Source organism: Denticeps clupeoides, chromosome 3 (genome assembly GCF_900700375.1).
Source record: "Denticeps clupeoides chromosome 3, fDenClu1.1, whole genome shotgun sequence".
In the NCBI taxonomy this organism is placed as follows: Eukaryota; Metazoa; Chordata; class Actinopteri; order Clupeiformes; family Denticipitidae; genus Denticeps; species Denticeps clupeoides.
In genome coordinates, this window is record NC_041709.1 from 30,318,967 (window position 1) to 30,596,353 (window position 277,387).

Below are 277,387 nucleotides of genomic sequence, written 5' to 3' on the forward strand. Positions count from 1 at the left end.
TTTGGGGTTGAGGAAGTGTGTGTGTGTGTGTGTGTGTGCGTGAGAAGAGAAACCATAAGAGAAAGGTGAATAAATGGACTTGGGGTTAGGTATTGCTTTTTATTCTGATCTAGAGGTTTCCTGCCCCCTTCTTCCTAATCATTGAATGACATTGGGTCATTTGAAAGGTGTGACTAATCCGGTCAACCTGCCTCTGCACCTCCCAACTCTCCTGCCATCTGCCACCCCCCACAATAAGCATGGAACAGTATTCTGTTGCACTATTGATTCCCACCATTATCAGGTCACCGCACAATAGACGCAGGTTTCTGAGAGAGGTTAAAATGACGATGTACCCTAATTAATAAACAACAGCTTCCGTTAGTATCCATTAGATACAGATTTAATGCATTTAAATGTGATCAGTCAAATCCTGGGTTCGATACTTAACCACTGTCTTTTGGCATGTGAGATTTGACTGCATCATATCTGAGCAACCAATCAATAGCTGCTAATGAGAATGAGTGGCAAGTGAGTCTGGCATGGTCTTAACGGGCAGTGATGAGGTGTTTATCAGTAAGGCCAGAACACACACGCTTACACAGCCTTTCACTAAACTACCACGGAAGATCCATACAGCAGTGAGTTTATCTGACAAAAGTAGCAACAGCACTGTCCAGTTCTGAAATATTGTTTTCTACAGGGAAGGAAAAAATCAGATGGCCTGGTTCACAACATAATAACCTCACATGCATCATGGGATCACTTCACAGAGTTAATAAAAATTTATGGGATTATCCCAAAAGTCATCCTGTTCAGGAAACGCAAGGTCTGCAGTTCCTTCTCCTGGATATTGCTAAATATGGCACCATAAAGTGAGTCTCTTTCCTCCTCTCTAATCAATGGTCTACCGGTTCTGCCTCGCAACAAGAGGAGGGGCTACGTCTGTCCCTCTGTCTAATGCATTAGAACAATAACTTCCCAGGATCCACACTTACCAATTTTTTATCACTATAAAATGAAGTCACTTTTGTATGTGCAGCCCTAGACATCACTTAAATGAAGACTGGCCTTGGATGGCAACCTGGCTGAAGGATACTACCGACCAAAGGTACCTCTCTACAGAGAGCAGGGTAATGAGCCAAGATCAGTAAATGACCCCTCTGTGCTCTTTTTTTCTCCACAATTCACTATCCAGGTAATGTCAGAGGTTAAAAAAAAGTGGCCGAAATGCAACTCGAGAGTTTTCAGCTATTTGTTATCAGCATAAATGTTTATGGCATTAAAATATATTATCGCCATTTCATATATAATATATATATAAAATCACCACATTGCAAACCTGTGTTCATCCATTACACAATATTTTGCAGTGCTTTAGTTCCAGTGGACTTGTGTCTAACCTGTTTAGAGACATAAAGTATTGTCATTATGATGATGCTTTCTCATAATGGAAACTGTCTCCTTTGTGCACTAGTGCTCAACATCAGTGACAACATTGTTAACAGTGACAATGTAATTTGCAATCATCAAGTCTTTATATAAGGACCATAGAATTAAATTTTCTGATGCAGCTAAAAAGGAACAAAAGGCCTTATTTATATACATGTGTGTGTGTGTGTGTGTGTGTGTATATATATATATATCTCGATTCACATTGTTTGCGGCGTTACCTTAAAAAACATCAAACTTCTCAGTCGTGGACACAGTGTCAGACCATCAAATCAATTTATTCAGTTTGCTCCATATGGCCAGTCAAGTTTAATGTGGATTAAGATGCTCTGTTGCCACGACACTGCATGTATGAGTGTACAGTAAATAAAACCAGTCAACTATTTATTTTAACCGGTTAATTTTGACATAAATATGTATTACAGGTAGTGTGACCAGACGTTCTCCTTTCGCCAAACATGTCCTCTCGTTGAGACCTGGAAATTATGCCCAGCAGGATTTTTAGAACTATCCGATATTTTTTAACTATTAAACATTCATTATATCATGGGCATCCTACACGCCTATTCATTTCCATTCATGGATTGGTGTCCCACAAGCGCATGCTAGTTAAATACCACTAGCAGCACGCTCAGGCTAGTGAAAGGATCAAAGTCATGTGAGCTGTTAGAATAACTACAATGACCTTGAATCTCTTGGAACAATTAGACACATTAGGGGTAGCAAAATCCAACTCCGAGCCAATAAAACAATGGGATAACATTGGAATATGATCTTAATTTAAGGTAAGAAACATTCAGTTAACAAATATCAAACTAGTACAGTAAAACGTTTTCTGGAAGTTGCAGTTTATAGTCTGACAATTATCTCCATTTTTACAGTATATACTTGGGTCAATAGTTTCTAATGAAATTACAAAAATAGATAACCTTTAAACTAAATTTTAATTTAGTGAAGTCAAATGTATGAGGAAAAATTGCATTGTGTAAAAATACAAGAGGGAGAAAATGCATGTGTGATTTTCATGTTTGAATACAAAACACACCTTCACAGTGACCCACAAGGCAGAACAACGGGGGGAGGACAAGAGACGAAGGGAAAACAGGGGGAGCGGGCAGGAGAAAGAGATTACAGATGCGCAGGTAGACAAACAGATGACGCCTGACTGCAGGCCTGCACCACGTGAGCCCGCTCTCCACCGGAGGTCAGCGGCAGGGCGCGGAGGCCTCGCGACCCGCAGACCCGCCGACAGTGCACCGCGAGTGGGATGAGACTGCCCTGGGAAGGCTGGAGCACAGACCTCTGTCCTTGCCAGGGCCGCCAACAGACGTGAGGGGCATGAGAAACAACAACAAAGCTTGGACGGAGTCCTGCTGTGCTGGACACACATGGGTGGTACAGTGTGTGTAGGGGAGGTGGGTAAGATGCTGAGAGAACATCTGGCTATAGGGCTGACCTCATACACACGCCCAAACATAGGCAATTGCCATGCGACCAAAGTGACCTACATCCCCTTGTGAAAGGCTTCATTGCAAGATGGGGGGGATCTTTTCTAGTTTAACCAGACATAAAGATAGGGTGTCTCAGGTCACTCACACGGCTCAGGACCCAGTAGTAGTAAATGAAATAAGGTAAGTTCAGGAGACCAGCCTGAGACCGACAGAGACATGGTGTCCTGGATTAGACCCTGTAATCTTATTACCACAGTCTGGGCCGAAGGGGGCAAAATAGGGGTGTCTGTTGGTTCTTACAAAGATACAGTGAAGATACATACACACATACACACACTCATAACCCACTGTGATCTTGACAGCCAGGTCCCCCTCAGTGACCACTGCAATCCACCCAGATCATGTGACAGGGAAAACGATTTCATGACTTTTCTCACAATAACGTGAATTTTGAAAGACTGTCAAAAATTTAAAGCATAATTGGCCAATCCTGATGAAGACAACACTCTAAAATACATATATTGTAACATGAAGCTTTTTCATTCAGGGTGCCTTTTTTTAAATATATCTGCGTCTCTGGCAGCAGAAAAGAACAAGGGCAGGAGGCGTGGGCCTCGGCGGTTTGATACGCAGCCATTCCTCTGACAAAACACAATCTAGCACTCAAACACAGAGCACCACTGAAAGGGATTAACATTTCGGCATTTTGACTCGCAGGCTGAGCCGTGCCAGGGCTCTTAAATTTCACCATCTACCTGCAAACAACACAATGGCTCATTCAACCATTAATTTATTTATGCTTCGTCTCGTCTGAAAAAGCCTGTGGAACGTCACATTTTTAACCCCTGGCTAAGGGTAATTATGGAGAATTTGAGGTCAACGCACACAAACTGCCCTTGAGTGGCACTGAAACACACACCTGAATCATTTTGAAAATGCAAAACTTTTATTGACTTCCCCTCTTGTTGGTCTTGTGAAAAGTTGAGTGCAAGAAAACATATATTCAACATTTAATTCATAAGATGCTTCTAAATCTCCAGCCCAAGAGCTACAGTTTGGGCCTGTCCTCTGAAGGAGTGAGGGGGCTGAACCTCAAAAGGGGGAGGTCCAGGGAGCGGAATCCTTCTTTCGGATGGCCCCATCCCTCCTTGGGCCGTTGTATGGGTGTGGGTGGTGGAGGAGGGAGGGGCCGGTTCTGCAGGGAACTGCAACTTGTACCGTTGTGCTCTTCATCACCGCTCACGTCGCCACAGCTCTGGCAGTGGACCACAAACTCCCCCTGGTGGTGGCGGCGGTACATGGTGCAAAAAACGATCAAGAGCAGCAGGAGGAGGACGCTGAGCAAGACGCAGATACCATAGATGCCCTTAAGGATTGTGGGAGATGACATCCAGTTGCACTCTAAAAGGCAGAGAAGCTGTGAGGCATAGACTGAGAAAGACCTTGAGAAAGCACCAACAGAGGACAGCAACTTTTAGACTATTTGTAATGAAGAAATACCAGGACCAAAAATCTATACACAGTTTTCCAAACTTAAAAAAGATGCACAGTTTAACCCATTAAATACATCTAGCAAAATAAGTAGAAAAAAAAAGAAATGGCACTAATTGGGCTGAAAAAGCTAGTATCAAAGAACTGTCCTAAATACAAGCCACCATTTTTTCAACACTGATTAAAAATATTGTATAGAAAACATCGTATTTGGCGCCATCTCCTGGTATTGCATTTTTTTTGTCTAATCAGCAGCACTTTTTCTAGATGCATTTTTCTAGATCACATTTTGGCCAGTAATGTATAGTTTTTTTTTTTTTTGCTCACCAGTCTCAATAGAGTCTCCACAGACTGTTCCTCCAGGACTCATCCGTGATTTATCGACGAGACCCGGACGACAGCGGCACACATAGGAGCCAAAGTGGTTCACACACTCAGCACTGATATCACACAGCAGCATCTGTGTGTCACACTCATTTACATCTGACACACACAAACAGATATAGCACATTCCTTTCACCGGATGAGAAAGCAAAAGGAGCCTGTGCGTATAATGTAACGTGTTACCTGTGATGGAGACATGAGCGATGCGACCCTGGACGCTGCTATCCTGTGCGGTGACCTTCTCGTCCCTCAGCTTCTGCAGGGTGCTGTGGAGGAGGGTGTGGCCCCCCTCCACCTTCTCCACAAGCCGTAGCCACAACAGGAAAAGTGCACCCGAGCTCAACCTGAGGCCCACGTTGAATGCAAGTCAACTGTATTATTATTATTATTATTATTAATTTTAGCCACACTGTAGTACTTAAATTCTATCAATAACTACACAAATTCCCACCTTTTTAATCGTTTGGGTGATATGGTCTTCAGAGTATGACCAGCAAACTGCTCTTTAATCTAAAATAGTAATGTTAGTAACTAGCGTCAATATACAAATAAAAAAACAAGCATTTCATTCTAACACGGCGGTATTCTACCATATGAATACACACGGTAGTCATGTTTTTGGCGAAAACACCCTCCTCACCATATTCTTGATAACAGGCAGAAAGGATGAAGCCAAATTGTCCCAATTCTCCTCCTGTTTGGCAGTGAAGTGGACCTCTACTGAAACCTCAAACAAAGGTTCTGAAAAAAGTACAGAATAAGCACAGTTGTGATCCCAAAAGCAGAGTCATAATCAAACTCTTAATATTAAAATTAAAAACCACATAAAATGTGGTTGACCAAAGGATGGATTTGAATCATAGGTCCCAACAAGCAGGAAATACATGGAAGCATACATTTATGAATCTGTCTTGAAATAATTATCAGCAAACGCTGAAGCACACATTTTAGATAATTCCGTGGTTGTCACAGAACATTTAGGATCAGTTTCCCATTTGTGAATTAAGACATGTCTTAGCCTTAAAGAGATCTTCAATTAAATCCTCCATTCAAAAGTGCTTAATCCATAGACTAGGTTTAATCCATGAACAGGAAACTAACCAACTCTGTTTTAAATTATAACATATAATTGAAATTAACAAGTTAATTCATTGCAATTAATGTATTATTTTAGTATAGTCATGCTCCCAATATTGGGCAAATATTTTATAACAGACATTTTAAAAATGTTTTCTCCCAACACCATTAAGATGAAGTCCATTTATGTCTCGCGTCCAGATATTTTTAGTGACTTAATAGACTTTCACTTCTCATCACTGAAACTGTAAGGAAGGTCACTGAGAATAACCTGCTGAATCCACATTTTACCTTTAGCCTTTTTCTTCACCGGGATAACTCTAGGCTTTGATGTGCTGTCAGCCATTGCGAAATCCTCCATTAGTTTACCATCATCTTCCCAGCCTTCCGCAGTTGGGAAATTCCCATCGATTCCACCGGAATACAGCAAGCTGCGGGTCTCTTTGGGGGAGCCGGACGTTGTAAACTTTGAGGATGGGAAGTTAACATTCCGGTGCATTGTTGGGGTGAGGGGTACAGTGAAGGAATCTTCATCACGATGAGGCTCAATTTTCTCCACTACATCAGGGTTGTTCTCATCATCTTCTTCACTGGCCTGGACCTTCCCACTGGGATATTCCTTCACATTCGACTTCTCTCTGGCTTCTGGAAGCACGTCACTGGACATGAAGGAGGGCGTGGGAGATTGACCAAATCTCCGTTCTTTAGTCCGATCAGTACTCAGAGGATCAGTCACAACCTCCACCAAATCAGTCCCATCATCCTCTTCATACAGTGAGTCATCCATCCTGGAACTTCCCGGCTTTCCTGGTCCATCTTGGCTGCTTCCAGAATTGACAATGGGTGTCTTTCGTCCAGGTGGGCCAAGTGCCTGGAAACGTCCATAGAAGCCTCTGAGAGGTGGATGTGAGGTGCGGGTGATCAGTTGAACAACGTGGAGGACGTTTGCGAGGGAAGAGTACTCCGCCTTCCTCCAGCATTTCTCCAAAATCTGGTGGCCCCCTGCCACAGAAGGGGACTCATCAAGGTGAATCTGGTCCTGCTTCAGTTGACAGTCATCGCTGGGGGTGAAGTCCTCCAAGTAAAGTCTCACGCGTTTCCCAGCAGGCACCTGTATGGTCCAGTTGCACCACAGAGGTGGGTGGGCACAGAGGTAGTCTGGAGAGAAGAACTCGCCACCTTCGCCGCTGAGAACCTGGTGGCAGCTCCGCAGGGCAAAGAACGCATTCCGTTCCTTACTGGCTGCACCACCTAACAGAACACAAAGGCATTTGCCAAATAATTATAAATTACCAAAGAAAATCGTTACTCGGCAGCACCACATACTGTTCAAAATCGAATGCGATTAATAGAGGGGAAGAAAACAAAGGAGTGAAGGATAGAAGTTTGAAGATTTTATTCAAATGGAATGAAAGCATCTTAAAGGTAAAGTGAGGTAATGTGGGCCTGCTTTACATTTTGACTGCGGCTTCAGCAGTAACATTTACTAATGTCCCACGTCCATGAAAATGGCAGAATAAGATAAGAAACTGCATGAAAAAGCTTTCCAAATGTGTCATTACTCAAACCAAATGTTGCACTAATCATTTATATCACATAATCGGAACCTGAATACATTTCCTAGATAATTGATGCAAAATTATTAATGCAACAGGTGTTACACATATATATTGTAATCATTAAAATTACCAAAATGTTTGGATATATGCGTAAGGAAGCAGAACATCATAAAATTTTAATTTGAGATTTTTTTTTTAAATCTCAGATTCCTAATCCTACCTGTGGAGCCGAGGGCTTCATTCTTGCTTGTCTGAAAGACAAGACAGGGAAAAAATAATCATCATTATGATTATTTTTCTTTGTTGAAGGTAGCTGTGATCAGATATTTGCTCTAAAAAGTAGTCTTGAAAACAATTTAACTTTTCAACATAAAACGCAAATTGCGTGACGGCTCACCATAATCTGGCAAATGGTCGATGGCAAATAAACAACTAACGTGTTTACTATCACCAAAATGAACTGCCGCGGCATTTTTATTACTTCTTTTTATGCTCAAGGTTTCCGAATCCGTCATTCAGACTTGAGTTTTACCAAAAGACCCGTGTTCGCTCTTCCTGCAGCACATAAAGGGAACACGTGGGGAAAATTGCCAATTAATTCGGGAGGCCAAACGAGGAAAGGGCACGTACAAACGGATCCAGCAGGGGGCGCCATTCCCGCAGGTTCAAATGTTAAACTCTTCCATTCTTCCACAGATATTGTTATATAAACTTATGAAACAGACACCTCCATCAATTTTAATAGTAATAATAAATTAACATACATATGTTTATTTATTATTAAGTATACAAATCTCAATTTCTATATATTTAAAATGGTTTTCCTGAACAATTGTATACCTTTCACCTCAAAGGGACAGCATGATGAATATGTGGAGTATCTGAAACTATACTATTTTGATTAGTTATTTGATCCACAGTGATGTCAGTGAGGACAGTGTCGTGTTGCATGGCCCTGCTTTAAACCTGAGGTTCCGACCTCTGCTGCCTTAATATTCTGATGTCAAACATTCTCAGCTGGATCTTGCAAAAATGCCGTTACGTACTGCCTAGACCAGGTCAAGATTTTTTTAGGGTTTAACATTCATGTCGCATGTGCATGCAATCTTCTAGTAACTGACATGGATAAATGCCATTTCCTCCTTGGTGACCTCGCTTGGAAATTGGTCTAATTCGGTGAATGTGTGTCTTTTAACTTTGTCATTAGAGAGGTCTTAGAATATTCCTTCCCTCCCAATATTGATAGAATGTTTTTTTTTTTTTTTTTTTTCAAGATCACTATAAAAAGGGGTATGTTCCAGTCAAAAGAAATTCAAATTTCAGTGTGATTGAAATAAAGCATTAATTTTATTACTTGCATTGTGCAAGACTGGGATGTCAGTATTTTCAATGCACTATGAAAAAGATGAATGGGTCATTCCTAAATGTACTGGGGTATATACACTGGACTATGTTTCCTGTCTGTGTAAAGTTTAAATTTACATTATTATTTAGCTTTTAAAACTATAAATTCTCTAATGTTGAAATTAGCAAGCAAGGCCCATTGACCATGAAGTAAAATTTAACCATAAAAAAAGCTTTTGTTGCACTGAGCATACACTAAACACAGTCATTTTCATAAATGTTTCAAATTTGGAGGTCCCAGTTGTTTGTTTCCTGATGTTCAGCAAGAATATAGACCCCATGATATACCTTCTGCCTGACTGCAGACTGACTGTCGGAGGTCCAACAGGAGTCAAGAAATGATCACAATAGACATACTTTGCAATATGGAGAAGACATAATAAGTCCATAAAGTGAACCCAATCTGCTGTATTTCAGTACAGTAGACTGGATTAACACAACATGAGCTAGATGTTACATGCATAAGAGGCTTTAGTCTACACCGTTCTATCTTGTGGATAAAATGATCAGGCAAACCAGACAATTTTGATGTACTGATTTACTGCTGTGCAATAGTTTCATATACATACAAGTTTTTATTCATTTCGTATGAAAATACATAATAATTGAACATGAAAATAACAAAAAAAAAATCTACATTCACCCGATGTCTGGATATTTGCATTAATTGCAAACAAGGCATTGGACTACAGCACGTTACAGCAGCATTCCAGTATGTGTATGTAGACCTGCACATCACCACTCACTCACTTACACTCTCCCCAAAGAAAAGAAAATGTATGTGAAAAAGGTATTTTGCTATAAACAAATACAAAAAAAAAAAAAGTTTAAGTTACTAACTCCATTGCCAAAGTGCAAAATGAGGCACGGAATTCAAAAGCAAATCCAACAAAACCCAATTCCCAAAAGTCAGTCATTTTTCTTTTTAAGAAGCCTCGTGCTATGTGACAAAACCAGAAAAACACCGTGTGTGGCCGAGTCCGACCACCTGGTCACTCTCCCATAAAACGAATTAACTAAACGAGATATCAAGAGAGTTAAAAAATAAAAACCTATTCCAATGCACCAGCAAACCAATGCACTAAAACTAGTGTGAACCTGTCTTTCAGCAGTTTTACAGATTTACAGTCGGCATCAGTGGCCTCTACCTGAGAACATAATTTCGCAACCCTAAAAAGGAGTGGGATGCAGTGCTTGCAGCTGAGGGACGCCCAGAGCTCTACAGGACCTGGCAGTTCAACGGGGTCAGTGGAGGAGTCACATTTCTCACGCCGGTTTAAATTGCACAGAATTCCACTGCCCAGAGGTGGCCCTTCAGACATGTCCGTCAAATAATTTCACAGAACAGTAGAAAAATGCGGCCATGGTGATTGTCACCACACGCTTATTTCGAAGCGCTTTAAAACCCTTCCTGCAGAAGTCATTTTAACAAAACCTCCAGCGGAGAGAAGGGTCTCACTTGGAGTCCTTGGTCACAGTTTGACAGTTCAACGTTGGGTCTTGCAACCAGGACCAGATGTGGATGACCTCCTGAGGAGTCCGACTATGCACCAGCATCAGGCCCTCATAAGCACACGCGTTGTCCCGGTACTTCTCTTCAATGTTGAAGGTCTTGAAACCTTTGTGCTTTTCTGGTGCCAAGCCCAGCCTCTCTAAGCACATCCCTGTGTAGACGTCGTCTATGGGGTAGAGCGATATGTGCTGGGAGATGTTCCTCAGGCGCAGGCCCACCTCGCCGGAGTAAAGGTATCCACCCCCACCGGCGTAAGGTGGATACTGTCCCATGAACAAGCTCTCGGGGATGTAGTATTTCAGTTTTTTGTCTCTGTGTGGTCCGGCACCCGTGATCACGTCCCCGATGAAAAGGTCCCGGGCCTTGTTGCCCTTGAGACCAGAAAGGTAGGTCAGTATACGACGGGTGTTGACAAAGACGTCATCGTCGCCCTTGAAGATGTAGTGAGCTGTGGGGCACTTGTCGGCCAGCCAGTCCAAAAAGAGAACTTCCTTTACTGTGAGGTTGAAGAAGGAGTCCCTGTAGTCCCACTGGAGGATGTCCTTGTGCAGACCCGCCTCATGCTGCAACATCCCCTTCAGGTCTGGGAAGTGGTCCGTCGTCATGGCGTTGCCAAGGAGAAACACAGTCACGACTTTATGACCAGACACTAATCCTGCCCGTCCCCAGGCTTCCCGGATGGCCTGGCGGCGGTCAAAGTGCGGCGCTAGCGACTTCACCGCCAGCAGCAAGAATGGCGCCTCGGAGCACAACCCTGGCTGGTCAATCAGCATGGGGTACGAGCGGCACCTCATGTACAGCAGGAAGTCCTTGAAACGCTCTGGGAGGGAGTCGTAGTCCTTCACCTGCGTGGCCACAGCGTGGTCCGGCTCACAGGGGTCTTCTGGGCTCGTGTCATTCAGCCAATCGGCCGAGACCACAGGTTCCACATTGGCACTGGTGCTGTTGCTGTAAACAGGAGAGGTGAACAGAGGGTTGTGGAAGTAGTCGAGGCGCTGCTGCCGCCGGTTCCAGAAGGCTTCGCTGACCACCTGCTTTTTCCAGAAGCGTTTGTCCGAGATGAGGACCTTGTCGGACTGCTTGTCCTGGCCAAGCTTGCGGGACAGATCCACCAGGATGAAGATGACCCCGTTGACTATCATCAGACAGAGAATCCTCGTTTTCAATCGGCTGACCTGCATCTCCACTCTTCACTCAGAACCTTCCAACATACAAAGAGCAGAAAACGAGTTAAAAAAAACAATAAACAATACAATATTAATTTTAATATGTAACAAACCAATAAATATTTTAGCAAAATTTGTTAAGTGTTTGAAACCAGACCTGCAGACCTGTTCTAAAAACATTCCAGGCCAGAAAGTGTTCGTTGCCTAGAGGCGCCCTACATTTTTCCTGTAATAATTTTAAATACCAGCATGCATGTGCTTGAAATGGATTCCATAAAAGACCACAAGCCCAGTGGCATTCAGCATGAGACCCTGGGAACTCCAGGTTCATAATCTATAGCCACAGACTCCACAATCCACCCCCCTCTCAAGTTCAATACATAATCTTGCTGCAGTGTCTCATAATGACAATTGCTTCAAAATAAATAAATAAAATTCCAGGAGACTTTTTACACTGTTAGCTGTTCTTAGCTTCAAAAAGTTTAAAAACCCTTCAATTAAGTTAAATTAAATGAATACACATTTTTCCTCACATTGTGTTTTTTTAAGGAGGCCAATGCAGAATTGGAAAGAGTTAAACTGATCTGATCAATAATACAACTGAACAGGAGTGTATTATTCTTCATTGTGTATTTCTTGCAAGTCAACTCATACATTCAGAATCTCACACCATCAAACATAATACCCTCAGTAAGTGTCAGAAACAGTAAAGCATAACGGCTATGAAGAGCTCACTAATGAAAGAGAAGTAAAAGTGATCGTCATTGTGCTCACAACAAAACGTGTCCTCTGCTTCTGGGCAGCCATGACAGGCGCCTGGGGAGCAGTGTGGGTACAGTAATTTGCTCACGGGCACCACCTTGGCATTCCGAGATTTGAACCGGCAACCTTCTGATTACGGATCAGTTTCCTTACCTGCTAGGCACCACTGTCCCGGGTGTAAGGAAGAATCTGAACAGAGACATTCATTTCCTACATCCTTAAATAGAAAAATTCCAGATCCAGAGTTTGCAGTCCAGGACTTCAAATGCCTTGAGGATTTACACGAATTGATAAAAAGCCTTTTCACTGGTGTGTAATTATTTCTGTCGCCCAGAACACTATATTTGATGATGTATTTTGAATGGGAGGAATCTGATAACTGACAGGTTTCATTCACACGTAATTCTCGTTGTGGATGATTTAAACCACCCATTTACAGCATTTATCAGACGCCCTTATCCAGAGCGACTTACAATCAGTAGGGGATCAGTAGGCGTCTGGGACAGTCCCCCCCTGAAGCAACTTAGGGTTAAGTGTCTTGCTCAGGGACACAATGATATTTTCCTCCTTTAAGTCGCTTTTGATAAACGCGTCTGCAAAATAAAGTAAAGTAAAGTAAAGGTATTAGGTGGGATTTGAACCTGGGTCTTCTGGTTCAGAGGCGAGTGTGTTACCCCTAGACTACTACCACCACAACATTGTGTTCATTTCTGGCTTTATATATATATCTTTTTTCTTAATGCAAGTCCTGAGGATGCCTTTAACAAAGTTAAAGTATTAGTAAAAAAATAAGTATTAATGTTGAATATGGCTGCTTTATACACACATCCTGCCATTTCTCTTCTACGCTGCAATGCGGCGCGAGCATCATGTGCTGCTCATTCCGAGCATCTCATGACACCAATTACCAGACTGCCATGTACAACTAAACTCTGCCTCCTCTTCCGCTTCGGGCCTGCGCTCTCACACAGCAAGCCTTTGAAAGTGAACTTTGCACTATTTGCACAGGCATCTGTTGTTATCAGCACGGATTGTTCACTCTCAGGCTTCATGCTGCTAATCTGAAAGTACAGCACGCCAGCAGCCAACTCACGCAGATCAGTGTTCGGTTACTGGTGATGCAACTCTGATGTACGACTGAGATGTGGGATTATGTTCGGTCACCTGGAATGGAGTGGAGGATCTCACAGGTTCTGGGTAAGGAAGGGGGTTCAGTCCGTTAGCCCTTATGGTCCCAGACAGTCCAGGCTTCTCCTGTGTGGATCATCTGCGTAGGGTGGAGTGGAACATGCAGACTGAAACAAAAGACCACCATGGGTCTGAGTGAATGGTTTATGTTTTTCATGGTTTTAATTAAAGGATTATAAGACCGTATTCTCTCTCTCTCGCACACACACACACCCCAAATCCACTGAGACAACAGGGATTTAGAAAAACAGACACCTTCCTCCCACCAATGATTCTGCAATTTATCATAAAGGCTTATCAGACAGACTCTGATGTTGGTCAGAGGGGAGTGGAGAGGACGTTGAGACTACCTGCACTGAAACACTATAATCTACACTAGGGCTGCAACAACGAATCGATTAAATCGATAAAAATCGATTACTAAAAGAGTTGGCAATTAATTTCCTAATCGAATCGCTGTGTCGTGCGACGTGGAGATATTTGATTATTATTATAAAAAAAAAAAACGTGCAGTGAACACACTCAGTCTCTCTCGCGCACAGATGCTAGCAGAGTTTGGCGCCTCATAGACAGCGCGGATCAAAAATCCGAGCTGAGGTAGAGCGGAGATAGAGGACAGATACATGGCGGAGGCAGAGAAATCTGCGCGACCCAAGTCATCCAAGGTGCGGGAGCATTTTACACTAAATAAACTGCAAAATATGCAAAAGCGACATGGCATAGCACGGGAGCACCACAGCAATGATCCAGCACCTGAAACGCGTGTTTGATGAGGAGGAATGGAGTTCAGCAGCAGGGGAAGTCACTACAGAATCCTATTTTTGTTACGGTTTGAAGTGAGGAACGTAATGTCCCTGGTGCTGGTGTTTACTCGTTATGACAAGTTAGCGCTAGCGCGTTAATAACAGTAGTAAAGCAGGGGTGTATAAATGTGGTGTATAAATGAACCTGTGGTGTATAAATGAACCTTGCACTTACTACATTGATGGTAATAATTTCATGAATAAGCTTCAAGTGAGCTTGAGAGAGAGAGAGTAAGTGTGTGCGTGTCAGTGTGAGAGTTTGTGAGTGTGTGCATCTGCAGTGTAGTGTAGAGAACAAGTTCTGACATTTAAACAAATCCTGTTAAATTTTCTGATTTGTATTGTTCTTTTTTTTTTTTTTTTTTTTAATCGTTCTGGCAGCTCAGGTGGCACTTTATTTAAAAAAAAAAAAAAAAAAAAAGTCTATATATTTGGCAGATGAAAAGCATACATGTGTATTTTTTGTGTTAGTCCATTTTTATTTTATTGTTTATATAACAGCTCAAGGAGTATGAAATGAATGCTTTTCTTGTTTTTTATCCAATTCCACGATTAATCAAAACAATTGTCAGATTAATCGATTATTAAAATAATCGTTAGTTGCAGCCCTAATCTACACACTAAACAAAACATAATTCATATAAATGACTTTAGAGTAGTATTCATGCTCTTAAGGGCTCAGGAAAAGTTCACATGGATGTCAAGCTGAATTAAGTAAACATTAAAATTCATAAAGAGTTTTATAAAAATATATCACAATTTTTGCTATAATTAGCACTTTCCCGATAAAAGATCAATGGCATAAAAAGGATAACGTAAGGGCTTTTTATGGGTGTACTTGTCCCTTTTATGATTGGTTGCAGTCATAAATGTCAAACATCACAATCTGGTGACTATTTAATTTGTTTTATGCTCTGTAGGGTTTAAATTTAGCTCAACTAGACCACTAATTCGAACAGATCTCGGCTAGCTACTTATTGCTGAATGGGCCCTTATTTTTTTGTAAACAATCTGAAAAACATGATGCCGTCCTGGCTGCCAGGGCTGCGCTGCTTAAAGCCGTCTGTTGTTCCCGCTCTACCCGAGGCAAAGTCCGGAAAAAAAAAACAAAAAAACGCTGGCAGCCTGGTGCTCTTCTGGTACTTTTATGGTCAGTTTATGACCTTTTATATACAGTTATACAGTTAGATATACAATTATATAGTAAGATTGCTGATGATCAAACCAAAAAAAAAAAGAGAGGAAGTTCAGGCCAAACTCAGCCCCAAGGTTTTTATGCTACAGGCCAATTTATATCTATAGTGAATACTGGTGCAGTGTGTCAAACACACACACGGGTTTTCAGACTACTTCCTTCGGTTCGACCCGGAAACTGTGCCCCACCCCCAGAAACATCCCGTTTAACACACGCACCACAGGAACACATGCTGGAACGAGTTCCCCCTTGACTCTCTGTTCTCTCGCTCACACCCTCTGGCCTGAGAACCGACATGTGGCCTCTGTTTACTCCAGCCAGCGTCCTGCCAGAACGTGGTCTTATCAGGCCAGGGCAGCGAAAGCGCCGAGGAGATAGGACGGTTGCACCTTCAACCTCCACTCAGACAAGCGTCACCATTTCCCTTCAAACAAAATCAAACCAGGCCGACTTCCACCGCTCTCACTGGGACACGCGGTGTCACCAGCTGGAAAGATTCATCAGGAACTCTGCAATGCTTTTAACAGCGTGAGAGAGAGAGAGAGACGTTTAATAAAAACCTCGTAACCCATACAGCCCGGCTTCAACAGACACGTCACCATGATTTCACATGAAAAAAAAAAACAACGCATGAAGCAGATACTCCAGAAAACGTTTCATCGGTACGAGCCTTGCTGAAGGCTGAATTACCTCACGCTCATCCGGGCTGGAATGCAGAAACGCAGTCCGGAGGCACACGAACTCGGCTCGGGACAAATAATCATACATTTCTCTCAAATGAAATAGTTCGGTCCTGGCTGCACAGGGGCAGAGGAGAGTTCTGAACAGACCTGAACAGGGCCTGCGCCTTATAATAATAAACCTGCGGCTCTGTGTACATACGGCACCCCACAGACACCCACACCCACGGCTCTTTTCTTACATACAGGATGGTAGTAGCCTAGTGTGTAACTCACTCGCCTACGAACCAGAACTTACTACCATCGTGTCCCTGAGCAGGACACTTAACCCTGAGTGTCTCCAGGGGGGGACTGTCCCTGTAACTACTGACTGTAAGTCCCTCTGGATAAGGGCGTCTGGTAAATGCTGTAAATTGAAATCCCTATAACATACGGTCATCATAACACATCTCTTTTTAAATGAATGTTATTCTTCTGTACTGTTAACAATACCTTACAAAACGTCAGAATTCAGACACCCCCTTTTTTCGCTCCACAATGGGGGGTTAATCGAAGCACAAACGTCCACGTCCCCCATAACGCAGCCCTTTAAGCCGCCTGCGTGTACGCGTTTACAGTAAACAGGGTAATGAGGGTTTATATCGTTACTGAACACTCACGGTCTGCCGTCACCAAGATGACTGGTCACTTCACACGAAACTGAAAACACACACACACACACACACACACACACACACACACACACACACACACACACACACACAAACACACACACGCGCGCGCGCGCAAACGTAATTACGCGGTGTACAAATTCACGGTTTCGCCGAGAACGTGGTTTCTGAACTTCTCTCTCCTTCCCGCGAAGGAAGAAACAGAAGTTAGAAGAGTGGACGTTTCCCCTTTCAGACGCTCGTGTCCGCGGTGAACCGCTTTTCGGATCTTTCTCTCTTTTTTCGTTGTTTTTACCTTCTCTTCTTGCCCGCTGTTTCTAAACCCAGAGTTCCGTAACCGCGCGAGCTCCGTCCGATAAACGTCGCGGTCGCCCGAGAGCCCACCAGCGTGTAGTCTCGCCTCTTTTTTCTTCTCCTTTTTTTGTAAAGTCTCACCCGGACTCAAGTTCACCGGAGACGGGCTGTTCCTGGCAGCCGGCGGGGATCACGCCTTCACATGCGGCTCCACGGCTCCTCCCTGTCAGCCCCGTGCGTGTCTGTGTGCGTGTCTGTCTGTCTGTCTGTCTCTCTCTCTCTCTCTCTCTCTCTCTGTGTGTGTGTGTATGTATGTGCGTGTCTGTGTGCGTCTCTCTCTCTCTCTCTCTGTGTGTGTGTGTGTGTATGTATGTGCGTGTGTCTGCGTGAGTGTGTGCGTGTCTGTGTGTGTATGTAAATGCGTGTGTGAGTATGTGTGTGTGTGTGTGTGTGTGTGTGTGTGTGTATGTAAATGAGTGTTTGTGTGTGAGTGTGTCTACATCCGTGTGTGAGTGTGTGGTCGTGAGTGTGTGTGAGTGTGTGTACATGCGTGTGTATGTGTGAGTGTGTCTGCGCAAGTGTGTGTGTTTGTGTGTGTGTCTGCGTGAGTGTGTGTGTTTGTGTGTGTGTGTCTACATGCGTGTGTGAGTGTGTGGTCATGTGTGTGTGTGTGTGTGTGAGAGTGATGGTGGGCTGTTATGAGCGGGAATGAACAGACCCTTAAGTCGACTGACAGCATTTCCCTGAGGACTGCCTAATTAATACAATAATCTGGCCAGTGTCTCCTCAGATCCACAACGTGCGTGATGTAAAGCATGTAAACGCTGCCCAGAAGCAGCCTGGTTCCGCAGTCGTAGTAATTTTGGTGTTGCTTTTTAGTTGTAGTGCTCGTGTAAGAATAAGAACGCGTGTGCTAAATGTCCATCGGGGCCTTCAAAAACGCTGCTCTGGGGGACACGTCTCATGTGTGACTGTGCGCTATGCTAATTCACATCGTTCTCCGCTGTTAAAAGCCCAGGGGCATTACAGCCCCACTTTGTGGACACAAGGGACACTGGGGCAGGTGGAACCTAATCTGCACAAGTCAACCCAGCCATAACCCCTCTGCTGAACGCACAACACGCTGCCCCACCCGTGCATCAATGGCGGCGGCGGTGGGATAGGCCTTCTGGTAATCTAATGCTGTGGGCTTCACACAAAGCCACTGGTGTCTTTTGTCCATGGCTGTGCCTAACTCTCAACTGATACACTTCTTATTATTTTATAACGTCCCGTTTGGTTGGACGACGTCTGAATGCCCGTGCAACCGCACGCCCGTCATTGTGATGTCGCCCAGCCCTGCGCCTTTTGTTTGACGGACTTGCTGCGGATGCCCCTTTGTCCAGCCCTGTTAGGATGGTGATTTTCTCCAGTTCAACGTTCACCATCCCAGAAAAACACAATATATTACCGATTAATGGAAAAAAAAACAACAAAAGGGGTTTGTCATGCATTATGCCAGAGGGCCTCGGGGTTGAAATAGTCAATTATACTTTAAACCCTTGATGCTGTCATGCTATAATACAAGGTGTGGCTTGCGGGTTTCAGGTAACTGTGTGTGTGTGTGTGAGATTGGCAATTCATTTTATTCACCGTGTTCTTGTGTTTGGGTGGATGACACCACACTGTCTCATCACTGTATCTCGGCTGAGAAAATGCTTCTTTTAGAACAAACGTTCCACCTTTCTTCTGTCTGTTGAAGGCCGACCAGGAGAGTGTTCTAATACCATCACCGTGGTCAATGTAAATGTCAGTGTAAAGCATGGGTCAAAGCAGTCCTCAGGACTTACACAAATATTAAATAAAACAATAACAATAAGTTCTTTTAATTTATGTAAATTCTGAGGACGCCCTACCTTACAGTAGAGAACAAGTCTGGACCACGCTTAATCATCGGCATCCTTGTGTGTTCTCTAAAATGCACGTGACAATACCTCCGTTTAACATTATTGCACCACCTTCCAAACCACAGGCATGTCACTTCATGTCCTCCACATTCCGGATTTCACGTCTTGCGTTAGAACTTAATTTGCTCTGTTCTGGAGGAGATGATCCTACAGGCACCTCAGCAGTTAAAGATTCATCTTGATCCAGGTCTAGAGTGAATCATCAACGAAAAGCAGGTTTCATCTTTTGTTCATGTGCCTGTAAGCCCACAGCAGATTTGCATGGCTATATATGCCGACATCTGTGTTTAGTGGACATTGCATTCCTGTGTTCTATTAATCTTAACTGGCCTCTACATTGCAATTGACAGCCAGGCAAATGAAGTCAGCTCGGCTGCAAACTGTGAAGGAAAAGATCCACCTGTCAGCCACAACATTAAAACCACGGACAGGTGGCTCGGGAATAACATTATTTTCTTACAGTGCTAGCTGTCACAGGGTGGGTTATATTAAGCACGTCTTAAAACAGTGGACCTTATGGGGTATTCCTGGTATGCAGTGGTTACCATCTCCCACGAGTGGTTCAAGTCACTGGATAATGACCAACAGCGTTGCCCAAACTCCTTTATTCAGGGAGTCAAGGCCTTCCCACCTGGCCCAGTCCCGCAGAAGAGGCACAAGTTGATGAAAACTTTAATGCTGGTCACGACGAGGAGGTGTCAGAACTTCACTGCTCATTGCTTACCCCTACAGCCCCATCCGTCATGGACATGTGAGCTTCCGATGAGCTCCATGGAGCAAACAACACAGCAACATGTCAATGAGCAGAACCTTGGTGTTGAGTAGCACTGGAGCAGCAACTCTACTTTGGTACACACACCTCAAATTACCATTATGCTGTTAAATTAACCCCATAGTGTGTCTATGGGCCAAATATAACAGCTATACACATATTCCATCATGCCTGGGAGAGTCAGCATTCACAAAGCTAGTCTTTTCTGTTAATATTGTATTATGTGAACATACTGGATAATGAATGCTGATGTGAATGGAAATGTTGCAGTTTCCTGGATTAGTTCTATATTCAGAACTGCTTTACGCCTAAATGGAGTCAGTCTGAACTGTACTTGCCAGCCTATCGTTGTTTCTGCTGTTTCTTAAGTCACTCCACCAATCCTACTGTCTACAGCACATCCTGACATGTGCCCCGCCCACCAACCCCAACTCAACCCTATTTATAGTGACAGCCTGTCTAGCCCTCCTGAGAATGCGACACATTTTATTTTAAACTACACTGTTCTTGCCGTTCACCTTATATACTCTCTTGTAAATCCATGCAAAAGTGCCATAATCACAGATCTGGTATAGTTTTAATGCGGGATTTAGGAATCGTCTAATAAAGTCTGCTTTTTTTTTTGGGAATGAGCTACACCTACGCCAACAACTGACACTGATCAGCCAAAACAATAAAACCACATTTGCCGGTCTTTTCAATCATGTAGTGTATGGTTTAGCTCTAGCTGAACCCTCCATGTTCTCTCAAATCTGACATATTTGTCCCACCACTAGAAACTAAACCAAAGAAATGCTGTAACATAACTTTACCCTACTACTGCATCCATACAGCTGCAGAGACAGTGGGAGAAGTATTTAATGACGCAAGCATTGTCACTTGTTATTAAATTTGAACTATTATCAAGGTTTAACTGTCGAGGGCTGTTTTAGCGTGTTTACCTTGTGGCCGATAGTGTCCTCTACATGGAGTCAGTTCACCATTTCTTGAGACAACAGGACATGGCGATGGCACACAGAACAGCCACAAAGTGTCCTTTGAACAGTATGTGCCAAGACGCGAGATATCTCCTATGCTGGCTGTTAGATAAGATGACAAGGGCATTATCCTAAACCCCCCCTCTACTACACCGGACTAACTCAATAAGCCCGCGCTGAGGATGGGACACAAACATTTTACAGTGAGGAGCAAGGACAGAGTCAGCTTAAGATCAAATTGGGTTTATGAAATGGGCAATTCATTTATAAAATTTTCTAAAAGATACAGTCATTCAACACAGGCACATGTAGAAAAGCAAAAATTCTGTAATTTTTTTTCTGGCACACCTTCAAAAGTCTCGCTCATATTTACATACACTTGCATAAATAAATAAAAAAGTCTTCAGCTATGATGCACGATGCTGTCAATAGCCTCCTGAACCTCAGCCATCTTCTTCAGCACCTGGTTCACCCCCGGCTCATCAAACTCCAGGCACATAATCTCGGAGGTCTGAAAGAGGGAGAGAAAATTTTCTTTCAAACAGGGACACACACACTGGAATTCTGACCTCTTTTTTTCCTGTTAAAACGACAGTGGCATGTCATTCAATAGCACAGCACTGAAATGATAGGTGACTGTCTCCACATGGGAAAACAAAAGAGTTCACGCTGCCTCGCAGGGAATGAGGTCTGGTTCCATTATTCCGGTTAAAACGTCTCCCGTGTGTTCGGTGGCGTGCGGGTGCCCTACATTTGCATGACAGACAGCCAGACCAGCAGCCAGACAGGCAGACAGACAGACAGACAGACAACCAACTTCAGACAGCAGCAAAGCAGCTTCTTCCCTGATAATAAAACAGGTAGGGCTGTTAGATCCTGTTTGCTTACAACGTGGCACTGTACTGCGCTACGAACAGAATAAACGCTTTGTTTAAACGCAGGCCCAGAGAATCTGCATGTAGCAGGAGGCTCGAGTCTTTTTCAAGCAGTTAGGAAGAAATAACTGGTCTGTAATAGCTGCACCACCCATAATAACCACTGGTGAAGAGGTGGTGCACAGGAAAACTGCGCTCTGGGGTGTTTCTCCAACATGGCACCAACCCCTGCACCAGCAGGACACCACACCCATCAAAATCTAGCTTCTTAGCCAGTCAGTGTTGACACCTGTCCATTATAGGATCCATAGCATTCGTGATGTCCAATGGTAATGAAAAGTTGTAATGGTGGCGTCGAGTTTGTTTTTCAAGTAGGAACCAAAAAAAAATATATTATTTATTTATTTATTTATTTATTTAAAGAAAGCAATTTGAAGCAAATTGCCATAAAATCCTTGTGGGGGATGGATTAGATTAGTGCATTTGATATTTTTTTTTAAACTGATTGAAATAGAATTCTAAGAAAGTCAAATTTAATAAATCTAAATGTGTCTCTGGGCAGTCAGCTGATTGTCTATTTCAGTCAGATGTTTTTTTCATCTATTTTTGGAGTTAATTTTCATTACGTCAGCCACACTAACAGCTGTGGAAGGCACAACTAATGGGGAGGTCATAGATACATTTAAACTGTAGATGCCCTTTGCAGTTCCAGTAAAACCAAGACCTGTAAACAGGTGCCACCCTCATCTAACAATTTCCTCAAGAGCCAATGCAATTACATGTCATATTTCAATCGCTTGCCTTTAAAAGCTTTAGCGAAGGAATGCATATAGGAACATAAAAGGAACTCTGTTATCTTTAATTGCAATCTTGAATAGGATAATAATAGCATCAAAGACAACAAGAACTCTACATTATAAAGCTATGAAGTTTTTGCAACAAAAATAAGTGTGCAGTGTTCCACAAACACAGTTAGCTAGCTGGGTTAAGATTGAAGGATAAGCCATTAGGAATGGTCTTTATCTAAGCTCTTACTGGACTATAATAATAATATCTGAGAAATCCTTTCTGAACACAACAGGACCTATTCATGGCTGTGTTTGTATTGACTAATTTTTGTAATTTTAAATAAATGATGCATTAAAATACATTTACACCATTAATGCACCATTTTTTTTTAATACTGTAGCCTCTTTCACACGCTCGGCTCTGTAATACATTACAAAATACAATACATCTTGAGTCTTAATCTGATTGATATATACTTTGAAAAAATATATAATTTATATATTTAATGTGTTAATCCTAATGTTGAACCCTTCACCGAATAAAGTGGAAATTATTGTTTTTGTCATTGTGACAGCAGAGCTCAGCACACGGTCACACAACAAAATGTGTCCTCTGCATTTAACCATCACCCATTAGTGAGCGTTGTTACCATCATCCACCTAGTGTGACCATACTGCATTCAATTCATTGCCCTGTTTGGGGCCAACCTAACCGAACAAGCCAGCCTGTACCATTTTGTCTGCTTTGGCCTTCATTGGCTGGAAACAATGAAAGCGTTTCCTGCGAGAGTGGGATTAGCGTTACATATCTGGCAGCATGCTGCCGTTACCTGATCCCTCCTGATACCCAAGCCTGCAGAGCTAGGACAACAAAGGAAGTGAAGAGCGAGAGAATTTAACAGGTGACCGTTAAAGAAGCCATCTGACACCAGCCATAAGTGTTACGCAGTTTATTAATACATACGGGTGCTTCTACCAGCAGCTCCTAATAATAAAGTGTTTTTGATTCCAGAACAAATAAAGGATCCATCAAGAACTTCCTCTCATCAGATCATTTTAGGAGCGAACATAAAAATCCAACATGATATTCCCATGTAGAATATCCCACACACCCTGTGGCCACTTCATAGCCCCACCCTCTTTAAATATATTTACAGACAGAGAAAACCTTAAATAAATGTAAAAAAGCCTTCGTTGGAAAAGTAACTCGTCCTGACAGGGACTCGCTGGCCATACTGGACCAGTCCGAGAGGTGCGCAGCAGTGGGTCTGCTTTTATTAGTTTCTAATAAGGGCTTTAAAAACTTATACGAACAATAGACTTTAAGAATTCGTAACCAACAACATGGCAACAACAAAGATAATATTCTACTAGACAAAAAAAAACTTTTCCCGTTCAATAATTAATGATTTAATTATGTTTAAAGTACACACAGAACTGTTTTCCACAAATGTCTCATATGCCCGCACAAGCAATAAGTGAGGTTGCCGGTTCGAGGCCCGATCCACTGAACAAAGCACGTCCCCATATTCTTCTTCATGGTGGTGTCACTTGAGTGATGAAATGTTATGAATCTGGCTTCTTAAGAACAAATGTGATGAATCACATAGTAATAATAGGTGAACGACACAGTCACACAGGAACGAATAAACCTTCACTTTGGGACATTCATCAGACCAACACACCACGGTGCAACCCACAGCAATTAGGACGATGGAGCATTATAGAGCCCATTAAATTCCCCCAAATGCCCCAAACAATACTAATGATCAGCTGGGTCTCGACAGAGGCCCAGAACACAGCAGGTCTGATGGTCACATTCAGACAGGAGTGGCAGGATAATGGATGATAATGGATCCTTGAGGGACAAGTCTGGGTCCAGCTCCTCTGGCAGCGTGTTTCAGTCTTTCACTGAGAAGCACAGTCTCCATTTCCAATAAACCATCAAACCTGGGCACCAAAGCAGAGGAATAATGTCTTACCCATGAGGAGGAGGAGGAGGATGTGCTAAGCATGCCACTCATTAATAAGAAAATTCATATTTCACCTGCACACAAATCCAAAATGAGACAGGTTATGATTCAGAGTATTGGAACACGGTGCCTTGGAGCCACAGTCAATATCTGTTCGTTGGGCCCTGACATTGTCCTTCAGGATCATGGCTAAAGTCAAAGGCAAATTTTTTTTTTTATGGCAGTATCAATTCATGATTTTTTTTCATTTTTAGAATTAAGATGATAACAGAAAATGACCAATATAGATACCAGTGAAGCAGTGACTGTTAAAGCATTAGTCATAACTAATTAAAATGTATATTTGTTTGTCACTTACAAAACCTTGCTTTGTAATGCAAAGTTAAAAAAACAAAAACCGGCCTGTTTTCGGAGTTAGTCACGATTACTTTGCATATGCAAAAGTTCAAGAGGAAGTAGAAGAAGAATAAGAAAAACCCATGTTGAGTTAAGACTTATTTATTGTGCCAAATGGACTGTAATGTTGTTCTAGAAATTTTGAATTCTGAACAATAATTAACAAATAATTATTATGATACAAAGATGACTGAAACATCCTCAGCTCTCAGTTCAAGATATTCTTGGTGCAAAAATTCTTTTGATTAGGCGATTCCTACTAGAGTGGTTACAGCCTCACAAACACACATTGTCAGGCCAAAATATCAAAAGCAATGGTCGAAAATTACATAACTGTAGTATGCTATCATTCAGAAGTTTAGGGTCATTTAGAAATCTCTTTGTTTCTCCATGGGCACAAATTAAAATTTTTAAATTGCTTAAAAAAAAAAACTATGTAAAGAATAATAATTAATCGTTGACATTTTCTAATGCACTAGGTACTGTACAACCTAAACATCAGTTATGACTAGAGGTGGGCATAGATTAATTTTCTTAATCTAGATTAATCTCACTGTAGTCTTGGAATTAATCTAGATTAATCTATAGCAATCTAAATTAATCTAGATTAATCTATAGCAATCTAAATTAATCTAGATTAATCTTAAAAATTAATTTTCCCTGAAGCAAACCCGGCGGCTTCATAGCTGTATCCATGTTTCCACGACATGTGATGTGGTAATTTCTAGAGCTGTGCGATTCAATACTCTGGTTAATTGCCTGGATCCTTTAAATGACTCATTAATCACGAATCTGAGGTCTCCATTGAACCGAATCCTTCGAGTCCTAACTACACCATGTCTAAATTGTAAACTCCAATATATTGGCTTACATGAGTCCAGTTGTAGAGGAAGTTAACCGCCAGGAGCGCTAACCCGCTCTCTGAACCGGGTGCATACTGACTCAAGTGACTCAAGTGACTCACACACCCGGATCAGTTTAGTGAGTGACTCCGAGGGAGCCATATCCTAAAAAGGATCCGAGTATTACAGCTCTAGTAATTTCACAGTTCGAAGACTCATTCTCGCCCCCTACAGTGCAGGTATACATCCGCTAGGTATACATCCCCACTAGGTATACATCCCCACTAGGTATACATCCGCACTAGGTATACAAAATAAAAAATAAAGGTCTTTATGAAATAAGAAACTAAAAGACACAAGAAAGAAGAAATATACTTATAAATCTAGTGTAACTATTTAACTCCGGCCCAATAGCTTGCGTAGTATAGACCCAGCTCCCAACCGAACTTTGTGAATAGATTAATGGCGATATTTTTTTTATCGCCCGATAAAGAGTCTCACGTTAACGCAGCACGGCCCACCACTAGTTATGACCCATTTCATATATTTTTAATGAACCCCCCCCCCCCAAAAAAAAGTTTCTAAATGCAATTTTGAAGTTTTAAAAGTTTGGAAAGTTATAGTATATCTAAATTTTCAAAGCTCTGCTCCAGATCTGAATTTAAAAATTTGAGTGGTTCCTAAAACGGACGGAACATGGAACAGAGGTTATTTCGACAAAGCTACAACCTTTCATAAACACTGTTTGCCTACACTGCTCACCTGAGCAGCTGGACATTTTTAGTCAAAACAAAAACCAAAACACAAGGAGCTGTTAAGCCGGTCAGATCAGCAGTTAGATCAGCATGCTTCAAAACCGTGGTTCTTGCCAAAGAAACTGAAAACCCAACCCTGTGATTATGATGCCTCTAGCAAAGCCCTCCGAGCTACGTCTTCAACTGATGTCCTCAAAACATGGCCAATACAAAAGAAACCTCTGAATGTACTCATTCAAACTGCATTCCACGCTGGTAAACTTCTCCATGGGGCCTGAAAAGTTACCCTCTTCTGTGAACCTAATCAACAAGAAATGCCACCCTGTAGGGGTGTGTGTTGGCACACACGATACGATATTTATCACGATACACGGGTCACAATACAATTAAATCACGATATGCAGTACATATTGCGATATACACTGAAAATGTAAAAACAGCTAAAATACAAAATGCTGTGATCTGTCTTTCATGTATTGCGATTTCACTCTGCCTGAAATGCCAAGCAGTAATTCAAAGAACCCAGCTATACAGCGCCATCCACAGGAGTGGAGGTTGTAGTAGCACGCTGATTCTCATCCCGGCTGACCTCACTAAAGAAAACGGCCAACAGCCCCACCCGGTGGACTAAATTTGTATACCAAAGAATCAATAATTGATATACCTGTATTAATACAACATCAGCACGCAAACTATTGTGATACTCTGCTGTACGGATAACTCCCCTACTGCCCTGTTTCAAACTCACTGCTGTCAGCCTCAGTCATCATGACTAATTCCATACCATTTTTTTATGCTTCTTATGTTCCTCACCCATGTGTTGTCATACTGAATCATCAAGACCTCAGAACCACAGGAACTTGGTTTTGCAACACACACAATTGCAAAAAATTCTTTTAAAAAAGGGAAATAAAACTACTGTTACTCAGTATCACTAAATAAATATGTACCATCTGAATTCTTATTCCACCCATGGCACTAGACAATGAAAAACATGAAAGCCGCCCTCACCTCTCCAGGCCGATCCAGCTCAAGCTCCACCAAGGCCACAGGCGTGTTGGACGCATCTCCTGAGTTGCTGGAGGTCTTAAGGTCCACCCTCCAGTTCAGGCCCTTCAGACCAGGTTCCCAGCGACTCTGAGCCACCAAGCTGTCCCTCACACGGCTCCGGTGACCCTTCCAGAATCGAGAAAGAGCAGCAGCCTGCTCTGCACTCACACCACCAGACCCCTGCTTCTTGGTCTGAGCTGTGAGGAAAGCTTCCAGCTGATTCTGGTCCATGTCAGCTGAGGCTATGGACTGGGGTGGAGACAAGCAGAGAATCAATCACTTATTGACTTAAACAAGCACAAAATTTCTAAACCTATACTTCTTGCTCTCTGCGGAGGCGGCCGCATCTCTATCCCTCCCTTCCCTGTTTCCCTGCTCGCTCCTTCATCTCGTCTATTATCTCAGACCTTGAGAGACTCTCACAGCCCTGCTCTCCGATCTGAGGAAATCATGATTTGATCGACCTGTCTCTCAACGCGATTGACACCATCTTTTTGTAGAGAACTTCTGGTGCGTGTGACTGTCCTTCTGTAACATATGCGGTATGTTACACCATGGACGAGTGGGACAGATGGAGAATAGAGTGACTTGTGGCTCTTTCCGTGGAGGACATTGAGGACATCTCCCTATTTGGAACCATGATTTATCAAAGATAGAAGAAACCAGAAACTATGATAATCCAGTCTATGATGATCCATCGCAGATTGGACAACATCACTGTGACTATTGATGCACAGAATTTTTCGCTGGAGAACACCAGCCAGAAAAACTGGGCTGAATATTCACAGCATTTCCGCACAGACAACCTAAACCCATCCTATCAGTTTTTGGCCTCCCCTAATCAACACTGGCTTTATATAAAGTATAAAGTGATTGTCATTGTGAAACACTGCAGCACAGCACACAGTGACACAACGAAATGTGTCCTCTGCTTTTAACCATGACCCTTGTTGAGCAGTGGGCAGCTATGACAGGCGCCCGGGGAGCAGTGTGTGGGGACGGTGCTTTGAAAAGTGGCACCTCGTGGATCAGGATTCAAACCCGCAACCTTCTGATTACGGGGCCGCTTCCATAACCGCTAGGCCACCACTGCCCCAGGCTTTGGCCGTTGCTGATTCAAAACACTCGCCAAAGGGCAGGGACAGCCAGACCCACCGCCGCTATCCAACGCCTCCATCAGCATGGATGGGCGTGTCTGTTGACCAAGAACAGATGACTGTTTATTTATGCTGGACCAGGCTCACTTCCCCATTCCCCTCCGTTGTTGCAAGTGACTGTTACTGAGGTGTTTTTTTCCAGATCCTACAATGTACTTCATATTGGAGGATAGTCTAGGACCTGTATTTTTTTATTCTCCTTTCACTATGTGATTGTATTTTCTCTGTTCTTCCCCTAGTCCCTGTCTACCTCCTATGTGATGTCTGTGTATATGTACAGTCGGGTTCATGTCCTGCTTTTCGCTGGTACTTGTGACATGGGGTATTAAAGAACTTATCGTCCTCATCATTTCACAGCTAAAACACTGAGCAGCTGCGTGAGGGGCGTGAAGTGGGCAGGTGCTGCCCCCTACAGGCTAAATTCCGGCAATGACGCAGTCATTTCACAGCGCGAACTGACGGAAAATGACCTAAACTGGGGACTGAGCGGGCAACCGGACCACAGAAGCCAAGAATTCTGACGAATAAACCAGAGCTAAGTGTCCTTCAGACGCCACAGACCTTCAGGAGGCCTTTCATCTTCTCGTACAGCGCGTGGAACTCGTCCTGCGGCAGCTCGCCGTACAGCTCGCTCTTCAGCAGCTCCTCCGTTATTTCCGAGTTGCGGTAATACGCCGCCTGCGCGATGCCGTTCAGCAAGCCGTTCAGCGACTTCTGAGTGTCCGCCTCCGCCATGTTGGATGCTGGCAGTCACGGGAGCAGAGTCACGTGGCACATGACGTCACGTGCCAAAATAAAAGCGTTCAAATTAATAATACACATTTCCTAAACATCTTGTTGACGTCTCTATTGAATATGAATTTTAATTCTGGCCTGAGGGAACAAACGTGGACTTTGAATTGAAATAAATACTAATAATGATAATTATAATACTTAGAATTTAGTTGTGTGTACAAATGTTGTACAGATATTAATAATAACAGTAATAAAATATCACTATGCGCGTGTGTGTGTATGTGTGTGTTTTGGTGCACTCTAAAATACTATACTATATTGATATAATTAAGGTAACATTTGACACTGATCTTTTAAAATAATTTCAACTTCACTATTGTTGCATAAATACATAGGCTTTTCTATATAGTTTGATTGACTCAATTACTTTAGTACACCACTATTATTCTTTTAGTGCTTGCAATTTTAAGTTGCTTGATTCTGGTTTCATGGTTTCATTTACTATGCCATTATAAATGTTTTTGTATCCTGTAAAATCGAATTAGTTTTCTCTATTTTTAAAATAGTATGCAAATTGTCTTAAAAATTTTACATTTCTAAATCTTAAGTAAGTACTATTAAGGAAGTAAGTACTATGAATTTGAACAGATTCTGGCCGTGGTTTCATGTATATAGGAGTTTGCCCCTCATGGCATTGACTGTTTACACCTGTTATATACACCTGTTGTGTATATATACAGCCCTCTTGTGTTCCTTTGTCAGGTAATTAGATGATTGGCCATGTTTCTCCACAGTCCTGTATTGTGTCTTATTGTTATAAGCATGTTATGACAAGTCATGCGTGTGCGTCCTCCCTTCCTGCCTGCACGACCCACTGTTTTTGACAACTTAAGATCAACCCAATAAATATAAATATCCTTTAACTACACAACGCAGTTAAAATAACTTAGTTTGGTATACATGTGTACTAATAGTACAGTGTCCTGTACAGTGTAAATTAACTTACCTTTGAAGTAAGTTAGTTGAAAAGTGCTTGCAATAGTCAGTTACTTAATTATTTAATTTAAATAATTTTTTTTTTTTTTATTTAACATAAATTATATTAAGAAATGTCTTAAACTCAATTAAAAGACAAAACAATTCCAGTTTCAAATTCTATTTTTTAAATGAATGAGGTAGAACCATTGTAGAAATTATTGTATGTTTCGCCTAGTTTAGGTAGTACATGCAGGATGACTGTATAACACGTCATACACAAGTTCAGTGTTGAATTCTGTTTTTAAAAATGCTTGATAAAAATGTTAAATATTTGGTTGTTGATGAAAGAAGAAAAGCTTTGTTCAATATTCATATGTATTAGTATAAGTCATATATATTCATTCAGTTAAATTAACTTTTCCTTATAAGAAGTTTGACCAACTTATTAATATAAGTAAATTACGACATAATATACATAAAACAAAATCAAACTTAATTTCAAAATTAACCCTGTGAATTGTTTGGTACATGTGAATGTGGTACATGTGACCCCATTAGCTAACAAGGGACCCCTGACCCTATAAACCACCTGAGCTCATCTCATGTCCATCTTTAAGTTTCGATTTCTCAGGATGACGAAAATGCTTTCGTCTCACCTTATCACTCATTAACAGATGTGTAACGCCCATCTGCTGTGTTGAAGTTTGTCAGCATTGTCGCTATGGCATTTAAATATGTTTATTCCAAGTGGAAATACCTTTTACTTTTCTGTATTTAGATGAGACAATAGAAAATATGCTAAATTATAATAATTATTAATACATTTGCTGAGGCCATTTTATTTATTATATCCAAAATATTGAATATTTTGCAATTCAAATGTAAACGAGACAAGGTGCTGAATTGAGAATACAATTTCTTTTCTTTTTTTTTTATCTGGTACATTACATTTCCCTATCTATTAAAATCACTTAGCGGAACAGGTGAGTCACTGACCCTTTGGACTTGTTTATGTCACCCAGCAAAGAATTACAGTCGTAAAAAACATGTCATAAATCAGATGGGCCAAAGTGGAGAGTGCAGGGTGTATCAGGTATTTGTGGCCTGGGCTGGAGCAGGGATCAGCGGCTTGACAAGGGTCGGAGTGAATCGGAGTGCTGGATCTTCCAAACATGAATCCAATTTGTTATGCATATGTTTTTATTTTATCTGCTTCATTCCGTATATCCAGTGTACGGGGTCTTCCAGGAGGTGAGCACTGTGTGCTTTGAATGCATTTTAACTAGCATTGTCACATTGTTGTATGTAGTATATGCATTGTTAGCATTGTCGCTAAGACTGACCACAGTATAACTTCCATAAATAAAGTAAAAGTGTCTTTGAAAACACTGTGAGGTAAAACAAAATGATTGTGAAATTTTCTGGTAAATTCCAATAAAGGGCGATAATGGATATATTGCCTTCATCCCAACAGTTTCAACAATAGACTGTAACTTTGGATCTGATGGTAGGGTTGGGGAGGTCAGCGAGGGCTACACAGGTGATACCTCTGTTCCCCTGAATAAATATCCATAATAAATTGGTTTGAGTCTTATTGGTGTGAAACTTACTCTGGGAAAATGTCTTGTTTATATCAGGGGATGTTGAAATCCTCAGCGGAATCCCCACCGATGACACAGTGGATCTTGTGCCGCATTTGTTTCCAACTGGAGTCACATTTTTGGAGTTGGTTTACACACCCGGTGGCACAACTGCTACCGTTCGCACGAGTAAAGAGCTTGATGCGGAAGCACTGAAAGAGGTTACTTAATAACTGATTCTTACATCAAAATAGACAAGACCTGAATTATTTAATTTTTTTTATCCTTTCCCCCTGTAGACTGGTGGGGTCCTTTATTACTCTGTGGAATGTGTAAAAGAAAAGGTAAGTAAAATTTGTTTTATTTATTGAGCTCCCAAAGGAGTTACACCCATATTGTCGACTCCTTCCAGAAGAGAAACTCTCGTACCCTTACTATTCAAGATGTGAATGACAATGCTCCAGTCTTTCAACAAAAGGAATACGAGGTAGTTGTATCTGAGGTATGTCACAATACAGCTCTAAAATACATTAAAATCATTTGTGTTGAATGTATGGTATTATTACCAGTCTAAATTTGACATACACTGTAAAATAAATGTGGTCAACATTATATTTCCAACATAGAGTTTAAAGGATTTCTGCTTTCTCACTCAGAATTTACACTTGTTGCCCTGCACACCAGACAATATGCAAATAAAGTGGAAATCAGATGGTGTTTTGCTGCTCAGTTATAATGAAAACATTGCATCTCTCTCGTCTCTCTCATTATTAAGGTTCTGGCTGTTGGCTCATCCGTGGTCAAACTTTATGCAGCGGATGCAGATATTTCCCCCACTAACAACAGAGTAAACTACAGTATCTTGGTGAGTTCACAAATATTCGCAGAATTATATTGATCCAATAATTAATTCAAATGTATCAAAAAATTATGTAAAATTATGAGTAGTGTATGTGCAAGCTTTGCATGTAGATGCGTGAAGAAAAGTAGTGTGCAAGCTTTTCTTGATATATGGCCAGGGGGCACCATGTACAACGCTGGTCTGTACATAACCAGAAAACAACAGTTTTTTTATTTTTTATTTAAAAATACATTTCATTACAAGCCACCAGTGCCAAGTCCTTTCCAGCTGAGAGGCGATGGGTTTGTCATTTTGAAGCAACCTCTGAACTACAACATAGACCACCACTATGCCTTTATAGCACATGCACAGGTGAGTGCTGTTGATTCTCTAAAAAAACTCTAGTATATTTACACGTTAACTAAGGCCTGGTTACAGAACACCAGTAAAATAATGTAATATGACTACTTTCACTAGATTAAGCATTGCTTCCAGCTGAAACTGCTTGACTGGGTTTCATCAGGAGCCTTTATTGGAGTTTTACTCTGTTGTTTCTCTGTTGTTGCCTCCGGTGTGTCCCTCACCTCTGATTTTGTATTTTCTAGGATGTTGAGGGTCTCTCAGACACAGCAAATGTATCAATTGAGATTAAAGATTTTGACAACATGAACCCCTACTTTGACCACGGTCTATATTATGCTGCAATCGATGAAAATAAGGTTGGTGTTTAACAAATCCAGCAGCGATAATGTGTTGTATCTCCGATTTATATTGTGGTTGGGGAAAAAAATCTATAATAATTCCTTCCTACCAGGTGGGGTCTTTCAAATCCGTTTTGCCTTCACCAATAAAAGCCCAGGATGGTGATTTAGGCATCAACCAGACCATCATCTACAGCATTACAGCAGGTAAATATCTTTTTCTGTGATGCAAATTTTGAGAACATAAACCAAGAGTCAGCCATGTTTCTTCCTATTCTTATTTTTATAATTTCCTAACTAGTTTTATGTATGACAAACATTGTGTCTTGTGTTGCATTAATTTCAGCGATTCCGAGTGAATACCTGCACAGCTTCTACATTGATGCTGCTAGTGGCGCTATATCTGTGTTGACTGCGTTTGATCGAGAGAAAATCAGCACGGTCTCTGTGCTGTTGAAGGTGACACAATCATCACAGCAAATCACATTAAATCACATTTGTATTTTATTAAAATTAGTAGCTGCACGCATTAGATTCAAAATACTGATGCTGGCCTACAAAGCCAAACATGGAGTAGCACCATCCAGCCTCACAGCCCTTGTTATTCTCCGAGCCTCCAGTACTGCTCGCGTGGTCCCTCCATCTCTGAAGGTACGAGGAAGACACTAATCTAGACTCTTCTCTGTCTTGGCCCCTCGGTAGTGGTATGAACTTCCCCTCGAGGTCAGAACAGCTCAGTCAATGAGTATTTTCAAATTGCAGCTCAAGACCTTCCTCTTTAGAAAATATTTAGATGAACTTGTAACCTTCTTAATGTCTGACTTATGTATAGAAACTACAACAGAGTGAATAAAAAGATTGTATTCATAGTTGGGGGTCCTAGTGAACCAGAATTGATCACAACATAGTACCATGAAAGCATGTTGTAAGTCGCTCTGGATAATGGCGTCTGCCAAATGCCTTAAATGTAAATGTACTTCAACTATCACTCACTAGGCATTTAAAGAATTTTTTTTTGCAGGCTGCTATAATGAGCTGAAGTGGATGAATTGCTCAGGGGTTATCTCGGGAGTCCAGTACTTTCTTGGTACCAAACTCAAGCTAAACAGACAAAATTTGTCCCTGTTTATTAAAATCCAGGCTTCACAGGAGGACAATGGTTTAAAGACAGCTACTGCCCTGCTAACAGTTACCGTCGAGGATGTAAACGACAACACACCAGAATTTGACAAGAACAGTTATTCAGTGTCTATTCCAGAACATTCTCTATCTGGTTCGTATGTTCTCCAAGCCAAAGTCACAGATGTGGATGAGGTAGTTATCAGGAGCAAACACATTCAAATTACAACACAGTACCATTAGCATCAGTACCATTATTACCATTAGCATTAACATTGACTCAATGTTAACAGGGTGGATTTATTGGATCAATACGTCTCAGTCCAGATTCTGTACCTTTCACTGTGACTAATGATGGGATCATTTCTGTGAAAACTGCTGCTGACCTTGACAGAGAGACAGTCTCTGACTTCTTCTTCCAGGTTAGAGAGTCTAAATTCTCCTGTCATGCTAATGTTCAAGCGTACAGTTGTCTGTGTTATAGCAAGCTTTAGTGTTAATCATGATTAGTTGCGATTAATCAGCACTAGCGCTCTCTTTCTGAATGGAAGTTCTCCAATATATTTTTGTAACCTATATGTGTATGTTCAATTTAAGATTGAGGCAAGAGAAGAGGCACCACCCAATAACATTGTGACTGCAGACGTGAACATCACCCTACTGGATCTGAACGATAACAGCCCAAAGTTTGGAAGCAACAGCTATGTGGGCAAAGTGTTCAGTAATCAGACAGTTGGAATGCATATAGTCACAGTGAGATTCTCTATTACCGTATTAAAAGTATTTACACTGTAAATTTTATGCGTTTGTTTTACAAACCCAGTGACTGTGTTAACAGGTTGAGGCAACGGACCTGGATGAGGGTATGAATGGGGAAGTGAAGTACTCTGTTGATGGAGGAAACCAAGAAGGTTACTTTTCAATTGATGAAAGCACAGGAGAAATCACTCTGAGCAAAACCATTAAACTAGAGGAAAATGAAATTCTCAAATCCTCCCTTCAAGTGACTGCAAAAGATGGTAAAAATTACTAGTATTTGTAATGTATATTTCACTGTTTGTCTGTTCTCTGTCTCTGGCTTTGTGATTCTTTTAGGTCAGCCATATACATGATGAATGAGCTGCATCTTCTATCAGATATTGGCAATCATAAAAAAGTAATCATATTTAGTTCAGGTTCTGAATGTCATTCATGATTTTAATAGTACCTAGGTGAGGTATTTGGAATATGAGCCCTGTAATTTGGTGTTTGAAAAATGACTGCCAATTATTGTTCATTTTAATGGCCACTGTAATTCAGCAGGACACTGTAAATCAGCATGATCTTTCCTCATGCTGAATACCTACACCAGAGCCTTTCTGTTCCCCGTTTTTCACTCCTTTTTCCCAAGTAAAAGGAGTGAAAATCATAATCATTGTTTAATGTGCACCTCCTACAGGCGGTGCAGTGTCCCGTTCCTCCTCTGTTTTGGTGAACATCCAGGCACCTGGAAACTCCAAACCTCAGTTTCTTCAGAAAATCTATAGTGCAAAAGTGGAAGAAGAGAAAGAAGCACCAGTAGAAATTCTAAAGGTAGCAACAATAATATACTCTACCAATCAAAGTTTGGATGCACCCATTCTTCCACAGTTATGAAGACTAAGATGAAGGCATTTTGAAGAATCCAATGCAAGACAGCATTTTTGTAGAAGGAGAAAGTCTCCTTTCAGATTAGTCTGTTTTCTTTTTACCTTCATGGCTGCTTTGTTCACTATTGTCATCATCAAAAGTTGTTTCATGAATGATAAGAATAAAATGCGAGACCAATAAATGAGTAGATGTGTCCAAACTTTTGACTGGTACTATAGGTCATCTGACTAAATGTTTTCTCTTACATTAATTGGTCATGCTTTTATATGTACACTTTACTATTTACTACTATTTACAACAGGTCAATAAAATGTACATCTTTACACTTTCATCAACTTTGCTTTGTTAAATCTCACTGTTCTGTCTTTTTAGGTGGGATTCCTGTCAGTAGCTCCTGTAGTACCAGTCGTTCTTCAAGTAGAAACTGAGACAGAGATGTTCTCAGTTGATTCTAATGGTGTTCTTTCCACACGAGGCAAACTGGACTATGAGACTAAGAAAGACTACAGTGTCAGGATCTCCCTGACAGATGGTGCCAATCATGATGAGACTGTGGTGGAGGTTGAGGTGCAAGATGTCAATGACAACACACCAGTGTTTGATAGTGCCTCCTTCACTGTGTTGATTCTGGAGGACCTTGAAGTAGGTACCAGTGTGATAACGGTAACAGCAACAGACCAGGATGCCCCAGGACTAAATGGCGAGATCCACTACACATTACAAGGAGGTTTGGGGAAGTTTATAATTGACTCTGAATCGGGAATTATATCTTTGGCAGCTTCAGTGGACAGGGAAGCCCAGGACAAAATAAACACATTAGTGTTTGCACAAGACAGGGGTTGGCCATCTTGCTCATCAAACACGACTGTAGTCATCACAGTTCTTGATGTCAATGACAATGCACCTATTTTCTCCAAGGAACAGTATGAGGTCAATATCTCTGAGAACGCTGATGTAGGAACCACAATTTTGAACTTGACAGCAACAGATCTTGATGAAGGGAATAATGCTGAAATTTCTTACCTGATAAGCAAGCAGGAACCTTCCTCAGAAACACCAGTCTTTATAGTGGATGCTGCATCTGGCGCACTTAGTCTGGCCCAAAAACTGGACTATGGAGTGGCAAAAAGATATAATCTGATGGTGGAAGCAACAGACAAGGGCACTCCTGTCCTTGTGGGGACATCCACGGTGGTGTTGTGGGTGGAGGATGTGAACAACAGTCCCCCTGAATTCAGCAAGGAACAATATGAAGTGTCAGTGCCTGAAAACCTTGCTGGTGGAGGAGCAGTCATCTCACTTGAGGTTACAGACAAGGATGAGGTGATGAAGGCATTTGCTGATTGCCCGAACACTTGTTGAAACCAGAAAAGACATACCAATAACTATGGTCTTTCATTTCATTTTAGGGTGGTTTCTCAGAAGGACATTTTATTTTGACCAGTGATATTCCATTCAACATAAACAAACAGGGAGTAATATCTCTTAACAGTAATGCCACTCTAGACAGAGAAAACCAAGCAAAATACACGTTGCAGGTAAATGTTGTCTTAACATATCAAAGCATGTATAAATGTAAGTGGTCTAGGAAATTGGATAATTCAGTAAAAAGAACGAGGTTCTTTTTAATAATTTGGACTTAGGTATGGGCATTTGATCAGCCAGTTGATGGGCTGAGTTCGAAGGCTCAGGTGACCATCACAATCCTCGATGTTAATGACAACAACCCAGAATTTAACACCCTGCCCAAACCAATTTCCATTGATGAGGGGATCTACACAGCCGCAGCTCCTGGAATTGTTTGCCAAATTGTTGCTACAGACCGTGATAGTGATGAAAATGGCAGGGTGACCATCTCCGCTTCCTCTTACCCGGACATCTTTGCTTTCAAGGAGGTGTGTGCAGATGTAATGAAAAATGTACAACTTAATTAACTCTCAAAACTCAATAAAAGATGTAGAAATTTTCAGATATGCATAAGCATAGCCATTTCATCCTATGCATTTTATTGTCTTTAAGGATGGGACTCTGTTGGCTTTGGTCGAATTGGATCGTGAAACGCAGGAAAATTATGATCTGGTCATTGTCGCAACAGACCATGGTGAACCTCAGAGAAAGGTAGACACATTTTGTATGGAAGATTTTAAACACAAAAATTCAACTGGCAATTCATTTGGCATCTCTCAAATGTTTTTCAATATTTCCCTTCTAGAACATTACGACCATTAGGGTCGAGATCGGTGACATCAACGACAACTCACCTGTGTTCAGTGTTGACACATACACTAAGTACATCCTCATTAAGGAGGCCAAGGAAGGTGACCTGGTCCTGACACTTAAGGCTACTGACAAGGATTCCAACCACAATTCTATCATTACTTACAGGTGAAATTCATTTCTGACATGTTCTTCATCCAGAGTTGCTGGACCAATGCATATTCAAGCATCTCACTCCCACAACTACTGATGCCTTTAATTATACAGCTGACATTGATGGATAAAAAATTGGCAAAAACCTTAAGTAAACTCACATATTTGCACTCTTGATCTCAAGCATTTCTGCAGGTTCTTCTGACCTCATCAGTCTGAACAGTGAAACTGGTGACATCACACTGAACTCTGACTTTTCAGAGGTCAAGGAGGACATGCTTTTAAACCTCACTGCTAAGGCCCAGGACCATGGAATACCCCCAAGCTTCTCTACAGGTAATCAATATACCAGGTTTTGAGACTGTGGCTACCAATATTGAGTTCTTACTGTCATTGGATGTCTGTCCTGTTACAGCCACTGTACTGATTCACTTCAGAACTGTCAGCTTGGAAGAAGGCGTGGCCTTTGAAAGCTCCTCATACAACTTCAGCATAGAGGAATACAAGCCAAAGGGAACTGAGCTGGGTGTGGTGAAGGCAACATCAGGAAGCACAATGAACACCATCATGTACACTCTGAGGTCACATACAGACCTGTTTTCTGTGGATGCTGCCGGATCACTGAAAACACTGAAGCTTCTGGACCATGAAGCCCAGGAGTGGTACCTTGTCAGCATGGAGGCATCAGATTCAAGCACCCCACCCAGAACGGCACTGACAATGGTAAGAAGTGAAGTGAAGTGATTGTCACTTGTGATACACAGCAGCACAGCACACAGTGCACACAGTGAAATTTGGCCACCACTGCCCCTTTTTTTTCTTTTTTTTTTTATATGATAAATAATTTTGGATATGATATGATATTTTCGATATGATAAATATTCCATACTAATCCCTAAAACACCTGATAATGTATTAGCATTTTTTCAAAAATACATCACTCTCTTGTTCCTGCAGGTGACAGTTCAGGTTATGAATGTGAACGAAGCCCCGGTGTTCAGCAGTGGGATGTATGGGGCTTCGATCTTCAGTGTTGCCCCATATAGGTACCCAGTGGTGAAAGTTAAGGTTGAGTACCCATCATAATGGGTTAAAATGTTTTTCCTCAATTTTATACATCACAAAGACCTTGAACTCTCAGAACATTGTAGAAAACACAAATACATGTGTGTTATGGTTAAATGCAGCACGTTACTAAAGGAAAAGTTTAAGCTTAGAAGACGAACTTCATAGCCACCTCCCATGTCTTGTGCCTTTTAATCTAACAATATATCAACCTTTGTGATTAGGGCATTTTGTGACATTAATGTTACTTAATCGCTGCTCTGGTTCTTTATATCAGGCCACCGACCCTGACGTGGCGGACAGTGAGGGGCTGCAGTACTCTCTGATGGCGAGCAGCTCTATATTTGATGTCGATCGCTCCACGGGCCAAGTCTACGTTGTGTCCGTTGCAAATAAAGGTGGAGCGGTCACCCTGGATGTGAGGGCCACTGACCAGCATGGCTTATCTGCCACTGCCAAAGTGGAGGTGAGTGCAGCTCAATACAAACAGCCTTTGATAACTGAGCTTAGTTGAACTGTCCGTGCTTGTGGTGCCACCAGGTGAATATAAAGGAGAGCAAAATGAATGATGTTGTGGTCGTCTCCCTAAACAAACCGGCCAACCTGGTGGAACAGAAAAGCCCAGAGCTGGAGCGGTAAGTTAAATTCAGCATTCAATTAGTGATTATACTATAGAAAATGAATTACTCTTTATTTATTTTTGTCGTAGGTCTCTGGGGAGTGTTCTTGAATGGTCAGTGAGGGTGATCAGTGTGCGCAGCAGTGGAGAAGGCAGCATAAGACACTTGCACAGTCAAGATGACCCCAGGACATTTGTCAACTTTATTGCCACTGATGCCGCTGGCATAATTATCCCAGCAGAAGACGTCAAAGCGTAAGCCTAACAATACCTTTAGGTCCTACCCATGTTGTGGACATTGAAGATCTACTAATGAACCCACAAAATAGACAGAACATCACTAGCAAACATTATGAAGTCACATATGCCTTGTTTGTCACAGAAAGCTGCAGAGTGAAGAGGAGACAGTGAGTTCGGAACTGGAGAAGGTGTTTGGTTCTGATCTTGAGCACAAAGTGGAGCGCGGGCTTGGGGATGCCGAGAGCTCCACTGAAACAGTCACCATTGTCCTTGGCGTCTTGCTGGCGATGTGCTTTGTGGGACTTTTAGTTTTCTCAGTGGTCTCAGTCATGAAGTGAGATTTGTTCGGTTACTGTTGTGTAAAAGTGATTGATATCAAGTTATGCTGTCCTCTGGAAAAGCTACATTTTTTTCTGATGTACTTGTAGATTCAGGAAGCTGAAAAGGCACCATCTGGACTCAGAGAGGGAGAGTATTCAATTTGACTGTGCCACAGAGAGCATGTAAGCTTTTGTTGGTTTTGATGATTATACAACAGAACAATATTATCACAAAAGAGTGAAATCATGATTTTTTTCTCATAAGATGTTCAGTCGGAGACACTACCAACCAAGAAATGGTGAGGAGCCCCTGATGACAAGCAAACTAAGCATGTAGAGGGTTTATCAGGCTGGTCAGAGAATCACATTCCCTATGCTCTCTGTCGAGGTTCAAAACAGATCAACATGCCAAAGAGAATCAAGTGAAACTGAGAGAGTGCACGCTGGACAGAGTTCTGCCTTCTAAATAAAGACACACAGATTCATTACAATAATATCTGCCTCGACCATTACATTCATTTATAATGTAATCATACCTTTTTTGTTAAGTACATAACTATATATATAGTACAGGCCAAAAGGTTGGACACACCTTCTCATTCAATGTGTTTTTATTTCCATGACCATTTACATTGGTAGATTCTCACTGAAGGCATCAAAACTATGAATGAACACATGTGGAGTTATGTACTTAACAAAAAAATACCTGAAATACCTGAAAGCATGTTTTACATTCTAGTTTCTTCAAAAAAAACCACCCTTTGCTCTGATTACTGCCTTGCACACTCTTGGCATTCTCTCGATGAGCTTCAAGAGGTCGTCACCTGAAATGGTTTTCCAACAGTCTTGAAGGAGTTCCCAGAGGTTTTTAGCACTTATTGGCCCCTTTGTCTTCACTCTGCGGTCCAGTTCACCCCAAACCATCTCGATCGGGTTCAGGTCCGGTGACTGTGGAGGCCAGGTCTCCACCTTTTGTTAAGTACATAACTCCACGTGTGTTCACGTGTGTGTGTGTGTATATATATACACACACACACACACACACACACACACACTGACTGAATCTCAACTGCATACAAAAAATTGCACATACACTCACACCTATGGACAATTTAGAGTCACCAAAATATCTAGTGTACATGCCTATGGGAGGAAATTGGAGAACCCAGAAGAAACTCAGGACAACGTAAGGAGACCATCAAAACTCAACACACACAAGGCTGTGGCCTCGATTCTAACTCCCAACCTTAGATGTGTGAAGCCCTGATGCTAACTCTTTAAGAGGTCAAGCTTGCTGACAAATTGAGCAGAGCCAACCTTATCCACACAGTCCTCCATCCGTAGCAGCTGAGAACAATCAGGCTTCATCACTGCATTCACCTTCCGGGAATCAGTACAGAACCTGAATGTGTTGTCTGGCTTAGGAACCAACATGCACGGAGAACTCCACATACTCTCACTGGGCACTGCAAGCCCATGGCTGACCAAATAATCTACCTCAGCCTGAATCACAGCTCTCTTCGTAGGGTTGACATGATAGGCATGTTGCCTAATAAGCGCATGGTCCCCAATGTCATTAGCCAGCACATTAAAAAAAAAACGAAAAGGAGGAGAATAATGCAGGAAATGACTGTATTAACTCTTGTACCTCTGTTGCTCAATCATCTGCCAAGCCTTAAGACTTAAGGCTTAGCAGGATTTCCGAATTCTGAAGCCGGCCACCAGACATAGGCACCCCACCTAGGCTGAGACCATCCTCCTCAGGAGAATAATGAGAATGTGTTACAGAGCCAATGGTAGGAAATAAAAACTAAAACCTGATCTTCCTGCTGAAATGGCCGTTGCACGGATTTGCGATCATAACGATTTTTTCATTTTACTCTGCGCTGAAGCCAGTGTGTTACGGGACTCCCAATATTCACGCAACACCTTCAGAGGTCCCGAATCGAGTGTCAAAAAATGGTCTCACAATCAGCAGCAACAGAAGAGCTTCATCCCACTCTTTCTCTGTCTCTACACAATACACCTCGAACATGGACTTGAGAATTTGGTCAAAGTGTTCCATAGATCTTTGACTCTTTGGATGATAGGCACTTGAAATCACATGCTTAATAGAGTTCTGATAGGACATGCTTAAACAATCGTGACAAAAAATTAGATCCTTGGTTTGTTTGTACCACCTTAGGTAAACTGAAAAAAGAAAAGAACCGAATCAGTGCTTTAATGATCGGTTTCGTTTTCAATGAACGAAGAGGAAAAGCCTCAGGGTAGCGTGTAGCAGCACACATGATTGTCAGTAAAAATCTGTTATCAGCCTTGGTCTTTGGCAAAAAACCTACACAGACTAATATGACACGCTGAAACGGTTCTCCAATCACTGGGACAGGCTGAAGTGGAGCTGGTGGAATGACTTGATTTGGCTTCTCTGCCACTTTTGACAATGTCAGATTTGAGGCCAGGCCAGAAGAAATAATGTAATATGTGATTATACGTTTTCTTAACCCCCAAATGACCCGCAAAATCGTGATCATGTCCCAAAGTCACAACATGAAGCCGAAATCTAGTCGAAACCACCAGCTGGTGATCTGTAATCCAGCCCAAATCCACAATCTGTGGTGGAGTCCATTTACTCATGAGTACAGAGTTCCTTTCAATAATATACCCCAGATTGCAAAGAAATGTCGTCTTTAGTCACGGCAGTAGAACGCCATGCCGCTAACGACGGATCTTGGTTCTGCTCACGTACATCCTCTGCTTTTCAACCGAGAGCGTTAACTTCCAGTCAGTACCTTCTCCCCCATCCCCCACAGACAGACCTTCAGGAGGGTTTGACACTGCCATTAGGGATGTGGAACTTTCAGACCTGTGATCTGGAGACAAGAAAATGTCAGACAGATCCACATATCATTACATTTTCATGTCTGAACTGTCGTAACCGCTAAAACGCAATAGCATTCTGAGGGGTCTCAGATTAGGATTCCTAATCACCTCAGGAGAGGGAATGACCCGTCCCCCGGTCAAATCATTAGCGATAATAAACTGTACTCCTTTGATGGGTAAGTGAGGGCGGGTGGCGACTTTAGCCCAACCAAAAACAAGCCACTCTCATTACGGACGGAGTGCAAGGGGACAGTCATAAACTTATTGATTCCCTGCACCAGAACATCAGAACCACAATAAGTGTCTTCAGAAAAGGGTAAGCAGGAAAGGAGGTGCCCTCTGCTTTTAACCCATGAGGATTTGTGGTTTCAGGATTTGCCGGTTTGGGATTCTGATTACAGGTCCGTCTCCTTACCGGCTAGGTCAACTACTGCCCCTCAAACTATGGAGCGCTTCGCGGATATGTGTATCATGCTAGCAAGCACATATAATTGAGCTGATCATTGAGAGACTTTTGTAACATTTGTACCGTGAAGTAGATTCCTGGCAGTCAAACACCACCCGGAAGCTCCCTTTCTTTGAATTAAACACACCATGATGTGGTATGTACCACACCTTCCCATTTTTCTGACTCAGATGGACTTGAGGCACAAGTTCAGCATGTCCACTGGGGAGGGCTACTTCCATAAACACCTTATATTCACTGTGAAAGTCGCTTCTGACGCATTATAGGGTTTTCCTTCCTACGTGGTAATGGCAGCTGGTAATGTCCCTTAACTAACTTAGCAGACATGTTCATAATTTCCATAAATTAAGTCTTCCACTGACATCTGTTTCTTTTCCTCACTTTCTGATTACGGGGCCGCTTCCTTAACCACTAGGCCACCACTGACCCTCATACAGTTTATTACAAATAAACAATAAAAAAAACAAACACTCTTGTATTTCTGAATAGAAATAGGATTAGCATGAACAAGTTTGTTACCTTTTGTATTAATGCACACAGCCTCACCACAAACAAGTCCATTCACCACCCAACCTAGCAGTGTCTTTATAGCAAAGAGTCCATTACCCTGGCTGTTGATAATTCTCCAAGGCTTCATCAATTTGTTCCATCAATTTATTCCTATGAGAAAATAAATTCCAGTATCAATTACATCTTGAAGGTACAACCATTTTTATAGATCATCTTGTCTAGGGATGTGTTCCTTGCTGACTGATATTGACTGATTACGCCTCTAGGCCCTTGATGACCATGCTATTCAAGGGTTTCATTGTGCGCAGGAGCATTTGTTGCTGTTTACCCTGGCATTCATTCTTCTTCTAAGGTGTTCTGTGCAAAATGTTGCCGAACGTCCTGGCTCAAGGAAAGCATATGTCGGAAGTATATGATCTGAGTTGCTTCTGTTGTTTTTGTCAATGAAATTGAACACTAAATGTCTTATTCAATGAACCTTTTTGACATGATGAGTCGTGATGACAGGTATTTGCTGGTCATGTGATGATAAATATAATTAAATATATCAGATATAAAGATAAACAAAAATACAGATTATATAGCTAAACCATATTTTCCAATCAAACTCCTGTGTTATCTCGCCTAACTTGGGTAGTAGATACAGATGACTATAACAGATATCACTATTTTCAGAATTCAGTGTTAAATTCTGTTTTTGAAAATGTTTGTTACGTTTGACCAACTTTCTTAATATAAGTAATTAACTCACAAAATAATGTACATGGAACAAACTCATATTTTTTGAGCTGAAAAAATTATTTTCAAAGTACTTATTGACCCTGTGAATTGTTTTTTTAGAGTGTGGTACATATGACCCCATTAACTAACAAGGGATCAATGACCCTGTAAACCACCTGGGAATCTGCAGCCACAAGATCCATCTGGGAAATAAAGTTTTGAATTCCCAGAATGAGGAGAATACCACTATCTCACCTTATCACTCGTTAACGCCCATCTGCAGCATTGTTGCTATGGCTAAACATGTTTATCCTGAGATTTAGATGAAACAATAGAAAATATGCTGGCAAATACTATTTAATTTAGTTCAATTTTCTGAGGCCATTTTATATATTACATTTGAAGTATACAAAAGTATACTGTAAATAAGGCAAAGATTGAACTGAGAATACTTTTTTATTTCTTTTTATTACATTTATTACATTTACCTAACTACTAATATCACTCAGCGGAACAAACGAGTCAATGAGCTTTGGACTTTTTTTTTTTTTTATGTCACCAATCAAAGAATTACAGTCGTAAAACAACATCACAAAACTGATGGGCCAGAGTGGAGAATGCAGGGTGTCTCAGGTCTTTGTGGCCTGGGCTGGAGCAGGGATTAGCGGCTTGACGAGGATCTTCCAAACATGAATCCAATTTGTTATGCATATGTTTTTATTTTATCTACTTCATTCCTTATATCCAGTGTACGGGGTCTTCCAGGAGGTGAGCGCTGTGTCCTTTGAATGTATTTTAACTAGCATTGTCACATTGTTGTATGTAGTATATGCATTGTTAGCATTGTCTTTAAGACTCGAATTAAATAAAGCAAGATGTTTGACCACTCTCACTTCAATTTGATGTGAAAGTGACTTTGAAGCACCACTTTAGTAAATTTATTGTAAATTCTTCTGTTAAATGAAAATAATGGGCCTTCATCCCAACAGTTTCAACAATAGACTGTAACTTTGGATCTCATATTTGGGTTGGGGAGGTCAGCGAGGGTTACACAGGTGATACTTCTGTTCCCCTGAATAAATATCCATAATAAATTGGTTTGAGTCTTATTGGTGTGAAACTTACTCTGGGAAAATGTCTTGTTTATATCAGGGGATGTTGAAATCCTCAGCGGAATCCCCACCAATGAAACAGTGGATCTTGTGCCGCATTTGTTTCCAACTGGAGTCACATTTTTGGAGTTGGTTTACACTCCCGGTGGCACAACTGCTACCGTTCGCACGAGTAAAGAGCTTGATGCAGAAGCATTGAATGAGGTTACTTAATAACTGATACTTACATCAAAATAGACTAGATCTGAATTATTAAATGTTTTTATCATTTCCCCCTGTAGACTGGTGGGGTCCTTTATTACTCTGTGGAATGTGTAAAAGAAAAGGTAAGTAAAATTAGTTTTATTAATAAAGCTCACAAAGGAGTTACACCCATATTGTCGACTCCTTTCAGAAGAGAAACTCTCGTACCCTTACTATTCAAGATGTGAATGACAATGCTCCAGTCTTTCAACAAAAGGAATACGAAGTAGTTGTATCTGAGGTACGTCACAGTACAGCTCTAAAATACATTAAAATCATTGTTGACTGTATGGTATTATTACCAGTCTAAATTTTACATACACTATAAAATAAATGTGGTCAACATTATATTTCAAACATAGAGTTTAAAGGATTTTTGCTTTCTCACACAGAACTTACACTTGTTGCCCTGCACACCAGACAATATGCAAATAAAGTGGAAATCAGATGGTGTTCTGCTGCTCAGTTATAATGAAAACATTGCATCTCTCTCGTCTCTCTCATTATTAAGATTCTGGCTGTGGGCTCATCTGTGGTCAAACTTTCTGCAGTGGATGCAGATATTTCCCCCACTAACAACAGAGTAAACTACAGTATCATGGTGAGTTCGCAAATATTTGCAGAATTATATTCATCCAATAATTCATTCAAATGTGTCAAAAAATAATGCATTATGAGTAGTGTATGTGTAAGCTTTGTATGTAGATGCATGAGGAAAAGTAGTGTATGTGCAAGCTTGTATATGGCCTGGCTTGTATAAGTTGTATATGGCCTGGGGGGGCGCCATATACAACGCTGGTCTGTAAATAACCAGAAAGGATCAGTTTTTAAAGTTAATTTAAAAATATGTTTCATTACAAGACACCAGTGCCGAGTCCTTTCCAGATGAGAAGCAATGGGTTTGTCATTTTGAAGCAACCTCTGAACTACAACATAGACCACCACTATGCCTTTATAGCACACGCACAGGTGAGTGCCGTTGATTCTCTAAAAAAATCTCTAGTATATTTACACATTAACTAAGGCCTGGTTACAGAACACCAGTAAAAATAATGTAATATGACTACTAAATTAAGCGTTGCTTCCGGCTGAAACTGCTTGACTGGGTTTCATCAGGAGCCTTTATTGGAGCTTTACTCTGTTGTTTCTCTGTTGTTGACTCCGGTGTGTCCCTCACCTCTGATTTTGTATTTTCTAGGATGTTGAGGGTCTCTCAGACACAGCAAACGTATCAATTGAGATTAATGATTTTGACAACATGAACCCCTACTTTGACCACGGTCTATATTATGCTGTAATCGATGAAAATAAGGTTGGTGTTTAACAAATCCAGCAGCGATAATGTGTTGTATCTCCGATTTATATTGTGGTTGGGAAAAAAATCTATAATAATTCCGTCCTACCAGGTGGGGTCTTTCAAATCCGTTTTGCCTGCACCAATAAAAGCCCAGGATGGTGATTTAGGCATCAACCAGACCATAATCTACAACATTACAGCAGGTAAATATCCTTTTTCTGCGATGCAAATTTTGAGAACATAAAACAAGAGTCAGCCATGTGTCTTCCTATTCATTTTTTTATAATTTCCTAACTAGTTTTATGCATGACTTATGGCTTGTGTTGCATTAATTTCAGTGATTCCGAGTGAATACCTGCACAACTTCTACATTGATGCTGCTAGTGGCGCTATATCTGTGTTGACTGCGTTTGATCGAGAGAAAATCAGCACGGTCTCTGTGCAGTTGAAGGTGACACAATCATCACAGCAAATCACATTAAACCACATTTTGTATTTTATTAGTTTGGAGTAAAAATTAGTATAAAATCAGTATAAAATTAGTTCTTAGTAAAATTAGTCATAAATTAGTAAAATTAGTAGTAAATTAGTAAAATTAGTAGTAAATTCGTAAATTCGTATTCTCCGAACCTCTGGTACTGCTCGCCTGGTCCCTCCATCTCTGAAGGGAAAGGGAGGACACTCATCTAGACTCTTCTCCGTCTTGGCCCCTCGGTGGTGGAATGAGGTCTGAACAGCTCATTCGAGGTCAGAACAGCTCAGTCACTGAGTATTTTCAAACTGCTGCTATAATGAGCTGAAGTGGATGAATTGCTCAGGGGTTATCTCGGGAGTCCAGTACTTTCTTGGTACCAAACTCAAGCTAAACAGACAAAATTTGTCCCTTTTTATTAAAATCCAGGCTTCACAGGAGGACAATGGTTTAAAGACAGCTACTGCCCTGCTAACAGTTACCGTCGAGGATGTAAACGACAACACACCAGAATTGGACAAGAACAGTTATTCAGTGTCTATTCCAGAACATTCTCTATCTGGTTCGTATGTTCTCCAAGCCAAAGTCACAGATGTGGATGAGGTAGTTATCAGGAGCAAACACATTCAAATTACAACACAGTACCATTAGCATCAGTACCATTATTACCATTAGCATTAACATTGACTCAATGTTAACAGGGTGGATTTATTGGATCAATACGTCTCAGTCCAGATTCTGTACCTTTCACTGTGACTAATGATGGGATCATTTCTGTGAAAACTGCTGCTGACCTTGACAGAGAGACAGTCTCTGACTTCTTCTTCCAGGTTAGAGAGTTTAAATTCTCCTGTCATGCTAATGTTCAAGCGTACAGTTGTCTGTGTTATAGCAAGCTTTAGTGTTAATCATGATTAGTTGCGATTAATCAGCACTAGCGCTCTCTTTCTGAATGGAAGTTCTCCAATATATTTTTGTAACCTCTATGTGTATGTTCAATTTAAGATTGAGGCAAGAGAAGAGGCACCACCCAATAACATTGTGACTGCAGACGTGAACATCACCCTACTGGATCTGAACGATAACAGCCCAAAGTTTGGAAGCAACAGCTATGTGGGCAAAATGTTCAGTAATCAGACAGTTGGAATGCATATAGTCACAGTGAGATTCTCTATTACCGTATTAAAAGTATTTACACTGTAAATTTTATGTGTTTGTTTTACAAACCCAGTGACTGTGTTAACAGGTTGAGGCAACGGACCTGGATGAGGGTATGAATGGGGAAGTGAAGTACTCTGTTGATGGAGGAAACCAAGAAGGTTACTTTTCAATTGATGAAAGCACAGGAGAAATCACTCTGAGCAAAACCATTAAACTAGAGGAAAATGAAATTCTCAAATCCTCCCTTCAAGTGACTGCAAAAGATGGTAAGAATTACTAGTATTTGTAATGTATATTTCACTGTGTGTCTGTTCTCTGTCTCTGGCTTTGTAATTCTTTTAGTTCAGCCATATACATGATGAATGAGCGGCATCTTCTGTCAGATATCGGCAATCATAAAAAAGTCATCATATTTAGTTCAGGTTCTGAATGTCATTCATGATTTTAATAGTACCTAGGTGAGGTATTTGGAATATGAGCCCTGTAATTTGGTGTTTGAAAAATGATTGCAAATTATTGTTCATTTTAATGGCCACTGTAACTCAGCAGGACACTGTAACTCTGCATGATCCCTCCTCATGCTGAATACCTACACCAGAGCCTTTCTGTTCCCCGTTTTTCACTCCTTTTTCCCAAGCAAAAGGAGTGAAAATCATAATCATTGTTTAATGTGCACCTCCTACAGGCGGTGCAGTGTCCCGTTCCTCCTCTGTTTTGGTGAACATCCAGGCACCTGGAAACTCCAATCCTCAGTTTCTTCAGAAAATCTATAGTGCAAAAGTGGAAGAAGAGAAAGAAGCACCAGTAGAAATTCTAAAGGTAGCAACAATAATATACTCTACCAATCAAAAGTTTGGATGCACCCATTCTTCCACAGTTATGAAGACTAAGATGGAGCCATTTCGAAGAATCCAATGCAAGACAGCATTTTTGTAGCAGGAGAAAGTCTCCTTTCAGATTAGTCTGTTTTCTTTTTACCTTCATGGCTGCTTTGTTCACTATTGTCATCATCAAAAGTCGTTTCATAAATGATAAGAATAAAATGCGAGACCCATAAATGAATAGGTGTGTCCAAACTTTTGACTGGTACTATAGGTCATCTGACTAAAGGTTTTCTCTTATATTTGTTGGTCATGCTTTTATAGGTACACTTTTCTATTTGCAATTCAAGTCAATAAAATGAACATCTTTACCCTTTCAATCAATTTACTTTGTTAAATCTCACTGTTCTGTCTTTTTAGGTAGGATTCCTGTCAGTAGATCCTGTAGTATCAGTCATTCTTCAAGTAGAAACTGAGACAGAGATGTTCTCAGTTGATTCTAATGGTGTGCTTTCCACACGAGGCAAACTGGACTATGAGACTAAGAAAGACTACAGTGTCAGGATCTCCCTGACAGATGGTGCCAATCATGATGAGACTGTGGTGGAGGTTGAGGTGCAAGATGTCAATGACAACACACCAGTGTTTGATAGTACCTCCTTCACTGTGTTGATTCTGGAGGACCTTGAAGTAGGTACCAGTAAGATAACGGTAACAGCAACAGACCAGGATGCCCCAGGACTAAATGGCGAGATCCACTACACATTACAAGGAGGTTTGGGGAAGTTTATAATTGACTCTGAATCGGGAATTATATCTTTGGCAGCTTCAGTGGACAGGGAAGCCCAGGACAAAATAAACACATTAGTGTTTGCACAAGACAGGGGTTGGCCATCTCGCTCATCAAACACGACTGTAGTCATCACAGTTCTTGATGTCAATGACAATGCACCTATTTTCTCCAAGGAACAGTATGAGGTCAATATCTCTGAGAACGCTGATGTAGGAACCACAATTTTGAACTTGACAGCAACAGATCTTGATGAAGGGAATAATGCTGAAATTTCTTACCTGATAAGCAAGCAGGAACCTTCCTCAGAAACACCAGTCTTTATAGTGGATGCTGCATCTGGCGCACTTAGTCTGGCCCAAAAACTGGACTATGGAGTGGCAAAAAGATATAATCTGATGGTGGAAGCAACAGACAAGGGCACTCCTGTCCTTGTGGGGACATCCACGGTGGTGTTGTGGGTGGAGGATGTGAACAACAGTCCCCCTGAATTCAGCAAGGAACAATATGAAGTGTCAGTGCCTGAAAACCTTGCTGGTGGAGGAGCAGTCATCTCACTTGAGGTTACAGACAAGGATGAGGTGATGAAGGCATTTGCTGATTGCCCGAACACTTGTTGAAACCAGAAAAGACATACCAATAACTATGGTCTTTCATTTCATTTTAGGGTGGTTTCTCAGAAGGACATTTTATTTTGACCAGTGATATTCCATTCAACATAAACAAACAGGGAGTAATATCTCTTAACAGTAATGCCACTCTAGACAGAGAAAACCAAGCAAAATACACGTTGCAGGTAAATGTTGTCTTAACATATCAAAGCATGTATAAATGTAAGTGGTCTAGGAAATTGGATAATTCAGTAAAAAGAACGAGGTTCTTTTTAATAATTTGGACTTAGGTATGGGCATTTGATCAGCCAGTTGATGGGCTGAGTTCGAAGGCTCAGGTGACCATCACAATCCTCGATGTTAATGACAACAACCCAGAATTTAACACCCTGCCCAAACCAATTTCCATTGATGAGGGGATCTACACAGCCGCAGCTCCTGGAATTGTTTGCCAAATTGTTGCTACAGACCGTGATAGTGATGAAAATGGCAGGGTGACCATCACCGCTTCCTCTTACCCGGACATCTTTGCTTTCAAGGAGGTGTGTGCAGATGTAATGAAAAATGTACAACTTAATTAACTCTCAAAACTCAATAAAAGATGTAGAAATTTTCAGATATGCATAAGCATAGCCATTTCATCCTATGCATTTTATTGTCTTTAAGGATGGGACTCTGTTGGCTTTGGTCGAATTGGATCGTGAAACGCAGGAAAATTATGATCTGGTCATTGTCGCAACAGACCATGGTGAACCTCAGAGAAAGGTAGACACATTTTGTATGGAAGATTTTAAACACAAAAATTCAACTGGCAATTCATTTGGCATCTCTGAAATGTTTTTCAATATTTCCCTTCTAGAACATTACGTCCATTAGGGTCGAGATCGGTGACATCAACGACAACTCACCTGTGTTTAGTGTTGACACATACACTAAGTACATCCTCATTAAGGAGGCCAAGGAAGGTGACCTGGTCCTGACACTTAAGGCTACTGACAAGGATTCCAACCACAATTCTATCATTACTTACAGGTGAAATTCATTTCTGACATGTTCTTCATCCAGAGTTGCTGGACCAATGCATATTCAAGCATCTCACTCCCACAACTACTGATGACTTTAATTATACAGCTGACATTGATGGATAAAAAATTGGCAAAAACCTTAAGTAAACTCACATATTTGCACTCTTGATCTCAAGCATTTCTGCAGGTTCTTCTGACCTCATCAGTCTGAACAGTGAAACTGGTGACATCACACTGAACTCTGACTTTTCAGAGGTCAAGGAGGACATGCTTTTAAACCTCACTGCTAAGGCCCAGGACCATGGAATACCCCCACGCTTCTCTACAGGTAATCAATATACCAGGTTTTGAGACTGTGGCTACCAATATTGAGTTCTTACTGTCATTGGATGTCTGTCCTGTTACAGCCACTGTACTGATTCACTTCAGAACTGTCAGCTTGGAAGAAGGCGTGGCCTTTGAAAGCTCCTCATACAACTTCAGCATAGAGGAATACAAGCCAAAGGGAACTGAGCTGGGTGTGGTGAAGGCAACATCAGGAAGCACAATGAACACCATCATGTACACTCTGAGGTCACATACAGACCTGTTTTCTGTGGATGCTGCTGGATCACTGAAAACACTGAAGCTTCTGGACCATGAAGCCCAGGAGTGGTACCTTGTCAGCATGGAGGCATCAGATTCAAGCACCCCACCCAGAACGGCACTGACAATGGTAAGAAGTGAAGTGAAGTGATTGTCACTTGTGATACACAGCAGCACAGCACACAGTGCACACAGTGAAATTTGGCCACCACTGCCCCTTTTTTTTCTTTTTTTTTTATATGATAAATAATTTTGGATATGATATGATATTTTCGATATGATAAATATTCCATACTAATCCCTAAAACACCTGATAATGTATTAGCATTTTTTCAAAAATACATCACTCTCTTGTTCCTGCAGGTGACAGTTCAGGTTATGAATGTGAACGAAGCCCCGGTGTTCAGCAGTGGGATGTATGGGGCTTCGATCTTCAGTGTTGCCCCATATAGGTACCCAGTGGTGAAAGTTAAGGTTGAGTACCCATCATAATGGGTTAAAATGTTTTTCCTCAATTTTATACATCACAAAGACCTTGAACTCTCAGAACATTGTAGAAAACACAAATACATGTGCGTTATGGTTAAATGCAGCACGTTACTAAAGGAAAAGTTTAAGCTTAGAAGACGAACTTCATAGCCACCTCCCATGTCTTGTGCCTTTTAATCTAACAATATATCAACCTTTGTGATTAGGGCATTTTGTGACATTAATGTTACTTAATCGCTGCTCTGGTTCTTTATATCAGGCCACCGACCCTGACGTGGCGGACAGTGAGGGGCTGCAGTACTCTCTGATGGCGAGCAGCTCTATATTTGATGTCGATCGCTCCACGGGCCAAGTCTACGTTGTGTCCGTTGCAAATAAAGGTGGAGCGGTCACCCTGGATGTGAGGGCCACTGACCAGCATGGCTTATCTGCCACTGCCAAAGTGGAGGTGAGTGCAGCTCAATACAAACAGCCTTTGATAACTGAGCTTAGTTGAACTGTCCGTGCTTGTGGTGCCACCAGGTGAATATAAAGGAGAGCAAAATGAATGATGTTGTGGTCGTCTCCCTAAACAAACCGGCCAACCTGGTGGAACAGAAAAGCCCAGAGCTGGAGCGGTAAGTTAAATTCAGCATTCAATTAGTGATTATACTATAGAAAATGAATTACTCTTTATTTATTTTTGTCGTAGGTCTCTGGGGAGTGTTCTTGAATGGTCAGTGAGGGTGATCAGTGTGCGCAGCAGTGGAGAAGGCAGCATAAGACACTTGCACAGTCAAGATGACCCCAGGACATTTGTCAACTTTATTGCCACTGATGCCACTGGCATAATTATCCCAGCAGAAGACGTCAAAGCGTAAGCTTAACAATACCTTTAGGTCCTACCCATGTTGTGGACATTGAAGATCTACTAATGAACCCACAAAATAACAGAACATCACTAGCAAACATTATGAAGTCACATATGCCTTGTTTGTCACAGAAAGCTGCAGAGTGAAGAGGAGACAGTGAGATCGGAACTGGAGAAGGTGTTTGGTTCTGATCTTGAGCACAAAGTGGAGCGCGGGCTTGGGGATGCCGAGAGCTCCACTGAAACAGTCACCATTGTCCTTGGCGTCTTGCTGGCGATGTGTGTAGCACCCTCTCAGGTGCACTGTTATTATTTGTATTATTTTTGTTAATATCTGTACAGCAAGTGTGTTTTTGTTTCATTATATGCTCATATAATATGTTTATATCTTGTTTAAACTGTGTAATGGTATGCAGTTTATTTTGTGCTGTCCTATCATAGAGGGGGATGGAGAGCATGTGACAGGAAGAGTTGGGAGAGAAGAGACAGGAGACAGCGTTTTTGTTAGTTTTAATTTAATTAGTGAAGTTACACGCTTTTGGTTAAAATAGCAAATGCATGCACATGCATTTATGTTGTACTAGTTTGGGAGTTAAATATTTTTCATGCATAAGGGTGCATAGTGCATGACGGAGGTTCGCTGACTTCCAGAAAAATAGCAATTGCTATAAAGGGTAGAAGTGCACAGACTTCGGTGGGAACTCTGCACGCGGCGGAGACCGGGAGACCAGCGCGACGCGGGACGGCCCGGTGCTGTGGAGGCGTTGGACCACGCGAGGAGCGTTAATTCTACATTAGGAGCTGCACCGACGAAAGTTTTGTTCTGCAGACGGCAGAAGTGCAGCGGATCGTGGGGACAATACTGGAAGAAGTAGTGAGTAGACTCAACACACCAGTTTGAGCTCCACCAAGCGCGCCAACGATATTAAAAGTTACCTAGACGGTGTGAACATTTAAAACCCGGGTATTTTATTTTATTTGAGTTATTGTTTTAATGTTTATGTGGTGTGGGTTTTCCCCTGTATAATTGTTGGGGAGGGAAATAAATGTTCAGTTGTAATATATAGTTCTATTGTACGTGTGTTGTCATGTGTTGTGGTTTTATGGGAATTATAAATTAGTGCAAGGGAGGTGAATCGCATACAGCTATAGCCATTCCAACAGGCTAGCCTGAGCTCTTCGACACACTGCGAGTTCATAACCCTAGACAGAAATTAAATGTACTTGGTAACTTCCACTTAAACTCCTCCCTTGCATCATATATAGGTGAATCTGGTGCTGGGTTCTTTAAAATTTCATCATTGTAAAAACAAGTTTAGTGGGAGTGTTACACGTGGGGGCTCGTCCGGGATATATTTTCTTCTGTATGCTATGTGTTTTTTCTCATGTACACGTTATGGGTTTTGTTATTGCATGTAAAGTAGTTTTCATTAGATATACGAGGCCTTAAGGTACTGAAATTTGGTGAGAATCTTGCAATATGGAAGCACAACAAATTGTGAGTTGGTGTGAAGAAAAAGGGATTAGTCCTAAAAATGCCATTGTGATTAGTAATGTTTCTGTAGGAATTACAGATGATATTCTTTATCATGTCCTTGATGATGTTGAGGGGTTTGGTCGATCAAAAGTGAGAGGACGCTGTCCAGCAGCTTGTGGTAGGAAACAATTAATCCTGCTTGAGGTTTCAACTGATGTAAGCACTGCTAAGATTCCAGAGCAAATAGTTGTAAAAGGTGAGGTGGCTCCCTGGGTGGTCAGCATGGCTATGGAAGATACACATCCTCCCGTTCAGGCAGATTTTCAGACAAAACTACTGACATTCCTTGCTAGTGAGGGCAAGACACTCATGGATGTGAAGGGTCTGGTAAACTCTGCATCACCTTCATCGGCTGCTCCAGATCTGAACACTCAGCTAGTTAATGCAATATCATCTCTGGTTGAAAAGTGTCACACTACACCATCTGAAAATCAGTCTTACCGCAAACTTCGCATATTCTCAGGGGTAAAGCCCACTCCTCATGGAGAAGAGGAATATGAAGCATGGGCTGATCAAACCGCTCACATGCTGGATGAGTGGAAGTGTGTGGATTCAATGAAGAAGCAAAGGATAGCTGAGAGTCTTAAAGGGCCTGCAGCAGATATTGTTAGATGCCTGAGAATCAGTAACCCCAATGCCACTGCTAATGATTATCTGACAGCCCTGGAAACAGCTTATGGAACGACGGAGAATGCCACTGATCTCATGTTAAAGTTCAGGAACACCTATCAGCTTGAAGGTGAGAAGCTCTCTCTCTATCTCCTTAGAATTGACAAACTGCTTCATTCTGTGTTAAGGAAAGGTGGACTTCATGTGGCCGACATGGATAAAACTCGTATTGAGCAAGTTGTCAGAGGATCATTGGTTCATGACCTTGTCGCTCTCCGTGTGAGAATGACATATAAACTCAAACCTGCACCTACTTTCACTGAACTCCTCCGTGATGTAAGAGAAGAAGAGGATCTGATAATGGAAAGACCTGGTGCTAAGTGCATTGCTGCATCAACCACGGTTGCTTCTATGGAATGTAAGTCTGTTTCAGGCCCAGCATTGAAGCTTGATTCCAGTTCAGCAGCAGCAGAAAAAGATCTTTCCTTGGAAAAGCTCACCAGAGAGATGCAAGGGCTAAAGACAGAAGTGACTCGCCTTCTATCTCTTTCTGTTTCTTCACCCTCGTTAGATGCTCAGGCTCCACCATGGAACACAGGCAAGAATGTAGAGAGGAGGCCCAGTGCTAAAGTAAAATTTGAAAAACAAGAAAAATTTCGGCGAGACGATGTCTTCTGCTATAAATGTGGTGAAGATGGTCACTTCCAGCGGGAATGTCAGAACCCAGAGAATCTCAGAAAGGTCAACAAACGCCTTCTAAAATTGAGACAGCCATCGGGAAACTTCACAGGGGCTCAGTAGAGGGACGGGCTGGCGCTCCAGGGATAACACGTTCCGCCAAGTGTGAAACACTGAAAACACAGGAAGCTGCAATTCCGGTAGGTCTAATTGGACCTACTTCTATTGTCTCAGTGAGAATTGAAGACATATATGCAAAAGCTTTACTTGACAGTGGATCTCAAGTCACCTTACTCTACCGATCATTTTACGACAAGTATCTGAAGCACATGCCATTGACTCCTATTGATTGTTTGGAGATATGGGGCCTTAGTGTTAAAGACTATCCCTATGATGGCTATCTGTGTCTGAAGCTTGAGTTTAATAGTGATGTAGTAGGAGTATCAGAGACTGTTGAGACACTTGTGCTTGTGTGCCCTGACCCTATAATTCAAGGTGAAGCTTCAGTCATCATAGGGACAAACACTTCAGTTGTGCGAAGGTTATTCAACTCATGCAAACTGAAAGGAGGAGAGAATTTCTTGTGTTCTATGACCGTGCATCCTGAGATTAAACAGGCATATCAGAAATTTCAACAGTCTCCCAACGAGACTGCAGACTTGGGAAATGGGACTGTATGGCTTGCTAGAGGCAATCCTATGTTCTTACCTCCAGGCGGCACTGCTACTGTTACTGGCATCCCTAAGCTTCATGGTTGTCATTCCACTCCCACAGTTCTAGTTGATTCAGAGGAGGGAGAGCTCACTGTGTTACCCACTCTAAAGAAGGCTAACGAGATGAGTAAACGACGCATCACATTTCTGGTGAGGAACATGTCAACTCATGCAGTGACTCTGAAACGTGGAATGCCCATAGCACAACTTTGCCCTGTGGATGTTGTAGGAGAAGCTCCAGTGATCACAGAGGATAGCCACAGTAGTGAGTTGACCTCTGATTCATTTAATTTCAAGGATTCTCCAATGTCTGAACAATGGAGAGAACAGCTGTGCAACCGGATGCTGGAAAGAAAGGAAGTTTTCTCTAGGGATGAGTTTGATGTTGGATGTGCGAAGAACACAGAACACTTAATCCGAGTGACCGATAATAAACCATTCAGAGAATGCTCCAGACGTCTTCCCCCAGGTGATGTGGCAGATGTGAGAAAACATTTGAATGGTCTACTGAAAGCTGGTATTATCTCTGAGTCGAGAAGTCCCTATACTTCGCCCATAGTGGTGGTGCGGAAAAGAAATGGCGCCATTCGAATGTGCGTGGACTATCGGACCTTAAACAGGAGAACTGTACCAGACCAGTATACTGTGCCACGCATTGAAGATGCACTTACCTGTCTGAATGGTAGTCAGTGGTTCAGTGTGCTGGATCTGAGAAGTGGTTATTACCAGATACCTTTAGCCTCATCGGATAAAGAAAAGACTGCATTTATTTGCCCGGCTGGGTTTTACCAGTTCGAAAGAATGCCCCAAGGTATATCTGGTGCACCTGCCACTTTCCAACGTGCAATGGAGAGGATGGTCGGCGACATGAACCTTTTGGAGGTTCTGGTGTATTTGGATGATCTCATTGTGTTCGGAAGGACACTTGAGGAGCATAATGAACGTCTCTTTAAAGTCTTGGACAGGCTCAAAGAGGAAGGCCTGAAACTGTCTTTGGACAAATGTAAGTTCTGTTGCACCTCGGTAAATTACTTGGGACACATTGTTTCCAGGGAAGGGGTTGGCACGGACTCTTCTAAAGTAGAGGCAGTAAAGTCATGGCCCCGTCCAAGCAATATTTCTGCTCTTCGCTCTTTCTTAGGATTTAGCGGCTATTACCGGCGCTTTGTGAGAGATTACTCCAAGATCTGTTTTCCTCTTAACCAGCTGTTGAAGGGCTGTGATACTGCTCGGAAGACTGTTAAGAAATGCATACAGGGAAAAGATGGTCAAAAAGACAAGGATGAGAATGATTCAAAGGTGAAGTTCCATCCCTCTGAGCCATTTGGTCATCGGTGGAATGCAAAGTGTGAAGAGGCATTCGAGTTGTTGAAGGGATGTCTCACTGAAGCACCAGTATTGGCCTTTGCAAACCCACATTTACCTTACACTCTACATGTTGATGCCAGTAGAGAAGGGTTGGGTGCGGTGCTATATCAGGACCAGGAGAATGGATTACGTCCAGTTGCTTTTGTCAGCAGAAGTCTTTCACCATCTGAGAGGAACTACCCCACACACAAGCTTGAATTTTTGGCACTGAAGTGGGCTGTAACTGACAAACTGCATGACTACCTGTATGGCGGAAGGTTTGAAGTACATACGGATAATAATCCCTTAACATATGTCCTAACCACTGCTAAATTAGATGCTGTTGGACATCGATGGCTGGCTGCCCTGTCAACATACGACTTCAGTTTGAAGTATCGGCCTGGCCGGCAAAACATAGATGCTGATGCCCTGTCACGTCGTCCTCATGTAACAAATGCACCTAGTGATGAATGGGAGACAATTCCCTGTGGTAGTGTCAAAGCCTTGTGTCAGGTATCTCAAGTCAGGGGCCGTAAACACTTTCAGTCAGCTAGAATCATTGACATAATTGGGGCATCTAAGCAGGTCATACCAAGGGCCTATTGCAATGTGTCCTCAGTATGTACTCATCATCTACCTAAGCTAAATCCAGGTGAGATTGCAAAATCACAACAGGCAGACCCATGCATTGGTGAAGTAATAAAAGCAATTACAGAAGGTGATGTGAGTTGTGCTGATCGTACAAAGCACAAAGATATCTCACTATTGCTGAAAGAGGGGAAGAGGCTGAGATTAGAAGATTCTATTCTTTACCGAGTCTCAAAAGCACCTGAAAAGCAAGCACACCAGCAACTGCTGCTCCCACAGGAATTTAGAGGGGATGTGCTTCGTTCATTGCATGATAATTCTGGTCATTTAGGGTTCGACAAGACCTATGGACTTATACGAGAGCGGTTTTATTGGTTGAAGAGGTTGAACGGTACTGCAAAAATTGTGGCAGGTGTATTCAACGGAAAACCCTCCCAACAAGAGCAGCTGAACTGAAACACCTTACCAGTGAGGGACCGATGGATCTTATCTGCATAGACTTCTTGTCATTGGAGGCAGATTCCAAAAATGTTTGCAATGTACTGGTTGTTACAGATCATTACACACGCTATGCACAAGCATTTCCCACTAAAGACCAGAAGTCATCCACAGTTGCGAAGGTGCTGTGGGAAAAGTTCTTCATTCACTACGGCTTGCCTAGACAAGTGCACTCTGATCAGGGACGGGACTTTGAATGTCACCTCATCCATGACCTCCTGAAAATGCTTGGAGTTAAGAAGTCCAGAACCACCCCGTATCACCCTCAGGGGGATCCTCAGCCTGAGCGATTCAATAGGACGTTGCTTAACATGCTGGGAACACTGAGCACTGAAGATAAGGCCAAGTGGAGCCAACATATCAGTTTCTTAGTCCATGCCTATAACTGTACAGTAAATCATTCTACTGGATATAGTCCATACTTTTTAATGTTTGGGCGTGAAGCTAGGCTGCCAGTTGATGTGTGCTTTGGTCTTGGGGGGGGCAACTCATCTCCTAAGTCTTACTTGAAGTATGTTTCAAACATGAAGAAAGACCTTCAAGCTGCCTACCAGCTAGCGGAAAGTGTGGCTGGGAAAAGGAATGATGCAAATAAACAGCAGTATGATCAAAGAGTCCGCTATTGTCCACTTGCTCCAGGAGACAGAGTTTTGATTCGAAATGTTGGACTTCAAGGAAAACATAAACTTGCAGATCGCTGGAGTTCGACTCCTTATGTGATTGAAAGTCAAATGCCAGGTTTGCCTGTGTTCAAGTTGAAGCCAGAACATAGAGATGGTCCAAAGAAGGTTCTCCATCGTAACTTGATCTTGCCAATTGGACAGGATGTTCGGCTGTCTGCTGAGGAAACCAAGGTGTCTGCACCCAAAAAGAGGCAGAGTAAAAGGCTTAAGGCTAAGAAAGCCACAGTACCTGAAGTTCTGGAGGAGGAGTCTATTAACAATGTTGATGAAGGATCTGATTCAGAAGAGGATGATATGCAAGTTTACACGTACCAATATTCACAACCTGTGACATACGGGAATAGTGGTGAGCGCACAGAACCCTTTAGCCTTGATCTGGGAATAGATCAGCCTGCAGAGACATTCACTCTCGACCCACAACACGACGAAAGTCAGAGCTCCTGGTTATCAAATCAGGGACCCGAAGAATCAGACAATGGTCCTCGAGAACCAGAAAATGGAGTGATAATGGACATCAGAAGTGAGTGTACAGCGGTAATTCAAGAGAACTTGACTCCTGGATCAGAGGAGATGATAGAGCCAGAAGAAGAAAGTGCACGACCACGAAGAGTTAGGAGGGCCCCTGAAAGACTCACCTATGACTTCCCAGGGCAGCCTACCTCAGTAAAACTAATAACTCATTCTGTCACTCCTGTAAGTGTTAATCTTAGCTCAGTTCAATCTACTATGAGCTTACCTAACAGATATATCAGTACTCTCTTTAAGTGGATTGGGTAGGTACCATTTTAAATAGAGGGATAAGGTAAATTTACGTGATCTCGTCTGCTACCGTCATGGGGACATGTCGGGTTTTGGTGGGGGGAGAGTGTAGCACCCTCTCAGGTGCACTGTTATTATTTGTATTATTTTTGTTAATATCTGTACAGCAAGTGTGTTTTTGTTTCATTATATGCTCATATAATATGTTTATATCTTGTTTTAAACTGTGTAATGGTATGCAGTTTATTTTGTGCTGTCCTATCATAGAGGGGGATGGAGAGCATGTGACAGGAAGAGTTGGGAGAGAAGAGACAGGAGACAGCGTTTTTGTTAGTTTTAATTTAATTAGTGAAGTTACACGCTTTTGGTTAAAATAGCAAATGCATGCACATGCATTTATGTTGTACTAGTTTGGGAGTTAAATATTTTTCATGCATAAGGGTGCATAGTGCATGACGGAGGTTCGCTGACTTCCAGAAAAATAGCAATTGCTATAAAGGGTAGAAGTGCACAGACTTCGGTGGGAACTCTGCACGCGGCGGAGACCGGGAGACCAGCGCGACGCGGGACGGCCCGGTGCTGTGGAGGCGTTGGACCACGCGAGGAGCGTTAATTCTACATTAGGAGCTGCACCGACGAAAGTTTTGTTCTGCAGACGGCAGAAGTGCAGCGGATCGTGGGGACAATACTGGAAGAAGTAGTGAGTAGACTCAACACACCAGTTTGAGCTCCACCAAGCGCGCCAACGATATTAAAAGTTACCTAGACGGTGTGAACATTTAAAACCCGGGTATTTTATTTTATTTGTGTTATTGTTTTAATGTTTATGTGGTGTGGGTTTTCCCCTGTATAATTGTTGGGGAGGGAAATAAATGTTCAGTTGTAATATATAGTTCTATTGTACGTGTGTTGTCATGTGTTGTGGTTTTATGGGAATTATAAATTAGTGCAAGGGAGGTGAATCGCATACAGCTATAGCCATTCCAACAGGCTAGCCTGAGCTCTTCGACACACTGCGAGATCATAACCCTAGACAGAAATTAAATGTACTTGGTAACTTCCACTTAAACTCCTCCCTTGCATCATATATAGGTGAATCTGGTGCTGGGTTCTTTAAAATTTCATCATTGTAAAAACAAGTTTAGTGGGAGTGTTACATGTGCTTTGTGGGACTTTTAGTTTTCTCAGTGGTCTCAGTCATGAAGTGAGATTTGTTCTGTTACTGTTGTGTAAAAGTGATTGATATCAAGTTATGCTGTCCTCTGGAAAAGCTACATTTTTTCTGATGTACTTGTAGATTCAGGAAGCTGAAGAGGCACCATCTGGACTCAGAGAGGGAGAGTATTCAATTTGACTGTGCCACAGAGAGCATGTAAGCTTTTGTTGGTTTTGATGATTATACAACAGAACAATATTATCACAAAAGAGTGAAATCATGATTTTTTTCTCATAGGATGTTCATGAAATACCTGAAAACATGTTTTATAATCTAGTTTCTTCAAAATAGCCACCCTTTGCTCTGATTACTGCTTTGCACACTCTTGCCCTTTAAGAGGTCGTCACCTGAAATGGTTTTCCAACAGTCTTGAAGTCCCCAGAGGTGTTTAGCACTTGTTGGCCCCTTTGCCTTCACTCTGCGGTCCAGCTCACCCCAAACCATCTCGATCGGGTTCAGGTCCAGTGACTGTGGAGGTCAGGTCTCTACTTTTTGTTAAGTACATAACTCCACATGTGTTCATTCATAGTTTTGATGCCTTCAGTGAGAATCTACCAATGTACATGGTAAATAAAGAAAACACATTGAATGAGAAAGTGTGTCCATATATATATACTGAAGTGCACACACATACACACTGACTGAATCTGACTGAAATTGAAAACTGAAAGAAAAGAAAACCGAAAAACTGAAACTGACTGAATATATATATATATATATACACACACACACACACACACACACACACACATTGACTGAATCTAAATGCATAAAAATGATTGCACATACACACCATCCACTCACACCTATGGTCAATTTAGAGTCACCAATACATCTACTGTACATGCCTATGGGAGGAAACTGGAGAACATGGAAGAAACCCACGGCAACATAAGGAGAGCATCAAAACTCAACACACACAAGGCTGTAGCCTGGATTCGAACTCCCAACCTTAGATGTATTCATCCTAAAATCTCATGTCATGACCTGTCTGATCTCACTTCTGCCCAATTCGGAAGAAATTGTTGTAACTGTTGACACAAAAATTGCTATATAATCATACTGAACAAATTGAGGTACAAATATGATAATATGTATATGTATAAATACCACCAGCTGTGTACATATATATTTACATTTCGTTGCCCTGTACTTGTACATGTGTAATGACTATAAAGTTGAATCTAATCTAATCTAATTTGGCTTAAGTTTCACCATATTAGAGTGACTGTGTTGCATGAATTAGTACCCTTTGTTACAGCATAATGTACAAATTACATTTTCATTTTATTTAGGCATTTATCAGATGCACTTATCCAGTCATCCAAAACTTACAATCAGTAGTTACAGGCAGTAGTTAACCCTGGAGACACTCAGGGTTAAGTGGCTTGTTCAGGGACACAATGGTAGTAAGTTGGGTTTGAACATGGGACTTTGTGGTCTTCTGGTTCATAGGTGAGTGTGTTACCCTTTAGGATACTACTTTCCATGTGTTAATGCACTATAATATACACATCTTCTGTACTCTTCTCTTTTTTTCATTTCACATTAATGCTTTATTAAACAATGTGGTGATGCAACATGATTTCACTCCTATAGTGCTCTGTGAAACAGCACTGATCTCAGGTTGCCATATGGTCAGGGTGTCTGACCGTAATTTAATAGTAGTGTAAAGGAGAAAAATAAAAGTGTAGTGGCTGAAATGAAAGGGCACAGGTAGTGCAGGTAGAAGTAAGGTATGCGACATGACTGGGTTTGAAAGCAAAAGGGAGTCTGAGCATAAATTATAACATGAGTCATCAAAAGCGAGGTGTCTTTCCCATCATCCTTACCTGTACTAAGTACAAAGTACTACTATGTGTTCTTATTTTGAAAAGTATGTTGTGGTGCTGGTGTGGTTAACATGCACCTGTGAACCAGAAGACCCAGGTTCAAATCCCACTTACTACCATTGTGTCCCTGAGCAAGACACTTAACCTTAAGTCACTCCAGGGGGGGGGCTGTCCCTGTAACTACTGATTGTAAGTCGCTCTGGATAAGGGCGTCTGATAAATGCTGTAAATGTAAATGTGCGTGTGTGTGTGTGTGTGTGTGTGTGTGTGTGTGTGCATTTGTGTCTACCCTCTTCTCATCCCTCAAGTGGCGTTGCTGATCAGAACCCCGAGGAAGAGGTTCCTGACCCACAGACGCCAGGGCGGGGCATGGTGGCATGACCACAAGAGGCCCCTGAGTCCAGCCAGGGGGGTGCAATCTCCTGTAGTTTGGGGGGGGGGCGCTATGCTGGTTGGGAGCTCCTCCTGAAGGGCGGTGGGCAGGGAAATGATGGGGCAGGACCCTCCAGGAGGGCCAGGGTCACCTCCCTGCACGACACAGGGAGGAGAGCTGGGGACACCAGCAGGGACGTGCAGTGGCAGGGCCTGCACATGCTCAGAAGGCACCTACCTGCGCACAGAGACCGGGCCTTTGCCGTGATCTATAACTAATATGACAGTCCATAAGCATAAACTTTCAAATGGTGAGTAGTGGCAAAACAGTGAGATCAACAAAATGAGCGAAAGCCACTGCGGTCAAAAACAGAAAAAACTTTACTGCTGTCTAGTGGACCCCAAGTGAATACCATCATTAACCCTATTATGGCTGTAACACCATGGTCATCATCACAAACAGGACACATTCTCAGTGCATTCTCTGCAGTGTCTTCTGAATGCTGTGAATTGTCGTCTGGCACAATGGCGACTGTTGTGGCAAAGCTGCTAGCTGTACTCTTCTGCTTTGGATTCAGGATGGGCTTGATCGTGTTGATGGTCTGTTTGAAGCTCAGCCTTTTCCATTGCATTTGCACTTCAAAAAAAGTTTTTTTTAAAATGTAACCAACTTAATAACATAAGTATTTAACTCACAAAATAATGTAAATGGAACAAACTTATATTATCAAGCAAAAATCTCTTTTTATTTCAATCTGGTACATTACATTTTGTCCCTTTGTCCAGAGTCCAGTAATTACTCGTATAAGTTGTAAAAAAACAGGTCCAGAGTGCTGGATGCATGAGGTAATTCTGGGTGGAGCAGGGATCAGCGGCTTGACGAGGGTCGGAATGAGTCGAAGCTGGATCTTCCAAACATGAATCCAGTTTGTTACATATATGTTTTTATTTTATCTGCTTCATCTGTTATGTCCAGTGTACGGAGTCTTCCAGGAGGTGAGCGCAGTTACAGGGCTGTGTGCTTTGAACCCTGTGTTTGTCTGTTGTGTAACTCAGTATGCTGGACATTTTGATGTGTTCTAACTAGCATTGTCACATTGTTGTATATAGCATAAGCATTGTTAGCATCGACTTTAAGCATCAAATGAAATGAACCAAGATGTTTGACCACAGTATAATGACTTTGATGTGTTTTTTTTTATGTGAAAGTAACTTTGAAAACACTGCGGTGTGAAACAAAATGATTCTAAAATTTAATAAATAAAAATAATGGATATATTGCGTTCATCCCAACAGTTTCGACTATAGACTGTAAGTTTGGATCTGATGGTTGGGTTGGGGAGGTCAGCGAGGGTTACACAGGTGATACTTCTGTTCCCCTGAATAAATATCCATAATAAATTGGTTTGAGTCTTATTGGTGTGAAACTTACTCTGGGAAAATGTCTTGTTTATATCAGGGGATGTTGAAATCCTCAGCGGAATCCCCACCGATGACACAGTGGATCTTGTGCCGCATTTGTTTCCAACTGGAGTCACATTTTTGGAGTTGGTTTACACACCCGGTGGCACAACTGCTACCGTTCGCACGAGTAAAGAGCTTGATGCAGAAGCATTGAATGAGGTTACTTAATAACTGATACTTACATCAAAATAGACAAGACCTGAATTATTTTTTAATCTGAACATTTTCCCCTGTAGACTGATGGGAAACTTTATTACTCTGTGGAATGTGTGAAGGAAAAGGTAAGACTGAGTAAAATTAGTTTTATTAATAAAGCTCACAAAAACAAGTTACACCCATATTGTCGACTCCTTTCAGAAGACAAACTCTCGTTCCCTTATTCTGTATGATGTGAATGACAATGCTCCAGTCTTTCAACAAAAGGAATACGAAGTAGTTGTATCTGAGGTACGTCACAGTACAGCTCTAAAATACATTAAAATCATTTGTGTTGAATGTATGGTATTATTACCAGTCTAAATTTTACATATACCGTAAAATAAATGTGGTCAACATTATATTTCCAACATAGAGTTTAAAGGATTTTTGCTTTCTCACACAGAATTTACACTTGTTGCCCTGCACACCAGACAATATGCAAATAAAGTGGAAATCAGATGGTGTTCTGCTGCTCAGTTATAATGAAAACATTGCATCTCTCTCGTCTCTCTCATTATTAAGGTTCTGGCTGTGGGCTCATCTGTGGTCAAACTTTCTGCAGTGGATGCAGATATTTCCCCCACTAACAACAGAGTAAACTACAGTATCTTGGTGAGTTCACAAATATTCGCAGAATTATATTCATCCAATAATTCATTCAAATTCGGTAATGCATTAAAAAAAGAATACAATTCGGGTCTGTACATAACCAGAAAGGATCAGTAAAAGTTAATTTAATAATATGTCTCATTACAAGCCACCAGTGCCGAGTCCTTTCCAGGTGAGAAGCGATGGGTTTGTCATTTTGAAGCAACCTCTGAACTACAACATAGACCACCACTATGCCTTTATAGCACATGCACAGGTGAGTGCCGCTGATTCTCTAAAAAATCTCTAGTATATTTACTAAGGCCTGGTTACAGAACACCAGTAAAATAATGTAATATGACTACTTTTACTAGATTAAGCGTTGCTTCCGGCTGAAACTGCTTGACTGGGTTTCATCAGGAGCCTTTATTGGAGCTTTACTCTGTTGTTTCTCTGTTGTTGACTCCGGTGTGTCCCTCACCTCTGATTTTGTATTTTCTAGGATGTTGAGGGTCTCTCAGACACAGCAAACGTATCAATTGAGATTGAAGATTCTGACAACATGAACCCCTACTTTGACCACGGTCTATATTATGCTGTAATCGATGAAAATAAGGTTGGTGTTTAACAAATCCAGCAGCGATAATGTGTTGTATCGCTGTTTTATATTGATGTTGGGAAAAAATCAACCCTACCAGGTGGGGTCTTTCAAATCCATTTTGCCTGCACCAATAAAGGCCCAGGATGGTGATTTAGGCATCAATCAGACCATCATCTACAGCATTACAGGAGGTAAATATCCATTTCTGCTAGAAGCATAGTGCCAGGTCAGTGTTCTCTTGACCCATTATCTCTCAGAACACCCATAAGAAATTTGAGAACCTAAATCAAGTCCTCCATGTGTCTCCCTATTCATTTTGTAATTACTAATCCTAACTAGTTTTATGTATAACATTGTGTCTTGTGTTGCATTAATTTCAGTGATTCCAAGTGAATACCTGCCCAACTTCTACATTGATGCTGCTAGTGGCGCTATATCTGTGTTGACTGCGTTTGAGAAAATCAGCACGGTCTCTGTGCAGTTGAAGGTGACGCAAACATCACAGCAAATCACATTAAATCACATTTCGTATTTTATTAAAATTAGTACTTTAACTCTCGCTCACTAGGCATTTAAAGATTTTTTGTTGCAGGCTGCTATAGGGATGAAGTGGATGAATTGCTCAGGGGTTTTTCCAGGAGTCCAGTAGTTTCTTGGTACCAAATTCAAGCTAAACAGACTAAATTTGTCCCTTTCTATTAAAATCCAGGCTTCACAGGAGGACGACAGTTTCAAGACAGCTACTGCCCTGCTAACAGTGACCGTCGAGGATGTAAACGCACCAGACACACATCTACACATGATAATGCTAATTAATTCCTTCTTTTGTAATTCCTCAAACCATTCTGTCTGGCAAACAAGTCACAATGTGTTATAATTATTCATTTGTTTCAAATGTTATTTGGATAGAGCCACACAGTTGTGCAGCATTTACTGACGTGATATCACAACTCCATGGGAGTGAGCTTGAATTGTGTGTGTGGAATTCGCACTCCCTGTGTTGGAAAGGGTTTCCTCTCGCCACACCAGGTGGACTGGCGACTCGGATTTGTCCAAAGGTCTGAGCGTGTGAGTGAATAGTGTGTGTGTGCATGCACACTGTCTGAGTCCCCACTCTGCACCCAATGTCCCTAGATGGACTCCAACAGCCATGACCCTGAGTAGGACTAAGCAGTTATGGAAAGTGAGCGAGTGAAAGTTATTCAAATGCAATTAGGAGATGATAGTGTCTTATTGCCCTCAAGGTCCAAATTACCCTCCACTTGAAAATTGCCAGACGTTTGGCCCAGTGGGAATGAAAAGTAGTTTTGCAATGACAGTGACTTTCACTTTTACTTGTTAGAGGTAACCCAGTCTGAGTGGGAAGTACAGGTGACAGAATATGTGTATAATGTTGTGTATAAAGTTTTTGTTCCCAATATTTTTAGTCAACAACATCAATCAGCAGTACTGACGCTGTGATAATTTCTCTGAACGTGCCCATCCATGTTGTCCTGGACAGTGTTAATCAGTTAGAGAGGTAAGTGGGTATGTAATTATTTGCCATGTTTTTACTGTGTTGTACACGGGTGTAAAAACATGAACTGAAATCTCCAACTATCAGCAATTTCTTACTCAATTCTGTTCATTTTCAAAAAGTTTACTGTAAGGTCTGTGAAGGCAAAGGTGACCCCTAAGCAGAGGTGGGACAATGTCCCCAACTTCATTATGTGATACTACATGTCAAACATTTCTTCAGACTTAATGACTTGTTATTCTAACAAGCTATACCACAAACAAGCTAGGTACAGATACTGAGCTGCAATCGAGTGCAATCCAGCGTGGAACCAACTGTGAAGTGCAACAAACCTTCATGGGTGAAGGTGGAGCCTGCTTGATCACGTTCAGTTTTTCACCCGTGTGTCCATCTTTCAGATCTCTGGAGAGAGGTCTGGGCTGGGCTGTGAAGATCATCGGTTTGACCAGTGGCAATCAAAATGACCATCCACCCAGTCCAATCACGTTTGTCAGATTCGTTGCTGTGAGAAACAGTGGCAGTGGCACAATCCCCATGGTTGAAGTCATAAAGTAAGAGCCAACACTCATTTCCTGCCATCTCATGCTTTTCTAGCGCAAGGTCATGATCATGTGTGTGAATCTACAGCAAGTTGCAGAGTGAAAAAGAGGAGCTGTTGCTCGGGCTGCAGCAGCTGTACGGCCCTGATGTGGAGTTTGAGGTGATATCTGTGCCTGGGAAAGGCACCAAAACCCTGGAGATAGTCCTTGGTGTCGTTCTACCAGCAGTCGTTGTGGTTATCTTCGTGTTCATGTGAGTTTTTTTAGCGTGTGAGGAAATGGGCGTGTGCACACCCACTGACACAAAGCTGCACCAACAAAGAACAGTTAATGGTAAAGTCTTGCCTACTGAGAGAATATTTCATCAAATAAACATCTTCTGGTCACCACTAAATACCTCATATTTAAAGTATTTATTTTGAAAGTCACATATAAGAGACGTGCACAGCTTGCAAACAAGCCAAAAGAAACAGAGCCAATCATATAAATGGATGGCTTTCATTATTCCATCCATCCATCAAACCTTCTGAATTGCGCTTGTCTGGCCTTTCACAGAGTTAGAAGACTTTCCGTCTCAGGAGACAGACCAAACTTCCTGCTCTATAGGAGATTGTAATCACTGCAGGCTACACTGTGGATAACTATCTACATTTTTTTCTACAAAAAAGAAATTGAAGAGTAAAGGATACCCTGGACGGACTGTCATATATTGGCATATATGACTGCAGTGAGAAATGCTTTGGATCAGTTTAAGCCCTTTCGGAGGCCACACAAGTCAATTTAGCAGACAATTCAGTCACACTAGACTGGAATGAGTGTAATGGTTGTTCATATGAAGCATAAAATGTCAATAACATCCTTTTTGCATTTATGCTTAAGTAAATTATCCGTCATTTACGATGAAACAGATGTATTTTTCTAGCAAAATAAAATATTCATGTATTTTTCAACTATGTTGTATAGTGTATGAATGTGAAAGAAACTGCATAGCTTGTCAATGGATTTAGTTCATAATTAAATCATATTAAAATTTTATTAAGTTATCCTATATTAAAATAAATCAAAAGAAATCAAAAGAAAAAAATAAACACCAGGAAATGCAATAATGACATTAGATAGACTATGGAATGTTAATCTTTCAGTAAATAAAATATAGCTCCAGCTGAACATTGAGAGTGCTTTATTTCCGACACATTAGACTGGGTCAAATAAAGCACTACAATATTTGTATAATATTACATGACATATCATATGATAATATAATATCATATAATATTTCATATTATATATTCATATATATTTAATATTTCCTTTACAATGCCAAGCAACAACTTGAGTGGATTCTTTACAGAATCAATGTTTCATGTGGTTTCTCGCTCTATCTTTTTAAATTGTACAAGTAAACCTAGTTTGGATCTTAAACCACAGAAAAATGCAAGGCAACTGCCTCGTTGATAAAGTACAAAACTGGCACAGAGGACACTTTATACACAATAAAAATGCAATAAAATTAAGTTACATACAGAAGAGAGAATTAAAACTGTAAACCTTTCCCAATAATGTTACAGCAAACTCAAAAATAAGAGAGAAATAAAAAAAAAAAAAAAAAAAAAAAAACATCGCCCAAATGTTGGGTTGCGACTGCCCGTGAGATCCTCGTCTGCTGTGTTGCTATGGCAACATGGGGCAGACAGACAGCCCGGCAGCCAATCAAGTGAAAAGTTGGCCAATAGCCAATGCTAACCAGTGCTCAATCAGTTCACTTACTGGGCTTCACTCCAGAAAAAGGAAACAGCATGAAAATAAAAGATGAAATAAAACCGGAGGGAAAAAGAAGAAAATGGTAACTATGAATAATAATAATAAAAAAAAAAAAAAAAGAGAGCACGCGATAGTCATTCTTTAAAAGAATTTGTGGCAAGAGACAGGAAAAGACGTCACGAGGGTGAGGGACATACGTTCTTCCCGGCCAGCTTTGCAACCACAGCGATGGTGGATTCCACAGTCCTGTAGAGAGCATCCAGGGCATCAGGCGTGGTTCCAGAGTTCCATATACCAGGCACAGGGGTGTGTTCACAGCTGGCACCTGGCTCCACCTCCTGCAGCTCAGACAGCAGAAGCGGCGAGTCGTCTGATGACTTACACCCACCGTCCCTCGGCTCGTTCGGCGTCTCCATTGGCGTGTCCTTTCTCCTCTCGTCCTCTTTCTCCGGCCCTCGCACCGCAGCCTGCTGTGGGGCGGGATCCTCCGTCTGCCCGAATACCTCAGGCAGAGAGGATGAAGACGAGGAAGATGAAGAGGAGCAGGTGGCTTCCATCTTCTCCTCTTTCTGTGAGCCGCTGTCAGGGGAGGGGGGCTCGTGTTCAGTCCCGGGGTCGATGAGGGAGGAGTCCCGCGTCTCTGTGTCTGATGGGCTGGTGGGTGTCAAGGCCTCCTGAGACTCGCCCTTCTGCTCAGCACAGGCAGCAAGTGAGGAAGTGGATGATGAGGGTGGGCAGACAGCACCGCCGAATTCTCCCGTCCGGTCGTCATCACTGCTCACCCGACGGCGCTTCACTGGGGTAGCACCCTCCTCATCCACTGAAAGAAAGAAAGAAATCTTTGACTCCTCTGTAGCAGCCTGGTTTTTGGTTTAATGTGAAAGCATAAATTTCCTACATTTGCCCTTGTGCTCTTTAGCCTCCAGTTCCAAGGTGCTACGGTGTTGCAGGCAGGCCCGGCACTTCACCAGCAGCTCCTGCAGGGCTGGAGCCAGGGCGGGATCCAGCTGTGGTGGCGTGTGAACTGACAGCATCAGCACCAGCGCTCGCAGGTCCTGCACACATAAATTAAATAATCAAGAAATATACATCCCTGCCACCAGGGGCAAACACTGGTGAAGATGCTATAAATAAAGGCAACAGAAGCAGGGCAGCGAAAGGCGGAGAATATCAATATTTTATCCATAATGATCCAAAAAAGAGACAGTCAGGTCCTCCCTTTTTTTTTCAGCTATTAAAACAGAGTTTCTTACACAAAGTGTCCACCTAGAATCAAAAATCTATAATTAAAGGAGGTACACATGAGTAGGCTATACTGGTCCCAGCCCTGACTAAAAGAGAACAATACTGTCTATATATGTTTTTGTCTTCTTTTGTTTTAATTTAACTGCTACACTCTCCTCCAAATTTCCCACAATACATCTGGAACTGATTATTGTAACCCATCCTTATGCACAGTTGGCTGATGGTACTGACCGCATTCAGCAGGCTGCTGGTCTTGCTAATCTCTAGCCGCTGATTGGCCAGCTCCGGCTGCAAGCTGTGATACTCGTTCAGGAGGTTGGTGACCAGAATACTGGTGAGGTTAGAGCAGCTGGGTCCAGATAATACCTGGGCCTGCACCTGAAAACACAAATACGTAGTTTGTTCAACATAGGCAACAATAACACCCCAGCACATGCTTGCTGGAGATTTTTTTATGTATAAAATATTTCAATGGTGAGTTACCTTGGCCAGAAAGCAGGTGAGGAACGAGTAAGCCATGTTGTTGTTGAGAAAAGGCCTCTCATCCATCAGGATGCACTTGATGTACTCTCCAAATGCAGGATCTTCACACAGCAGCTTCACACATGTCTTTGCCAATGGCGACTGAAAGAGAAAAGAATCCAGCCAAGGTCAACCAAAAAAATATTTTCTATATGTAATTGTGATTTTTTAAAAAACAGAATAAACATCCACTGTGTTCTGAAAGCAGCGGCTTATATATATATATATATTTTTTTACCTGGGACTGGCTGAGCTCTGTCCAGAGCTTGGGGAAGAGAGCCAGGTGCAGAGGCAGACCTTCATATGCTATCAGCACACCTGGGAAAAGCCACAGTCATCAATATTACCACCATCACAACACATGCAGTTAATCTAAATAGCAAGAATTCACAATAATAAAACCCACACATACATAATGCTTTTTGTGTTACAATGACTACAAGTACATGTTAATATTATTAATAAGTCTTTCATTGTGTGGCTCACAGGACTTTGTAATTCATAAAGAGATCAGATGACTGCAACGGCTGATGCAACTCATGTCTCTATGACGACCAGAACCCATTAACAGTTAAGGCATGGACTGAAAGAGCAGGGAGAGCTTCATACTTAGTTTGACCAGTGTTTCTGTGATCTTCTCACAGTTGATTGCAACACGGCACAGCAGGTGGACAAACTGATGGTAGGAGAGGAAGTAGTCCAGCAGCATCCGGTCGTACACCTCATCTTTACCCTGCAGAGCCAGACACAGGCACAGGGCTGATTAATGAAGCCCTTCTTTCCACAAAACTACAGAATTACCTATAGAATAATTTACACCTTGCTGGTTTCCACCATTGAGGGCAGAAGGCACATATTAAGCTCTGGCCGGGGGGGTCTGATGTTGTTTTTGCCCCCCATCAGTTTGATATTCTCCCTGCAGGGCAGATACGGCCCAAACGACACTGCAGAGTCAGAAGGGAACAGTTAATGGACATGTATACACGTAAACACACGCAGAGCTTCATTACTACACTGGTCTGGCCCAAACTAATGTGACTCACTGGGGATGTTGCTATGGTGATAAGTGCAGTGGTTGTGCTGGAGGAAGGGAACAAGGGTGTGGAGGAAGTCATGGGGACTCAGGAGCACCAGCTCCTTCAGAACATCTGTGGGAGATTGAGAGAGGAAAAACTAAGGCTTTTCTGGCATTTTATAAAACAGACCTGTAATGATTTGTGCAGAAACAAAGTGTCTGTGTCGGGAGCATTTATTTTTTTCATTTTTACCCAGGCAGGCATTGCGTAGCTCCGGGGGGCTGTAGGAGTTGAGAAGAGTCAGGAGTTTATGAGCAAAGTCGATCCTTTCCTGCCACTGGATCAGAGCCTGCTTCACATCTGTGAGGGTAAAAAAAAAAAAAATGTAGACATCCTGTGATTATTCAGGAAACACAAAGCCCCACACAAGAGGCTCAGAGGCCAATGTTCAAAATCTCTGGTACAGGACAGCTGGCCTGACCTTTTCGCTGCAGATAAGGCCGCGTGGCCTTCAGAACAGAAAGGAAAATGGACAGAAGCTCCACCAGGTCACCAGTCACATGACAGGCTGTTGCTTCATGGTACATCATATGCAGGGTGTTAAACGACTGAGGAGGAAAAAATACAAGAATTTTCATTTTTGTGGTACTCCATGCGTTATTTAGCCATTTTCACATTGATGAAAGACCTGTATGACACGAGGTCACGTGATTCACACTGAACAAACCTCGGTCATGAGGATAAGTCCTCTGTTAAAGACCACCAGCAATCGATCCTCGTCGTTTTCCAGCAGCACACGGAAGGCACTGTAGTAAAACACACCATAATACATTAGAAAAGGTCCTCTGTTTTCCTGCATCAAGGTAAAGAATACTGTCTGTAATGGACTGTAGAATACAGACATCAACATGCAAACAAGTTGTCAAGTGATCAAGGTAACAAGCGATCAACACTAATACAAAACACTGCAGTGAACATAAAGCGAATGAAGATAAACTAATTTTACAGGGTTCTTACACATTTTTACAAAATAATTGACTTTTCAATTACTCTAATCATATGTTCCATATAAATAAAGTCAAATTTTCCTGAATATTGTTAAACTACATTTCTGACAACCCTGAAAACTTCAATGACAGTATTTCATCGTCCAAGTAAAACGGCCCCCCAATCATGTTCCGGCGTAGATAATCAGTTGTAATTTACATGACTTTTAAAAGGAGACATGCGGCTACGGAGGTGCTGGAATATAGAAGCAACGCACGCAGCACTACTTGACGTGGTTCACTACGTAAAACCAGCAAAGATACTACAGACCTGTGCTAGTTTTAAACATTGTAGTTACTGAAATTTACCATGCATACAATCATATAGCACAATCTGAGAGCGTGTGTTTGCGTTTGTGCATTTACCTGATAAGCGTGGTCCAGCAGGAGCGGCCATCAAGGCAGCGCAGGTAGCAGCTGATGGTGGTTTTCTTGAACTGCTTCACATCCTCCAGCTCCTCCTCTCGCATGTCGGGCCTCTGGGTCACGAACAGTTGCATCAGATTAAAAAGCTCCTCCACCGCCTGAGGGAGAGATTATACACGTTGCTTTTCATAAACAAAAGAATAGAGCAACAGTGACAACCTTAGAGAACAAAAGAGGTGAACCCTTCACTCAGAATAAGGGGTAAATAAAAAGTTTCATTGTGCTTATCAATACGGAGGTAAGATGCACCCACCCCAGGGTATTGGCTGGCATGTGGGGTGAGGTTCTTGAAAGCCCACTGTATGTTCTGGTGTGAGGCAAGTTGGCGTGTGAAGGCAGGCGAGTGTTCACAGCACATGCGCAGAATGCCGTAGTACGCCGGAAGCATGGTGCGGTTGAACAGCACCACCTCCTGGTCATCGTGGTCGGCAAGGATGTAGTTGAAGGCAATATTCTTTGTGACCACTGGGTTCTGCACAACCAAACGTACGTTCTCACTGCAGTCCACGCAGACATTGTACCAGAAGGACAACAGGGCCTGCTTGTTGTGGTTTGTTGCAATCGCTGGCTCAGACAGCTTGGGCTGTAAGACAAAGGACAAGCATAAGGCATAAACATGCAGAAGAAAATGTACTATGCATGTACACAACAGGCACACAATACCGCTGATTTGTCTGCAATACAATGATGATGTACATAAAAACACACTACAACTAATCCCAAATTTGGAATGTTTGAACTGGTCACCATACTACACGGATGGTCTAAGGATGAGGTTCTGTAGCCACGCTTTAAAAGAACCCACTGAAATTTTTATTTATTTATTTATTTATTTTTTAATGATTTACTAGAGGACAAACTTCAGACCTTAAATTTTCTACCATATTGTATTTAGAACTGTTGACCAAATGCTCAGTAACCCTGGTTCCATCATCACCTGGAACAAGTTCCACAGGTCCATGAAGTAGGCGGAGAACATGAGCTTCTCGGTCTTGGAGATGAGACAATAAGTGAGGAAGCTGAAGTACTGCACCAGCTTGGTGGTACCATGCACAGCCACGTCCACGTAGAGCTTGGCCCGGCCCAGCAACCCCAGCAGCAGACTGTAGACCTGATGCAGAACCACCGTAGTGTCAGGGCTCAGCGGGAGGTCACGCGTTGGGATGTGCAGAGAACGCGTGGAGCGGAACATCTGACGGAAAGAGTTGCTGGGGATCAGAGACACCAGGAGGTACGCTGCCGCTGGAGGGAATAATGGAAGAATGGTTGAAATTATGTCAACACATAAAACACTGGTGTGGTTAGGGATTAACCCTATATTATCCCTCAATCTAGGGATGGATAATACACATTTTTTCAAATAATGTGTGATCCTAATATATTACTGCAGATACTCATTCCAATACAAGTGAAATTTTTGCTTCAATATTGTTGTTGTTATGGAGATATCTCTCTATTCCCAGATTTTTTTTTAAAGATTATTCATCAGCAGGTTCTTATGCTACATCATGTCAGCTGCAGACAGATATAAGCCCATCTAAAAAATGCACCCACTGCTATAATCAATCTCTCTTGGATTTAGAGCTGGCTTCGATGCTTTGATTCTATTGATCATGCCACAATACTTCACAGCTACATTCACCACAGTTTGAGCAGAAGCTACACTCCTCAGAAGCACTTGCTGTGGGTTTCAAAGTGGAGCACGGTGCTTGCTGCATTTTGTCTGAAACTGGCTCATGTTCCAGATTGAAAAATAGATCGGTAAGTGGATCGTCCCTCTGAGATACCCGATATGTAAAATGACGATTGATCCTGATATCAGATCGGGCTCATCCCTACCTCAACCTGGACGCCACCCTTCATAGTATCACTAGCAAGTCATCAGATACAAAGTAGAAGGATTGAGAACTAACGATGAGAGAAAAAGAGTAAAGTGCTCTCACATGTGCGGACACGGGGATAGTTGTGGGCCAGCAGGAATCGCTCCACCCAGTTCTCCATGTTTTGTAGCACCCAGCTGTGGGCCAGTTTGTTACGTGGAGTCTGTACAGCCAGCCAGTCCAAACACTGAGATGGGTTGTACTCAATCACCTTCGATACAAGAGCAAGGCAAACATTACTCATGGCCAAAAAAAAATAAAAAACAGAAGAGGAGGGTACATTTAACAAACAGAAATATTTATGTATATTTATGGAAGGTACAGAGATTAACAAGAACATAGGGGACTAATGTTTACTCAGCAATTGTTGTGTAAATGTCATAATTTATTGGAAATTCACATCCGCACGATTAATCTAATCGCAATCGTAATCGCGATGTCAGTCTGTGCGATTACATGAACGTAAAAAGCTGCGATTTAAATGATTAGTACATGGATTGGATCGGCAACATATCCGATCCATTCTCTCATTCTCAAAGTTTGCGAGCTGACTGAAGTCTCACTTCAGTCGGATGTGACGTGTTTGGTCACATGACTTTCGATTCGGAGACATATGGTTAGACGCTGCATGACGTGCTGCATCGTACGTCAACGTCGCCGCCATATTGCGATAGCCTCTGTTGTGGCATGAAGCATATACATGTCTATGGAGAGAAGTGCATAAAATGCCTCACTCTTGTGCTGCTTGGGGCTGTACAAACCGCTGTACGCTCCAAACCAGATCCCGGGGGATTACATTTCATAGGTAAGGCTGGACAATTGTTTTGAATATATTTGGCCATTATAAAATCCCATTTTATAAGTCTTAACCTCAGCTAAGCTAGCGAAGCTATGCATTCCTGTGTTCAAATCAGCCTCCAAACAACGTTTTGGCTAAACGTAGGCATTAACTATGTAGACTGTTCTTAGCTGTTTAGTTAACTTTTCTCAAGTTTCCTAAAGAAATTCCCCTCAGTTTACAAATCTTAACCTTAGCTAAGCTAGCAAAGCTATGCATCCCTGTGTTCAAGTCAGCCTCCAAACAACGTTTTGGTTAAACGTAAGAACTATAATACGTTGTTTAGCCTTACCATCGCAATCGCATATCGCAATATTGATCTCAATAATCGCAATATGTCTTTTTCCCCCAAATCGTTCAGTCCTAACTCAGTGTATATGAGGGGTGTGTACATGTGTTAGACACATTGAACATCTGATTTACCTCCCAAATCCTTTGCAGGATGTAGGATGCAAAGGAGGGCATGCCTGGAGGCCCACCAGCAAACTCCATCAGCATCGTCAGCAGCTTAAAGAATGGATTTGAAGCCTGAAAGGAGAGGTGTGTGTGTGTGAACAAGCTGTAAGGCACCTAATGGTCTATTATGACCAGAGAAGAAAAAGGTGCTAGCAGAACAGGAGAAAGGTACTTACTTCAGGGGTCAGCTTCGCTATGGATGTGAATAGCATAGAAACAATCTGAAAGACAGAGGGGGAAATAGTGGGTATATGTGGGTTTAAAAAGATGACAAAATAAAGACAAGCTGTGCGTGTGTATCTGTGTGCATGTAACTCATACATGCTCAGCCAAGCGGTTGTTGTAGCGGCACAGGCTAAAGATAAGGTTGCAGGTCTGGCGGATGTTGATGCCATCACGGATGTGCTGGAAGAGGAAGGGGAAGCCCTTGCCACCAGTCAGAGCAGACAGGTCACTGGCAGAAAGTGTCAGATGCCTGCAGACAGCACAGGAAATGAAATCTAAATATTAAATAATCAATAACTCGTTAAGACAACGTAAAGGAGTAAAACTTTTGCCATGTCAATTGTGCAGACAGCCAGACTGTTTGATCAGCTGAGGAGACCCCTAATGGGAGTAGCTGAAGGAAGGAGGAGGGTGTGCTGAGTCTAACCTCTCAGAGCGAGACTGCTCCACCAGCAGCGCGATCAGAGCAATCATTTTCTCCAGTGCTGCAGGCCGGTACTTCTCCTCTGCAAGGGACAGAATGTCCTCCTCTTCATCATCCTCCTCCCCCTCCTCCTCTGACAGAACCTCAACCTGTGGCTGAAGACCAAGATAATGGTGGAGTGAGGATGAAATACAATTCTCAATAGGCTACATGAGGATTATGCAGGTGCCTACATTTTCAGGACCCTTGGTTCCCATGTAGAAATGGACCATGATGGAGATAGCTTGTAAAGACAGCAGGAACTGACTCTGTGAGACAAAAAGATGAACAAACACCTAAATGTACAGAACTTCCTGCCACAGTGAGAGCTAACAGAATCCTTGATTCTAACCAAATGTTTTGAGTGTTTTATTCTGCTATGCTGTGTGTGTTGTATATTGTAGGATTTCTTTTATTAAGCGGTCTAAATAAATTACTCACCTCCTCCTCACCCATCTTTGCAAACTCATACAGAAAGGCAAAATACTCTGTTAAGTGCTTGCTGTGGGGTTTCACTCCATGCTCCATGATGGAGAGGAGGGTTTTGACAAAACGTGTAACACATGACCGGCTCCCGATGTCCTCCACAGGGCCGTCCATGTCATCAGAGCTGAGGAGTACAGGGAAAAACAGGAAAACCTTTCAGTGGATGGGTGGTAAATTTTCATATTACTGTCTTTCACAGTCAGAGTTGAGCTGAATTATTATTATTATTACAGATAATTATATTTTAATTTTGTGCAGGGCACTTAGGGACCTCCAGACACCTACCCATCCTCCATGCCAGGTTGCAGGTAGAGGTGGGCGTGAACAGGCCGCAGTCTTTGGATAACATGGATACACAACCTCTGGAACATCTGGAATCACAAATACACACACAGAAAGGTGTGATGAGAGATAGGCAGGAATGACGAAGGAATGACGTGTAGGAATGTGTAGGAATAACAAACACAGGCTCACCTGCCGTACAATCTGATTGGGGCATTTAATGAGGATTTGCATGGGCCACCAATTATCATCAGCCATTCGGTCCAAAAACCACTGGTGGGGAAGGAGTAAATACATAGTTTGATTACATGAATACAAAATTCCCCACTGAGATTTAAAGGAAAATATGGCCGGAGAGGAAGTACTGCTCTTACCTCACATGCTGCCTGACTATTGTTGAACTGTTTGGTGAGAAGCTCAATCCACTGGAGCATTGTGGGCTACAAAATACAATCACGTACAAATGTTATGAGCACAAAAAAACAAAAACACTAATAACAATTACAACACACTGAACTCACCTTTTCTTTTGAGTGGATGAACGTCTCCAAAACAAATGATGTGCTAAGCTGTAAGGGAAAAAATACTGAGTTCTAAGACTGAGTTCTTGATGGTTCTGTCCCTGGGGTTTTAACTTACCTTTGCGGTCATGAGCGACACAGCCTTTGGGTCAGGTAAAGTGCTGGGGATACTGCTGCACAACTGCCACATAAACCTGTAAAGGGGAAAGACACAGGGTTTAAATTAAAGATACAATATGACAACACTCAACTTCGCCAACAGCTTTCACATTGCAATACCCACCCAAAATATGTGTGTTCAAAGATATTCTTATCCTGCAGGAACTGCATATTGTCATGCCAGATCCACTGAAGAAAGGGGGAAGAAAACAATTTCACTACAGCAGAAAGAAGACTTCACATTTTCATTTCAGGTCTAGTCCACTACTCCTTTAAACATGACCAACAGACCTCCAGCAGGTCAGGTGAAACATCAAAACGGAAATCCTTCCCATTCTCCTCCTCAGGTTCCACTCTCTTATAAAACAGCATGTAGGCACTGTGAGTCTGAGGCAGAGAACATGAAACACAAAGAAAGGAAAATGTGAGAATGGACATTCAGTCTGAATTACTTTCAAAGTTAAAAAAGTGCAAAGCAGCAGGTTACCTTTTCAAAAGAGAAGTCCATGAACTTGTCAGTGACGGAGTCATATGTTTTCGTCTGAAGGGACAAAGTAACCACAGAAAACTGGTGATTAGAAACTCATACATTGCAGTTAAGAAGTAACAAGAAAAAAAAGATTTAAACGACTCACCGTCATTTCACCACCAAAGCACTCAGATGCCAGCTGAGCTGAATCAAAGGGTTTCACCTCTGCATCGTTGAACAGGTACCTGAGATCACAGAAAGAAAGTTACAGAGAAGAATTTAACATTGTAGTTTTCTTCACACTTGTCCTCTAACTCACCATTTGTTGTTCTTGTAAGCGTGAGGGTTGACTATGTCTCTGATAAAACTGTAATAATGGCCGCCGTCTGCAGTGCCTGTGTGCACGGTCACACCAATGAGGTCGTATTCATAGCTCTCAGCAGCCTTCGACACACCAGCTTCCCCAAACCCTACAGAGAAACACACATTGCCTAAGACACTGATCAAGACATTATAGGCAAAAGTAATCTCTTAAAGCAGTTCTCTCCTGAACTAACCCATTTACTGCATCAAACATTATTAAACATTGACATGAAAATGAAAAAATCTAAATATTTCACAGCCCTGGAGAGATGAAGGTCTCCTGGTACCAGATCAGATAAATGTAGATAAATTCAGAGTAAACTCTAGTCAACTGAAAAGTGGGCATTGACACTGTGGTGACACTAGGATGGAAGACCTACCGTCTTTCCTGTCTCCTTTGGCCATGAGAAAGTCCTCAGTGTAGGGTGTCATGTCCAGCCTGAGAGGAAAGGAGAAGTGTGTGTTCACCTTCTCCTTCATCATGGTCACCATGTTGAAGGTGTAGCGCATGGTGTTAAAACTCAGGATGCGCGGAAGCTTCTTAAAACATGCCCTGATGACAGATAGATAAAGATTTAAGGCATGTGTAGCAACAAGCAAATGAGTGTCCTGTACATTAGACTGTATGGAAAGAAAAATAAATAAATACATAAACACAGACCTCTTCTCTGCCCGGACTTTCTTGCCACACTGAGAGCAGGTGTACATGTTGTCCCCCTCTAGCGTGTCTTTGATGGTGACCTCATCCAGTGACTCCTGCCGATACCAAAACGAGAGATTACAGACCACCCACCGGTGTACTGCCCTCCTAAAAGTGACCCTTGAGCATAATCCCCTTCACACTTTATGTGCTTACAACTTAGCAAGCAATAGAAATCCCCTCGAGACAGACACCAGTAAATCTGAAGGAATAGTTTGGTGCAGTTTTAAATCAGATATACTGATACTTTAGAGGATAAGTTAACACCTCTGTGAAGATTTCAGTTCAGTCACATTATCCATGTACACTATCTGCAAATACATGGGAAATACAACATTATTTCGGTAGGGAGCCTGGTGAACATCCTTGGGGCTTTGAATGTTTTTGAAAACTTGATCCCCAAAACAGCTACAGAATGTAGCTTGACTTTTCTGGAAACTTCAAGGAGAGTCGTGACATGACAATTAGTTCAGATGAAGAAAGTGAAAACAGACGTTATGTTTTTACTCACATAGATGTTCTTCATATCAGCCACCTGACATCTAACAGTGTAAAACTCCTCTGCTGTCTGACTCACATGGTCACAGTCCTGAGAGGGATGCAGACAACCATATACAGTGTATATCATCTTTCTATCATGAAACAGGTAAAACAAAGGAAAAAGATCTTACCAAAGACACAACATTGTTGGTGATGACTCCTCCAAAAAGCGTCTTGACTGTGTTTTTCTGGAAAAGAGAGAGTAAGTAAGTAAGTAAGTAAGTAAATAAATAAATAAATAAATAAATAAACCTGTGAGATAATACTATTATGTCTTAGACAAAAGCATAAACATTTACCAGGTCCTGGGACATCTCCTCGATCTTAGTGATTAAGTCAGTGAAGAACTCAGTCATGTCCTTCTGCTCTCCAGTGTTGAGAGGCTGCTTGTCCATGGTGTAGGTCTTACAGAAGGGTCGGGGGTTGTATGCCTTTCTTTCACTCTCCTACAAAATGTAAGGGCATTTAAAACATTAATGGATGTTCAGGAGTTTCAGACAAATGCAGGACAGTCAGGACAAGAACGGACCTATGAAACTTACCATTAGATATGTAAACATCTTCTGGAGCTCAAGCAGCGTGGTCTTGTGTTTAATCTCTTCTGAATACTGGAAAATCCAAAACCAAAAGGTTGCAAGAGTTCTGGTGTGTATTTTATGCAGTGTTGTATGAATTGAGTTTCAAGTAGAATAATACAAACTTCCTAAAGATGTATTATATTCTATAAGTGTAGTATGTATACCTTGGCGGTAAACACGGCTTGTCGAGCCTCAGGGATCATGTAGAGTTGTTGGATAGTGGAGGCCAGGTAACAGGTGGCTCCCAGGTTGGTCAGACCCACAAAGCGACACTCCGCCCTCACGTCGTCATGGGGCCAGTAGTCCCATTTGTATGGAGCGTGAGAGGCTATAGAGAAATGAAAACTCAATATCCTGCATAAATCTCCCAGACCTTCCATTAAAAAACAATATGCAGCAAAAAACATTAATGGGATATATAAGAACAAAAAAGGCTGATCTGCAGAAAGTATAATGTAAGTCAGCAGAAAGAGCAGTCAAGTCTAATTCACAATTACATTTAACATCAGCACTAAAGTAAAGTAGGCGGTTCACAATTCAGTTCAGGGATTAAGTTTATTCTTTAGTTATGCAAATAGGTGACCAGGTGCCCTGCTGTGTGTTTCACCTCAGTCCTGAATCCTGCATATTGACATAACGGCCAGGAATTCCACAACCCTTCCTAACTTATGACACAAACTGCTTGCTCAATAATGTCACATTTTGTACTCATAAATAAGCATTGTGAATGGTGATCAATATCATACAAAAAGGTGTCTCACTAGCAGCGTATCAAGACAGCACAGCATTGTGCCAGGGGTCATTCAGTTATTCCCACTTCTACTCATCATACCACCACTGAGTGCTCTTACTCTGCATGTGCTGAGACATGACCCAGTTGTGCAGAAGCCTGTAGTTCTCAACCGAGCCTTTCACCACCTCCACCAGCAGGTCATAGGCAGCAGCGCGGGCTGCGTGGGACTTGCATTTGGGCTGCTGTCGGTCCTTCAAGCTGGGTAGCAGGAAGAGCAGGTCGTGTGTGTCACGCAGGAACTCCTGACCCTCACGTGAAAACTTGAAGGGGGGTTTGTGCTTGAGAACACTTGTGGCCAGTCGCAGCAGACCAGTTAGACCATCATCCTCAGTGGCCCCATCCTGCTGGTCCAAGATCTCTCGACTAGGGGTGGAAGAGTGTTTTAAAACAATTCTGAAATACCACATTCCAAATCCTGAAAAAAATACCACATTTGCTCAGCAAACCTGCGAATGCAGTCGGCAAGATGTCGAGCCAGGGCATCCAGGTCCAGTAAGGTTGTCTAGGAAGAGTGAAAGAAGGTTTTTACTAGTGGTGGGCCATTATCGGTGTTAACGTGCTGCGTTAACGTGAGACTCTTATCGGGCGATTAAAACGTGCTGCGTTAACGCGAGACTTTTATCGGCGCTAAAAAAAATATCGCCGTTAATCTATTCACAAAGTTGGGTTGGGAGCTGGGTCTATACTACGCAAGCTATTGTGCCGGAGTTAAATGGTTACACTAGATTTATAAGTATATTTCTTCTTTCTTGTGTCTTATTTTCTTGTTTCCTAAAGACTTTTATTTTGTTTTTGAGACCCGGTTCAGGTCTCTTGGACACATGGCCTGAGCTGTGAGAGGTGTGTGGGGTTTGTGTGCCAAAAGTTATTTCTTTCATTTTAATTTATGTACATATTAGGAATATTTTGCGTGTGTTATTTTGTGAATATTTTTTTTATGTTCTTTTAATACCGTATATTGTAGAGAGAGGTGCAGAAAGACGTATTGTGTGACGCGATGTTCTGACGCGACCTTGCTTTTTGCACAGAAAATCTCTTGGGTGTCAGCTCATCATTTGTGGTTCAAGAAACGAAATCAAAAAGTTACACAACGCAGAAGAAGAACCGCTACACTATGATGACTTTCACCTTGATATTTTAGCGCGGATGTATACCTAGCCGAATTGCACAGTAGGGGGTGAGAACGAGTCTTCGAACTGTGAAATTACCACATCAAACATGACGAGGTAACATGGATGCAGCTATTTAACTGAATAAACAGTTGGTAAACACAAGTATTGAACATAATTTATTTTCATCACCAATTATCATAGTAGAACAGCTTTCTCAAGCAGTTTGTGATGCATTTTGGAAACAGGAGATGAGCCCCTGGTCTAATGAGTCACCTGGCTTGAGAAACCCGTTCTCAAAGACGTACTTTTAGTCATTATTTGGGTAGCACACATATTCTGAATGCCTTCGGCAGAATTCAAATGAGCCATTTTAATCTAGATTAATGTACATGAATGTAGATTCATGTAGATTAATCTAGAATCTAGATTAATGTAGATTAATTTATTTTACTCTAGATTAATCTTGATTAATTTCAATATTACAGTGAGATTAATCTAGATAAAGAAAATTAATCTATACCCACCTCTAGTTTTTACACATATCTATACACACACACACACACACACACACACACATATACATACATACATAAAACATGCACACAAACACACATACCTATATATAATTTCACATTTTATATATTATAATTTAGTGTTGCATATAGCGTTCTCTACCCCTCTCTTCTACTTCATTTTAATCCCTTTAAATACCTGGCTGGCGTCTTTGACGTGGATGTTGTCTATGAGTTTGCAAAGCAGCCAGAAGTATTCCTTACAGCCAGTTTTCAACAACGGCTCCTCTTCATATTCCTCCACCTGCACTCAAACATACAGATATCAACAATTAGGCCAGAACAGTTTTAAAAGCCAGAGACACATGGGTATGTTTTCTTGGCAAGAACAGAACACTGGGGCATTGGTGGCCTGGCAGGCAGTGTGTGCTCTTCCAATCAAATATACTGCTCAAAGCAGCAGAGAGAAACAGATTCATGGCTGAAACAGGAAAGGACAGCTGCTTTTATAAGCTTGTTTCACTTCGTTTGGCACTTGCTTAGACAATGTTACAAAGTCGGTTAAATTCTTCAGGAGGTCCTGGAACAAGATGATGTCTAATTGATTTTATGCTGTACCCAGAAGGCAGTAAATAATTAAACAGCTCCCTGTGTACCCACCCTGAGCGGTTTAAGTGCCTGTGCATCAGGCAAAAACTTGAGCAGCGTTGAGGAAGCGAGCAGCAGAAAGGATCTGTTGATGGACTCCCCACCTTCTAGTCCTGACAGAGACAACTTGTACAGACCATTACACGCCTCGTGCCTAACAGCAGTCTGTCAGAACAGGGGAGAGAGAAAGATGAAAAAGTGATTAATTCTTGTTGTCCCCTTCATTTATTGTTAGTAGTATTACAGAATTCAAATCCAGTGCTGATCAAAGTAATAGTTCTGAAGAAAAAATTATTTTATGGTTTCTTCCTACCTACATTTACGGCATTTGGCAGACGCCCTTATCCAGAGCGACTTACAACGTGCTTTCAAGTTACCTCAGGCACCAGCAGGGTGAGCTTCTTCAGCCAGTCCTGCAGATGCTCACTGTCAGCCAGACTTGACTTCACCGTGGAGCAGCAGTGGGCCCAACTCACCAGAAGCCACATGGAGTAGTGTGTTACTAAGTGCGCACACACAAGCACACACATGAAGCATTTGCAAAAGGTTTCAAATTGAAATGTTTAAAGTAACACCAAAAGACAGCACCAAGCTCTCACCCTCATGTCGAGACCTGTGGTCTGACTGGGCCTTCAGAACCCTGCAGAAACAAACACCAAATGAGAATGAAGCTCAGGAAAGAGACACATTGCCAGAGTTTGTGTTTGTGTGGCTGCCTCCTCACCTGTGTGCAAGATTATCGTAGGTGTAGGCCACATTGATGAGACGCTGGATTAGGCTAGTCCCCTGGACAAGGCTGAGAAAAACCTGACACATAACACACACAGGCATGAACACAAATTCCTACCAAAAAAACTCAGCTGCTCAACTGCTACTTACAAATATACTTATATACTGATTTAAAAAAAATAAAACATTCACATGGACAGATGAGCAAGTATAGATCAAGGGGATACAAAGGAAGTAGTTCTATTATTGCTTTTTTATGAGCACTTGGGTGGAAGAATGAATTAAACAGGGAGGTAGAGCGAGCCTAGTCCAGTGAAGGGGACACACTGGAGTTGGCAGTGACAGCAGTGGAAACTATCACTATGGAGAAAAAGCGAAAAAAACACCACCAGGCAATGCGAAAAGGAAGTGTCACTCACTCTAAAAAGTATAAATTGAATGGATGCTTTTTTAAACACTCATCACTGTACTTGTCATATTCAGATATTCATTTCACATATAAAAGTGCTCTCTGGAGCATCTCACTCAGGAACATAATAGTCTTAAGATGAATGCCTTAGAAGGATAAAGAGACGATCAAAGTTAAGCACCTCAGTAAGGCGTGGGATGTGCAGCCCTTTCCCATGTTCCCCAGCTGCCTTCCGGGACTTGCCAGGCCATGCCCGCTTGCGCTGGGTGTCTGTGAGGCCAGACCAGGCAAACACGTCATGATAAGCCAGGTCCAGATCTGATGGGTCCACTGCAAACTGGCAAATCAGCTTCAGCAAACAAGCCAGGCAGTCGAGCAACCACTGCATGGGAATAGAAGGACAAATTGAAAGAGAATTTGGACCAGTTCTGAAACTCACAGTCAGTCATTTATGCTTTATTGAACACACACCACTGTCCAGGACTCATGCTCTTTGGGTTCCAGGATACCAGAGTTGAAAATCTCCAACAGCAACTGAAGCCCTCCAGATGCAACAAACTGCAGAGGAAAAACGAGTCCAGCATTAGAATTCTTTTTACCAAGTTGTGGATCGAATGGTGAGTTTGTATTACTGTACTTTGGAACTCCATGAGTTCTTGCTGTTCTCTATCTGGTCTTCACTGGAGTCATCTGAGTCAGGGTAAAGGTCACTATAACTGCCCTGCAGCACCAAAAGTAAAATACCCAGAGATTTAGTGTATAAATTCATGCTTTTTTCATAGATCAGAAGAACTTGCATTAATACATTTATTCAAATCCCTGTGTTTGTATACCGTAGACTCTCTGTGGATCCGGCGGTTTGGTTTGCCCAGGGCTTCTATGATCTCCAGAGCATACAGCAGTTTATGAGGACTCTTTATCCTCAACAGATCCTTCCAGCACAGTCCATCAGAACCCTAAGCCAGAGAATAAGAGACGGGTTGCCATGCAGTCTGCATAATTATGAAAAACCATGTGTGTGCTCATGTTGACTGAAGCTGGAACACATTTTGTGACAAATAAACAGCAGGTTTAATATTGAGCAATATGGAGACTGACACCAAAATACTCAAAGGAAATTTTTCAATTTTGTGGAACAAGTGCAATATCTAACAAAAATTCTTACTACAAATGTAACTATCCTGAAGCTGTGTTTTAACACTGGGGTAACTGCAGGACAACTGACCGTATCATCTGAGATGTTCTGGAAGGCCAAAAGCATGTTGGGACATGTGGGCAGCAGCATCAGCAGCTCCCACACACGGCGAGATAGGTTCTCAGCATGAAGGTGAAGCTCCTCGCAGCGCACGCTCTGCAAGCAAACAAAAACAGTAGATGAAGGTTCTGTCTGGTGCTAAAAAATAATAGGTCATGAGAGAAAGCATAATCAGGTTATAATTTCCCATATCATTAAATAAGCAATGACTATGAAAACTAGGCACTCCCTATTCTTTCAATTCCTTAATACATGAACTGCTTTCTTGGGTTTGTCTTTAACTAACATAACTGCTGCTTTGATTTCATCTTGACCAGTGTAGCTGCGGCCCAGATCTCACCTCAGCACTGTCCAGGGCCCGGTCAGGACTGGGAGGCTTGAAACAGGCCAGCATCTCCAGGAGGTCAAACAGCGTGGTGAGATGTGGTTCCTGCAGAAGCAGAAGCATGGGGATGTGCTCCTTCTGAGGTGGAGGCAGACATGAGGCCGGGAGTTGCACCCCCTCTCCCTTACGCTCACGGCGGGGGGCACCCAGGGACACAAACACCATCTAAGAGAGAGGATGAAATTATTAAGCACATAGACAAAGAGTAGTCATTTATTTAGCCTTGGGGAGAGTGTGGGTGCACCTGCATGTCTTTAAAGCCCAACTCATGCAGCGTTTTCTCATCATAATCAGTGGTGAGTTCATGACCAGAGGAGATCATCCTGACTGGTCCCATCAGACCTCCTGTACAGAAACATACATAACTTAACATAACTTGTTAACTATAACAAGATATTCAAATTATTATCATTTTCTTTCATTAACATTAATGAAGTCATTTTTATCCTGTGTTAGATGTACTAAAATCAAGTCTTGCTGGGCACCAATTTAGTAGGCTTTGGTCAATAAGGGTCAATTTACTTTTTAATGTAAATACTGTAAACTAGGAGTGTGAAAAAAATATTTCACTAAAAAAAACATTCATGAAAATATAATATTGTGCTAAAGCCTTTCATGATTCACAAGTAATTATAAAACTTTATAAATATATGTTAAATGTGATTCAAGCTAAGTTTATAAGTTGACCTGGGTAATCTCCCTGGCGGCTGGCCTGCCCAAACTCCTGCAGCTGGGCCTGTTGGTTCAGCTGCTCCTTCTGCAGGTTCTCATACCAGTGAGTCACTTCTGCCCTGAGATCGGCCACCTGATCGCTGGGGTACATCTCAATTGTCATCTAATTACAACCAAAAGACAGATACAGAGGTAAGGAAAGCAACAAAATGCATTTATCACACCCTGCAATTTAAACCATGCTCTTTAAATGCTTCCCCTGCACTTAATTACAGGATATGTTAGGGAGGAGAAGGAAGAGGTTCTTTCCGCACCTTGTCAGGGAGGCCTGCAGGCTGGCATACGATCCTGAGTGGCAGAGACTGCTTCTCGCTGAGTGCTTTGAGGTGACTACTGATGCCAGTACCCTCAATCTGCCACTGCCTCAGGTGGTATGCAAATCTGATCGGGAAAAATGGGTATGCAAATAAGACAAGACCACCTGAACCTCAAACTGCAAAAAGGAGCTACTTTGTGCAAATAGAATAAGGGTTCTAAAAACCCATGAATTTATCAAATTTTGAGCTTTTGAGCATACCTGCGGCGGAAGGCCTCCAAGTGAGTTTTGAGCATCAGCAAGCCTCTCTCAATAACAGTGAGGCTGGAGTGAGCATCCTTCTCCAGGTTCGCAGATGCCATCAGCAGACTCTCCATGCACTTACTGATGAACTCCTGCTCCTTCTCCAGACCAGTCTTACCTACAGCAAAATAAATGTGCATAGCTGCATTACTGCACAGGTTACACACACAGGAAACTTATGATGCGAGTAAACAAGCATCCAAACCGTTTATGTAGTAGGAGTTGATGTACTGTATGGCAGCACGGCTTATATCAGCAGACTGGGCCCTGAGAGCAATGCCCCACAGCTGGTCCATCCCACACAGCTGAGGAGCCACAGTGAGACAAAGAAAACAACAATGAAAATCAGTACTTAATATGAGGTCAACCTGTGAGGTCAGAGATCACCAACCTCACTGTTAGAGCCACTGTCGTAGGCACTGGTGGCCAGTCTGGCCAGATTACAAAGATGCTGGAAGAGATTCAGCCCTGTCATACTGATGGTCTCTGGCTTTAGTTGGGGCATCTATGAATAAGAGAGACAGAAATAATAAAGCACATTAGCAAGTACTAAAAGATACATCCAAAATGAATAAAACTACATTAACATTTTAGTCATGTGGAAATAGATCCGGTCTTCAGTACAGCAGGTACTAACCTTCTCCAGGAACAGGTGTTTATAAGTCTCCATGCCCATGGCATGCTGGTCTTTGCTGCGCACCTGGTTAAGGAACCAGTGCAACGCATCGTCATAGCACTTTGTGTCCTCCACCAGACAGTGCCACAGGATGTCAACCTGTTCCAGGCTCAGCCCTGTGAGTGAGGGGTGGAGAAATTACACCTTATAGGCAACAACAGTTTCAGCACAGGTGAATATTCAGTTCTCTAACTCACTGAAGTGGTCTGGGGATCCCAGTGTTGAGAACACACAGGTGAGGAACTGGAGTCGCACCTGTACCTCTGCACTGTGGCTGTACCTGCAACCAGAAGAAAATATAATAAGTGGCAAGAAAGAATGTAACACAGAAAGCAAGCATGCTTTCACCAAAATCAACCAGCAATGCACATGAACAGTGGAAGAACATCAGGTGTCATGGAAGGAATTGACATCTGACATGCACTGGTGTGGAGAATTACATGGGTTCTAATGCCATTTTTTTTTACAGAGAAAGAGGTGACAGTCCTTTGATGATTGACTGCCATTATAGGTCATATTTGTGCCATTTAATACTACAAATTTATGAAATAGTTGTAAAGGACTCACGGAGCAAACTTGTGTCGCTGCTCTCTCACTTCCTGAATATAATGTTGCAGGTCATCAAAGAAGAGCTTCATCATGTGCAGCTCCTTCTCAGCCCACCTATAAGACAAAGTGAGTGGTCATCCTCATCATCATGATGAGCTTAATGATTATAATAAAGACTAGACTTTTTAAAAAATCATCACACTGCCATAACATTTAGCAGAATATGTGTGTTTTACATGGTGATCCAGTGGGTGTCGTAGCTAGATCCAAACTGCTGGAAAGTGCCGAAAAGTTTTGGCAGCAAGCGCAGGGACACAACAACAGACCTGAGTCACAGAACACAACACAAGTTACACTGAAGCAATTCAAGATGTGGCAAGACAAAAAATTATAATGTAGCACATTTCATTCATGGAGTAAATTCAAAGAACTTTACAAATATGACAAGAATGAAATTTTTAAAGATGCACGTGACCAGTTAAAAAGCATGTAAATAGAAATATGTATTAAATAAATAAAAAAAATAAGTGGTTAAATTTGTCAAGATACAAGTGTGCATATGCTCAGGGCAGTAACCTACCGGTGGTGGGCAAGGTTGTCCAGGCATCCCTCAATGAAACGCATGCGAATCTGGCGGTCAGTGAACCAGCACACCAGAGAGCACAACAGCTTCTCTGCCTCATTTATAAGGCCCTCAGACAAGTGAATCTGGTTGCCATGGAAACAGCATTACAGGGTCAGTGGGGAACTGAACACTAAACAGTGTCAACTCCGGATTTATTAAACCACAAAAATAAAGGAGCGAAAAAGAAAGAAAACCTTTACCTGATTCAGAATTCTGAGCAAAAACTATGCATTGCATATATTCTCTATGTGTGGTGAAGGTATGCATAGTGAACATATGAATGTATACTTACTGCATCTTCATCCTGTACCAGATCCCAGAGAAGTGTGTTGCCTTTCTTACACACATTGTCCAGGTTGATGTCAGTGACTGCCTGACCTGAGTACTGGTGCTTATGCACTGAGGGCCCTAAGGAGAGATGAACATCTTCAGTTTCCCCTGGTAGAGATCAGTCACGGACTGAGAGATGGGGAGTGTGAGTGTGTGTATACCTTGAACCAGGTGCTCGTGGTAGATAGAAGCCAGGTTGGGCAAGTGCTGCTGGAGGTGAGAACTGAGTTCAGCGTGGGAATTGATCTGCACTAGCTCCTCCTCACAGCCAGACTCCTCTCCATCAAAGTCAGCCATGTTCTTCTCAGACTTAGCACTGACCTGTGAACTGCTGCAGCTCACGTCATCGGCACTCAACATGTCCTCCACCATGTGGCTGTAGAGGGGAAGAGATGAGAGAGGATGTACAGTTTCACTATACCACTCTTTATAATATAAAACAAAAAACAGGGAGAAAAATGTCACATAAAAGAAATGCCGTTTAGGAGTCAGTACAGGCAGTGCATCATATTTTCAGCACACTGCCTCCACAACGCCCATTTTGACCTTACCCATCATGGTGGTGATGGTGGTGATGGTGATGATGGTGCTGTGGGTTGATGAAGCGCCTGCAGTTAAAAAGTTCATTCCCCATTGCCTCCCCCAGAAAGTCTCCAGCCCGGGGAAGACAGGAGGGCTCCTGAGGACCCGGGGGGCCATGGGCGGGGCCATGTTCAGGGCCCTGAGGTCCTGGCTGTGACTGTGTTGGCTCTACTCGATCCACTGCTGCAGATCCTACAGAAGCGTCAGGACACATGGAGGAAGAGGAACAGGGGTCCAGCATCCGCATGGTGGAGGAAGAGGCAATTAACATAGCAACAGCTGCCTCTGGGGTGAAAGGCAGGCCTTTGGTTTTTGGGGTACCTGTAGCTAAGCTGCCGCTTCCTCCAGCTGTCCCAGGCCGTTCAGGGGGTGCCTGGATCTCTCCAAGAGCCTCCACGGCCTTCCTCTTCCTCAGCTCAGATGAAGATGAGGAGGATGAGGAAGAAGGCTCCCGTGTTTCCTTCTGTGGGCTCCCTTCAGCTGCCACAGCAGGACTGTCATCCTCCTCCTCCTCTTCCTCCTCCTCCTCTTCTTCGTCTTCATCATCCTCATCGTCCTCCTCCTCTTCTTCTTCTTCTTCCTCCTCATCCTCCTCCTCTTCCTCCTCCTCCTCCTTAAGAGCCTCGCTGTCAGCCATGTCATCAGAATGAAGCTCAGAGCCGGGGCTGCCTGCGGATTGGCTGGCTCGACTGGAGCCTGCCTCGTTACTGGACGCTTCGCTGCGGCCACTGCTGCTGTCAGGGCCACTGCTGCCCTCCTCACCGCTGTTGGCAGTCTCGTCCGAGCTGCCCTGCAGAGACTCCTGTCAGGAGAGGGGGAACTACGGTCAGGTAATCAAAGAAAGTCCTTTTTTTTATTATTATTAATATTTTTAGAGCATGAACCATAACAATAATCTCAGGTTACAAAATCAGCTTAAATTTTCCAACAGCTTACAGTCACCTCCACAACCAGCATATATTAACGGACAAGCAAACCACCACTGCACCCAGTCCCACACAGACAAGTTCAGTTCTAAAAGACTGCTGAATGGAGTCCAGCCTCACATTCTAATTTAAATACATCTAAGAGAAAATATTCCCTTTTTTTATTATACATGTGAAATCCTAGGTGTTCACTGAGTACAAATACTGATTGCTGACTATACTGACATACATTGCGATGCGTGACAGTAAATGTGGACAGGGTAGCCTAGTGGTTAACACACTCACCTATGAACCAGATACCCACTTACTACCATTGTGTCCCTGAGCAAGACACTAAGATCCCTAAGTTGCTCCAGGGGGACTGTCCCAGTAACTACTGATTGCAAGTCGCTCTGAATAAGGGCGTCTGATAAATTCTGTAAATGTAAAATGTACTTTGTATGGAATATCAATAAAAAAAAATCTTTATAATTTAATTATATAAATGTTTTATTAAAACCATCCTTTGTTGGCACACTGTATGTCAGTATGGTCAGTCAGTACATTTCATGCTCCCTGAATCTGAATCATACTTTATGAATCCTCACAGTCATCTTGAAAAATGCAATTCCCATTGACGGAAAAAGCATGGTTGGTGAGCAGACTTAATTTTATTGCCACATAATGTGCCTGAAAAACTGAGGCAACCCCAGGTCATTACACAGATTCGTAACACTATTCATTAAATATGCATGATTGTTTATGTGCTTCCTTTGTTACCTTGAATCTGAAAACAAGACAAAAGTCTTTTTTTTTTTTTGCAATAAGCCTCACTAATTGCCACTTGAGGACTAACTATAAACCTTTGACTTGCATGTACGAGTTAGTGTTCTACCTCTGTATCAGAAAGCCTCTGCTGGCCTCGTTTGCTGCTACTGATGATTTGCTCATCCATCTCCATGTCACTGCCGCCACTATGGTGTGTGTCACTGTTGTCACTGCTCTCTGGGCTTGCCGCTGGAGAACCTGTTGAAGTAAGAGAACCTTTAACTAACCTCACACCAGTCCTGAAGGTATCAGTCAGTGTGGCAGAGGTCTAAATAAAATGTGCCTGTCACCCAATCATCTCCAGCAGGCCTCACCTTTCTTGTTGCCCATGGGAATGTTAGTGTTGAGCAGCGAGGCAAAAGAGCTCTGTTTGGAGAGCTGGGCTTTGGCAGCAAGAGCGTTGTTCCATAAGGCCTTTATCAGCATCGAGGCCAGGTACAAAGTCTACACACACACACAGGTCATTACTGGCAGCTGTTGTTCAGCAAAACACTTAAGTACCATTTAACAATGTCCAACGCAGGACGCAGACTGTCATATGAAAGCAAGAAAAAAAATACTGTGAAAATTTTACCTGTTCTGTGTGGGCACTGGGGTGCAATCCAGATACCAGGTTGAGCACATGTCTGAGGGGTACAGAGTCTAGGTTCTTGATGAGGGAAGGGAACAGATCGTGGACATAACGGCTGCAATGTTTCAGCTGGACGGGGATGGAGACACACACACAAACTGAATTTAAAACACCTAAGCAGGAAACAGGCTACAACTACAACTTGTTCAGCGGGCAGAAGATACAGTAGTTAACCACAGAACCGCAGGCTAAAAATGCTTAACCCGCCTGTCAGGCTGATAAGCACCTCGAAAAATTCCCCAATAAGAAGCCCAGCAACTGGAGCCATGGTGGTAAAGACCCATCATTACAGCAGTTAATCATGCCTCATTAGGTGAGCTCTGTCAGAGTTCTGTATGGTGGCAGCACAGAGGGATCTACAGCATCTCAGTCTGTCATTACAGAGCAGAATAATTACAGCACTTTCAGTCTGATCCTTCCTGTTGTTATGGCTGGACTGTTGTTATGGCTGGACACAATTTAGTATTCTAGTATTCAGTTTCTGTTCGCCCACAGACTAAATTACTTTAATTCTCTAATATAATGAGACTCCAGTGGAAGATGAGCCTGATAAGATGGGGAAAATGAGTTCTAAAAATCAGCAATTGTTTTAAGCCTTGATCCACGAGTACAGTTGTGACGAGTTGGTGGTAAGTGGACAAGCAAAGCCCCAGGTTTACCTGCGCTCCGGCCCAGATGCAGTCCACATGCTGGGTGCTCAGCCTGCCCTCCGCAGCCAGGAAGTTCAGGATCACTTGGCACTGCTTAATTATCTGGGAGGAAAAACAAAAACAACAAAATGAAGTAACAACATAACAATGGTACAAGATGAAATAATTGTTTTATGACCAACCTCAATGTGCAAATTTGGTCCAAATATATGTTCCACTACATTGTTGTTTATTAGCCAGTCTGCCAGCTCCTTTGCTATTGATCTGTGAAAAATGTCAAACAGTTCCAACTAGCCACCAACAAGACACATTTTACCTATTTATTCTGTACAGCTACGTGCCAAAAAAGATCTACTCACGTTTCAGTGTCAGAAACCAGGGACTCGTTATTACAGACGTCGTTAAAGGTGTGGAGTTGATTCTAATGAGGAGAGTAAAAAAAGGTTATATAAGTGACTGCCTTCACTGTACAGGAACAGTGAGTGAAAGAGGGTGATGCTGTATGTCTTTGGTATTATAAGATTCCATTTGCTTCCAGATGATACAGAAAGTACAGAAATGTGAGAGCTTTTAGTTTTAAGCATCTGGAAAGGTGGGTGTTCATCGTTCCAAGCAATAATTAGGTTTGTGTGTGTGTGTGTGTGTGTGTGTGTGTCTCACACTCACCGTGATCTGGCTGAGGCCAGCCAGCCTCATGGTGAGAGTTGGGGACATGAAGTATTTAAAGGCAAGGTCCAGGCTTTCCTTGTCGAAGCAGAGAGTGCTGTCCAGAGGCTCCTTCACCGTGCTCCACATCAGGTCGGCCATGTTACGTGCTGCACTCTGACGCAGCTCCTGGTCTGACAGCTTGCACAGGTACCTGAGAGGTTAGGGGACAGGACAAGTTCATTACAGAAGGCTTTTCATTTATTGATCTCCAGCAGCAGTGGCCAAATTCTTAGCTAACAAAAAACTGCTCTACAGTTTTTTAATTGACAAAGAGGAATGTTGGCATTTCAGGGGGTGTATTACTTTTATATTATGTAAAATGTTGACTAGCAGTTAAGGAAGCGGCCCTGTAATCAGAAGGTTGCCGGTTCCAATCCCGATCTGCCAAGGTGCCAATGATCAAAGCACCGTCCCCACAAACTGCCCCCGGGCACCTGTCATAGTTGCCCACTGCTCACAAAGGGTGATTGGTTAAAAGCAGAGGACACACTGTGTGCTAAGCGGCAGTGTATCACAATGACAATCACTTCACTTTTCACAGGGTTTGATTCAAATGCCACAACACAGTTCAGTCTTTTTTTGCTCGCCATTTAAAGCCACACACACCTCATCCAACAGCACTGCTCTCTTAAAGCACCCTCCACATTTTACAAGTCATATGTCTGACATCACATCGACAGCCCAGGAATGGATATGGAGTCAGGCAGCACTGAACTCGTACTTAAAAATGCAACAAAACGAGGAAACACGACAAATTTGTATCAGCACCTAAAATATATTATATCCAGCAGTTCCTAAATACTACAATATGTAGTATGTTTTTGCTTAACATTCTTATTGATTTATTTATTTGTATTATACAGTATTGGGAAAATAACATGTGAAGTGATGTAAAGATTTAGTAATTCATCATTTTATTTGAGTAGCTATTGCTAGGCAAGCAAGTGCGATTTATTATATCGCAATCACATATCGCAATATGAGTCCCCCCCATTCATTAAGCCCTAATTGTAGCAAATAATCAATGAAAAATTAATTGTTCAATAAACCAATAAAGCAGCATAAACAGTAATCAGTCAGAACCCTTAGAACACCTCTGTAATCTCTGTCTCATGGTCACATGACTGCACAGCAGCCGCAGTCAGCCAGCCGTCTGGCTCCCCCAAGGTCATGTGAGGAGAGTGTGCTGGAAGCACAGTGACTGTTGCCATGGTGAGGGATGCTCTCCCTAGCAACTCAACATGGACTTTGCGATTGCAACTCTGAATGTGTGTGTGTGTGTGTGTGTGTGTGTGTGTGTCAACTTCTAAGAGATTAGAAGTTGACTAAATCTGGGTTGTTGATCTTTTATCACATGCTCTTGGGTGGGGAGAGCGGATGGGACAAAGAGAGAATGGCTGCTGCTCCTCTTCTGAAAAATTTCCATATGGTCTATATCTTGCTTTGAGTGTAAAACGAACATGCAAATTCACCAGTCACCTAATGTCAATTTAATGATTCAAAATAAAACTGACTCAGCCATCATTAATACAAACACCTAAGTGTTAAATAACAAAGACACCAACACTGTCAAAAGTGCACAAATAACTTATTATAAGCGTAATATTGCGGTATGTGTGCCCTTAGTCTTACCTGATCACATGTGTGCGAAAAGGAATAATGTGCTGCATTACAGCAGGAATGTGCAGCCATATTCTGATCTGTAGTAAAAGAAAGAACACGATCGAATGTTAACAATAACATTCTGCAATAACCCACAGAGGTCAGTGTATTTAGTCTCAGGTGTAATCCTCACATTGGAGACGATGGTGATGAAGGCATGTGCGATGGGGAAAGGGAGGGAGTCTGGAGTGCCTGACTCAAAACAGTCCTTCATAAGCGAGAGGCCGTGCTTCCCGCAGAAAAGGCAGACATACCGAAGCAAGTGCAGAGGAACTTCCACGTCCTGCAACCCAGACAATCCTACATGTTAACACACCTACAGAACATGGAACTGCAGCTGAAGAAGAAATTATGCATATGGTCAGTACACCAAATGTGTGAGAAGAAATGCTACGAAGGGTCTTTCATCCCCATATATACACACATGCTCATATTTTTTCTCTTGTTCTGATAAATTCGGTTTTCTATTCATTTATTCTTTTACTCCATTGCTATATTTTTACTGTTTCAATTGGGCTGTTATAGATTTAGTATGGGCTAAATAAAATATTGTCTTTAGAATACACAAAGTAGAAGAAGAAGAGGGGGAGGGAAAAAAAAAAAAGTGTCACGGTATGTTCGAGTAACAAATGTTCTTGTTAGTGCACCAGTTTTGCTACAAACCAAAAACTAAAGGTCAAAAGGTACTTGGATGTTTAAAGGCACAGCCTGGACAAACCAGATTATAATCAAAACCCAGATTAGTCACTTTACCAGTAGTCACTGTTTATTCTAATTCCTTACACAGGATAAATCAAAACCGAACCACAACATAACCAAACATACTGTTGGTTCCAGTTCTTGCATGTACTGAAAAAGCAGAATTTACAAGCACATTATTTTCCTCCACAATGTTGCATTAGACATATTTGAGTATATTAGCTGTAGAAACTCTGTTCTCAGAAGGAAAAGGAGGGGGGTGTTAATCTCTTTGCCAAAGCCCTCAGAGAAGGAGGCAGGCATCACATGACCACTTTGTTAATAAGTGCTGAACACAGATGAAACGCATTTCATCATAATTCCAGACTCAGCATTTCATCTTAGCTAAATAGCACATTATTGCATTGCCAAGAAAAACAGAACATACTCAGACAGATAACGGTGTTAATATGCTGCACCCTGCATTTTTTTTTTTTTTTTTTTTAGCAAAGGTTGTTTTTCAAATGTATGGCCTGAGAAACCGCTAACTCCAGGAAGGTCTGTAATCTAGAACCTACACATACAAACTGACAAACACACTGACCCAGGATCAGCACAGTGTGAATACCACCATAAGTCGTAAATGGGACACAGCTGTCGAGTTTTCTGGGCATGCTTATTTGTTTCGTGCAGCTTCTCTATAAAATATAAATAGAGGCAAGATGTCATAAACCTAAGCTTGATATAAGGATCAGGATCCAAACAGTGCTGTCCAATGACAAAAGTGTATTTAACCTACATACAAATACTGAAACGCTGTGATGTCCAACAACCAAGTTGATGCTTACATTCATGTCACAGAAGGATCCCAAGATGTTGCTCTCCTGGGTGGAAATGTCCTGTGGAGTAGCAGAGAGAGAGCAAAAAATACAGTCAGAGAACATCTGGGGTGTTTTGTCGCTATTACTCCTGAAATGTACTGCATGGGACAGGGGTAAATGTATCATTATGCTTCCTTTGGAAATGAAGTATTCATGTGTTGGTATTTAGTTCAACACATTCACCTATATGTAAAAAATTGTTATTGTGAGAAATACATCATTACAGACACATATTCCATGTCATTTTCATATCTAGTACTGTGTTATGCAGATGAGTACCTCTATAGTCGGGTGTGTGTTGTGTTTGTAGGCTGTGTACAGGGGAAACTGAATCTGAAAGATTTTGGCTGCGCAGAGCAACAGCTTCTCTCGGTCCTCAGTGCTCCAAGAGCCAAAGGGGTCCAAGCTCTCGCTGGCACTTCCAACCGATGTCTCCGGCCCTTCTTCCATCCTGAGGAGCTCCGGTTTCCCCTTCTGGCTCTGGTCCTCTCCATTCTGTTCCATTCCCCCGTCCTCCTCAGCGGAGTCTCTCTCCACGTTCACCGGCTCGTCCTCATTGGGTGAGAGCTGCGAGTGGGCGCCACCTTCCCATTCTGAATCAGTCCCATCACTAGGGCCATCTGGACCCCGCCCTCTGCAGAGGTGGTCCCTCAGACTGGTTACCTGGGCGATGACCAGGTTAATGATGGCATACACCAGCTGGTTGAACACCTCCAGGTGCTTGTACTCTTTGAAGCAGCAAAGACATTGCCTAAACAGAATATGAATGCAGACACAGAAATTCAACAATGATTTAACAGCCCTGTGCTGTGTGTATGAGTGTGTTCAAGTCCACTGAAATTTGAGCTTGGAAAGCACAGTTTAACAGCAGAAACAGGACAGGATTCAATCAATTAAATAGTGTTTGTTAGAACAAACTTTAACCCCAGTACAAATGCAAAAGACCTGCCGGTTTCCAATAGGGAGGAATTTAGTACAGTCAAAAATTCACAAATTCTTTGCAACTAAAAACTATCAATTGTATATAATATATATATATATACATACACACACACACACACACACACACACACACACACACACACACACACACACACACACACACACACACACACACACCAAATCACCAAATATAAGACCAGTAAATGTTATTGTCATGACAAAGCAATGCTTTGGTTTTTATTGAATTTTGTTAACGTAAATTAATTGCATTACATAAATATTTTAAACAAAATATTTAAAAATATGTCTCCACATACATGAGACACACAGATTATCGAGATATTTCATTAGGTATTATCCATTAGTGAGCTCTCTGCTTTCAGTCTGCTCGCATCTCAAGACAGACACCCACACAGTCTGTTCCCAAAAGACTGCGGGATGCGGGGAAGACTGAATAATCACATCTTGTACTAAACACTCAGTCACCCAGTTCAGTCATTATCAGTGCCTAAGGAAATCGACTAATCTGAGAAATTCAATAATAATCATCAATATTTAACCAGACCAAAAACATGTCTAAACAAATCCTGATTTTAGCAAAATATTATTTGCATTTCCTGTAATACACATGTTAAACTGGCCATAGACTGCAAAGAACTGCAGTCAGTCCACGAAGCTTCCTACCCAATTTGGATATTAAACAAGGATGTTACATTAAAGGTGCATTAGATGGTTATATGTGGCAGATGCTGGTACTGTCACTATGAACAAGACTGACCTCTGAGTCCATGTGCTGATGTAGCTGGACACTCTTAAGGCATGATCCTTCTTCAGCTGTAGACCATCAGTGTTCTCTGCATCCGAGACTGGGGTGAGGGGACACAAACAAGAACATTGGTACGCAATATCCACATAAATAAAAATAAATAATATAGTGAGAGAAAAATAACTTTGAGAAGAGTGGCTGCTGGCCATATGAAGTTGAATGAAAAAAATATATAAATTGAGCCAATTATTAATTTGTTATTACTAACCTCTGTATAAATTAGAGATTATTTAGCTTTTATACGATTTTCCCTAGCCTGTCTATGGTCCTGCAGTGGCTAGAAATGGCGATAGGTGTAAGGAGTGCTTTGGCCGTTCATAGAGCGGAAGCTCAGATGGTTGGATCTGGAATTTCTCCCCTTATATCAGAAGGGGAAAGGTTACCTCCCATTTCTAATGCTTTGTCCGCCCAGAGAATTTCCCACCCCTCTCCAACATCTGTCATGGCTTCCAAACAAGCAAATCATTGCAGTTGCTCGGTGACTGGATGTACAAATGGATATTTTTATTTCAGTCATGCAAGACTTGTGTTTTCTGGAAAAACGCTGACACGACTTCCGGTCTGCGGCAAACATTGTCGTTGGTGAATGTTGTTGATTATGTCATTTCTGTGAATTTCCGCTCACTTCTATAGGCCACTCTCCTCCATCATGGTATATTGTTGATGTACTTTATCATTATACTTTTCATACTGGTGCCTCACTACTATTAATAACCTTGCAAACCTGAAAATTCAGTCCAACCCAAACTTCTTTCATATTACAATGAAGTAATATCAAAGTATGAGTGATCTTGTAATTATATTTATCAGTCATGTTTATTTGCCAAGGTGCTAAAGGGACACAGGCTGGTATAAATCATATGATCAATGCTGTATTCATATTTTCATATACAGTCAGTATGGACATTATCCAAAAAGATAGGGCTATATTACCTAAATGGATGAGGCATGTTTGTGTAGGTCAGATCAAGTGCCTCTTCAGTAAGCTTGTTGATAAGATGAATGTCTGTGTGAATGATTACCCCCATACTTTATAAGGTGCAACAAACTAGAAAAATAACTCTCAATCAGAGGCCAGCATACATCTTAAATACTGTACATGGAAGACCAAATATATCATATAAACACATACACTGCTCAAAAAAAAAAGGGAACACAAAAAGAAGACCTGAATGAATAAAATATTCTTATTCAATACTTTGTTCTTTACATAGGAGGAATGTGCTGACAAAATCACACAAAAATGATTGATGGAAATCAAATTTATCAACCCATAGAGGTCTGGATTTGGAGTCACGATCAAAATTAAAGTGAAAAAACACATTACAGGCTGTGTGTGGCCTCCACGCGCCAGTTTGACCTCCCTACAACGCCTGGGTATGCCCCTGATGAGGAATCTCCTCAGAGCTCTGGCAGCGCTCCTCCATTTTTTTTCCGTGCACAAAGGAGGCAGTAGCGGTCCTGCTTCTGGTTTGTTGTCCTCCTACGACCTCCTCCACATCTCCTGATGTACATGCTCTGGACAGTATGCTGACAGACACAGCAAACCTTCTTGCCACAACTCGCATTGATGTGCCATCCTGGCTGAGCTGCGCTACCTGAGCTACTTGCGTGGGTAGTAGACTCCATCAAACGCTACCACTAGAGTAAAAGCACCACCACCACTCAAAAGTGACCAGAACATCACACCTTTTTTTGGGGATGTCTTGCTAATTGCCTGTAATATCCACCTGTTGTCTTATTCAATACTTCCATTCCATTTGCACAACAGCAAGTGAAATTGATAGTCAGTGTTGCTTCTTAAGTGGACAGTTTAATTTCACAGAAGTGTGATTGACTGGAGTTACATTTTAGTATAAATGTTCTCTTTATTTTTCTGAACAGTTTATATAATAGGGCAGTGGCTTAAACAAGACTGACAGAGTTCAGTATGGCAGCACCTGAAAATACAGTAGCTGACAATCGCCCCTAGAAGTAAAGAATGGTTTTAATAGACAGAGCCAGAAAGGATCAAGTCAGAATTGACTGCTTTAGTAGACTAGAATCAAGTATTGCTTTACATGATTGAACACAATATACACTGGACAAATATATGCAGCACTTACTCAAAGTACCAATAAATATCCAAATTATATATGAGGCCGCTTCCATAAGAACCAGCAGATCCATTTACCAAGAGCATGCAGTCAAAATAAATCAGACTGTTCTGTGTTTGACCCAGCTGCCAACACCACTCAAAGTCAAGATGCTGTGGCTCAGTTGACAACAGCCTCACCCTGACCTACATAAGTATCTCCTTTACCCATTTTTTTCCTCAACTGCATTTATTCTGCTCTTAAAAACCCAGATAAGACTAACTTACACACATCTCCCTATTGTATGTCACTGTATTCACAAAGTACCCAAAAAACTTGATCTGGCCAAGATAAGAGAATCAGGTATCACCTGTATTGTTCATGCATCCAAACACAAGGGAAAGAATCTCCCACACACACACACACACACACAAATCCATATATACACACACACACACTCACACACACACAAATCCATATATATATATATATATATATATATATATACACACACACACACACACACACACACAAGCAAGCTGGGTGTCAGAACCAAGAGCCATGCACGGCCTTCTAACAACATTAAAAAAGACATTTACAGTAATGCCATTTATCAGACACCTTATCCAGAGTTACTTACAACCAGTAGTTACAGGGACAGTCCCGCTTGACCAACTCAGGGTGTCTCGCTCCGGGACACAATGGTTTTAAGTGGGGTATAACCTGGGACTTTTTGGTCATCTGACTCATAAGCGCTAGGGTACTTAGGGTAAATAACTTTAAAAAAAAAAAAAAAAAAGAAGGTTGCACACATTGCAAAAACAGCACATAAACCGATCTCAGCCTTTCTTGCTTACATGCAGCGATGGCTGGTGGAAATGTGTGCTGCGCTTGCAGTCACTCTCTCCCTCACACACAAAGCCACAGCACATTCTTGGTCAAAGGTCAAATGAGGAAGGCACACATGGGGCTGCCACTCTAAATGGGGTTGCTTTGACAGGACACAATCCCGCATGTGTGCATGCCAGGTTGTAAAAACAGAATCAATAGCGAATATGAATACAAAAGAGTGGAACAGCAAGCTTGAAATAAAGGCTTTGCCTTGACAAAAACAGATGAAACATATTGTGAACAGCTGTCAGACACATTGTCACGTTCAGTGTCTAAAGGACTGAATCGGTGTCTACACAAACCACTCGCAATTACTTATTTGTCATTCCTACAGTTGTGAGAAAAATCGCATTAAAATTAAATCGCTTTCCTCCGAATAAGATCAGAAAACATGTCTGACTGTCAAACAGGAAAGTGCCGAAGAACAAATAGAAAACAACACAATGCATCAGCGCAAAACCAGACGTGAATGGACATCAGACACCTTGATTCTTGTCAAACTGATCCGAGTCCGTGCTCTAAACCTCCCAACAATACACTGCCTGCGCGGAACGAGGTTAGCTGGGCAGCTAACAGGGAATCCGTGATGCTAACGCAGTTAGCTGCTCCTCGCCCACCTGCCCTGGTCTCGGCCGCATTTTTCCAACCCTGCTCCGATTTAACCACGACCAACGTCGCACGAAGATAAATTCCGTGCTGCGACCCTTACCTCTGCACACGGAAGAGTGACGTTTGCCTATTTAATTCGAGCGTGCTGGCTTGTGCGGCTAAAGCGACTAGCCTGAAGTGCAAGTTGTCAGGATTCGAGCTTTAATAAAGAAAACAGCCCGATTTGCGGCACATGCAGACATGTGCCGAGTACATCTGTACTCGATAACCATCCAGCGGCCAAAGCGGTGCAGATAAAAAGCTTTATTTTTAACCACCATTAAACCATTGTAAAACTTATCCCTAAATTTTATATATATATATATGTGTGTATGTGTGTGTGTGCAAATAAAAAAAAGGGTATCACAACATAACAGGTATCAGCGAAAGCTAAGAGACGTCTAGTAGTGACGGTGGAACGGACTGTCAAACAGCCAAGGCTCCGAGGTCTGTGTGGCCAGCAGCATGATTTAGCAAATCGTGCGAGGGTTAAACGTGCAACTTGAGGGAAGATGGGGGAAGCCCTGATTTACAACTTGCTAGCTTGGTTTGGGCGCTTAAAACAAGACTGTGTGCTTCTTTCACTTTGTCAGGGGCGAGAAGAGAACGAAAACGTTTAACCGATTATGCTAGGAGGCACAGTGGTATGCACATCAGTTCCAGTTATCATCCAAAGTGCTTGGAGCAACTTCAGAACCGGACCCAGCTCCTTCCTCTTATACAAAAGCGACACCAGGGGGAAAAAAAAGAAAAACAAGTGGATCCCTAAACAAACGAGATGACAACATAGCACTGACACTCAGACAAAATGCATCCACTACGACAGGCCCAGCCGTGGACCCCGGCCTGCTAAATGACTAGTGGCAACAGCAGAAACTGCAGAAAAGTAGGAGAAAAATACCCAGAAAATGGTGTTAGCCAGCTAGCCAGCAAAATGAGCATATAGCCATGCTAACGAGCTAGCCGCACACAACCCGGCGCCCCGACAGCGGAAAGGAAAGGGGGTTTACTTACTTTCATTCAAGACCTCCACCAACTCGGCGCAGTTTTCACACATTGTTCATGAAGGAAGGAAGGCGAGGAGTGTGCTCAGACCATTGGAAATTTTGTGGGTTGGCAGCTGCTTGTTTTGGGAGGTAGCTAAAGGCCCGACGAAACGTCTGGTGAAGGTTACTTTTTTGGAAAAAAAAAAACCGAGTGGGGATGTTTCTGGAGACGCCGAGCAAGTTGTGTCTCACCCGGAGAACCGCTGATTCGAACAGCGTTGAGAGGCACTAAGTAACGCAGAGTCGAGTCAGTCTCCAGCCGGAGCGTTACTGAACAGACCACATACGACAGCCATATTGAAAAGAGGGGGGGGGCGACATTCAGTCAACTTCGGCACTTTCCGTCGACTCGCCTTCGCCTCGTTCGGAAATTTCCGGAAATCCAGCGGTCACTCCCTGAGCGAGCCTAACAATACATACGGGTGAGCACGCACACGACGTGACGACACGTTTTTTTTTATGGTTGACCCCTAATCGTTCTACGCAGGAGGAATATTGTATAAATATATGCGTAATTCATGAAATTGTGACATTTCGAATAGAATAGTAAATTCGAATAGAAACAAATATAGTAATTTTCCGCAAACAGGCCATCGCTGCACACGTAGCAACACCTCTAAACGTAGATCTGATAGCCACAGGAAGTCCTTTTCACCCGTGGCATTGCTATAAGACATTCCCATTCTGTAGGTGATCTTTTCAGGCTCAATACTAATGTCTGTTTTCTCATGGGACTGTGCAATTAAACGCTTCTGTATGATATTGAAATTATGTTTTCATCCCTCATAACATGCTGCTACCTCTCTCTATCTATGGCACTTTTTCAAAATACCTTAATCCCTTGCCATGGTAATTTATTACTTTGTAGATTATATTGCACTATTACTACTGTTCTGTTCTTATTTCATTTTATTGCATTGAACAAGGTCTGTTTTTATAACAATCAAACAATTCAACATGAGACTGTTTACATGCATTTAAGTGAACAGAGGTGGGATTGACTAGGTAAAATATTTTGGAAACCACCTCCATGCTAATAGTAGCCTTGTTTGTTTCAAGCCTCTTATTCAGCAAAGACATCAACTGAGGCAAAAAATCTACTGAATATAAATAATATCCTATAGCAAAAGTAACTACTGATTTATTTCAATAACTTCTAAATGTAATGTGTACTCTTGCCAAACCCATGCACTGATTTAAAAATAAAACTCAACCACATGACAGCTTTGTAAAAATATCCAACTTTATGTTCCCATAGTACTAAGATAGTTTTACAAACAGGACGATATGCACAGAACCTTCATCTGGTGTGGCACTGCAGTCCAGCTAACCATTTTTCAGAAGTCAACCCAATACTGCCCAAAAAAAAAAAAAAAAAAAAAAAAAGTTAAGTGAAAACACAAACTGGGGGAGGGAAAAGGAGCAGCATATTCCAATAGAAAACCTCCATTCACATTCACTGAGGGAATACATCCCTCCAAAAGCACACACACACACACACACACACAAATTCTGTGTCTTAAGCCTCATCCAATGGTACGGTATATTACATATTAACAAACAAATAATTATGGCTATGAGCAGGACAGCAGAGAAGTTAAAGTAATATACAATTCTTTCAACTTCATGCATCTATTCAGGAAGAAGAAAACATATACAGGGGCCAAACCAGCCTAAATTAAGTGAAAGACACACCATTTTATCTCTTTTAAAAAAAAAAAAAGAAAAAAAAAAAAAAAAAGAAAGGGGGGGGGGGGGGGGGGGGGCAGGGGGAAGAGTACAAGGTAATAATTGGCTCATTTACAGATTGGCATCGATTTGGTCAAAATATCCAAGTAACCCTTCATCCTACATCTTCTTCACCTTGCAATCACTCACCACACAAAACACAGTTTCTCATTGCAAAGCTTTGACAGCTTAAATTTTTCTTCATTTTTTTCCAATCCTTTTCTGGGAAAAAAAACTGTACACAATATATAATCAAGTCCTTAGTCACACATCTCCTCCGGGAGCTCATGAGGGTTGATGATTCCTGGCACGGACAGCTGGATTTTGTGCTTCTCCTCCTGTGCTTGACGAAGCGCTGTCTCCCTCTCCTCCAGGAACAGATCAGTTGTATCCTCCCCAGCAAATTCCTGTTATAAATGTAAGTCAGAAGACATTAGGTGTTTCATGTTTTTAATGTTAGTAAACTGATTTTAAAAGCAGTTAATACATTAATTTGGCTCCTATAGTTTGATTTGCTGCATAAGTATTCATGTTAGAACAATGTCAAATCATAAAAATGCATCATTCTAAACGCATTAACCCTGACAGCCAGTATTTACATGAGCAGAAATACATGCAGCATGCATCTATGCAGTAAATATAATAAAACCACAACAAATATGCTGGTATTGCCTAATAACAATACAATCTGTATTTTTCGCCTCACAATGAATGCCAGTATCAGTCTATAGGATATTTACCTTTATTTGCACTAAGAAGTCCCGAAGGTGTTCTTTAAAGGCAGGAATGTCCTGATTCAGGCTGAACAGACCAGTTACAAACACCTTGACCTGGGCACTGAGAGGCAAAATGAAGTACATGTTGTCAAGCGCATTTCTCGGAATGTCAATTATATAATCTGGACTAACAGTTTAACTTACTCCTGCAAATGAGGGAACGCCGTTTTAAGCAGGTTGGCCACATATTCCTGAACGTAGCCCTGATTGTTGATTGGCGTGCCAGCATTGAGTGTGATGCTAATCTTGCCCTCTTCCACCAAGTTAAACATGTAGGCCAGGATAGAGGCATGCATGGTCAGTCCTAAACAAGACGCACAGGTCAGAATAAATAAATAAATAAATAAATAAATAAATAAAAACAATGCAAATAACCACAAGAAACAACTATGATTTCCTCCTAATCTAATATTTCTAGTAGTCAAAGAAATTGCAGACAGATAATTTTAGGTGTTATCAAAATGCAGTTGAGTGCCAAGTTCTTGCCAGGTAACCTACCAGCAGTGTGTGAAGTGTCTGTGACAACTGAGAAGATGTGCTGCAGTATGTCACAGAAGTACGTCTGATAGAAGCTTTGGGCAGCTGCCTCCTCCTGAGCCACATTCTGCAGTAAGGTGTAGAGGATCTGCAGACCTGAGAGAAACACAGATGTAAGAGTGTGTGTCTTCATATATAATAAGATTGTGCATATTTTATACGAATTGAATACCCAAAAAGGACATGTTCAAAATTGCAATGCACTCACCAGTATCAGCCACATTGCGCATAGTGTGTTTGAAGGCCCAAATAATGGAATCAAGCACCAATTTGAACTGTGCTGGGGGAATGGACAGGAACGCTGGGAAACACTGAGAGTTCACTGCTTGCAGGAGGTAGAAGAAGTGTGTCCTGTGCTCAGGGTACTCCTCAAAATCCTTATCACAAACAATAATAAAGATCAGGTTAGAAAACATGCATAAAAGCATAAAATCTAGGGCTGCAACAACGAATCGATAAAAATCGATTACTAAAAGAGTTGGCAACGAATTTCCTAATCGATGCGTTGTGTCGCGCGACGCGGAGACGTTTGATTATTTTTTAAAAATAAATAAATAAAATAGAAAACGAGCGGAGGTAGAGGACAGATATATGGCGGAGGCAGAGAAGTCTGTGCGAAAATATGCAAAAGCGACATGGCACGGCACGGGAGCACCACGGCAATGATCCAGCACCTGAAACGCGTGTTTGATGAGGAAGAATGGAGTTCAGCAGCAGGGGAAATCACTACAGAATCCTACTTGAGTTCCGTTTTGAAGTGAGGAACGTAATGTCCCTGGTGCTGGTGTTTACAAGTTAGCGTTAGCTCGTTAATAACAGTAGTAAAGCAGGGGTGCTATAGTTACTTTGCATTAAAAGACTAGACGTTTTTATTCACTAGCCGTTTCTGGACCATTCATTTTTCAATCTGTTGTCATGTATAGACACACTGCAAAAAAAAGCTTTTCTAACAGAGTAATTTTGTCTCGTTTCCAGTCCAAATATCTAAAAAATCTTAAATCAAGATTACTAGACAAGAAAAATGGCATGAGAAAATTAAGTGATGCTGTCATGATCCGGACCGGCAGGGGTTACTCCGGATCTGGAGTTCGGACCGGAGTTTCATGTTCGTCCTGTGTAATGTCCTGGTGTATATTTATATAATATAAAACTATCCTGTTTGTGTCTGTTCGCCGTCGAGTCATTGTGCGTGTTGATGTTCCCGTCTCGTGCAGTTTGTATTAAACCCCTGTCGTGTGAAATCGTGCGAATGAGTCTTCCTTCGTCGCCATGTCCAGCCCACCCGTGACAGATGCTTAAAACTTCTGTTTGAGATTATATGTAATTAAGATTAGTTTTCTTACCCAATTGGCAGATAATTTTGCTTGTTTTAAGCAATCACTTAATTTTGAGATGTTTTTTCAGAAAACAAGACAATTTCTTATGCTATTTCATGTGTCTATATTTGGCAGATGTGAAGCATACATGTGTATGTTTTTTGTGTTAGTCCATTTTTATTTTATTATTATAACAGCTCATGGAGCAACATGTTTGTGCACTTTCTAAAGATTTTGGTTCTGTTTTTGAATAAAGGGTTGGAAATGAATGCTTTTCTGTTTATCCGATTCTACTGGAAGGAAAAAAAAATAAAAAATCGACAGATTAATCGATTATTAAAATAACTTAGTTGCAGCCCTAATAAAATCCCAGATTAGAAATAAAACTAACATACCTTATTGATCATGTTTAGTGTGCACTCAAACACTGCATCAAATATCTTTGGGATTTCTCCGGTGATGTGTCCCCCCAGCTTATTGACAATGGTTGCCATGGTGCTCAACACTTCAGGTTCTCTTGCTGCTGGAACATTACGCTGATAATCGATCAGAACTGCTTCCAGCAAAGGTGGAACAAAGTTCTCCCCAACCTGGGTTAAATAAAACCTTGGTTGAATATCCTAGAACACTTCCTTTACTTGAAGTTACTGTATTTGGAAAGAAAGAAAGAAAAAAGAAACTGACCATCTGAGGGTCATTTGAGCGGCTGACCCAACCAGAGATCAGCTTCAGGGTCTCTCTCTTTACTGTGCGCATACTGCGGATCAGGGGTTGCTTTGTCACCATCTCTCCTTTTGAAAAAATAAAAATAATGAAAACACCGCTTTAATAACATTCCTGCCAACACAGTGGTCTGAGCCTCTTCTCAGTGGATTTTAAGAACACAGAATATACTGCTCAGAAGACTCACCATTGGACTGAATGGCAGAGGAAATGTTCTCACTTAGGCACTTGTAGACATTGAGCATATCGAGATAGATTCGACCAAGCTGCACTACAAATGGGTGGCCCACAGCCTTGCAGGCCCTTACATTCGTCTTCAGGATGCTGCCCAATTGTCTAACTGTTTCTGGGTCCTTCAAGATATCCACATTCTGAAGAAACACAAATCAAACCAAAAATTGTGTACCATATGTTGCTATTGTTTATTGGGATGAAATCCTGCCCCACCCATACTGTGGTCTCCCAGTAGATCAGTTCTCAATACCTTAGACAGAAGTTAAAACTTTGTGAAAACAAAAAGAAATTACTACATTTTCCAGACTCACCTTAGTGGCCTGCTGAATGATGCTATCCCAGACCTGGTTTGGAAGCAGCATGTACTTCTCAATGAGATGCTCCTGCACTGCCTGGTCAGTCTGAGCCCCAATCATGTAGCCCACTGCCTCATAGAATGTGTGGACCTGAGCATTAAAGACAACAAAGTTAAGGTTTAATGTCCAATTAACAGACAAGATGTCAGAGTAGAGAGTAAAAAATATTGTTTATTGTCAAGTGCCAGGCCTGCTAAATCCCTGCCTCTCCAGCTTTGCTTCTGACCTGCTGTGGCTGCAGATCACAGATGATTGTGTTGATGTTGTTGAGGATCTCATCTATGAAGGGCATGACCTCCCCAACCTGCACCTGTACAAAGTGCCTCCTGCACTTTTGAGCAATCTTAATGAAAGTGTCACATGCCATATCTTGCACACCATCATGGGTTTCTGGTTGGGGGGGGGGAGAATAAATACATTTTAAAGTGTTTTTAACTAGAATCCATAATTTCACATTTTTATACCACATATAAACAGTTTACATTTGTGCCATTTATCAGATGCCCTTATCCAGAGCGACTTACAATCAGTAGTTACACGGACAGTCCCCCTGGAGACACAAATCCTACTTACTACACATGGTAGTAAGTGGGGTTTGAACCTGGGTCTTCTGGTTCATATGCGAGTGTGTTACCCACTAGGCTACTAACACCTTCATATTTTATGAAGGGAAAGGAGCTTATGGATGTACTCACCATGCATGAACTCAAAAAGCTTGTTGACCACTGTCTTTAGGAATTTCCAGTGGGCCCGCAGGAATCGTGGGTACTGCCCAACAATGTACATAATGTTGGAGGCAATGATAGCTTTATTGTCCTTTCCCCTCTTTTGCTCACAAAGTCCTAATAGGTCCTGTAAGAAAAACAAGCAATTACAATTAAAAACAAGAATTCCAAAAATAGAATACACATAAGTTGAATAGAGATTTTACAGTAAAATATAATTTTACATTTTAAAAATGTGTGATCATGTAAAACTGCTGTGGTCTCATTACAGTACCTTGATGACTGTGACCAGGAATCTCTTCTCATCCTCCTCATGCATGGCACCACTGATGGATCCAATGGCCCAGCACAGTGTGTTCAGGTTCCTCCACGACCACTCTGTCCCATTCACCTGGTTGTGCAGCTTCTCAGTCATAATGCGCTCAGTATCCACATAATCCAAGTGGGTCAGGTAGACTGGGGAAAAGGTTAAGAAAAACATCCAAATCCATATTTCTAATTTATTGGGTTTTTTTTTCAAGATAAAATCTGTTTTAGAGTTAAACAGGAAGGTAATGTTTGAATTATAGCTTTGTGTAGAATTTGATGGTTTCTCAAGCTGCTGAATGGCATAGACATTTGTTTTTGATACAGGCCTGTGTCTTCAAATCGAAAGTGCTCCCACAGCAGTGAACTGACAATTGTTTTACTACTACTCCTTACATCCTTCTGCAAGTTTTATTCGTGGCGACTTAAAACAACACCCTTGGAATGGTGGGTGGAATTGTGCATGGGACATTCAGAAAATGCATTAGGTAACATTAATTTGAATTAAAACCACTGGATTAATTGATAGCAAAGCACTAGTAGCCCAGTGCTATTGCAAGTTCATTTACTTCCTTTAAGCTCCAGAACCTGATGACCTGTTAACTCACCAAGCGTCTCCCTCATGTTCTTGTAGAGGTTGATGGAATCTGTGTCCTTCATGAACTCTCTCACTACTTCTCCCTGGTCATTTTCCACAACCAACACCTCCTCTGGCTTCGCCATGCGACTCACCATAAGTAGACGTACCTTTAGCAAGACAGCAAGTTCCCAATGGGTGTGTGATGTTAAAAATGTTTTGGTCAGTTATACAGGCTCATAGCACCATCTCCACTACACAAACACTGACCTTAGATAGAACAGGCAAGTACAAGTGTCTGCGAGGAGGAACATCAAAGTGCTGAGTGCCAGAGAGGAGAGGTGATGTGGAGGTGGAGAAGGGACTCTCTCTATACAGTTCTGCGGCCAGGTGGTTCCAGTACTCCAAACAGATCTTAAATATCTCTGTCTCCTCCACCTCTGACACCAACAGCATGTAGTGCAGAGCCTGAAAAATAAGATATCAAGTGAAATTACAGTTGATACAAACATTGAACAGAAGTGGACAAGAAATAAACTTGCTTCTGGGTCCCATCAGAAGCTGCTGATTTAATATATACTAGGATTGCTAAGTCTTTTCAATTACAAAATTTCATAATTATATACAGAGACATACTACAAAGGGCTCTTCTCTAGAGCCGGGAAATTCACCTCCATTAGGGTCTCTCTAAGGTTGAGCCTCTTCTCAATAAGCTGCCCATGCTCCTTCAGGAACGTGCAGAGAAACAAACTCAGGTTCTGGATAAAGTTCTGCTCGTCATCCTTCCCATTTGAGTAAGCCACACGGATGTTTGTGTTCAGCGGAAGCATCTGACAAATGGGCAACATTAGTTCAATGGGTTCAAAAGGCATAATGTGGCCAGCTCACCAGTAGGGGGCACCAAGTGCATCAATGTACAATTGCTCAATTATGGTACCTGTTTCAGTTGCATCATGGTCAGAGTGAAGAGACTGACAAACTGTTCTTCATACTGGTTCACGCTGACACCGGCAATCTCAGTCAAACACTTCAGGGTCACATTTCTGAACATTGGCACATTCAGAAACTGCAAGGACAACAATTTGAATAACATTTCAGTCATATGCACATTTGAACTTGAATATTGTAGCAATGGACACATTTTCAGAATGCCTTATGCAATCTGATATAACAGTAGTGACCATTCCATATTATGTACCTCTGATTCTTACATGCTTGCAAGCAGATCCAATGCAAGCATGCCTTTGTAAGAGGACAATCAAAATATCAAACAATAAAAACACAGGAAACACAATTACCTTGTAAACTAAAGTACTGATAAGTTTCGTCTCAAAAATGTAGCCCAGTGGAATCCAATTAAGAAAACGTAGCAGGGTTTCAAGGGTAGCATGAACCAGCGGTGCATTCTGGGAGTTTTCCTGCAAGATCAATTAGATGTATTCTTAGTGCAATTGACTTTTTATTACACAAGATTACTTATCAGAATGTGGATGTCAAATTGATTTTAAAGCATGATTAGATGCTTTGTCATGAGGTGTATAAAAAAAAAAAAAATGTTCCAGACTTACCATGACAAACTGACAGAGCTGGAATATCTGTGAGAATTCATTACACATGCTGAAAGACATTGAATTGGATACAGCATTAGCACAAATTATTTCAAAATAATTAAGTGAAAACATTCTTCCTTTCAGTGCATTTCACAAAACCCACCTGTCTTTGAGGTGTTTGGCTTTGACCTGGGTCATCTGACCACTGGAGAAATCAAACACCTCTTCACTGAGCAGCTTGAGGATAATCATGTTGTTCTGACACAGACTCTCACTAGTGCGGCTGGCCCCCACAATGTCACTGATGAAGGTTGGCCAGTGTTTGGGCCACTCCTGCTTCAGGATCTAAACAAACAAAGAGCAGACACACACTATAACTGATTATATCACCTTTTTTATATATATATATATATATATATATATAATAATAATAATAAAAATAAATAAATAATAAAAAAAAAAGAGTGCACATTTGAAATTGCGAATGAACAGCCTAAAGATCAAAGTTGACTGACCTGTACAAGGATCATGTTCAGTTTTGCGATATAGACGCTCTCTCTCTGGAATCAAAGAAGGATAAAAGAGAGGAACACAGTTTCTGATGATTTTTCAGTTACTAATAAAATTTAGATTTCTGCTTGGTAATTGCATACCTCTACACTTGTGGGATCTGATGAAGTCTTGATGATCAAACCTACTACATATTTCTTGATACCTGAAAGATGAAGAAACATTTATTCAGCCAACAATTAAAAAAGAATACAGTTTTCTCACCATATAAGCAGTACACATTAGGGATCCTCTGTATAAATGTGGCCCTAACAATAATGTAGGCAACACTGCACTCTGGGCTCACCTTCACATTGGTTTCTGGGAAGGATTTTCCACCGAGTTTTGATCACAGTTTCCAGAATTTGAAGAGCATAGTACTATAAAGAAAAAGACACACGTGCCAAACTGATTCTGACATGCAAGACATATATATATGATGACACATAAAAGTTCCCTGCTTCATACTTTTGTCTTCATGTTCTGTGAGAATTCTAGGATGGTATCCACTCTTGTCCAAGCATCTGGGTGATCTTTCAGGTTGGTGAGGACTTCCTGGGCCATTCGTTGCTGGGAGGAAAAAAAAAACAAACAAAAAAAAACACAAAAGTTAAAAACACTGCCAATTAACAAAACTGAAAATAAAGACAATTTTATAATAATTCAGACTAGATGAAAATGATGAAAACTTATGCCACATTCACCTGCGTTCCCACATCATAATACATGGAATTAACCACGTTATCCAGGAGGTTGATGTCTAACTTTTGACTGAAGTCCAGCAGTTGTCGTGCTGGATGGTCCGCTAACATTGTCATGTCTGCTGGCATAGAGCTGTAAGGAGAAGGAGCAATTACAACAAAATACATTACGGCAACTTTGAAGTAATTTCATTGCAAAAAGAACTGAAAAGATTCGGATGAATGATTAATTGGCTGTAAAACAGAGTGGAATTACACACCTAATTAGCAGCCCATCTAGGATTACATTCTAAAAATATGCAAATAGAGGGGGGAAAAAGCGCCACATCAAGGGGATAATCTCGACCGAGTCGAACGCTCAAGGGCAAACTCAGCATGACTCAGGCGACGACACGAACCATCTCCAGTGATTTTCCATTAGAGTACCGCGCCGAAAATAAAACCGCTTGGTCGTTGGAGACGCTGTAAGACGACGTCAGGGGCCGGTCGCACGCCGGAAAGAGAAACTTCCAGAAATCGGTCAGGAGGCTTGACTACAAAACACACAGGCCGTCCGTCCGGCCACAACGAGGGAAATCGTTCACACAATATAACGACCCTCGTGACTGCAATGTTTTTTTTTAAAACCCTCCACGCTACGGAACTTTATCTTAAAAGCATCGGTGACGTGAACTGCCAAAGAAAGACAATTCGGCAGAAACGTCGAGTTTACAGCTGCATGTTCTCCTGACCCGAAGGGCCGTGTTATAAACACGTGATACGAACGCCAAGTCTGGATCCAAAAATTAAATGCATTTAAGTTCCTGCACGAACAAAACAATTAGAGGTTATTATTATAAAGTCATTACCTAATGGTTCTTTACTGCACACGGTATTTGTAAATGGGTGAAATTGTTATAAAGCGACTCGCGTTATTCATTCATATCACCTGCCTTTCCCAAGTCGCGATGCATTTAAATAAAATCATACTTAAAATATCGTAGGTATAAATTCTGAGCTTTAAAATGCACTCACGCGATTTTTTCTTTACTTTTAATTAAATAGACAGGCAACTTTTGCATGTAGAGTTGAAATGCTTACCTCGTGTTAAAATACTTCTCGTCTCTCTGGGAAAAAAATAAACAATTCAGGCCAACGCACTGACTAGTTAGCTCCAATTATTAATCGTTGCTTTTCTCTAACATGCACCGTCGGTACCCACACACTTGCTCGCAGGGTAACGAGGTTATCTCATTTTAGCTGCAGCTAAATTACCTTGATGCTAGCCGCTACGCTTAATCTTTAGCCACGCTCGATAGCATGTAGCCTGCTACATCCCACTAAGTCTCGTAAAACCGTATTTAACGATGTGCGAGTAGCACGCAAGAAATCAACGAGAGAATCCTATCTGATGATACAGCGAAATAGTTGCCTGCTGGCGCCCGCAATTGACTCCAGTTTCAGTTAACTGAAATGAAGCTGTGGCCGCTAAGCGCCCGTCTCAGCAGGTTAGCTACTAGCTACAGTGCTCAGGCTAGCGGGCTAAATGACTTCGGCCACAATGAATGCGCTATTCTGCTATTCTTACAGACAAGAAAATATAAAAAGAGACGTTGGTTTATTACTGGTCCTATTCCAAAAATATGTGCTCTTTAAAGCGGAGCTCTTAAAGAGTGTGTAACCCAGCTCCTCTCCCAGCTCATGCCTCAGAACCCCAGACCGGTTGAAACCGGTTCAGACCGGGATATTCCATCTCGGTTTAGTTCTCGGCCCGTGGCACCGCGTAAAATTTGGACTAAGGACACGCCCACGGTGAGACGCGATTGGCTGTTGGCCGTCCCGCGTCACGCCAACCGCGCGATTTCAGTGGGCCGCTGCGCCGTCACTCCGGCCGGACGCGTCTCCGTGCCGAGCGTGCCCTTGGTCTACAGTATGAGACGGGTCGCGGAAGAGGCGGGGATTTCGAGGCTCCAGACCGGGAGCGGGCCCGGAGGAGCGGGAAGCTGGCGCGCATGCGTAACTGCGCACAAGGCGCGCTGCCGTTCCGCTGACTCCGCTGTACACGAAATACGGAGTGGACTTTCACATTTGACGACAAAACGCGAAACTACTGACCATTTCCCCCACATTTGAGACAAATAAATATAATAAAAAAATCAGTTTATCTCTGACCTACACACTTAACCATGAACAAAATAACTGAAACGTTTCAGACAAGGGACATATTGCTGATAATTTAATAATTTATTGAGGAAGAAAAATGTCTCCCAGAATACAATTTATAGGCAATCTAAACAAACGCTATGTCCAATAATGTATACATTCATATTACTGTAAATGTATTTGAATATGCATATATTTAGTATTAATTAAACAATTAATAGTCACAATGAATTATATTGTGTTCTGGGCAAAACAGTCTGGTCACAGGTCATCTTTTTTATTCTATTTCATCAGCTTTTTTCCCATGATCTTCATCATCTACAGACCCCTGACTGCCACTGCTGGTCCTGCTTCTTGCATCCTCACATCTCTTCACATTCTCTCCATCACTCACAGAGATCATGCTGCCTCTGCTACTTTTTCTGCCCTTGCTGCCATGGTGACTGTGGCTGCTCCTGCCACTAAGGCTCTTCTGTGCAATGATGTCATTGTCACTCTGGCCCTGCTCGTAGTCATCATCATCATAATCGAAACAAAGTTCATCTTCGTAAGAGCAACCATCCTCACCCCCTTTTTCTGAGTCAGTTTGATCCCCATTCTGTCTATTGCCATAGTCTTCCTCCTCCTCTCCTTCCGGGTCATGATCACAATAATCATCATCGTAATCATCTGGGTAATCATCAGGAAAGGACCCCTCAAAGCTTCCAGAATCCCCAACAGGTTCATTGTGGTCACTGAAGAAAGAAAGAAAAAAAGACACAGACTACATTTATATTCTGTTATGTCACAATTGTAATAATAAAAAAATTAGACAATGATACAGTACAAAAATCTTCAATCTACACATCTTAATAAGGTGGTGTTGAGACATACCTTTCTAGGACATGGCAGACCCTTAGTTCTTGGCCAGAGCAGCAGTTCTCACCAGCCTTTCGGCTGACAAAGTCCTCTGTAAGGCCACATTCCCTCAACGTGTCATTGTAGTGCTTCACCGCAGCCTGCTTTGCATTACACTGTCAGATCAAACAATGACACGTCAGCCTAATCAAGCCTGAATTTTTTTTTTTTAATTTTTTTTATCTATTTCTTAACTTCCAGTTACCGCCACTCACCTTGGCCACCTGCTCCAGTAAGAGGGGCCTGGTCTTTACCCTCTCCTGGATCTCTTTCATCTCCTCCCTGTACTCGCGCCTTCGCTGCAGGTCCTGCTTCCTGAGCAGAGAGAACACAGTGTCAGCAACTCTTATCTTGGGGATACACGCCTAACCCTTCCCTTTCCTGAAACTTCCTAAAGTGAAGTGATTGTCACATGTGATACACAGCAGCACAGCACACGATGCACACAGTGAAATTTGTCCTCTGCATTTAACCCATCACCCTGAGTGAGCAGTGGGCAGCCATGACAAGCGCCCGGGGAGCAGTGTGTGGGGACGGTGCTTTGCTCAGTGGCACCTCAATGGCACCTTGGCGGATCGGGATTCGAACCGGCAACCTTCTGATTACGGGGCCGCTTCCTTAACCGCTAGGCCACCACTGCCCCATAATGGTTTAGGCATAATAATTAGTCATTGTGGAATTATAATCCTGCATTTCCAGAATTAACTTGCACACTTCGAGTTATGGGACATAAACAGAAATTAGCTTTTAAAGTTCCTGAGAGTAAGACTAGCAGAAATTAGTAGAAGTTAATAATGGACACTACAGTATATAGATTTACAATGAATTCAAAATGGTTTATTAGTATGGTTGTCCGATCTGTTCTGTGCATGCACAGGTTAGGTTTAGGCCTCTAACACAGTGGCTTTCGGAATACGCATCCGCACACACATACGGAAACGATTGGGCAAGTAGTACGGATTAGGTTATGACGCTGGTCTAATAGGTTTTATTCTAATGTGATGAATCAACAATAATAAACAAGTAAATAAAAAAATCTGTGAAAAAATTAAAAACTGTTGCGAAATATCCGTATCAGGCTATCGGTTACTTTGGATACCTGAATTCCTTGAGTTTGGCCTGGCAGGTCTGAGACAAGGCCACATGCGGGTCATTGGCCTGTGCTCGCTTGGCAACGACCTTCTGTAGCTTTCGCTCTCGCTGCTTCTGCTTCTCCCTCCACCGCTGCTCCTCCTCCTCAGCCTTCTTCCTCTGCTCCAACGCCTTTCTGCTCAGGGAGAAGATGCAGGACCCTGTGATGATGAGGTCCATTTGGAGAAGAGGGGCGATCTGATCCAGGAAAAAAGGGAAGGGAGCACCAGAAAGGAACTGGGGTCTGAAGGGTCTTGAAACTACCAGGTGATGAGGACGAGACACTTGCTGGGTGTCTTAGAGGTGATGAAGGGAAGGAAGAGGTCACAGTGACATCCAACAGTTACCTCACAGCCTCTTGCCGTTTCTTGGCCGCATCTGTGATTTTGGCAGAAAGGATCTCCTGGCTGCCAGACAGGGAGGAACAGAGGCTTGAAGGAGGAGTGCACCGCAGCACGGTCCGGGCCACGGACGGGCTGAGAAAGGGCCAGCGAGACTCCCGCGAGTTGGATCTCTCTGCCTCAATGTCAGCCATGATGCGGCCGTGGTGCGAGGAGATGTTGGCCGTCCTCAGCTGGAAAGGCTCGCACGCAGTCACCGGTCGCACGTCACGCCTGCTGGCCAGCTGCTTCTGGAACCTACGGTAGCTGGAATCGAAGTCCGGCACCTCCGCGTTTATTCTGGGCCGGTGGCTGTCATCCTCTCTTCTGAGCCCCTCTTTCGCCTTCTTCCTCTCGCTGAGCCGGCGGGCCAGCATGCTGGGAGGCATGGAGGCGCTGAGGAGCAACTCCCTGGCCCTCATCTGCATCTTGATGGAGCGATACAGCTGCTCCTCTTTCTGCTGCTCCCCGCTCGACGCCTCTTTCACAGCTCTCGGCACTGGCTTGGCCCTGAAGGGCCTCTTCCTCCTCTCGTTTTCTTCCTCTGTGGCAGCTGCGGTCACCTTCCGGAGGAGCTCCTCACGCTGCTCCTTCTTCAGACGTTCGCGCTCTAGGAAGCTAAAGGGCTTCTGGGAGGTGTTGTGGCAACGCTGCTCCTTCTTCAGCTGGAGGCGCCGTCGCTCCTCATCACGCTCCAGCAGCTCTTCGTAGAGAGGCAGCCGCACATGTGCGGGCACAGAGCTGGCGCGGAACTTCCGCTGGCACTCGGTCAGCTCCTCCAGCTGTCTGCGCAACTCTGCATTCTCCCGCTCGACTTCCGAGCGCGTTTTCACACCCCGGCGCCGCTTCTCCGCCTCACGCAGCGTCATCTGAAAAGGCTTGGGAACAGTCACTCTTGGCCTCCAACCCTCCGCCTGCTCATTCTCTTCCCCACCAGCTGCCTTGTGCTGCCTGCGATAACCTTTGACCTTAGTCTTGGCCCGGGAGAGGCTCTTATGGCCGTCTGGCTCAGTCTGAACTGAGGAGCTAGAGCCGTGTTGCCTTCTGGGATGGAGTTTGTCTACAGCAAAATCCTTCCACATGTTCCTTATGTGCTCTTTGGGTGAGGTAAGAAGGCCTTTTTCTGTCTCATTGTAATCATCAACCACAAGGCCATCCTCATTTGACCTTTCAGATGTTTCAGAATCCCTCCACAACTCATGTGCTGAGTGGGCCTTCTTCAGTGCACCCATCTCCACTGTACTCGATCTTCCACATGAAATGAGGGGGAAAATTTTGAAATCAATCATAGCACTATTACTGAAGCACAATTGCAAAAAAAATAGCACAATAACTTCACTATAAATTTCAATTAAAAAAAATCAGTACGTAAAATTTTATTGTGGTATAATCACAAGAAAATTGGTGCAAGATTTTATTTACATTCATGGCAGATTCCCTTATCCAGAGTGACTTACAATCAGTAGATTAAAGTGAACGTGATTGTTGTTGTGTAACACTGCCGCACAGCACACAGTGACACAACAAAATGTGTCCTCTGCTCTTAACCTTCACCCTTAGTGAGAAGTGGGCAGCCATGACAGACACCCGGGAAGGAGTGTGTAGGGACGGTGCTTTGCTCAGTGGCACCTCCGGAAGGTGACCGCACCGGCAACCTTACAATTATGTGGGGTTTGAACCTGTGAATTTGTGCTCTGGAACATAGGCGAGTGCCTAACTCACTAGGCTAATACTAGATTGTACTATCCTGCATGATACTGGTGTTTGTATGACCCACAGCATGCCAGTGACAATGTTGCTTGTAATTAAATATTATAACATTACAAAACCACTCATTTCCATTTTAAAAAGTGTATACTCACTCTTGTGCCCAGTCCGGGCCATCTGCACCCTTCAGGTGCAGCCTCTTGCGGTACATCTGCTCAAGCTGGGCCATGGTGTGGAGGTGGGCTTTCTTCAACTGCTCCAGCTTGCGATAGTACTCCTCGTTGGAGAAGTAGAACTCTCGCAGGTCAATGTGGTCCTCCGTCACTCTGTAGTCTTTGATTAGGATTGGACTGCCATTCCCCGGAGAGTCATTGGCTCCACAGTCAGAGCCTGAGTCACAATCCATCTACGAAAAACAATAGATGTTTAAAGCACTTAGCTCTTACCCAGAAGCTTTCTGCAGTTATTTAAAATTACATTTCAGCTAACCAGGGTTGAACTTTTTGTTGGGAATTGGTGGGAACTATGTTCCAAACAGTTCCAAATACCAATTACTTTTGGCCCAAAACCTTCAGGTGCCTGATAGAAAGGAATAACATAAATATTGCAAAGTCAAGATGAGACTCCTACCCATGAAAACTGAATGCTGTAATTGACTCAAAGCATGCTTCAGAGTGTGCACACTTCTGCAACCAGCTTATTGTACTTCATTTTGTCTATTTAATTGTTCAGGTTTCAGCACATTAAACCAGGCAAAGGTTTCGTACATTTCCCTACATCACAAAAACCAAGATTTTAACAGTAGGTGTAATCACCTTTTCCTCTGTATATATGTTTTGTGGTACTTCTCTCCTATTCCACCCAATAAAAGAAAAGAAGTCCTAATAAAAGACAACTGATATTTGTTTTGTGTTTTAGCGTCTGAAGTACAGACTTTCCACAAATCATCTGCCTGTCCACGATTTATATAAGGGTTAAGGTCCATTGATGAGTAAAAAAATAGTCAAATTAAACACACAGACACAGATGTAGGCTGGTGTAGCAGTGGGTGTTGTAGTCTGTGGTTTGTAGGCTAAGCTCATTATCAGTAGGTGTGCTTTGAGCGCCATATGGCAGCCTGAGTCCTTGGAGAGCATTTGCCTAGGGAATAAAATGATCTTTCACTGAAGGTGCTATTCAAAAAGTGAGAAGGAGGACCTAGTAAACTTAAAGTAAACAAGTCCATTACAGTTTTTTCTTTTTCTAAAATGTGTGTGTGTGCTCATCTCATGCACGTGTGTGTGTGTGTGTGTATATATATATACACACACACATGCACACTGTACCCACTTTAATAGAATAATTTGAGTTAAATTTACATTTGGTATAATATATATATATATATATATATATATTATACCAAATATATATATACACACACACACACACACACATATATGTGTCTTAAATACCAAAGGGTGTTCGAGTAATCTCATCAAGGCTGACATCCTATCCCATAATACCCAGGGGCTTGATCCTGCACTGCTTTTAGGAGCTTTGACGTAAATTATGTCTGGGGATTGTGTAAACCTATATGTAACATTATATCTTTAATAAAAAAAAGAGAGAGCTGCTGCATAAAGCGGACTCGTAAAGCGCGGGTCCCCACTGCGCACGCGCGTTTTCCGCCAAGTTTGCTGTTACATCAGGACCGAAAGTGTTCGGGAAGATTGAAAAATACAGTTCTGGTGTGTAGGCATATGAAAACAAGTGAAACTCTGCCACACGACACCCCCACCTGCCTCTCCTGGTCGCGGTTGTCCATGTGGGCTCCGCTCGCGTACGGCAGCGCTTTTTCCCGCTCGTACAGCGCCAGCGGCGCCTTGGTCTGCGGGTCCACCGGCGTCTTCAGGCACGAGGTCACCAGCACGTTCGCGCGGTGCTTCCTCTCCATCGTTTCCACCCCCCAGAAGAGAGCCTCGGCGGCGCCGAGCTCCAGCGCCAGTTGAAGGGGACGGACGGGCGCGCGCGCGAGCGAGGCGCGCGACCCGTGAAGCGCGTGCACACCACTGATCTGACCGCTGGAAAGTCCAGATGAAGTGCAAACACTCACGGGATGCGGGAAATGATGTGGTCCAATAGTAGTGATGGGGGCTTTTGACCCCCAAACTGATGAAATTATTTACAATAAGTGTACAAATGTACAGGAAAAAAAGTGCAGATCCTTCTCCTATAGAGCTCCGCACTTGTGGAACGGTTTGCCTGTCAGTGTCCGGGACTCAGACACAGTGTCAGTGTTTAAATCCAATCTGAAAATCTGATTTTTTTCTGGCTTTTTGTAAAAGTCCTAGACACTCATTTCACTTCACTTTGACACAGTGTCAATTATAAAGTCCAGTTTATCACAGAGTCCCCCTGTTAGACACAACCACAGACAAAGTTAAATTCACCCTAGTTAGGCTGTCCTAGTTAGGGTACCATACGGGGCCACTGTAGCACCAATACACCACTATTACCACATATTTCAGTATCGGTCGTACAGTGCAACCGTCTGCCGCTGCTTCTGTTTGATTTTCCCCGAGACACGGAATCAGGCGCCCCGACTACTGGCAGACCCCAGTGAAGAGACCAGCAAATAAATCCTGGTTCCTGACAACTGCTAAACAAGGACATAGCATGAAACAAACCAGAGGGTCACAACAGCCACCACCACCGTTACAACTACAGCTTCAGGGATCTTCAAGTGGACCAGTAGCATCATTATGGACACGTAATCTAGACCATGACACTGGACTACATTCTGGACTTCTCCAACCCTACAACTGTAGGACTTATTATTATATTGTACAAATCATCACCAGCCCTGCACTGACACCATTTGCAGGCTAATTCTACCCTGGAAGGGGTCCCTCTCTGTATCACTCCTTCCCAACGTTTCTTCCTTTCTTTTCTCTCTCCTAAAGCTTTTTTTTCTGTGGAGTTTTTCCTTGTGTGCAGAAGGGTCAAGTGTGGGGGGGGGGGCTGTCAACTGTAGGGCCTGTCAAAGCCCATTGAGACATACTGTATGTGATTTGGGGCTATATAAGAAATAAATGTTGTTGTTGTTTACACTATCTGGACAGTCAGATTTATATTTGCAGCATTTATCGTGTGCCCTTATACAGACTTACAATCAAACAAAATGAAAAGTTGTTGCTTGTTAAGGGACCATCTCCACAAGTGGCACTTGAGAGTGTGGATTGTTGGGTTTAAAACTGTTCAATGGAATTGAATTTAAAAATCATAAATTTCTATAAAAGTCTTTCCCTTTCTTCTTGTATGGCAATCAGATAACCCCCTTATGGTCACCCATAACCTTATGGCTTTCTACTATGAAGAAGTGTTTCTCAAACCGTGGGCCATGGACCCATGCTAACCTTGTCTGTGACCAGCAAAGGTCTGTGACAAGGTTACTGCTGGATTAAAACTCAAAGCTATTTCAGACACTGTTCAATATTTTTCATTTTCATCCTTAAATCCATTACAATTTCTCAGTTTGGCATTACACATTGACAGTCATTCCAAAACACCATATTTTAGTTTAGTTTTAGTAGAATATGTACATTTTAGGGAAGAGACTAATAGTCAGGAACAAAGCCACACATGCAAGCTGTGGAGTTTCAAAAGGATTTTTTTTTTAATTAAATTATGCCATGACATTTAAACACAGTATCAGACTGTGGACAGAAACCAAACACAGAATCATGACACCAGCATCCAGGAATGACCGCGTGATTCATAACTCACCCGGATCCATTAAATAACTGATGAGTAACTAATCTGAGGTAGCAATTGTATATATGTCAAAAATTAACAAATAAATGTAACAAGATGTAACAAGATGGTGGCAGTGGAGGTCTAGCGGTTAAGGAAGCAGCCATGTAATCAGAACGCTACGCCAGCGCTTACGGGACTGTTTGCTGTACCTCCAACTGCTGAACTAACCGGTGATATCTGTTATATGCTTTCTGGAATAAATGGACATTTTCGTATTAAACATCAAGATTCTTTTAATTGTGTAGCATATAACGGAACCGTAAGAGTACAGCAATGTTACATCAAGCGCGTCAGCCAGGCCACATCACGTGTCAGGCACCTCAGTAGTTCGGTAAAAGACCAAACTCCTTTAATAGTGATGGTTAAAAGCAGAGGACAGGTTTTGTTGTGTCACCGTGTGTTGTGTGGCAGTGTGTCACAATGACAATCACTTCACTTCAAATAACTTACAAATAAATGTAACACCGTTCACAAATGCATGTCAGAAAGATTATGATTACATTAATTCACAAACCCATAAACCTGCATTTACAAATCACTGTATATATTTGTGAATACACTTATATATATTTGTGGCCCTGATGGCGCTCGGTTCACAAATGCCAGGTAGCCAATCAAATGTCTCCAACGTTTAGAACCAATCACATCAAGTGACGTTCGAGAAGTGGATTTAATGGTGACAACATTGCGCAACTTTTGCGCATTGTCGTGGTCTCTTGGTAGGAGGTTTCATAAAGTGAACAAACCACACGTTGCCATAAGAATTCTGCATACTTGATATTACAAACGTTTTCCTGTTTGCACTCTCAGTAAGAGGGAGCCAGTGGCGGACCAGGTACACAAGCTGTGTGCTTGAGTTAAAGTAAATACATACAATGTAAAAGTAAAACTCCCCCATTTAAATTTCCACTTGATATTTGCCTTCAAATGAACAGTGGGGAAAATAATTATTTGATTCCCCACTTACAAAACATGACCAGTCTATAGTGTCAATGGTAGGTTTATTTGAAGACTGAGAGACAGAACAGCGACAAAATTGTTCATGAATGAAACATATTTTCATTCAGATTTCTGGCTTCCAGTCATGTTTTATTACAGGTGAGGAGCAGACGCTGGGAGCGTCTCAATTTCTTCTCTGTTTAAAAGACACCTGTCACAGAAGCAGTCAATCTATCCAGATTTCAAACTCTGCGCCACGACCATGAACAAAGAGTACCCTGAGGAACTCCCACTTTAAGATCCGACCAGTGTGAATGGCCTTCTTAATATCAACACAACAAAGGAATACAGTTTTTGTTAATGGAAATATATTTTAAGTCAGTACAAACCATTCAAACAAAGTCAACATTAGTAGAAATCATTTTTATTAAACATTCAACGTATATACAAAAATGTGTTTTTTAGGAAGGTTGTTTCTCTGTTCATGGCATCGCCTGTTTAGATAGGTCTGGCAAAGTTGTAGCATCTCATTAACCTGCTTCATAATGCTGCCAACCAAGTTGCCTGCTCATTGTCTAAATTTCTGGCTCTTCTTTCTGCTGTTTTCTTGAAAATACATATTTTTAAAGCCTCTTATATTTTATTTTTGGACTTAGACTAAAGCTGTCCTCGAACCAGCTTCTGGTTTTTCTGGACATGTCACTTGTCCATTTTTTAGATTTCTTTAGGTACATTATGACATTAGGCTTGGCCACTTCCAGCACATATTTTTTCAGATTTGCTGTCCAGGTACTCAGCTTGTCCCTGATGGTAATGAGGCTACTTACTATAAAGCAGTACATGTCCTCAAATATGTCATCCTCACTTGCAGGGTTTGGATTTGTATTTCTGGCCATCGCTAAGATAATGTATGGTTCAGTACCGGCTCTGAGTAACGCGGTCATCTCGACAATGTAGAACAACAGGTACTAGAAACGTGCGCTTTCTTTTATGGCTAATGCTTGATGACATCATCAGATAACGATCCAATCACAGCGCAGCTCAAGTAACCAAGCAACCATTCAAACCTGGGTTAACGATTTGACCAATCAGAGCACATGTCCAAATATAGACATAGACGGGCTAAAGAATCTAACGTAGGAGCGTTGAATGTAGATATTAAAAAATCCACAAATAAATGTAACAAGATACGCGAATATATTCCATGACTTACAAATAAATGTAACACCGTTCACACACGCATTTCTTGACTCAAAACGTACGTATGTGATTCACAAATGTATTACACCCTCGGATCTTCCTTGACCTCAAAAATGAAAATCTGTGGAAGATCGAAGACTAGTACATGTTTGATGAAGGAACATCCCCCAAAGTGGCACTGGACAGTAGGGGTTAACCGGTGTGACAATTAACCACAGTGAGAAACGTAAAAAAAATTGCCGGAACCAAAGATATAGACTAGAGCTACCCGCACGGACAAAGTGAGGCGCACACAAAACAGCCCAAAAGGATAATGGCAGAATGACAGCAAAAGAACCAACAATCCCGCTGAAGCACTTGACGTCTCCTGTTTGGGAATATTTTGGATACCCAAAAGATGCTAAAGGAGAGGTCCAGCACCACAGGTCAACCATTAGCTTGCAGGAAGAAAAAGTTTCAGATTCTACGTGGGCGATGGGTGGCTGGTATAAAGTGCTAAAGCTGCCACAATTCGCCACTTAAGAGGTTATTTATACAATAAAACGTCATAAAGGGCGTCGTACAAGCTGTCCATTCCAGCCTTCTGTAGGTCCATAGTCCACAGTCTTGTCCCCGACACCCTTGGAAAGCTCTTTGGTCTTGGCCGTGGTGCAGAGTTTGGAATCTGGATAGATTGACTGCTTCTGTGACAGGTGTCTTTTAAACAGAGAAGAAATTGAGACGCTCCCAGCGTCTGCTCCTCAACTGTATAAAACACGACTGGGAGCCAGAAATCTGAATGAAAATATTTGTTTCATTCATGAACAATTTTGTCGCTGTTCTGTCTCTCACTCTTCAAATAAACCTACCATTGACACTATAGACTGGTCATGTTTTGTAAGTGGGGAATCAAATTATTTTTCCCACTGTACATTTGAAGGCAAATATCAAGTGGAAATTTAAATGGGGGAGTTTTACTTTTACATTGTGTGTCTTTACTGTAACTCAAGCACACAGCTTGTGTACCTGGTCCACCACTGGCTCCCTCTTACTGAGAGTGCAAACAGGAAAACGATTGTAATATCAAGTATCAGAATTCTTATGGCAACGTGTGGTTGGCTGGCACCCTGCTTTAGTCAGTTTAGTCAACTACACCAAGCGTCCCGGGATGGGCCCTGGCAGCTGCAACACTTGAGTAACAGGACCATTGGTAACCAAGTTACATTTTATTCTAATTCACAAGTAGCCGGTAATGAGCCTTACATCCTCATAGTGATGGACAGAGACACAAGCCACCAGTTCAGGAACGGATTGGAGGCCTTCAAACAGTTCGGGTAAACAAAAAAAAATTGTCTGAAAGTGGTAAAAGCCAGAATGGCTTAATATGGAACAGCACCTGAATGGATTGTGCTGAATGAGACATACATTTTCAGTGTGGTTGTTCTGAAATGGAGACCTTTGGAATTTAAAATACTTTTAGAATAAGTGAGCTTTATGTTCAACCCCTTACAGTCATCCATAGCCTTATGGCTTTGTACTATAGTATAAAGTGTTTCCATGTGGACCCATGCTAAACTTGTCTGTCTGTTCAATCCTTAAATCCATAACAAGTTCAGTAATCACCATATTTTAGTTAGAATATGTACATTTTAGGGTACAGCGGCAATAGTCATGAACAAAGCCACACATGTACGCTATAGAATCTCAAAACGAAAAAACATTTTTTATTTAAATTATGCCACGATATCCAAACACAGCCTCAGACTGTGGACATGAAGAAAGAACAGAATCATGACGACAGTGTTCCAACACCAGCATCCACCCCTTATCGAGCATTCACCTGTAACGCAAAGTGAAATGTGGGCTTTAGCACATGTAACGTATGCTAAGAACGGTCTTAGAGCAGAGTACATGGTACAGACTACAGCCATGTTCAAGGACACTCACCACGTCGTCAATCTTCAGGATGCTACGCACAGTTTCTGTGGCCAACGTCAGAGCACTGATGGACACGAGCAGAGGCTGCACCACCAGCTCCTCCAGAATGTTAGAGATACCACCCTGAGAGAGAGAGAGGAACAGACACTAAGATTTCCAAAATATAAAAAGTTATTATTTTATTTTTTTTGTATTGGATTGGTACTCTGGATCGGCCAACATCCAAACACCAGGTGTTTGTTACCGGAACTAAGAGGGCCAGATAGGTGCATCCCTAGCTGTTATCCCAATCAAATATTTCAGAAGCCCACCTTCCGGACATTGATGCCAGCAGTCTTCTCGCCCTGAGCGTGCCTGTTGCGCAGCTCTGTCACAGTCGAGATGGGGTTGAGCCCAGCGTTCTCTGCCAGCGTGGAAGGAATGACCTCCAGCGCGTCGGCGTACGCGCGAACACAGTAGGACTCCATGCCACCCAGAGTGCGGGCGTATTCCGCCAAGCGCAGCGCCAGCTCGATCTCCGGGGCTCCTCCACCTGCAATCAGGGCCCTGGAGTAGGAATGAAAAAGGTGGTAAACACTGAGCCCGGCACACCGCGCCCTCACCCTATACCTGCATTCCACAGACTCGACCGTACCTCTTCTTCACCAGGCAGCGGACGACGCACAGAGCGTCGTGAATTGAACGCTCAGCTTCCTCGATCACAAGCTTGTTGGACCCTCGGACCACGATGCTGACGGTCTTTCCGGAGCTTGTGCAACCAGTGATCTATAAAACACACGAATGCACCATCAACATGCGTCTTCTGTAGGTTTTAGAACACCCATTAGGCTAGCAAAATAAAACCATTACAGGAAGATACAATTTTACCTTCACCAGCTTGCCAGAGCCGTCAAGGCTCACCTCCTCCACCAGCTCAGCTGTGCCCAGCATCTCTGGTAGGAACTGGTCGATGTGGGCAACAGGCTTGGTTCCAATTGTCTGCAGGATTCACAGCGTTTTCGTTAGAGCAAAAAATCTGGTCGCTTCACCTGATTGCTTCACTTAAAATACTATACCTTGCAGATAAACTCAATGTCCTCCCTCTCAATGTCCTTGATCACCATTATCTTCATCTTGTTCAGAAAGTGCTTTGCAAGGTCACTCAGCGCATCCCTGAAAGAGGAAAACTTGCATGATTTCTTTGGTCAACCCTGACATTATATTATCTTAATTTAATTTCCAAATATCTGCAGCAAATTCCATATTGGAATATGGAATGACAGGACAGGAACACATTTATAGCCAGACATATGGCCAGGAGGATACTGGGTTGGATAACTCTCCAAACCTCTCAGAGAAATAAAGACCCTTCACCTGAGGATGGATTTCTGGATTAGCAGCACAGTGCAGCCTGCTTTCTTGATTTGTTTGACCAAGTTGAGGATGTAGGAGCGCTCTTCACGGAGAACGCGGTCCATCTGAGTATAGTCAGACACTACAATCTGGTTGTCCATCTGTTATCAACACATTTACATTAAACAATTAATAACCATCAACCAATAATCTTCAACCAAATTCCAGAATCCCCCCCTTACAAACAACATACGACAAGTTGCATTTCACTTCTCATTACGAGGTGCTTTAGTCTAAAAACTAAGCACTTTCAGGAGCTCCACTAGACTCACATCCGTCTTAGGTGGGGACAGGCAGAACTGGATAAGGCCAATTTTGGCCTTCTCCACACGGGTCACTCCCGTGTTCACCACTCTCTGAGTGAGGACCAGGCCGTCAACAAGCTCACAGTCATCAATGGTCCCTCTGTGTAAGTAAAAGATAAAAAAAATACAACACAGAAGGTTTAATATCCCCAATTTGATTAGCCTTTAAATAACGATCAAATATAAATGTAAGGGCTAAAGCTAGTATAGAACTTTCCACGGTCAATTATTTCAGCATATAATATTCAGTGTATTATAGGGAACTAATCAAATAATCACAAAATTTCATCGTGAGCGTTGTGTGTGTGTATGAATTTGATCGGATCACACCAATACACTACACTTAACTCACTCACTTTAAAATGCAACCGATATTTTTTCAGCTCCATCAACTTTAGAGAAACAAATAATTAAGCTCTCGAGCAATTACACCAAACCCAATCCTTGACTCACCCAAGCTTCTTCACAATGTGAATGTCTTTCAGGTCAACAGTGGTGGCGGTGCCAGGGTCAATGACCCTCATCACAGCATCCACGCTCATGGGTGCCAGCAGGCTGGAGTACTGAGACACCACCTTAGAGCACAGAGAGGTGGTGGCGCTGTTGAGCAGCGTCTCTCGGTCGCTCAGTTGCACCGGCTGACTTATGGAGGTCAGGATCTCCACTCCTTTGTCCACTGCCTTCTGGAAGGACTCAGAAATGATGGTGGGATGTATTCCTGAAGAAAAGAGTGAAAGAAAAAACAAAGTTAACATCTTACAATGGAGCACCTCAGGGCTAAGAGTCTTTCTCCGGGACACAATGGTTGTTCTGGGGTTTCATCCTGGGACTTTTACCCATTTTCCACTGCTCGGGTTCCCGAGCTGGTTCCCAATTTTGGATCAAGTGCCACACTTCCCCACAGAAAAAAAAATTACTGCCCCTAAACTTCGCTGGCCTATTAGTGAGAACCTGTGACGTAACGAGCGGTGGGTGGAGCTTTAGAAGAGTGAACAGTGGAATACCAGTCCCCAGTAACTCGGAGTGCTGAAGAAATTAAAGCTCTTCTAGCTACATGGATGTCCACAGAAATTAAACAAAAAAACACTACAAGAAAGTGTATGAAGAAATAAGGGAAGATTTGTAATGGATCCATTACGTACCTTTCTGAAGCAGTTTGGCACAAGCGTCCAGCAGGGCTCCAGCAATCACAACCACAGATGTTGTGCCATCACCAGCTTCAATATCTTGGGCTTTGGACAGCTCAACCAACTGAAAGACAGCAAACTTGTGTCTTATTTTAAAACATCTAACATAACAATGCACCAGTCACCCAGGGACCTCCCTGTAGGGCTGGTCAAGCTGATAGATTGTGATCGACTCTGCAGGCATCTACAATTACGTTTAAAGTAAATAGCACAGAGTGTAGTCTTTTGCCCTTCAACTACTATTTTTCTTTTGATTAAACTTTACGTAACACTTTGTTGGATACAAATATCAAGAATCCACAGGCAGTGGTGGTCTAGCGGATACAGAGGTTGAAGGTTCACAAACATTCAAGGTGCCACTGAGGTCCCCCTTTGAGCAAGGTGCTGTCCCCAAACGCCTTTCTTGGCTGCCCACTGGTCACAATTGGTGACTGGTAAAATGCAGACTACGCATTTCATTGTGTATCATATCCACACACTGAGAATTATTTCCAACTGTGAAATTATCTTTGATTAGTGCGGAAACATGGCAGTTGTATTGTGTAATAAAGTGGTCCTACAACCCTTGAAATGGCAGTGTCTCAAAACAGGCAATTCCTAGAACTACAATAGCTGAATTTGGATTCATGTGAACTATCAATTAATCAGATGGATTCATTTGAAAACACAAACCATTTTGGCAGCTGGGTGCAGGACCTGCATCTGCTTCAGGATGGTGGCCCCATCATTAGTTATGGTCACATCTCCTTTACCATCCTGGATCTGATTAGAAAAAAAAATTATATATCAAGATAACGCAAATATAACTTAAATAAGCAAAAAGATACAAAAGCCATTTTAAATGTAGAAGCCTGTGTTACCATTTTGTCCATGCCCTTAGGCCCTAGGCTCGTTCTGATGGCATCAGCGACAGCTGTCCAAAAAAAGACACAAGAAAACGACAATCAAAAGACTGATGTCAGAGAGCGATCAAGTGTGTATGAGCACACTTACGCACTACTCGCATGCAGTGTGAAGTCATTAACAAAACGCGTTTTATTCTATTTCTATGTCTGGCGTCACACAATGCGGTCCGACAAAAAATCCAGATGGCCAAATACGACAAGACGCAATAGACAAAACTATGGAGCCAGAATAGTGCCGAGTAAACATATTGGCACAAATCTGATCGGTGGACGTACCAGACTCGACGCATACAGCTCCTTTGCGAATACAAATTGAATCTATATGTGTATATGTGTTGCCCAGTTCTGGCTGCGCGGTTAATGGCCGGTTCGCAGCGGACCAACGTGCACCTACCGATGTGGCGCGCCGACAGTCGGCTTTACTAAACGAAGGAACCGCTTCAGAGCCGCAAGCCTCACCTTTGCCGGCGTTGATGTTGCTGAAGCGGATCTGGGCCGGCTTGTCCCGGTCTACATACGCCCCTCCGCTCGAAGGCTTTGACGGTGACACATTCTGTGACATCTTGGCTAAATGGCGAAGGCAGGTGGAAAAGACAGATGCACCTCCGAAATCCGAAAACCGTCACTTCACACAGGATGGACTCGGATTAGACTCCGTCCACAGACCAATCCAACACCTCGCAGAGAAAGGACCTTATCTGTCGCGCGACGATGACGTCAAATAGTACGCGACCAGGGCTTTTAACAAATCGCAGACGTCATCGTGCAAAGCAATACGACACCGGGGACACCGTCTGTTAAAACGGGGAAAGATTTTCACTCTAATAGAGTAAGATCTAAAAAGTGAACAGATCTCGCTTTACCCGTCACTTTCCACCAATTTATCGGATAAAAGCTGCACGCATCGATTGGTCGGTACTCGATTGAACGTGTGCGTTAACCAGCACGCAACCCTTCAATCTGCGAGCCAGCGAATGCACGCGGTAGTAGTAGTAGTAGTAGTAGTAGTAGCAGCATTGTCTGGGATGACTAGTTGCTACGTCACCATGCCACATGTGGGTCCAAACTAGTGCGGTGTACCGTGTTGTAAAAGCAGAATAATGTTGACAAAATCCTTTGCCGCTTTTTACCTCGGAAAAAGTGAAAAGAAGGTGACTTAAATTGATACAGTAAGTTTAATCTCAAATTATAATCAGTACAGCCTAATGCCATTACCTCACGTTAATGTTAGCACCAGGTTACCCATCTCTTTTTATAGAGACAGGTAGCAACGTAGCACAACCAGATCGTACATAAACATTATTTGTTTGAATAATCCAGACTGTGCTAGTTCGAAATAGAAATGGAAATGGCTATGAAAGTGAACCAAAATGCCATGTACCTGTTAAAATCTGCAATTGTTGCTTTGCAGCTTTCCCAAAGAAGACAATTATATCCTCGTAGCTAGGGGGCAGTCATATCATGCGCAGGGCCAGTGCTGAGCTCATCTTCATTGCTAGAACTCTGGTGACTGCTAACATTAGCAATACTCATCTCACTTTTATCCAGCGGATTATCAAAAAAAGTTTGATATTAAATAAACGTCTTTTAGGAAAACTGCCTGCTTTGCCTCCCTCATTTTTTTTGCTTTTCTTTTTGAAGCACCACTTTTTTTGTTTGGGATCCATGTTATTTATGGAAATTGTGTCTTTATAAGTTGATCTAGAATTACTCTTGCAATACTATAGCTAAAATATAAAAGAACAACAACCTTTTAAAAAGGCTGTGAGTTGCTTGGCAGCTACTTCTACCTAGACTAGCCTTTAAAAAGGCCTGGATCCTGTACTGTTATTACAACTAAGAAATATAATACAGTATAAAATAATATGCTAGGACTTTCAGCCTGTTATAAGACTAGAAAATCATACTTCTGGTAAGGAATAGTACAGAATATAATATGCCATATATAAAATAGTTTAATATAATTACAAATATATTATGCAATTATATAGAATAAGAGAGAGGGAGAAAGTCAAGGAGATAGAGGGAGGGAGATGCAATATAAAAGGTAATGAGCCTTTAAAAAGGCTTTTGGTTGTTAATCTTGTGATAACAAAGTATAGAAGACTGTATAGAGAGTACAAAGCAAGTTCTCAAGCTGAACTGTCTGAATGAGGATACTGATACAGGGGGTTTAATATCTGCAGTGAATTTTCAGTTGGATTTTGAAAAGTGCTCACAACACCTGATTGGCTGACTGGATGGAACAATTTTGCAACACTCTGAGTGAGAGAGTGGGTGAGGGGTAGCAACTGTCTACTACAGCATGCTGTCTGCTGTTCTAGCATCGAATGAGATAACCATCAGACAGAAGTAAAAAATATTAGAAAATATTAGAACTTGTCCAGTTTTAATCAACAATGCAAACTGATCATGCAGTTTGAATGTCATACAATTCATGCTCTAAATCAAAGCACTTCTGCTAATCATCCCATTTCTATTCAGCAGCCTGGTTATTACCATGGGAAAAGATAGGTCTTTCCCCATGATTTAAGCATTGCAAGTTCTCCAATGTGAAAAAAAATGTTTGCATTGCAAATTGTTTTGGGCTAGGGGCCCCACGGGCCCCCTGCACCCCAAGGGCCCCTGGGCAGCAGTCCCTCTGGCCCGGTCCGTAATCCGTCCCTGGTTTGGTGGACTTCCTCCGTCTTCCTCCTTCCCAGGCCCCGCTGCCCGCGACCACCATGCTGCCTCTGAAGGAGAAGGACCGGCCTCTCGCCCACAAGCTGCTGGCCGCTGGCTGCTGCGCCCGCTGCGTTCTCCGGTTCTGCTGCGTGGGAACCCCGTCGTCGTACTGCCAGTCCTATGAGGCATGTGAACTTTTACTGGCAAGAGACAACAGATGCAGTTTTGACCTTTGACATTTTGAGTTGTTGACTGTGTTTCTGTTGGTGGCTGTGCAGGACACGAGCCGGGAGCTCCTTGCTTTTGTAAGTGACATGGGACATAAGGCACAAAATGACAGCTCAGCAGAGGAACAGGCAGAAGGGCCATCGAAGAAAGAAAGCTGGGATCATGTCAGTCCGAGGGCCAGGCCAATGGAGAAGAGCCTGACTCCGGTGTGTGTGTCGCAGGGCTTCTGTAGCCATGACTTCTCCAAGAAGGTACTCTACAGTCAAGAGACAGGGTTCAAAAGCTGGAAAAGTCCCGGAATTTGAAAAGAGACTTTTCCAGGTATAAGAAATAAACATATGAAGTCGTGGAAGAGTCATTGACATGGAACTGACACGTGAATGTATAACGTGAAGTACGTGGTTCCTGTAAGACTGCACCAGGTAGCTTTAACAACTTCAGTGTTTATCTGTGACAAGGTTACTGCTGGATTACAACCCAAAGCTATATCAGACACTGCTCAATATTTTTCATTTTCATCCTTAAATCCATAACAATTTCTCAGTTTGGCATTACATGTTGACAGTCATCCCAAAACACCATATTTTAGATTAGTTTTAGTAGAATATGTACATTTTAGGGAAGAGACTAATAGTCAGGAACAAAGCCATACATGCAAGCTGTGGAGTTTCAAAAGGAAATTAAATTATGCCATGACATTTAAACAGAGTATCAGACTGTGGACACAAACCAAACACAGAATCATGACACCAGCATCCAGGAATGACCGTGTGATTCATAACTCATCCGGAGCCATTAAATAGCTCATGAGTCCCAAATCTGAGGTAGCAATTGTATATATGTCAAAAATTCACAAATAAATGTAACAAGATTGGGGCAGTGGAGGCCTAGCGGTTAAGGAAGCAGCCCCGTAATCAGAAGGTTGCCGGTTTGAATCCTAATTCACAGAGGTGCCACTGAGGTGCCACTGAATAAAGCTCCGTCCCCACACACTGCTCCCCGGGCGTATAAAGGTGGCGCAAACTATGTTGTTGGTAGGTGTTTGACCCGGAAAGGCAAAGGGTTATTTGACAGCTTGCAGGAACCCTACGCCGGCGCATGCGGGACTGTTTGCTGTACCTACAACTGCTGAACTAACCGGTGATATCTGCTATGTGCTTTCTGGAATAAATGGACATTTTTGTATTAGACATCGAGACTTGTTTAATTGTGTAGCATATAACGGAACCAAAAGAGTACAGCAATGTTACATCAAGCGCGTCAGCCAGGCCACGTCACACGTCAGGCACCTCAGTAGTTCGGTAAAAAACCAAACTCCTTTAATAGTGATGGTTAAAAGCAGAGGACGCGTTTCGTTGTGTCACCGTGTGCTGTGTGGCAGTGTGTCACAATGACAATCACTTCACTTCAAATAACTTTCATGACTTACAAATAAATGTAACACCGTCCACAAATGCATTTCAGAAAGATTATGATTACATTAATTCACAAACCCATAAACCTGCATTTACAAATCACCGTATATATTTGTGAATACACATATATATTTGTGGATTTTTTTTACTTCCCTGACAGCGCTCAGGTCACAACCAATCACATCAAGAATTTGATTTAATGGTGACAACATTGCGCAACTTTCGCGCATTGTCGTGGTCTCTTGGTAGGAAGTTTCATAAAGTGAATCGGGACAAAAGTCATCAATATAACACAAATGTTGCAGTGTTTTGTTTTGTGACGGTATCGGTGTTTCTGCCAAATTTAAATGAAAGTTTCCCTGCTTGCTCATGTCAAGTGGTGTCCGTCGGTCACATGTCAACACAGACAGCCTGGTGTCTGGACACAAGAACAGGATCTGAAAGTCTCTGAATTTCAAGTGAAGTTGCCCATTTTATATTGCGTGTATTCGCGTCTGTACGTGCAGGGTGAAAGTGATTGTCATTGTGATGCAAAGCACATGGTGCACACAACAAAATGTGTCGTCTGCTTTTAACCCATCACCCTTAGTGAGCAGTCGGCAGCCACGAAAGGCGCCCGGGGAGCAGTGTGTGGGGACGGTGCTTTGCTTGGTGGCACCTCAGTGTAAGTCAGTACAAACCATTCAAACAAAGTCAACATTCAACGTATATACAAAAATGTCTTTTTTAGGTAGGTTGTTTCTCTGTTCATGGCATCGCCTGTTTAGATAGGCCTGGCAAAGTTGTAGCATCTCATTAACCTGCTTCATAATGCTGCCAACCAAGTTGCCTGCTCATTGTCTAAATTTCTGGCTCTTCTTACTTTCTGCTGTTTTCTTGAAAATATATATTTTTAAAGCCTCTTATATTTTATTTTTGGACTTAGACTAAAGCTGTCCTCGAACCAGCTTCTGGTTTTTCTGGACATGTCACTTGTCCATTTTTTAGATTTTATTAGGTACATTATGACATTAGGCTTGGCCACTTCCAGCACATATTTTTTCAGATTTGCTGTCCAGGTACTCAGCTTGTCCCTGATGGTAATGAGGCTACTTACTATAAAGCAGTACATGTCCTCAAATATGTCGTCCTCACTTGCAGGGTTTGGATTTGTATTTCTGGCCATCGCTAAGATAATGTATGGTTCAGTACCGACTCTGAATAACGCGGTCATCTCGACAATGTAGAACAACAGGTACTGGAAACGTGCGCTTTCTTTTATGGCTAATGCTTGATGACATCATCAGATAACGATCCAATCACAGCGCAGCTCAAGTAACCAAGCAACCATTCACGATTAACGATTTGACCAATCAGAGCACATGTCCAAATTTAGACATAGACAGGCTAAAGAATCTAACGCAGGAGCGTTGAATGTAGATATTAAAAAATCCACAAATAAATGTATCAAGATACGCGAATATATTCCATGACTTACAAATAAATGTAACACCGTTCACACACGCATTTCTCGACTCAAAACGTACGTATGTGATTCACAAATGTATTACACCCTCGGATCTTCCTTGACCTCAAAAATGAAAATCTGTGGAAGATCGAAGACTAGTACATGTTTGATAAAGGAACATCCCCCAAAGTGGCACTGGACAGTAGGGTTTAACCGGTGTGACAATTAACCACAGTGAGAAACGTAAAAAAAATTGCCGGAACCAAAGATATAGACTAGAGCTACCCGCACGGACAAAGTGAGGCGCACACAAAACAGCCCAAAGGGGATCATGGCAGGTTGACAAGAGAACCAACAATCACACTGCTTCCGCTGTCGCACTTGACGTCTCCTGTGTGGGAATATTTTGGATACCCAAAAGATGCTAAAGGAGAGGTCCAGCACCACAGGTCAACCATTAGCTTGCAGAAAGAAAAACTGCTAAAGCTGCCACAATTCGCCACTTAGAGGTTATTTATACATAAAACGTTATAAAGGGCGCCATTCAAGCTGTCCATTCCAGCCTTTTGTAGGTCCATAGTCCACAGTCTTGTCCCCGACACCCTTGGAAAGCTCTTTGGTCTTGGCCGTGGTGCAGAGTTTGGAATCTGGATAGATTGACTGCTTCTGTGACAGGTGTCTTTTAAACAGAGAAGAAATTGAGACGCTCCCAGCGTCTGCTCCTCACCTGTATAAAACACGACTGGAAGCCAGAAATCTGAATGAAAATATTTGTTTCATTCATGAACTATTTTGTTGCTGTTCTGTCTCCCCCTTTTCATTAACCTGCAACCTACCATTGACACTATAGACTGGTCATGTTTTGTAAGTGGGGAATCAAACTATTATTTTCCCCACTGTACATTTGAAGGCAAATATCAAGTGGAAATTTAAATGGGGGAGTTTTACTTTTACATTGTGTGTCTTTACTTTAACTCAAGCACACAGCTTGTGTACCTGGTCCACCACTGGCTCCCTCTTACTGAGAGTGCAAACAGGAAAACGATTGTAATATCAAGTATCAGAATTCTTATGGCAACGTGTGGTTGGCTGGCACCCTGCTTTAGTCAGTTTAGTCAACTACACCAAGCGTCCCGGGATGGGCTCCGGCAGCTGCAACACTGAGTAACAGGACCATTGGTAACCAAGTTACATTTTATTCTAATTCACAAGTAGCCAGTAATGAGCCTTACATCCTCATAGTGATGGACAGAGACACAAGCCACCAGTTCAGGAACGGATTGGAGGCCTTCAAACAGTTCGGGTAAACAAAAAAAAATTGTCTGAAAGTGGTAAAAGCCAGAATGGCTTAATATGGAACAGCACCTGAATGGATTGTGCTGAATGAGACATACATTTTCAGTGTGGTTGTTCTGAAATAGAGACCTTTGGAATTTAAAATACTTTTAGAATAAGTGAGCTTTATGTTCAACCCCTTACAGTCATCCATAGCCATATGGCTTTGTACTATAGTATAAAGTGTTTCCATGTGGACCCATGCTAAACTTGTCTGTCTGTTCAATCCTTAAATCCATAACAAGTTCAGTAATCACCATATTTTAGTTAGAATATGTACATTTTAGGGTACAGCGGCAATAGTCATGAACAAAGCCACACATGCAAGCTATAGAGTCTCAAAACGGAAAAAACATTTTTTATTTAATTATGCCACGATATCCAAAACACAGCCTCAGACTGTGGACATGAAGAAAGAACAGAATCATGACGACAGTGTTCCAACACCAGCATCCACCCCTTATCGAGTATTCACCTGTAACGCAAAGTGAAATGTGGGCTTTAGCACATGTAACGTATGCTAAGAATGGTCTTAGAGCAGAGTACATGGTACAGACTACAGCCATGTTCAAGGACACTCACCACGTCGTCAATCTTCAGGATGCTACGCACAGTTTCTGTGGCCAACGTCAGAGCACTGATGGACACGAGCAGAGGCTGCACCACCAGCTCCTCCAGAATGTTAGAGATACCACCCTGAGAGAGAGAGAGAGGAACAGACACTAAGATTTCCAAAATATAAAAAGTTATTATTTTTTTTGTATCGGATTGGTACTCTGGATCGGCCAACATCCAAACACCAGGTGTTTGTTACCGGAACTAAGAGGGCCAGATAGGTGCATCCCTAGCTGTTATCCCAATCAAATATTGCAGAAGCCCACCTTCCGGACATTGATGCCAGCAGTCTTCTCGCCCTGAGCGTGCCTGTTGCGCAGCTCTGTCACAGTCGAGATGGGGTTGAGCCCAGCGTTCTCTGCCAGCGTGGAAGGAATGACCTCCAGCGCGTCGGCGTACGCGCGAACACAGTAGGACTCCATGCCACCCAGAGTGCGGGCGTATTCCGCCAAGCGCAGCGCCAGCTCGATCTCCGGGGCTCCTCCACCTGCAATCAGGGCCCTGGAGTAGGAATGAAAAAGGTGGTAAACACTGAGCCCGGCACACCGCGCCCTCACCCTATACCTGCATTCCACAGACTCGACCGTACCTCTTCTTCACCAGGCAGCGGACGACGCACAGAGCGTCGTGAATTGAACGCTCAGCTTCCTCGATCACAAGCTTGTTGGACCCTCGGACCACGATGCTGACGGTCTTTCCGGAGCTTGTGCAACCAGTGATCTATAAAACACACGAATGCACCATCAACATGCGTCTTCTGTAGGTTTTAGAACACCCATTAGACTAGCAAAATAAAACCATTACAGGAAGATACAATTTTACCTTCACCAGCTTGCCAGAGCCGTCAAGGCTCACCTCCTCCACCAGCTCAGCTGTGCCCAGCATCTCTGGTAGGAACTGGTCGATGTGGGCAACAGGCTTGGTTCCAATTGTCTGCAGGATTCACAGCGTTTTCGTTAGAGCAAAAAATCTGGTCGCTTCACCTGATTGCTTCACTTAAAATACTATACCTTGCAGATAAACTCAATGTCCTCCCTCTCAATGTCCTTGATCACCATTATCTTCATCTTGTTCAGAAAGTGCTTTGCAAGGTCACTCAGCGCATCCCTGAAAGAGGAAAACTTTTTTGGTCAACCCTGACATTATATTATCTTAATTTAATTTCCAAATATCTGCAGCAAATTCCATATTGGAATATGGAATGACAGGACAGGAACACATTTATAGCCAGACATATGGCCAGGAGGATACTGGGTTGGATAACTCTCCAAACCTCTCAGAGAAATAAAGACCCTTCACCTGAGGATGGATTTCTGGATTAGCAGCACAGTGCAGCCTGCTTTCTTGATTTGTTTGACCAAGTTGAGGATGTAGGAGCGCTCTTCACGGAGAACGCGGTCCATCTGAGTATAGTCAGACACTACAATCTGGTTGTCCATCTGTTATCAACACATTTACATTAAACAATTAATAACCATCAACCAATAATCTTCAACCAAATTCCAGAATCCCCCCTTACAAACAACATACGACAAGTTGCATTTCACTTCTCATTACGAGGTGCTTTAGTCTAAAAAACTAAGCACTTTCAGGAGCTCCACTAGACTCACATCCGTCTTAGGTGGGGACAGGCAGAACTGGATAAGGCCAATTTTGGCCTTCTCCACACGGGTCACTCCCGTGTTCACCACTCTCTGAGTGAGGACCAGGCCGTCAACAAGCTCACAGTCATCAATGGTCCCTCTGTGTAAGTAAAAGATAAAAAAAATACAACACAGAAGGTTTAATATCCCCAATTTGATTAGCCTTTAAATAACGATCAAATATAAATGAAAGGGCTAAAGCTAGTATAGAACTTTCCACGGTCAATTATTTCAGCATATAATATTCAGTGTATTATTGGGAACTAATCAGACAAATAATCACGAAATTTCATCGTGAGCGTTGTGTGTGTGTATGAATTTGATCGCATCACACCAATACACTACACTTAACTCACCCACTTTAAAATGCAACCGATATTTTTTCAGCTCCATCAACTTTAGAGAAACAAATAATTAAGCTCTCGAGCAATTACACCAAACCCAATCCTTGACTCACCCAAGCTTCTTCACAATGTGAATGTCTTTCAGGTCAACAGTGGTGGCGGTGCCAGGGTCAATGACCCTCATCACAGCATCCACGCTCATGGGTGCCAGCAGGCTGGAGTACTGAGACACCACCTTAGAGCACAGAGAGGTGGTGGCGCTGTTGAGCAGCGTCTCTCGGTCGCTCAGTTGCACCGGCTGACTTATGGAGGTCAGGATCTCCACTCCTTTGTCCACTGCCTTCTGGAAGGACTCAGAAATGATGGTGGGATGTATTCCTTAAGAAAAGATTGAAAGAAAAAACAAAGTTAACACATCTTACAATGGAGCACCTCAGGGCTAAGAGTCTCCGGGACACAATGGTTGTTCTGGGGTTTCATCCTGGGACTTTTACCCATTTTCCACTGCTCGGGTTCTCGAGCTGGTTCCCAATTTTGGATCAAATGCTGCACTTCCCCACAGAAAAAAAAATTACTGCCCCTAAACTTCGCTGGTCTATTAGTGAGAACCTGTGACGTAACGAGCGGTGGGTGGAGCTTTAGAAGAGTGAACAGTGGAATGCCAGTCCCCAGTAACTCGGAGTGCTGAAGAAATTAAAGCTCTTCTAGCTACATGGACGTCCACAGAAATTAAACAAAAAAACACTACAAGAAAGTGTATGAAGAAATAAGGGAAGATTTGTAATGGATCCATTACGTACCTTTCTGAAGCAGTTTGGCACAAGCGTCCAGCAGGGCTCCAGCAATCACAACCACAGATGTTGTGCCATCACCAGCTTCAATATCTTGGGCTTTGGACAGCTCAACCAACTGAAAGACAGCAAACTTGTGTCTTATTTTAAAACATCTAACATAACAATGCACCAGTCACCCAGGGACCTCCCTGTAGGGCTGGTCAAGCTGATAGATTGTGATCGACTCTGCAGGCATCTACAATTACGTTTAAAGTAAATAGCACAGAGTGTAGTCTTTTGCCCTTCAACTACTATTTTTCTTTTGATTAAACTTTACGTAACACTTTGTTGGATACAAATATCAAGAATCCACAGGCAGTGGTGGTCTAGCGGATACAGAGGTTGAAGGTTCACAAACATTCAAGGTGCCACTGAGGTCCCCCTTTGAGCAAGGTGCTGTCCCCAAACGCCTTTCTTGGCTGCCCACTGGTCACAATTGGTGACTGGTAAAATGCAGACTACGCATTTCATTGTGTATCATATCCACACACTGAGAATTTTTTCGAACTGTGAAATTATCTTTGATTAGTGCGGAAACATGGCAGTTGTATTGTGTAATAAAGTGGTCCTACAACCCTTGAAATGGCAGTGTCTCAAAACAGGCAATTCCTAGAACTACAATAGCTGAATTTGGATTCATGTGAACTATCAATTAATCAGATGGATTCATTTGAAAACACAAACCATTTTGGCAGCTGGGTGCAGGACCTGCATCTGCTTCAGGATGGTGGCCCCATCATTAGTTATGGTCACATCTCCTTTACCATCCTGGATCTGATTAGAAAAAAAAATTATATATCAAGATAACGCAAATATAACTTAAATAAGCAAAAAGATACAGAAAGCCATTTTAAATGTAGAAGCCTGTGTTACCATTTTGTCCATGCCCTTAGGCCCTAGGCTCGTTCTGATGGCATCAGCGACAGCTGTCCAAAAAAAGACACAAGAAAACGACAATCAAAAGACTGATGTCAGAGAGCGATCAAACAATGAGCACACTTACGCACTACTCGCATGCAGTGTGAAGTCATTAACAAAACGCGTTTTATTCTATTTCTATGTCTGGCATCACACAATGCGGTCCGACAAAAAATCCAGATGGCCAAATACGACAAGACGCAATAGACAAAACTATGGAGCCAGAATAGTGCCGTGTAAACATATTGGCACAAATCTGATCGTTGGACGTCCCAGACTCGACGCATATAGCTGCCCAGCTCCTTTGCGAATACAAATTGAATCTATATGTGTATATGTGTTGCCCAGTTCTGGCTGCGCGGTTAATGGCCGGTTCGCAGCGGACCAACGTGCATCTACCGATGTGGCGCGCCGACAGCCGGCTTTACTAAACGAAAGAACCTTTACTAAACGAAGGAATCAGATTTGTTGCAATATGCCTCACCTTTGCCGGCGTTGATGTTGCTGAAGCGGATCTGGGCCGGCTTGTCCCGGTCTACATACGCCCCTCCTTTGTTTTTGCCTCCGATCGAAGGCTTTGACGCTGACAAATTCTCTTGCATCTTGGCTCAATGTCGATACAAACGTGTTCCGCGAAGACTGCAGAAAAGACCGATGCACCTCCGTATAAATAAAACCGTAACTTCTTGATTATCTTGAGATGGACTCTGATTGGACTCCACAGACCAATCCGACACCTCGCAGAGAAAAGACCTGTCGCGCGACGATGACGTCATATGGTACGCGACCAATACAGGCCTCTTAAATCGCAGACGTCATCGTGCGAAGCAATACGACACCGGGGACACCGTCTGTTAAAACGGGGAAGGATTTTCACTCTAATAGAGTAAGAACTAAAAAGTGCACAAAACGCAGACACAGGTCGGCTCTCGAAACGGGCTTTATTGCGTGACGTTCTTGCAACTTGCGCCATGCACCTTGTGCCGTGAGAATTGTATTTAAATAAACAGTATAACACGTTAACAATTAATGATAAAAATATTCAACACGAACATAAACAGAACATTTTAACAAGTACCTCGTTGGCCGCTTGTCCTGAAAAGAGACAACTTAACCTTGTATTTTAGCGGAGCCTCGTGTAAGACATCTGCCCACCTGCAGTCCATATGAGGGATCACGTGTCTTTTCTCGCGAGACTTGGTTTTACCCAGTATCCACCATGTGCCCTTATTTGTATATTGTGTTACAATTTTATTTATGCCTTTGTATTAAATGTTACTATTTGTATTTAATGTTACTTGTAAGCACCATGGGTCTGAGAGTAACGCAATTTCAATTCTCTGTATGTCCTGTACATGTGGCAGAATAAACAATAAAGCTGACTTTGACTTTGACTAAATCCTTACATTCGAAATTAACTATAAATCACATATAAATGTATACATTGGATTTCAAACAAAAATTAATTTAAACAATAATCATAAACCCATAATGAAACCCATATTAATTCAATCTTTTCAAACTTTTAACATTGTCCATAGCACTTACACTCCCACCAAATCAATCATTGACATAAAAAATTTGAGATTTTCCTCAAACCCAAAATCAAATAACAAAAAAAGGAAGTGAAATAAATGAAATGCGAGACTGTTTTAAATGTAGCTCATGTAGCCTAATGTGTACGACTTAGTTGGCCTCAAGTAAGGTAACTACTTTATGAACAGGCCTCTCAATGTGTACTGATCTAGTGATTGGTTTGCCCTTATCAAATGTAGTCTCACTGAGTAGTGAGTTTCACTTTTCGCACCTTGCCATCTGCACTGGGTTGGACTTCTATGACCCTTGCAAGCTTCCACTCATTTCTTGGTGCACTGTCATGTTGTAATATTACAATATCATTTATTTGTATGTTTTGTGATGTCTTATGCCATTTCTGCCTCTGTTGGAAGTTTAGTAGATATTCTCGTTTCCATCGTTTCCAAGAACTGCACTATTCTCCACCTTTTGTGCAGATAGAGGTCTTCGTTACAGAACTGTCCAGGAGGTGGCAGAATAATCTATGATTTCATGGTCAAAATATGGTTGGGAGTAAGGGGTTCTGGGCCAGTAGGATCGTGAAGATGCTCAACACTTAGTGGCCTTGTTTCATAGAGGAATGTTCTTAGAGTCTGCTAGCGGACTTGTCGAGCATAGATACCAGGATGCTTCGGATTGTTCGAATCTGCTGCTCCCAGACTCCACCCATGTGGCTAGCTGAGGGAACATTAAACACAAATTCACAACCAAGTGCTCTCTGACGTTCTTGATCCATTCCTTGATCCATTCCTTGATCCATTCCAAATCCAATAAAGTTTGTTCCTTTATCACATCTTAACTGACGCACTGGTCCTCGAATAGCTATAAATGATCTAAGTGCGTTCAGAAATGCATCTGTTGTCAAATCTTCGAGTGTCTCTATATGCTCTACAGCATAAGCAAGTGAATAACAATCGGTATCACTTCATTTCCTTTCTTCCTTCCTTTACGATAAAGGGGCCAAAACAATCAAGTCCACCATAGGTAAAGGGAGGAGATGTTTCAGTTCTCTCGTCCGGTAGGTTTCCCATGTGTTGAACCTCTGTTGTTCTACGGTATCGCCTACATTTTACACAATTGTAAATGCGTGAAGAGAGCATATTTCCACATCCTAGAATCCATATTGCGTTTGCACATAACTCATTCATGGTCATGCCTCTTCCTTGGTGCTGTATGTGCTCATGATGATGTTTGATGACCAGGGCTGACACATGAGATTTCTTTGGAAGTATCACAGGAAGCTTGACATTGTGATGCAAGGCTGACTGAGATAGTCGTCCTCCCACCCTGAGGACATTGTTTTTATCCAAGAAAGCATTCAACTGGCGTAGCCTAATGTGCTTGCTCAGAGTGTGTTCCTTTTGGTTTTTGAGTTTCCTTATGTCTTCGGTGAATTCGTCTTCTTGCACGGATTTGATAATGAAGATTTCTGTTTCTTTTCGTTCTTCAAGATTGGTTGACTCATTAGTTCTTAACTAATTAGTTCTCTAAGTCCCTTAAACTCTGATGAATCTCTCTTACCACTCTAGACCAGTCAGAGAATTTAGTGAAATGGCTGATCATTGAATTCAAATTTCTTGTCTCGACCACGTGAACGTGTGCCTTGCGGAGCTCAGGATCAGCCGCTTCAACCACCATTCCTTCTTCCAGTGGAAGATTTTGCTGCCAAAGAAAGTTGGGACCATTCAGCCAGTTAGATTCTTGCATTTGAAGTACACTCAATCTTCTGGAGGCACAATCAGCAGGATTATTTTCAGTGCTGACATGTCTCCACTTTTTAGGTTTTGTGCTAGATCTTATTCGCTGTATCCGATTCGCTACAAATATGTGGAAACTTTTCGCATCATTGTTCAGTTGAGTCAGTCCAATAATACTCCTGAAGGTTTTCAATCTCAAGTTCCCTTCTGATGATATCACCTATACGAACTGAAGTCACAGCTGATGATAGCTCAAGTCTTGGGATAGTTGTTAGCTTGGTAGGAGCTACTCTTGCTTTTCCCCTGACAAGTGAACAGCTTATCTGTCCTGTTTCACTCCTCACTCTAAGGTATGAGCATGCACCGTACCCTTTGAAACTTGCATCAGAAAAGGTGTGAAGCTCATATTGTGTTACTTTGCCTATGCTTGATGGAAAGTTGCTTCTTGGTACTTTTAGAACTGCTAAATAAGGCAGTTCCTTAACCCATCTGTTATGTTGCGGGTCAAATTGACCCATTTTAAATTTCAAATATTTAAAAAAAATAGTTAAAAGTATTTTTTCAGTATGAAACTACTTGTGCTTGGCTTAATAACAGTAATCAACATATAAAATAAAAATGGTTAATTTCACATATGTGCAACCCCCCCCTACATGTTACTATTACACAGATACTGTTCGGGTCAATTTGACCCGGCAGTCAAAGTGGAGGTTAAAGTGACCTCATCTGTAAGTGCAAGAATGCAGGTGTTATGACTTTTGACGGGAACCTTTTCTGTTCCCGTGGGTAAACTCCGCCCACACTCAATAGAGTTTGCCCACGGGAACAGAAAAAGTTCCCGTAGGCAAACTCCACCCACACTGAGTGGGCACTTAGTAGGGGAAGAGCCAAACATATAAAGATTCTCTGCAAGGGGGTCCTACAACATTACACTCTGAAGCTACATATGATCTAGTCTCTGTCAGAGCTTTAGAAAATGAGCAGCATAAATAAACAGATGACAGCACAGGAGGCTCTGGAACTAATCTTTGATCACGACAGTGAAATAGTGGAGGATGTGTCTGAAGATGAAGACCATCTTGAGGTCAATTCTGAGTCTGATGATTCTGATTATGAGCCAACTGAGGAAGCTTCTATTCATATTCCTCCTAGCAAGGAATTTACATCAAAAAATTGTGAAATACAGTGGTCTTTATCCCCAAATATGCGTCAGGCAAAACTGTCTGCAGAAAACATAATAAAGACAGTGCCAGGGCCCACTAGGATGGCAGTGACTCGTGTAACAGACATCAAGTCAGCTTTTGAGCTTGTCATGACCAACTCAATACAGAAAATCATTCTTGAAATGACAAATTTAGAAGACAGGCGTGTTTTGGGGGAGAAGTGCATACATGCATATTTGGGAGTCCTCATCCTGGCTGGGGTCTACAAATCAAAGGATGAATCAACAGCCAGTCTGTGGGATGCAGAGATAGGCAGGGCTATATTTCGTGCCACAATGTCTCTGGAGACTTTTCACATTTTCTCCAAAGTAATCCGATTCGATAATCGAGAGACAAGGACTGTCAGAGGGGAGAGAGACAAGCTGGCAGCTGTTAGGACAGTGTGGGACAAGTGGGTAGAGCAACTTCCTCTACTCTATAACCCAGGCCCTAATGTCACAGTGGATGAAAGGCTAGTGGCATTCAGAGGTCGCTGCCCTTTTAGGCAATATATGCCTTCCAAACCAGCCAAATATGGCATAAAAATCTGGGCAGCATGTGATGCAAACACCAGCTATGCATTAAACATGCATAAAAATAATTTTTTTAAATCATCAATGTCATGTAAAACTATTTTGTTTTATATGTAGGTATTTCCAACATACATTTAAAAAGTTTAAAAATGCAGTTTTTATGAAAAACAACTGAATTATCCTCATTGAACCATGATATTGATTGAAATGGTTAGTAATGGAGTTAATAATGAAATATAAATGATGTTTATTGGGAATTTTTGGTTTCTGACACTTTTGGATAAGTAAACATGTCCCGGGTCAAATTGACCCAGGAACATTATTGGTGTTCCTAAGAAACGAACATAACAGGAGGGTTAAGCTACATCTCCCATTGTGGCTGAACATGCTCAGGGAGAGGCTCATCCCAGCTTACCTTATCTCTGCACAGTGTTTGAAGAATCTGTTTGCCAACCAATATGAATGGAGCCACAAATCCTAGTAGATCATAGACTGAGGCAACAAGGAGAACCCCTCTCCTTGTCAGTGGATTTTCCTTTACCACAATCCTATATTGAAATTCGTCTGCTTCGACACACCATTGAACTCCAAGTGCTCGCTCGATGTGGAGTTCTGCTAGAGCCATGTCTAGATCTTTGGTTTGAGCATGTTCTTGTGGTGGAATTGCTGCAATCACACCTTTATCATTAGATATGAACATGTGCAGCCGTAAATTTCCCGTTTTGCACAGAGCTCTTGACTCTTCCACCAAGTGTATGGCTTCATGAAGCAGGTGTCTTTACACTAATTAAGCCATCATCCACATAAAAGCTTCTCTGTATGAACCTGATCACTTCTTCACTGAACTTGCCATAACCCTGTGAAGCTAGATGCTTGAGTCCAAAGTTGGAACAACCGGGAGATGAAGCTGCCCCAAACAGGTGTACCCTCATTCTGTACACCGAGGGTTTGGAGTTTAAATCGCCTTCATCCCGCCAGAGGAATCTCAGATAGTCTTGATGTTCTTTCACAACATGGAACTGGTGAAACATTTTTTCAATGTCGCACATATTGGACCTTTTCTAAATCGACACAGCTAATGTGTTAGTTAGATCTTGACTAGTGAAGAGATGATCATTTAGAGAAGTTCCTTGATAGCGTGCTGAACAATCAAAAACTACACGGATTTTCCCGGATTTGTGGGGATGGTAAACACCAGGGTGTGGAATGTACCATGCTGGTTGGTTATCCAGTTCAAACTGTGACACCTTCTCAGTATCTCCTCTGATTATGATGTCGTTCATGAAGTTAACATAATCCTTGTAATATTGGCCACTTCTTTTTAGTCAACGCTCTAATGAGATGAGCCTATGAATTGCGCACTGTTTATTGTCTGGAAGATTAGGTTTGTCTGTTTTGAAAGGAAGTGGGATTTCATAGTTGCCATTTTCCTTCTGCCCTATTCCTGCCTTTACTGTAGACAAGTAGAGCAGATCTTCCTGAGAAACTTGATCATCATCTGCAGAATGATCTGTAAAATCTGACTCAAGAGTTCTAATTATGTCAGATGGATTGATCTCTTTAACTCGAGTTCCGCACACAAAGTGTACTTCTTTCTTTAGCTGAACTGATGGATGCACAGCTGGTGTCACTTGTTGCACTATAGTTCTATGACTGATTCCTATTGCATCACAATCATCACTTACTAGATGTGAGCAGCCAACAATGCTCCAGACGGATACGGATGATTGTCTTCACCAGACAGTATCTCTCGGAAGAAGAGCTCGCTGACAGTTGTAGCCAATGAGAAGGTCAATTTTGCAGTCCAACGGTGGTGGAATCCTTTCTGACAGTTGCTTTAGATGTGGCCATTTTAGAGCTGTTTCAGAAGTTGGGATGTGCAATCGGTTCGCTGGAATGAATTCTCGTGTGAAAACAGGTGGTAGTGGAATCCTCTTTTTTGAGTCATATCCTCTCACTTGTAGACCTTTCAGTTTCTGACATGGTGTGACTGTTGACTTAATAGACATTGTAGATAGTCACTCTGTGTGTTTAAGAGTGCATAGACAAGAAGTTCTTGCTCTGGCTGCTTGGTGGGTGATAGCCAGACTGGCAAGATAGAGGATGTCTGTGTGCTTAGACACTCTTGAATGACTCTGTTAGTAGTTGCTGTTTCAGTCCTTTCTGTGTCGTCTGCCTTGTCCTTTGAGGCGTTTTATGTAATGGCTTATGACGTTCTTTAAACTTGTCATCATGCAAACATGTCGGAAGCATGTGCTTTTGTTATCACACCTTCTTGAGTGATGGCCAGTCTTCAAACATCCAAAACACAGCTTCTCTGTGTGCACAAACTTAACACATTCCTGAAAAGTCTTTTCAGCGAACATTCGGCACTTATCAAGGATGTGTCCTATCCTCTTGCAGAACACACATGATGGAACACTGTTCTGCATTGCACTTGTGGTCAGTCTTTGCTTGAAATATTCTGCTTCGTGGATGTTTTGGTCTCTCACCTTCAATGCTCTTGAGGGCTTGTATTGAGGACATAGGATCACAAGCACGGTCTGCTTCCTTTGACAGGAAATCAACAAACACTTTGAATTGAGGGTACTCAGCTGTTGTCTGTCTAACTTTCATTACTTTACGATTCCATCTGGAAACTAACCAATCTGGCAACTTCAGTAGAATTCTTTGACTTTCAATACAGTCATTAAGAACTTCCAGTGTCTTAATCTGGGACATTGCAGCCTCACAGCTCCTAAGAAAGTCTGCAAACTCTCTTAGCTCGCCAGCTTCCTTAACGTTTATCTTTGGCCATGCATGCAGCTTGTCTCTGAGGGACTTCCCAATTATGAATGGGTCTCCAAGCTGAGTCATATGCTGCTTCTGTGCCTAATAGAAGGAATCCTTCAATGGCTTTCTTTGCTGCCCCACCTATGCCCCACTTTCTGAGGTAATAAAGTTTTTCATTCTTTGGAATATTTTTCCATTCTATTAATGTTTCGAAGGAGATTGAGGAATAAACGAGCGGCTTGACACATTAAGAGTTTGGGTTGTAACTGGTAGAGTGTGAGGTATAAATGGAGGGCTTATGGCCTGGAAAGCATGTTCTGTAGATGGAGGGATTGTGGACTTAGTGACGTGAAGCTCTGGTGATACTTCAATACCATACAACAAATCAGTTGTTTCAACATTCTCTTCAACTCCTTCATAGACTCTCACTCAAGCTCTTGCAACATTCAGCTTCTTCACTTCTTCCAGGCGTGCAAGTTTTCTTAGTTTGTCTTGGATTGCTTGCTGTCTGGTTAGGTTTTCAGCCTCGAGCATTTGAAGTTCCATTTCTTCCCTTTCTTGTTCCTCCAATACTGCCAAGACCTCTTGCGTTGCAGCAACTTCAGCAACAGCCTCTATTCCTTTGACAGAATGGATGCTGGAGTGGGTAGAACTACATTTTGATCGACGAGACAGTGGCCTAGAGACTGTGGAGTCTTGGATTGATCCAACATCAGGCCAAGGTTCTAAATCTAGATCCGCTTTATGTCCTTTAAGTCGTTCTGCTCTTTGAATAATGAATCCTGAGAATGATATGCATGAATCAGGGGTTTGTACTTGATGCAGTTCTTCATAAAGGGCTTCTACCAATAGAAGCCATTATATGATCTTATATGTTCTCAATAAGATCATTAAATTCCTCCTCAGAAGCATCATCACTTAATAATTCTTTGCCTATTCGACCATGACACCTCCACTTTTCATAGACAGTTTTATATCTGTCTTTCTTCTAAGAAGCTCTCTTCCCTTCTCTGTCAAGGTTCGCACTCTTTCACGTCTTCGTGGCCATTCTGCTGCGGATTCAGTATCCGTAGCTTCAGCTTGAGAAGGTGGTTGCGCATTACAGCAGGTTTCAGTGCTTATGTCAGACATGTTGAAATAAAATTAATGTGATTGTGCAGCTATTAAACTTAAATTGGATTTCTTCTGTTCTATGTGCAAGTGAAAGTTACAATAGGCTCAATTTGAATGGCCAGAAGGTTCAGAAACCTGGATGAATCTTCTAAACACTATTGAACACTAAACAATATTGCAAAAAGAAAACTTTTAGAGCTTAAACTTCATATTAACATATGTTTCAAACTGATGAGTTCAATAGAAATGACCTTAACTGACATACGTAAGAAACGAAGTAAACAACAGTGTAAATATACTTCAAGCAATTTAAAATCCATCTCTCTTGTGAACTCAAACTTCGTTCTACATATAACATATTCTTCAACGTTAAATCGAAATGATTAATTTTTGGGACCAAACCTTTGGTACAATATTGTAAGATGGGACGTCGTGGAGCCATGACATTCCTGTGCCTTTGTTGTGCATGAAGATTCAACACCTCCGTTTTGCATGTCTTTGTCGAACGGCATTGCAACATCCCCCGAGCCAAACGTGTGAGGTGTCGACCGTCGGGACCGCCTGCTCTCTTGGTCTTCCCCAGACGGGAGGCACCAGGGAAGCCTTGCGATGGAAAAGGCTGAGAAAGAAAGATAAAGTCCCTTCCCCACATGTGAACAGATCTTTATACCCCTGGCCTACAGGAAGCAGTCACAGACCAATCAGAACCTGTTGTTTCTGACGTCACGCCCCCGGTGCCTCCCGTCTGACTCCGGTGTGTGTGTCGCATGTCTGGGAGTTCTGCAGGGCTTCTGTAGCCAAGACTTTACTTTATTTTTATTTTTACTTTACTTTACTTTATTTTGCAGACGCTTTTATCCAAAGCAACTTACAGGAGTAAGACACCAGCAATTCTCGTTCGATTTCTATAGAAGACGTCTCCAAGAAGGTACTCTACACTCAAGAGACAGGGTTCAAAAGCTGGAAAAGTCATGGAATTTGAAAAGAGACTTTTCCAGGTATAAGAAATAAACATATGAAGTTGTGGAAGAGTCATTGACATGGAACTGACACGTGAATGTATAACGTGAAGTATGTGGTTCCTTTAAGACTGCACCAGGAAGCTTCAACAACTTCAGCGTTTATCTGTGACAAGGTTACTGCTGGATTGCAACCCAAAGCTGGATCCTTAAATCCATAACAATTTCTCAGTTTGGCATTACATATTGACAGTCATCCCAAAACACCATATTTTAGTTTAGTTTTAGTAGAATATGTACATTTTAGGGAAGAGACTAATAGTCAGGAACAAAGCCACACATGCAAGCTGTGGAGTTTCAAAAGGAAATTAAATTATGCCATGACATTTAAACAGAGTATCAGACTGTGGACACAAACCAAACACAGAATCATGACACCAGCATCCGGGAATGACCGTGTGATTCATAACTCACCCGGAGCCATTAAATAACTCATGAGTCATGAATCTGAGGTAGCAATTGTATATATGTCAAAAAAATCACAAATAAATGTAACAAGATGTAACAAGATTGGGGTTAAGGAAGCAGCCGTAATCAGAAGGTTGCCGGTTTGAATCCTAATTCGCCAAGGTGCCACTGAGGTGCCACTGAATAAAGCTCCGTCCCCACACACTGCTCCCCGGGCGCCTGTCATGGCTGCCCACTGCTCACTCAGGGTGATGGGTTAAATGCAGATGACAAATTTCACTGTTTGCTGTGCTGCTATGTATCACAAGTGACCAACACTTCAATTAGAATCCGTGATCTGATTCACCCTGAACTTTTTATTAATATTTTTTGGTCTTTTGCAGAGTCAGTTCGAGGTTGGAGTTGGGTTCGTACACCCTGAAACCGATGCAGACTGCCATTTCCTGTGAGTCATATCATTACATTACATTACATTGAACCAATGGTCTTCTTCAGAGGCTACCCGGGGCAACTCTGGCTTAATTGTCTTACACAGTTACACACTGGTAGTAAGTGGGACTCAAACCTGTCCTCTTCCGAGATATTTTTTATTTCACCCTGCTTCAGGGGTGAAATACAAACAGACACTTCCCTATGAACCAGAAGAGTATAAAGTCCCAGGTTCAAACCCCACTTACTACCATTGTGTCCCTGAGCAAGACACTTAACCCTGAGTGTCTTTAGGGGGGGGACTGTCCATGTAACTACTGATTGTAAGTCGCTGTGGATAAGGGCGTCTGAAAAATGCCATAAATGTAAATGTATAAAAGGCAACGGGTTCACTGCAGTGTTCTCATTGTGGGATGGTTGAGCCATGATAAAACGATAGTCTTTTTTTTGTTTTCTTCATTTTTTTAATACAGGGCTGGTAAACAAAGAGGTGGGACCACAGGCGGGGCTGGGGGTGTGTTAAATGTGACAAAAGGCTCCGTGACATTAAATACATCCCTCTTCTTTTTCTTCCAATCAGTTGATTAGTAGTGTATCATGACACTTGTTTCATTTTCTATGTGCGCTGCTGCTTAGTCTGTCTTCACTAGAATGGCGGTTGTGAAGGCGCTTGAGAAGATTTCAGATGACAGATTCTGTAGGTGGGTTAATATGCTTCATTACATCGGACAACAACTTTGGCAAAGCACCTACTGCTTCAGACTCTGTTAGAGACACAGTATTGGTGTGTGTGTGTGTGTGTGTGTGTGTGTGTGGAGTAGCCATGACCTGCACGTTTCTTGGCAGGGAGTACCCATGCCCTCCTCAAAGAGTAAAGACGGCCTGTGCATCTCTGTGAGTTGTCTTCTACTCCATATCTCCATGTACAGTAAATATAAAAGGATGCACACCTCTGTTTAATATGCCAGGAGGAAAAAAAAGGAGCTTATGTAGGGGTGTTAGAAAATATCGATACAGGGACATTAAATGGGATGAGAATCAGCGTGCGACTACAACCTCCACTCCTGTAGATGCCGCTGTAGACAAATCAGTCTATGAAGAAGCCACTACATATATAATGTGAAGATCACAAGTTCTGCCCCTCTTTGCACCCAGTATGTCACTTTATGTCTTATACCACAATTAGTAACAGTTTCAGACAGAAATGTTAGAGGAATGGATACTGCAGATGGAAAGATGTGTTAAGAAAGCATTCTAGAACATCTTAAAGGTCCCATGACATGACAATGTCACTTTGTGAGAATATTTAACATTAATACGAGTTCCCCTAGCCTGTCTATGGTCCTGCAGTGGCTAGAAATGGTGATGGGTGTGACAAGTGTTTTGGCCATTCAGAGAGTGGCAGCTCAAATGGTCGGATATGGAATTTGTCCCCTTATGACGTAATTTCCCACCCCTCCCCTAAAACATCTGACCATCATGGTTTCCAAACGAGTGAAGCATTGCAGTTGCTCGGTGATTGGATGTAAAAATGAGCATTACATTTACATTTACTGCATTTGGCAGACGCCCTTATCCAGAGCGACTTACAACGTGCTTTCAAGTTGAAGAGATCAATTCCGGTTCACTAGGACCCCAACTATGAATACATCTCTGGTCTACATCTCTCTCTCCGGGTTTTAATTTCTCTTCATCAGGAAGAGAAGATGTGGATGTGAGGACCCTTGGGAATGGTATCTGTTTGCTTTTCTCATTAATAGTTTTATGTATAATTGTAATATATAACACAACTTTTTTAATGTTTTAGGTCGTCCATTTGCAGTAGAGCTGCTGAATCCACACAGGGCAAAATTCAATAAAATGGAAGTGCACCTCCTACAAGAGGTAGAGATGCCCTGCATATAATATAATAAAGAAAAAATGTCTGGTGGTAGTAGTCTAGTGGGTAACACACTCGCCTATGAACCAGAAGACCCAGGTTCAAATCCCGCTTACTACCATTGTGTCCCTGAGCAAGACACTTAACCCTAAGTTGCTCCAGGGGGGGACTGTCCCTGTAACTACTGATTGAAAGTCGCTCTGGATAAGGGCGTCTGATAAATGTAAATGTCTCTACGATAATTATTATGTTATATTTTTTACTATTGGTAACCTACAGGAAATCAATCAGTCATCTGACAAAATCCGAGTGAGGGACGTCCAGATCGTAACCAGGTACAGTCTGAAGTGCTGTTCATGTACAAATACAGCATGAGCGGTTAACCCTCTTTTCTCTGTGTGTGTGTGTGTGTTTTACACAGAGAGGCGGTGGCTCACATGAAGGAAGGTGAGGAGGAGAAGACAAAGTCCTACAGCGCTCTGATCTGGACACAGAAATCCATAGTACAAAATGACATTGAGTTCATCTCCGACATCAAGGTGATTTCTGGGATTGGTGTGGAGGGGGATTTGAACCGGCAACCTTCTGATTACAGGGCCTCTTCCTTAACCGCTAGGCCACCACTGCCCACTTAAAACCTGTAGTGTTTCTGCAATAAAACCCTGGTTCACAACAGCACCCCATAAGTAATTTATGTTAACAAACATGCCAGTCCCATCAGATAACTCTAATAATGTGCAAACCTGCTGCTTTTTTCCTGCTCTGTGCTGTAGGAGCTGAAGGTCGCTCAGAAGACGCCCCTCAGGGTCCTGCATCGCCGACCGCTGGCGGTGAGACAGCGTCTCATCCACACCATGAGCACTCGCTACCTGGACCCGCATCACTTCTACCTGCATCTGCGCACGCAGGCTGGCACGTATCCCCCCCCCTGCTTTTTTTTATCTCTCAGAACTGTAGACACACTGACACGTCGCGGTCCTTCCCCACATAAACCAAAGATGCAGCATATTCCTTGACCACTCTTTGTGAAGCTACATAAAGGAGTTTGTTCATGGAGACTTCGGCCGCACCAAGCCCAACCTGGGTGAGCTCATGAAGACTGAAGTGGATATCCTGGAGCTGGATGTGGAGGTACAACTCCGAACATCTCATGATTGCCTGTATTCTAACAATATTAGTCTTGAATAAGAACTACATGTTCACTTATTACCGGGAAAATATGCAGAAATATCGGAAATATCGATCCACTGTCTATCTTTCAGTCTGTCGATGTGGACTGGCCTCCTGCCATCCCAGAATAAGTTTGGGGAAGATTCCCTTCATTCATCAGGATACCTCCAGTGCTCTGTGGGCAAGAAAATCTCTTCAGGCTGCAGCAAGACATCAGCCAGGAAGATACCGGCAGAGGAGGGGGGTGACGTCAAACTGTCACACAAAGTGACTGGCATCTGTTAGGTCGGAACAGTGAGCTGGAAGAACAATGACTACTTGGGCAGGACCTCTCCAGGACATTTCCAGTCCTGCGGTCACTGACGAAATCATTTTTTGGTCTCCTCATTTCCTGTACTTTTGTTCTGGTTTCTATTCATTCAGTTTGACCCTAAGGGTCTCTTGGTTTTTGGCATAACAAAGGACATGTGTTTACAGAGTTAGAATGTTTTCAGTCCTAATTCATTGTTGATCATTAAAATTAATTATCGACTAGACTGCAGTCTACAGAAAGCATCTCTATGGTTTAAGTGCCGATTAGTGATCATGAGCGCCCCCTGCTGTGGAGACCCAAATTGACATGGAACCACCACCACACGTTCAGGGATTGAAATTTCAACAATTTTAATAGAACTGAAAATAAATACTACGAAACGGCAATGCAAGACCACTACTGGGATTCTTGCTCTAGTGTTTTGGTAAGAAAAAAAAAAAAAAAAAAAAAAAATCAAAACAAATGGAGGGAAAAAATAAATTTCTGAAATGTGTCACAGCCTCAATCCACCTAAAGATACACACACAAAAATAGACAGAATAATACTGTCAGGCAAATAAATAAACAAATTACACATATGGTACAAAAATATAAAGGGAAAAAAAAAAAAAGACATTTGAAAACCTGATGTATCCTTCATAGTCCAAAAAAAAAAAAACCAAAAAAAAACAACTCCTCACTCAAACCAAACACACATACAGTATGTGACTATATGACCCTTGCTGGGTCTGGACGGCTCCACTTAGGGGTTACAGTTGGAAGGAGGCTGTAACCATGGCAACCAACTTCCATGGAAACCGCAGAGCAAACACAGGGATTGGTCCAGCTATTTCACTTCCTCAGATCACAGAGAAGCTGTGTTGAAACCACTTGTCAGCCATGTCTTTCATTGTTACAGTCACACACATTTCCTTTTCTTCATTTCATTTCTGTGACCAAGACCAAAAAAAAGGCATTGCATATTTACATCACAAAAAAAAAAGAAGGATGGGTGTGGTTAGAGGGAGGGGTCACCCATTCTTCCATTTTCAAAACACTGCCACGGGCTTCTAAACAATCACTCACATATTGCATGGCAGTTTCACCAGTGGTGAGGTGAACATGCGCACACACACACACACACACACACACACACACACAAACTATTCTTTCCAGAGTCAGAATGTGTCTTACAACAGCTGCAGGACGCAATAGACAAATGCCTGTGTGTGTTGAATGTTTTTATCTGCTGAAGAGAGGAGTGTGTTTGGTTGCGGGTCTCCCTGCTGTGAGAAAGACGCCCCTGTACCTGTACCAGTGCAGAGTAGAGCAGAGCGCTGAGCTGAATTGCCTGAGTGTGGATTACAGTAGCTGGCAGTTCTGGTTAAGTGTATATCTGCAACATAAAACCTGTTTCTTATCTCTGAGGAAAAAAAAAAATAATAATCCCATAGAACACACACTCTAACACTCTCACACATTTTCCCTGTCTGTTCTTTCACTCTTTTATGAAAGGAGAGCATTCGTTTCCATAATGGGTGTAGTACATGTGCTCCCATTTACTAAATCAAGAGGGAAAATAAATGGGGAAAAAAAAAAATAATAATAATCAGTGAGCCTCACAATAATATACAGCATTTCCCCCTCAACCCTGTCTGTCTGCATGAAACTAAATCCACTGCACACATAAGGCAACATTTTTGGTTTTGTTCCACAAGACGGCCCTTCAAAACAAGTGCAAAATTAAAAACAAAAAATTAATACTGAAATTTGACACTTTTTTTTTTTTTCAGATAATTTTCAAAAATAGACTCTTTCAAAAATGAGACTCTTTCCTTCTAACGTTCTTTCAAGTGTGGGTAGACAAATCAGTCTGGCCCACTGTGCAAAGCCCCCTGTTAGTCCCACTGAACCCCCCCTAGGAAAAAAAAAAAAAAAAAAAAAAACCTTCTCCACATCAATAAAACGAGCAGAGAAGAGAACCGAGTGGAGGCTTGTCCTAACATGGCTACGAATTTTCCTTAAATGGCCTCGAACTCAGCAGTGGCCCTCTCTCGATGGCTCTACTCCCGTCCACTGGCCGAGTAGGAGAACTGTGGGAAGTGTGGTCTTCTTTCGCTGTCAGCCGAGTCCATCCCGTCTTCATCATCTGCAGCAGTGGAGGTGAAACAAAAAAAAAAAAAACAGAGCTTTATGACAGAAGGGGGAAGGAGGAGAAATAAAGCAAGTGATGCAAGTAAGTAGGAGCAGAAAGGTTTACATTTCTCTGGAGGAGTGATTGTGATGGTCTGTGCGGTGAACTCCTCATCAAAGTAGCGAGTGTCTGTCTCAGAAGTCACCTGGGGCATGAAGGGAGGGACCAACTGCAGAGACAAAGAATTTTTCATGGAATTACTCTCTAAAACAATAGAAATCAAGTATTTAAAGAATTACTTTTATAGTAAAAGACCTGTGAAAATTGACAATTTCTGCAACAAATTCAGCCCTCCTTGGTTATAACCATATAAATATATTCATTTATATAAAATACACATGCATGGAGTAATAAAAGTAAAAGTGAAATGATTGTCATTTTGTTATTCTGCAGCACAGCACATGGTGAGACAACAAAATGGGTCCTCTGCTTTTAACCATCACCCTTGGTGAGCAGTGGGCAGCCATGACAGGCGCCCGGGATTATTATTATTACTAAACCACATTGCAAATAATCTTCACAGTTTGAAATAATTACAAGTCAGTCAAGCCCTTAAATGTGATTCAGTACATCTATATAAAAATGGTACCTTTTTGTCGTAGACATCTTGCCAGTCAACGGAATTAAAGAAGCTGTGTCTCATAATCTCCTTGGCATCTTCCGGACCTCCGCCAAGTCTGAACAACACAGCAAATTCAACCCCGCCCCCATTAGAATTAAAATGTACAGTATGAATCCATGATTGCATCATGCATCCATGTTTCTCTACGAGAAGCACCTCATCCATCGAGCTCGGAACATGATGAAGGTCTCACACCACCCCTTACATGCCCTGTTCTCCCTCCTACCATCTGGCAGATGGTTCCGCAGCATCAGAATTGTAACTGCCAGACACTGAAAGAGCTTCTTCCCCCAACAGTCAGAGGGGTCTGTGTGAAACATTACTTCAATACACGGTATACTGTTGTACTGACAAACCAATCTGCAATCATATACATGATTTGTAGTTTAGATGATAAATGACTGGGTTGAGCATCTGCTGGGGTGTCCCGGAACCTGCAGATATGGAGGGATCACTGTACAGCTGATAAACACATAATTTTTTTCCCTGCGCTCTGACGGCAGATATGAGTCAGTCAGGAGGCGACTGGGTCGTTTTAGAAGAGTGAACTACATTTAGAGGGGCTTGTCTCCGATCTCCATTGTTAATATGAAACGGAACCACTGCCTCTGGCAACACAACGCGCTACCGGGGACAAGTTCACACCTCTTATTGGGGTCCTTGATGAGCAGCCCAGACAAGAGTGACTTGGCGTCAGCGGACAGGGTTCTGGGAAATTTGATGTCCTCCATGAGGATGAGCTCAAACAGCTTCTCGTGGTCCTGGTTATAGAAGAGCAGCCATTCCCTCAGAGCTATCCGATTTGAATGTGCTCGAAAGGCAATTGATTGCAAAGATTGTTGCCTTGCCCAAAGGCCAGCAGAGAGCAGTCCATGGAGCTGTTGTATGTGTGCCTTCTGAGATGGAAAAAAACGTTAATAGTCTCCCAAGGACTGGCACCGATGCAGAGTTGTTACAAGTAAAGCTGAAGCGGAACATCAGATATAAAGGATATCAGCATTACTTCTGTATTAGCGGGACTTGCCAAGCTTAAAGAGATAAATCCAGATTACATCAATGTGGAAATACACGAGGATGCAACGTTTCACGTTGCTCCAGATGAGGAAACTGATGAAGAGACTGATGCAGCTGTGGAAGAGCAGCCAAGCCATGTGGGTGAGGAACACCAAGCTCTTCGACCTGGTTTAATACTGGACACGTGCATGCAGCCCCCCGACATAGCTCAAGACGTTCTTTCGTATGGGGCTGGAGTCTTTAGCATAGCTCCAGCCCAAGCAAACAAACCCGTGGGCTTCTTTAGTGTTCATGCTGGAAGCTAAAGCTTTTCCTGTGCTGTTTCCGACTGGCAGTAATACTTTGGATCAAGCCAGGCCGGTTCGCTTGTCCCCAAGCAAATACTTCAACGTCAGGCTTTTTTCTGTTGACAACTGGTTTGCTAAAGTTATCTTTATCTTTTGTCAGTTTGTTACTGAAACCCACATGGCCAAGGAAAGCATGTCTATTCAGTTGGCCTCACAAAGACCAGAGATGGACTTAAAATTTCGAACAAAATGCTACAGGACAAAAAAAGAGGTGGAACGTCTGATTCAAAATCGAGAGGCCACAAGATTCATGCGTCCACTGAGAGGCACGCCAGCTTACTGGGAGAAGAGCCTTCGCGACCTTCACGCCATGGTAAGGCAGTTTGGCAGACCCACCTTTTTCGTCACCTTTTACGCTGCCAAAACCAGATGGCCGGAAGTGATCAACGCCATTAAAGCTCAGCAGGAAGAGCAGGTGGAATTTTCCCAGCTTGACTGGAATGCCAAATGTGACATTCTTCGGAGCAACCCAGTCACTGTAATGCGCATGTTTGAGAAAAGGGTGGAGGCACCCCTTAAATGAATTAATCATATCACCTGCCCAACCTATTGGCCAGGTGGAAGATTACTTCTACCGAGTGGAGTTTCAGGCACGAGGGAGTCCCCACATTCACATGGTGGTATGGGTCAAGGATGCACCCGAATTAAATGAAGAGGATGGAAGCTACGACAAAGTTATCGGTTTTATCGATCGATACATATCCTGCCAGCTGCCGGAAGAAAATGTGGACAAAATTGTTAGTGAGGTTCAAATGCACAGCAGGAAGCATTCAAAGTCTTGCAAGAAAGGCAATGTAGAATGCAGATTTGGATTTCCCAAATTACCTCCCCGCCCGCAGTGGTCCCCGGCGACGAGGAAGATGATGCACAGAAAAGTGGTGGGAAAAAATCCAGGCGGAAAATGCTGTCTAAACTGCAACGGGAAGCAAAGCTAAAGCTGAAACCGCTCCGAGATTTACTGATGGACAAAAAGGCGGTTTTCAGTGATTTGTCAGAGTTGCTTGCCGCTTGCAACATGACTAAGGAGGAATACGAATCTAGCGTTGATTCACTCACTTAAGGAATGGCTCTTGTGATGAAACGCAATCCTAAAGACTGTTGGGTCAATGGATATAATGCTGATCTGCTTAGAGCGTGGGATGCTAACATGGACATCCAGTACGTGCTTGATGAGTACAGCTGCATTGAGTACATGATGTCTTATTTAACTAAGCCTGAGCATGAAATGACTGAGATCCTCAACACAGTCATTAACCGCGTAAAAAAATCTAACCTCAACCAACAGGATGAGATGAATATAATAATGCAGGCTTATTCAAAGCATCGAGAGGTGAGCGCTCAAGAGTCTGTGGCCCGGACGTGTAGCTTGCCATTAAAAAAGTGCTCACGAAATGTTCTTTTCATACAGACTGATGAGGATGGTGTGAAAATGAGCCTGCCCATGAGCAAATTAATGAGCATGGATCCAGAAGATGATGACGTCTGGATGTCAGGATTGGCCGAGAAATACTTTTACAGACCTGCAACGTTGGAGTATGAAATGATGTGCCTGGCCAAGTTTGTGTCTGTGTGCAGGGTTCTTTATGGAGACCAAGTTAAATCCCCCAACGCGGTCCCATTGTTGAACGATGCTGGCTACATTCAGAAAAGGACTTTGGGAAAACCGGCCATTATCCGATTCGCCCGTTTCTCCCTAACCAAACAACCGGAAAAGTATTACAGACAGATCCTGAAATTATATCTTCCACGCCGAAGAGATCAGGACCTGAAAAGTGAAAACTGCCCAATGTACAAAGACTTTTATTTTGATGGCCTCACCAAGGAAATGAAGGACCATGTCGACTTCAATCAGATGCGTTATGAAGGACATGGGAAAAAAAATCGATAAGGTGATGGAAAAGCTCCAGCTAAAACGGCCGATTGTAAACGCATGGAACACTTTCGCGCCAGAAGTTGAATTGGACCGTCTGGAATGTCTGGCAGAGCAAGAACCGATAGAGCAAGATCCAGAGGAAGGAGTCGAGCCGCTTCCAGATTATCAATTACATGGGGACCTACCCTTAATACAAGCCCCAAAACTGAGCTTCGACTTTGTTCGAGCGATGTACAGGAGTCTCAACGAGACCCAGTCTTCATTGTTCTATGCTGTTCGTGACTGGTGCTTGCGATGTGTGTGGGGTTGTAATCCAGATCCATTCTATTACTTTCTTACTGGAGGAGCTGAAAATCACACGTCATCAAGTGTGTTTATGAGGAGGCGACCAAGGTGCTCCGTTAGCTTCCTAGGTTTCGCGATGTTTGCGACATGTCCCGTCCCACAGTGCTCCTCACAGCCTTTACTGGAACTGCAGCTTTTAACATTTCGGGGAAGACGTTGCACTTAATTCTAAGGCTTAAAGCCCCCATACAGAGGACTTGGAAACAAGTTGGATGAAGTGAGAGCATTGCTTGGAAATGCAGAGATCTTAATCCTTGATGAAGTGTCCATGGTCTCCAAAGAGCTCTTTGCTTACGGGGATCTCCAAGCCATTTGGAGGAATGTCAGTCCTGGCTGTCGGAGATTTCTACCAGCTGCCACCGATTGGCAAGGCAAAAGCTCTTTGTGTCTACGATGTAGGACCATTTCAAAATGATCAACCTAACAGAGATCATGCGACAGAAAGATGACAAAGACTTTGCAGAACTTCTCAACAGGATGAGAATCAAAAGAAAAGCTGACTCGTTTAGTGCCGAAGACAAAGTCCTGCTCTCATGGGTCATTGTTGAAGCCGAACATTGTCCCACTGATGTTTTGCATATTTTCCCCACAAATAAACAGGTGGATGAGCACAATGCAGCAGTTGTAACCTCCCTGAGCTCGGAGGTTGTTGATGTTTGGGCTCAAGATTTTAGAAAGGACAAAACAGGCAAAGCTTGGTTCTGCTGCATTGTGTCAGTGGTAGAAAACAGGACTTCAGGCTGCTGTTGGTGCTCGAGTGATGCTCATAAGGAATCTGGATGTGGAGGACGGTTTGGTCAACGGAACCTTTGGAACGATCGCAAACATCGTGACCACCACCACAGAGGATGGAAAGCCTTTTGTAAGGCTCATTGCACTTCAGCCTGACAACCCCACAGCTGGAAGTAAACACAAATCCAAGGACAACTTGGTTTACATTGAGAGATTGGAGGAACAGACCACAATCAAGTCAGTTGCTCGACTTCAGTTCCCCATGAAGCTGGCCTTTGGGTGCACCACCCACAAAGTACAAGGAATGACCCTGACATCTGCTGTTGTATGTTTGAAGCGGACATTTGAGCCGGGGATGGCGTACGTTGCCCTCAGCCGCACAACCTCCCTTGAAGGGTTAAGGATTGTCAATTATGATGAATCAAAGGTCTATGCTGATGAAAACATAAGAACAGCCATGGAGAGCATGACTAGAGCGTCATTTCTCGACACGTCATCACTGTTGCACTTTGTGCGGTCGGGCAATCCCACAGCAACATTAATAATAGTCCACCACAATGTTGAAGGACTTCTCTGTCACATCGAGGACTTGAAACGGCATCACCAACTAGGCCTTGCTGACGTTTTATGTCTGACAGAAACTCATTTGTTTGGATCCTCTGTTGCGCCAACATGCCATTTACAAGGATACTCGTTGTTTTGCCGCAATCGACAAGTATCTTACAGCAACAGACCAGATATGGCCGCAAAAGATGGTGGTGGAGTCACAATTTACTGCCGCAGCGTTCTCACTGCAAAGGAGCCACGGTTTTTCCAAAGTGTTACTGACCTAGAGTTCACGGTTGTCTTAGTTGAGACTCCTTTCAGAGTTGTGTGTGCCACAGTTTAGAGGCCGCCGTCTTATGACCGTGGCACGTTCCTTAAGAACATGCAAAGCCTCTTGGATTCCCTGGTTTCATTTGGTATTCAGCCCATTGTTGTGTGTGGGGATTTTAATGAGGACCTGTTCTCCACAGGGAAAAAATCAATTAAGGAATTGTTCCAATCCAGAGGCTTTACACAGCTCATCTTTGAAGCGACCACTGAAAAGCAGACACTGGTTGACCAGATCTACATATCGCAACCGGAATCTTGTTTGCAATCAGGTGTTTTTCAAGCTTACTACAGTTACCACAATCCTGTCTTTTGTGTTTTGACATCTTTGTGAGTACTGCTAGAAGCTCCCCTATCTGATGTTTGACTGCTCCAATCGCACGCACCTTAACTTCTACTGCATTCACAGACTCACAAAACACTGGTGAGTATTGTTTGGTCCGGTTAGTTAGGGTGTCTCTTGGGGGTTTTGCTGCATCAATTCCCTCCATGCAGAGCTCCACTTTTGTTATTTTGTTTTCTTATTTTGCCTTTCTTGTTTTTGGAGCTACTCCGTGGGGAGGTACGCAGTCACACAGTAGGCCTCAGTTTGGCATTTAAAGTGGCCTCTAATCGGTACACTCTGAAGACTAGCTAGATTTAGTTTAGTTACATAGGGATTTCCATAGATTAGGTCCGGATACTCAATATTTCACCAGGGAGTTGTGACGTCAGGTACACTTATCCATGAGCATGGTGTGTGCAGCTCATTATCAAGAAATTATACTGTTTTAGTTGTGGAGCATGAAAGGTTAATAATGTCACTCTTGGAAATTGTTTTATGCGTGCTTGTTAAATTAAGTGGTAAGCCAAGCAAAAAGAGCTGTGCACTGTGTGTTGGTTCCGGGTCTCTGCCTACTTTACTTCCGTCAAAAGGAATGATGTACTCAAGGATCAGGTAAGTACAGCATTATTGCTCAGTGACTAAACTTATTTTTGTATGTATGTTTGGTGTATTAACTCACTGTAAAAACCTTAACTTTTCCTTCTCTAAGGTGCAACCGAGAAGCAAACCAAAGCAGAATAAAATGAATAAGCATTTTTAAGCATTTTTCCATTTTACTTTACTTTGATAAGTTCCATGTTAGTGGTTTGTTTTGTTCCAGCGAATTCTTTTAAAGTGGATTGGAAGCCTTTGCTTGTTCTTTGGTGGACTGAATTTGCCTTCAGAGTTATGGAATTTGAGGAATCTGTAATGAGTTTCTTTTTATATCAAATTCAAATCAAATTCAAATTTTATTTGTCACATACACAGTCATACACGGTATGATGTGCAGTGAAATGCTTTCTGCAACTGCTACAGACCACAGTATTGCAAATGTTGCAAGTAAACAATGAACCAATATGCAAATATTGCAAACATAACCAAGTATTACACTTTTACGTCTTTAACATAAAATATGTGTGACTGGTAGGGTGAAGGTGTGCAAATGAGTTACAGTTTTTACAATGTTTAAAGAAAGAAGAAAGAGCCATAAAAGAAAGAGCAGTAAGGACCTAAAAAGTGCAGAGTCATTTTGTGCAAAGTGGTTTTGTGCAAAAGAGTCCGGAGTGATTGGAGGTGAAAGTGCTGGAGTTCTATGTACTGTTGTTGAGAGCTTGGACAGCCTGCGGGAAGAAGCTCCTCCTCATTCTCTCTGTGTTGGACTTCAGGGAGCGAAAGCGCTTCCCTGATCGCAGCAGAGAGAAGAGTCCATTGTTGGGGTGGGTGAGGTCCTTCACTATCTTCCTGGCCCTGGTGCAGCACCGTTTGCTGTAGATAGATTGAAGGTCAGGGAGCTTGGTACGGATGATTCGTTCGGCTGATCGAACCACCCTCTGTAGGGCTCGTCTGTCCTTCATGGTGCTGTTCCCAAACCAGGTTGAGATATTTCCCGTCAGGATGCTCTCTATGGTGCAGGAGTAGAAGTTCCTGAGCACCTTGGAGGGCAGTCTGAAGTCTCTCAGGCGTCTGAAGTGGTAGAGACGCTGCCGGGCCTTTTTCACCACGGTGTTGATGTGACAGGACCATGACAGGTCCTGCATGATGTTAACACCGAGGTAACGGAAGATGTCCACTCTCTCCACTGGGCTCCTGTTGATGACAGGGGTCTGGTAGGTCCTCTCCTGCTTTGTACTGAAGTCCACTATTAACTCCTTTGTCTTGCTGACGTTCAGGTGGAGATTGTTCCTCTGGCACCAGTTCGCCAGATTTCCAACCTCCTCATCGTTGTCAGAGATCAGGCCCACCACGACAGTGTCGTCAGCAAACTTGATGATGGTGGTGGAGCTAGTAGTGGCTGTACAGTCATGGGTGTACAGGGAGTACAGCAGGGGGCTCAAAACACAGCCCTGGGGGGCTCCAGTGCTGAGAGTGATGGAGGCTGAGACATGTCCACCCATCCTTACTGCCTGTGGTCTCCCGGTTAGGAAGTTGGAGATCCACTGACAGAGAGATGAGCTGAGTCCCAGGTGCTCCAGCTTGGTGGTGAGTGTGGAAGGGATTATTGTGTTAAATGCTGAACTGTAGTCAATGAAGAGCATTTTAACATAATTTCCCTTCCGAGTGTCCAGGTGGGTGAGTGCAGTATGGAGGAGATGTGATATGGCGTCATCCGTGGACCGGTTGGGACGGTATGCAAACTGTAGTGGGTCGAGTGTATCTGGTAGTGAAGAAATGATGAAGTCTCTGACCAGCCGTTCAAAGATCTTCATCACTACTGAGGTGAGGGCTACAGGGTGGTAGTCGTTGAGGGAGGCAGGATGGGTTTTCTTGGGGACCGGAACAATGATAGACTCCTTGAAGCATGTGGGGATCACCAACTGAGATAGAGAGAGGTTGAATATCTCTGTAAACACAGGTGCTAGCTGGTCCGCGCAGGCTCTGAGGATTCTCCCCGAGATGCCGTCTGGTCCTGCTGCCTTCCTGGTGTTCACTCTCCTAAAGCCTCTCCTCACGTCATGCTCGGTGATGACGAACGCGTTCTTGGTGCTGGCAGTGTCCTCCCGTCTGCAGCTGTTGGAGCCGCTAGCCGTAGCATCGCTAGCGTCTTTAGCTGCAGCCTCGAAGCGAGCATAGAACGTATTTAGCTCGTCTGCCAGAGACACGTCCGCGTTCGTCGTACCGGATGTTGGTGCTTTATAGTCTGTTATTGTCCTCAGTCCCCGCCACAGGCTCCTAGAGTCACTCTGTTCGAGTTGTGACTCCAGTTTCTTCCTGTAGCGCTGCTTCGCCTCCTTCACCGCTTTCCTGACGCTGTATGATGCAGCCTTGTATGGTTCCATGTCCCCGGAAGTGAGCCCTGCGTTATAGGTCGCGGTGCGAGATTTCAGAGCGTCGCGGATGGTCTTATCCACCCACGGCTTCTTGTTGGGAAACGTTCTGACGATCGTTTTCTGAACGGTGTCGTCCGTTAGTTTCCCAATTAAACTCACAACCGCTTCCACAAACTCACTGATGTTTCCGGAACTACTCTGGAACATGCCCCAGTCTGCGTCCTCCAGTGCGTCCTGAAGAGCGGCCACCGATTGGTCCGTCCAGCGTGCCACCTCCCTCTGAACCGGAACTTCCTGTTTAAGCCTGTTTGTATTTAGGCATGAGGAAGATGGCGGCGTGGTCGGATTTTCCAAATGGTGGACGAGATTGTGCCCTGTATCCGTCCTTTATTGTCGTGTAGCAATGGTCCAGTGTCCTTTCGCCCCTGGTGGGGCAGGTGATGTGCTGATGAAAGTTCGGCGGTGCGCGTTTGAGGCTGGCATTATTAAAATCTCCTGCCACAATAAGCGCAGCGTCCCGGTGCTGTGTTTGGTGCTGTGTGAGCGCCTCCTGCAGTTCGCCTAAGGCAGTGTCCGTGTCCGCTTTCGGCGGAATGTAAGCGGCGCTGATGATGACCGATGTAAACTCCCGAGGAAGGACACTTGATGGACAGTAGTTCCAGATTCGGCGAGCACGAGTGTGTGAGGGGAGAAATTGAATTACACCTGTTCCTATTTACCATCAAACACACTCCCCTTGTCTTCCCCGAGTCGCGTGTCCTGTCCATGCGGTGGACCGAGAAGAACTCGGCCGGCTGGATGGCGTGGTCCGGCACCGCTGGGTTCAGCCATGTCTCGGTGAAGCAGAGGAGGTTGCAGTCCCGGATGTCTCTCTGGAACTTTACCCTGGCCCTGAGGTCATCGAGCTTGTTCTCCAGTGACTGGACGTTGGTGAGCAGGATGCTAGGCAGAGGTGTGCTGTGTGCACGGGCCCTCAGCCTGTTCCTGACGCCGGCTCGTTTCCCCCGGGGCCGCCGTCGCGTCCTTTGTTCTTCCTCAGGATTTCACTCGGCCAGCTGGGATCCGGAAAAGCAGTCAAAGTCTTCATATTGTAAGTGCATTGTATACTAATAGAAACAAGAGTGTCTCTACTGTATTTAATGCGTTGCATGGTGGTAGATTTGCCGGTGTAGGGTTGTTAAAAGAGGGTTTAAAAAACAAAAACAAACTAAACTTGGTCGGAGCAGTCGCGACGGCAGCCGACCTCACCGGCGCCATCTTGATAATTGATAATATAATACTTGTTTTACTGTTCTTTTAATGTTCTGCTACTATTTTATTGAATTTTTGTATAGAATTGTAATATTGAATTACTTTTACGGTTCCATTTTCATTTAATTGTTTTATTAAATCAGTTTGAGAAGCATTTATATGTTATGTACCTTTTTATGTTAAATAAATTGTTTTGATTTTTACGTAGTCTTTTGTTTTTGTGTCTGTTTGGTCAAATTGACCCAGAACATATTTGAGGTTTCAATGTAAACTTGTAGTTCATGATATACATATATAGCTTCAGCGGTTAGCCTCGATTTTCGGGTCGCTAGCTTCAGCGGTTAGCCTCAGGGAGCCAAAAACGTGTTCCCAGCACAATAGCAAACGGTACTTTTTACACTTTGAACCCGATTTGCGTGGCAGCCTTGAATGTAAGACATGTCTTTTTTTGCCATTCCTAGCACAATAGTAAATGGTCTGTCATTCTGAAAGGTCCAAACAAACAAACAAATAAATAAATACATTTTTTCACCCATTGACACTTTTTTGTTTTCCCTAATTTGTGCATGATCCGTAAATCAAACAGAGATAAACCATACGTCAAATCGTCGGTCTTGGCGAGATCTACGAGAAATCTTCTTTGTATGTCAAACCGTCTGGACACAAAGTCCAAAAAAAGTCCAATTTTGGACTAGGATAATAAAGGGGTTCCGAAAACGCTTTTTGGGGAATTGCACGCAGACCGTAAATCCGGCCGAGCCAAGCCATATGTCAAACCGTGTGGAACGGAAAGCCGCACGATTTGACATGAAAGTCGTGTGTGTGCTGTTGTTCTTGTAATCGCAAATTCTTGGAAACCAGATTTTTTTTAACTTTTAATGGTTTGGTCACGACTTGTGGCCCTCCTGTAGTCCCCAACGAATTTTGGAGATTTCATAAAATACTCTTAATTCTGATGCAATGGAATGCCTTCTACTGCTCGGTGTCTGGCCTGCTCTGATGTCTCGGCTGTGTTGTGTTGATATTAGGAAGGCCATTCACACTGGTTGGATCTTAAAGTGGGAGTTCCTCAGGGTACTCTTTGGTCTTGGCCGTGGTGCAGAGTTTGGAATCTGGATAGATTGACTGCTTCTGTGACAGGTGTCTTTTAAACAGAGAAGAAATTGAGACGCTCCCAGCGTCTGCTCCTCACCTGTATAAAACACGACTGGGAGCCAGAAATTTGAATGAAAATACTTGTTTCATTCATGAACAATTTTGTTGCTTTTCTGTCTCCCACTCTTCAAATAAACCTACAATTGACACTATAGACTGGTCATGTTTTGTAAGTGGGGAATCAAATAATTATTTTCCCCACTGTTCATTTGAAGGCAAATATCAAGTGGAAATTTAAATGGGGGAGTTTTACTTTTACATTGTGTGTCTCTAGTTTAACTCACCACCACTGGCTCCCTCTTACTGAGAGTGCAAACAGGAAAACGATTGTAATATCAAGTATGCAGAATTCTTATGGCAACGTGTGGTTGGCTGGCACCCTGCTTTAGTCAGTTTCCAAACTACACCAAGCGTCCCGGGATGGGCTCCGGCAGCTGCAACACTGAGCCACAACACAGCAGTGGGCAGTGGTGGTCTAGCGGTTAAAAAAGCGGCCCTGTAATCAGAAGGTTGCCGGTTCGAATCCCGATCCACCAAGGTGCCACTGAGGTGCCACCAAGCAAAGCACCGTCCCCACACACTGCTCCCGGGCACCTGTCGAGGCTGCCCACTGCTCACTAAGGGTGATGGGTTAAAAGCAGACGACATATTTTGTTGTGTGCACCATGTGCTTTGCATCACAATGACAATCACTTTCACCCTGCACGTACAGACGCGAATACACGCAATATAAAATGGGCAGCTGCACTTGAAATTCAGAGACTTTCAGATCCTGTTCTTGTGTCCAGACACCAGGCTGTCTGTGTTGACATGTGACCGACGGACACCACTTGACATGAGCAAGCAGGGAAACTTTCATTTAAATTTGGCAGAAACACAGTTACCGTCACAAAACTAAACACTGCAACATTTGTGTTATATTGATGACTTTTGTCCCGATCAAATTCTCGAACGTCACTTGATGTGATTGGTTGTGACCCTAGCGCTGTCAGGGAAGTAAAAAAATCCACAAATATATACGGTGATTTGTAATTGCAGGTTTATGGGTTTGTGAATTAATATAATCATAATCACACAGCAACACAGTGACACAACGAAACGAGTCCTCTGCTTTTAACCATAGGGTTAACCGTAGGGTTCCTGCAAGCAGTCAAATAACCCTTTGCCCCTTCCGGGTCAAACACCTACCAACAAGGTGCGCCACCTTTATACCTGAATGCGCCACCCTGTGTTCCACCTAGGATATTACAACCTTTAACTCTGCAACATTTGGTGGCTACAATCACCCTTGGTGATCAGTGGGCAACCATGACAGGTGCCCGGGGAGCAGTGTGTGGGGACGGAGCTTTATTCAGTGGCACCTCAGTGGCACCTCTGTGAATTAGGATTCAAACCGGCAACCTTCTGATTATGGGGCTGCTTCCTTAACCCCAATCTTGTTACATCTTGTTACATTTATTTGTGAATTTTTGACATATATACAATTGCTACCTCAGATTCGTTTTTTAATGGCTCCGGGTGAGTTATGAATCACGCGGTCATTCCTGGATGCTGGTGTCATGATTCTGTGTTTGGTTTGTGTCCACAGTCTGATACTCTGTTTAAATGTCATGGCATAATTTAATTTCCTTTTGAAACTCCACAGCTTGCATGTGTGGCTTTGTTCCTGACTATTAGTCTCTGCCCTAAAATGTACATATTCTACTAAAACTAAACTAAAATATGGTGTTTTGGGATGACTGTCAATATGTGATGCCAAACTGAGAAATTGTTATGGATTTAAGGATGAAAATGGAAAATATTGAACGGTGTCTGATATAGCTTTGGGTTGCAATCCAGCAGTAACCTTGTCACAGATAGTGATCAGGTTCATACAGAGAAGCTTCTATGTGGATGATGGCTTAATTAGTGTAAAGACACCTGCTTCATGAAGCCATACACTTGGTGGAAGAGTCAAGAGCTCTGTGCAAAACGGGAAACTTACAGCAATTCCACCACAAGAACATGCTCAAACCAAAGATCTAGACATGGCTCTAGCAGAACTCCACATCGAGCGAGCACTTGGAGTTCAATGGTGTGTCGAAGCAGACGAATTTCAATATAGGATTGTGGTAAAGGAAAACCCACTGACAAGGAGAGGGGTTCTCCTTGTTGCCTCAGACTATGATCTACTAGGATTTGTGGCTCCATTCATATTGGTTGGCAAACAGATTCTTCAAACACTGTGCAGAGATAAGGTAAGCTGGGATGAGCCTCTCCCTGAGCATGTTCAGCCACAATGGGAGATGTGGCTTAAGGAACTGCCTTATTTAGAAGTTCTAAAAGTACCAAGAAGCTACTTTCCATCAAGCATGGGCAAAGTAATACAATATGAGCTTCACACCTTTTCTGATGCAAGTTTCAAAGGGTACGGTGCATGCTCATACCTTAGAGTGAGGAGTGAAACCGGAAAGATAAGCTGTTCACTTGTCAGGGGAAAAGCAAGAGTAGCTCCTACCAAGCTAACAACTATCCCAAGACTTGAGCTATCATCAGCTGTGACTTCAGTTCGTATAGGTGATATCATCAGAAGGGAACTTGAGATTGAAAACCTTCAGGAGTATTATTGGACTGACTCAACTGAACAATGATGCGAAAAGTTTCCACATATTTGTAGCGAATCGGATACAGCGAATAAGATCTAGCACAAAACCTAAAAAGTGGAGACATGTCAGCACTGAAAATAATACTGCTGATTGTGCCTCCAGAAGATTGAGTGTACTTCAAATGCAAGAATCTAACTGGCTGAATGGTCCCAACTTTCTTTGGCAGCAAAATCTTCCACTGGAAGAAGGAATGGTGGTTGAAGCGGCTGATCCTGAGCTCCGCAAGGCACACGTTCACGTGGTCGAGACAAGAAATTTGAATTCAATGATCAGCCATTTCACTAAATTCTCTGACTCGTCTAGAGTGGTAAGAGAGATTCATCAGAGTTTAAGGGACTTAAAGAACTAATTAGTTAAGAACTAATGAGTCAACCAATCTTGAAGAACGAAAAGAAACAGAAATCTTCATTATCAAATCCGTGCAAGAAGACGAATTCGCCGAAGACATAAGGAAACTCAAAAACCAAAAGGAACACACTCTGAGCAAGCACATTAGGCTACGCCAGTTGAATGCTTTCTTGGATATAAAACAATGTCCTCAGGGTGGGAGGACGGCTATCTCAGTCAGCCTTGCATCACAATGTCAAGCATCCTGCGATACTTCCGAAGAAATCTCATGTGTCAGCCCTGCTCATCAAACATCATGAGCACATACAGCACCAAGGAAGAGGCATGACCATGAATGAGTTATGTGCAAACGAAACTCTTACAGTAAGGAGAAAGGATGCACATGGCTGTTTAACTCCCCACATTCCTCACATATGGGTGGATCATGGGAGAGACTCATTGGGGTTGCTAGGCGCATCCTCGATGGAATTCTTTTGAAAGCTGCACACGTTCAACTCACACATGAAGTGTTGAGTACATTCATGGCGGAAGTAATGGCAATATTGAATGCAAGACCACTCGTACCAGTGTCAACAGACCCAGACAAGCCAAACCTCCTAACTCCAGCAATGCTTCTTACCCAAAAGACTAATGCAGTATCTGCACCAACAGGAAGCTTTGCACCTCCAGACCTCTACACAAAGCAATGGAAGCAAGTGCAGTGTCTGCAGACTCTTTTTGGAAACAGTGGAAAAGTGAATACCTTTTGACTCTACAGCAAAGAAGAAAATGGACTGATGATAAGCCAAACATAAATGTTGGTGACATTGTGTTATTGAAAGATGCTCTCACACATAGAAATGACTGGTCTATGGGAAAGGTTGTGAGAACCTTTGAGAGCAAGGACAATATGGTTCGAAAAGCAGAAGTGAAAGTTGTAAAAGACGGCAATGTAAAAGTGTTTTTGAGACCCATTGCTGATATGGTTTTGCTTTTATCAGATGATGAATAAGGTTACTAGACCTGTAAACTGTTTTGACTGTTCAAATGTTCATGTAAAAGGTTACATTTAAGTAGCACAATTATATTGTACTAGGTGGGGAGTATTCTGCCTTGTGCAGGCAGTAAGTTGGCCTATAGCTCCCTCTAGCGGCCGTCTCGTCATATTATATTTGGTTATTCTGAAAAACGGGAGAATAAGAATCCAGATTGCGGAACATAGTGCCGAAGCATTCCCGTATTGAGCAAGAATGTTGTTGCTTTGGACAAGATTTGTCTGTAAGTAATGACGAGATAAGCACTTTCTTTTTTTGTGTAAATGATATAATTATTTGTATATTAGTAGCATTAGAAATGTGTATTTTGCGTTAGTTTGCTGTGCGCATGTAACAAGCTAATTTGCTCGTTTAATTTATTTAGCTGATCGTCACATTTGTATTTTTTCAGTTTTACGATGGTCATAGAGAAGGCAATGGTCAGAGGCCATTCTTCAATAAATCAGCCCAGAGAAAACCAAATACAAGTCTGTTTATTGGAGCATCGTTATCTCGCTGTCTAGCTGGTGGAGACTAGAAAACCCAGAGCGAGGGCAGCATAGACACTGCAAAGGACTTTCTGAAAAATATGAAGATAATGGTGATCAAGGACATTGAGAGGAAGGACATTGAGTTTATCTGCAAGGTATAGTATTTAAGTGAAGCAATCAGGTGAAGCGACCAGATTTTTTGCTCTAACGAAAACGCTGTGAATCCTGCAGACAATTGGAACCAAGCCTGTTGCCCACATCGACCAGTTCCTTTCCTGTCCGGAAAGACAGTCAGCATCGTGGTCCGAGGGTCCAACAAGCTTGTGATCGAGGAAGCTGAGCGTTCAATTCACGACACTCTGTGCGTCGTCCGCTGCCTGGTGAAGAAGAGGTACGGTCGAGTCTGTGGAATGCAGGTATAGGGTGAGGGCGCGGTGTGCCGGGCTCAGTGTTTACCACCTTTTTCATTCCTGCTCCAGGGCCCTGATTGCAGGTGGAGGAGCCCCGGAGAAGGAGCTGGCGCTGCGCTTGGCCCACTCTGGGTGGCATGGAGTCTTAGTAGTATGTATCATATACTTTATGTCAAAATGATTGATGGCTTACCATAAATGTTAAAAACTGGTTATGATGGATGGCCTTCCCCCTCTCTGTCTCTCTCTATCTCCCTGTCTCCCTCACACCCCTCCCCTACCCATTTACCCCTGACACTGCTCCCCCCACCAGTTGACACAGACAGGAACCTTATTTTAACGACATATGTTCTGTCTCTCTCTATCTCCCTGTCTCCCTCACACCCCTCCCCATCCCATTTACCCCTGACACTGCTCCCCCCTCCAGTTCACACACAGAGCAGGAGGCCTTATTTTAATGACATATGTTTTAAAAACTATTTCTAGTTAAAGAAAAGGAAAGTGGCGACTATATCTCTTTAGAAACAAAAAGCTTTCTTTGCCCCACCTGCTAAAATATGTCTAATTGCATTGTAACACTGCTTATAAACATGTAGATAATAAAAATATAGACCCGCCATAGTCTGGGGGAACTAACGCTACCGGCTAATTAATCACAATTAGTGTTAACTTGAAACTGATACTACCCCAACTTCCTCGCATATTTTTTAAAACAGAAGATTTTGGAGAATATCAGTTTTCAACAAAAGACATAGTTGTCATGGCTAATCATCGGTGACATACGCCAAATGGTGTTTTTTTTTGGGCATATAAGCAGCGGCTCTGGGTAGTCAGAGTCAGCAGTCACCAAGAAAATCTGGTGAAGAAAGCAGCATCCAGCATTACCATGGGATCTGAGTATGTATTACTTTCTGTTTTTATAATATAATATAATATATAACTTTGTTATCATTTATTTATTTATTTATTTTTTGCTTAATAGGTTCGATTCTTTCTTAGACTCGTTGGAAGGCCCGTCAAACCAACTGTGTTTTGAAACACCGGGGTTCGATAGTCTATGTATGTATAAATATGTGTAAAAATGTTATTGCATAAATTATTAATTATTAACTGATGTTTATATGCTTTTTATACACATGTAGTGCTCAGAGCTTATGATAGTGAATCAATTGCTGTTGGTGAGTGTGAAAACTATGACTATTTTTTTCTTAGGTTGTATGGGGTGTTTTTAAACACATTTCTTATTGTTTTAGCAAAACAACAACAAAACACGTCAAGAAGTGACAGCTCTGGGTGTACCGCTGACTCCCTAGGTAAATCTATTTTACCTAATAGTGTGTGTAACAGTATGATTTCTTATTTCGTTATTTTTGTCATATGATATGTGATTCGTAATATTCCTCTTTGTAATATCTAACTTTGCGTACAGCCGCTATTAAAAATTTTGTAGCAAGCATACCCAGTCCAGGATTTGAAAAACCGGCAGGAAGAAAAGCCAGGCCCTTCTGCCTGTTCCTCTGCTGAGCTGTCATTTTGTGCCTTCGGTCCCATGTCACTTACAAAAGCAAGGAGCTCCCGGCTCGTGTCCTGCACAGCCACCAACAGAAACACAGTCAACAACTCAAAATGTCAAAGGTCAAAACTGCATCTGTTGTCTCTTGCCAGTAAAAGTCCATATACCTCATAGGACTGGCAGTACGAGGACGGGGTTCCCACGCAGCAGAACCGGAGAACGCAGCGGGCGCAGCAGCCAGCGGCCAGCAGCTTGTGGGCGAGAGGCCGGTCCTTCTCCTTCAGAGGCAGCATGGTGGTCGCGGGCAGCGGGGCCTGGGAAGGAGGAAGACGGAAGAAGTCCACCAAACCAGGGACGGATTACGGACCGGGCCAGAGGGACTGCTGCCCATGGGCCCTTGGGGTGCAGGGGGCCCGTGGGGCCCCTAGCCCAAAACAATTTGCAACGCAAACATTTTTTTTCACATTGGAGAACTTGCAATGCGTAAATCATGGGGAGAGACCTATCTTTTCCCATGGTAATAACCAGGCTGCTGAATAGAAATGGGATGATTAGCAAAAGTGCTTTGATTTAGAGCATGAATTGTATGACATTCAAACTGCATGATCAGTTTGCATTGTTGATTAAAACTGGACAAGTTCTAATATTTTCTAATATTTTTTACTTCTGTCTGATGGTTATCTCATTCGATGCTAGAACAGCAGACAGCATGCTGTAGTAGACAGTTGCTACCCCTCACCCACTCTCTCACTCAGAGTGTTGCAAAATTGTTCCATCCAGTCAGCCAATCAGGTGTTGTGAGCACTTTTCAAAATCCAACTGAAAATTCACTGCAGATATTAAACCCCCTGTGTCAGTATCCTCATTCAGACAGTTCAGCTTGAGAACTTGCTTTGTACTCTCTATACAGTTTTCTATACTTTGTTATCACAAGATTAACAACCAAAAGCCTTTTTAAAGGCTCATTACCTTTTATATTGCATCTCTCTCCCTCTATCTCCTTGACTTTCTCCCTCGCTCTTATTCTATATAATTGCATAATATATTATTTGTAATTATATTATACTATTTTATATATGGCATATTATATTCTGTACTATTCCTTACCAGAAGTATGATTTTCTAGTCTTATAACAGGCTGAAAGTCCTAGCATATTATTTTATACTGTATTATATTTCTTAGTTGTAATAACAGTACAGGATCCAGGCCTTTTTAAAGGCTAGTCTAGGTAGAAGTAGCTGCCAAGCAACTCACAGCCTTTTTAAAAGGTTGTTGTTCTTTTATATTTTAGCTATAGTATTGCAAGAGTAATTCTAGATCAACTTATAAAGACACAATTTCCATAAATAACATGGATCCCAAACAAAAAAAGTGGCGCTTCAAAAAGAAAAGCAAAAAAAATGAAGGAGGAAAAGCAGGCAGTTTTCCTAAAAGACGTTTATTTAATATCAAACTTTTTTTGATAATCCGCTGGATAAAAGTGAGATGAGTATTGCTAATGTTAGCAGTCACCAGAGTTCTAGCAATGAAGATGAGCTCAGCAATTTGGTCATGGCCGTGGTGCAGAGTTTGGAATCTGGATAGATTGACTGCTTCTGTGACAGGTGTCTTTTAAACAGAGAAGAAATTGAGACGCTCCCAGCGTCTGCTCCTCAACTGTATAAAACACGACTGGAAGCCAGAAATCTGAATGAAAATATTTGTTTCATTCATGAACAATTTTGTTGCTTTTCTGTCTCACTCTTCAAATAAACCTACAATTGACACTATATTCTCAATTGACACTATATTCTCAGTGTTCCATGTCATGTTTTGTAAGTGGGGAATCAAATTATTTTCCCCACTGTTCATTTCTGAAGGCAAATATCAAGTGGAAATTTAAATGGGGGAGTTTTACTTTTACATTGTGTGTCTTTACTTTAACTCAAGCACACAGCTTGTGTACCTGGTCCACCACTGGCTCCCTCTTACTGAGAGTGCAAACAGGAAAACGATTGTAATATCAAGTATCAGAATTCTTATGGCAACGTGTGGTTGGCTGGCACCCTGCTTTAGTCAGTTTAGTCAACTACACCAAGCGTCCCGGGATGGGCTCCGCAGACGCAACACTGAGTAACAGGACCATTGGTAACCAAGTTACATTTTATTCTAATTCACAAGTAGCCGGTAATGAGCCTTACATCCTCATAGTGATGGACAGAGACACAAGCCACCAGTTCAGGAACGGATTGGAGGCCTTCAAACAGTTCGGGTAAACAAAAAAAAATTGTCTGAAAGTGGTAAAAGCCAGAATGGCTTAATATGGAACAGCACCTGAATGGATTGTGCTGAATGAGACATTCATTTTCAGCGTAGTTGTTCTGGAATGGAGACATTTTAAAATACCTTTAGAATAAGTGAGCTTTATGTTAAACCCCTTACAGTCATCCATAGCCTTATGGCTTTGTACTATAGTATAAAGTGTTTCCATGTGGACCCATGCTAAACTTGTCTGTCTGTTCAATCCTTAAATCCATAACAAGTTCAGTAATCACCATATTTTAGTTAGAATATGTACATTTTAGGGTACAGCGGCAATAGTCATGAACAAAGCCACACATGCACGCTATAGAATCTCAAAACGAAAAAACATTTTATTTAAATTATGCCACGATATCCAAACACAGCCTCAGACTGTGGACATGAAGAAAGAACAGAATCATGACGACAGTGTTCCAACACCAGCATCCACCCCTTATCGAGTATTCACCTGTAACGCAAAGTGAAACGTGGGCTTTAGCACATGTAACGTATGCTAAGAACGGTCTTAGAGCAGAGTACATGGTACAGACTACAGCCATGTTCAAGGACACTCACCACGTCGTCAATCTTCAGGATGCTACGCACAGTTTCTGTGGCCAACGTCAGAGCACTGATGGACACGAGCAGAGGCTGCACCACCAGCTCCTCCAGAATGTTAGAGATACCACCCTGAGAGAGAGAGAGAGGAACAGACACTAAGATTTCCAAAATATAAAAAGTTATTATTTTATTTTTTTTGTATCGGATTGGTACTCTGGATCGGCCAACATCCAAACACCAGGTGTTTGTTACCGGAACTAAGAGGGCCAGATAGGTGCATCCCTAGCTGTTATCCCAATCAAATATTGCAGAAGCCCACCTTCCGGACATTGATGCCAGCAGTCTTCTCGCCCTGAGCGTGCCTGTTGCGCAGCTCTGTCACAGTCGAGATGGGGTTGAGCCCAGCGTTCTCTGCCAGCGTGGAAGGAATGACCTCCAGCGCGTCGGCGTACGCGCGAACACAGTAGGACTCCATGCCACCCAGAGTGCGGGCGTATTCCGCCAAGCGCAGCGCCAGCTCGATCTGGACAAAAGGGGCATACAGTTCATCACCTCTCCCTCCCCTGGGAAGATCTGATCACAACCTGGAGCACCTTGTCCCTGTGTACGAGCCCTTAGTGCGCAGGGAGCCAGCAGTCACCCGCACAGTACAGGGATGGTCTGAGGAGAGCGAGGAGGCTCTAAAGGACTGTTTTGAGTCGACTGTGTGGGATGTGCTGTGTGACGACCATGGGGAGGACATTGACAGCCTTGTGACATGCATTACTGAATACATAAACTTCTGTGTGGATAACACCGTACCCACCAAGACTGTACGGTGCTACCCAAACAACAAACCCTGGATTACTACAGAAATCAAGGCCCTCCTCAAGCAGAAGAGGAGGACCTTCAAATCAGGAGACAAGGAGGAGCTGAAAAGGGTGCAGAGGGAATTAAAAAGACTAATCAGGGATGAAAAGGACAGCTACAGGCAGAGGATGGAAAACCAGCTCCAGCAGAACAATGTCTGCGGAGTCTGGAAGGGCCTCAGAACCATCTCAGGCCACAAAGAAAAGAACTCTCTGCCGGTGGGGGATGTGAGGTGGGCAAATGAGCTTAATCACTTTTTCAACAGGTTTGATTCATCTGCCACTGACTCTCCCCCCAAACTGTCCTCTCTGATGCAGCCTGCTGCACCTGCTGCAGACACCCCCACCTCTATTCGCACCTCCTCTAAACCCCCCAGCCCCACCTCTATTCACACCTCCTCTACACTTCACACCGCTGACTGCTCCCCCTCCCCAACCACGGCATCCAGCACCCATCCAGCACACGGCTCCAGCCTGTCTCTCTCAACCATGCAGGTTAGGAGAGAACTGAGGAGGATGAAAGCCAGGAAGGCAGCGGGCCCAGATGGAATCAGCTCAAGGCTTGTCAGGTCCTGCGCAGATCAGCTGTGTGGGGTGTTGGCGCACATTTTTAACCTGAGCCTGAAGCTGGGGAGAGTCCCACAGCTCTGGAAAACCTCTTGTGTGGTACCAGTGCCAAAGACTCCACATCCCAAGGACCTCAACAGCTACAGGCCGGTGGCGCTGACATCCCACCTGATGAAGACACTGGAGCGGCTGATCCTGGCCCAGCTTCGGCCTATGGTGAGCTCATCACTGGACCCGCTTCAGTTTGCTTACCAGCCTGGCGTTGGAGTGGATGATGCCATCATCCACCTCCTACATCGTTCCCTCTCTCACCTGGAGACCGCTAGGAGCACTGTGAGAAGCATGTTCTTTGATTTCTCCAGTGCTTTCAACACCATCTTACCCACAATCCTGAGGGACAAGCTGGAGCACACAGGAGTGGACCTTCATCTAGCCACATGGATCCTGGACTACCTGCAGACAACTGTGTCTGACACACAGCCCTGAGTTCTCACATACTGTGGTCGGTTAGTGAGAGGAGTGGTGAGTGACAGGAGAATGGTGGCTAAGCTGTCATCCCTGTTGGACAACATCTCCCACCCCATGCAGGAAACTCTGACAGCACTGAGCAGCTCCTTCAGTGGCAGGCTACTGCACCCACGATGTGGGAAGGAGAGCTTCAGAAGGTCTTTTCTTCCAACCGCTGTCAGACTCTATAACAAAGACCTCACAGCTGACCACACATACACAGACAAACACACACACTTTGGCACATTCTGTTAAATTGTTAACTATTTAAATTGTATATTTGTACATATATACAGATACATATTTATCTTATTTTTTGTCATGCTATTACCTCTGTTTTTGCTGCTATTACCTTCTGCTTCTGTCCACTTTCTGCCGTGACAAGTGCAATTTCCCACTTGTGGGACTAATAAAGGTTTATCTTATCTTATCTTATTAGATTAAGATAATATAATTTCTAAATATCTGCAGCAAATTCATTATTGGAATATAAAATGACAGAACAAGAACACATTTATGGCCAGACATATGGCCAGGAGGATACTGGGTTGGATAACTCTCCAAACCTCTCAGAGAAATAAAGACCCTTCACCTGAGGATGGATTTCTGGATTAGCAGCACAGTGCAGCCTGCTTTCTTGATTTGTTTGACCAGGTTGAGGATGTAGGAGCGCTCTTCATGGAGAACGTGGGCCATCTGAGTATAGTCAGACACAACAATCTGGTTGTCCATCTGTTATCACCACATTTACATAAAAAAATTAATAACCATCAACCAATAATCTTCAACCAAATTCCAGAACCCCCCTTACAAACAACATACGACAAGTTGCATTTCACTTCTCATTACGAGGTGCTTTAGTCTAAAAAACTAAGCACTTTCAGGAGCTCCACTAGACTCACATCCGTCTTAGGTGGGGACAGGCAGAACTGGATAAGGCCAATTTTGGCCTTCTCCACACGGGTCACTCCCGTGTTCACCACTCTCTGAGTGAGGACCAGGCCGTCAACAAGCTCACAGTCATCAATGGTCCCTCTGTGTAAGTAAAAGATAAAAAAAATACAACACAGAAGGTTTCATATCCCCAATTTGATTAGCCTATAAATAACGATCAAATATAAATGTAAGGGCTAAAGCTAGTATAGAACTTTCCACGGTCAATTATTTCAGCATATAATATTCAGTGTATTATTGGGTACTAATCAGACAAATAATCACGAAATTTCATCGTGAGCGTTGTGTGTGTGTATGAATTTGATCGGATCACACCAATACACTACACTTAACTCACTCACTTTAAAATGCAACCGATATTTTTTCAGCTCCATCAACTTTAGAGAAACAAATAATTAAGCTCTCGAGCAATTACACCAAACCCAATCCTTGACTCACCCAAGCTTCTTCACAATGTGAATGTCTTTCAGGTCAACAGTGGTGGCGGTGCCAGGGTCAATGACCCTCATCACAGCATCCACGCTCATGGGTGCCAGCAGGCTGGAGTACTGAGACACCACCTTAGAGCACAGAGAGGTGGTGGCGCTGTTGAGCAGCGTCTCCCGGTCGCTCAGTTGCACCGGCTGACTTATGGAGGTCAGGATCTCCACTCCTTTGTCCACTGCCTTCTAGAAGGACTCAGAAATTATGGTGGGATGTATTCCTGAAGAAAAGAGTGAAAGAAAAAACGAAGTTAACACATCTTACAATGGAGCACCTCAGGGCTAAGAGTCTTTCTCCGGGACACAATGGTTGTTCTGGGGTTTCATCCTGGGACTTTTACCCATTTTCCACTGCTTGGGTTCCCGAGCTGGTTCCCAATTTTGGATCAAGTGCCACACTTCCCCACAGAAAAAAAAATTACTGCCCCTAAACTTCGCTGGTCTATTAGTGAGAACCTGTGACGTAACGAGCGGTGGGTGGAGCTTTAGAAGAGTGAACAGTGGAATGCCAGTCCCCAGTAACTCGGGAGTGCTGAAGAAATTAAAGCTCTTCTAGCTACATGGACGTCCACAGAAATTAAACAAAAAAACCCTACAAGAAAGTGTATGAAGAAATAAGGGAAGATTTGTAATGGATCCATTACGTACCTTTCTGAAGCAGTTTGGCACAAGCGTCCAGCAGGGCTCCAGCAATCACAACCACAGATGTTGTGCCATCACCAGCTTCAATATCTTGGGCTTTGGACAGCTCAACCAACTGAAAGACAGCAAACTCGTGTCTTATTTTAAAACATCTAACATAACAATGCACCAGTCACCCAGGGACCTCCCTGTAGTGCTGGTCAAGCTGATAAGATTGTGATCGACTCTGCAGGCATCTACAATTACGTTTAAAGTAAATAGTACAGAGTGTAGTCTTTTGGCCTTCAACAATTTTTTTTCTTTTAATTAAACTTACGTAACATTTGGTTGGATACAAATATCAAGAATCCACAGGCAGTGGTGGTCTAGCGGTCTAGGTGGATGATTCACAAACAGTCAAGGTGCCACTGAGGTCCCCCTTTGAGCAAGGTGCTGTCCCCAAACACCTTTCTTGGCTGCTCACTGGTAGCCTACACATTTCACTGTGTATCACATCCACACACTGAGAATTATTTCCAATTGTGAAATTATCTTTGATTAGTGCGGAAACATGGCAGTTGTATTGTGTAATAAATTGGTCCTACAACCCTTTAAATGGCAGTGTCTCAAATTCCTAGAACTACAATAGCTGAATTTGGATTCATGTGAACTATTAATGAATCAGATGGATTCATTTGAAAACACAAACCATTTTGGCAGCTGGGTGCAGGACCTGCATCTGCTTCAGGATGGTGGCCCCATCATTAGTAATGGTCACATCTCCTTTACCATCCACGATCTGAGTAGAAAAAATAAAATAAAAATCAAGATAACCTAAATAAGCAAAAGATCCAGAAAGCAATTTTAATGTAGAAGCCTGCGTTACCATTTTGTTCATGCCCTTTGGCCCTAGGCTCGTTCTGATAAGATCAGCGACAGCTGACACACAAGGACACGACAATCAAAGGACTGATGTCAGAGAGCGATCAAAGTATAAGCACACTTACGCACTACTCGCATGCAGTGTGAAGTCATTAACAAAACGCGTTTTATTCTATTTCTATGTCAGGCGTCACATAATGCGGTCCGACAAAAAAATCCAGATGGCCAAATACGACAAGACGCAATAGACAAAACTATGGAGCCAGAATAGTGCCGTGTAAACATATTGGCACAAATCTGATCGGTGGAAGTACCAGACTCGACGCATATAGCTGCCCAGCTCCTTTGCGAATACAAATTGAATCTATATGTGTATATGTGTTGCCCCAGTTCTGGCTGCGCGGTTAATGGCCGGTTCGCAGCGGACCAACGTGCATCTACCGATGTGGCGCGCCGATAGTCGGCTTTACTAAACGAAGGAACTGCTTCAGAGCCGCAAGCCTCACCTTTGCCGGCGTTGATGTTGCTTAAGCGGATCTGGTCCGGCTTGTCTCCGATCGAAGGTATTGACGCTGACAAATTCTCTTGCATCTTGGCTCAATGTCGATAAAAACGTGTTCCGCGAAGACTGCAGAAAAGACCGATGCACCTCCGAATAAATAAAACCGCAACTTCTTGATTATCTTGAGATGGACTCTGATTGGACTCCGTCCACAGACCAATCCGACACCTCGCAGAGAAAAGACCTGTCGCACGACGATGACGTCATATGGTACGCGACCAATACAGGCCTGTTAACAAATCGCAGATGTCATCGTGCGAAGCAATACGACACCAGGGACACCGTCTGTTAAAACGTGGAAGGATTTTCACTCTAATAGAGTAAGAACTAAAAAGTGAACAGATCTCGCTTTACCCGTCACTTTCCACCAATTTATCGGATAAAAGCTGCACGCATCGATTGGTCGGTACTCGACTGATCGTGTGTGTTAACCAGCACGCAACCCTTCAATCTGCGAGCCAGCGAATAGTAGAAGTAGTAGTAGGTAGTAGTAGTCGTGTAATAGTAATAATAATAATAATAGTATAGAATACGCGCATGTTTGGTGGACTTCCTCCGTCTTCCTCCTTCCCAGGCCCCGCTGCCCGCGACCATCATGCTGCCTCTGAAGGAGAAGGACCGGCCGCTCGCCCACAAGCTGCTGGCCGCTGGCTGCTGCGCCCGCTGCGTTCTCCGGTTCTGCTGCGTGGGAACCCCGTCCTCGTACTGCCAGTCCTATGAGGCGTGTGGACCTTTACTGGCAAGAGACAACAGATGCAGTTTTGACCTTTGACATTTTGTTGTTGACTGTGTTTCTGTTGGTGGCTGTGCAGGACACGAGCCGGGAGCTCCTTGCTTTTGTAAGTGACATGGGACCGAAGGCACAAAATGACAGCTCAGCAGAGGAACAGGCTGAAGGGCCGCCATCGAAGAAAGTGAAGCTGGGATCGTGTCAGTCCGAGGGCCAGGCCAATGGAGAAGAGCCTGACTCCGGTGTGTGTGTCGCATGTCTGGGAGTTCTGCAGGGCTTCTGTAGCCATGACTTCTCCAAGAAGGTACTCTACTGTCAAGAGACAGGGTTCAAAAGCTGGAAAAGTCCCAGAATTTGACAAGAGACTTTTCCAGGTATAAGAAATAAACATATGAAGTCGTTGAAGAGTCATTGACATGGAACTGACACGTGAATGTATAATGTGAAGTACGTGGTTCCTGTAAGACTGCACCAGGAAGCTTCAGCGTTTAAATCTATCACAGCTCTGTAGTATCTTTGGTGGCTTTACGTGGTGAACTACGTCACCTGATGCTGCGTGCTTTGCTTCCGTATTCCAGCACCGCTGCAGCCGCTCGTCTCCTTTTGAACGTCATGTCCATTTTACTCGGGCTTGGTCGTTTAAGTCAAGCTTTTCAGGGTTGTCATCAGCTTTTGTAAAAATGCGAAAGAACCGTGAAGAGAGAGTGCTTGTGGCTCTGTTTGGTGGTCTGGCTGAACTGTCCTCTCTTGACCGTTGCCAGATCCATCCTGTGTGTTTGTGTGTATGTGTGTGTGTGTGTGTGTCTGTTTCAGGTTTCAGAAGCGGTGAAGTCTGAAGATTATGAGTTTGACAACATGGTGCTGTTCGTCTCGCTCCCAGCCCAGCTGTCCGTCAGAGAGGTGAGGCTCCATAACGCATCGAAATGTGAAATCACCCCTTCGCTCGCACTTACGCCGTCTTTTTTCTCTGATGGGTGGTCCTTCGCAGCATGCTTGCTGGCTGTATGTAAAGAAAGAAGTCAGGTACTGTATGCAGCAAAGGCCTCATGTGCTGTTGGTCTGCTGAGCGTTCCTTTCGTATATATATGCATGTTCTTGTCTGGTTTAGGGAGAAGAGCCTGTGCCTGAATAAAGACGATGTCATTCAGGTCAAGGAGGCTTTTAAGTGGACGCTGCAGGGAATGCTGTCACAGGAGCTGGCCGTCCCTGTTGTGCCAAAGGCAAGTGTTCTGCACAGGGCACCTCAGTGTTTGCTGTGCTGCTATGTATCACAAGTGACAATCACTTCAATTAGAATCCGTGATCTGATTCACCCTGAACTTTTTATTAATATTTTTTGGTCTTGTGCAGAGTCAGTTCGAGGTTGGAGTTGGGTTCGTACACCCTGAAACCGATGTAGACTGCCATTTCCTGTGAGTCATATCATTACATTACATTGAACCAATGGTCTTCTTCAGAGGCTACCCGGGGCAACTCTGGCTTAATTGTCTTACATAGTTACACACTGGTAGTAAGTGGGACTCAAACCTGTCCTCTTCCGAGATATTTTTTATTTCACCCTGCTTCAGGGGTGAAATACAAACAGACACTTCCCTATGAACCAGAAGAGTATAAAGTCCCAGGTTCAAACCCCACTTACTACCATTGTGTCCCTGAGCAAGACACTTAACCCTGAGTGTCTTTAGGGGGGGACTGTCCATGTAACTATTGATTGTAAGTCTCTGTGGATAAGGGCGTCTGAAAAATGCCATAAATGTAAATGACATTGTGTTACATGTGTTCTCATTGTGGGATGGTTGAGCCATGATAAAACGATAGTCTTTTTTTTTGTTTTCTTCATTTTTTTAATACAGGGCTGGTACTTGTTCTGACTGCTTTAAACCAACAAAAAACAAAGAGGTGGGACCACAGGCGGGGCTGGGGGTGTGTTAAATGTGACAAAAGGCTCCGTGACATTAAATACATCCCTCTTCTTTTTCTTCCAATCAGTTGATTAGTAGTGTATCATGACACTTGTTTCATTTTCTATGTGCGCTGCTGCTTAGTCTGTCTTCACTAGAATGGCGGTTGTGAAGGCGCTTGAGAAGATTTCAGATGACAGATTCTGTAGGTGGGTTATTATGCTTCGTTACATCGGACAACAACTTTGGCAAAGCACCTACTGCTTCAGACTCTGTTAGAGACACAGTATTGGTGTGTGTGTGTGTGTGTGTGCGGAGTACCCATGACCTGCACGTTTCTTGGCAGGGAGTACCCATGCCCTCCTCAAAGAGTAAAGACAGCCTGTGCATCTCTGGACACGACGTGTCTGCATGTGTCTGTTTTCGTTGCTGGTGAGTTGTCTTCTACTCCATATCTCCATGTACAGTAAATATAAAAGGATGCACACCTCTGTTTAATATGCCAGGAGGAAAAAAAAGGAGCTTATGTAGGGGTGTTAGAAAATATCGATACAGGGACATTAAATGGGATGAGAATCAGCGTGCGACTACAACCTCCACTCCTGTAGATGCCGCTGTAGACAAATCAGTCTATGAAGAAGCCACTACATATATAATGTGAAGATCACAAGTTCTGCCCCTCTTTGCACCCAGTATGTCACTTTATGTCTTATACCACAATTAGTAACAGTTTCAGACAGAAATGTTAGAGGAATGGATACTGCAGATGGAAAGATGTGTTAAGAAAGCATTCTAGAACATCTTAAAGGTCCCATGACATGACAATGTCACTTTGTGAGAATATTTAACATTAATATGAGTTCCCCTAGCCTGTCTATGGTCCTGCAGTGGCTAGAAATGGTGATGGGTGTGACAAGTGTTTTGGCCATTCAGAGAGTGTGTTAGAGTTATCCGTCTTATCCAACACTTATAAACCAGAGAGATATGACACGAAGCTCTCTTTTTACTTGCAAGGAGAGCGATCAGAGACGACCATGCCTCCAAAAGCTCTGCCGTCTCTTCCGCTTCCTCTCTTTTTATTTAATAAAGGGCGGTACATTCATCACAGGATCACACCATATAAGCTTATAATTTGCATGTAGGGTTGTCTCTTGGTAGACGCTCCATCGCAAGGTCTTCTTGTTTTCTTGCTTCGCTGCGGCTGCAGGCCTCCTCTTATCAAGTCGCGGTCATTCTGTTCTGCAAACAACCTTTAGCCCACCAGTTTCTCATCCAAGAGACTAATGATTAAATATAGTGTGCATATTAAAAAGAATAATACAGTTTAATACATCTGAGATATAAATGTCAAAAAGGAAATAAAAGGTAATTGCATGATAACTTATATACATTTTCCAACAGAGTGGCAGCTCAAATGGTCGGATATGGAATTTGTCCCCTTATGACGTAATTTCCCACCCCTCCCCTAAAACATCTGACCATCATGGTTTCCAAACGAGTGAAGCATTGCAGTTGCTCGGTGATTGGATGTAAAAATGAGCACAAATGTTTTTTTTTTTGTTTTTTTTTGTTACATTACGCGAGCCTCTGAAGAACCGGTGGGTTCATTTTATTTTTTTCATGAAAAACGCTGACACAACTTCCTGTCTGCATCAAACATTGTGTTTGGTGAATGCCCCCTCAACGTCTATAGGCCGCTCTCCTGCTCATTAGCATTTAAAGCTACAGACAAGGAAACTGCGCGTTCTGGGAAATCTCATTGGGGGACTGGATCAAAGTGGCTGTGATTCTGCACCACGGTGGAGTTTCAGAAAGAGACTTCAGATACAGTATTAGGGAGCGACTAAGGTTGATCTAAAAGGAAAAAAAACATTTCCTGTCACAGGACCTTTAAGAACATCTACTGGATCAGTGTACTTTTGCAGCATGATATGTCCACATATTGTTCACTTTATATTTACTTACAGCTTCTTAACTAAATCCACTGTTGTCTAATCATGATGGGCTATAACTGAGGCCTGAGTGTTTCTTACATTTGCCATCTGTCCCAGGGAGATATAATAAGTTCTCGCGCTCGCTGCCCCAGACGCCGTGGGTGATTGACGGGGAGAGGAGGATGGAGTCGTCGGTGGAGGAGCTGATCACCCAGCCACTGCTGGCTGCTTTTAAAGCTGACGGTGAGTGGTGCTTATGACACGTTGCTAGACACGAGGACACACATGAAGCTAGATCTCAGGTCTACATCTCTCTCTCCAGGTTTTAATTTCTCTTCATCAGGAAGAGAAGATGTGGATGTGAGGACCCTTGGGAATGGTATCTGTTTGCTCTTCTCATTAATAGTTTTATGTATAATTGTAATATATAACACAACTTTTTTAATGTTTTTTTTTTTTTTTAAAGGTCGTCCATTTGCAGTAGAGCTGCTGAATCCACACAGGGCAAAATTCAATAAAATGGAAGTGCACCTCCTACAAGAGGTAGAGATGCCCTGCATATAATATAATAAAGAAAAAATGTCTGGTGGTAGTAGTCTAGTGGGTAACACACTCGCCTATGAACCAGAAGACCCAGGTTCAAATCCCGCTTACTACCATTGTGTCCCTGAGCAAGACACTTAACCCTAAGTTGCTCCAGGGGGGGACTGTCCCTGTAACTACTGATTGAAAGTCGCTCTGGATAAGGGCGTCTGATAAATGTAAATGTCTCTACGATAATTATTATGTTATATTTTTTACTATTGGTAACCTACAGGAAATCAATCAGTCATCTGACAAAATCCGAGTGAGGGACGTCCAGATCGTAACCAGGTACAGTCTGAAGTGCTGTTCATGTACAAATACAGCATGAGCGGTTAACCCTCTTTTCTCTGTGTGTGTGTGTGTTTTACACAGAGAGGCGGTGGCTCACATGAAGGAAGGTGAGGAGGAGAAGACAAAGTCCTACAGCGCTCTGATCTGGACACAGAAATCCATAGTACAAAATGACATTGAGTTCATCTCCGACATCAAGGTGATTTCTGGGATTGGTGTGGAGGGGGATTTGAACCGGCAACCTTCTGATTACAGGGCCTCTTCCTTAACCGCTAGGCCACCACTGCCCACTTAAAACCTGTAGTGTTTCTGCAATAAAACCCTGGTTCACAACAGCACCCCATAAGTAATTTATGTTAACAAACATGCCAGTCCCATCAGATAACTCTAATAATGTGCAAACCTGCTGCTTTTTTCCTGCTCTGTGCTGTAGGAGCTGAAGGTCGCTCAGAAGACGCCCCTCAGGGTCCTGCATCGCCGACCGCTGGCGGTGAGACAGCGTCTCATCCACACCATGAGCACTCGCTACCTGGACCCGCATCACTTCTACCTGCATCTGCGCACGCAGGCTGGCACGTATCCCCCCCCCTGCTTTTTTTTATCTCTCAGAACTGTAGACACACTGACACGTCGCGGTCCTTCCCCACATAAACCAAAGATGCAGCATATTCCTTGACCACTCTTTGTGAAGCTACATAAAGGAGTTTGTTCATGGAGACTTCGGCCGCACCAAGCCCAACCTGGGTGAGCTCATGAAGACTGAAGTGGATATCCTGGAGCTGGATGTGGAGGTACAACTCCGAACATCTCATGATTGCCTGTATTCTAACAATATTAGTCTTGAATAAGAACTACATGTTCACTTATTACCGGGAAAATATGCAGAAATATCGGAAATATCGATCCACTGTCTATCTTTCAGTCTGTCGATGTGGACTGGCCTCCTGCCATCCCAGAATAAGTTTGGGGAAGATTCCCTTCATTCATCAGGATACCTCCAGTGCTCTGTGGGCAAGAAAATCTCTTCAGGCTGCAGCAAGACATCAGCCAGGAAGATACCGGCAGAGGAGGGGGGTGACGTCAAACTGTCACACAAAGTGACTGGCATCTGTTAGGTCGGAACAGTGAGCTGGAAGAACAATGACTACTTGGGCAGGACCTCTCCAGGACATTTCCAGTCCTGCTGTCACTGACAATCATTTTTTGGTCTCCTCATTTCCTGTACTTTTGTTCTGGTTTCTATTCATTCAGTTTGACCCTAAGGGCCTCTTGGTTTTTGGCATAACAAAGGACATGTGTTTACAGAGTTAGAATGTTTTCAGTCCTAATTCATTAAAATTAATTATCGACTAGACTGCAGTCTACAGAAAGCATCTCTATGGTTTAAGTGCCGATTAGTGATCATGAGCGCCCCCTGCTGTGGAGACCCAAATTGACATGGAACCACCACCACACGTTCAGGGATTGAAATTTCAACAATTTTAATAGAACTGAAAATAAATACTACGAAACGGCAATGCAAGACCACTACTGGGATTCTTGCTCTAGTGTTTTGGTAAGAAAAAAAAAAAAAAAAGCAAAACAAATGGAGGGAAAAAATAAATTTCTGAAATGTGTCACAGCCTCAATCCACCTAAAGATACACACACAAAAATAGACAGAATAATACTGTCAGGCAAATAAATAAACAAATTACACATATGGTACAAAAATATAAAGGAAAAAAAAAAAAAGACATTTGAAAACCTGATGTATCCTTCATAGTCCAAAAAAAAAAAAAAAAAAAACTCACTCAAACCAAACACACATACAGTATGTGACTATATGACCCTTGCTGGGTCTGGACGGCTCCACTTAGGGGTTACAGTTGGAAGGAGGCTGTAACCATGGCAACCAACTTCCATGGAAACCGCAGAGCAAACACAGGGATTGGTCCAGCTATTTCACTTCCTCAGATCACAGAGAAGCTGTGTTGAAACCACTTGTCAGCCATGTCTTTCATTGTTACAGTCACACACATTTCCTTTTCTTCATTTCATTTCTGTGACCAAGACCAAAAAAAAGGCATTGCATATTTACATCACAAAAAAAAAAAGAAGGATGGGTGTGGTTAGAGGGAGGGGTCACCCATTCTTCCATTTTCAAAACACTGCCACGGGCTTCTAAACAATCACTCACATATTGCATGGCAGTTTCACCAGTGGTGAGGTGAACATGCACACACACACACACACACACACACACAAACAAACTATTCTTTCCAGAGTCAGAATGTGTCTTACAACAGCTGCAGGACGCAATAGACAAATGCCTGTGTGTGTTGAATGTTTTTATCTGCTGAAGAGAGGAGTGTGTTTGGTTGCGGGTCTCCCTGCTGTGAGAAAGACGCCCCTGTACCTGTACCAGTGCAGAGTAGAGCAGAGCGCTGAGCTGAATTGCCTGAGTGGATTACAGTAGCTGGCAGTTCTGGTTACGTGTATATCTGCAACATAAAACCTGTTTCTTATCTCTGAGGAAAAAAAATAATAATAATCCCGTAGAACACACACTCTAACACTCTCACACATTTTCCCTGTCTGTTCTTTCACTCTTTTATGAAAGGAGAGCGTTCGTTTCCATAATGGGTGTAGTACATGTGCTCCCATTTACTAAATCAAGAGGGAAAATAAATGGGGAAAAAAAAATCAAATTAAAAAAAAATAATAATCAGTGAGCCTCACAATAATATACAGCATTTCCCCCTCAACCCTGTCTGTCTGCATGAAACTAAATCCACTGCACACATAAGGCAACATTTTTGGTTTTGTTCCCCAAGACGGCCCTTCAAAACAAGTGCAAAATTAAAAGCAAAAAATTAATACTGAAATTTGACACTTTTTTTTTTTTTTTTCAGATAATTTTCAAAAATAGCCGTAAACAACACTGAGACTCTTTCCTTCTAACGTTCTTTCAAGTGTGGGTAGACAAATCAGTCTGGCCCACTGTGCAAAGCCCCCTGTTAGTCCCACTGAACCCCCCCTAGGGAAAAAAAAAAAAAAAAAAAAAAAAAAAAAAAAAACCTTCTCCACATCAATAAAACAAGCAGAGAGGAGAACCGAGTGGAGGCTTGTCCTATCATGGCTACGAATTTTCCTTAAATGGCCTCGAACTCAGCAGTGGCCCCCTCTCGATGGCTCTACTCCCGTCCACTGGCCGAGTAGGAGAACTGTGGGAAGTGTGGTCTTCTTTCGCTGTCAGCCGAGTCCATCCCGTCTTCATCATCTGCAGCAGTGGAGGTGGAAAAAAAAAAACAGAGCTTTATGACAGAAGGGGGAAGGAGGAGAAATAAACCAAGTGATGCAAGTAAGTAGGAGCAGAAAGGTTTACATTTCTCTGGAGGAGTGATTGTGATGGTCTGTGCGGTGAACTCCTCATCAAAGTAGCGAGTGTCTGTCTCAGACGTCACCTGGGGCATGAAGGGAGGGACCAACTGCAGAGACAAAGAATTTTTCATGGAATTACTCTCTAAAACAATAGAAACACAAGTATCACAATTATCAAAATCAAGTATTTAAAGAATTACTTTTATAGTAACAGACCTGTGAAAATTGACAATTTCTGCAATAAATTCAGCCCTCCTTGGTTATAACCATATAAATATATTCATTTATATTAAATACACATGCATGGAGTAATAAAAGTAAAAGTGAAATGATTGTCATTGTGTTATTCTGCAGCACAGCACATGGTGAGACAACGAAATGGGTCCTCTGCTTTTAACCATCACCCTTGGTGAGCAGTGGGGAGCCATGACAGGCGCCCGGGATTATTATTATTACTAAACCACATTGCAAATAATCTTCACAGTTTGAAATAATTACAAGTCAGTCAAGCCCTTAAATGTGATTCAGTACATCTATATAAAAATGGTACCTTTTTGTCGTAGACATCTTGCCAGTCAACGGAATTAAAGAAGCTGTGTCTCATAATCTCCTTGGCATCTTCCGGACCTCCGCCAAGTCTGAACAACACAGCAAATTCAACCCCGCCCCCATTAGAATTAAAATGTACAGTATGAATCCATGATTGCATCATGCATCCATGTTTCTCTACGAGAAGCACCTCATCCATCGAGCTCGGAACATGATGAAGGTCTCACACCACCCCTTACATGCCCTGTTCTCCCTCCTACCATCTGGCAGATGGTTCCGCAGCATCAGAATTGTAACTGCCAGACACTGAAAGAGCTTCTTCCCCCAAGCAGTCAGAGGGGTCTGTGTGAAACATTACTTCAATACACGGTATACTGTTGTACTGACAAACCAATCTGCAATCATATACATGAATTGTAGTTTAGATGATAAATGACTGGGTTGAGCATCTGCTGGGGTGTCCCGGAACCTGCAGATATGGAGGGATGACTGTACAGCTGATAAACACATTATTTTTTTCCCTGCGCTCTGACGGCAGATATGAGTCAGTCAGGAGGCGACTGGGTCGTTTTAGAAGAGTGAACTACATTTAGAGGGGCTTGTCTCCGATCTCCATTGTTAATATGAAACGGAACCGCTGCCTCTGGCAACACAACACGCTACCGGGGACAAGTTCACACCTCTTATTGGGGTCCTTGATGAGCAGCCCAGACAAGAGTGACTTGGCGTCAGCGGACAGGGTTCTGGGAAATTTGATCTCCTCCATGAGGATGAGCTCAAACAGCTTCTCGTGGTCCTGGTTATAGAAGGGCAGGCGGCCGCACATCATCTCGTACATAACCACGCCCAGACCCCACCAGTCCACCGCCCGGCCGTAGTCATTATCCTCCAGTACCTGGTTGGATGAAGAGCATGAACCAGTAATGAAACACATTGCTAGAGACCCCTGTAGCAGCACCAAAATCTCTGTTCAAACCTGGTGCAGAAAGTGATGGATGGGGTAGTGGGTTGCACCTAACATAGTGGCAACTGAGTACATTTCTTAACAGCGTTGACATTTATATGCGCCTTGTCTGTCATAAATGTGATTATCCTGACATAATGAAGACCTTGTGTTCAGAGAAATAACATCACTGCCATCTCCTGCACAACACTTCAGCCAGGAAGATTTAGAAAAGAACAGGGTGTCACCGCAAGTGACGAGTGAGCGTAACCATGGGACCCACACCTATGCTTTACTTTAATTCCTCGGATGAGCGGTTCAAGTTCCACTGAATCACTACATAGCATGGCGACGCTGTACCTCTGGTGCCAGGTACTCGGGTGTCCCGCAGAATGTCTTCATGGTGGCCGCGTCGGTGATGCCCTCCTTGCAGAGGCCAAAGTCTGTGATTTTAATGTGGCCGTCCTTGTCCAGCATCAGGTTTTCCAGCTGTAGGAAGTTAATTACATTAGAACATTACATTAGAACCAGTGAAATAAAAAAAGAAGGAACGATACAAAGAGAACGATGTGACACTGATGGCCATGGGTTTAGTTCATCCACAATAAGGAAGATGCATGAGTGAGAGCTGTCAATAATCAGGCTCCTCCCATCTTAAAACACCACTTCATGAATTTCTTCATAAATTAACTTACAATTGGCCTAGTGGTCACAGGTTCAAACCCCACTTACTACTATTGTGTCTCTGAGCAAGACACAATGATGGAATGCAATATAATTCAGTCCTGACAGTTACGACAATCACTGTACTGACTAGCACTTCAGAATCGCAGTGATAAATGAGTAAAATGAAAATAGATTTTCTGCCATAAAAACAGAATCTCTCTAAAACATTAAAATGAAACCTTGATGTATTGATATTGGTAATCCGCATATTTATAATATATGACAATAAATTGCAGAACCATCTCTAGAAGAAACAAACGGCTCATGTAACTGATTTCTTTGAGCTCAGATACCGCATGTATAATTGAACAGGACACGAACGGGCATACAGGAGATACGTTACCTTCAAGTCACGATAAACAATCTTGGCAGAGTGCAAGTAGTCCAGAGCGGAGACAATCTCGGCCCCGTAGAAACGCGTGCGGTCCTCCGAGAACACCCGTTCTCTTGACAAATGGAAAAATAGCTGTCGGAACAAGCACCAAGAACAAAACTTTGATATTTAACATGATAATAACACCCCAAAAAATCCAAGATTAATATATTTAGCATTTCTGAATAGAAAATAGGTGGACCTTCTTACTGAACATGAGAGGCAAGTCTATGCTAATAGCAAATATGGAGCAAGATAATGACAAAGGACATTGCTTGCGGTGTTAGTGTAATGGGAAAAGAGCCCTTTTACCTCACCACCATTTACATACTCCATCACAAAACACAGGCGATCCTTCGTCTGGAACGAGTATTTCAGGGACTGGAAAGAGTAGGAATTGACATGACTGTTTACCTGACTGACTTCATAACTCTTCAACAATTAGACAAGGTTTCGGGAGAAGAACACAGGGGAACTCACAGTTAAAAAGGGGTGCCTGGTGTTCTTTAAAACCCTGCTTTCTGTGAGGGTATGGGCGACTTCATCCTGAGAAGCAGGCAGACAGACAGAGAATTAAAAAAAAAACAAAACTGTATGATTCTGGAATTACAACGGGATGGAGGACAGGAAACATTACCTTTGCAATTATGACCTCTTTTTTCAGGATCTTCATGGCATAATATGTGCCACTGGCCTTCTCCCTGACCAGAATCACTTTACCAAATGTGCCTTTGCCCAGTAATTTCAGATAGTCAAAGTCATTCATTGTCTGTAGGTGGGGGGAAAAACGAAAGAGAAACATATGAGATTAGAAGCCTGGTGTCACAAACGACCCTTGTTTACATGGTGCAGACGTTATAAGGTCTTGTCTGCGCTAGACTTCCTACTCATCGGGAAGCATGTTTTTGTCCAGTCTCCCCTCTGCACTCCTTAAAATCATTTATTTCAAGATTTAGCCATTTAACATTTTTGGATGATTAAAATAATTTTGTTGGACAAGGGTAACAAAAGGTAAAAAAAAAAAAAAAAAAAAAAAAAAATGATCACAAGATTTTCAGAACTAATATCACAAATATCACAAGATGATAATGATACGGATTACAGCCTCATTACAGTAATTTCTGACAATCAAATCCTGAATTAATTGACCAATGAAAACTGGGTTAATTACTGAAATGGAAGATGATTAATGGAGGACTGCAAGTGGTCATGTTCTATGGTCCCACCTTCCGTTTGTGATGACTTATGGACGTGTCCATCTCCTCCTCGTTGACGTTCTCGATCTGTGAAGTGGGACTGCACAGGATTCCCTCTTCTTCCTGCTTCGCTAGCTTGTCCGCCACCATCTGTATGGCCTCCACCCACTCGTCCCTGGCCACCACGGCAACACAGCGTCAGTATACCAAGTGACTGGCACAGCATCAATTCCACAGAAACCTAAAGGTTTGTAAATCTACGGCAAACGGTGCTGCACCAGGGCCAGGAAGATAGTGAAGGACCTCACCCACCCCAACAATGGACTCTTCTCTCTGCTGCGATCAGGGAAGCGCTTTCGCTCCCTGAAGTGCAACACAGAGAGAATGAGGAGGAGCTTCTTCCCGCAGGCTGTCCAAGCTCTCAACATCAAGAGTACATAGAACTCCAGCACTTTCACCTCCAATCACTCCGGACTCTTTTGCACAAAACCACTTTGCACATAATCACTTTGCCCTTACTGCTCTTTCTTTTATGGCTCTTTCTTCTTTCTTAAACATTGTAAAAAACTGTAACTCATTTGCACACCTTCACCCTACCAGTTACACATATTTTATGTTAAAGACGTAAAAGTGTAATACTTGGTTATGTTTGCAATATTTGCATATTGGTTCACTGTTTACTTGCAACATTTGCAATACTGTGGTCTGTAGCAGTTGCAGAAAGCATTTCACTGCACATCATACCGTGTATGACTGTGTATGTGACAAATAAAATTTGAATTTGAATTTGATTTGAACCGGTTCAACTCTCTCTCCAAACCCACCGGCCAGATTCAGCCTCTGCAAGCAAGGTGTCAAGTTTTTTTTCTCATGCATCTTGCCTTTCCAGAGGGAAGAGAGGGCCTTCATCTACCCTCATAATGAACTTGACCACGACACAATGCAATCCATACTCAGCACAGAGTATAGATTACATCCATAATCCATACTCTGTTCAGTAAGGGTGTATAACCACACGACAAGAATTCATCGGTTTACAACTCATTTGGGACAACTTTAATTGGCAAAGAGAGCAAAAAAAAAAAAAAAAAAATCCCTGCATATTGCTAAACGTGGATGCTGTGTTCAAATTAAACAAGCTAGGCTCTAGAGGACATTTAGAATTAAATGGGAAATGTATTAAAATGCAATTTGGTAGATGGAAAGTGATGTCAGCACTCTAATATGACTGGTCTGACTCACCGTTTTACTATAAACCGGTCACATGACCTTGCGGGACTCAGCTGATGCCATCATGACGGCACTGTCACTATCTGAGGTGTTGAATTATGATTCAGGAGAGATAAGGTAATAACATACTGACCTGATGTATGAGTCATTTTAAGACCAGGGCTACAGATAATCAGTATTATTGAAAAATACCAAGCAAATCAAATGTAGTTTTTATGGGCACAGATTATAAATCAAGATCCCATTTTTTCCTCAATTCACTTCCTTTACATACTTATAAAAATAAATAAATACATTTTTTGGTAGTAAAGTATAACAAAACCATTCACCAGGAGGACCAGAGATATTTTACCTTGCATACATTGGATGATATTCTCATTACAGGGAGAATTTTATTTTACATTTTCTTGGTGAGAAACAAAACAAAATCACGATCATGTGATGTGCAGAGAGGAGTGGCCCACCTTTCTTCTGGATTTTCAACGTGAAAGGTTCTCTCAATGACTGTGGTCCACTGCAAGCACCTAATGATGAACGTGTTGGGTTTTGGCCTTTCTGTCTTCATCAGCTGACACTCTGTTAGGGACCAAAGTTGCAACAATCACTTCAGAATTGCAATGAAGGATCATGGGGAACCAAAGCAAGTCTAGTCATAAGCCAGCTGTACACACGATTCTGAAGGACACTTACTGGCCACAGAGAAGTTGTTGAGAGGGTACGCCAGGTCCGAGTCCTGCGGCTTCTCCTTGTAGCCGATGAAGGAGCCATCAGTCTTCAACAGAAAGTACCGTGGTCTCCAGTTCTTTATGTACTCTCCTGGATTAAACAAAGAATCTCTCCATGAAACAATATGGCATGCAAACATTTCAATAAAAAAAAAAAATAACAATTTAAAGCTGCTTCATATGAACAGACACTAAATGAATCATATTGTCCTTTTACTGCAAACCAACTTCAGTGGATCTCAGAAGATGCATCCACCCCAAGCATCACTGCAGAGGGAGACAAAAGCTACAGCATCTGGGCTTTTGTCAACACCTGTGATAATGGGTCTTCCAAAGAGGGGCGGCGCAGAAAAAAAAAAAAAAAAAATGAACCAAAGTTACCGTGCAGGAAACAATTTCCATCCCTCTCAGCTTTGTGCCAGACCACCTATATTTTCCACAGCGCTAGTGGAACAATGTTCAATACGTTTCCACACAGTACATACAGAAAAATTAAAACCCAATCCAAGCCCATCCTCCCAAATCCAGGCCTTGTTTTCAGTCCTGCCAGGGAGTCTGTTTGGCTGAACATGCTGATTCTGACGGGCTTCAGATGTAAAGGAGGGCTAGGAAATCAGCAGTTCTCAGCCCTCATGGGTAAAGCATTACAGGGGGAGTGTAACTGCGCTGGGCTACTTTGTTGCACACGATAATGATGATTAAAAAGTGAAAGTGGCCAAAATCTGGAGATGTGCTGCAAGAACTGTAAACTAAAACTAATGAATGATCGTATACAAGCAGGTGGAGAGCAATATTGTGTTGCTGCTCAGAGAATAAAATCTCTAAGCGCATAGTCATTTTAAACTAAAATAAGGAAATTTTGCAATAAATTGTTTAGGTAAATCCGTTTATTTGCTATGTTCATAAAATTGCTTGGTTAAATCGGAGCACTGTGCAGCCATTATACTAAACAAAACCTGCAAAATATGTACATAATCACAATATCTCCCAATATTCTGAGCCATTGAAACAATTCGCTCCAAAAACTCATTATGGCACCAAAATAATGCTTTCGAAATGATTATTATTAAGACAAATTTTTAGATTTCATCCAGATATAAAAGCGTGTTTCTAACAGCTCTGTGCGAGCAATCACTGACCTCTCTTCTGGACCCAGCCCTCCTTCACAACGTTCTGGTCATTCATGGTGGCTCTGAACCCTGGCGCTTCTTCAGCGTCCACCCTGACCAGTCAGTCTGTCTGACGCGCCGTTTCAGACGACCGCTGCCTCCTCCTGCACCTCCTCCCGTCCCGCTCCTCTCCTTCCTTTCCGTCTGACAGGACTTGACACACTTTCCCTCTCTCTCTCTCTCTCTCTCTTATTCTGCCGTCACACACTCCGCCGGTGACTCAGCCTGGAAGGAAACAACAGAGAAGAGAGTTTAAAAATACACAAATAAAACGAAATCCCTCCCCAGCACCGCCCTCCCACACGTTCCCCCGATAAACCTCACGTGAGAAATAGAAAAAGTCATTGTTAAGAACAAGAGCACATTTCCCGTCCCTCCCTGTTCAATGGCTGCTAAATCACCCAGCTTTCCTCCGGCCGCAGCCAGATCGCGCGCAGAACCGAGGCGTCTGGCCGACAACATCCACCCGGACCGGCCTTGCCGGAGACCGAGTTAACCACGTAGATGCCAACCGTTGGGAATTTCAACTTTTTTCCACCCCCTTCACATCACGTTTAGAGCAAATCTCCTCAATATTAAACGTCATCCTTGAACACTACGAACCTATGCCGCAACCATTGCGCCATATTGATACGTTAACGCAGCATCGCAGGAGCGTTCTGGTAAGATAAGAATCCTGCGCAGTACATCCGTTTTAAGAAGCAGCATATTGTAAAAAGATTTATATTTTGAGTACAGTATAAGTGTACATCTGCATTTCCTTCAGTTGCCTTCAGTGTTTCTCTCACACACGAGGGTCCAGTTTAAACTGATACCCGATTCCCGCGTATTGATGCTTCAAAGGAACACTGATCAAAAAAAGTACGTGTTCAGCAGAAAGCCAGACAACTAAAAACCAAACTGGCACATATATGATCATCAATCAGCAGAAGGTCATAAATCTCCCCACAAATCAAAACCATATTATTACAGCAACATTCCCCATCATTCGTGTGTATTTTGGAGGGGGGGAAATAAAACGTCACCCCAGAACGTAAAAACCCGCAGACTGAAGGCTGCGCACTTGTCCCCTCTCGGGCCGGGCCGGTCCTGGACGGGCCAGACAGCATCGTCGCCGCCGCCGCGTAATGACAACAAAAACAATGGCCGCCGCTGGCAGGCGCTCCAGCGGTGGGGTTCAAGGCTGAAGCGCGCCGCTCCGGTCACAGTAACCGGGCCCGCCGCGTATTAATGAATGAAAATACAACGCGGGCGGCTCGCGTAGTCCTATAAAAACCCCGCAAACAAACCAAACAAAAGGCGCGAGCCGACGGCGGCGCGGCGGCTTTTGTTCGTCACGTCAGCCGCGGTTACATAATGAGCCGCCGCGGAACCGGGCCGGAACGCGGCGACGAATCCCCACGCCCCGCTCCGAACCCCGAAATAACGCATCACCCGAGCCGCAGCATCCCCCGGCGGGAGGCGGAAACCAGGCCCCGGGTCCGGCCTCGCGTTACCTGTCGGGGGTGCGGGGGGAGGGGGGTGCCTCCCTTTTCCAGACTCGGCTGGACGTCGGGGATCCCGGTCATAGGCGGAGGGAGGGCGCGGAAGACGGGGACGCGGCCATCGTCGTCGTCGTCGTCGTCGCGCGCTGCCGGCGATCGAGCCGAACCGAATGACCCTGGGAGGAGGAAGAAGTGAGGAGGAGGAGGAGGAGGAGAAGAAGAAGAAAAAAAAAAAAACACCCCAAAACGGCGACGGCGAGGATGGGGGACCTGGGAGACGGCGGCTGGCTGGCGCTCCCCCCTCCCTGCCTCCGTCGGTAGCTGCAGCCGCGGCCACTGGCTTTGAGGAAACCTCGTGACGTCACACGGGTGCAGATTTGGGGCCGACTTCCCCTCTTCCTGGCTTTGTCGCTCGCCAGGCTTTTGTTGCAGCTCGCCAGCGCAACAGTCGCCGGTACCGGCGCGCACGTTCTCACGGATGCCTCCTCTTGCATAAAGTCCTTTAAAACATTGCTTATTAATACTGCGAAATGCACTCTGCTCGCACTAATGGGACTTTTCCATCAATAATTCTGAAAGGAAATTTGGATGAGTGCCTTTTGTTTCATGAGAGTGTCCCCAACCCCATAACAACGATCAAGGTCATTAAAACTGTCCACACAGCCAGGTTCTCAGCAGAAACTAGTCTGCCACGCGGCTGAAATATATGAATGATTATTCGCTGTGTAGTGGTTATGGTTTATAGGCATCTTCACAGGTTTGAGCCGGGCTGTACTGTAGAAGGCTGTGACGAGGTTTCCCTCTAGCGTGCAAAACGGGAAATGCACCGTAATTTCAGCAAAATTTATTTATTTATTATGACCATGCTCGTGTTCTTTGTGCCTCTGTGCATCATCAGCATTTACAAACCACCCTCAATTAAATGCACCCATGCAAAGACTTTGCCCCCCTGCTAGACTTTCCATTTGTGCGTTTTTATAGCTGGGTGTCTTGCCTCACATCATGCCCGGGAAGGTTTATTGCCTTAGAGAACATCACCTTTCATGGCACCAGCGGCTCAGAAGAAGCTCTGCTGTCTATTTTCTGACTAAAGGCAGAACTAACTAAGCCAAAACATTCTACTCCGGTCGATGTACCAGTAATGTGGTTGTATGAAGACTCAGTCAGCGACACTTACATTTACATTTACGGCATTTGGCAGACGCCCTTATCCAGAGTGACTTACAACGTGCTTTCAAGTTACCATCGATGAAGAGATCAATTCCGGTTCACTAGGACCCCAACTATGAATACAATCTTTTTATTCACTCTGTTGTAGATTCTGTTCACAAGTTCGACAATAAGAAAGTTACAATTTAATCTAAATATTCTTTAAAGAGGAAGGTCTTGAGCTGTCGTTTGAAGGTGCTCAGTGACTGAGCTGTTCTGACCTCGAGGGGAAGTTCATTCCACCACCGAGGGGCCAAGACGGAGAAGAGTCTAGATGAACGTCTTCATTTTACCTTCAGAGATGGAGGGACCAGGCGAGCAGTACTGGAGGCTCGGAGTATACGAGGTGCAGTGCGAGGTGTAATAAGGGCACTTTTTATGCTGACGGACCCTTTGGTGGCAACTCTTGCTTTACAAACAGATGACCCTGGTGGTCAGGTCCTGATGTAAATGAGTGTCCGTACTATAAATGTCACAACTAATTTGTGGTCACATTCCAGAAAGGATAAATTCATTTTCTGTTGAATCTTACATATTTCAGATGTCTAAACCAGCGTCTAAACCATGCAGGCTTATACCGTTTCACAGCGAGAAGTTGACACCATGCGTTTCTTTGAATGATTCAGTGTCCTGTGCTCCAGTGATCCTGAATAGGAAATGGTGTTTTGGGTTTCACCGTCATTGTAACTGAAGCCAGCAGAGCCTCCGCAGAGCCACCGTCAGTGCTGCACAGTCTACCTTGTGCCCTGCACCCAGTTTTATCCTGAAACCGGAGGGGATCAGGTAAGAAAACTCCATCCCTACGCATGTGGCCTTTGGGTTGCCACTGGCTTTCTATAATAAAGCTGTGCAGAATTTAGTTAGAAACTAAAGGGAGATTGCAATTTAAGAAAAGTTCAAAGAGAATTAAATGACTTTAAGCTCAAAAGCAGCCCAAGCATCATTCCATTGAAGCAGACTTGGCTGCTCAGCTGCGGTGCCCAAGATGGCGGGACCAGGGGTGGCGCTGCGACTCCATGAATTTAAAGAGCGCGAAGGGAACAGACAAGCCCACGAAATGACTGACAGCATTCTTGGGTGAGTCAGCAGGAACTGAGATTTAAAAATAGACTTCTTGGTTCAGTTTGCTTGTGTATTAATTTTTTACATGACGGAAAAAAAGAAATTACAGAGAATCCATGTGATGTGGGTTCTTTTTTCACATTTACAAAAGTTTAGGTCACAATTCATAATAAAAATTATATAAATGTTCTATTGTGTCCGTATATTTGTTTACATAATTTTCGGACCAGTCAGTGAAGCAATAGAAACGTGAGCTTGTTGCGGTGCGGAACCCTCTTGAACCGGGTCTTGAGGAAAGGCTCGTCTTTGGACTGCAGGGTGAAGCGTCAAGGCAGGGACGTAGTCGGCCTGTACCCAGGACAACAGGCGAGGGTGCACATCATGCACTCTGAAAATTCCAGGTAACAGCATCATTTGTAATATTTAATTTGTAAGCCACAGACAGATCTAGGTCATGTGCCAGACAGCTGAGTACATTAAAAATTCTCTATCTGTTATTACCTGAAAAATCTCAGTAAAAAATTATTTTACTTGGACTTGTTTGCAAGTATTGTATGATTGATGAAGACGCTGTCCATAGAATGAATCTGACCTCCTTGGAGCAGAATTGGTGCACCAGCCCAGACCAAAAGGAGAATGTCTACCTAAAGTGTTTTGACCTCTTGACCTTGCAAAACCTGGAAGTCTTGCGCCAGGATGGCAAAGCGTCCTCCCCCAAGCCCACAGCCTATGAAGAGGAGTTCGGCCTCATGTCTGAACACTTGTGTCAGTATTTATGTTCATAATCTTTAACAAAAATTACAATAATGATTGCATTATTTGTGCTCTCAACATGTTTATTCATACTCACAGCTCCTGATGACACCAAGTTCACCCTGAATTCTCACCCTGAGCTCTGAACCCACAGAGAGAGATTTTCATACAAGAACACGCTGTACTCTGACGCAGCATTGTGCCAGATGACGTGACACAAAATAAATTCTGTCTTTTTGGCCCTGATTCACACATGGTGTGTTACCCATGAACCACACAATTACATGCATTAAAAAATTATAATATACAATCATCATACACTACTTAATGTATGAAAGCACAATAGTCCATTTTGTAATTGAAACCGGTATGTAAACTAGATATCAGACTCAAATGGTCAGGTGACGTCTGCATTCAGCCTGTAAGAAAGGCTGGCGTAACTGGATAGGTACAGTAATTATTATCTACTTAGGTAAACAGGGTTTAACTATATAAAGTGCTTTTATTGTTGAAGGATCAGAAAGAAACAATGGACCTGTTTTTTTGTAGCGAGCATTGGAAGACAGGGAATTGGAACATTTTGAAAAATTGAGAAAATTTGGAATAATTTAATGATGTGAGCGTGAGAATGGAATGAGCACGAACACGATAGATATCAATTGATATGTAGAAACAGAACCATTTAAAAAAGGAAAAATTTATTTGTGATTTATTTAATCATTTCAGGTAATTCCAATAACCAGTTCATGTAGTGTGCAGTTTTGCATCTTGTTTTTCCTGTCCTTTCAGGTCACTAAAAAAAGAAAATGCATCAACGTTGTGTTGCATGGAATGTACTCATTATGTGTATGAATCAGCACATAAAAATGTCACTGTGCAGCCTGATAAAAAAAAAGAGTGCATACACTGAAACTACGAAGAATGGGAGTACTGTTGTGTCTTGTGTTTCTGGCGGAAATAGTCAGACATTAAAACCATAAACCCAGACACAAAGTCCCAAGCAGGTGCATTACAATGCACTCAAAAGGGAGTAACACACAGTACCTACAGGGCATTCAAAGCTGGAGGCATTATTACTCAGCGCTTTTCCCAAGAACCAGATCCAGCTGCCCTAAATCAAAAGCATTATTGTACTTCACTGTATGTTGTGATCTATTACTCACATAAGTCATTTGGGTAAATATGAACTAGAACATTGTTTAAAGTAAAAGGAATGGACAGTCGGGTGAGACTATTCACGTTCATAGCCACACATAACTGATCTTAAATAGATATTTCTCTTTTAAAATGCAATAAATAATGTTATTAAAAAAAAACAAGATGTCATTCTGTTTTATAACTGCTCTGGTTCCCTTCTGGTTGATTAAGCATTATTCGGATTCTTGCTATTACCTGCATTTGACCTCCATTATTTCGAGTTAAAGGACGTGAGCTGTGTAATCATGTGTAAGAATTCCTTGCCTTCATTGCTCCAGCCTATAACCATCAATTAATGAAACCCGCAATTCCCAAAGCGAGGATAAGATGAAACAAGTCTTTCAGGTCAACTTAATTCCCGTACCATATATAAAGCTGCTTAAACTGGAATGGTCCTTGCAGAAGTGTTCTACAGGAGAGAACATGAATGTCTGGATGTGGTTGAGGACCATTCTTTTAGGCGGAGTCCTAATATCCAGTCTGGTTGAGTCCCGGCTGATCTCCAGATGTGATCTGCAGAATCAGCTGCAAAATGAGTTTCCTGGAAACTGCAAAGATGGCATGAGTGACTCTAAAGCTTTGGAGGATCTGGTGGCAAAGAGTGAGAATTTTTTTATTAGCCTTTATTGAGAGATAAATACTGTTCTTTTTGGACGTGATATTGATGTGGCACAGTGATGTTTAGCACCGGTGTCTTTCTGTGTCACATATTATGATACATTTCACATCATTAATATTCAGTGCCTGATTCTTAAGTGCATTTACCTTTGCTTTCATTTCTTCAGTCATTTGCAAGGTGCGACTCACCTCCTACTTCAATACCAGTCAGGTTACCACTGTGGACCAGCTTGTTCCTGGAATGCTTGTTGAAGAAAGTTATGAAGTGAGAGATAAGAGAGGGTTTAATCCCAATAGCAGACAGAAAGAGGTTGGCCTTCCTTTTGGAAGCTCCAGGGTTCCTGCTAACAATGTGAAAAGTGGCCTTGAGAAAGGAAACAAAGGTGGTCAGGGGTCTAGAGACAAGAGGGATGTTAAACCTACAACCAGAGGAGATGATAAAGGTCTCTCTCCTGGGGCAAAGCATGGTGAAACAGGTAGCAAACGCGGCGAAGGTTCAAGGGGCAAGAGGCACGCTTTGTCATCTGTAGTTCCTCCACATCCTCTAGGCATTCCTGGGAATGTTAGTGGTGCTGGCAGAAAGGCAGCAAGGGATCATGGGCACGGTGGCCGGAGCAAGAGGGATGTTCCTTCAGGAGGCAGGAGAGAAGGAGCTGGCAGTACTGAGAGCAGTGGATTGAGAGGTGGTGGGCAGAATAACAGAGTCAGGAGGGATGTAAAGGGACATGGCAGACACTGGGGTACTGAGGCAGTGGTTTCTTCACGTGAACATTCTTTAGGCAGTAGTGGCAGAAATGAGAACGTGGGTCATGGGACGGGTAAGAAAGACGGCCACGTGTCAAGAGGTAAGAGAGAAACTCGACCAAATGGGAAACAAGAGAGAGTTGGGTCTGGAAATGCTGGTGCCGACAGTGATTTGACAAGGAGACATGGACCAGGTAGCAGACCTAACCATGGGTCAAGAGGAAAAAGGCATGCTGACCCAGTAGGCAGAAGAGAGAAGTCCGGGTTGAAAATTCATCCACAGGTAGTCCTTGGTAGTCCAAGGACGGACGCAAATGATGGTGGTCTCAACAGTCTTTACAATGCTGGTATGTCTGCTTCTCCTGCAAGTCCCGGTAGTGCAGACAGGTTTCCTGGTCATCAAGATAGTTCCAGTCGGTCTGCCATGAGGGGTAGCACAAGTGGCAAACGGGACAAAGGGTCGAGAGAGAAAAGAGAAGTCTGGTCTGAAGCCTGGTGGCAGGATGCAGGATCTGCAGTTCCCATATGGTCAGGCCCAATGGCGCTGCCCCCGCCATCCTTCAGAGAAGGACAGAGAAATATGAAGCATGGATGCCTTCCCATCGGGCCTTTTAGAGATGGGCAGCAAGACGGACAAGAGGCAGAGTCTTCTGGAGAAGCGTTGGAAGAGGGTATGGGAGGGAGACTGTATGGACTTTTCCAGCTCTCAAATCATGAAGCCTGCAAATCCGGGTCTACTCCCTCTCTCAACATCTGCCAGATGGAGTGCAGTGGTGAGTAACATTCACTGAATGTACTGTTCATCCACACTCCTCTTGTTTTTTGTGTGTTTTCTTTGGATTGTGCATTTGTGAATTTTCACAGAGTTGATCAATGATGACATCAGTGATGACATTGCCTGTCTGAAGGCTCTGCAGAAAGCGAAAATGATGTGAGGAAATAATTTCTAATAATCTTTTGGTTGTGCACAGTTGAATTCTGATGTATATGCTTGCTTCAGATCTTAGATATTTTTTAATGATCTTTATTATTATGTTCATTTCAGGATCAACATGATGTTTCCAGATGAGTGCGCCACTGCATCCACTGCCTCTGAATATTTAGCAGAATGCTAAATGTACATCTACAGGAAAATGGCTCCCTATGAATGACGGCTTGCCTCTGACAGTCTACGTCCAGACACACATTTACATTTTATTAAAACTTTTTACGTTTTCATTATGACTGTGTCCATCAATGGCCTCAAGATTTTGAGGCAATATTTTTGTGTTTTGCCTATGCAATGTTTGTATGAAATACTCACTAAAGCACCAACTAAATCTATTAAACTAACTAAATCATAACTGCATATGGACAAATAAACCATTCCCATTCTGCAGTGTTGGGCATTAGTTATTTTATGCATTGTGGAGGAAAAACAATACTAAGACCTTTCTCTGTAAAATGGTTAAAGTTTGCATTAAGAGTTGTAGGAGTGTCTTATGCCTCAAAAGAACTGGGCTGAAGCTCACAGACATATCAGATTTACACCTTAAAAAAGGGCATAGAATTAGCACGTGCACTTGGGATGTGTGACCATCAATGTCCAGCAATGATTTAATTGTCCCCACCAAAAATTCAGAGATTGTCCAATACAATCCACATTACAGCATGGATGCATGGAGGTCTTGATAAACTAAGGTTTTCAGTAAATAGTGAGCTATAATGAGGGTCAAAGAACAGATAGTAAAATGTGGAACTGTCAGGAACGCAAAGCAGGGACGGACGCAAACACACGACTCACATACACAGGGATTTAATAAAGAAAAAGAGGGTACAAGGACGCACATGCAGACATAACATCAGGACTACAATAAAAAGACAAACGATCGAGCAAAGACAGGACACAGCTAGGATACATTTATAATAATAAACAGCTGGAAATAATCAGGATGATCAGGAGCACAAGACAGTCTGTAATTCTGGGAAAAAATCCAGATCATGACAGGATCATAATTGACAGTAAGGTTGAATAATTACATTTTGGTTATTTGTTCATATTTTTATTTTGTTTATTGACATTATTAGAGCATGATGTCAAGTAATTTCATGACACAGCTTGTTTTGGATATTTTTTTTCTTTCTATTCTTAGCATGCATTTGAATAAAATAAATGTAGAGTTACTTTATAGGCCTACATGGTGGGCTGGAGCCCAACCCCATGGCACATGTGTTGGTTTGGGCTGTGTCATCTGTGACCCATGAGTGTGTGAGTGAGTGTGAGTATTTATTCATTATGTATGAAATTAAAATACATTTTAAGAAATGACCATTAAATATAATTTAGCATTAACTGCATGGCCCATATTTCCATCTGCGTCCATGGGTGATGCTAAACAGCTGTAAATACTCAAACTGGTATGTAATGGTTATTATAATATCAATGTGCAAACATATTAAATATCTATTTTTTATCTTTTTTTGTAAACTCTAAAAGCGATTCATACAAAATGGTGCATTTGTTTAGTTTGCAACCTCTGACGGACATGACTATTCTGCTTTTCACAATATTATATCCAAGCATGGCTGGTTTGTTTGTCCTCTGTAGTCACCAGATCCTTTCAGATTCTTGCGTGACAGAGCAAGTCTATTGTTAATTGTGTATGAACGTTACCGTCTCTGTACTGCCCAACTTTTGGTGTGTTGATACCATCAAAGTCCATATTTGTGTTGTCTTGGTACACACATTACACCATATTGACTTTCATGGGCTGCCCCACATTGTGCAACACAAAACTAGTATGACGCTGCAAACCTTTTGTCACAAAAGCTGCATTGTCAGAATTCCCATTGTCAAATGAATGTCATATGAACTCTGAGAGTGACATTTAGATAAAAGTCATCAGGTTGGGCAGGGTATAAGAAGTCGTACCCGTCCTCAGACAACTCACAGTTCTGTGCACGACAGAGTAAGACACTCATCATGAGAGGATTCCTGCTGGTCGGGCTGCTAGCGGTGCTGGCCGTGGCGGTCAGTGAGGCAGCGCTGCTGTCCAAATGTGACGTGAAGACCCGTCTCCAGGAGGCCATGCAGAAACTGCCGAAAGACATGCAGCGCAAGCTCAACGCAGAGAACTTCGTGGCCAAGAGTAAGAAGAAAAAAATTACAAATAACTATAAACTATAACTATATACTCTGATTAAAAGGCTTAAATGATGCTTATAGTGCAGATTTACCAAGCAACAATTCAAGCATAGCAACATTTCAAGTCAAGCAATCAAGTGTAGGAATTGTTCTTTGGATATGAAAAAGAAATGCAAAGGGTAAACTATTAAAATTGCATTGTAAAGTAATGCTGTATGGTTGTTCTTTCTGCTTTTAAATAAATGTGTAGCATTTATCATGTTTACATTTATAGCAAATTATAGCATTGGTGGCCAAGCGGGTAAGGAAGCAAACTCGTAACCGGAAGGTTGCGGGTTCAAATCCCAAACTGCCAAGGTGCCACTGAGGTCTCCTTGAGCAAAGTACTGTCCCCACACACTGCTCCCCGGTGCCTTTCATGGATGCCCACTGCTCATTAAGGGTGATGGTTAAATGCATAACTTTTCGTGCTGCATGCTGTTCTGCATGCCCTCTTACAGAGAGACTAACAGTCAGTAGTTACAGGGTCAGTCCCCCTGGAGACACTCAGGGTTAAGTGTCGTGCTCAGGGACACAATGGTAGTAAGTAGGGTTTTTGAACCTGTGACATAGTGGTCTTCTGCTTCACAGGCAAGTGTGTTATAGACTAGGCTACAACCACCCTGTAAAAGCACCTTATCTCATTCAGTATTAAAATCTGTATCCTCTTCCAGCTGTGTGTGATGCAGAATACACCTCTGGCTTCAACACCAGTGCTGTGACCAAGGAAGTGGAGGACCGGGAACATCGCAACAAGCGTTCAGCTAAGAAAGGAGACTTCAAGAACTCCGGTAGTTCAGAGGAGATCCACGGTGATAACAGCACCAGCCATGAGAAAGGCTTTAACAGCAGCAGTCCCACAAAGCCATTTAATCCCCCCAAGCTTCCAAGGGGTGGAGAACATCATGGGAGGTGGTCTGCTGAGAAAGGAGACTCCAAGGGCTCACCACCAAAGATCTTCAGCTCATCAGAAGAAATCCATGGCAGCAACAGCAGCAGCCACGAGCAGGGTTTCAACAGCAGCAGCCCCACAAAGCCACTGATGCCCCCCAAGCCTGAAAAGAAGGATGGAGAACATCGTGGTAGGCGGTCAGCTGAAGAAGGAGACTCCAGTTTTCTGACCCTGGCCTCTTCAGATGAGGCCTCAGGTGCAAGCAGCAGTGAGGAAGAGGACAAACCCATAATTCGCCCCGTTTTCGGGAAACGTCGTGACAGGAGGTCCCACGGTGACCAACACCAGACGCCCCCAACATCTTTCATCAGCAGCAGTAACCACAGCTCAGAGCATCAGCATAATGAGCAAGACAAGGGGGTGAATCACACCAGCTCAGGCGAGAACCACGGCAACACAAAAAAACCAGATCAAAAGGGCGGCAGTCATCGTGGGAGACGGTCATATGAGGTTGGCCATGTAAACACAAGCTCTTCCTTTGAGATGCCGGGCAACAGGAGCCACCTCGACAGCAGCGAGGACTCTGGAAAGGAACATGCAAATGTTCTGACCTTCTATGGGATCTTCCAGTTGAGCGATCGCGTTGCGTGCAACTCCGGCTCTGCGCATTCACTGAACCTCTGCAACACAACCTGCGACGGTCAGTAACCCATCCGGCTTTCCCTTGAACTGTACAGTTGTTAGGTTTATTAAAACATTACATTTTCATATTTACATATCATAATACTGACTTTTTTCTTTTTTTCCCCTCTTCAAGCATTTCTCAATGACGACATCAGTGATGACATTGCATGTGCTTTGAAGCTCCGAACCCAAATGTGAGTTGAGACATTTTTCTTTTTTTGTTTTTCAGTTAAATATGTTGAACGAAAATACAAGTAATTATTATATTTTCCTAAAGGTTGCCTGGAAGTGAACACCTCAACGAAAAGTAAGCTGGTGTTAAGTTCTGTCTTTGCGTGTGTATAGAGTTGTAATATTTGAATGGAGGTCCAGTCAAATGTAATGAATGTTCACACCAATCTTCGACTGAGTGAGGGAGTAATTAATGCAGTAATTTTCCCACTTAATTTATGTGTGTGTGTCTGTTGTAGGCAGGAGCCGAAGGAGTGCAAGAACGTGGTCGGCTCTAGGTACTTCACTGGCTGTAAATGAGCTGGCAGGAAATTCATCATATCCCTATATGCCACTTCTGCAAGATTTCTCTATTGTTGTTAAACCAAGACTCTTTTCCAGAATACATTTGCTCTGCAGAGCAACGTGCACTTTTCTACTCTTCTAGATCAGCAGTTCAAAAGATTACGGTGTCATCTGAATACTGATTTAATTCTTAATTACCTCTGAATGAAAGGAAATGTTTCTTTTGGTTTCTGAAATTGGCAAGATACTGTGTCATATCAACTTCAGTCCCTGAAGTCCTTTATTACATGAACATACATTAAAAGTATTTGAAGTCTGTGAGTCATTTGCACTGAGTTGGTACGTCTTTGGTACACTTTCCTGTTTTTCCTCTTCTTTCCTGACACTACAAATATTTGCAATCTAAGATGGCAAATTTAATTATTGCCTAATAGATTAATAATCTCAGATCTCAGTACCCCAGATTATGTTCATTTCAGGACTAACATGGTTTCCAAATGAGTACATTTCCCACAGACGGTATATTTAATTTGTGAAAGTCAATTCCATAAGTTTCCAATGTTTTCAAATGATCTTTATGTATGTTTTCTGACAATACATACACTGCCGGTTTTTCTCAGCTTTCTCTGTGAGTGGGAAACAACAGATCAGGGCAGAGCCTGCGCCATGATATGAACACTATGAACGTTTGCACTAGGAGATCCCAGATTTGGGGAAACAAATGGGTCGATGTTTAGTTGCTAAATAAAGACCTGGTGTATCTTTAGAGACAGGAACCGCTTCTGTTTCTGAAACAATGAATTGAGGGCACAACTTTGACATTTTATAAAGCAAAGAAAAAGAAATGAGGACCAACTAGATGACAGCTTATTGGTAATAAAGGTTTTCAGAATGAGGGTCTTCGTAAGACATGACTGAGTGTTTTCATAGTTGTTAGTTATGACAGGCAGAATGTGGGGCATACTTAACAATAATACATACTTGCATTTATATATTCTATATGTATCACACCCACTCATCCACAAGCGTTTATCCAGATCAGAGCCAATCCTCACATATACACAGAGAGCGGTTTCAAACCATACATAACACTATTATTTACATGACACATCAAAGAGAAGATTGAAAAAAATACATAAATTGTTGTATTTGGTGACGTAATGTTATAGACTGTTTGCTTCAAAACGTGCAAGTGATGCACATGATTACTTTTATTCAGCTCTGGCAGATATGAACATGCTGTACTGTACACTATGGAACCTTGCCTAATTGATACTTGTTGTGTCACATGAGTGCGTTTGTGACCTGAATGTCTTCTTTCCCTTTGCATGTTCCACTGTGATGTCCCATTGTGATAATTCAGTTTGGTCACCTGATGAAACCTGATCCTCCGTGACTCATCATGTGCTCATCCTTCTCAGACATTTACTGCGCTCATACCTGCAAGGCCCATATTTGTGCTTTCTGGTCTTCGCACATTGCACCATATTGACCTTGAAGAGCCATCCCACATGTGAAACAGCCCGGGAAATTACCTTACATTTCCATTCATGACGTGCACTTTTCTATTCTTCTAGATTTCATAATTTTTTATCTGGTCTACGGAATCCGTACACTTTACTTAATTATCTCCAAATGTGATATTTCATCTGTTGTTGTCTACTGAAATTGTGTGATGTCATCTCCAGTACTTTAACCAGAAGGATGTTCTCCTGACCTGGAAAGCTGATCTGTCTCTGCAAGTATCTGCTACTTAAACCTTGACTCTTTTTTTTTTTGCGTCACTAAAAATACAATAGCATCATAACAGAAAGAATAATATCTGTCTGCCTATTGTTCTCAGACCTTTGGTGTGCTGATGCCAGCAAGGCCCATATTTCTGTTCTTCTGGCCATTACGTATTTCACCACACTGACTGACAAACCTAACATGACCTTGGATGTGTTTTGTCATTAATTCTGCTTTGTCAAGCTAATTCCTAATAAACAGTGACTAGGACATTTACAGAAAACACTGCGGGCAACACAGGCTTTAAGAGGACGAGCCTGTCCACAAGTTCTTCACCTTTTACTGAGCGACTTACCAGGCACTCATCATGAGAGGATTCCTGCTGGTCGGGCTGCTAGCGGTGCTGGCTGTGGCGGTCAGTGAGGCAGCGCTGCTGTCCAAATGTGACGTGAAGACCCGTCTCCAGGAGGCCATGCAGAAACTGCCGAAAGACACGCAACGCAAGCTCAAGGAAGACAACTTCATGGCCAAGAGTAAGAAAGCTCAGATGGAGACATAATATGTTGTGATAAACACTTTTTAAAGGCTTTAAAGATGGCGAGAGATATATGTTTTTAAAAATATATCTTCTTTAAATGATGTTAATTGTTTAGATAATTATTATTTTTTTAGAACCTTTTTTAGAATGGTTTTAGTGTAATATGATATCTCAGTATGCATGTGTGTTTGAATGTAAGTCATTAGAACATTGGTACAGAGTGCCCACTAAAGTCCATTTTAAGGAGCTGCAAATCTCTATAGAACATCAGCCTTCCCTCTCTTACCACAGACGTTCCGTTCAGTTCTGAAATGATTTTCTTTAATTATGTTAAAGTATTCATATCTGTCTCCCAAACATCTTCCAGCTGTCTGTTATGCTGAACAAACCTCTGGCTTCAACACCAGAGCTGTGGTTGAGGTGAAAGAGGAACACCATGAGAAACCGTCAGTCGATGAAGAAAAACCTGAAGAAAGGGATGGAGCACGTCGTAGGAGACGGGCGGTGGCGGTCAGAGCAAGATCTTTCGTAATAGGCAGCAACCGCATAAGCATCTACAACCAAAGCAGCAGCAGCAGCAGCACTGGAAGCAGCAATAGCTCCAGCAGCAGCAACAGCACCGGCGGCAGCACTGCCACCGGAAACAGCAACAGCACCAGCACCAGCACCAGCGGCACTGCCACCGGAAACAGCAACAGCACCAGCGGCGGCAGCTCTGCCACTGGAAACAGCACTGGCAGCAGCAGTGGAACCGGCACTGGCGGCAGCACTGGTACCGGTGGCAGCACTGGCACTGGCGGCAGCACTGGTACCGGTGGCAGCAGTGGAACCGGCACTGGCGGTAGCACTGGCACTGGTGGCAGCACTGGTACTGGCGGCAGCAGTGGAACTGGCACTGGTGGCAGCACTGGCACTGGTGGTAGCACCGGCACTGGTGGCAGCAGTGGGACCGGCACTGGCGGCAGCAGTGGCACTGGTGGTAGCACTGGCACTGGCGGCAGCACCGGCACTGGCGGGAGCATTGGTACTGGTGGCAGCAGTGGAACCGGCACTGGTGGCAGCAGTGGAACTGGAGCTCATGGCTTTTTTGGGATCTTTCAGCTCAGCAATCATATTGCGTGCAGGTCCGGTTCTGTACCTTCCCTGAACCTCTGCAACACAGACTGCACAGGTCAGTAGCACCTTTATAGAGAACAGATTATGTGCAAGTAGAACACTGGCTTTTTAAAACATCATGAATGTTGAGCAGATGTTGCTCAGTCTTCTTCGAGTGAAGGGCAAGTGATTGTCATTGTGAAACACTGCAGCACAGCACACGGTGGCACAACAAAATGAGTCCTCTGCTTTTAACCATCACCCTTTTAATCCTCTGCTTTTTAGCGCAACCTTGCAATTACGGGTCTGCTTCCTTACCTGCTAGGCCACCACTGCTCAAAGTATAAGATTGATAACATTTCCTTTCTTTTTTTCTCGTTTAAGAATTCCTCAATGATGACATCCGTGATGATGCTGCCTGTGTTTTGAAGATCATAACCACAAAGTGAGTTGAAAATATGGCATTTGATGTTAATTTAAAACTTTTCATGAAATTAATTATGTATTTTCTCAAATGTATATATTTTTGTTCTTCCTGAAGGCTGCATGGAGGTGAACACCTAGAACAAGCGTAAGTTCCTAATAAAATTAGTTTGTTGGCTAGTTCCTGAAATTAGAATAGAAATGAAAATGAACAGTAAAATAAGTAATTGAGTAATACAACACCAAAGTTCAAGAAAATGAGGAGATAATTAAAAACTGCCACTGCAACTACTTATAATAAAAACAATAACGGAGTTTATGCAATGTTGTTAATATGGATATTTTTTTTATTTTGATTCTGTATCTGTTGCAGTCTGGAGCTGAAGGAGTGCAAGAAGATCAACTCCAAGTTCTTCAACGGCTGTAAATAAGCAGCAAATAGTTCAAAAATTCATTATTCTAAATTATACACGTGATTTGTTCTTAATAATTTCAAAATAAGAAGAAAAATGTTTTCTGAAATTGAGAAGATGTCATAGATGTCATTATGAATGTAATTATCTGAACTTTACTACTCAGTAATACTAATCTTTTGCAGTTCTAGTTAGACGCTAACTGCATCTCATTGGCTCTTGCACTATGACAATAAAGGTTGATCTAGTTTACAACTGGTGAGTCTATGTTGAATTTTGTTTTGTATTCAGCATTTTAACTGATCTGCTAAACCTGATCTGAGGGACAGGAGAACCTGCCACACCCTATGGCCAGTTTACAGTCACCTAGTGTGCTTGCTTTTGGACGGTGGAGAAACTGGAGAACCCAGAGGAGGGGAGCATGTGAACTAGACCCAAAGCTGGCACATATGAATGGCATGCCTAAGATCTTTTATTTGTATCGAATATGCTGCATCTGATCACACAATATGGACAAAATAAAGGCCTGATCGACCACCTTCTCCTCCTCTGGCTGGCCAGTGCTTGCTGAACCCACCTCCCTCAGTACAATGACAGTACATTGGCATTCACTGTTATTAAACTGTTATTTCGATCTCGAATGAAATGATCTGTTATGTGCGCTGGTCCACTAAGGCCTCACAGGCTGCGTCTAAAGATGAGACGAAAGCAGTATAAAAGTCGAGGGCAGACAAAGCACAGGTGAGACAGGAGAACACAATGGCGCTCACACAAGAGGTGAGAACAAATACAAAACACATTATCACCAAGAGCTGCCCCGAGAAACCAAGGCCCACCAGGGCCAGGAAGTGACAACTATATCGTGAAATAATAGTATATGAAGTATCACGTTCGTTCTGGTGCCCCTAAAACACAGTCTCCTAAAGTCACCGGATCCATATTTGTGCTCTCGCCCAGCGTATTACACCATATTGACTTTCAAGAGCCGCCGCACACTGTAGAACACGAAACTGAAATGACGTTGACTGCCTTTTGTCATGTATGCAACTTTGTCAGAATTCCCATTGTCATGTGAACTCCGAGAGTGGCAGTTTCAGAAGATGTACATGCTGCAGCAGCTATAAAAGGACATACGTTTACCCCACACGCCACATTTTCTGATCCGAGAGAAAGACACGCATCATGAGAGGATTCCTGCTTGTTGGGCTGCTGGTGGTCCTGGCCGTGGTGGTCAGCGAGGGGGTGGTGCTGACCAAATGCCAAGTGAGGACCAGTCTGCAGAATGCCATACTGAAGCTGCCTAAAGAAGAGCAGCACAAGCTGAACTACAACGACTTCACGGCTGAGAGTAAGAAAGAAGAAATCTCAAACACAACATCACAGCTTTAATCAGTTCGATCTGACCGAGGAACTGAATAAATGTCCTGATTAATTTCCATTAATCTGGCTTGATCGTAACACATTATTTTGAATTCCAGCTGTCTGTCATGCTGAGTACACCTCTGGCTTAAACACCAGTGCTGTGATTGAGGTAACGGTGCAAGAGGAAGTGATCATCGTAGGCCGCAGGAAGCGTTCTTCTGAGAGAGGGGATTCCAAAGGCACGCCACGACAGAGCTCCAGCTCTTCTGAGGTCGTCCATGGCAGTAACACCACCGGCAGCGAACACAACCATCCCAAACCAGGACCACCTGGGAATTTGACCGGAGGACAGCGTGTGAGGCGGTCGGTGGTGAATGGGACCTCGCAGGGGAACAGCAGCGAGGAAACGGCAAATGTCATCACCTTCTATGGGATCTTTGAGCTCAGCGATCGCGTTGCGTGCAGCTCTGGCTTTGCACCTTCACTGAACCTCTGCAACACAAACTGCAATGGTCAGTAAACCATCATGACTGAATATGTAAGGATGGTAGTAGCCTAGTGGGTAACACACTCACCTATGAACCAGAAGACCTAGGTTCAAACCCCATTTACTACCATTGTGTCCCTGAGCAAGACACCTAAGTTGCTCCAGGGGGGGACTGTCCCTGTAAATCGCACTGGATAAGGGCGTCTGATAAATGGGAATATTTCATTAAAACATTCATTTTTTTCTCCACCAGATCATGAATACTGAACAGGCAGGTCCTCTGTTGGCTTAGTATTGAACACTGTGTCTTTTCTCTCCATCTAAGCATTTACCAATGATGACATCACTGATGACGCTGCATGTATTGTGAAGCTCGGAACCCTGACGTGAGTTGAAACTTTCAATTAAATACATAAAAGTATAAATGTTAATTTGTTGGATAAACATATTTCTATTCTTCCTAAAGTTTTCCTGGATCTAAACACCTCAAGAGAAAGTAAGTTCACAGCAATTAACAGCAATTCTTGTTGCTGTTTTCCATCTTCCATATTCTTCTCCATCTGTAGAATCTTATTCTTCCTGTTTTCCAACCCACAATGAGAACAGAAATAAAAGCATGTTTGTGTTGTGTGTGTAGACTGGAGCTGAAGCAGTGCAAGAACGTGGAGAACGGCGGCTTCTTCAGAGGCTGCAAATGAGCGGCTCCCCGTCGCCCCCTGGCGGCCGCCCTCCGCGCTACTTCAACAGGAGCGGCCCCACCCACGCCCTCTCTCTTCTCTAGTTGAAATAAAGAGTTTCTTTGCAAATGAACGTCCTCCTTTTACTTTTACTCTTCTAGAGTTCATAATTTAAAAAATTCGCCCCGTGTCAGTGTAGTCACACTCGATGCTGAGTACCTTTGAATGAGAAGGTCCACAGAAGGTCTACAGAAGGTCTTTATTAAAAAGGTTTTTATTAAAAAACGGTAATTACAAGGTACCTTGGTATGTGTGTGTGTGTGTGTGTCGGGTGGGGTGTTTATCACAAATACAAATTTAAGCACAAATACAAAGTTAAATACAAATTTGCATATTGCTACCATTCTAAAAAAGAAAAAAATCAACAAATATATCATAAAATCTTCCGATTTTGCTAGTATAGCAATATTCGTGCATATTTGGTTGGTTTGGCCGAAAAATATGCAAAATATGCATTAAAATATGCATCAGACCTGTTTAATTCCCCTGCCTGGGAAGGAGAACAGCGTCCGATGGAGGCGCCTTCACACCAAGCGGCCGCTCGGCTTGATGTCTGGACACAGCCGGGCCTCGAGGTCCTCGATCTTCACCGACTCGGCGTCCCTGGCGCTGCACACGCTGGCGGCCCGGGTGATCTTGGTGAGGGTCTCCTGGTAGGGCGGCGGCAGGTAGACCATGAGGAAGACCCCGTCGGACGGGTCGGAGCTGGTGCTGGCCAGGCGGGAGGAGAGGATCTCGGCGCTGCTCTCGGCGTCCTGCAGGTCCAGGGCGATGCTGGAGATCTCCAGCTTGGTGCGGAAGCACCTCCGGTAGAGGAGGACGGTGAGCAGGCAGAGGACGAAGACCGTGGCGGCGGGGAGCGCGATGTGGAGGACAGCCTCGGGCTTGAGCTCCTCGCCGGTGGAGAGCTGGTTCCACTGCTGATCCTGCTAACACCAAAAAAATGGCCACGTTTCAACACATCTCCCAGGGTATCCATCCTTTATTTATCCTTCAATTCCATCGATCCTTTTAACTGTATTGCGAATTTTAGAAGAATGACAGCCCTTTTCCCATAAAATACAATAATATATTTATTAAAAGATTCATATGATCTTCTCACTGCGCTCTGGTTATACATTTCACCATTTTTTTCATTTTTGTCTTATTCACAGATAAAGTAATTATGCATTTGATAAAAAAAATAGTAGCACTTCACCTGCAGTTTCTTCTCCATGGAAGGTGGGGTGGGAGACCTGGTCACCCAGTCGTAGGTGCCCCGCCCGGCCGGCCCGAACCTCATCCAGCTGCTCTCCAGCAGGCTCCGCATGTCTCTGACTGAAGGGAGGGCGCGGAATCGGCAGGGACTGGACGACGTCTCGGCCTGAGGCAGACTGCGCTGATCTGGGAGTCAACAGTCAACGCCGACCCTGACAGAGGCTGGGGTGGGTGGGGTCTTGGCGTCTGGGTGGGATGAGAGGTGCTGCACATTGCTGCACATGCAGCCTCCCGGCTATCCAGGGCGGCGCAGAGGCTTTCGGCGGGGATTTGCCGCCAGCGCAGCTGGCCTACATTTAACAGAGACTTAGGACAGAGAGTGTCAGTCAGCTGCGGACGGTGATGGAAAGAGGCGTGGGTCTCTAATGCACCCGCCCTCCCTCACCCAAACAAACAAGCAAACACGGAAATAAAGCGAGGGAGCACACGGAGCGCGCCGCTGGGTGGGTGATGGAAACCCAGGGCAAGTCTGTTAATACCCATGCAGCTGTGGGACCTTTGATCTTCAGTGTGTGTGTGTGTGTGTGTGTGTGTGTGTGTGTGTTCACTCATGCGACAGGTTTACACCGAGGCTACTGTGAACTTCTAGGAACAGTTTGGTTGTGTCCAACATCTGTTGGAAAGCGATGTGAGAGGTTTTTTTTTTTGTAGTGAAGAATTTCCAATCAATTGTAAATGTACATTCATATCAAAAATCTATTCTGCAAATTCATTTCCACTAATTAGAGTTCATAAAGAATGCATCAAATGGTAAATTTGCGCATTAAGATTATTGCATTAGTAATAATCCAGGTGATCAAGACAATGGAGGTGTGGTCTTAATGGCAGTTGATTCATTTGAACCTTCACCCGTGGACCAAACACTAAATTCTCTCTTCGGCCAGGTTGGCATGATCCTCTCATGTGACACCATGTTCTTGGAATGCAGCGTGTTAAAAGCATGGCGGGGGTTATTATGCATAAACCTTCTATTCAGACACCCCTAAACCCTAACCAACGCTCACAAGAAGAAACTAGGCCTGCACTGGGCCCAGAAATTCATGAACACCCCTTTTCAAACAGTCTTGTTCACTGATTAGTGCTGTGCAACCCTGGTCCAGATTGATGGAGTGGTGGATGGTTGGTTGATGGCCACCATGTCCCAACAAGGCTACAACATCAGCAAGGAGGTGGCGGAGTCATGCTTTGTGCCCAAATCATGGGAAGAGAGCTGGTCTGCCCTTTTAGGGTCCCTGAAGGTGTGAAAATGAGTGAGAAAATGAATATGACTGACAACTGGCGCACTTTTTTTTCATGGTACAAAAAGAAGAACCATAACCATCTCATGCTGCAAGGAATTCCTCTGAATCACTGGCTGCTATGAGCATAAAAGGAGAGAAACTCATGGTGTTAGTCCCCATCCTCCCCATACCTCAATCCTATTGAGAACCTTTGGAGTATCCTCAAGCAAAAGATCTATGAGGGTGGGAGGCAGGTCACAGCCAAACAACAGCTAGGAGAGACTATTCTGATGTCATCATGTGAACAATCAGTTGTATTGCTCAGGGTAGTAAGTGGGGTTTGAACCTGTGACTTTTTGGTTCATAGGTAAACGTTCATAGGCTATGACCAACTCGAACACCACGTAAAAATTCTTCCACTTCAAAGTCATTCACTGCAAAGCCAATCATTTTTTATCAAATGAAAAGGACTTGAAAAGGACGTGTGGATGCAACCAGGTGAGGAACTGCACTTCTGTTACCTGACCAGCAGGCAGAGACATTTCTCACTGTCACACCACATCTATTTCAGTCACTTCAAATTGAAAAAATCGATTGAATTGAATTAAAATAGTGTGCAGCCTGTGCAGCGTTTCACTTTATTAGCTAAAAATGTTGACTATTTTCAACCAGTGTGCCTGCTCATGGAAGGAAAGTACTGCACCCAAGGCAGGAACATTCAGTACGAAACAGAGAGACCCAGACATGGACCCAGCTGTCCCCGATGCTTGTGTTCTCACTTGCGCTTAGTCATTTATTAAAGCAAAGCAGGCAGCCCTACCTCACACATCTACAAATTGCCAGAAAGCGTGCGACGCTCCGACCAAATCCCTGACGCTGTCTATCAGCAGATTAACAGTCCTACTAATCTAGCCCCCGAGCCTGGGGTTTCTATGCTGCTATTTGTACATTTGTCAGTATTTGTGACTAGTTTGCTTTTCATTTGCTGTGAAGATCCATTACAAATGAACAATGATGTGACAATATCACCCCATCATCTTGTGTGAATACCACCAAATTAACTGCAGAGAAATGTAATTCAAATGATTGACCATGACATTAATACATGTGATCCACTCGATATGCCATTGCATATATACCACATATCCACTGGGTATGTACGTGTGTAGGGTTAAACCAATGGCCTATAAATCACCTGCAGCGTTACACTGACCCATGCTGTGCTGGCGCTGGCCCTGTCTGGGTCGCTGAGTGGCCCAGCTCTCCAGCTGTGACTCACCATTCTCACGCTGGAGCCAGAAACGCGTCACAGGGGAGCAGCAGACAAGGTTACAGGCACACACACACACACACACACACACACACAGATGGTGGGGGGAGACTAAGAGATATTATTAAAGCCAGCAGCCTACAGAAATGACCTTTGACTTCTTGAGGTCACATCCGAGGACATTAGTTCCTGCTGGAAATGGGGTCACCACTGTCCCCTTAACCCAGTTTCAAAAGGCAAATGTCAACAAGAAATTTAGGGTCAGGCTTGGTGGTGAGGACAGGGTGCATGTGTTATGCTTTTATGATATGTGCCACATTTTAGCCCGTCTCCATTTTTTCTTCACCTTGACTCTTTCAGCAATAAACTGTAAAAATTATATCTATATACAGTACAGGCCAAACGTTTGGACACACCTTCTCATTCAATGTTTTTTCTTTATTTTCATGACCATTTATGTTGGTAGATTCTCACTGAAGGCATCAAAACTATGAATGAACACATGTGGAGTTCTGTACTTAACAAAAAAAGGTGAAATAACTGAAAACATGTTTTATATTCTAGTTTCTTTGCTCTGATTACTGCTTTGCACACTCTTGGCATTCTCTCGATGAGCTTCAAGAGGTCATCATCTGAAATGGTTTTCCAACAGTCTTGAAGGAGTTCCCAGAGGTGTTAAGCACTTGTTGGTCCAGCTCACCCCAAACCATCTGGATTGGGTTCAGGTCCGGTGACTGTGGAGGTCAGGTCTCCACTTTTTGTTAAGTACATAACTCCACATGTGTTCATTCATAGTTTTGATGCCTTCAGTGAGAATCTACCCATGTATATGGTCATGAAAATAAAGAAAACACATTGAAACACATTGAATGAATAGGTGTGTCGAAACTTTTGGCCTGTAGTGTGTGTGTGTGTGTGTATATGGCAAAGCAGAGAGCAAAAAGATGGAACTTCAGTAGAATGAAGCACATAACAGAAACAAATGTGGCAAATCACTCAGTCTTGCCATGGGCCATGAGTCTCTAATCTTCAGTGTGGCATTATTGCTCATTCTGATCGGTCTTTATTCAGAAAACATGGTCGTCATTGTGGTAAAATGTAGTTCAACACGTAGATGAGGACAATATGAAAAAATCCTTCTTCTTAATCTAGCTTTCGGAATTGTGAAAGGAATTAAAGTCCAGGCAACGGGCGCTGGCTTATGCTCGCATGGGACAAATGAGAAGACTTTTGTGCGCTTGATTTTAAAACGGCTAAGCTTGTCTGAAGTATTACGCAAGAGTGCTGACCACCAGAGATTTACTGTTGCTGCCCTTAATTCTGAGACGGGGACTTTTTTTCCACCAGCAGCAAATGATTCACACGTTAATGATGCGCCTCTTTTCTCAAGAACAAGGGCTTACAGTCAAATTTCTCCTTTATTTCCCCCTAAGCCATTCTTCTTCATAATTCTTTTTTTCACTACTGCTGGCACATGTAGTCCTAATACCAAAACGGGTGAAAGCTACAGAAAAAAGGGTGCCTGGAAAAGGTCGTCTGCCAAATGCTGTAAACGTATGTTGATAAATGTCGTAAACGTTATATTGTGGTAGTAGCCTAGTGGGGAAGACATTCACTTATGAACCAGAGGACCCAGGTTCAAATCCCACTTACTACCATTGTGTCCCTGAGCAAGACAGTCCCTGTAATTACTGATTGTAAGTCGCTCGTGATAAAGGCATCTGAGTAATGTAAATGGATATTTCACAAGTTTTGATTACTTCATTGATGGTAATAGGACAGCACGTTGTAAGTCGCTCTTGATAAGGGTGTCTGCCAAATGCCGTAAATGTAAATGTATTCTTTATATTTCTGCTAGACATTAGTCTAAAAACTTCTGTTAGCATTAGCATTTATTACCATTCATTGTATCTTTCATGTTCATAGGCCATAGAAACATGGTTGACAGTAGACAGCTGAATGTTCTAAAAAAAAAAAAAAAGCATAGAATAGTGTCAGCAATGTTCTTCCATTTCTCCATGGCCCAGATCTGATGCTCGCAGGCCCATTGTTGGAGCTTCTGGTGGTGGACATGGGTCAGCGTGGACTGTACACAACAAACTGCCAGGCACTGGGTGTTCTGCAACCTTTCTCTCAGAAACGGCATTCATTTTCTCAGCAGTTGGAGCTACGGCAACATGGGCCAGGCTTTGACAGGGTCGGGCCACAGCAGAGCAGGAACATCCACCAAGAGGAGAAGTTTTGGAGATGCTGTGACCCAGTCATCTAGACATCACAGCCTGACCCTGGTCAAAGTGGCTCACATCATCACACTTGTCTATCTTCTAGTTTTTTTTTGTCTTACGGTTGTCTGCTTAATTTTTTTGTCCTTTTTTTCTTAACACAATCAAGACAAAGACAAACACAGACAAATCTGCCACATTATCAAAGCTTTTAAAAGGCTAGAGATGAAAATATCTGACATAACAACATCCATATACACACACACATACACAGCTTTTCCTTGACTCTCTGTCTCTTCAGCATACATCTAATCCTGCTGGCCAGTCCAGCATCTGTCTGCAGTGGTCAGGGACAGTCAAACATGAGGTCGACGGAGGGGATTTGTCTGCTGCAGGGGGAGGGTTTACAGACGCGGCTGTAATTGCAGCTCACGTGCAGGGCGAGGTGGCTGGCCATTCGGGTGCTGGTGCACGCGGGACAGCATGGCCCTCGTTCCAGTTGTTTCTGTGTCCCTACTTCCTTCTCGATGAAGTAAAAAGAGATTTGATCTGAGTTCATCTTACAGAGATCTTCATCACTCTTCTATGCATGATTCACTCGGCAAAACACAGGACAATTAGACTATGCTAATTAACATAAAAAAATTAATGTTGGACAAATATTAGTCCTGGAACTGACTGGAACAAGGCTGTGGAACAGGATCTTTACATCAATCATAAAGATTATATACATGCTTAAGGAATGGAAGAAAAAGCATTCTAGCTAAAATAGTTATCTGCAGAAATGGAGCGATAACTGAAGGAGAACGCGTGTAAATGTTTAAGAATAACTTTCAATCTGTATTTTTATTTTAGTTCTTCATTTTCCTAAATAGTCAATGCAAATGACTGTCAGCATTCGTTTCAAGTCATTAACCATTAGAATATAATTCAAATGTGACTAAAAATAACTTTCCAACCAGAACGATATTTTTATTTGAAAGAACGCCCATGTTGAGTGAGGGATTGAGTGCGATTTGGGGGAGGGTGTGGTTAATGTAGCTTTAAAGGAGATGTTTAAAGGAGTTTTTTTCTTTTGGTGGAAAGTGAACATATCTTGAGACATGAGAAAATATAATTAAAACTGATTAAAAAGAAGACTAAAGACTAACTGATTAAATACTAAGCCACTTGAAGAAACGCCCTGCTACTCATTTGGTAGGAGGTGCATATAAAAAAGTAAAGAGAGATTGGATAGGGCAGGAATTTTGTGCTGCACTTGGGAATCTAGGGGCATTGCAATTATGCTGAGCAAATCTGGAATGTTCACTTAAGAGAAGGTGACAAAACATGAGGCTTATTACGCTGGTTTATTATGGGCTCCATTAGGGGCACAACAATTTTCATTATTAACATCTATGCACCTAATGAGGAGAGAGAAACCGTCTACAATATATATATATATATATATATATATATATATATATATATGTGTGTGTGTGTGTGTGTGTGTGTGTGTGTGTGTGTGTGTGTATATATATATATGTGTGGGTGTGTGTGTGTGTGTGTATGTATATGTATATATATGTGTGTGTGTGTATGTGTGTGTATATATATGTGTGTGTGTATGTGTGTGTATATATATATATATATATATATATGTGTGTGTGTGTGTATATATTATTATTATTATTATTATTATTATTATTACAAAAAGAAAGGAGGATATTAGTATTGGGTGGGGATTTTAAAGTAGTACAGAATGGTAGACTGGCCAGATTTCAGTTCTAGAATGTTAAATACTATCAGAACAGAAATGGGACAGGTTGATCCCTGGAGACACTTCAACCCTAAACAAAAGGATTTTTACTTTCTTTTTGAATCGGCATGCTTACTCCGGTGTAATTTATTTTTTATGTATCTAAGCAATATTTACACAAGGTGGAGCTCATATTTTTTGACTCTGGAACTGACGAATCACATTTTAAATATTGGAGAATGACGGTAGTCATTCTCCAAGACGGTAGTACAAAAAAAATTAAGTTTGGGGGAATATTTTCAACTAAATAATAATTGTGAAGTATCATTATCAATTCTGTGGGATGCCGGAAAATCAGTGATAAGGGTAAAAAGTAATGAGATTCCACACTTCTCGAGATAAAACAAACAAAATGGAAATTAGATGAACTCCTAACATATAACTCAGAAGCAGAAGTCTCCAGGTATGGATGGATTGCCAGGAGATTTCTATAAGTGCTTTGGAGAAGAACGCTTCAAACGAGTTTTATTTCAGGAAGGCATGGAACTGGCCACATTAGGAGAAAACCATAATGTGCTGGAAATGTGCAACTTGTAGCATGATGCCCAAAAGGCATTTGATAGAGTCAAATCTGTATCATACACAGACATCAATTGATTCCATTCAATGTGTATGAATTGAGCTAATGGATGTTGTTTTGAATTTTTTTTTTTGAGAGAGAGAGACAAGACTTTATAGTCAAAGTAAACTTTATTGTTATCTTAGCGATATACAGTCCAGTTACAGAATCACAAGAAGCAAATAGGACACAGAGTAGGCAAATACACACAGAGTAGGCCTACATACACAGAGTAAGCAAACATACACAGAGTAGGCACATTTAAAAAGAATAAATATCTATACACCAGTGCTGTGCTGCAGTGTTTCACAATGACAATCACTTCACTTTCACGTTCATCATTGAGACAGTGATGTGTAAAGTGCAGTACATGAGCATCTGCCAGATTGGTGGAGTGAAAAAGAGTTCATGTGAGGGCTTTGAAGTGTTTTTGTTATTGTGATACACAGCAAGTGGTGCACACAATGAAATGTGTCCTCTGTATGTAACCCATCACCCTTTGTGAGCAGTGGGCAGCCATGAAAGGCACCCAGGCAGCAGAGCAGAGACAGTCCTTCTGTAGCTCTCCTTCTGGACTCGCATCACCAAACATGTGGTACCAGCATCGAACCTCAGCGCCCGCATTATACCATTATACCGCATTACACATTGCACCTCGCACTCTTCTACCATCCAGTACTGCTCATCCCTCCATATCTGAAGGTAAAAGGAAGACACTCATCTGTCTTGGCCCCTCGGTGGTGGAATGAACTCCCCCTCAAGGTCAGAACAGCACAGTCGCACAGTCGTTCATGAGTACTGGTAAACCAATTATCAAAGGTGTCCTACAATAATTGATTTTAGTGATCCCTGAGGCACAATACCATTCACAAGTTTAAATGTAAAAACAAAACATTTTGTCTGTGACAGTTAAATACAATTAGCATAATAATTTGTAATGTGGTGTATTTAAATGATTCATCTTAGCTATTGGGAATATTCTTGTTATTCCAGAGTTTAAAAGACATTAAAAGCCCCCAAAAACATAAGCATGGCAACTTACCCTCGAAACATTTGCTATTTTGTACCAAAGCAGGGATATTTCTGTCCTCTGTAGAGAAGAACTGAAGCTCTAATCCTTTAAGAGGCTTACCATTCTCACATATATCTATATTTGTGTAAAGAGTGGCTTTTCAAAAAAAAAAACAAAAAAACAACTGAACAACTGAAATGGAAAAAACTCTTTATCTTCTTGGAACAATAAGTGGAGTTGTCTGACCTGCTTCTGCACCGTATGCCATGCTGTGTCTCTTTGTGGAATGATAAGTCTTTTTTAATGTTCCATGCAACGTCATAGACTGCTGGTCTGTATCCAACGTGTAAATACAATTAATATCAAGTCAAATTATTGTTTACTGTCAATATTTAGCAGCCGAATTAGCGTTTGCACCCTGATCTCCATTTTGTGCCAATATCTATACATGTGTATGTGTGTAAGAATGTATTTATTCCAGTTTATGTTGTATCTGCAAACATGGTTTTATGACCCTATTTTGCCTGTTAGTGATTTATTAGACATCAAATTCAAATTTGTCACATACAGTCATTACATTTACATTTATGGCATTTGGCAGACGCCCTTATCCAGAGCGACTTACAACGTGCTTTCAAGTTACCATCGATGAAGAGATCAATTTCCGGTTCACTAGGACCCCAACTATGAATACATCTATTTAATTCACTCTGTTGTAGATTCTGTACACAAAGTTTGACAACAAGAAAATTACAATTTAATCGAAATATTCTTTAAAGAGGAAGGTCTTGAGCTGTCGTTTGAAGGTGCTCAGTGACTGAGCTGTTCTGACCTCGAGGGGAAGTTCATTCCACCACCGAGGGGCCAAGACGGAGAAGAGTCTAGATGAATGTTTTCCTTTTACCTTCAGAGATGGAGGGACCAGCGAGCAGTACTGGAGGCATTAACGGTATGATATGCAGTGAAATGCTTATAGCAACTGCTATAGACCTCAATATTGCAAATGTCGCAAGTATACAGTGAACCAATATGCAAATATTGCAAACATAACCAAATGTCAGGATTGCCTGCAGCTGGGCTCCACACCTGACTCAAATCCAGACGCCCCATAAATGCCGGAAGTTTCCGCCACTTCTGGGTCTCTGGCATTTTCGTGGACTCTGCACGAACTTGACCTGGTTTTGTTTCATGTGTTTTGAGTTCTGGCAATCGCCACACGCCTACGGGTTAGTTTCAGTTCTTTATTTAAGTTAAATCGTTTTCGGCCACCGCGCCATTGTTTATTTGTATTTCTTTATTGTTTGTTTATAAATAAAACCCCTTCCCAGTATGTCAGACCTCTGCGCTTCCTTCCCCCGTAAGTCCGTAGTCGTGACACCAAATATTTAAAAAAAATATATATATATGTGTAACAGGTAGGGTGAAGGTGTGCAAATGAGTAAAGTGAAAGTAAAGTAAAATAAAAAAAATTGTGTTCTGTCCTATGTAGTGTTGTGGTTGTTGAGAGCTCGAATAGCCTGCGGGGGAGCTCGTATAGGCTCCATTTTACCCATTTCTCCGACAACTACTCTGTCAGGGCTCCTCCACCCGTCGGCTGCTCCCGTTAGGGGTCGCCACAGCGGATCAGCCGGCCTGGCTGTCTGCACAATTGACCTGGCAAAAGATTTATGCCGGATGCCCTTCCTGACGCAACCCTCCCCATTTACTGGGGCTTGGGACCGACACCAAGAAATGCAGTCACATGCATCCCAGCGGCTGAGTTACTACTCTGTCCCAAAATTTGAATTGTTCCAGGCAGTCAAATGCTTATTTAGAACAGACATATACCATTTGCTCACACCTACAGCCAGGACATGTGCCACTTCACCTAGTGTGCATGCTTTTGGACGGCAGGAGGCAACTGCCGTGCCACCGTGCCATCGGCCTTGCAGTCTATGAAAACACATGCCGTAAGATTCGTCTGTTAAAGCGTTTTCCCATCTCAGCAATGTGAACGGCCTACAACACACACAAACGATCCGTCCGGAGCACGCTAGAGAAAGTGAGGCCTGGTAAAATTTGCATGTCGGGCTGCAGACATTCAAATCTTCTATTTGGTCTGATTTTTTTTATTCATTTCTCTCAGCACATGCATATTATTGTCCCCTTTTCTACATGACCATTGAATTTCAAACGAAAAAAAAAAAAGCCTAGAGAAATGTACAAGGTGGTCGAGTTCATCAGGATGTTCTAATTGTTTGTATTTCTTGCCCAAAAGTGTATTATATTCACATATAAAGTATAAGTGAAGTAAATGAAGATGAATTGATGTTAATTGTACCTACTACTTTAATCCGCGCCCGCCGCGCCGCCCTTTATCTGTCGCCGTCGGACGCGACGCAACCCGGAAGGCGTCCGTTCCCGTAAAGCCGCGTTCCTCCCACCGGGGACAGAAACGCCGTGCTGGTCTCCAGTCTTCCCGGTTAAAAAGGCGACCCGGAGCCCGGAATGCGACCCACGGTCGGCGGCCCGGCATCCCTCGCGGCGGCGCTGCTGGTCCAGGTGTTCTGGACAGGTGAGTATTGATTTACTCCACACACAAAAATACAGGAATATACGTCCATTTTCCACCTTTCACACGACGCCACAACAATGACTGGTACGTAATACAATTAGTTAATACATTTAGTTGGTTTAAACCCGACTTGTGATTAATTTTTTTTTACATTTGTGCTGGTTACTGGCGGTCCGTGGACGTTGAACTGGACCGTCTTCGGACTCGAGACGCGTGGGTCGTCCCTCCCTTCGTGAAAAGTGAAAGTGACCGTATATCTTCGGGTTTTGACCCGCACAGGGCAGCGGGGTCGGGATTTGAACCCGCAACCCTGCGGCTACGAGTCCGCTTCCTCCACCGCCGCCCCGGGGCTTGTAAACGCACTTTATCTTATTGTTATTATAGTAATAACTCCCAGGCATGTACAGTGAATAAAACACTAATATTTATATTCAGTATAATGATATTTATAATATTAATATTTAATTCCTGTTTCCCCCCTTTATCACGTCCGGGCCTGGCAGGATTTTAATTAACCAGAAAAAATAAATCCTTGTGGGTGCGTTAGATATTTGATTAGAATTATTTAGCAGAAAATCTATAATATCCATTTCAGCATGTCAGCGAGCATTTCTGTCGTGGGGTTTTTATTTATTTGATGAACAGCCTAATGAAGGTGCCTAGACGGGTTTCTTTTCAGTACTTTGTAGACGGTTCCTTACTTTTATTTTATGTTAAAATATAGAATATAAATAATATTGTAATATAGAGCTTATTTAGCAGCATGCCAAGACTGCAAGCTTTTTAAAAAGGTCCACAAAATTACAGACCTTTGTCCACCATGTCTTCTTAGGGCTGGTGGGAGGGTAGTTCGCGGGCATTAGCATTTTTCCCATTAAAAAAAAAAAAAATTCAAGCCAATCTTACATCGGCTTAATTCTGTGCCCTTGGCTGCTGTGCCAACCTGGTTGTGGTTTAAAAAAAAAAAAAAAATCATATCACTTGAACTTGATATCACTTGATAAGCATGGAATATCACCTGGCATAAAGTCCAACCCACGCCACTCATTCCACGCCTTCACTCTTAGTTTCCCTTCTTATTCTCTACACATGGACATGGTGGTTTAAATGTTACATGAAACGTTTCGTTTCACTATGTACTGTACTTTCGTTTCACTACGTACTGTCTTAACCCGTGTAGCTGAAATGACTCCAGAAACAGGTTAATAAAGTCGTAGCTGTCATCGGTTTTGGTCGTGAAAGGAAACCAAGAATAAATTATACTTAAGACAGATGACGTAATCTGCCTGCAGGCTTTTCGTTGCCTTTGGTTATTATCTGGAAAAAAAGGATTTGTTGACCTCATATCTATGGGATGTAAAACTTTATTATTTAATGTTTAATTTAAGCATGTTCCTTCTCCCTCCATCAGCTCTTTCCAGTGCCCTTCCTTGTCCTGTCAACGTGACTGTGAACTGTGACAATTTTCATACTGTCGTGTACTGGAACTACAGCCACCCGCTTCCCAGCACCCTCTTCAATTTGCGGCTGCTGACACACAGTCGGTGAGTCTTTTCTTTTTCGTCATTGCACATGTCTCTGGGAAGGCTGTATATCGTTGATTTAATTATCTAAAATGTAATTGTGGGCAGTGGGGGCCTAGCATTTAAGGAAGCAGCCCCTCAGTGGTGCCACTGAGCAAAGCACCTTTCATGGCCGCCCACTGCTCACCAAGGGTGATGGTTAAAAGCAGAGAACATATTAATCTAGAACACTCAGGAACGGGGCCATACACTGGACCTTATTTTTACACGTGTGATCTCAGTAGGTAACCTGGACATTGGAGACGCGGGGTTCTCAGATCATAAGCCTGTTTTGTTTGATTTTACTCCTGCTGTTCAACCCGTGAAGCCGCACGTTCCTGCTCGGCTCTGGCATGTTTTAATACCCTCCACTACTGCTCACTTTTGCGGCTCTTTATTTTGTAACCAACCCTCACTGTCTGGCAACCCAGAGGAGATATTACTCCGATTTAACTCCTCCTGCCAAGATGCTCTGGACCAGGTAGCACCACAACAGCCAAGGCCAAAATCTGAACCATGGTTAAATGCCACCGCTTTCGCTACCACACAAGAGTGTAGGAGTGCTGAGCGAAAATGGAAAAAAGATCGCGTGCATGTTTCCCTTGAAATGGTCCGACAGCACTGGCAGCGTTTTTCAGAGGGTGGTGAAAGTGGCTAGAAATAAATTCTATTCTAACCTAGTATCTAGTAAAATTCCCATTACCCCTGCCTACTTTTTAACACACTAAATTCTATTCTTTACTCTCAGGAACCTGAGCTGTTAAAGGCCTCTGCTGAATCCTGTGAAAATTAGGCATTTTTTATGGAAAAAGTAGAACACATTAGGGCCCAGATCATGCCACCTCTTGGCCACCAGTCAATTGCACCACTGAATATTGCAGTGTTTGACCAATTTGTGCCCGTCTCTCTCAAATGTAGAGCAACTTATTTCGGGAATGAAACCCTTGGGTTCCCCCTCGCCTTTTAAAAGAGGCATTCCCAACTTTGGGGCATTTTATCTTCAACATCATTAACAGTAGCCTCGTCTCTCGTGTGGTGCCCAAAAGTTTTAAGCATGCTGCTGTTAAAAAAACAAAAAAAAAACAAAAAAAAAAAACTGCATTATCAAGCCTTAGGCCGATTTCAAAGTTACCCTTTATATCTAAACTTTTTGAAAAGATTGTTCTTGTCCAGCTCTAGCCCTTCTTGAAAAGAAATGCAATACTGGAAACTTTTATCAGTCTGGGTTTAAATCATATCACAGTACAGAATCGGAGTTTTTAATTACATTTTCTTAGCAAATGATTCTGGGGAATCTGTATTACTTGTGCTTCTCGATTTAAATGAGAGTAAGACGGGTAGACCTAAACTACATTTCGTTGTCCTGTACTTGTACATGTGTAATGACAAAAAAGTTGAATCTAATCTAATCTAACCCCCGTATTGACCTTGCTTCCCTAGCCCCTTGTGAAAAATCATTGTGATTACTCACTGGTACAAACAGACGAGATCACATAACCCCGATCTTATCCTCACTACACTGGCTCCCTGTCTGTTTTAGTCAGTTTTAAAATTATTTTATTTGTTTTTAAATCGCTGAATGCTACAGCCCATTTGTCAGACCTTCTCCGTTCTTGCACTCCATCCTGTTCTCTCAGGCTTTTACCCCTTGGCTTTTAACCCAGTGTGACGTTTTTCTTGTACAATGTTCTTATGCAGTGTTTTATGTGGCTTCTTATGCAGTCCTTTCTTTACTCTTTTAATATGTTGTCTTAAATATTCTGTTTTATTCAACCCCTTGCTGCATGTTTTGTTTTATTCTGTTGTGTTTTTTTTTTTTTTTTTTTTGTTCTTAATGAACTTTTTGTCCTAATTTAACTTAGTTTTTATTTTCATGTACAGCACATTTTATTGTACAGCTCCTTTGTTGTGTTAAAGTGCTTTATAAATATGGTATGGTACATTTCGTTGTGTCACCGTGTGCTGTGCTATGTATCACAATAACAATCACTTCACTTGAAACCCAGCCACTGGGGATAGTTCTTGGTGCCAGTCCCATTCAGTTTTTTTAGACTGAATGATAATTAAATCTATTAGAGAGAAAAGTGTGGGGTACAGTCTCAGGCAGTAATGGTTGTCATGGGTGAGAAACCAGAACCGGTTCTAGACATGCATACATGAGGGGGCAGGAAGTAATATGAAGGGGTCACATGGTGGCAACGGAGGTGGCAAATGAGAGGGTAGATGCCTGACAACAGCAATCCAGAGCAAAAGACCTGGTGTTCGTGTCACTGTGGCACACAAAAAGGAGTCAATCCATCAGGGGGGGTAAAAAAATAAAACATTACTAATCAGATTATAACTAAAAAAAAACAAAAAACTAAAAACTGTAGTTTATATCAATATATTATAAAAATATCAAGTATATTCAACCCCAACAATAATACTTCTCAGTATTGCCAATATGAACAAACTTGATTATTCATCTCACAGCATTAACATTCCCTTTGTGAGCTGCTGGGGTGGAACGTGAGTACGTTTTTTCTTTGTGTCTGGATCCTCCCGGTCGGCTCTATGCGACAGTCAGGCTGATTGTGGTGCTTGTGGGATCGACAGACAAACACTTCTCTACGAGACTGAAACTGTGATCAGATAAGATGATCCTTTATTAGTCCCACAAGTGGGAAATTTACGTTGTCATGGCAGAAAGTGGACAGAACAAGATAAGAGCGGCAAAAAAAACAATCGAATAGACAATATGTCAACCATACAATATAAAAAGTTCAGTCCTAGAAAAAGAAAAAACTATGGATGTGAGTTGTAAAAATAAATGTATCAGTATATACATGTGTAGTATGGATATGTATATACACATATTGTACATGAATGAAAAGTGGAAATGGTTTATTGGATGCGTGTGTTTATTAGTCTATGAATGTGTGGTCAGCTGTTGTAGAGAGAAGAACAATGGACTAGTCCCCCACAGGCGGTACAAATATGGGTTAATTATGTATGTGAAGATTTGCTGCTTCCTTTAAGCCTCCCGCTCATTTACACTATGATTTTGTTCCTGGTCACTGAGCTCAAACCATACGGATAAATCGCATGATTTATGTGGGCACAATGTACTGTTCGATGCTCGGATGCGGCCTGACTGCTCTCTCAACACGAGCGATATGAACACATTAGAAGCAGAAAAAGAAGAAGAACCCACATCAGTAGTGATTCTGAACAAAGAAAAATGCGCTGGCAAAAAAGCGTCACGGATGATGAAAGAGCAGATGTTTTAGGCGACTGCAGAGCAGGTGCAACGAGAGTCACCGCCGTTTTAATAGTCGGCGCTCCTTGACAAAGGGACAATTCAGTTCGCGCACAAAGGGTCGGAAGACAAACAAACATGGATAGTTCTTACTTGGAAGCAGGTGAGAGTAGGTGAGCCGAGTTGACAGATGTTGATTAGCTGTTGGCGGCCGGATAAATACTGGACGCGTCACCCAGTTCGGGGTTCACACGGAAATGGGGGGTGTCACAAAAATCTTTTCTCCCTGTTCCATGTTCGAAATGTTTGCTCGGGTCTGTCACAGCTGCTACTTCATTTTGTGCTGCTACTTCGTGCTGCTACTTCGTTCTGTGTTTGTGCGGTGAGGACAAACCTCAGTACAGGTTTGATATTCTTACGACCAGCGTGGCCTGTTCGTGGGGGGGTGAATCTGTGATCATACACCATGTACACTGTACAAACACGATGTTGGTAATCGATTATTTTCAACTTGTAAAAGTTTGATCTAAGGGGGCAGGGGGTTTGTTTAAGGGGGTTTCCGGCCCCATGAGAGACAATGATTGATATCCGCTGATCCCCTCCTTGGCTGAACAGTCTGAATGCAGTAGTGGGGCTTTAGTCAACCTTGTTGTTGTTTGGGGTGGGGCTGGAATGAAGGCCTTCTTGATTGGTGGCACTAACTGAAAGCATTACGCAATCGGTTAACAAAAAGTGGGTGTTAGTAGCCAAGCGGGTAAGACTCTCGCCTATGAATCAGAAGATCACAAAGTCACAGGTTCAAACCCCACTTACAACCATTGCTTCTTTGAGCGAGACACTTAAACCTGTCTCCAGAGGGACTGTCCCTTTTAAATATACAGTACAGGCCAAAAGTTTGGACACACCTTCTCATTCAATGTGTTTTCTTTATTTTCATGACCATTTACGTTGGAATATTCTCATTGATGGCATCAAAACTATGAATGAACACATGTGGAGTTATGTACTTCACAAAAAAGGTGAAATAACTGAAAACATGTTTTATATTCTAGTTTCTTCAAAATAGCCGTTCTTTGTTCTGATTACTGCTTTGCACACTCTTGGCATTCTCTCGATGAGCTTCAAGAGGTCGTCACCTGAAATGGTTTTCCAACTTGAAGGAGTTCCCAGAGGTGTTTAGCACTTGTTGGCCCCTTTGCCTTCACTCTGCGGTCCAGCTCACCTCAAACCATCTGGATTGGGTTCAGGTCCGGTGACTGTGGAGGTACATAAGTACATACCTCCACATGTGTTCATTCATAGTTTTGATGCCTTCAGTGAGAATCTACCAATGTAAATGGTCATGAAAATAAAGAAAACACATTGAAACTCATTGTGTCCAAACTTTTGAACTGTACTGTAGATTGTAAAGTCACTCTGAATAATGGCATCTGATAAATGCCAAATATGTAAATGTTCACAATTCATATTTTCATTAAGCCATGTTTGCATGTATATAAACTTTTTAATGCATTTTTTTTCTTTGAGGAATAGACACTCAGAGGAAATAAACACCACAGAGACTCATTGTGACACCACTTCTATACTGAAGCATGCCAACTATGCAGAATACACAGTCAAGATCAGGGCAGTAGGTGGAGATGAGGTCTCAGCGTTCTCAGGCTCCATTGTCTTCACCTTCAACAGTAACTCCATCAATTACAATACATTGTGTAAGTCTGCAGGGTTTTGGAATTGGTTTCATTTGGAAAGTGTGTTGAAACTTGTGTTTAATCTTCTCAGGCAAGCTGGACTTCCCTCGGGTGAATCTATCCCTCCAGCACGAACACAAGCGTCTCAAAGTGACTTTTCAAAACCCTCTGCGCGTTTATCGAAATGCTCCAGCTTTAAAGTACCTTGAGGACAACGAGTATCCCACTTTCGACACAATCGATTTCAATTACAAAATAAAGACAAACCTGGTTGGTATGAGTGGGATAAATAATTTTTGTGACAAAGCTCCTGGTGAACGTTCTAACGGAATTTTCCTTTTCAGAGCCAGACAGGTCTGCTCGAGTTCTCTTGTAAATATGCGCAAATGTTATGTGAAGCACTTGTGCCCATGTCTGCGGGTGAAGAGGAGCATGGCTGCATCGAGATCAGCGGATCGATTCGGGGGGTGTTAGTTAGAGGATCGAGAGTGTGTCTTCATGGCTCGACATTGTCACCACAACCACCATCATCGCGGCAGAGTAAGATTTACACCAGTTTGTGTTCTGCTCATTTAGTGTTCAGTCTTTGTGTGTAATTTGGTTTAATGTGTTTGTGTGTGTGTATTTATGTATAGTATACTGATATATTTTGTTAAATAAGTGGGACTTATGGCAAACGTGCAAAATGAATTCTATTTAGAGACAATCCCTGCATGAAGGAGGGAGACGGACATTGAAAGAGTTTTAGGGCCAACGACAGATGGTTGCTGTGTGTCCAGGATCTTCCAGTGTCTGAAATTTTCTGGTTTATTATTTCAGACATGCATACAGTGGACATAAAAAAATGGGTTTCAGTCCACATTGTCTGAATCAGCATCTATTAAAACAAAAAGTTGCACTATATTTGTTTTGTATAATATTCTATTAATTTGAGAACAGATTTTCATGCACTATCAACCATAATCATGATTCACTTTATATTTAATGTAATATTTTGTGTGCAAGTAAAGGTAAGAACTGACGGATTTTTATTTTCCAGGACGTGTGATATCCATCATCATCATATGTGTGCCGCTTGCTGCTCTTGTTGCAATTACCATGGCTGTGATTGCAAGGAGCTCCAGGAAGAGTTTTATAAAGAGCAATGCAGCACTTCCCAGCTTTTTGGTACGTTTCCTTCCCGCCTCACTGGCTTCTGCTGCTGCTGCATCTTCCTTCAGTTTCTCCCCAGTGGATCAACCAGTCTGGCTGGCTGCATCTTTAACCTGTAACCTGCATTACCAGTTTCCCACCCCACTGGCTGACTAAACTACAAGCACATTTAGTTTTTATTACAACATACAAAGAAATCAGTGTCCTTCCATTAAACCCTAATCACATTCATGGTCATTATCTTGTATTCATAAAAACATTATACAATATAACACAATTATATTTACATTGCATTCAAAAATACTCATGCAATACACAGATTGGGGCATTTTCTTGATCATGTGCTTCTTATTGTCTGCAGTCCTTCTTTGGATCGGGCCTAAAACCAAACGGAACAGTGGTCCATCAACCACACAAGGAAGAGACTCACTGTCTCACCGTAGAACCGCACTCAGTTTCTACAGCAGAGATTATACCGGAGACCCTGTGTGATGACCAGGATGATGGGCATGATGGGATCGACAGCCACAATCCCCCTGTTCCTTACACGCCCACCACTGACCTATATCAGTATAACAGCCTTAGCTCTGAAATGTACTCCGCCTCTGTGTCCGGGCACGACAGGCCTCCCATGCCGCTTCTGGAGACGGTCGTAAGGGACAGCTTGGATGGGTACTGCACGAGAGCACCCATAATATAGACTGCAGAGCCGCAGCACACCGTGCACAGTGCAACAGGGGTCTTCTACATTTACATTTACGGCATTTATCAGACACCCTTATCCAGAGGGTCGTACAATCAATAGTTACAGGGACGGTTCCCCCCCCTGGAGCAACTTAGGGTTAAGTCTCTTGCTCAGAGACACAATGGTAGTAAGTGGGATTTAAACCTGGGTGTTCTCGTTCATAGGCGAGTGTGTTACCCACTAAGCTACTACCATCCTTTATCTACTCATGAAGATAGATCTCTGGAAACTGCAGCTTCGTAATGGATCTTCCATAAAATGAAGATTTGTCAGGAAGAAAACGACATCCTGTCATGTCTGACTGGGAATGCTTGGGCAGTTTAAAAAACGTTTGAGGACATTTAAAAGGCCTGGAGCCTTTAGCTGCTATTGAGAGCTCTCACACACCCTATTTCTTCATTCTGAAAAATGTGTCACTACATCCCATCAGATCTATCAGGGCTGTAGTTCACATGTTCCAGTGGTTGTAACATTAGTGATAACTCTCTAACATTTATGGCACTTTATCAGCCTGGAGCAACTGCATGCAGGAGTTGGGCTGTTGCTGTGGAAATTGGAAAACTGGCATGGATGAATTCTACTAGTTAGGCTCAGTGGTGGCCTAGTGGGGTAAGGAAGCGGACCCCTAATCGGAAGGGTGCCGAGCCACTGAGGTGGCAGCGGTCAAAGCACCGTCCCCACACGCTGCTCCCCGGTCGCCTGTCATGGCTGCCCACTGCTCACCAAGGGTGATGGTTAGATGCAGAGGACACAATTTGTTGTGTCACCGTGTGCTGTGCTGCACTGCACTGATTCACAATGACAACCACTTCTCAGAAATATAAATTCAGGTTCCATCTGCCATGCAGACGGATTTCCAGCAAAATGATCACATACAAGAGCTACCAGATACTTGGGTTTTCCATCTTAAAAGGGAATGAAGAGTGCAGGCCTTAACATGTTGGTGCTGACAGAAGGATTGTCCAAGTAATCCCAGTCCCAATGTAACACCTCAGGTAATGTTATAGAATCTACTACCCAAAAACCTCAGGCAATATTTCGTACCATAGTGTGTGTGTTTACGTTGAAATGCATGTGACGTAGATGATCCTTTATTAGTCCTACAAGTGGGAAATTTACAAACACTTTATACTGTGAAGAAAAGACAAGTCTTTACTTGTCTGTCTGCTAACAGAGTTTATGAATGAAAATTATGTAACTTGGCTAAGCACTATACTATGTTTTGTTATGTTTATTACATGTATGTAACCAGTTGGGATTAAAGTGAACATAGGGCTATCTTCTAGCTTTTTTTTTTTTTTTTTAAGCAATAAAACCTCTGATGCTATTTAAATATAACATTTGTTCTTTATTAAAAATGCTTAAATAAAAGCATCAGTAAGCCTGATATAAAAATTCTAAATGAGGCTAAATATCATAAGATATAACCTATAATAAATCTAAAAAATACTCTTTAACAAAAAACCATGTTCATTAGTAGACGATTATGGCCAGGACACTTTTATAAAAAATACATCTGATATGCAGGATTCATACATGCATACACACACACACACACACACACACACACACACACACAGAAATGCATGAGTTTTTAACACAATTTATTACATTGTGACCACATCAGAACTATTCTGTTCACTGTAGTCCTCACACAATTGGAAAGAGTCCAGTCAACGTTTCTCAAGGCCAGAGGTGTTTCATTAGTGCACAGATCACCACACAAGTCCAGGTTACAGCATGGAGAGTCTATGAGAGCTTCAGGCCTTGAACATTGGCCTTCAGATTCAGAATCTGCTTCTCCTGTAGGGCTTTCTCCTGCTTGAACGCCACTTTGTTGGCCTTCTTTTCGGTCCTCCTTTCCTGTGGAGAAGATCAACAGGGGCTTACTGACCATGCAGCTATAGGGCAGGGATTTCAATGGACTGGGGCTGTAAAATAAAGGGGTTCCTCACCTTCCTCTCCTCTTTGATGGCCTGTTTCCGTACTTTTCTGTCCTCCCGGGTCTCCCCTCTGGAGCGGCTCTGTGTGCAGGCGCGGGGCAGGTCCGAATCGTTAATTCGCTCCATCTTCTCCACTTGTTTGGCAGTCAGGCCTCTTTTGGGAAGGACATCCAAAGGAATCCCAGTCTTACTGGACACTCTGATTCCTTTGGCCTAGGAGAGAAACGCTGTGGTTAAAACAAACCAACGATCTGACCCTGCGTTAGATAAATAGCACACATTAAATACCTTCGCTGGCTCTCCTATGACTTTGGGACGATTGTACAAGTTGGAGTATCTGCCTGTGAATAAACAACATTTATTAAAAGCTTGTACTTTCCCTAAAGCTATATGACGTCTCATATTTAATTAAAATCTCATCGGCGAGTCCTAATATATGAAATGACAACATACTGATGATGGTTTCACAGTCCCATTTGTCAGCAGGAGGCTCCACCTCAATCTCCTCCATCTCCCGCTCATCATCATCATCTTCACGCTCCTCATTCAGCACAGGGAGCTCTTTTGGGCCAAGGTCCTCAGGCTTCTGGCATCTATGTCCACATAGTCCAGTGTTATTAGACGACTCTGGTGTATACTGGTGCAACATGGGACATTTTACACAAGTATTAAGCCACTCACTCTTTCTCCTTTTGTTTGAAGTAGTCCTTTATGACCTCCTCCAGCCTGGTGCTGCTGGGATCAATGAATCCCTCTAATTCAGCATTATCCAGCGGTCCAATCTCGTCGTCATCAAACTGCTCATAGAACTGGGGGGTGGGGTGGGGGAGGAAACAAGAAAATGGGATTTCCTCTTTCTGTGGTCTGCGTTGCCCTGGGGCTTAACCGATGCGCCATGCTCTTTACCAGAGAGTGAATGACTGATACGTTGCATGCAAGCTAGATGCCATCAATGCTAACCTCAGGTGCTCTGCAGAAATCGTAAAAAATGATGTCACACGTTTTTAGCCACTCACTTTCTCGAAGCGGTCGTCGAGCAGCGTGAGCTGTTCGTTCCTCCGCATCACAGATGACGTGAGGGAGTACTCAGTGAAGCGACTCTTGGTCTCCTCCTCCATGAACAGGGATTCGCGCCCCTCACCCTCCTCAGAGTCAGAAACGCCGCCCATCGAGTCACAATCCCCTTCATGCTCCTCCTCACCGCTTTCACCCCCGTCTGTGTCCTCCCATTCATCATCATCATCATCATCTTCACCAGCACGACTGCAGGAAATCACACGCATCACCACAGGACTACAGTAGTACCTGCCACTGACTTCTAGTGTGGCCTCCAAGGCAACTTCACATCATTTCTCAGTCAGAGAGACTCATATCTATCTAAGCTTCCGACCGTATCAGGTGATTAAACGGAATAGAAATTTGGGCCTGATCTGGTACAGTCTTGTAGGCCTGCATGACCTGGGTGAGGAGTGTTGATTACTTACTCCATATTAATGCAACCAAGCTCAGTTGCCTTGATGACAAAGTCATCATCCAGGATGTTTTCCGGGTTGTCAAAATCAAAGTCTTCGTCCAGGGCAGCCACAATGTCTGGGTCCATGTCCAACCTGGGACCTGTGGTTGAGGTGCAAATTCAACTGTATGTTATTGAAAATATTTCATTTGAACACATAATAAAGGAACTTAATTTGGATAAATGATGACCTGAAACAGGAGCTGCTTTGTTTAGCAGACCAACATCCTCCTCAAACTCTGAGGCAAAAACAGAGGAAGGGAGCTTGATGGATGCGGCCTGCAATCAATCAATTAATCAGTAAATGTGATATCTTTTTCTAGCTAATAAATGTTTCCACCCAGAACCACATTTTCCCACAGATAGAATCTTACAGGGACCATCTGCAAGTCTTCTGCTTCCTCATCCTCCTCATCATCTTTGATGGGCCTTCTGTTTCTCGGTTTCAGGCTGGAGGACACCAGCTCTGTGGGCTGAGACGCCTCCTTCAGGTGCTGAAGGTAGTCATAGTCATCGTCAAAGAATACACCATAGTTCCTCTGCTCCTCGCGACGTTTCTCAGCTTCTGCCTGAACACAGAGAACACACAGAGGGGGTCACTTCACTACCAAGTGACTGTAACTGATTGGAGAACAATTTAATGCATTAAAGGTGCAAGGTGGACAATTTTTGGATTTGCCCCCTGTTGTATGGAATTTAAATTCCATACAACAGGGGGCAGTATTCCCCTAGAGAACAAGCCAATCACTATCACATCAAAATGCAGAGATCCCACCAACATCCAAACATCCCCTCTATAATTGTATGATACTTTCAATCATTTATATAAATTTTGAACTACAAATCTTAAGCTCTGCACCTTTAGGATCTAAGAGTGGTGTGAAATGTACTACTGCATATGTATTTTTAATATGCTGCCACAGCAGTAGTGAGTGAGACCTGAAACCAGTTTTTAAGATTTTAACACCAAAGCTTTGAGTTTGGCAGCTTTTGCTGATGAAACAACAAGCCTGATTACGGTACAAGTTCACCTAAAGAAAGTTGCTTCTCCCCTAGTGTTCATTTACAGTGATGGCCTACAAGGCTGCCAGTTCGAACCCTGATCCGCCAAGGTGCCACTGAGCAAAGCACCGTCCCCACACACTGCTCCCCGGGCGCCTGTCATGGCTGCCCACTGCTCACCAAGGGTGACGGTTAAAAGCAGAGGACACATTTCATTGTGTCACCGTGTATCACCATCACAATCACTTCACTTTCAAATTCTCTGCAGTGTTTGCACATATGTGTTGATCTTAAAAGGTTCGAATGTGTTAAATTCAAGGCCACACGACATGATCTCAGAGGACATGGTTTTCTAGAGACATTAAAAGAAGGTGCTGGACTGGATGTAGAGATCCTTTCACCCATTTAAAGGGACCGCCTGGAGAAATATGGTGCGTGTGCTATGGTGGGGGGTTACTTTCCCTGGGGTGTGAAGAACCAGGGAAGCCACGTCTCAGTCCTCCAGGAAATTACATCTACAGCATTAATCCAGAGCGACTTCCCATCAGTGTTTACAGGGACGCCGGTCCCTCTGGAGACGCTCAGGGTCAAGTGTGGTAGTAAGTGGGGTTCGAACCCGGGTCTTCTGGTTCTTCAGGCTCCCACCACCAATCTCCCGCATGCTGCCTCACCTTTGAAGCGGGCAGGAGTACGTGCTGCGGGGCATTCTCGTCTGCAGCCAGCGGGTCCCTCTGACTCCGGTGGACGAGGTGGAAGGACACGGCGCTCTTCTTGTCGATGAAGGACTTCTTTTTCCTGTAAGGCTGCACAAGCGGTCGGTCGCGTCATCATTCTTATTCTTACGCACATACACACACGCATCGCGATGTCGCAGAATGAAATGATGTCGCTTAAGAGGTTTTTAGCGCAGAAATTACAGAAAATAAAGTACGAAAATTAAGAAAAGAAACGGGCTAACAGTTAGCGCAGTAGCAACACATCAAGAGCGAAGCCGGCGACATACTCACCATTTTTCCGTTCGATTGGCCTCAACAAATAGTTTTAATTATACAGCATTTCGTCAAAATGCACACTGAAATAAATTCCGAAACGCATCATAACTCTGGCAAATCTCAACACGCTGCGCCACATGCTTCTTCCGCCATGTCAGGACTGAACCAAATGGCCAATGAGAGGGGGGGGGGGCGATTTAGAGCTTCAAAATGTTTTATTTATTCATAATTGTTTTATTTATTTTTAGTTTTATTTACTTCTGTGGATGAACATATATAGGTAATTTATAGAAAATAATAAAAGGTTGATCTTTTTGGACAGTGACTAAAAAGTTGACTGGAAAGATTAGGTGTCAGTCAACCAATTCTTGGTTTAATCCGTCAGACAAAACTAATCAAATTCGCAATGGTATGTTTGGATTGGGTCGGCTTCACACGTTGGAGGCTTGGAGGGTTCTACATCGAATTTGTGCTTGGAGCTACCGATTCATTTATATGACATGAAAAAATGGTAGTGAAAAAATGTGGACTGATGACACTCTGGACAAGAGCCTCTGCACAATGCCGTAAATGTGAATGTTTTTGTCTTTCTGTGACAGTCTTCATTATATGAAGGGTGGCATCAAGAAGTGACTGAATGAGTAATCACATTTATGTACGGTGTAACTTTTACAACTAAATATTTACAACCTTCATTTCGTGTGGCATTACTTGTAGGCATATTATTTGCGATACTGCCACACAGCCAAGACTTTGGAATCAGAAGCAACATAGGTTTGTTAATCATCTTTTTATTTTCAAACCATTCCTCCATCCAGAGCTCAGTATTTGTTCAATACCATAGAAGTCCATCCGCTAACTTTCAACACATGAAAATAAGTAAAAAAAATTAAAAAACACAACATAACAGAAATACAGTCAAACTGAAAAAATTTAATTGCAAAAGAAAAAAAAAATCACATAAAATGTGGCATGTTCTCAAACAGCAGGTCTGATCTACATCTGATCATCTCTTCCACTTGGTAATCTTGCATCAGTGTCTGCGGTGATTGACACCCTCTTGATCTTCAAACATTCATGGTCAAGAAAATGAACTAGAATACAAAAAAAAAAAGACGACAACGAGTGTGATAAATGCAGGACTTTACATCCTCATTGGACATTAAAAGCTGTTGCATGTTTAATTGAAAGAACCTTGAACAAGCTCACCTGATGCATGCTCATGGCCACCTCTCCTGTGTTCTTTTTGTCTAGTGCTTGGAAGGTCCCTGGAAACAGAGCGGTTGAGGAAATAGCTTATGAAACAGGACTTACGAAGCGAGCCATGTTCATGTGTATTAAAAGGACGGGAAAAAAAGTCCACTCACGGAACATGTTTTCCAAGCGCACTATGCAGGTCAGGTAGTCGTCGAAGTCGATCTCGAAGTTGTCATCTCCGAAGCGCAGGCCAATGAGCTGCAGCACCTTGTTGTTCAGATTCATTCCTGTCCAAAGCGAACACGTTTGAACGTTTTTGAGTACACACACAACACCACAATGATGAAAGTAAAGAATACTGTCTGTCGCTGTGACCCTTATGAACGCACTACAGGAAGTAAATACAACTGAATAAACTGTGGTAAAATCACTAACACCCTTAGTTGCAAAATGTATCCCATGCTTTTGTGCAATAAAACCCTTTCTTTATTCTAAGTTTAAAAGCATTAAATATGAATTGGAATGTTAAAAAAATATTATTTTTTTTTTCATTTAGATATGTAAATTAGAATGTATAAATCACAATTTTAGTTTAAATAATGTGGAAGTAATCGAGAATCAGATTGATCTGGACAATCAGATTAGATTAATAAATGCACTGTAAAAATAACCGGCAGATGTTTTTTTTGCCCAGCCCTAAGTGTGACGTGCCTGGGATGTCGTGTGGATAAAATACACCCGTCTTCACGAGACTGATGCACAAGTACAGAAGCGCGGTGTGTAATCATCTCGAGTGGATCAGCTCTCTCTCTCTCACCTGCTGCTCTGAGGGCAAGCCGGAGTTCGAAGGTGGACATGCGTCCGGAGCGGTCCGTGTCATGTGACAGGAACAGCATCTATGAAAGCATCAGAGAACTCCTCTAGAGCTGTTGATGTGACACACATGGCATGGTTGGGCTTTTCTGTGGTTTACACCTACCATCCATTTCTTCAGCTTGTCCCAGAAGATTTTAAACTCCTGGAATTCCAGCAACCCCGAGTTGTCAGACTAGATTATGCTGTCAAGGTAAATGTACGGTCATAAAAAAAAACAAAAAAACATAAAGGGATTGAACAGGATGAGATCAGCCGATAATGAACTGAAAAGGATACGTCCATTAGGTTGATGATGCTGTGGCAGGTGCTGAGGCTTAAACCCTCAAACTGAATCTCTTTCCCTGTAAACAAAACCGATTGAACAAATGGGGAGACTGGACACGTGCAGAAGAGCGACACTGTAATAGTCATCTGGCACACAGGGGCAAATCCAGCATTGACTCACTTCGTGCGAGAACCCCGTTCAGAACGTGCTGCAGCTCTTGGGCACTAATGGCCTGGTCCTACAAAATTAACAAAAAAAACATCGAATCAGTTTCTACATTAACAGACCAGTAAGTGGAGCACATTCAACAATATTCTTATTATTAATAATAATGTTAATAAAAATAACTAAAATAACATGATCAGTGTTATTACTTTCATTGACTAGGAAGAGAATGCATGTGAAGTGATTGTCACTTGTGATACACAGCAGCACAGCACACGGTGCACCCAGACGCACCAGTATAAAGCCAATTGAGACATACAGTATGTGATTTTGGGCTATATAAGAAATAAATATTGTTGTTATTTAACAGTATAATATTATTATGAACAACAATCAACGTGTTATTACATTCAGTGACCAGTAAGAGGTGCACTAACACAGTCAGGAGTAGTAACGCTCATAATAATAATAAGAATAATAACCCCCTTGGAATCAGTATTATTACAATTAATATCCAATAGGGAGCACTAGTCCAAAAAAGTTTAAGTAATCATATTTATTATCTTCAGATTATTGTTTCTATAGAAATGTTCAGTATTTACTAGCTCTTACCGAGCCAGACACCTGCAGGAAGAGCTTCCTCAGGAACTTCTCCTCATCGGTCTCCTGCGATGGAGGGCTGGGCTTGGGAGGCTACAACACACACGTACACACACACACACGCTTAAAAATAATTTACAAGCCACTGATTTCACAATGCAGTTAGAGCTCAGGAACTTACCTCTGGCAAATCAGCGGTGATGGTGCTACCCATCTCACTAGGGAACAAACAAATGAAGATGAATTTAGACTCGTGAACAAACACACACACAACATCCTCCATCTCATAAATTCATCAGTGTTGTACAAAAAAAAAAAAGAAATAAAAGAAGAAAAATAAAGAGAAAGGAAGGGCTCACATACACACTGCCGGCCTTGGCCTCAGAGAAGATGCGCACCAAGAAGTCGGCCTCTTTGTTGGGCTGGAAGGTGGTGGGCACCAGCAGGTACTTTCCCGGCGCCAGCTCGAAGCGCTCGGACACCTCCCGCGTGTTGATGTAGGTGCGGCTCCGTGCCTTGGAGGGGTTGTAGCGGAAGAAGTCTTTGCTCAGGTGATCTTCACCCTTTGGTGCCTGGTGGAGAGAAAGGGACAGTTGAGAATGACGAACTCCGCCGCAGCTGCCAGCAGATGGGACCGGAGTCTTTCTTACGTCATAGACGGCAAAGCCGATGGTCTCCAGGTCGAGTCCCTCTTTCCTGAGTTTGCGGCGGTTCTTCTGCATCAGGGCGATGATGACGCTGCTCTTGTTATCCCCGTCCACGTCCTCCAGCGCCAGTTTGAACTGTGGATTTGTCCAGAATGTGTCTGGAAAGCACCAAAGAACAAGTTCTTTAAAGGTGGCCAACCACTGGGTCACAACCAATTACTGCGACCCAATTAAGGAGCGCACGGTTTCTGAAGCCTAAATGAGATCAATTCTCTGCATCCTATATGCATCAGCAGTTGTGCCTTCTTGTGCCGCGCACCCCCCCCGAGTTGGAAACGGAACTTCTTTCATAATGACGAGGAAACATCTAACTCACCAATAAAGTTTCTGCAGCCCCCCGCTGTGGTCCCACGGATCCAGCTGCCCTCAAAGAGGTTTGTCTCCCACGCCTTCGAGGTGTCATCTGTCAAAGCGTCAGGGGACAGGTTGCAGATTTCAACCCGGTCGTAGTTGGCCTTGAAGTCCTCAAATTCCATCCTTAAAAGTACAACAAGAAAAGAATTTCATGTTTCAACATTTTAATGTCAAATAAAGCAAAACATGATGTGCTACAGTGACCAAAAAGCAGCAGAGATGGGAAGTAAAAGAAATCCATATACTTGTTACTGTACTTTATCTTTAGAAGTGCTTAGAAGGACTACTTTTCACTTTTATACTTTACTTCAATACTTTAACTTGGGTAAAGCATGTTGATTCAGTACTTTTACTTTATCTGCTCACCAGAATTCACCATCATCCAGTGAGTTCTGCATGAGGCGCGCCTTTTCCGCCTTGTCAATCAACGTCCATTCTCTAGAGCTGCATAAAACAGGGGGGGGTCACATCACAAGTCCATCTCTCAACCCAGAGCCCCCATCTCACACAAAACAAAGAAAACAAAGCGTCTTTCTGAATGTGGAACTCACTCGTCACTCCATTTTCCATTCCACTCCACTTGGCCCCATGGGTTTCTCACCCGGATCAGACGGACAGTCTGGCCTCTATAGTTCACCTGGCAGCCAGAGGGCACGTTAGCGATACAAACCAACCAAATAACTGTAAAGGTAGCTCAAATTCAGCTGTCTACCTCCTCCAGGCCAGTGATGGAGTAGGCGTGGCCTTTCACCAGACCAGTGGGTGTTTGAGCTTCTGACTCAGCAGAGCTGCTGATCTATAGAAAGAAGGAAAGAAGCCCCTTTTAAATGTCACATTTAGCTTTAGGGTGACATCCATTCAATAGTGTGGATTGCAGGTCTGTGGCGCTAGGCTTACACTACCAGTGTTGCCAGATTCTAAATTCTATGCAGACACAATGAATTGACACATGTTTATTTCTAAGTACTTATGCAGGAAAAATAAGGGTGTGTTTTAATGCTGGACCATGTATTAACGTGTGTGGACATTTGTGCCTGTTTTGGAAAGTGTTGAACAGTTTCTGCTGGATCTGGCAACACACGTGTCTCCAACGCTTCATCTTTGCTTCCAAAATCGGACTTACATCAATGGAGCAGCCCATCATGGAACCTCGATCCAATGCCTTCCTAAGGATCTGGAAGAGATTGCTTGGTGCGGTCTTGGTTTCATACACCTCGGCCACACCCCCGGTGAAATCCTCCATGGCCTCCAGCGTGCTGCCTCCCTTCAGTGCTTCATAGCTTCCATTCAGTCTATTCCAAGGTACAATTAGGACGTCACCAACAACAAAAAACACTTCAAACAGGTTAAATTATTTACTTTACTTTACTTTACTTTACTTTATCAATTGGAAGATTGTAAGCTGTTGGCTCATTGTTCAGTCATGATGGGGTACTTAAGAATACAGTATAACTTAAGAATAACAGAGAAAACTATTTAGTTAGTGGAGCCTGACTCGCATGCTGCCATCCCAAACCAAGCCGAGAAGTTTCCAGCATTCCCACTGAATTGCTGATGGATTTAAAAGTGAAAATGGCTTACATCTCAATGAACAGAAGGCAATCCAACCATCACATTATATAGCTTTCTGACTAATTGAACTCAAATCTCAGTTTAATACGGTCAACCGCAGCAAAATGGCCAGGGGTGCAGAACAATGTGTTTATGATCCTGGATTTTGTGACCCTTTCCAGGACCAAAGCTCCATGGTCTGAGGTGAACTGAATCCAAGTCAGTTATTGATTACAGCCAGCGTGTGTGTGTGTGTGTGTGTGTGTGTGTGAGGCGTACTTGGCGTAGGCTTTCTCCAGCAGGGCGCTCCAGAACTCGTTATTGTCCAGCGAGTGGAGGAAGACCAGCTTGTTGCGAACCGTGGGCAGCCTGTCGTCCACCACCACATCCAGCCATTTATTGTGCTGCCAGAACTGGGGAGGGAAAGACAGAAACATCAGGGAAACTACAGTAAATTAGTATTATCTCTGCAGGATACCATCCATGTCCGGGACCATGGGGACGTTCACCTGGAAGTGGAAGATTCCGGCGTATCCGTGCTCAAAGTCCTGATCGGGGGGAACAACTCTAGCCAGGATGTCCTTCTGAAGGGTTAAAGAAGCGATGGCTGCCAGCAGCCAGCAGTCACCTATCAGAAGAGAGATAATTAAAGTAAGACATCAGAACGACCCTCCGCCAATCAAACACATTTAAACGCTGCTCTGGTTTTCTAATTTGATCAGAATTACAGGTTAACAGTGAACAGGGAAGAAAATGTATATAGTGGAACAGGTTCTTCAGCAGAGGTTCTCTGGATGAGCTGATATCTCAGATTTGGATGTTACGTTCTCCTCAGAGATGTAGTCCTGTCCTGTTACAGTATCTGCTCCGATCTTCTGTTTCGTAACATGAATGGGCTCCACATACCCAGCTGTCCTTGGCAAATGTCAGTTCTGTCCGCTCCTCCGAGGATGAACTTGGGGTCCTCACAGATTTCCTGAAACCCAGGGAAACAGAGAGTTCAGGTCAGGTGGATGCAGTGGATGGAAAATGAAAAGGAAATAAAGAAATGTAAAAAATCAGGGAGTGACTGCAGAGCTGTTTGCTTCGGGTGTGTTCACATTCTTGGCATTTTTATAATCGTCTCCTGTCCCTTTTTTTTCGAACAAGCGGCGGAAACCCACACAGACACGTACGTCTTCACACATGTAGCTCGGGGGACAGTGGAGGGACACGCCCTTGAGAGAAATGCACTTGATACAGCTGGCCTTCGATGAGGACACTCGTCCTGTCTTTCTTCTAACTGTTGGTGCAGTGTCCTCCATCTGCTGAGGAGACAATTTCTGTGTAGGTTTCTGTCCCCGCAATCTGTCATGTTACGCTGGACCACTGAAGTATCACAGTCACTTCAAAAGCTAAAGGTCCCAAACTGCAGGAAACCTGGAGAACAGGTTTCTAAGACACATATGGGGGAGGACAGAAGTCCAAACCAGAGCGATTAGTTCTGCAACTAGTCAACCTCTGCACATCCTGAAATCCTTCTTTCCCCTACACCACGTCGTCCCCGGAGAACTCGACGAACTACTGAGCGTGTGCGAGATCTCAGCAGGTTCCTGAGCTTTAACGTGCAGGTGCAGCCGCCTACCCCAGGCCTCTTCCACATGAAGTTGACGGGGATGCTCTCGCTGTAGAAGAGTGAGGAGTCCACGGCGGGGAAGTCCGGGTCCTGGAACAGGACCTTCCTGCGCAGGCAGTCCTGCCGGATCTCCTCGTACGAGCGGCCGTCGGCCTGCGTGCTCTCCACCAGCGGGGTCTTCGCCGGGCCCCCTGACAGCGTGGACATGTTCTTCGTCTGCGCCAGAGACCTACCAGAGAATGGACAGAAATCCGAAAGCGACCGAGCGAGAAAACACAGTGCAGGCGCGGTGCTGATGGAACGGTGTTTTATGGGTGGGTGTTGTCTGATCACCATCAGAAAAGACCGGTTGGCTCCACCCGCTACAGCGAAGCAAACTGGTTTGGCTTCCCCGGTCACACCTGTCACACCTCACTTTGTACGGGAGTCTCCCATTGGCCGAGGACGTTTCCCGGTGTGAAAGAGTAATACTGAGGGTGAAGCTGAAACACATACTTACAGCTCCGGGCTGGGCATAGCTGCCATACCGGTCACATGGTTTTCTTATTTCGACTGTAGAATTCCAAAGGACAGCAGACTGAATAGATTGCGATTTTTTATTTTTTTTTTATTTGAAAAAAAATGACAAAAAAAAAATCCGATTATGCACCTGCATGTCAACTCGACTGCAGTAAAACAGATATCCTATAATGATAAAAAACGTAAACAAAAAATATGTACCTCAACACACAACTTCCACTACATTTTTTTGTAATATATATATATGTATATATATATAAAAAAACAAAAAAAACAATTTAATTCTTTACAAAATACATATTTACAACCCTTGGTAGACAATACAAAAAGAAAGCTGGAAAATGCTGATACACATTCCTCTCTCTCTCACTCAGATCAAGCATGCTTCAGGGTAGCTCTTTACAAATGCATGCTGGGAAAAAAAATAGCACAGTGTCTGCCCCCCCTTTTATAAACAAGCAGCCAATGAAGGAACAACTCCGTGGATTTATGTGCAACACATATGGCTGCTAGAGCTAGTGGAAGAAGGAACACTTGGAAAAGCTTGGAACAGCATCTCCATAACAAAACATTATGGGTGACCTCCAGGTGAAAGAGTGGCCTGATGCATCATGGGACAGCATCTAGAGCTCCATCTTCTCGCGCGCGGTGCCCGTCACCATCAGCAGGTTGCAGGCCATGAACTGAACGTTCAGGACGTTGCTGGTGTTGCCCGTGTACAGGCCCACCAGCTCGCTGCTGGAGCCGTCGGCTGGCGTCCCCCCGTGGCTGCTGCGCACGTCCCACACGCGCACCGAGTTGTCCATGGAGGAGGAGGACACCAGGCTGGAGTCGGGGCTGAAGCTCAGGCTGGTGATGGTGTCCGTGTGACCCCTCAGGTCTTTGAACAGGGCCCCCGAGGCCAGGTCCCACAGTTTCAGGCGCTGGTCCTCGCCGGCCGACGCTAGATACTTCCCGTTGGGGGAGAAGGCGAGGGTGAGGACGGGTCCGCGGTGGCCGGTGAAGAGGCGGACCGATGACCCTTGCTGGGTGCTCCACAGCCGCACGGTTTTGTCCGTGGAGCCCGTGGCCACGTAGTTGGAGTTGGGGTGGAAGCGGACGCAGTCGACGTCGGCGAGGTGCCCGGCGTACAGCCGCAGCGGGTAGGTGCGGGCAAAGCTCCAGAGGCGGGCGGTGCGGTCGTGCGAAGCGCTGGCGAAGTACAGGCTGCAGGGGCTGACCGACACATCCCACACCGGGTAGACGTGACCCTGGTACAGTGCGGTGTTGGTGAAGCTGGACAGGTCCCAGTATCGGACGGTGGAGTCCTCCGAGCAGGAGAGCAGGCCGGAGCTGTCCGTCAGGAAGGCGGTGCGGTACACCGGGCCACAGTGGCCCCGCAGGGTCTTTATCTCGCTGCCTGAGGCGTCTTCTTCGTCCGCCTGGGTAAACACCACAATAAAAACCCATAAGCTTCTCCCCAGAAGTCATGGTGAGAAATCTAAATGTTATAAGTGATTAAATACCAGAATTCCAGAAGCCACCCACATCGCACACAAATCACTCAGCAGTAAAACACGAAAGAAACTTTTTAAACGGAACCTGTTTATCCAGGAAGGATCTTAAAACTAGGCAAACCTCCAAACCCAGGACACGACCAATAACACCGCAACACCGCCACACGGTTTGGTGGCTTTAAGGCGTGAGAAACCAGGAAAGCTGATTCATAAAAACGCATAATTCAGCTCAATGACAATCTAGTTTACATTGTTGCTCGCTCAACTAAGGTGACGGGGACATATTACAAATATAAATAAGATTTCTGAAGCCAGTTTCAGACCGGACATGGCCGCGGAGCTCTGGAATTCGCTGTTTTATATGACACGCACATCTGAAGAGCGGTTGGAAGAGCACTTTGATGCCTGTGCACTGTGACACATTGAGGCATGACCAATACACCACCCATCGAAGCGGGCTACTAAACCAGAACGGAGGACAGAGGTACCAAGTTGATTATACTGATTTCATTCGTCTTACCGCAACAACGCCAGGAAGTCAGTCGGCTGGAGAAAAACGTTGCTTTGAAGGTGAACGCTGCTTGTTGGCAGTACATACCAATCAGAAACTGTGATAAATATAGACCTACTTCTCAAACTGAAATAATGAGGTATAGTTACAGAACGCATTACGTGGTGGGATCGTGGGGGTGGTGCACAGAAATGGCTTTAACAACACCGACTTTAGGGTCATTTTAAATCTTCTGAACTCTGGATGACTCCATTGGAGTCACTGTGGGACAGTTTTTTGTTTTTTTTATAGAGTGAATGGTCTGCTATCACAATTCTTATGCGTTGGCATTCATGATGCAGAAATGGTTGTGACATATAATGTCTGGCGGTTTTAATAAGATATTACTTAAAGGTCCCCTATCATGAATATTTCACTTTGTGAAACTATAGGCTGCTCTCCTCCTGGTCCCGCCTCTCTCCTCCTCATTTGCATTTAAAGCTACAGACACAGAAACCGCACCATTTCTGTGCATCCTGGGAAATCTCATAGTGGGACTTGATTAAAGTGGCTGTAATTCTGCACCAAGGCTGAATTTCGGAAAGACACTTCAGATACAGTATTAGGGGAACATTTAGACCGATATAAAAGCAAAAAAAAAATATTTCAGGGGAACTTTAATAAAATTTGTTATTGTATGTGTCAATTTCTATATTTTTATACAATTAAATATTAAATATGTTGAAAAAAAAAACAAACAAATTCAAGGGACCACGTGAATTAAACACCAGAAATGTCTAAATTATTCTCCTCACATTTCCCACTAGATGTTCAGAAAATATGTATTTCATATCAATACAGCTGCACCAAACAAGTATGCAGCAGAATTTAATACCTGTTAAAACAGGTGACCATGGCCCAACCACAGAATATCTGCCCCACCCCAGCCCTGAGGTCACTCACTTCCTCCTCCAGCACATCACAGGCCAGCCGAATCTTGGACACGTCTGCTCGGTGGGGTCCGGCCTTCAGCTTCCGCGCCCGCAAGCTCCACAGCTTGACGGCGGAGCTGTCGAAGCCGGCGGCCAGTAGTCGGCTGTCGCCCGACACCTCGGCGGTGTTGAGCTGCTGCTCGGTGTGCTGGAAGGCGTAGAAGCAGACAGTGGTGAGTGAGGGCGGCCCGTCCCTCACGCGCTTGATTGAGTCCTGCAGGGCCTCGTGCGCAGCCTCGTTCTGCGGGAGCCCTGACCTCAGATCCACTGGCTCCGCCCCATCAGCTCCATCCACGCCCACCCAGGGGGTGGTGCCTGATGCGGAGGAGGAAGAAGTGTTGTTGCCGGAGGTGTTCCCAGTCCCGTAGAGCTGGTAGTCAGTGCAGCGCGCTGCGGTGACCTCCACCTGCAGGTGAGTGCTGAGGGCCCTGCAGAGGGCGCTGTTGTCATCGCTCTGCAGGTAGCGCAGGAGGTAACTGTAGGCGTGGTCTGTCAGATGCACCACATACTTGTTCTCCAGCAGGGCACACAGCCTCGGGTTGGCAGCGATGTCCTGCAGAGATGACAGTCATCACCAGTGATGGTGCCAAGCGATGGGCTGTGATGCACGGTTCGAGTTGAGATTACCTGTGAGGTGAAGACCCCACGCAGCAGCTCCACGGTGGCCCTCTGGTCGCCGTCCTGCAGGAACAGCGCGTGGAAGCGGCTGTAGAAGGCATCCACTGCGGCCTTCAAGCCACAACGTGCCATGTCCAGGTGCAAGTACAGGAAAAGCGGGAAGAGCGTGCGGCTCACCTCTCTGGCCAGCGGGCTTTCAGCCTCTGGGGGGAGAAGGAGCACATCGGTGACATGGGCGTCGCTTCTGAAGAACCGGCCTTTTAGCAAAAGCCACGTCTTCGACTCTCACCCAGGAGGAACGTGCGAAGCCTGGAGAACTGGCTCTCATACTGCTGAGGATCGGCCTGGCAGGGCGCAGCCGAGACCACGTTGGCGCAGCCGGATTCTGTCTGAACTGAGAGGGATGACCAGCAAAAGGGACGGAGTGAGAAACGGGACGGAGAGGGACGCGAACGTGCGGCGCTGACGCGGCACAGGACCTCCCACCTGTCAGGTTGGCGGCCATCTCCTCTGGGGACTGGGAGAGCTTGGCGCCCTTGAGCGAACTCTCCGTGTCCACATACTGCCTCCTCTTCAGGTACTGAGTGACGGCATACTGGATCTGCTCGGTCCGCACCCGCTTCATGGCCTGAGAAAGGGAGAGAGACTGAGAAGCTACACACAGTCTTTAAGGACACCTCAGTACAATTCTGCACGCTTTCAAGTTCAGGAAAAGGTACGATCAGAAGAAATTCATAGAATTGGGTCTTCAGAGGTGCTGCCATCAGACCACTAGTTTTACAAAAAGAAACTCTCTTCTGATCGGATTAAGTGCTTCCAAGCTGCACAGGTGTATTCACGAGTGTATCGTGGCCAGTCAACTAAACGGGGCCTGGCCGGCAGCCGTTAGCCCGCGGCGCCAGTTAGCATTAGCCCCGGTGGACAACGACCGGCTCCGCGGGCTGCGGGACGAGCAGCGACCCCGGCGGCGTCACGTCCGAACACGTACTGCACATGTCAGTCCCGCTGGTCTGCGCGCTCCCCGGACACCCCGTCGGCGGAGAGCAGCGCACGGAACTCCGCCGAGTTTACGCCTGCGAGCAGGCGACCGCGCACACCCGCCGCCGCCGGAAGTTAAGAGCACTACTTCCGGGCCATGCAAAACTCAAACAATAATACATAAAAACTATAATGTGATGTTGTATCGTTTCAAGCTGAAATATAAAAAAGTATGTTTAAGTTATTTAGAATTGCACGCAGAGTAAATCGCACATCGGTAAACATAACGTTTTTAAGCGTGCTGCGCATTCTAGCTCGTCGCCACAGCGCCACAAACTGGTAGTGGCCAGAAATATATTAATGAATGAAATTAATGGGGAAAGTTAATCAAGAGAGTTTATTAATGTTGTTATAATACAGATTCATTTTATGTTGCTTATGAGAATATATGAAAGCACATGAAAGAACATGAATAATCCTAAGCAAATTCCTGAAGAGGTTCAAAGCATGAAATTGAGATACATCTATTTACAGAGTGTCTGAGCAGCACTTACATTCAACATTAGACTAATGTACTGAGACAGACCAACTTCTGTAACCTTTATAAGATTAATAGTAATTGTAATATTCAATTGGTGGTGATGGTCCAGTGAGCTAATCATGAAGGAAGCAGGCGAGGTTCCTGACAAGGGACTGGCATTTCCAGGGGACGGTACACTGCTCAGTGGCACCTCAGTGGCAGTTCGGGATTCGAACCGGCAACCTTCCGATTACGGGTCCGCTTCCTTACCCGCTAGGCCATCCATATCATCAACATGTACAGATTTACGTTAATTTCTAAAACAGATTTCCTGACTACATGAAAAAACGGTAGGTATTTAAAGTCTTCTGTTCTATTCCATTCTATTCTATTCTACTCTATTCGCTCGAGCTTGTGCGGTAAATAAGCGGTCAGCGAACTTTAACTTTCGTTCTATACTATCTATCCTTTCCATATGATTCACTGCTTGCAAACTTGCTTTGGTGATTGGTAGAAGTGTTATGAAAGTTTTAAATAGTTTTATTAAATTAACATTTTTTAAATAAAGTCTTTGATTTGCAATTCTCGGCCACCGTCGTCAGGTGATGCGTGATGTGAAAACGGATGCTGAATAAGTAAAACTGAGGCTTGGCGATTATGTTACTTAACAGTTTCATGTACTGAAGCAATTACAGTGATCTTAGTAAAACTACATTTTATTCACTTTCCACCCCAGCAGCTCGAGAATTTCATTTAAGTTTTGTTAATACTGGCAATGGTGAGAAGTGTTATTGTTGGGTTAGAATATATTTGATAAAGGCCATTCAAATGATTATTTTTTGGGGGTGTTAAAATCTAATGAGGAATAATAAATTTTTTTATTGCCGGCCAGTAGAGATTTGCAGTAGTTCAGGTGAGAGATGACCAGGGTCTGGACAAGTTTCTGAGTCACGTCATGTTTGATGACGTCATGTTTGATGACGTGAGGTATCTAGCATGATCAGTCTAACAATGTCAGTCTGTGGCAACTGCAAGCTTTCTTGCTTTCGTTGAATGATTCAAGATTCTGGATTCTCTATTTGTCAATTTGCGATGGGTAACTGTTTATTAGTAAAACGGCACTTTTCAGTACTACACAGTTCTTTACAGCAATTATTTTTTCAAAAAATGTTCAGAAATTTTCTCAGCAAAAAGGAACATGCTGCGTGTTAAATTCTAAACAGGTCTCCATTGTTTATACATTCAAAGGCTAAATATAGTGTTTGGAACATGGAATCAGTGTTCTACAGTAAATTACTTCTGTGGAAAAGTCACCAAAGTTTGCACCATAAATAATCTGCACATAAAGTGCAAAAGATATGTTATAGAAATGTTATTGATCGAAAAGGGATGCCTTCAGCAACTCCCTTTACATTTTAAGTGCAACAGATTTAACATATTTAACTCATCTGGCTTCGGTGCAGTAAAAAGCTTCTGCAATCATCATAAGCATACATCACATTTACATGCAAACAGCTGTTGCACACTGGCAGTTGTTGATTGAACCAGTTGATCACGATATCCATACCTGTATGTATAGAATTTTAAAGATATGGCTTTCAGATGCTGCATCCTGGGTGTTTTCATTCTTTCTCTTTCTCTTTTTTAGTGATATGCAACACAATAGGTAATTTGTTATAGTGCATTTGTCAGTTCAGTGCATTTCCTTGAGTGTTTTGTGCTGCCCATGAGATTTCTTTCCACTGTACAACTCCACAGCACTGGAACTGCGCTCCCTGCTGTCAGCCAGCATCCTGTTCATTCCCTGCATGGAAGGGAGAGTAAGAGAGACTCATTTCATCAGGTTGCAATTTTGGTGCAAACCTAGTGGGGGCTAATGGTGACTTGGCTTATTACCCAAAAAACGTTGGCGTTGGGATGCTCTGGTGGCATGGCCGATTGTATTTTCTTCACAAGCATCTCACTGCTCCTACGTAGCACATCCTTCAGCTTTCCCAGTGAAGCACTTCTCATCAAAGTACCAGTACCATCCTACACAAAAACACAGTACTAATGTGCAGTACTAATACTTTTTGTATCTGTATTTGTTGAGGAACCAATGTTCTTCATTTTCAGCATTGACAGGTCTGTTTTCTAAGTGTTTGAATTTATAGCAAATTGTATTACAGTCACATTACATCTTTAACAAGGTATTAGGCTAACATGTTGGCCACTATATTCAATTCTGACTCTATGATGATGTAATAAACCCCTTTTTCTGGCCATGGAAAATTCATTCTTACACCCAGCCTCTGCTCTGTTCTGTATTTGTGCCTTGCCACTCACACCAGTAGAGGGCGGAATTTGTTAGTGTTGCTATATTCCAGTTGACGGTGCTTCTCCGTTCATGAAAGACATGGACTGATGTTTCCTCTGTATTCATCAATTTTCTTTTCATTGATTCATGAAAGGAACATTAATGCAGCCGGTTGGCCATTACTGATCTTGGTGTTTAAAAAGATCCTTGCCTTGGTTGCCTTCATGACTACTGTATGTATGCATGCATTCAGAATGCATCTCTGCATTTGTTCAGATTATGTGAAGCTTGCCTATTGATGTCCAAAAAAAAAACATGGTAGCCAACAAGCTGCAGCTCCTCAGTTCAGTGCCTCCAGCACTCTCTGAAGGAGACGTTTTACTTTGAAGTTCAGACCAACCTATTAGGGCTTTAACTACTAAAGTGACCTGGGGTCAGAGCTTACGGGCAGACATAAAGCGAGCAGACAGCTTTAATATGCCTGTGCTGCGAAAGGAAAAGTGGGTCAGCCCTTTTGATGGAAGAAATGAATAAAAAACGCAACTTAGGTTAGCCAAGGAAAACAACAAATCCCTAATGGAGAAAATGAATTGACGAACGCGAGTGAAAAGAACAGCACGGAATTAACACTTAAGCCTTGGCTGCTGCAGCAGGTACTTCAGTGTCACATAGGTCATATCAGAAAGTGCTGAAGAAGTTCCTCACTGTAGGTAATCTCATTATTATTTTTAGAGGGTAAATTACTTAGTAAAATGTCAGCATTTCAGCAGAAAGTCTGCTTTTCACAGGCATTCAGTAGCACGGACAATCATGTAATCCATGTATACAGTATTGGGATGCATGTAGTCATAAATTATAGAATCTGAACATGATTCTAATCTTACCATAATTTTTTATTTAATCTCGTGCATTTACAAAAATGTACACACAGTAACTTGGTAGTCGTCAGAAATATTCTGTCTCAATGGAATTCTCAAGGGGACCCATATGGCCGTAAGTGAGATTTCAGGTGAAATTGAGATGTCAAATGAAAGCTCATTATCAGCTCATTCTTCTTCAGCAAAATTATATGAATAAATTCTTAATTATTATCCTTTAATAAACAAGATCCAAATAATGTTACATCGAACATTTAGAAGCAATTGGTGCCAAAAATTGAGAAAAAATACTATCAATTTCACAATGTTCAGTCATACATGTGTTTAAAGAATTTTAAAACATAAAATCACAAAATTAGATTAAAATACAGTCAAATAAGATATAAAGTTAGCTAAATGTCACTTATGGCGATATGGTTCTGTGCATTGAGTCTGTTTATACGTGTGTGTGTATGTGTTTGTATGTGTGTGTGTACTGCACCCCATTCCACTCAACGCTGCCCTCGTCTCTGGACTCATATTTGATGCTGGTGAGACTGTGAAGACTGTTGCTCCTGCGCTTACCCCCACTTTCACCATCCTTCAGAGGCTGAGACAAGTACACACACACCACATTAGTTCCATTAGCACAAGATTGAAAGAAATGCTCTGCAAAGAACTGCACCTACCTCCTTGTGGTATCCCAAGGCACACTCCTCCAGCGTCCGAGCTGCCTCCATCTTGCCCTGCCTCTGGTAGAGTTCTAGAAGACTCTGCAGAGCTTTACAAACTACGGGACTACACACACCCACAAACACACACAATTCATCCACACCTGCTGACCCCTCTACAGAGCTGAAGCTGTGAAAAAGCCTGGGCAGGTCGCACCTGTTCACCTTGCAGGCTTTGTACCATTCTCTGAATTCCCCAGAATGCACAGAGTAGGTGACCTCCCCGGTCCGGCCCTACAGAGAGGGGAAAAGGTGAAGTCAGGATACAAGATAGAGGAGCATGCATCATGTGCGGAGGGGTTGTCGTCGCACCCACTTTGCTCATGTCCTCTCTCTCCTCCGCAAACATCCAGATCGTCTTATTCTCGGCTATAGAAAAGGGAAAAAAGCAGGAGAAAAGAAAACATGGAGACGAAAGTAGGATGAAGTAGTGAAGTGAGTGAGGAAGGAGATGCTCACTGTCCACTAATCCGAACTCCAGCTCATGGGCGTGAGTAAGAATCTCTTTGTACGTGATCTCGGCCTCTTTCAGCTTTCCCTGGTTCAGGTAACATGCAGCCTGCGAAGGGGAGAAACAGACTGACCCCAGATCAGCTAAATAGACTCATGATAAAAGGGCCAGTCAGGGTCAGAGGTCGGAACAGGCCTCACCAGGTTTGTCTTGACCTTGGCCACCACGTGGTCATCTGGTCCCAGCTGCCGCTCGAAGATCTCCAGGGCGCGGCAGTAGTAGTACTCCACCTCCTCATACTTGCCCTGTTTCTGGGACAGCAGAGCCATGTTATTCAGCTGCTTCGCCATGTCAGGGTGGTCCCTGCCCAGAGCCTGAGGAAGAAATGAGAAAAACACATTTCATGTTATTTGAATGTGAGAATTTTCATAATAGTTGTCTCAAAATTGATCAAAAACAGTAGAAATGATGCCAAAATGGGAACCAGTTATAAGATTCTGACCATCGGTACCTTCTCACGGATCTCCAGTGCTCTTTTGCACAGAGACTCCGCCTCTTTGTAATTTCCTCTCTTCCCATGCATCACCACCAGGTTGTTCAGAGCTTCTGCAACCTGTAATGATCCCATGCACGCAAAATGAGGGAAAACTCAGCATGTCACCCTATAGCAAAATGGACAAGCCTCTGGCTGAACGCATCTCACTTTTTTGTGGTCTTTGCCTAGGGTCTTCTCCCTGATTGCGAGAATGTCGTCCAGCAGATAGGTCACCTCATCAAATTTCTTCTGGTGTCTGTGTTTAAGCCAGAGGGCAAGTTTGATTGGCCGCACCCGGATTGCCCTGCCTTGTTATGTCCCAGGGCCATTGTGGTTTGTGTTCTGCAGTGTGTGTGTGTGTGTGTGTTCGTTTCCTTTAAAGTACTTGTTAAGGTACAGACGTGGTGATGGGAGACTCCGCCCATGCTCTCATATGATGTCCACAGGATGCATTTAAGGAGGTCTCGTGCACAAAGTGAAAGTGAAGCGATGGCGATGGTGAAAGTGAAAGATGGCGGCCTAGTGCTCGTGAAGGAGAGGAGATTATTGTGTTGTTGTGGAGAGTTTTTGGAGTGGTTTGGACTTGTTTTGTTGCCTATTGATTTGTAAATGATCTTGTGTTTGTGTGCATTCCAGCCACCTATTCCATGCTCTTTGTTCATGTTCTCTACCAATAGACCCTGTTTGTGGATATTAACTACTGAACTGACTCAGTTCTAGAGATTTAGAGTTCAAGACCAGTGGTCCAGTAATGACCAGTAATAGCTGCAAAAGGCTATTTAACTAGTTTAAGGTTAAGAATTGTATGGTAGACGCGATAGAAAATGCACACACACCTGTAGATAGAGGCAAGGTTACTGAGAACATCATCTACTTCTTCGTTATCGTGGCCAAAGGCCTTCTCCAGGTTCTCTAAGGCCGATTTGAGGAAAATGATGGCTGCCTCATACAGGCCCTGGTCAGCATATTGCTTTGCAAGTTTGCGCAGTATCTTGTAATCAGAACCTTTCTTCTGCTCTGCATTGGAAGAGGAGAAATAAACACTGACAGCCCTGAAACAGAAAAAGTGTCCTCTGGCACTTCTCTTGAATGTGAGAAAAAGCGTTTGAATGGTTCTCAGCAGACTGGCAGTGGAGAAGACCCCTGCCTTGATGCTGCGGCATGGCAGTTAACTGCTCTTCCTCTTCTTTAGGGAAGATGTCATCCAGAAAATCCTTGAGACGTTCGCCCTCTGTTTCCTCCTGGGGTTGAAAAAGCAAAAACCGCTTCAGTTTTCAAATGTTCTTTTCCTGTTCCACCACACCAGAACTGGGATGCCATTGTTAGAGAAGACTTCAGAGGGCCTGAAGCCACAAATGCTAAGCAAAATTCATCTGATGGTTTGAACATGGTTTTCTAGAAATGTCAGCAAAGAAAAACTGCAACACCCTGCAGGATATGATTATAAGTTTCATTTATGATTATAATTTCAGCCTACATTGACTTTGCAATGTGCACGGGTTGTTTCACAGCAAGATGAGCGTTCTTACTGAAAACTGCCCCCACTCCGCCTCATCGGCCTTCTTCAACTGGTTCATGAACTCCAGGTGCCTGTTCTCCTCCTCCAACTGGGCCACCCGCTGCTCGCTCTTCTGCAGCTTCTGGCAGGTGAAGGTCAGCTCCTCCCAGAGCCAGCGGTTCTCCTCGTCCAGCTTCCGCACCTGGGACCTCAGCTTCAGCTTCTCCAGCTCCATCATATTCAGATGGTTTTGTAGGCCCAGCATCATCTGAGGAGGGAAACTTTCACGCTGTCTTCATCTGCTGAGATTTACTTTCAGAAGAAAATGATTCAGATTTCCTGAAATAGGACCAGAAGTGTCAGACTCACCTGAGCCTCTCCAAGGCCCAGCTCGATCCTCTCAACTAGGCTGGACTTGGTCTTGATCCTTTGGTGGACAGAGTTGTGCTCCATCTTCACGGCTTCCAGGACCTGGATCACCAGCTTAGTGCTGGAGATTATCTCCTCCTGTGAGAACCTCTCCAGCTTCTCCTCAAAAGGGTACACCATGGTGGACATGGTCCAGCAATGAAAAGGCTGCAAGGGTCTGTGGAAATCAACATGTTGACAGAGCACACATGATGGCTAACATTTCAAAATCTCATTGGTGGATGAATCCCTTCTTGGTTGGGGAAAGCTTATACAGTCCAAGAATGATCCAGACACACCTAACGACTGAACGCCATCTGCCATGAAGTTGAGTTTCTGAAGGATCTTATCTGAACTGCTTTTGATTTGAAGATTAGAAGATAAAGTCACCTGGAGAACGAACGATCAACACACATGGTCATTTTCTACTGAGAGTTCCAGCATCAGCAAGGGTTTAAAGGCCCTGGCATGAAAATGTCACTTTGTGAGATTATTTAACATTCATACGAGTTCCCCTAGCCTGTCTACGGTCCTGCAGTGGCTAGAAATGGCAAAATGTATAAAGAGTGCTCTGGTCATTCTGGTTCGCCGTTCAGAGAGCGGCAGCTCAGAAGGTCAGATCTGGAATTTGTCCCTTCATGTCATCTTACGTGGAAAAGTGACACGACTTCCTGTCTGCACCAATCATAGTGGTTGTGAATGGTGTTGACGTCATTTCTGTGAATGCACGCTTCTATAGGCCGCTCTCCTCCTCGTCCCCCCTCTCTCTTCCTCATTAGCATTTAAAGCTACAGACACCGTAACATCGTGTCCTGTGGAAATCTCATTGTGGGACTGGATCAAAGTGGCTGTAATTCTGCATCAAGGCTGAATTTTGGAAGGAGAATTTAGATGCAGTATTAGTGAATAATGAAGACTGATATTAAAAACAACACCTTGCACTTGAAAGCTTCATTACAATCTGAGATTCTTTTATTACCACACTCAGTCAGACACACAACTCTTACATAACATACACGTTTTGCCATAATCTGGAAAGATATTTGAGTGTTAACGCCTCTTAAGCGCTTTTGGATGCAGAGTGCAGACTTCCAAACAGTTGTGTTATTGTGTTTGTTCTCAACTTTATCAAAAACTATAATGCCTGTTCTTCTATATCTTCTTGTGTTTGCTAGTGAAATGCACGGATTCCTTAATTTTCCATCCTAGATGTGCATATTATCCTAAAAAGAGGCCTTAACAGTCCAGTGTGTTACTCAGACATTAATTTGCATGATAATAAATGCAATGACAACTGCTCCAAAATGAGTGGGGGAATAAGAGGCAAAATCAGAACAAGAACAAATAATTTGGGTCACATCAATAAAATCCTAAAACCAGGAGTTAAGCAAGATCAGAGGACAGGTTTAAACCTGCTGAACAGGAACATGACGAATCACAGTATGAAGGTAAGTCAGTAAAATCATAAAATGACGATTCACGCGGCTGCTATGAGGTTTTATTGCTCCATTGTGAGATTTTGTGGGTGCCAAGGAATATTTCCAGTTAATGTTTATACACATTTTGTGCATTTGGCATAAATGGAATTTATCTCTAACCCAAGCTATGATGAAATTCTACTTATAATGTCTGACACTTTGGGGGCAATATCATTGCTGTTTTGAAGGCAAATCCCCAAATGAAACACCAATGAAATATCTCCAATGGCTCAGTGTGTAGTTTTCTGAAAGTTTTCCATCTGTTTTTAATAATTTAAGTAATAACAAACGATGCGTTCTGACTATGGAATATACAAGTGTTTGCTTTTCTTTACCTGCCCGACTCCGATCCTCCTCCAGCAGTTGATGGGGATAGCGTTCCTCTCCTCCACCTAATCCTCCCCTCTGCAGATCGCTTTAAACGCCCCAATCCAGCACGCGCGCCGTGACGTCACGCCATCGGTGGGCGTGGCCACCCGCCGCTGGGCGGCGCTGTACAGAACCATTACTACATGCTGCAAATACAGTTCTGTACAGGCTAACATACTCTGCAGTTTTAATAAATGCACAGAGGACATATTTAATCAATCCTGAATTAACCTCTGAGCTTTTGCACATATCTGTTCATATTCATGTGTGTGTGTGTGCTTTACAGTTTACTGTTTTGTGTCCGCAGAGGGCTGCAATTTATTTAGCATGCATTTGCATCAAATCTATTAACAACAAACCATACAAGCATTGCAATCAAGGTGACTACTGCCATGTTTCTTTTTATTGTCATCAATATTTCATATTCAGGTGTCAGTCTCAGGAATAATTGTAGTTTAAGTATTTATCAAATACAAAAAAAGGAATACAAACACACAAATAGTCTCCTGTGCACTCATAAAACAGAATACACCACTTGGCTTTGTTTGCCGAAATGCCTGAAGAAAACAAAAGAAAAATTCCAACTGCAAAAAAAATAAATCTATAAAAGAGATCAACTCCTTTAAGAAAATGGCCATTAAAAAAAACAACTGAAAACAAACTCATAAGAATGCAAGCCAGGTTAAAATTGTGTGAAATACACAAAAGCTGCTTGTAAAACGCAGAACACAAAGTAAGAACGATATGAAATAACAATTTCATATTTTACATACCTCAAGCGTATATTGTACACAACAAAACTGTAAAAAGATTAAGCAAAAAACATTTTGTCAGTGGTCTAATAAAAAAAAGGAAAACACTGTTGTACAATCAAAACTTTATATTGTGCAAAAAAGTTTGAAGTGTCAGTCCCAATGGTAGTGTTGAAATGATGACCTGTCAGATGGTTGCCTCCTGAAAACGACTGACCAGGTAGTGCTTGAGGAACGAAATGAGGATAGAGACCTAAACACAAAGCCTACTGACCTACTGACCACTGGCCAGCCCTCATACTGTTCATATATTATATATATATATAAAAAAATCCTCATGAACATACACCAGCGTTAGAATAACTTTCACCACACGACTGAAAGATAGGAGCAAAGAGAGAGAAAAAAGAAAAAAAAAAAACGAATTTTTCCCCCAGAAGTTCAAAATTCGATCCTAGAAAGACACAAACAGGGAAGTCTAAGCCACCCCCAATTTCTTTCTTTCTTTCTTTTTTTTTTTACAACTTAATTTTAGAGACAGAAAACTTAGTGTGTGGCTCTCTGAGTCAATCTAACCACCGCTGTATATTAAAGCATTTCTATACTCTCTCTCACACACCCAAACACTCTCATCTAAGATTAATCTTTGAACCAAGAACCCTAATGTCATGAGAATATCTTTCCACAGAGAGCAGATGTAACACCTGCCCACACAACACAAACAACTAAACGCATCAAAAGAAATGATGAAATGTAACGATTTCTGAAGCAACAAATACAAAACGTTCTCACAACGTTCTGGTACTCACACACTGGAATAGTCACACAATCATACTGCTTCTGTAAAGGGAAATTACACAGAGCCGCGGCGAAGTCACATTCGCTTACTACTGTAATCAGCCCTTAAGGTCAGAGGTCAGCTTATTTTACAGACCCTGCATTAAGAAAAAAAATGCATATCAGACCACAGGAAACAAGTCAGGAGTGAAAAGGTTTTGCTGTATGATGGTGAAAAGGAGACATGTGATGGCTGCTCCTGCCCATCAGGGGGACGAGGAGTCACCCCGCTGGACCCCTTTTTTGCTTCTAAAACACACTGTGCTTCAACCTCAATAAAAGCTGTCTGCTAGCTGTTACAGTACACACCAAAAACTGAAATAATTCGTTTAAAAGTCACTTTTGTGAAAAAAAAAAACAAAACAAAAAAAACTGTAAAAAGCCTTACTCAGCATTCTCTCTCCACACACACACACACACACACACACACACACACACAGAAACACACCCCATATCCTGTATTCAGAACAGAGAGCCACACAAGATTCCACAAAAATAATCCCGGTTAAAGGTTTAAAAAACAAAGTGCAAAACAAAGCTGCCTGACAAGAGTGGTTATTGGCTTCTAAACTCTATATACATAAACCCTCATTTTTAACATTATTTGTTAAAAATCATTTTACATCATTTAAAGGCAGCACATACTGTTTCTTTAACATGTTTAATTTGCTGGTGTAAAAAATAACAACATTTATAACCACGACAACATCCATTTTGTACTTGGGACACAGGTTGAAAGGTTTGACAGTTTCCACAGGAAAATTCTTTCTTTTTTTGACTTCAGTATTTCAGTCAGTTTCTCGTCCCTCACAGTTCCCGCCTCTTCGGCGCTCCCCACCGATACAGGCCCAGAGTGCAGCGTTGGGGTTTTCGCTTGTTGCAGTGGTAGTTGAGGTGCTGATTGTGGTGGTGAGGTCACATGGGCTTGATGTAGCCGAAGACGCCCACTGGGAAGTGCTTGACGTGGGTGGGCCACTGCGCGGCGAGCTGGAAAAACTTCACATCGTTCCACTCCACGCCGTCGATGGAGACTGTAGACCAATGGATAATCTTATCATCTTTCAGTTTAATTTCACTTTGATTAGATATGTGAGGCCCTACCTCACCACTAGATGGCAGCAATGGGCTGATGCTTGGCACATGCTTTCTTTACACTTCTAAGCATGAAAATGCATGTTTGTATGCAGCCATGCTTGTTTAAGTGAGAGGGTGTGTGAGTGTGTATGAACGCAGCATGAGAATTAGTGTGTGTGTGTGTGTGTGTGTGTGTTACCTCTCAGCATTGTGTGCTGATGTTTGGCAGTGCAGATAAGTCTGCTGATTCCATCAATGACTTGACTCTTGGAGTCCACATCCTTCTCTTTGGGCTTCTTACTGAGGAATATCACTGGTTGCGTGCACACAGACACACACACACACACACACACACACACACACACACACACACACACACACAAACAAACAAACATTCACTTTAAAACACTACTTTAAGAAAATGAAATGATTTTTACATTTACAACATTTTATCAGACACCATTATCCAGAGCGCCTTAAAATCAGTAGTTACCGGGACAGTCCCACTGGGGACACTGAGGGTTAAGTGTCTTGCGCAGGGACATGATGGTAGTAAGCGAGGTTTGAACCTGGGACTTAATGGTCTTCTGGTTCACAGGCAAGTGTCTTACTCACAAGGTTACTACCAGTCCAGATACATCAGAAGATGTTCTGATTGGGAACCGGGTTCTGCATCCTCACCTTTCTTGTTCTTCTCCTTCATGACGACGGTCATGGCCATACCGGGTGGGGGTGTGAGTTCGCTGCCATTGGGGACGCGCGAGACCTGCAGCGAGCGGAAGTTGCTCTTCAGTGTGTTTTTTAGCCCCGCCTCCCTCTTCTCCCCATCCTTGCGCTTCTCCGCGCCCTGCAGCGTCCAGTAGTCCACCTGCAGGCCCATCACCTCCCCGCCAATGCCTGGAGAACTGCACACACACACACACACACACACACACACACACTTGAAAAATATAAACGTATCACTAACAAAAGCAGCATTTCTCCAAATGACGGAATGTATTAAAGCTCTTCTGTCTGTGGAGCTGGATGGTGAAGTCCATGCATGTGAGGGTGCGAGGCTGTGTGTACCCAGCTCCAGACAGCGTGGTGGAGACAGACGGGGAGGAGGGAGGAGTGCCCGTCATCTCTTTCCCGTACTGCGCCCCCGTCGGCGGCGGAGGAGAGGCCAGCATGTTCACCCCCCCGACCATACAGTCATCAGAGTCCACTGCAGGGAGAGGGGGTCCATACAGACACTCAGTTTTCATATCGCACTGCAGGGGAAGGTGTTTATATTGAAAGCGACCTACCCGACGTAGACAGGCTGTGCTCCACTATTCCCACTTTCACCAACTGATTGAAGAGAATAAGATTTTCAATCCGCTGAACCAATGACACACAAAAACGTCAATTAAATAGAGACTCTTACCCCAATGAAGGGTACAAACTTCTGGCAGGAGTCCTCGTCAGGGCTAAGAAGGAAGAGGAGGGCAGAAGGTTAGTGTGGCACGGACACAACGCTCCACGCTGCGGTCCTGATGCCGTGCGCGGCGTGAACGGTTCCCTGGAGGCGTGATGTGGGGAACCGGGTGGCCATGACAGCATGTCAGATCTGGCTGGATGAGACATGACCCCATTCGCTGTGGGGTCAGAGGTCGGGATCATGCCATGGCAAGTGGGAGGGGTTGATGAGAGAATGCTGGAACAGCTCCTTACAGCCTGAGCCAATCAGGTGTAAGCATGGACAGAAAGGGTAGAGGCTGGTGGGGCTGCATTTACACACAGCGAAGTAAATACTCAGCCGATACGCAGCGATGAAACTTATTCATGGAAATTCACTGGTGAAGCCTGAAATTACTGGACTGTTCACAGCTGTTCAACAGTAAGAGTTCCTCACGGTGAATTATGCATGCAAAAAAGCCTAAAAATAATTACTGAAATTTTTTCTTATTATTGCTGGTGGCAAAATCAATGAATCTGTGATATATTCAGGTTCTGTTCGTATGGACAGGCTGCCTGCATAGTACCTTATTCCCCAAAGGGTGGTAGTAGCCAAGTGGATAACACACTCGCCTATGAACCAGAAGACCCAGGTTCAAATCCCACTTCCTACCATTGTGTCTCCGAGCAAGACACTTAACCCTAAGTTGCTCCAGGGGGGGACTGTCCCTGTAACTACTGAGTGTAAGTCGCTCTGAATAAGGGTGTCTGATAAATGCTGTAAATGTAAGTCTTCCCTAGGCCTTCACTGCTACACAAATTCGGTCATATTATTTGCATTCTAGCGCCACCAGCAGGTCAAACACAGAGACGCCAGCACATCTCTCAAAAACACAGGTTACAAAATTTGGCAATGAGAAGGAGACAGATGTATTGTGGAATTTCCACCATTATAGTAGAGGAAGTGAGATCGCCAGTGTAGGTTGATGATAACAGATCTATCCAATGACCTTTTAAGTGTCTAGTAGATCTTAGGATCGGGTAGATCTGGTAGATCTCAGGAGTTCTAAGGATATTTCAAGGTCAGGACATGATATGTTGAACAAACTGAATTGAATTGGGTAAACCTTAAAATGTTTTAGTTCTTCTTTTTCCTCCTAAAAAGACTAATCAATTCCAGTCTATTGAAGTGAGCTCATGTCTCAGCCAGTTGACATTACGCTGAAGTTTCCATGGCAACGCATTAAAATTTAGGGAGAAAAAATAGGGAGAACTGCCAAAAGTAGAGTGGCCAACTGAAATGACTGATGGGCCAGTTTTCAAACACACGTTACAGACATGCTACAGACATTCCAGGTTGGAAATGGTGAACTGAACACAGCGGAGTTCACGATAGCCTCTCTCTCCACGATTGTCATGTCCCTCGCAGTGAAAGGCCCGAGCTCTGAACCCATTCCACTCAGCCCTCTTTTCTCTCTCGCTTCAGGAG

At 42.9% G+C, this 277,387-nt stretch overlaps 28 protein-coding genes, 4 long non-coding RNA genes and 1 pseudogene across 47 annotated transcripts in view; 15 read left to right on the forward strand and 18 right to left on the reverse strand.

The window, feature by feature from the left end:
• Positions 1–3,809: 3,809 nt before the first annotated feature.
• On the reverse strand, positions 3,810–8,048 carry LOC114785204 (uncharacterized). Its single transcript, XM_028971066.1, has 7 exons — positions 8,028–8,048; positions 7,614–7,644; positions 6,126–7,085; positions 5,398–5,498; positions 5,209–5,267; positions 4,701–5,101; positions 3,810–4,283 (listed from the first exon to the last, which is right to left on the reverse strand). The coding sequence occupies exons 1-7, from the start codon at positions 8,046–8,048 to the stop codon at positions 3,931–3,933; spliced, it is 1,926 nt and encodes a 641-aa protein (XP_028826899.1). The 3' UTR covers positions 3,810–3,930.
• A 1,272-nt stretch (positions 8,049–9,320) lies between these two features.
• On the reverse strand, positions 9,321–17,355 carry b3gnt2a (UDP-GlcNAc:betaGal beta-1,3-N-acetylglucosaminyltransferase 2a). Of its 4 annotated transcripts, none has more exons than XM_028974723.1 (3): positions 17,211–17,355; positions 13,403–13,533; positions 9,321–11,511 (listed from the first exon to the last, which is right to left on the reverse strand). In XM_028974723.1, the coding sequence occupies exon 3, from the start codon at positions 11,489–11,491 to the stop codon at positions 10,253–10,255; it is 1,239 nt and encodes a 412-aa protein (XP_028830556.1). In that variant the 5' UTR covers positions 11,492–11,511; positions 13,403–13,533; positions 17,211–17,355; the 3' UTR covers positions 9,321–10,252. The 4 variants fall into 4 exon arrangements, 3 of the variants coding, with proteins under 3 accessions (XP_028830556.1, XP_028830555.1, XP_028830557.1); XM_028974722.1 differs by having other exon boundaries at positions 17,071–17,337; XM_028974724.1 differs by lacking the exon at positions 17,211–17,355 and adding an exon at positions 16,764–17,049.
• Positions 17,356–20,991: 3,636 nt separating this feature from the next.
• commd1 (copper metabolism (Murr1) domain containing 1) lies at positions 20,992–30,393 on the reverse strand. The gene is made up of 4 exons (XM_028973969.1): positions 30,342–30,393; positions 29,162–29,343; positions 27,405–27,692; positions 20,992–21,275 (listed from the first exon to the last, which is right to left on the reverse strand). Exons 2-4 carry the CDS (start codon positions 29,333–29,335, stop codon positions 21,168–21,170), a joined length of 570 nt encoding a protein of 189 aa, XP_028829802.1. The 5' UTR covers positions 29,336–29,343; positions 30,342–30,393; the 3' UTR covers positions 20,992–21,167.
• A 2,638-nt stretch (positions 30,394–33,031) lies between these two features.
• On the forward strand, positions 33,032–33,590 carry LOC114785281 (uncharacterized). Its single transcript, XR_003749037.1, has 3 exons — positions 33,032–33,106; positions 33,340–33,453; positions 33,549–33,590. It is a non-coding gene; the product is annotated as an uncharacterized LOC114785281 (long non-coding RNA).
• Positions 33,591–40,762: 7,172 nt separating this feature from the next.
• LOC114785268 (uncharacterized) lies at positions 40,763–41,201 on the forward strand. The gene is made up of 3 exons (XR_003749033.1): positions 40,763–40,811; positions 40,906–40,980; positions 41,063–41,201. It is a non-coding gene; the product is annotated as an uncharacterized LOC114785268 (long non-coding RNA).
• A 13,094-nt stretch (positions 41,202–54,295) lies between these two features.
• Positions 54,296–54,764, forward strand: LOC114785269 (uncharacterized). Its single transcript, XR_003749034.1, has 3 exons — positions 54,296–54,427; positions 54,502–54,596; positions 54,671–54,764. It is a non-coding gene; the product is annotated as an uncharacterized LOC114785269 (long non-coding RNA).
• Positions 54,765–56,588: 1,824 nt separating this feature from the next.
• On the forward strand, positions 56,589–57,776 carry LOC114785205 (paraneoplastic antigen Ma1 homolog). Its single transcript, XM_028971068.1, has one exon. It carries the CDS (start codon positions 56,589–56,591, stop codon positions 57,774–57,776), a length of 1,188 nt encoding a protein of 395 aa, XP_028826901.1.
• A 3,547-nt stretch (positions 57,777–61,323) lies between these two features.
• LOC114785206 (uncharacterized) lies at positions 61,324–71,484 on the forward strand. Its single transcript, XM_028971069.1, has 18 exons — positions 61,324–62,002; positions 63,421–63,445; positions 63,539–63,613; positions 66,527–66,657; positions 66,958–67,023; positions 67,121–67,284; positions 67,362–67,406; positions 67,483–67,572; positions 67,846–67,935; positions 68,081–68,188; positions 68,414–68,527; positions 68,610–68,703; positions 68,893–68,999; positions 69,222–69,284; positions 69,940–70,031; positions 70,427–70,579; positions 70,656–70,820; positions 71,123–71,484. The coding sequence occupies exons 1-18, from the start codon at positions 61,324–61,326 to the stop codon at positions 71,181–71,183; spliced, it is 2,322 nt and encodes a 773-aa protein (XP_028826902.1). The 3' UTR covers positions 71,184–71,484.
• An 85-nt stretch (positions 71,485–71,569) lies between these two features.
• usp34 (ubiquitin specific peptidase 34) lies at positions 71,570–108,107 on the reverse strand. 7 transcript variants are annotated; one of them, XM_028971254.1, is made up of 79 exons: positions 107,779–108,107; positions 103,103–103,190; positions 101,662–102,133; positions 101,350–101,400; positions 99,957–100,106; positions 99,794–99,861; positions 98,120–98,312; positions 97,813–97,874; positions 97,636–97,717; positions 97,463–97,555; positions 96,747–96,872; positions 96,487–96,616; positions 96,240–96,370; positions 94,761–95,241; positions 94,409–94,631; positions 94,019–94,233; positions 93,820–93,935; positions 93,483–93,610; positions 93,139–93,228; positions 92,921–93,016; positions 92,551–92,633; positions 92,315–92,469; positions 92,069–92,182; positions 91,883–91,982; positions 91,636–91,795; positions 91,373–91,499; positions 91,074–91,221; positions 90,631–90,731; positions 90,342–90,551; positions 89,972–90,097; positions 89,580–89,702; positions 89,384–89,467; positions 89,218–89,304; positions 88,928–89,128; positions 88,333–88,415; positions 88,208–88,248; positions 87,986–88,110; positions 87,621–87,773; positions 87,160–87,264; positions 85,783–85,838; positions 85,395–85,699; positions 84,708–84,871; positions 84,508–84,573; positions 84,265–84,411; positions 84,097–84,153; positions 83,937–84,014; positions 83,387–83,481; positions 83,106–83,278; positions 82,682–82,832; positions 82,529–82,607; positions 82,381–82,434; positions 82,185–82,280; positions 82,018–82,082; positions 81,853–81,928; positions 81,735–81,782; positions 81,588–81,653; positions 81,406–81,486; positions 81,217–81,302; positions 80,887–81,055; positions 80,640–80,714; positions 80,410–80,561; positions 80,079–80,232; positions 79,934–79,978; positions 79,725–79,829; positions 78,527–78,674; positions 77,521–77,825; positions 76,837–77,166; positions 76,524–76,681; positions 75,839–75,917; positions 75,593–75,719; positions 75,364–75,471; positions 75,139–75,243; positions 74,915–75,039; positions 74,705–74,828; positions 74,334–74,413; positions 74,057–74,197; positions 73,805–73,951; positions 73,227–73,383; positions 71,570–73,148 (listed from the first exon to the last, which is right to left on the reverse strand). In XM_028971254.1, exons 1-79 carry the CDS (start codon positions 107,819–107,821, stop codon positions 72,505–72,507), a joined length of 10,785 nt encoding a protein of 3,594 aa, XP_028827087.1. In that variant the 5' UTR covers positions 107,822–108,107; the 3' UTR covers positions 71,570–72,504. The 7 variants fall into 7 exon arrangements, with proteins under 7 accessions (XP_028827087.1, XP_028827084.1, XP_028827085.1 ...); XM_028971251.1 differs by having other exon boundaries at positions 94,019–94,067; positions 94,179–94,233; positions 94,409–95,241; XM_028971252.1 differs by having other exon boundaries at positions 85,509–85,699; positions 94,409–95,241.
• Positions 108,108–109,539: 1,432 nt separating this feature from the next.
• On the reverse strand, positions 109,540–119,637 carry xpo1a (exportin 1 (CRM1 homolog, yeast) a). Of its 2 annotated transcripts, XM_028972887.1 has the most exons (25): positions 118,969–119,637; positions 117,892–118,021; positions 117,656–117,757; positions 117,495–117,567; positions 117,292–117,353; positions 117,154–117,198; positions 116,802–116,983; positions 116,657–116,705; positions 116,387–116,506; positions 116,026–116,154; positions 115,760–115,918; positions 115,359–115,556; positions 115,120–115,258; positions 114,480–114,661; positions 114,176–114,332; positions 113,707–113,870; positions 113,436–113,570; positions 113,078–113,261; positions 112,852–112,958; positions 112,563–112,757; positions 111,060–111,228; positions 110,813–110,947; positions 110,459–110,618; positions 110,279–110,375; positions 109,799–109,945 (listed from the first exon to the last, which is right to left on the reverse strand). In XM_028972887.1, the coding sequence occupies exons 2-25, from the start codon at positions 118,015–118,017 to the stop codon at positions 109,799–109,801; spliced, it is 3,216 nt and encodes a 1,071-aa protein (XP_028828720.1). In that variant the 5' UTR covers positions 118,018–118,021; positions 118,969–119,637. The 2 variants fall into 2 exon arrangements, with proteins under 2 accessions (XP_028828721.1, XP_028828720.1); XM_028972888.1 differs by lacking the exon at positions 118,969–119,637 and having other exon boundaries at positions 109,540–109,945; positions 117,892–118,017.
• Positions 119,638–120,100: 463 nt separating this feature from the next.
• On the reverse strand, positions 120,101–126,190 carry fam161a (FAM161 centrosomal protein A). The gene is made up of 7 exons (XM_028973600.1): positions 125,923–126,190; positions 124,301–124,551; positions 122,406–123,686; positions 122,027–122,194; positions 121,143–121,242; positions 120,904–121,043; positions 120,101–120,764 (listed from the first exon to the last, which is right to left on the reverse strand). Exons 1-7 carry the CDS (start codon positions 126,076–126,078, stop codon positions 120,308–120,310), a joined length of 2,553 nt encoding a protein of 850 aa, XP_028829433.1. The 5' UTR covers positions 126,079–126,190; the 3' UTR covers positions 120,101–120,307.
• A 5,567-nt stretch (positions 126,191–131,757) lies between these two features.
• On the reverse strand, positions 131,758–136,507 carry LOC114786103 (T-complex protein 1 subunit delta-like). Its single transcript, XM_028972934.1, has 13 exons — positions 136,245–136,507; positions 135,741–135,793; positions 135,553–135,642; positions 134,836–134,944; positions 134,147–134,411; positions 133,661–133,793; positions 133,350–133,489; positions 133,052–133,148; positions 132,864–132,974; positions 132,631–132,761; positions 132,308–132,542; positions 132,006–132,119; positions 131,758–131,898 (listed from the first exon to the last, which is right to left on the reverse strand). The coding sequence occupies exons 1-13, from the start codon at positions 136,345–136,347 to the stop codon at positions 131,884–131,886; spliced, it is 1,596 nt and encodes a 531-aa protein (XP_028828767.1). The 5' UTR covers positions 136,348–136,507; the 3' UTR covers positions 131,758–131,883.
• A 1,780-nt stretch (positions 136,508–138,287) lies between these two features.
• On the forward strand, positions 138,288–139,170 carry LOC114786712 (putative tRNA pseudouridine synthase Pus10). The gene is made up of 2 exons (XM_028974064.1): positions 138,288–138,634; positions 138,728–139,170. Exons 1-2 carry the CDS (start codon positions 138,509–138,511, stop codon positions 138,980–138,982), a joined length of 381 nt encoding a protein of 126 aa, XP_028829897.1. The 5' UTR covers positions 138,288–138,508; the 3' UTR covers positions 138,983–139,170.
• A 4,035-nt stretch (positions 139,171–143,205) lies between these two features.
• Positions 143,206–148,406, reverse strand: LOC114786711 (T-complex protein 1 subunit delta). The gene is made up of 14 exons (XM_028974063.1): positions 148,306–148,406; positions 147,712–147,866; positions 147,183–147,235; positions 146,994–147,083; positions 146,277–146,385; positions 145,590–145,854; positions 145,100–145,232; positions 144,789–144,928; positions 144,500–144,596; positions 144,312–144,422; positions 144,079–144,209; positions 143,756–143,990; positions 143,457–143,570; positions 143,206–143,349 (listed from the first exon to the last, which is right to left on the reverse strand). Exons 2-14 carry the CDS (start codon positions 147,827–147,829, stop codon positions 143,335–143,337), a joined length of 1,611 nt encoding a protein of 536 aa, XP_028829896.1. The 5' UTR covers positions 147,830–147,866; positions 148,306–148,406; the 3' UTR covers positions 143,206–143,334.
• Positions 148,407–151,496: 3,090 nt separating this feature from the next.
• On the forward strand, positions 151,497–161,361 carry LOC114785207 (putative tRNA pseudouridine synthase Pus10). Its single transcript, XM_028971070.1, has 9 exons — positions 151,497–151,583; positions 158,612–158,672; positions 159,655–159,708; positions 159,783–159,859; positions 160,134–160,189; positions 160,276–160,393; positions 160,628–160,770; positions 160,886–160,985; positions 161,117–161,361. The coding sequence occupies exons 1-9, from the start codon at positions 151,497–151,499 to the stop codon at positions 161,153–161,155; spliced, it is 735 nt and encodes a 244-aa protein (XP_028826903.1). The 3' UTR covers positions 161,156–161,361.
• Positions 161,362–163,360: 1,999 nt separating this feature from the next.
• On the reverse strand, positions 163,361–165,439 carry LOC114785208 (RAC-gamma serine/threonine-protein kinase-like). Its single transcript, XM_028971071.1, has 5 exons — positions 165,350–165,439; positions 164,778–164,893; positions 164,100–164,187; positions 163,577–163,679; positions 163,361–163,465 (listed from the first exon to the last, which is right to left on the reverse strand). Exons 1-5 carry the CDS (start codon positions 165,437–165,439, stop codon positions 163,380–163,382), a joined length of 483 nt encoding a protein of 160 aa, XP_028826904.1. The 3' UTR covers positions 163,361–163,379.
• A 14,351-nt stretch (positions 165,440–179,790) lies between these two features.
• On the reverse strand, positions 179,791–181,750 carry LOC114786999 (putative tRNA pseudouridine synthase Pus10). The gene is made up of 3 exons (XM_028974677.1): positions 181,604–181,750; positions 181,383–181,510; positions 179,791–179,916 (listed from the first exon to the last, which is right to left on the reverse strand). The coding sequence occupies exons 1-3, from the start codon at positions 181,727–181,729 to the stop codon at positions 179,805–179,807; spliced, it is 366 nt and encodes a 121-aa protein (XP_028830510.1). The 5' UTR covers positions 181,730–181,750; the 3' UTR covers positions 179,791–179,804.
• Positions 181,751–184,045: 2,295 nt separating this feature from the next.
• LOC114785211 (T-complex protein 1 subunit delta-like) lies at positions 184,046–189,730 on the reverse strand (annotated as a pseudogene).
• A 391-nt stretch (positions 189,731–190,121) lies between these two features.
• pus10 (pseudouridine synthase 10) lies at positions 190,122–196,659 on the forward strand. Of its 2 annotated transcripts, none has more exons than XM_028971358.1 (18): positions 190,122–190,185; positions 190,276–190,422; positions 190,514–190,735; positions 191,245–191,331; positions 191,420–191,454; positions 191,540–191,651; positions 191,782–191,843; positions 192,285–192,330; positions 192,477–192,541; positions 192,679–192,764; positions 194,384–194,509; positions 194,589–194,645; positions 194,733–194,809; positions 195,084–195,139; positions 195,224–195,341; positions 195,576–195,718; positions 195,834–195,933; positions 196,065–196,659. In XM_028971358.1, exons 2-18 carry the CDS (start codon positions 190,297–190,299, stop codon positions 196,101–196,103), a joined length of 1,557 nt encoding a protein of 518 aa, XP_028827191.1. In that variant the 5' UTR covers positions 190,122–190,185; positions 190,276–190,296; the 3' UTR covers positions 196,104–196,659. The 2 variants fall into 2 exon arrangements, with proteins under 2 accessions (XP_028827191.1, XP_028827192.1); XM_028971359.1 differs by having other exon boundaries at positions 190,140–190,181.
• Positions 196,660–198,189: 1,530 nt separating this feature from the next.
• Positions 198,190–207,324, reverse strand: akt3b (v-akt murine thymoma viral oncogene homolog 3b). 2 transcript variants are annotated; one of them, XM_028971360.1, is made up of 15 exons: positions 207,170–207,324; positions 206,912–207,075; positions 205,386–205,640; positions 204,212–204,337; positions 203,986–204,097; positions 202,322–202,466; positions 201,733–201,864; positions 201,576–201,641; positions 201,408–201,476; positions 201,066–201,188; positions 200,357–200,485; positions 199,734–199,948; positions 199,055–199,142; positions 198,509–198,611; positions 198,190–198,403 (listed from the first exon to the last, which is right to left on the reverse strand). In XM_028971360.1, exons 3-15 carry the CDS (start codon positions 205,429–205,431, stop codon positions 198,318–198,320), a joined length of 1,440 nt encoding a protein of 479 aa, XP_028827193.1. In that variant the 5' UTR covers positions 205,432–205,640; positions 206,912–207,075; positions 207,170–207,324; the 3' UTR covers positions 198,190–198,317. The 2 variants fall into 2 exon arrangements, with proteins under 2 accessions (XP_028827193.1, XP_028827194.1); XM_028971361.1 differs by lacking the exons at positions 206,912–207,075; positions 207,170–207,324 and adding an exon at positions 206,441–206,466.
• Positions 207,325–208,811: 1,487 nt separating this feature from the next.
• LOC114786864 (uncharacterized protein C1orf100) lies at positions 208,812–210,169 on the forward strand. The gene is made up of 5 exons (XM_028974419.1): positions 208,812–208,891; positions 209,063–209,185; positions 209,488–209,571; positions 209,751–209,935; positions 210,023–210,169. The coding sequence occupies exons 2-5, from the start codon at positions 209,094–209,096 to the stop codon at positions 210,067–210,069; spliced, it is 408 nt and encodes a 135-aa protein (XP_028830252.1). The 5' UTR covers positions 208,812–208,891; positions 209,063–209,093; the 3' UTR covers positions 210,070–210,169.
• A 1,336-nt stretch (positions 210,170–211,505) lies between these two features.
• On the forward strand, positions 211,506–213,860 carry LOC114786714 (hornerin-like). The gene is made up of 4 exons (XM_028974068.1): positions 211,506–211,721; positions 211,906–213,255; positions 213,347–213,413; positions 213,528–213,860. Exons 1-4 carry the CDS (start codon positions 211,544–211,546, stop codon positions 213,595–213,597), a joined length of 1,665 nt encoding a protein of 554 aa, XP_028829901.1. The 5' UTR covers positions 211,506–211,543; the 3' UTR covers positions 213,598–213,860.
• A 1,509-nt stretch (positions 213,861–215,369) lies between these two features.
• LOC114786413 (uncharacterized) lies at positions 215,370–218,058 on the forward strand. The gene is made up of 5 exons (XM_028973527.1): positions 215,370–215,610; positions 216,320–217,237; positions 217,355–217,415; positions 217,499–217,528; positions 217,692–218,058. Exons 1-5 carry the CDS (start codon positions 215,445–215,447, stop codon positions 217,750–217,752), a joined length of 1,236 nt encoding a protein of 411 aa, XP_028829360.1. The 5' UTR covers positions 215,370–215,444; the 3' UTR covers positions 217,753–218,058.
• A 135-nt stretch (positions 218,059–218,193) lies between these two features.
• Positions 218,194–222,189, forward strand: LOC114786414 (keratin, type II cytoskeletal 2 epidermal-like). Its single transcript, XM_028973528.1, has 5 exons — positions 218,194–219,998; positions 220,371–221,174; positions 221,483–221,543; positions 221,640–221,669; positions 221,895–222,189. Exons 1-5 carry the CDS (start codon positions 219,833–219,835, stop codon positions 221,950–221,952), a joined length of 1,119 nt encoding a protein of 372 aa, XP_028829361.1. The 5' UTR covers positions 218,194–219,832; the 3' UTR covers positions 221,953–222,189.
• Positions 222,190–223,077: 888 nt separating this feature from the next.
• LOC114786924 (uncharacterized) lies at positions 223,078–224,589 on the forward strand. Its single transcript, XM_028974518.1, has 5 exons — positions 223,078–223,282; positions 223,413–223,808; positions 224,109–224,169; positions 224,250–224,279; positions 224,421–224,589. Exons 1-5 carry the CDS (start codon positions 223,117–223,119, stop codon positions 224,479–224,481), a joined length of 714 nt encoding a protein of 237 aa, XP_028830351.1. The 5' UTR covers positions 223,078–223,116; the 3' UTR covers positions 224,482–224,589.
• Positions 224,590–224,705: 116 nt separating this feature from the next.
• On the reverse strand, positions 224,706–226,072 carry smim28 (small integral membrane protein 28). 2 transcript variants are annotated; one of them, XM_028974465.1, is made up of 2 exons: positions 225,719–226,072; positions 224,706–225,449 (listed from the first exon to the last, which is right to left on the reverse strand). In XM_028974465.1, the coding sequence occupies exons 1-2, from the start codon at positions 225,827–225,829 to the stop codon at positions 225,045–225,047; spliced, it is 516 nt and encodes a 171-aa protein (XP_028830298.1). In that variant the 5' UTR covers positions 225,830–226,072; the 3' UTR covers positions 224,706–225,044. The 2 variants fall into 2 exon arrangements, with proteins under 2 accessions (XP_028830298.1, XP_028830299.1); XM_028974466.1 differs by having other exon boundaries at positions 224,706–225,446; positions 225,719–226,070.
• A 10,183-nt stretch (positions 226,073–236,255) lies between these two features.
• Positions 236,256–246,090, forward strand: ifngr1 (interferon gamma receptor 1). 2 transcript variants are annotated; one of them, XM_028974606.1, is made up of 7 exons: positions 236,256–236,412; positions 237,824–237,956; positions 242,740–242,924; positions 242,995–243,173; positions 243,248–243,443; positions 243,943–244,070; positions 244,417–246,090. In XM_028974606.1, the coding sequence occupies exons 1-7, from the start codon at positions 236,346–236,348 to the stop codon at positions 244,753–244,755; spliced, it is 1,227 nt and encodes a 408-aa protein (XP_028830439.1). In that variant the 5' UTR covers positions 236,256–236,345; the 3' UTR covers positions 244,756–246,090. The 2 variants fall into 2 exon arrangements, with proteins under 2 accessions (XP_028830439.1, XP_028830440.1); XM_028974607.1 differs by having other exon boundaries at positions 242,746–242,924.
• A 297-nt stretch (positions 246,091–246,387) lies between these two features.
• On the reverse strand, positions 246,388–250,405 carry ltv1 (LTV1 ribosome biogenesis factor). Its single transcript, XM_028974604.1, has 11 exons — positions 250,266–250,405; positions 249,930–250,061; positions 248,631–248,825; positions 248,448–248,535; positions 248,228–248,357; positions 247,760–248,006; positions 247,425–247,552; positions 247,197–247,336; positions 247,032–247,084; positions 246,756–246,956; positions 246,388–246,663 (listed from the first exon to the last, which is right to left on the reverse strand). The coding sequence occupies exons 1-11, from the start codon at positions 250,266–250,268 to the stop codon at positions 246,550–246,552; spliced, it is 1,431 nt and encodes a 476-aa protein (XP_028830437.1). The 5' UTR covers positions 250,269–250,405; the 3' UTR covers positions 246,388–246,549.
• Positions 250,406–250,669: 264 nt separating this feature from the next.
• On the forward strand, positions 250,670–252,479 carry LOC114786164 (uncharacterized). Its single transcript, XR_003749171.1, has 3 exons — positions 250,670–250,822; positions 250,968–251,024; positions 251,505–252,479. It is a non-coding gene; the product is annotated as an uncharacterized LOC114786164 (long non-coding RNA).
• On the reverse strand, positions 251,026–257,899 carry capn9 (calpain 9). The gene is made up of 20 exons (XM_028973034.1): positions 257,590–257,899; positions 256,872–256,941; positions 256,475–256,593; positions 256,245–256,378; positions 255,538–255,706; positions 255,127–255,210; positions 254,966–255,051; positions 254,781–254,858; positions 254,377–254,537; positions 254,004–254,158; positions 253,717–253,925; positions 253,535–253,571; positions 253,366–253,446; positions 252,769–252,826; positions 252,600–252,664; positions 252,427–252,495; positions 252,265–252,343; positions 251,618–251,734; positions 251,460–251,518; positions 251,026–251,344 (listed from the first exon to the last, which is right to left on the reverse strand). The coding sequence occupies exons 1-20, from the start codon at positions 257,785–257,787 to the stop codon at positions 251,318–251,320; spliced, it is 2,055 nt and encodes a 684-aa protein (XP_028828867.1). The 5' UTR covers positions 257,788–257,899; the 3' UTR covers positions 251,026–251,317.
• A 329-nt stretch (positions 257,900–258,228) lies between these two features.
• taf5l (TAF5-like RNA polymerase II, p300/CBP-associated factor (PCAF)-associated factor) lies at positions 258,229–262,795 on the reverse strand. Its single transcript, XM_028973497.1, has 6 exons — positions 262,684–262,795; positions 262,182–262,323; positions 261,985–262,089; positions 261,705–261,898; positions 261,049–261,630; positions 258,229–259,520 (listed from the first exon to the last, which is right to left on the reverse strand). The coding sequence occupies exons 2-6, from the start codon at positions 262,318–262,320 to the stop codon at positions 258,723–258,725; spliced, it is 1,818 nt and encodes a 605-aa protein (XP_028829330.1). The 5' UTR covers positions 262,321–262,323; positions 262,684–262,795; the 3' UTR covers positions 258,229–258,722.
• A 1,626-nt stretch (positions 262,796–264,421) lies between these two features.
• LOC114785214 (kinesin light chain 1-like) lies at positions 264,422–271,877 on the reverse strand. Its single transcript, XM_028971093.1, has 15 exons — positions 271,783–271,877; positions 269,931–270,147; positions 269,593–269,829; positions 269,211–269,304; positions 268,900–269,170; positions 268,232–268,319; positions 268,040–268,141; positions 267,729–267,902; positions 267,537–267,636; positions 267,394–267,446; positions 267,235–267,311; positions 267,036–267,144; positions 266,849–266,956; positions 265,090–265,224; positions 264,422–264,997 (listed from the first exon to the last, which is right to left on the reverse strand). The coding sequence occupies exons 2-15, from the start codon at positions 270,117–270,119 to the stop codon at positions 264,887–264,889; spliced, it is 1,848 nt and encodes a 615-aa protein (XP_028826926.1). The 5' UTR covers positions 270,120–270,147; positions 271,783–271,877; the 3' UTR covers positions 264,422–264,886.
• Positions 271,878–273,039: 1,162 nt separating this feature from the next.
• The window catches only part of LOC114786240 (phosphofurin acidic cluster sorting protein 2-like), a 38,078-nt gene continuing 33,730 nt past the window's right edge, over positions 273,040–277,387 (reverse strand). For both annotated transcript variants that reach the window (XM_028973198.1, XM_028973197.1), the window contains 6 exons: positions 275,888–275,930; positions 275,769–275,811; positions 275,548–275,686; positions 275,161–275,384; positions 274,679–274,792; positions 273,040–274,436 (listed from right to left, as the gene is read on the reverse strand). In XM_028973198.1, the coding sequence (XP_028829031.1) occupies positions 274,321–274,436; positions 274,679–274,792; positions 275,161–275,384; positions 275,548–275,686; positions 275,769–275,811; positions 275,888–275,930 (679 nt within the window). In that variant the 3' untranslated portion in view covers positions 273,040–274,320. The remainder of the gene's footprint in view (positions 274,437–274,678; positions 274,793–275,160; positions 275,385–275,547; positions 275,687–275,768; positions 275,812–275,887; positions 275,931–277,387) is intronic.

Bases quoted from the DNA above. Each gene is read 5' to 3' on its own strand.
- LOC114785204 (XM_028971066.1), bottom strand. From the start codon at position 8,048: ATGGCGCCCCCTGCTGGATCC. The intron at 5,499-6,125 runs GTAAAATGTGGA...TACTTTTTTCAG, and splicing joins GGTGAAGAAAAAGGCTAAAG to AACCTTTGTTTGAGGTTTCA. The intron at 5,268-5,397 runs GTGAGGAGGGTG...TTACTATTTTAG, and splicing joins TGCCTGTTATCAAGAATATG to ATTAAAGAGCAGTTTGCTGG.
- b3gnt2a (XM_028974723.1), bottom strand. From the start codon at position 11,491: ATGCAGGTCAGCCGATTGAAAACGAGGATTCTCTGTCTGATGATAGTC.
- commd1 (XM_028973969.1), bottom strand. From the start codon at position 29,335: ATGGCGGAGGCGGACACTCAGAAGTCGCTGAACGGCTTGCTGAACGGC. The intron at 27,693-29,161 runs GTCTGTGGCGTC...TCTCCACCCCAG, and splicing joins AGATGAAAGGCCTCCTGAAG to TCCATAGCCTCAGCTGACAT. The intron at 21,276-27,404 runs GTGAGGGCGGCT...TCCCTCTTTCAG, and splicing joins AGCTGGATCGGCCTGGAGAG to ACCTCCGAGATTATGTGCCT.
- LOC114785205 (XM_028971068.1), top strand. From the start codon at position 56,589: ATGGCTATGGAAGATACACATCCTCCCGTTCAGGCAGATTTTCAGACA.
- LOC114785206 (XM_028971069.1), top strand. From the start codon at position 61,324: ATGAAGAAAGACCTTCAAGCTGCCTACCAGCTAGCGGAAAGTGTGGCT. The intron at 67,936-68,080 runs GTGAGTTCACAA...TCTCATTACAAG, and splicing joins GAGTAAACTACAGTATCTTG to CCACCAGTGCCGAGTCCTTT. The intron at 69,000-69,221 runs GTGACGCAAACA...ATTAAAATCCAG, and splicing joins CGGTCTCTGTGCAGTTGAAG to GCTTCACAGGAGGACGACAG.
- usp34 (XM_028971250.1), bottom strand. From the start codon at position 107,821: ATGTGTGAAAACTGCGCCGAGTTGGTGGAGGTCTTGAATGAAA. The intron at 92,470-92,550 runs GTGAGTTAGAGA...CCTCACTCACAG, and splicing joins GGGATCCCCAGACCACTTCA to GGCTGAGCCTGGAACAGGTT. The intron at 84,015-84,096 runs GTAAGATCTTTT...CATCCCTCTCAG, and splicing joins CCAACAATGTTGTGTCTTTG to GACTGTGACCATGTGAGTCA.
- xpo1a (XM_028972888.1), bottom strand. From the start codon at position 118,017: ATGCCAGCAGACATGACAATGTTAGCGGACCATCCAGCACGACAACTG. The intron at 115,919-116,025 runs GTACCATAATTG...CCCATTTGTCAG, and splicing joins CCATGATGCAACTGAAACAG to ATGCTTCCGCTGAACACAAA. The intron at 109,946-110,278 runs GTAAATATCCTA...CATTTATAACAG, and splicing joins ACTTCTTAGTGCAAATAAAG to GAATTTGCTGGGGAGGATAC.
- fam161a (XM_028973600.1), bottom strand. From the start codon at position 126,078: ATGGAGAGGAAGCACCGCGCGAACGTGCTGGTGACCTCGTGCCTGAAG. The intron at 121,243-122,026 runs GTATCCAAAGTA...CTCTCTGCTCAG, and splicing joins GCCAAACTCAAGGAATTCAG to GAAGCAGGACCTGCAGCGAA. The intron at 121,044-121,142 runs GTGAGTGGCGGT...TTGATCTGACAG, and splicing joins TACTGGAGCAGGTGGCCAAG to TGTAATGCAAAGCAGGCTGC.
- LOC114786103 (XM_028972934.1), bottom strand. From the start codon at position 136,347: ATGTCACAGAATGTGTCACCGTCAAAGCCTTCGAGCGGAGGGGCGTAT. The intron at 135,794-136,244 runs GTGAGGCTTGCG...TTTTTTGGACAG, and splicing joins CAACATCAACGCCGGCAAAG to CTGTCGCTGATGCCATCAGA. The intron at 134,945-135,552 runs GTTTGTGTTTTC...GCTGTCTTTCAG, and splicing joins TGCACCCAGCTGCCAAAATG to TTGGTTGAGCTGTCCAAAGC.
- LOC114786712 (XM_028974064.1), top strand. From the start codon at position 138,509: ATGCTGCCTCTGAAGGAGAAGGACCGGCCTCTCGCCCACAAGCTGCTG. The intron at 138,635-138,727 runs GCATGTGAACTT...GTGGCTGTGCAG, and splicing joins CGTACTGCCAGTCCTATGAG to GACACGAGCCGGGAGCTCCT.
- LOC114786711 (XM_028974063.1), bottom strand. From the start codon at position 147,829: ATGCAAGAGAATTTGTCAGCGTCAAAGCCTTCGATCGGAGGCAAAAAC. The intron at 145,233-145,589 runs GTGAGTCAAGGA...TTACTTACACAG, and splicing joins CACATTGTGAAGAAGCTTGG to AGGGACCATTGATGACTGTG. The intron at 144,423-144,499 runs GTATAGTATTTT...TGAATCCTGCAG, and splicing joins ACATTGAGTTTATCTGCAAG to ACAATTGGAACCAAGCCTGT.
- LOC114785207 (XM_028971070.1), top strand. From the start codon at position 151,497: ATGACAGCACAGGAGGCTCTGGAACTAATCTTTGATCACGACAGTGAA. The intron at 159,709-159,782 runs GTATCTGTTTGC...TTAATGTTTTAG, and splicing joins TGTGAGGACCCTTGGGAATG to GTCGTCCATTTGCAGTAGAG. The intron at 160,394-160,627 runs GTGATTTCTGGG...TCTGTGCTGTAG, and splicing joins AGTTCATCTCCGACATCAAG to GAGCTGAAGGTCGCTCAGAA.
- LOC114785208 (XM_028971071.1), bottom strand. From the start codon at position 165,439: ATGAACACTAAAGAAGCCCACGGGTTTGTTTGCTTGGGCTGGAGCTAT. The intron at 164,894-165,349 runs GTCGGGGGGCTG...TTCTATAACCAG, and splicing joins GAAAGAACGTCTTGAGCTAT to GACCACGAGAAGCTGTTTGA. The intron at 164,188-164,777 runs GTGTGAACTTGT...TGTGTTGTTCAG, and splicing joins ATCAAGGACCCCAATAAGAG to ACTTGGCGGAGGTCCGGAAG.
- LOC114786999 (XM_028974677.1), bottom strand. From the start codon at position 181,729: ATGCTGCCTCTGAAGGAGAAGGACCGGCCTCTCGCCCACAAGCTGCTG. The intron at 181,511-181,603 runs GTATATGGACTT...GTGGCTGTGCAG, and splicing joins CGTACTGCCAGTCCTATGAG to GACACGAGCCGGGAGCTCCT. The intron at 179,917-181,382 runs GTATGCTTGCTA...TGCATTCCACAG, and splicing joins TTTTTCAAATCCTGGACTGG to ACTCGACCGTACCTCTTCTT.
- pus10 (XM_028971358.1), top strand. From the start codon at position 190,297: ATGCTGCCTCTGAAGGAGAAGGACCGGCCGCTCGCCCACAAGCTGCTG. The intron at 191,652-191,781 runs GCAAGTGTTCTG...GGTCTTGTGCAG, and splicing joins CCGTCCCTGTTGTGCCAAAG to AGTCAGTTCGAGGTTGGAGT. The intron at 194,510-194,588 runs GTGAGTGGTGCT...CTCTCTCTCCAG, and splicing joins GGCTGCTTTTAAAGCTGACG to GTTTTAATTTCTCTTCATCA.
- akt3b (XM_028971360.1), bottom strand. From the start codon at position 205,431: ATGAATGACCAGAACGTTGTGAAGGAGGGCTGGGTCCAGAAGAGAG. The intron at 201,865-202,321 runs GTGGGACCATAG...CCCCACCTACAG, and splicing joins TAAGTCATCACAAACGGAAG to ACAATGAATGACTTTGACTA. The intron at 201,477-201,575 runs GTGAGTTCCCCT...TACTCTTTCCAG, and splicing joins CCAGGCACCCCTTTTTAACT to TCCCTGAAATACTCGTTCCA.
- LOC114786864 (XM_028974419.1), top strand. From the start codon at position 209,094: ATGGCGGGACCAGGGGTGGCGCTGCGACTCCATGAATTTAAAGAGCGC. The intron at 209,186-209,487 runs GTGAGTCAGCAG...TTTGGACTGCAG, and splicing joins ATGACTGACAGCATTCTTGG to GGTGAAGCGTCAAGGCAGGG. The intron at 209,936-210,022 runs GTCAGTATTTAT...TCATACTCACAG, and splicing joins CCTCATGTCTGAACACTTGT to CTCCTGATGACACCAAGTTC.
- LOC114786714 (XM_028974068.1), top strand. From the start codon at position 211,544: ATGAATGTCTGGATGTGGTTGAGGACCATTCTTTTAGGCGGAGTCCTA. The intron at 213,256-213,346 runs GTGAGTAACATT...GAATTTTCACAG, and splicing joins CTGCCAGATGGAGTGCAGTG to AGTTGATCAATGATGACATC. The intron at 213,414-213,527 runs GTGAGGAAATAA...TGTTCATTTCAG, and splicing joins CTGCAGAAAGCGAAAATGAT to GATCAACATGATGTTTCCAG.
- LOC114786413 (XM_028973527.1), top strand. From the start codon at position 215,445: ATGAGAGGATTCCTGCTGGTCGGGCTGCTAGCGGTGCTGGCCGTGGCG. The intron at 217,238-217,354 runs GTCAGTAACCCA...CCCCTCTTCAAG, and splicing joins CTGCAACACAACCTGCGACG to CATTTCTCAATGACGACATC. The intron at 217,529-217,691 runs GTAAGCTGGTGT...TGTCTGTTGTAG, and splicing joins AGTGAACACCTCAACGAAAA to GCAGGAGCCGAAGGAGTGCA.
- LOC114786414 (XM_028973528.1), top strand. From the start codon at position 219,833: ATGAGAGGATTCCTGCTGGTCGGGCTGCTAGCGGTGCTGGCTGTGGCG. The intron at 219,999-220,370 runs GTAAGAAAGCTC...AACATCTTCCAG, and splicing joins AGACAACTTCATGGCCAAGA to CTGTCTGTTATGCTGAACAA. The intron at 221,670-221,894 runs GTAAGTTCCTAA...TATCTGTTGCAG, and splicing joins GGTGAACACCTAGAACAAGC to TCTGGAGCTGAAGGAGTGCA.
- LOC114786924 (XM_028974518.1), top strand. From the start codon at position 223,117: ATGAGAGGATTCCTGCTTGTTGGGCTGCTGGTGGTCCTGGCCGTGGTG. The intron at 224,170-224,249 runs GTGAGTTGAAAC...TTCTTCCTAAAG, and splicing joins GTGAAGCTCGGAACCCTGAC to TTTTCCTGGATCTAAACACC. The intron at 224,280-224,420 runs GTAAGTTCACAG...TTGTGTGTGTAG, and splicing joins TCTAAACACCTCAAGAGAAA to ACTGGAGCTGAAGCAGTGCA.
- smim28 (XM_028974465.1), bottom strand. From the start codon at position 225,829: ATGCGGAGCCTGCTGGAGAGCAGCTGGATGAGGTTCGGGCCGGCCGGG. The intron at 225,450-225,718 runs GTGAAGTGCTAC...TTTTGGTGTTAG, and splicing joins CCATGGAGAAGAAACTGCAG to CAGGATCAGCAGTGGAACCA.
- ifngr1 (XM_028974606.1), top strand. From the start codon at position 236,346: ATGCGACCCACGGTCGGCGGCCCGGCATCCCTCGCGGCGGCGCTGCTG. The intron at 236,413-237,823 runs GTGAGTATTGAT...TCCCTCCATCAG, and splicing joins GGTCCAGGTGTTCTGGACAG to CTCTTTCCAGTGCCCTTCCT. The intron at 243,444-243,942 runs GTAAGATTTACA...TTTATTTTCCAG, and splicing joins ACCACCATCATCGCGGCAGA to GACGTGTGATATCCATCATC.
- ltv1 (XM_028974604.1), bottom strand. The intron at 247,553-247,759 runs GTGAGTGGCTAA...CCCACCCCCCAG, and splicing joins TCGACGACCGCTTCGAGAAA to TTCTATGAGCAGTTTGATGA. The intron at 246,664-246,755 runs GTGAGGAACCCC...TCTTCTCCACAG, and splicing joins CCATCAAAGAGGAGAGGAAG to GAAAGGAGGACCGAAAAGAA.
- capn9 (XM_028973034.1), bottom strand. From the start codon at position 257,787: ATGTCCACGCTGTCAGGGGGCCCGGCGAAGACCCCGCTGGTGGAGAGC. The intron at 253,572-253,716 runs GTATGTGAGCCC...TTTGTTCCCTAG, and splicing joins GAGGCCAAGGCCGGCAGTGT to TGAGATGGGTAGCACCATCA. The intron at 251,345-251,459 runs GTGAGCTTGTTC...TTTGTATTCTAG, and splicing joins TGGCCATGAGCATGCATCAG to TTCATTTTCTTGACCATGAA.
- taf5l (XM_028973497.1), bottom strand. From the start codon at position 262,320: ATGAAGCGGGTGCGGACCGAGCAGATCCAGTATGCCGTCACTCAGTAC. The intron at 262,090-262,181 runs GTGGGAGGTCCT...CATCCCTCTCAG, and splicing joins GATGGCCGCCAACCTGACAG to TTCAGACAGAATCCGGCTGC. The intron at 259,521-261,048 runs GTGAGTGACCTC...GTGTTTACCCAG, and splicing joins GTGATGTGCTGGAGGAGGAA to GCGGACGAAGAAGACGCCTC.
- LOC114785214 (XM_028971093.1), bottom strand. From the start codon at position 270,119: ATGTCCACCATGGTGTACCCTTTTGAGGAGAAGCTGGAGAGGTTCTCA. The intron at 269,171-269,210 runs GCAGGGGTCTTC...TGAGAACCATTC, and splicing joins TGCCATGCCGCAGCATCAAG to AAACGCTTTTTCTCACATTC. The intron at 264,998-265,089 runs GTAATAAGCCAA...CCTTCCATGCAG, and splicing joins CCAACGCCAACGTTTTTTGG to GGAATGAACAGGATGCTGGC.